At 45.2% G+C, this 288358-nt stretch overlaps 2 protein-coding genes across 4 annotated transcripts; both read right to left on the bottom strand.

Annotated features, from left to right (window-relative positions):
* Positions 1-34355: 34355 nt before the first annotated feature.
* On the bottom strand, positions 34356-49663 carry hmgn3 (high mobility group nucleosomal binding domain 3). The gene is made up of 6 exons (XM_070884532.1): positions 49518-49663; positions 44862-44906; positions 44635-44661; positions 41315-41374; positions 36135-36242; positions 34356-34857 (listed from the first exon to the last, which is right to left on the bottom strand). Exons 1-6 carry the CDS (start codon positions 49533-49535, stop codon positions 34819-34821), a joined length of 297 nt encoding a protein of 98 aa, XP_070740633.1. The 5' UTR covers positions 49536-49663; the 3' UTR covers positions 34356-34818.
* Positions 49664-76567: 26904 nt separating this feature from the next.
* lca5 (lebercilin LCA5) lies at positions 76568-248370 on the bottom strand. 3 transcript variants are annotated; one of them, XM_070885585.1, is made up of 9 exons: positions 247659-248370; positions 244114-244512; positions 183149-183678; positions 172372-172509; positions 170089-170185; positions 163358-163485; positions 136295-136448; positions 102942-103304; positions 76568-76632 (listed from the first exon to the last, which is right to left on the bottom strand). In XM_070885585.1, the coding sequence occupies exons 2-9, from the start codon at positions 244475-244477 to the stop codon at positions 76616-76618; spliced, it is 1791 nt and encodes a 596-aa protein (XP_070741686.1). In that variant the 5' UTR covers positions 244478-244512; positions 247659-248370; the 3' UTR covers positions 76568-76615. The 3 variants fall into 3 exon arrangements, with proteins under 3 accessions (XP_070741686.1, XP_070741684.1, XP_070741683.1); XM_070885583.1 differs by lacking the exon at positions 76568-76632 and adding an exon at positions 100396-102043; XM_070885582.1 differs by lacking the exon at positions 76568-76632 and having other exon boundaries at positions 101956-103304.
* Positions 248371-288358: the final 39988 nt, after the last annotated feature.

Genomic DNA, 288358 nt, shown 5'->3' with positions numbered 1-288358 from the left:
GGTAGGGAGTGCGATCACCGGGAGGGCATAGAGTTGTCACCGGGATGGCAGGGAGTTATCACCGGGAGGGCAGGGAGTGTGATCACCGTGTGGGCAGGGAGTTATCACCGCGAGGGCAGGGAGTTACCGGGGAGGCAGCGAGTGTGATCACCGGGAGGGCAGGGAGTGCGATCACTTGGAGGGCAGAGAGTGCGATCACCGGGATAGCAGGGATTTATCACCGAGAGGGCAGGGTTTTATCACCATGAGGTAAGGGAGTGCGATCACCGGGAGGGCAGGGAATGCGATCACGGAGAGGGCAGGGAGTTATCACCGGGAGGGCAGGGATTTATCACCAGGAAGGCAGGGAGTACGATCACCGGGAGGGCAGGGAGTTATCACCGGGAGGGCAGGCAGTTATCACCGTGAGGGCAGGAAATGCGATCACCGCGAGGGCAGGGGGTTACCGGGAGGGCATGAAAGGCGATCACCGGGAGGGGAGGGAGTTATCACCGGGAAGGCAGGGCGTTATCATCGGCAGGGTGGGGAGTTATCACCGGGAGGAAAGGCAGTGTGATCACCGGGAGGCCAGGGAGTGCGATCATCAGGAGGGCAGGGAGTTATCAGCGGGAGGGCAGGGCGTTATCACCGGGAGGGCAGGGAGTGCGATCACTGGGAGGGCAGTGAGTGCGATCACCGGGAGGGCAGGGTATGTGATCACCGGGAGGGCAGGGACTTATCACTAGGCGGGCAGGGAGTGTGATCACTGGGAGGGCAGGGAGTTATCACTGGGAGGGCAGGGACTTATCACCGGGAGGGCAGGGAGTGTGATCACCGGGAGGGGAGGGAGTTATCACCGGGCGGGATGGGAGGTATCACCGGGAGGGCAGGGATTTATCACTGGGTGGGCAGGGAGTGTGATCACCGGAAGGGCAGGGAGTGCGATCACAGGAGGGAGGGCAGGTAGTTACCGGGAGGGCAGGGAATGCGATCACCGGGAGGGCAAGGAGTGCGATCAATGGAATGGCAGGGAGTGCGATCACCAGGAGGGCAGAGAGTTATCACCAGGAGGGCAGGGATTGGGATCACCGGGAGGGCAGGGAGTATGATCACCAAGAGGGCAGGGATTTATCACCAGGCCACATCCTCTGCAGATGTCAGCTGCACAATCTGTGATGGAACAGCTCCAGTCCTCTCCCTCTCCCTTATAATTTGGGCTCTCCTGCAAGATGAACAACAGACCTGCGAGTGTCTGTAGAATGTGTGCATCTGATGGATGCAATGCAATCGCTGAGGGTGACCATCAGGCATGTGCATCACAAATGCCACTAGCATGCACTTGAGGATGTCTTCTGAGAATCGGGGGAGCTGACTGAGATGAGATCGCATTGCATAAGGATTTGGGTGAGTGGCAGTAGTGGATAGAAAAAGGGGGAGGAGAGGAAGTGCAGGGAAAGGGAACGATGGATGCTGCTGAAACTTAAGTGGCTGTGAGGAGCGATGTGATGGAGTACACTTGACAAGACTCAGTGAGGGTTTGCGGTGTGCACTGCAGGATATTGATGAATCTGCAACTGTGTTCACCTTTCCTGGCCTGGTTAGGTCATAAAACTGCTTGCTGCACTGGAGCCAGGTACAGGACACTATACTCCTGGTGCTGACCTCAGCCATTTCTAACCACGCTTTCTTGGTCACAGCAGCAGCTATCTTCTTACCATTGCTTGGGAAGAGTGCCACCTTCCTGGTCTTTGCTGCAGCCAGTTGTGTGGCCTCACTGAACTGGTGCGCAGCCATTGACTGTCCTGACTCCATCTGTGAATTGTTCACTCTCTTAAAATGATCCTAACTCCTCCATCTTTGCATGGCCCTTTAAATAGTCAAGATGAAATTGCATCATGTGGATGCATATCTTGCCCACTCATGCACATGGGAGACGCGAAACCTGGAAGTAAAATGATAATGAGGTATTCATGTTGAAATCGGACCTTCCCACACGTCACATGATCTTCTGCATTTTGTTCCAGCCCCACCACCTCCTCCCCCGCTCAGATCCCATCTTTGTGTTTATCAAGTCCATTAATCACAAAGGGCTATGACTTATAATAAGGAGCACTAAATGCCAGTATTTTTCTCAAAGATTAATATCTTACTGTGATCTTCTCAAGGACTGAAAGGTAATCAAATTCCGTGAACTCTAAATAGTTAAAGGAGCATCATCGTCATGTCACTTTTTTTGAAACACCCTTTTTCATTTGTTCACAAACACACAACACAATGTTGAAAATCCTTTTGAAGCATATCATTGCATTACTTCTGTATGATATCATTATTACAAAAATAACTGCTTCTTCTCCTTCCCTAAACACAAAATGGTTTGCCAGATGCTTTTCTAATTATAGGATTTTTCCCTTTAATTTAACATTTAATCGAACATTAATATTTGTCTTATGCACAAAAGCAGTTGTCTGTCTTTCTGTCCTGTGGTGCCCTGGGTATGTAGAGCCAGCACCAGTCTCTTCCACTCCATTCTCTTTTTTGACTAACTTGCTGACCCTCTTCCCAGATGATGATAGCTTCTAAGTCCTTCTCTACAATACTCGGCCTGGTTAGTCTTGGCCTGCGATGATTTCCTCTTCGATTCAATTGTCGTATTTGTGTTTGATGAAGTAGCCTGGACTCTTGCATCCTCAGCACAAGATCGAGCTGACAATTCAAGCAGCAGTATGCTTCAATTGGTGTTGTTTGTAGGGGAGTTGCTAATATTGCTGTTCTGCTACCAACATCTGCCAAGTAAAAATTATTTATTACATGCGAGCCACATTCCTATTACCCTGTCAGGGCCTCCACTTTGACTCTGAAAAAGCCAAGTACAATGCTTCCTTTTAGCTAAGCCCTAATATGTTTTCCAAATAGGTTGTGGCATAATGGCCAAAATAATAGGCTTATCATCACATTTGTTACTCTTACCTGAGCTTGAGGCAGGGGCATGGCACCAAATTGGTAAGGAGTGCAGCAGCATCATTTATTTTTTTAAATAACAATTTCAAAATAAAGTACTCTATCTGAGGCTGTGGCTCCATTCATTCCGAACAATTACAGCAACAGGAAAGAGCCACGCAATCGTATTACCGTATACTGTACTGAATACACAATTGAATTGGAGCAAGTGTAAGTTGGTTGTGTGGTGTATGTAGCCCCTCATTGCCCACGGTAAAATCCTTTAGCGAGCCCAGAGTAGCCATGGTTGCGTGGAGTTCGTCCGCTTCCTCGTCGCCAATGTGGTGTATGTAGCACATAAATCACTGACTCCACACGGTCTGGTGTAAATCTAACTGCTGTGACCTTCATCCTTTATTGTTCAGCTCCAGAGTGCCTCTCAGGTGTGGTGGTCAGCCTTTTATAGTGCCTGTTGCAGGTACTTCCAGGTTTCCCACCACAGCGCCCTCTGTGGTGTACCATTGTGCTGTGTGCAGGCAACCCCTAGGTCTCCAGCAGCAGCACCCTCTGGTGTGTGCAGTATAAGGGTACATTCAATGTGGCATAACAGTGTTACAGACATCACACAGTAAACAGGCATGCATACACAACAATACTCCCCCTGACAATATATCCTTATTGTCATGACCAGGGGAGGTGATCAGTGGTGGGCTATGGGAGGTTGTGGTGAGGGTTGTGTGGTTGCCAGGTGTGGCCCCTGTGCTTGAGGCTGGCCCCGTATGTTTCCCCTCCCCCACACACAGACCAAGTGGGTGTCACTGTTGTGGGATCCCTTGGGGAGGTAGCCACGGCAGCAGTGGGTGCTGTGTATACACTGAGATGTGGGTAGTTGTGGGGTGGTGGGCAGGGCCACAACACTGGGTGGGCTCCTTGTCCACCAATTGAGATGAGGGTCAGGTCATCCCAGGGTTTGCCAGGGAAGCTGGAGGGTATTGGCCTCTTGCTCCTGGTGTTGGCCCAGGTGGCCAGGGGCTGTAGAGCTGGTCTGGTGCAGGTTGCCATTGATGGTGGCTGGGCTGCCAATTGACCGCTGTCCCTGTAGTGGATCTGCTCCCACTGCCTGTATGTGTGTGCTGCAAGGGGCATCACATTCATTCCAAAGGTCCAGGCTACATGGTCAGGTAGCCTGCTGGATCTGGGGGTCTCCCACAGGGGGATTCCATTGGCATCAGCATGGTCCCTGTAGGACTCAATGTCCTTTGGCACTGTCCTACCGGTATACATGACACCTTGGCTCTAATCACACATAGTAGAGCCTGCATTATACATTCTAGCATTTGCATCACTTTTGGGTGTCCTGGTTTCAACAGACATGGTTACATTAGGCATTTCACAATCTCTACCATTACTGTTAAGCATAATAAACTTGTTCTTGACCTTACTGACACCTGCATTCATATCATTAGTCACATTAGTTAAACCAGCATCACAATTCATTGTTACATTGCATACATTTTCATACTTGCACCCTTTAATCGCATCTTTAGCTTTAAAGTCCGTGTACTCAAATAATTGAAACTTCCCCTTTAAATTTATTTGGTTACCGGTCTCCTTTAAGGGAGCCTTCAAATCCGATTGGCCGCTCGGTGTCATGTGATGCTCCTCCATGCTCACTGGTGGCATGGCGGTGGCCATTTTGATTACAAGTGTTTCATCTTGTGCTGCTGGTGCTGCAGCCATTTCCTGGCTTTACTGCAGGTGGGTTGTGGTGGTCTTTTCTTCCACAGGGCCACTTCGCCTGATGTGGACCCGGTTCATCCAATTCCTGCCCAGCAACGTGGGACTGTCGCTGGCTACAATTCACAGAGGGAGTTTGTTCAACATGCCGCCCTGGGAGACCTGGACGTCCACGCTGCCAACGATTTGGATTTTACCTTTGGTGTAGGTGAGCAGCTTTGCCTGGACAGGAGACAGTTTTGGTCGAGTGGCAGGATTCATCCAAATTTTTTCAAAGGTCATTTGGCTCATCACAGACTGGCTCGCCCCTGTGTCGATCTCAATGGAAACTGGGACCCCGTCGATGTCCACTTCCATCGTCCACGGAGAACTTTCGGTGGAGCAGGTAAAGATTCCATACTCTTCTTCCAGGGTGTGAGCAGCTTCATCTTCTTCTGTGTCGGAGCCCCGGTGATCAGCTAGCTCATCAGAAACGCAGTGAGTACAGCCTTTTCTGCACATTCTCTGAAGGTGCCCTTTCTCTTTGTAGCCTTTGCATGCATAGTTTTTGTAGTGGCACTGGTGGGCCTTGTGGTTTCCTCCACAGCGCCAGCACGAGGCTAGCCGGTTTGCCCCATGTGGCGGACTCAGGGTTGCGGGACTCGGGGCAGCATTTCTGCCTTTCAAAGTATCCATGCAGTGCACTGCGCTCGCCGGTTTATAGTCCTGGGTCAGTATTCGCCTGGAGTCGCTGGCCGAAACCATGTAGGCCTGGCTCACTTGGATTGCTTTCTGCAGGGTGACTGTGATGTCAGCCGAGAGCAATTTGTGTAGGAGGCCTTCGTGGCCGAATCAGATGACAAATATGTCCCTTAGTGCTTCATTAAGGTGGTCGCCAAAATCACACGGTGCAGCTAGCCTTCTTAAGTGTGCAGCATACTTGGCAATTTCTTGGCCCTCAGGACGCCGGTAAGTGTAGAACCGGTGCCTGGCTGTGAGGATGCTTTCTTTCGGTTTTAATTGTTCCTGTATGATTGTTACAGGTTGCTCATAGCTCTTGGTGGTTGTCTTCTCTGGGGCTAGTAAGTCCCTGACGAGACAATAGATGGTGGGCCCATAACTGTTAAGCAGGATGACCTTGCGTTTGTTCGGAAGTGTAGCCGGTGTGTCCCCGTCCAGGTCGTTGACTACAAAGAAATGTTCCAATCTTTCCCCTCTGTAAATTGCTGGAAGTTGCTGAGGTTATACATGTTGAGCATGTAGTTCGTGACCTCGTATTCCTGTCACCAGTTATAGTGTATGTAGGCACCTTTAGTAATGACTCCACGAGGCAGGGTGTGATACTTAAATTATGTAGACCTGTAGTCCTTTATTTGCAGTTCCTGAGTGACGACAACAAGCTGTGAGTTCCCTTTTATACTGGGTTACCTGCAGGCAACCCCTAGGTCTCCAGCAGCAGCACCCTCTGGTGTATCCGTAAGGTGCGTGCAGTATAAGGGTACATTCAATGTGGTATAACAGTGTTACAGACATCACACAGTAAACAGGCATGCATACATAACACCGTCAGCATTAAGGTGGTGCTACATCGAGCAAAATAGAAAATCAAAGAACCATATCACTTCTCTCACAGGCAAAGATCAAAACAATTTTCTTTTGGCCCTCCGTGGTAGGCCTTAAGGAACATTGCCCCTTTCCTTAAGGCCTAACACAGAAATCGACGGCCAGGCTGCAGAGTGCAATGGCCGGCGACTTTTCGTGTAATGGTCGCCATTATCAAAATTCCACTGCTGCGGTATCCCGACGGTGACCCGCTCCCCTCTGCCGCTCTGCTGCCTTCCGATCCATCCTCAGTGCGTCATCAAAGTGCGCACCACTGATGTACTCCCCCTGATGGTGAAATTCCGGCGTGAAAATCTTCCTCCCGCTGGGCGGTGCCACAACCTGCTTTTTCTCGGCGGTGCAGTGAGGCTGAGGCCTACTGCAATGGTGGTGCAGCTCCCAGTAAAGTGGAGGATGCACTGGCGCAGCCGCCATGTTTATTTTTGTTGGCTGATTGCCATGTCGGCCTGACAATTATGCCCCCGGGTTCGGCCGGGCCACCAACAGGCAGCCTGGCACCCCCTCTTGAGTGCCAGGCTGCTGGCCTGGCCGAAACCCTCCCTGGTGGCCCAGTGGGCCGAACTTTAGAAATCACGATGTCTCTCCCCTTTAACTGAAGGGGAAAATTGTGGTAACACGGCGCTGTGATGTCATCATCAGCAGCAGTCACGACAGGCTCCCCCCCCACCCGCGCAACTTCCACCCCTCTAATGTACTCATCGCTTTATTTCCGCCCCCATTATAAGCGGCTTCCGGTCCGCCTGAAAAAAACAAAGAGCGGAATTTCATTCAAGAGGCTACTTCAATCACCGTGGCGATGAAAATACTCAAAATAAGTTGCGTACGCCCCGTTTCGGGCAGAGGGCAATTCTGGCCCCAATGTGTTTTGAAACCTGTTAAGTACACAAACATGTTCTCAGCAAATATATCCAAAGCAGAATGGTCAGATCAGTCATGATCTTATTGAATGGCGGAGCAGGCTTGAGGGGCTAAATAGCCTACTCCTGCTCTTATTTCTTATCTTATCTTCAGAAGATTAAAAGATTAATGCTAAGCATTAAAAATTGCCAAATAAAAGTTTTAGATGCCAAGTTCAAGTATTTTAATGTCAATTCTGTATTACACAGCACCAAAAGCAAATTCGGTGGCCGGAATTTTCCCATTGCCGAGGGTGCGGGTTTGGGGTGGGTCAGCAGTAAAAATCCTGGAAATTGTGAGCGTGTCGGGAATGTGCCATCATCCAGCCATTTCACGCATTTAACTTGGGCGATTTTGAAGGTGCAACCTGGACCCGATTGGCAGAGGTGGGCGACCTCAGTGAAGTCATTAACTGCTGGTCGAGAGACCCTTAAGAGGGATTTTAACATCAGCTTTTGACTTTTACCGCAGGAGCACTGGATTCTCATAGCTCAGGTACCTCACCTGTGAAGGGGAGGTGGAAGCTCAGTGGTCATTGGCGAGTCCATTCATTGAGAACTGGGAAAAGCACATAAATACTCACACATTACACCTCATTATTTGCCTCAAGGAAAGGCTCTTGCTGACTCCATTTTGTCCACAGATTGAGGTGTCTGCAGTTTGCAGGTCATTTCTGTAACCTCAGAAGCCACTCATATCACGTTGCTACTCAATATCAGAACATTGAGGGATTGGCCACTTTACCTGCCATCTATTACATCAGCATGAGTGCCGCTTATACTATTGCACCTTGGTCCTCAGAATCGGACCAAGGTGAGCCCCAAAACCAGCAGCAGCAGCAACACCACCAGCAGCAGCAAACACAACAGCAGCCTTCTCCTCAATGACCTGATGCTCCACAGGGGAGAGGGGGTACCACAGGGCTGCAGCATGCTGGAGGCGATATCCCCAACACAGGGTGTACAACTATTTTAGTTGTGCACTTTCAAACAAGTGCCCCCTTGTTTTTTTTTGAGGGCACTAAAAACACAAATTATACAAGTGCCCCCTGGCTAAAAAAGCAGGGGGGCACTAAAACCAACAACTTAAACAAATTAAACTTTAGACATTAAGATTAAATTAAAATTTGGTTGCCGGGGCTGATGATGCACTCCAGTCCATCTGGCGCCCACCTCTCGCGGAAGGCCGCGAGCGTACCGGTGGACACCACGTGCTCCATCTCCAGGGATACCCTGGCTCGGATGTAACCGTGGAATACAGGCAGAGGATGAACTTCCTCAACATGACTGAACAGCAGTCTTTCAGATAAGACGTTAAACCGAGGCCCCATCTGCCCCCTCAAGTGGACGTAAAATATCCCATGGCACTATTTCGAAGAAGAGCAGGGGAGTTATCCCAGGTGTACTGGCCAATATTTATCTCTCAATCAACATAACAAAACCAAATTATCTGATCATTATCACATTCCTGTCTGTAGGAGTTTGCTGTGCGCAGGTTGGCTGCTGCGTTTCCCACATTACAACAGTGACTTCACTCCAAAAGTACTTCATTGGCTGTAAAGCGCTTTGAGATGTCCGGTGTCGTGAAAGGTACTATATAAATGCAAGTCTTTCTTTCTTTTAAAGACAGGCCCTTGCAGCCTTGAGTCTCTGGACTCTTGGGATAATCCACACAATTTTTAGCCTGTACAAGCTCACCAGTAACTTTGGTCAAGGTCAATCCTTTTAAGTTCCCAGTATACGATCCTCCATCTTCCATTTTCTTCCTGCTAGCTTTCTGATTGTTTGACTTGTTGACAGCCAAGTCACAAGTGCTACTCAACACAGTGGAGAGTAATGGTGAAAGAAAATTCCACTTAATTCACTCAATCACATTTCTCTCCTTGAAGCAAATTGGATAAAATAGTAAGCATGCACCCTTTCCCTTTCTGACTTATTTGTTTTTGGTATGTTCTTTCTTTCTAGACAATAAACCAGAAAAAACAAACCTACCTTCTAGCTCCAGGCCAAATCGTTCAAAATGTTATGGCCCCAAACAGGAATTCTTCCTTTTTTATTAATTCTGACCTTGGGAGGCAGAGAGGTAGTGTTTACATGAATACAATTGTTCTCACCACAATGGGTGTAACTATTTGTTTGATATAAGTAACAAATTGCATCACATCCCTAGTCCGACTGCAGCAACTGCAGAGGAATCTTCCTGTTGTCGGCCACTGGGAAAGTCGCTAGAATCCTCCTCAACCATCAACCGTCTTCTCCCTGTGGCTGAGGAGCTCCTCCCGGAGTCACAGTGCGGATTCCGTCCACGACGGGGACATGATCTTTACGACGTGACAACTGCAAGAGAAATGAAGGGAACAGCATCAACCCTTGTACATGACTTTCTTTGACCTCACAAAGGCCTTTGACAATGTTAACCGCGAGGAGCGCCCTCCTCCATTTCGGCTGCCCCCCAAAATTTGTCACCATCCTCTGCCTGCTCCATGACAACATGCAGGCCGTGATCCTGACCGATGGATCCACCACAGACCCAATCCATGTCCAGACCGGGGTCAAGCAAGGCTGCATCATCGCGCCAATCCGTTTCTCGATCTTCCTCGCTGCAATGCTCCGCCTCATGCTCAACAAGCTCCCCACTGGAGTGGAACTAAACGATAGAATCAGTGGAAACCTGTTCAACATTCGTCGCCTCCAGGCTAGATCCAAGGTCGTCCCACCCCCTGTCATTGAGCTGCAGTATGTGGACGATGCTTGTGTCTGCGCACACTCAGAGGCTGATCTCCAAGCCATCGGCAACATTTTCACCGAGCATACGAAAGCATGGGCCTTACATTAAACATCCGTAAGACAAAAGTCCTCCACCAACATGATCCCGCCACAAAACACTGCCCCCAGGTCATCAAAATACACGGCGCAACCCTGGACAACGTGGACCACTTTCCATACCTCGGGAGCCTACTATCAGTAAGGGCAGATATTGACGATGAGATCCAACGCCGTCTCCAATGCGCCAGCGCAGCCTTCGGTCGCCTGAGGAAGAGAGTGTTCGAAGATCAGGCCATCAAATCTGGCACCAAGCTTATGGTCTATTGGGCTGCAGTGATACCCGCCCTCCTATATGGCTAAAAGTCGTCGACCATATACAGTAGATACCTCAAATCGCTGGAGAAATATATAGAAACATAGAAACATAGAAAATAGGCGCAGGAGTAGGCCATTCGGCCCTTCTAGCCTGCACCACCATTCAATAAGATCATGGCTGATCATTCCCTCAGTACCTCTTTCCTGCTTTCTCTCCATACCCCAGAGAGCGTGCTGATGGCGAGGTATCGGTTCTCTATGTGCCAGTGATCTGAAGGTCAGGAAGTGGTGAGCTACGTCGCCGAGCTAAGGCGACTTGCAGGACAATGTGAGTTTGATGGCTACCTGGAGCAAATGCTCAGAGACATTTTAGTATTGAGCATTGACCACGAGACCAACCTACGAAAATTTTTGACTGAAGAGACACTGACCCTCAGTAAGGCCATTGCGATAGCACAGGCATTTATGTCCACCAGTGATAACACCAAACAAATCTCTCAGCACACAAGTGCAAGCAATGTTCATAAATTAACTGGAACTGTGTTTGTGAGCAGAAATGTCCAGGGTAGAACCCACAAGTCTGCAACTGCCAGCAGGCCTCAGGTGACCCAGATGACTCAGAGTCCCCAACAAAGGATGAATGCAAGGCAGTTCACACCTTGTTGGCGTTGTGGAGGCTTCCATTCAGCCTATTCATGCCGCTTCAAAGGGTATGTTTGCAAGAGCTGTAGAACAATGGGGCACCTCCAACGAGCTTGAAAACGAGCTGCAAGCTCTGCAAAACCTGCTAACCACCACGTGGCAGAGGAAGATCGGTCCATGGTGGATCAAAGCAATTTCGAGCCTCAGAGAGAGGAGGCAGATGCTGAAGTACACAGGGTGCACACATTTTCGATGAAATGTCTACCTATAATGCTAAACGTAAAATTGAATGGCTTACCCGTAGCCATGGAACTGGACACTGGCGCTAGCCAATCCATCATGAGTAAAAAGATGTTTGAGAGAGTGTGGTGCAATAAAGCATTCAGACCAGCCCTGAGCCCCATCCACACGAAATTGAGAACATACACCAAAGAACTTATCACTGTCCTGGGCAGCGTCATGTTCAAGGTCACCTGCGAGGGCACGGTGCACGAACTGCCACTCTGGATTGTCCCGGGCGATGACCCCACACTGCTTGGAAGCAGCTGGTTGGGCAAAATCCACTGGAACTGGGATGGCATCCGAGCGTTATCACATGTCAATGAGGCCTCATGTACCCAGGTTCTTAACAAATTTCCTTCCCTTTTTGAGCCAGGCATTGGAAACTTTTCCAGGGAGAAGGTGCGGATTCACTTGGTCCCAGAGCACGACCCATTCACCACAAGGCGCAAGCAGTACCTCACATGATGGGGAGAGAGTGGAAATCGAACTGGACAGGCTGCAACGCGAGGGCATCATCTCCCCAGTAGAATTCAGCGTGTGGGCCAGCCAGATTGTTCTAGTTCTCAAAAGTAATGGCACGGTCAGGATTATAAAGTAACTATTAATCGTTTCTCGCTACAGAACCAATACCCGCTACCTAAGGCAGACAACCTATTTGCGACGCTGGCAGGAGGCAAGACGTTCACCAACTTCGACCTGACTTCGGCCTACATGACGCAGGTGCTAGAGGAGTCTTCGAAGGGCCTCACCTGCATCAACACGCACAAAGGACTATTCATCTACAACAGATGCCCGTTTGGAATTCGGTCGGCTGCAGCGATCTTCCAGTGAAACATGGAGAGCCTACTCAAGTCGGTACCGTGCACGGTGGTTTTTCAGGACGACATATTGGTCACGGGTCGGGACACTGTCAAGCACCTACAAAACCTGGAGGAGGTCCTCCAGCAACTGGATCGCGTAGGGCTGCGGCTGAAGAGGTCGAAATGCCTCTTCATGGCAACAGAAGTGGAGTTTTTGGGGAGAAAGATCACGGCGGACGGCATTCGGCCCACAGACGCTATCAGGAACGCGCCCAGGCCACAGAATGTCATGGAGCTGCGGTCGTTCCTGGAACTCCTCAACTATTTTGGTAACTTCCTACCAGGGTTAAGCACCCTCTTAGAGCCCCTACATGTGTTATTGCGCAAAGGTGAGAACTGGATATGGGGAAAAAAGCAAGTAATTGTTTTTGAGAAAGCCAGAAACATTTTATGCTCCAACAAGCTGCTTGTATTGCATAACCCGTGTAAAAGACTTGTGCTAGCATGTGACGCGTCGTCGTACAGGGTCTGGTGTGTAATACAACAAGCTAACATTGCGGGGAAGTTGCAACCTGTCGCCTATGCTTCCAGGAGCTTGTCTAAGGCCGAGAGGGCCTACAGCATGATTGAGAAAGCGGCATTAGCGTGTGTGTTCGAGGTAAAGAAAATGCATCAGTACCTGATTGGCCTCAAATTTGAGCTGGAAACCGATCACAAGCCCCTCACATCCCTGTTCGCTGAAAACAAGGGGATAAATACTAATGCCTCAGCCCGCATACAAAGGTGGGCACTCACGCTATCAGCGTATAACTATACCATCCGCCACAGGCCAGGCATCGAGAACTGTGCGGATGCTCTCAGTCGGCTACCATTGCCCACCACGGGGATGGCAATGGCGCAGCCTGCAAACTTGTTGATGGTGGCGCAGCCCACAGACTTGTTGATGGTCATGGAAGCATTTGAAAATGATAAATCACCTGTCACGGCCCGCCAGATTAGGACTTGGACCAACCAAGATCCTCTGCTGTCCCTAGTAAAAAACTGTGTACTGCATGGGAGCTGGGCCAGCATCCCCGTTGAAATGCAAGAGCCAATCAAGCCATTCCAGCGGCGAAAGGATGAGCTGTCCATTCAGGCAGACTGCCTGTTGTGGGGTAACCGCATAGTGCTACCAAGAAAGGGCAGGGAGACGTTCATCTCAGATCTCCACAGCACACACCCGGGTATAGTAATGATGAAAGCGATAGCCAGATCCCATGTGTGGTGGTCCGGTATCGACTCTGACTTCAAGTCCTGTATACGGCAATGCAGCGTGTGCTCAGTTGGGCAACGCGCCCAGAGAGGCACCATTAAGTTTGTGGTCCTGGACCTCCAGACCATGGTCAAGGATCCATGTCGACTATGCGGGTCCGTTTCTCGGTAAAATGTTCCTGGTGGTGGTGGATGCTTTTTCAAAATGGATTGAATGTGAAATAATGTTGGGAAGCACCGACACCGCCACCATTGAAAGCCTGAGGGCCATGTTTGCCACCCACGGCCTGCCTGACATACTGGTCAGTGACAACAGGCCATGTTTCACCAGTGCCAAATTTAAAGAATTCATGACCCGCAATGGGATCAAACATGTCACCTCGGCCCCGTTTAAACCAGCCTCCAATGGGCAGGCAGAGCGAGCAGTACAAACCATCAAACAGAGCCTTAAACGAGTCACAGAAGGCTCACTCCAAACCTGCCTGTCCTGAGTACTGCTCAGCTACCGCACAAGACCCCACTCGCTCACAGGGGTGCCCCCGGCTGAGCTACTCATGAAAAGGACACTTAAAACCAGACTCTCGCTGATTCACCCCAACCTGCATGATCAGGTAGACAGCAGGCGGCAGCAACAAAATGTAAACGCGCCACTGTGTCACGGGAAATTGATCTGAATGACCCTGTGTATGTGCTAAGCTATGGACATGGTCCCAAGTGGATCGCGGGCACGGTGTTAGCTAAAGAAGGGTGTTTAGTGTCAAACTAGACAATGGACAAATTTGCAGATAGCACCTGGACCAAACGAGGCTGCGGTTCACAGACTGCCCTGAATAACCCACAGCAGACACCACCTTTGTCGAGCCCACAACACACACCCAAAGGATCAACGACACCACGCCGGACCAGGAAATCGAACCCATCACGCCCAATAGCCCAGCAAGGCCAGGTTCACCTAGCAGCCCTGCAGGGCCAACAACACACCAGTCCAGCGAGGGCACAGCCAACACACCAGAACAGACATTTGTACCGAGGCGGTCCATCAGGGAAAGAAAGACTCCCGACCGCCTCACCTTGTAAATAGTTTTCACTTTGACTTTGGGAGGGGGGGTGTGATGTGTATCTGTAAAGCATGCACTCCCATGTTCCGCCACCAGGGAGCTCATCCCCTGAAGTCCCAAGGGATCCCAGCATCCCTTGGGTGCACTATATATAAGCCGGCCCCTACGGCCTGTTCCTCATTCTGGAGTGTCTTATTAAAGACTGAGGTCACTGTTACTTTAATCTCCCTGTGTGCAGCCTCATCTGTGTTAGGAACACAATAGACGCTGTCAGGAACGTGCGCAGGCCACAGAACGTCACGGAGCTGCGGTCGTTCCTGGGACTCCTCAACTATTTTGGTAACTTCCTACCGGGGTTAAGCACCCTTTTAGAGCCCCTACATGTGTTATTGAGCAAAGGTGAGAACAAAAGATCAAAAATCCTGAAATTTGACATTCATTAGACGTAATTATAACATTTGGTTATAGTATAAAACAAAAGATATTTCATCAGCCATCTATTACACACACTCACGATTTTCCTTTTCAAATGAAAAGTTAAAATGACCCCCATTGATACCAGTCTGTCCTGTATACATAGGTCTAAATAATATAGGAATCAAGTGCAATAAATGGAATAATCTATGAATTCTCATATGATATGATTTTAAATTCTAATTGTAACTTCTTAGTTCAGACAATTGAAATGTCCCATTACTAATGTTCATAGTTTTCAATTTTTTATGCCTTTTATAATAAACTTCTCAGATTTTGAAATTATTCCTGGTCAGTTGAAATTGCCTTTTCATCTGAAAATTGCTAAGCTTGCCAATGTCTGAATTCCTGAAATGTCATCATTTTTGTGTGTTTCAAGACATTTGGCTGTGTGTCAAATTTTGGCTACACATTGATGCCAATATTGCCCTTTTACATATTGTGTATGGCTCTGGTGCTATAATAAAAGCATATGATCATCAGCATTCCTGACACGAGACTCCCAAAGCGAGCGCTCTACTCGGAACTCCTACATGGCAAGCAAGCTCCAGGTGGGCAGAGGAAATGTTTCAAGGACACCCTTAAAGCCTCTGATAAAGTGCAACATCCCCACCGGCACCTGGGAATTCCTGGCCCAACACCGCCCTAAGTGGCGGAAGAGCATCCGGGAGGGCGGTGAGCACCTCGAGTCTTGTCACCGAGAGCATGCAGAAACCAAGCGCAGACAGCGGAAGGAGCGTACGGCAAACCAGACTCCCTTTCCTTCAACCACCGCCTGTCCCACCTGTGGCAGAGACTACAATCCCCATGTATAATTACGTGAATACTCACTTCTAGAGTGGAAGCAAGTCTTCCTTGATTTTGAGGGACTGCCTATGATAATTATGATAATAAAAGCCCCCCACCCCACCCCAGTGCACAGCACATAATGCTCAAGGTTTATCCTGTGCATAACTCTTAAACTGACTGTTGGTCATTTTTAAAGTTGTCCTGTTCCTGGAGAATTGTTCCAACAATTGCACACTGCGGACTGGCACTATTTAATGAATGAGCTTTGCAGCAGTAGTTAGAAGAGAGGCTGAGACGAAGTGTGGTGCATTTAAGAGCAAGGTGCCATCTTCCATTGAAGAACAGCTCTAGGGCAGCCGGCACCTAGACTGTGAGTTATTATTTAATGGAGAAAGATTGCAGAGTGCTGCAGTACAGTGGGACCTGGGGGTACTTGTGCATGAAACATAAAAGGTTAGTATGCAGGTACAGCAAGTGATCAGGAAGGCCAATGGAATCTTGGCCTTTATTGCAAAGGGGATGGAGTATAAAAGCAGTGAAGTCTTGTTACAGTTATACAGGGTTTGGTGAGGCCACATCTGGAATACTGCGTGCAGTTTTTATTGTGTCTCTACACCTTGTTACAAACGCACACGAGGCATGGATATATCAGGCACAGCCACTCTGTAACCTTCACTTTATTCCCAGGACTGAAGAGTGCTGATCCTGGGTGGGACCTCCCCTTTTATACCTGGAAGCCCAGGTGAGGAGCTCACTCCCTGTGGTCAGGGTGTGCATTACAAGGGTACAGGTACAGTGTGCATGAGTTACAGTTACATACTTATAGTCATTGCAAGATGGTGAAATACATGATATCACCTCCCCCCTTAGGCCTTTTAGTTTCAGAGGTTAAGTCTATCGGGTGGTCGGCGCTCTTTCGTGGAGCGCCGCAATTATGGCTCTGGTGGCTGAGCCTCAGCACGCATTTCTGTCACTTGAGGTGATTCCGGCCTGTCCGGGCTGGCCGCAGGGACTGTGCATGCTGAGGGCTGTCTTTGTTGCTCGTATGCTGCCAGTGGTGTGGGTGCTATCTCATCATGCTCTTCTTCCGGTTCCCCCGTGTCTATGCTGAACCTTGTCTTTACTTGGTCCAAGTGTTTGCGGCATATCTGCACATTGTTCAGTCTGACCACCATAACCCTGTTTCCTTCTTTGCCAATTACGGTGCCCTCAAGCCATTTGGGTCCCAAAGCATGGTTAAGAACAAATACCGGGTCATCGATTTCTATACACCTCCCCCTTGAGCCTCGATCATGGAGCTCGGTTTGGGACTGGCGCTTGCCCTCAACAATGTCTGCCAGGGCTGGGTGAATAAGGGACAGCCGCGTCTTGAGCGTGCATTTCGTGAGGAGTTCCGCTGTTGGGACTCCCGTGAGCGAGTGCGGCCGGGACCTGTATGCCAGCAGGAGGCGCGATAGGCAGTACTGAAGGGGGGGCTCCTTGGATGCGTAGCATGCCCTGCTTTATGACTTGGACCGCCTGGCCATTGGAGGCCGGCTTGAACGGCGCTGTCCGGACGTGCTTGATCCCATTGCCCGACAGAAACTCCTGGAATTCATGGCTGGTAAAACACGGGCCATTATCGCTGACCAGGATGTCCGACAAGCCGTGGGTCGTGAAAACCATACGCAGACTCTCCACAGTGATGGATGTCGTGCACGAGTTCAATATGATTCACTCGACCCACTTTGAGTATGCATCGACAACAATCAGGAACATTTTCCCCATGAATGGGCCCGCATAGTCCACATGAATACGTGACCATGGCCTGATGGGCCAGGGCCACGGGCTGAGTGGGGCCTCCCTGGGGGCATTGCCCAGCTGGGCACACGTCGTGCACCTGCGAACCCATTGTTCCAGGTCTGAGTCCATCCCCGGCCACCACACGTGTGACCGGGCAATGGCCTTCATTAACATGATGCCAGGGTGCTCGCTGTGGAGTTCCCTGATGAACGCTTCCCTTCCTTTCTGGAGCATGACTACCCGGCTGCCCCATAACAGGCAGTCGGCTTGGATGGAGAGTTCAAGAATCCGTCTCTGAAACGGCCTGACTTCCTCGGGGCACGCCCTGTGTGCGGGCGCCCAGTCCCCAGTCAGGACACATTTCTTTATCATGGATAGGAGGGGGTCCCTGTTGGTCCAGAGTTTGATCTGGCGGGCTGTGATGGGGGAGCCCACAGTGTCAAAAGCATCAATGGCCATGACCATCTCAGCGCTCTGCTCTGACGCCCCCTCGGTGGTGGCCAGTGGCAGCTGCTGAGCGCATCAGCGCAATTTTCGGTGCCTGGCCGGTGCCGTATGGTGTAGTCATACGCAGCCAGCGTGAGGGCCCATCTCTGTATGCGAGCTGACGCATTAGCGTTGACAGCCTTGTTGTCGGACAACAGGGATGTTAACGGCTTGTGGTCCGTCTCTAGCTCGAACCGTCTACCAAAAAGGTACTGGTGCATCTTTTTCATACCGTACACACACGCGAGTGCCTCCTTTTCAACCATACCGTATCCACGCTCTGCCTGGGAAAGCAACCTGGAGGCGTAAGCCACCGGTTGGAGTCGGCCGTCAGCGTTACCCTGCTGCAAAACGCACCTAACCCTGTAGGATGACGCATCGCGTGTTAAAACCAGTTTTTTACAGGGGTCATACAAAGTCAACAGTTTGTTAGAACACAGCAGGTTCCTCGCCTTATTGAAAGCCCATTATTGACAATCCCCCAAAGATCATTCACAACCTTTACGGAGGAGCATATGTAACGGCTCCAACAATGTGCTTAAGTTCGGCAGGAAGTTCCCAAAATAGTTCAAGAGTCCCAGGAATGATCGCAACTCCGACGTGTTGCCGGGCCTGGGCGCCCGGCGAATCGCCTCAGTTTTTGATTCAGTGGGCCGGATCCCATCTGCGGCAACCCTCCTGCCCAGGAACTCGACCTCTGGGGCCAAAAACACGCATTTGGCCTTTTTCAGCCGCAGGCCTACCCGTTCCAATCGGCGTAGCACCTCCTCCGGGCTGCAGAGGTGTTCCTCAGTGTCTCGACCCGTTATAAGGATGTCGTCTTAGAACACGATCGTTCCAGGTTTGGACTTGAGCAAGCTTTCCATGTTTCGCTGAAAGATAGCCGCTGCCAAACGAATGCCAAACGGGCACCTATTGTAAACAAATAATCCCTTATGCGTCGTGATGGTGGTCAGAAACTTGGATTCTTCAGCCAGTTCCTAAATCATGTAGGCCGAAGTGAGGTCCAGCTTCGTGAACAGCTTAGCACCTGCCAGCGTGGCAAAAAGGTCCTCCACTCTCGGGAGCGGGTATTGGTCTTGCAGCGACACTCGGTTGATGGTGGCTTTGTAGTCGCCACAAATCCTAACCGAGCCATCTGCTTTGAGGACAGGAGCGATGGGACTTGCCCAGTCGCTGAATTCAACGGGCGAAATTATGCCCTCTCTGAGCAGCCTGTCCAGTTCACTTTCAATTTTCTCACGCATCACATACAGCACCGCTCTGACTTTGTGGTGCACTGGTCTGGCGTCCGGAGTGATGTGTATCACTACTTTAGTGATCTTGAACGTTCCGACACTGGGTTGAAAGTGTGACTCAAATTTTTGCAATACCTGCGAGCATGAACTTCGCTCCACGGATGAAATGGTGTGCATATCCCCATTTCCAATTCATCTCAGCTAGCCAACTCCTCTCTAAGAGCGCGGGACCATTTCCCGGAACAATCTAGAGTGGCAGCCGGTTCTGTGATCCATTATGCGTTACCACCAAGTTTGTACTGCCCAGCACTAGGATGATCTCTTTGGTGTACGTCCGTAGCTGCATCTCAATGCGTTCCAATTTGGGCCTGCTAGCTCTGTGTGGCCATAGTCTCTCAAATTGTTGGGCGCTCATGAGTGACTGGCTAGCTCCATGTGCACCGGGATGCCATTCAGTAAGACTTTCATCATCATGGGTGGCGTTTTGGTGTATGAGCTGTGAACGTCAGCCACATGAACTCTCTGAACTTTAGCATCCATCGTTGTTCCCCAGGCCTCATCCTGCATTTCAGACCCCTCGTCTGGTTCCTCTGTCTCGCAGACTAGCCTCGCTACTGCCTTTTTGCACATCCTGGCCAGGTGTCCCTTGACATTACAAATCCTACAGGTGTAAAGTTGGAACCTGCAGATTTTTGCAGTGTGTCTGCTCCCACATCTCCAACATGAGCTGAGATTGCTATTAACAAAAGAATATTCTCAGGCATTCCTCTCTGATGGCCCTTTTGGCTGTTTCTAAGCACTCTGATGGGGAATGTTAATTGTCCCATCACAGGATGTATTGTTCCTCGTGATGGCGTGAATTGCCGATCCCCTTTCCATTGTCCCTGTTGCCAGGAGCTTGTTGCTACCTGGGTGGTGTCGAATTTCCTTTGCCTGCCTGCCTGGATGGTGTCAAATTGCCCTTGCCTGCCTGTGGGGTTCTGTATCATTTTTATAACATTGATTCCCTGGTTCAACGCAACTTTAAAACCAGGGCTGTGTGCGTAGATTAGCTTGGTCTCTTCTTCCCCTTCCATAAAGGTCTGAGCTATCAACCCCGTCCCGTCTAAAGTCAAATCCTTAGTCTTTATGAGCTTCCTGAAAATGCCGGTATGATTAATGCCCTCGATGAAAAAGTCCCTTAACATCTCCCCCCTGCAGGCATCGGAGAACTTATAGAGACTGGCCAAACGCCGCAGTTCCGCCACAAAGTCCGAGACGTTTTAACCCTCCCGATGCCGGTGAGAGTAGAACCAGTGCCGGGCCATGTGTACGCTACTTGCCGGCTTGAGATGCTCACTGATCAGCTGGCTGAGCTCTTCGAAGGACTTGTCCACTGGCTTTTGGGGTGCGAGCAGGTCTTTCATTAGCGCATACGTCTGTGGACCACAGCTGGTCAGTAGATGCGCCCTCCGCTTGTCAGCCGCTGCCTCTTCCAGCCAGTCCTTTGTGACAAAGCTCTGCTGGAGTCTTTCCACAAAGTCGTCCCAGTCCTCACCCACACAGAGCGTTCCTCTGTGCTGCCGGTGGCCATCCTCGTGGTTCGGTGATTCCCGTTTCTCGTCGTCAGATGTGGTGTCTCTGCACCTTGTTACAAACTCACACGAGGCATGGATATATCAGACACGGTCACTCTGTGACCTTCACTTTATTTCCAGGACTAAAGAGTGCTGATCCTGGGTGGGACCTCCCCTTTTATAGCTGGAAACTCAGGTGAGGAGCTCACTCCCTGTGGTCAGGGTGTGCATTACAAGGGTACAGGTACAGTATGCATGAGTTACAGTTACATATTTATAGTCATTGCAAGATGGTGAAATACATGACAGTTTTGGTTTCCATATTTACCAAAGGATATACTTGCTTTGGAGGCAGCTCAGAGAAAGTTCACAAGGTTGATTCTGGAGATGAGGGGGTTGGCTTATGAGGAAAGGTTGAGTAGGTTGGGCCTCTACTCATTGGAATTCAGAAGAATGAGAGGTGATCTTATCGAAGCGTACAAGATTTTGAGGGAGCTTGACAAGGTGGATGCAGAGAGGATGTTTCCACTGATAGGGGAGACTGGAACTAGCGGGCATAATCTTAAAATAAGGAGCCGCCCATTTAAAACTGAGATGAGGAGAAATTTCTTCTCTCAGAAGGTTGTGGATTTGTGGAATTCGCTGCTGTGGAAGCTGAGACATTGAATAAATTTAAGACAGAAATAGACAGTTTCTTAAATGATAAGGGAAAAAGGGGTTATGGAGAGTGGGCAGGGAAGTGGACCTGAGTCCATGATCGGATCAGCCATGATCGTATTAAATGACGGAGCAGGCTCAAGGGGACGTATGGCGTACTCCTGCTCCTATTTCTTATGTTCTTATAAGCTATCACGGAAGCAGAGGGCATTTCCACGTTAAGTTGTAATCACACTGATTTTTTACACTCCAGCGTAGTCTAAATAGATGCCCAGGAAATTTATGCCTAAATTGACATTGGCAAAACTGGAGTATGAATGGGGGTAAATTTGGGCATAACTTCCCGATTAGGCAGTGACAGAAAATTCCCATGCTTGTACAGGCTGACTCTAATTAGCAGGTGTCTCACTGTGGCTCAGTGGCTAGCACTCTTGCTTCTGAGTCAGACGGTTATGGGTTCAAGGCCCATTCCAGAGACTTAACCACAAAAAAATGAGTTTGAGTCAACACTCCAGTGCAGTGCTGAGGGAGGCAAGATGCAAGGCAGCACTGCACTGTCACAGGTACTGTCTTTCAGATCAGCTGTCTGCCCTCTCAGGTGGATGTAAAAAATCCCATGGCATTATATCAAAAAAACAGATCATTATCATGTTGCTGTTTGTGGGAGCTGGCTTGTGTGCAAATTGGCTGCTGCATTTCTTATATTACAACAGTGACTACACTCCAAAATGATTAACTTGATTGAATTTTTTAAGGAGGTAACCAGGAGGGTCGATGAGGGCAGTGCGTATGATGTAGTGTATATGGATTTTAGCAAAACTTTCGATAATGTCCCACATGGCAGACTGGTCACGGAAGTAAAGGCCCATGGGATCCAGGGCAAAGTGGCAAGTTTGATCCAAAATTGGCTCAGAGGCAGAAAGCAAAGGATAATAGTTGATGGGTGTTTTTGTAACTGGAAGGCTGTTTCCGGTGGGGTTCCGCAGGGCTCAGTGCTGGGTCCCTTGCTTTTTGTGATATACATCAATGATCTGGACTTGAATATAGGGGGTATGATTAAGAAGTTTGCAGATGATACAAAAATAGGCTGTGTGGTTGATAATGAAGAAGAAGGCTGCGGACTGCAAGAAGATATCAATCAACTGGTCAGGTGGGCACAGTGGCAAATGGAATTTAATCCAGAGAGGTGAAAGGTAATGCATTTGAGGAGGGCTAACAAGGAAAGGGAATACACATTAAGTGGTAGGACATTGAGAAGTGTAGAGGAACAAAGGGACCTGGGAGTGCATGTCCACAGATCCCTGTAGGTAGCAGATCAGGTAGATAAGGTGGTTAAGAAGGCATAAGGAATGCTTGCCTATATTAGCTGAGGCATAGATTATAAGAACAGGGGGGTTATGCTTGAACTGTATAAACCTGAAACGGGGAGCAGAAGGAGCAGCGTGGCGGCATACCACTCCAGGGAGCAGCACGTGTTGGAGCAAGAGAGCAACGGCAGTGAAGAGGGACTTCACCAAGGTTCAGGTCGGTGGAGCGTGGGCAGGTACAGCAGGAACGGCGAGGTCGGGGCGAACGAGCAGCGAGAGATTGTAGAGGGACGTGATTGGGGCCCAGGAGAGGTGCGAGTTCGGGGCTCACAAGAGGCGAGGGCCCAGGGGCAGCACGGGCCAGCCCACACTGCAATATGTGCGCGCACTAGGTCTGTGGAGCAGAGCAGGTTTCCAGTCGTCTTGGTTAATCCTTGCCACTGGATCAAGACCTAGCTCTGTCAAACCCGTGTGGTGGCTGGTGTGCAACGGCCATCACACCGTTAAAGAAATCCACGCACAGGCATCCTCCACCCGTCAATATTTAGTTCGGAACCTGGAATATTGGGTCCTTCATTGAAACACCTGTGAACTTTTTGATGTGGAAGCAAGTCATCCTCAATTCGAGGGACTATCTATTATGATAAAACATTGATTAGGCCACAGCTGGAGTACTGCGTGCAGTTCTGGTCACCGCATTACAGGAATGACGTGATTGCACTGGAGAGGGTACAGAGGAGATTTACGAAGATGTTGCCGGGAGTGGAGAATCTTAGCTATGAGGACAGATTGGATAGGCTGGGTTTTCCTTGGACCAGAGGAGGCTGAGGGGAGACCTCACTGAGGTGTATAAAATTATTAGGGGCCTAGATAGAGTGGATAGAAAGGGCCTATTTCCCTTCGCAGAGGGGTCAACAAACAGAGGACATAAATTTAAAGTAATTGGTAGAAGGTTTAGAGGGGATTTGAGGGGAAATTTCTTCACACAGAGGGTTGTGGGGGTCTGGAACTCTGCCTGAAAGGGTGGTAGAGGCAGAAACCCTCACCACATTTAAAAAATACTTGGATGTCCACTTGAAGTGCTGTAACCTACACTAAAAGTTAAAAGATGATAAAAATTCCCAATTTGTTTAAAAAGTTTCTAAAATTTGTTAAAAAGTCAACAACGTAGATTAATAATAGATTTTTAAAAGTATTTTGATTAAGAGTCTAAAATGTGCTGGAAAGTGGGATTAGGCTGGATAGTCCCTTGTCGGCCGGCACGGACACGATGGGCTGAAATGGCCTCCTTCCGTGATGTAAATTTCTATGATTCTATGAATTGTCTCTAAAATGCTTTGAGACGTCTAGTGGTGGTGAAAGGCACTATATAAATCCAAATCTTTATTTCTCAGAGATTTGTTTTGGTCTAATCCACATTTGTTCCCTGAATAGACTTTTCTTGCCCTTTGAAGCTCAGACTTGTGAACTGTGTTACCCTGGTGACAGCTGTGCTTGAAAATTCACCTACTCCATCTTTTTTCAGTTATTTTTCCACAATTTTTTTTATTGACCTAAAAATTACAACTTTAATGTGTTTGTATAAAAAATAAGTATGAACCTCATAAAATTAATGATATATTTTGTTGGATGGTGGAATTTCTGTTTCAAACTGTATGGATGCTTTTAGTTGACTTTACCAGTACCAAATTCTCTAAAGACCCTTATCATGTTGTTTGTGTTCAGCTGTTTTATTCATGTCATGATTGCAACTCAAATCATGGATTTTCATTTCAATGCAAATCTATGCAAATCTGTAGCAATACATTGTAATGGCAGCTGCTTGGAAGTCATGAAATTCTTCTTCAAAAGGCTGCTCGAATTTAAAAGAAAGTCAATATCCCTTCAGATATATAACATGGCTGATTATCAGCCTCCTTTTCCTCCTCTTCTTAATATATATGTTTCTTTAAAAAGGACTACTCAAGATTATTGGTTTCAGCAGTTTCATTGCCAGTCATGACATCAAATTATGTAATTTTTCAGAAATGATTTAAAAATATGAATTTTCAGATTCAAAACCAATACAAACACAAGCAGTTTTCAGTCCCTTGAGACTGAGAACGATCCTTAACCCAGTGATGTGAGGAGCAACCCTCACAGAAAAAAGATTGTGATGGGTGATACAGTTATATTCATGGACGGTTATCATTCGGCTATTGCTGGCAGAACATTTGACATATAATGAAATACAAACACGTCGAGGAGTGTATTGAAATCTGAATGTTTAATCAAAAAAATATGAATATTTTATTAAAAATGGTTTACACGGCTTTTGAGTTGAATTGAATTTAACAGCACAACCTTATAAAGCACAAACTTTATAAGAAAAGATTTGTCTGAGCCTGTGCCAGGGCGCAGTGAATATTGGAAAATTGTTCAATTTGAAGTGCACACCTGTAAAAGATCCTGCTTGTCCATGAATTTAAATGGAGGAATTTTGATTGGGTTCCTTGACAGGTCAGTATTCAGTGCACTGTTCACTGCACCCAGGAGATCGAGTGTGCCTGGGTGAAAACCCTTAAAATATACAATAAATCTTTATCACTCGACTGCAAAGAAATTAGATCTGTTCGTACATTTGACTTGTAAGGCTCATTTAACAAAAGAGTTTAAAAAAATGACCCACAAAATTCTAGTATTTAGAACCAGAATCCGAGGTTGAATTTCGACAACGAACATCCACCCAAGTTATGGCAGTCAATTAGTGGAACCCCAGCGGAATTTCAGCCCAAGATTCTTAATAGATCTATCCAGAACAATCCATTGCTCCAGCCTATTGTTTCTTCAATTATTCTAGGGTTTTGGCCTCCATCACTCTGTTTGGAAGTCCATTCCATTTGTTGAGCATTCTCTGTGTGAAGAATCTCATAATATCAGTCCTAAAGTTCCCTTTGAACCCGTGTTCCCCTTGCCCTACTCCAAGTGTTCAATTTTAACTAGTTATCTGGAATAATCTTCTCCATACATAGAAACATAGAAAATAGGTGCAGGAGTAGGCCATTCGGCCCTTCGAGCCTGCACCATCATTCAATAAGATCATGGCTGTACCCCTTTCCTGCTTTCTCTCCTTGATTCCTTTAGCCATAAGGGCCATATCTAACTCCCTCTTGAATATATCCAGTGAACTGGCATCAACAACTCTCTGCGGTAGGGAATTCCACAGGTTAACAACTCTCTGAGTGAAGAAGTTTCTCTTCATCTCAGTCCTAAATGACTTACCCCTTATCCTTGGACTGTGTCCCCTGGTTCTGGACTTCCCCAACATCAGTAAACATTCTTCCGGCATCTAACATGTCCAGTCCCATCAGAATTTTATGTGTTTCTATGAGATCCCCTCTCATCCTTCTAAACTCCAGTGAATACAGGCCAAGTCGATCCAGTCAGTCCTGCCATCCCGGGAATCAATCTGGTGAACCTTCACTGCACTCCCTCAATAACAAGAACATCCTTCCTCAGATTAGGAGACCAAAACTGAACACAATATTCCAGGTGAGGCCTCAGCAAGGCCCTGTACAACTGCAGTAAGACCTCCCTGCTCCTATACTCAAATCATTTACTATCTTATATACCTCTCGATGGTCACCTCTCAGATGTCTCCTTTACAGGTTGAAAAGCCCAAGACTCACCAGTCTTTCCTCATATCTCAGACCCCTGATATAAGGGATCACCCTTGTGGCTCCCTACAGCACCTCAATGTCTGCTTTGCTTCTCAGACACAGTGCACAAAGGTATGTTCTGACAAGAGCACTATATAGTTTGATCACAACTTCTTCTAATTTATATTCAGTTGCTTTGGCTATGTAGATCAACATCCCAGCTGAGGCGCTTAATTATGGCGGAGAGGTGCTGTTGGCGCGGATACATGAACTCATCTCTCTCATCTGGAGGGAGGAGAGCATGCCGGGAGATCTCAGAGATGCAGTGATTGTGACCATCTTTTAAAAAAGGGGGATAAGTCTGATTGTGGCAACTACAGAGGAATCTCCCTGCTATTAGCCACTGGGAAAGTTGTCGCTAGAGTTCTCCTCAACCGTCTTCTCCCTGTGGCCAAGGAGCTCCTCCTGGAGTCACAGTGTGGATTCCGTCCCCTACGGGGCACAACGGATATGATCTTTGCATCGCGACAGCTGCAGGAAAAATGCAGGGTGCAGCACCAGCCCTTATACTTGGCCTTCTTCGACCTTACAAAGGTCTTTGACACTGTCAACTGCGAGGGTCTATGGAGTGTCCTCCTCCATTTTGGATGACCCCACAAGTTCGTCAACATCTTCCACCTGCTCCACGATGACATGCAGGCTGTGATCCTTACCGACGGATCCATTACAGACCCAATCCACGCCCGGACCAGGGTTAAATAGGGCTGCGTCATCGCTCCAACCCTCTACTCAATCTTCCTCGCTGCCATGCTCCACCTCACAATCAACAAGCTCCCCGCTGGAGTGGACCTAAACTACAGAACCAGTGGGAAGCTGTTTAACCTTCGCCTCCTCCAGGCCAGGTCCAAAACCACCTCAACCTCTGTCATCGAGCTATAGTACACGGACGACGCCTGCGTCTGCGCACATTCAGAGGCTGAACTCCAGGATATAGTCGACATATTTACTAAGGCATACAAAAGCATGGGCCTTACGCTAAACATCCGTAAGACAAAGGTCCTCCACCAGCCTGTCCTCGCCGCACAGCACTGCCCCCCAGTCATCAAGATCCACGGCACAGCCCTGGACAACGTGGACCATTTCCCATACCTCAGGAGCCTCTTATCAACAAAAGCAAACATTGATGAGGAGATTCAACGCCTCCAGTGCACCAACGCAGCCTTCGACTGCTTGAGGAAAAGAGTGTTCGAAGACCAGGTCCTCAAATCTACCACCAAGCTCATGGTCTACAGGGCTGTAGTAAAACCCACCCTCCTGTGTAGCTCAGAGGCATGGACCATGTACAGTAGACACCTCAAGTCACTGGAGAAATACCATCAACAATGCCTCTGCAAGATCCTATAAATCCCCTGGGAGGACAGACGCACCAACGTTCGCGTCCTTAACCAGATCAACATCCCCAGCATTGAGCCACTGACCACACTTGGTCAGCTCTGCTGGGCGGGCCACATTGTCCGCATGCCAGACACAAGACTCCCAAAGCAGGCGCTCTACTCGGAGTTCCTTCATGGCAAACGAGCCAAGGGTAGGCAGAGGAAATATTACAGGGACACCCTCAAAGCCTCCCTGATAAAGTGCGACATTCCCACCGACACCTGGCAGTCCCTGGCCAGGGACCGTCCTGAATGGAGGAGGTGCATCCGGGAGGGCACTGAGCACCTCAAGTCTCATTGCCAAGTGCATGCAGAAAACAAGCGCAGGCAGCGGAAGGAACGCGCGGCAAACTTGTCCCACCCTCCCTTACCCTCAACGCCCCAACACTGTTTCACCTTTGGCAGGGACTGTGGCTCTCATATTGGACTGTTCAGCCACCTAAGGACTCATTCTAAGAGTGGAAGCAAGTCTTCCTCAATTCTGAGGGACTGCCTATGATGATGATGATGGCTTTGTCCATGGCTGCTCTGCAATGGCTGGACATGTTTAGCGTTAAGTCTACTAAGAGTCCAAGGTCTCTTTCAACTTCATTCTTAGCTTTTTCAACACCATTTATGAAGTATGCTTGTTGCCCATTTTTCCTTACTATGTGCAATAGTTTGTACATCTGCATTCAATTTTGTCTGCCATTGTCTGGCCCACTCACATATATTGCTTAGTTTATTCTGTAGTTCCTGGGCTGCATCCTTTGATTTCACTGCTCACCTAGTTTGGTATAATCTACAAATGTCATTGGTTTTCAATGAGTTTTGGAATCCATCATTGATATAAATAACAGTAGTGGCCCCAACCCTGAGCCCTGGGAAACCCCACTCAGTACTTCCCCTGACATTGCCTTCTAACTCGTACCCACTGTTCTCTACCTTTCATCCATTTTCCTATTTCGACCCACATTTTTCCTAAATTTCCCCATAACTTTGAGCTTAATTAGTAATCGTTCATGTGGAATGTTACTAAATGCCATTTGGAAGTGTAACTCCACAACATTGTAGGGTTTACCAGTCAATATGGGTTGTCACTTCCTCAAATAAATCATATCGGTAAGTGGGGCGAACAGATGGAAAATCTGCCAGGGCCTGACCCACTGCCCCCAATTTCCATTTGCATTCGGCAGATGGAGCAAGAGCAGCCAATGGCGATCATGACAGAGGTGGGGGGTGGGGGATGGAAATCCTGGTCGGAGCGGTGAGGCAGCAGTGGTCCACACCTGTATTTTCCGCCGTGATTTTGTCTGTTTTAAGGGGGGAGGTCATGGATCAGAATCACCTCCATGGTGTGTGACATTTGGTGTGTGACAGATGCACACTAGTTACAATGTGACTATATAGATGTTTATAAGATAGTTAAGAATGGAAACAGTAAACCTAGAATACTACTTTAAGTTCAGTAGCAAGAGTAGGACAAGGGGACATAGAATCAGAACAATAAAAGGTAAATTTAGGACTAATGTCAGGGAATTCTTATTCACACAGAGTAATCCATGTATGCAGCAACTTTCCGGGAAGAGTGATGGAGGTGAAAAACCTGAATCTCTTCAATAAACAATTGGATGCTGAAATAAAGGGATTTTAGGATGAATTGATAAGACTAAAATGGGCTGAATGGCCTTTCTCAACCATATTTATTTTGAAATCTTTGTACTTTAAGTAGTTAGAGAGGTAAATGCATTTGCTGGTAACATAATGAATAAATAGTTGCATCAAGTACATTGCATAATGTTGACTATTGATTGTAACCAATTAATAATGTGTGGCATATGTCAATACTGAATATGGATGATGGTTAAGATGCTCAGAAAAAAGTGATCCATCAATACAAATACTGGAACCTTAATGGCAATGAAGGACAGTGTATTTCATATTTGTGTTTTTTTAGCAAGTTCATTTAATATTGTGCATCTTATGAAAATTATACATTGTTAGAATAGTTTAAAAAAAAACATACATTGCATAAGTAAGTTGCCGTAAGTCTGATATCACCATTTAAAATCCTAACAGTGAGGCCTATAACCAGGATTCTCATTTAGTGGAGATAAAGTTAAAATACTCCAGTATAGTTTCCATAAGCTCATTTATACATTCTCCAGCAGTTGGGTTTCACTTTGTGATTCTTTTGACAACCAGTTTTCATCGTTCAAACTGTGCAAGCTGAGAAATCATTTTTTTTTAACAATTGTCATTTTGGCAGTAGGTTATGAGACTCAATTACCCATCTTCTATATCTCTAGTACTATGTGGCCAACTCCTATTAGCTTAGTGAGCAACTATTACCTATGGTTGTTGGATAAATAGGTTCCTCACAATGCTGTTTCTTGGGAAAGTGTGAGTTCATAGGCACAAATCCCCATGTTGTGATTTCCTGATGCAAGAATGTCAGAGTAAGGCTTTAAATAGGGGTATGGTTCTTTTTTGCAGAATGGAAGGGAAAATCAAAAGGCTAGTAACTGGCTGCTCGTACAACCTATCATGTGGCTGATCAGAGTGTCATTAGCAGATGCTTGGAGGTAGGTTGTTCTCCTTAAAAGGTGGGGGGGTGGGGGGGGCGGTGCAAGAGCAAGAACAATCTACAAAATAAAGGGAATTAAAAAAATAAATCAGTAATAAAATCAGGACTATATTCCAACATCCTCTTTTTAATATTCTATAGTAGAGCTATGTCCTCCAAAATAAATTGCAGTTTGGGTTTTCTCATGTCATGCATCACATGAAACCTGTACCTGACACAATTGTATGGCCACTAATGCTGAGCTTTCATTTTCTGACATCAGCAGTTGTATTCTGTCAAAACTTTTCACTTTGGGTTGGTGTAGTACAATCAGTTCAATGAATGGACTGAGTATGTTCCTGCAAAGTCTCTATCTGACCTGATCTTTCCCCCGTTCACTCGATGGCAAGTTATCCAAAGCATAAATTTCTGTTGTTACCCGTTCCGATGGCAAGTTATCCAAAGCATAAATTTCTGTTGTTACCCGTTCCGTGGAATACCTGTAGTCCTTTTCGGTTATGGATTTCAAAACAAATCAGTCATGAGCTCTTTTGCTGTCACTGTTATGTGTAATAAGATATTAAGAGTGCATTAAAATATGTTACCCAATCGTGGAAAAGATATGGAGGGCACTGCCTGGATATAGGTGGAAATGCTGCTGCGAATATCTGATGCCAGCGGGTGTGGTTCCCCACTGCCAGTGCATACTCAAAATATATCACAATTTTGATTTATCATTTGAGAATCTTTGTTTAGAAGTTGTTGGGGAGAATCCTCATCTAGGTATTGTGATAAATCCAGAATATTACTTCAAATTAAAGTAGGAATGTAAAACCAAATGACATGAATTTGAATGAGTGAAAATCAATTTCTAACATATTAGGAAGAACTTCTTCACTCAATGAGTGATCAATGTTTGGAATAATTTGATAGGCAGGGGAGTCATTTTCAACTTTGATGGGGCAGAAAACAGGCTGTAGTGGCTCGGTCACCCATTACATCCTTCCCCCTTCCCACCTATTGTGGATGTGGAACATTATTCCCGAATTTGGCCTTCCTTGGGTGGGCATCGCAGTCCTATTTCTAACCCTGGACTCCAAGCTGTGAGCCAATACAGACATATTTATCAAAATATAAAAACCAAGTTAGATTGTGTCCTAAACCTCCTATGCTGAGAACCTGGTTGGGGGGGCAGGTGGGGAGAGGGGAGCTGCTTTCCACCCCCACAATAAAGCCTTGGTGAACTACCTTAATTGGCACTTGAATTGATAGGCTGGACCAGATGGATCTGATACCGCAGGTATGAACATTTGAACAGATGGGTTAGCCAAAGAAACATGGAAACGTTTGTAATCAGATTGATCAGTGGGGCCTTCTCAGCAAATGCCTTAGTCTTGCACTTTTGCAATGAATGCTGGTGGTGGTGGGCTATTGTCAGGCCCAAAGCTTTGGTCAGTACAGGCTTGTTACTGGAGTTGGTTAACACGTCAGAGGTCAAGGCAGCTGTTTTTTGGACTGTTGAAAGCTATTCTAGTGGTGTCACCAGTCACGTCAATGTCTAGGATGCCCTGGTTACTTTGCCAGTATTGCTGTCAGCCGATGAAGCTCTGCAACTGAAACCAAAGTTGAACCCAGTTGGAGGAGATTTTGTGGGATCGAGAGGCTGTCCCAAAAACCCTTCTCCCAGCCCAGCCCAGAGGAATATGTTTCAGCCATTCTTTCAAACACTGCCGACTTAAGCTCGGTGCCCTGGGGTATTTTAGTTACTTTACTGAGCTCAGTTTAGATCACAGATATATTTTGCCACAGAATGGAAGCTGTCATGAGTGCCTGTTGGTAGAAAAAAAAACAATGGTACCCTTTGTAGATTTGAAGCTAGAAGCCAATATTCCCTTTAAGCTGCGCAGTCGCGTAGCTGTCTAGAGCTCCCGCACAGGCTGCTTGCCAACTTTACAATAGGAAAAATCGTGCATGCACAGGAATTTGAATGGGCCACACAGACCATTAAAAGGGGCCGTGCACCCAAAAGAAGTTAAAGGGAACTTTGCTAGAAGCTAGCATCAATGGGTTGGCGGTCAAAAGGATCAGCAAAAATATGGTCCAATTTAGCAGACAAAGCTTGCTGGTAGCTTTTTTTCCTAAAACTTCGTACTGTTGAAACTGAAAAGGACAATATCCACCTCTGGCACGAGGGATCATAGAGGCTACAAACTACTAGCTGCTACCGCAGTTAATGGTTGTTGGTTGCATGTGGAAAGAGTATCTCAAACCTTCTTGGTGACACAATGCATTGCAAACTGGCTGTGGCCAGATATTTCCTGATGGGAACAAGAATTATCCAGTTACATAGAAAGTCAATAGAATTACTTTAGCTTTCAGTCCTAATACAGAATGTGAAAGGCTGCTGAATTTTGTTAGAACACCTGGTTTGACTTTTCACGCTGTTAAAAAGAGGAAAACAGGACTTGCCAGGACCAAATACCTTGCACCAGTAACACAGTATCTTAGCAACTTCAATACATATAGTAGTGATAGTCAACATGCAGCTTTCAAACATAAGGTCCCTTGGTGCCTGGCTCTGTGTATCAGCTGTGGCTTTAATGGGTAGCACCCTTGCCTCAGAGACAGAAGGGTTAAAGTCCCACTCCAGAGACTGGAGCACATTTAGGTTGACGCTGCACTGGTGGAGGTGGTGTCTTTCAGATGAGACGTTAAACCAAGGCCCCCGTCTGCTCTCAAATGGACATAAAAGATCCCATGGCACTATTTCAAACAGCAGGGGAGCTATCCTTGGTGTCTTGGCCAATATTTATCCCTCAATCAACATAAGAACAGATTATGTGGTCATCATCACATTGTTGTTTGTGGAAGCTTGCTGTGCACAAATTGGCTGCCACATTTCCTACAAGTGACTACACTTCAAAAAGTACTCACATGCGCTATGGTTAGATGGCAAGAAGCCCCATTTTAAAAGCAGGACCATCTCCAATGCTGCTGAAAACCTGTGCATCAGAGCTAGCTGCTCCCCTAGCCAAATTACTCCAATGTAGCTAACACTACCCAATAGGAAAAATTACCCACTTGCATCCTTTTCACAAAACACAGGACAGCTCTAACCATATCAGCCTTGTCCCAATCATCACTGAAGTTAGGAGTCATCATTAGTGCTATTAAGCAGCACCTACTCGCCAATAACCTGCTTACTAGCACTCAGCGCCCACCATTATTACTCCCCTCTAGAGCCATCTAGATGTGGGATCCAAAGAAGAGTAGCTGCCCTCAACATCAAGGCAACATTTCAGAGTATGGTACCATGAAGCCAAAGCAAGATTGAAGATCTGACATTTCTTTTAGCTGCAGAAAAACTAGTGCTATTTCACAGATCTGAAGATTTATAGGATAGGATTATGCAGAGTGTAGCACTGCCCGCCTCTGAACATAACCTTTAACATAGTAAAATATCCCAAAGCACTTCACAGCAGTGGTTTCAAACAAAATTTGACATGTTATTCTTGTACAATAGTCATTCTGGTTGCCCTAGAACTAATCAGGATTGGCTTAACTTTTAATGGTGTGAATAAAGAATGGCTTGGTTTCCTCCATTTAACCAGCATTGTTCCTTTCAGCTAAAAGGGAGTTCTATTCTGAAGATTTGTATGTTCAACATGATAGGCACCATCTTCCTGACTTCATATTTGTGGCATATGTATTCTATTGTTAATTGGTTATACACATGAAGCATTATTCCTCTACACCAAGAACGTTACAGATGCCATTTGCTCAGAATTGGCACGATCTCCCTCAGTCCATCTGCTGCCAAAACACTCATGCCTTTGGTCACCTCCAAACTCGACAATTCCAATGCTTTCTTGGTCGGCCTCCCATTGTTCAGCTGACTGATTTATATAGTTGCTCCCTTCTTTTTGGAGGTATTTCATTGACAATCCTTTGGTACAACTTCCATATTCATGGACATTGGAATAATTGTAGTCTGGGAGAAGGCAGAACTAAAAGCTACAGCACCCTACTTAAAACAACTTCGTATCATTACCATTTTAATATCTGAAAAGGTAATACATATTCACATTATATTGCTGATTTTGTATTTTTGATATTAAAATGGTTGATGGTTCCTCGAAAAAAGATATCCAAAAACAGACAAAATAAACAATTGTTAAACAAACATTCTATAGTAAACAGGAGAACTGTTTATTGCAAATTGGACATCACAAACCAAGCAGGTGATCACATTGTTCACTCACCCATGTCAACTTATAGCACAATTCACCACTGATTTATTGCTTTATAAAAACATTCAAAAAAAGTGAAACTAAGATTGCAACTCCACATTTAAATCACCTTAAGCACTAAAGCCAACATTTCCAAGCTTAAAGCCCATGGAACACGCATCCAAATTCTCAGGAGAAAACAATTCAAAATTTTTCCAATTATGAAATCATAGTTAAGAAGTTACAAATATTCCCATTTCCTGGAGATGTTCCAGGAGGTTTTCTCAATGTGTATCAGCATACGTACTCTAAAATGAACTACTAGTCCTAAAAATATTTGCATTTACAAAATACTTGATAAAAATATTTTCAATTCTACAAGAGGTACATAAAATCAACTGAAGACAGTGGCAAATATTTCAGTCATTCTGATCGCTTGCAGATTCAGTTTTCTGTTCCTAGAAACAAAGATAGTTTAATTAGACAATTATATTGTAAATTCAACTACAGATTCTCTAAACAGGTGGGTTTTGTTTTTGCTACCAACATAAATGGTCCCTTGTAGTTGGCCATCTCCAAGTGCCAGAGACTGCCCAGACCACATCTCTCCTGCTAGACTATATAATCTGCTCAGATCAGGAACAGAGTGGAGCAGCACTTGAAGGTGTATCTGCCCCCACTTCACAGAATTGAACAACTGCATACTAACTAATGCGCAGGCTCTTTTATTTTCATGCCACATACATTAAAGGATACTTTGAATATCTAAAAATAGGGATTCCTCTCAACAAGATGACAAAGAAAGATACATACCATTACTGTATAAACCCAACATTAGTTTACAACAGAACAGTTTGACTCAATGAAACCATTTGCAAGTGTAGAACTTTACTGATTTTGGGTTATTATTTAGTGGTCATTGAACACAAGGTTTTCTTTATTTAGTCATTTGAAATTTTTTGACTTCATGTTTTACAATTTTTTACAAGGAAAATATGCATTGTTTAATAAAATTAGATTTGAAGTTATGCTTGGTTTATAAAGTTGTCTTTTACGAATAGCCTGCAACACGAACTTAAGTAGTTGACTTGCCAGACTAGGATAGTCAAATACTGGAAATAGTGCTACCAATTGTTTGTTCACTTAGTGGTGATGTGCAATATGCAAGCCATTGCTTATGTGACCTACTTAGGGCTTTCAGCATTGCTTAATGTTACCCAAGGGAAGCAAAATATCCATTCCAAAGATGGAACAAAAATCAAGATTAAAAAAGTGTTTAGCAGCAATACTTGCTTATGCCAAATCTAACTTCAGGGCAATGCTCCTCATTCAAATATAATTACACACACACACACACACTACATCCCTCCCCCCCATACAAGACTTTGAAATTGGTAGAAACACTGCACTCAAAATCTTACCTGCAGCATGAAGGGACCTCATTTAGGTTTATAAATAACAACCAACCACAGCACACTATTGCATACACACAGCACACAGTATGTACTATCATACCCTTAACTGCCACCGTCTCAAACTGTCCTTTCACCGACAGTGAGCTGGGTGGGGTAACTCTAGCTGAAGTCACACTAACAGAGGGTCGAGAAACATGGATCTGCAACAAGTGTTGAGCACAAAGAAAAACTGAACAAGCAAATCAAATCGCTGAAAGTTTTACAGACTCAATTTTCAAATATAGTTTTTTTTTTGAGTGCACATCAGATTTAGGTGGTACCTCATCAGGTTTTGTTTCGCCATTTTGAGCGGGAGCAGCTTCTTCCTTGGCTATTTTCTTCTCTTTGTCCTTCCCTTTTATCTGTTTCTTCGGTTTCGGTGAAGTCTTCTGTAAAAGCAAAAAGATCAAATGGTCCAGAAAGTCTACTTTTCAGTTAACATGGCATAGAAATACCACACCGCTCAAAGAATTTCACTGAGCAAGCATCTAACTCAAAATAGTGTTAAGTTGTGCATATCAAGTTACATATCACCAATGGCAGATAGAAACATAGAAAATAGGTGCAGGAGTAGGCCATTCGGCCCTTCTAGCCTGCACCGCCATTCAATGAGTTCATGGCTGAACATTCAACTTCAGTACCCCATTCCTGCTTTCTCACCATACCCCTTGATCCCCCTAGTAGTAAGGACCTCATCTAACTCCTTTTTGAATATATTTAGTGAATTGGCCTCAACTACTTTCTGTGGTAGAGAATTCCACAGGTTCACCACTCTCTGGGTGAAGAAGTTCCTCCGCATCTCGGTCCTAAATGGCTTACCCCTTATCCTTAGACTGTGACCTCTGGTTCTGGACTTCCCCAACATTGGGAACATTCTTCCTGCATCTAACCTGTCTAACACCGTCAGAATTTTAAATGTTTCTATGAGGTCCCCTCTCATTCTTCTGAACTCCAGTGAATACAAGCCCAGTTGATCCAGTCTTTCTTGATAGGTCAGTCCCGCCATCCCGGGAATCAGTCTGGTGAACCTTCGCTGCACTCCCTCAATAGCAAGAATGTCCTTCCTCAGGTTAGGAGACCAAAACTGTACACAATACTCCAGGTGTGGCCTCACCAATGCCCTGTACAACTGTAGCAACACCTCCCTGCCCCTGTACTCAAATCCCCTTGCTATGAAGGCCAACATGCCATTTGCTTTCTTAACCGCCCGCTGCACCTGCATGCCAACCTTCAATGACTGATGTACCATGACACCCAGGTCTCTTTGCACCTCCCCTTTTCCTAATCTGTCACCATTCAGATAATAGTCTGTCTCTCTGTTTTTACCACCAAAGTGGATAACCTCACATTTATCCACATTATACTTCATCTGCCATGCATTTGCCCACTCACCTAACCTATCCAAGTCGCTCTGCAGCCTCACAGCATCCTCCTCGCAGCTCACACTGCCACCCAACTTTGGAGATACTACATTTAATCCCCTCATCTAAATCATTAATGTACAGTGTAAACAGCTGGGGCCCCAGCACAGAACCTTGCGGTACCCCACTATCACTGCCTGCCATTCTGAAAAGTACCCATTTACTCCTACTCTTTGCTTCCTGTCTGACAACCAGTTCTCAATCCATGTCAGTACACTACCCCCAATCCCATGTGCTCTAACTTTGCACATCAATCTCTTGTGTGGGACCTTGTCAAACGCCTTCTGAAAGTCCAAATATACCACATCAACTGGTTCTCCCTTATCCACTCTACTGGAAACATCCTCAAAAAATTCCAGAAGATTTGTCAAGCATGATTTCCCTTTCACAAATCCATGCTGACTTGGACCTATCATGTCACCTCTTTCCAAATGCACTGCTATGACATCCTTAATAATTGATTCCATCATTTTACCCACTACCGATGTCAGGCTGACCGGTCTATAATTCCCTGTTTTCTCTCTCCCTCCTTTTTTAAAAAGTGGGGTTACATTGGCTACCCTCCACTCCATAGGAACTGATCCAGAGTCAATGGAATGTTGGAAAATGACTGTCAACGCATCCACTATTTCCAATGCCACCTCCTTAAGTACTCTGGGATGCAGTCCATCAGGCCCTGGGGATTTATCGGCCTTCAATCCCATCAATTTCCCCAACACAATTTCCTGGCTAATAAGGATTTCCCTCAGTTCCTCCTCCTTACTAGACCCCCCGACCCCTTTTATAACCGGATAGTTCAGGACATGAAGCGGCATACAATGCTTTCAACAGTCCTGCAACAGCTGGTCATCATCATTATAGGCGGTCCCTCAGAATCGAGGAAGACTTGCTTCCACTCTTAACATGAGTTCTTAGGTGGCTAAATAGTCCAATACGAGCGCCACAGTCTCGGTCACAGGTGGGACAGATAGTCGTTGAGGGAAGGGGTGGGTGGGACAGGTTTGCTGCACGCTCTTTCCGCTGCCTGCGCTTGATTTCTGCATGCTTTCGGCAACGAGACTCGAGGTGCTCAGCGCCCTCCTGGATGCACTTCCTCCACTTAGGGCGGTCTTTGGCCAGAGACTCCCAGGTGTCAGTGGGGCAACAGCTTGTACATCTCAGTAAAACATCAAAGTTACTAAGCCAATAAATCATGACTGACAAGGTAAATATATTACACAAAGTACAGATACTTGAAGTGCAAAGTGAGGAGACCAAGAGAGAATGAACATTAGAACTATAAACTAAATGGTGTTAGTCGACAGAATACAGCAAGTGAAAAGTATTTGAGGGCACATTGGACATATCATTGAAACCTTCTGCACAATGTATGGCAGCAGTAAAGAAACTCTAGGATCTTGGGTTGTATAGTGGATGGAATAGAACATAAATCATAGCATGGTCATCTATTATAATGAAGGACATCATAGCACTGGCAAGGGTACAAAGAGGTACCTTAAACTACAAGAGACAAAAAAAAGCTTAATTATATTAGAAAAAACCAAGAGGGGATTGTCTGCCGAAAGGACTTCAGACTGCCAGGTCAGACTACACAAAAAGGAAATGGAAAGCACCAGAAGCACTCAAGTTTATCAGCGATCTTTATTATAAAAGGAGATGCGAGGGGCTAGATCAGCCCCCACAGAGAAAAGGGAACTCTTGATATGTGACACAAATTGCTGGGCCGATGGCAATAGGAGTTCACAAGGAAGTGTGTTCTGCATTTAAACAGTCAACCAATGTGTGCCTCCTCAAAGTAGGTGCCACATAGCAGAATCACACCACACCTAACTGAGCACCACCCACCCCACACTATTGGAGTAAGTTTTCACTGCCTAAACTTGAAAAACAGGCAAGTGGCTGGACATGCCCCCTTTTGAAAAAAAAATCTGTTCTAAAATGAAACTATTCTAACTCTCTAGAACTGGAGCAAACTAAATGCCGAGAATTGCAATTTCTAAAATGCTCCATTCTAAACTAGTTGCTCCAAATAAAAAAGGAGCAACTCAGGCTGAAACTTGAGCCCTTAGAAACAAAAAACCCAGCAGAAACAGGGTTTCCAAGATTTGATCAAAGTACCCCTCCTCAGAAGCCAATCTCCCCATCCACTTTATCTCCCTCTCTATTCTCATTTTCCCCCTCCCCTTCCTGGTTCAATTCAATTACTAGTCTCCAACCCTGCTTGAACTGAATACTGCACCCATTCTTTACTTTGCTTAATACAATGTGTTATACATAATTTACACAAACACACTATTCCTTTGATGTAACCGTACTCAAGATGCAAGTACTAGAATTTGTTTATTCTTCCCTCCTCCTAAAAACTGTAGTTATTTACATGGGTTGCAAGAGAGGTTTTCCCTCCGCGGTAATCTACATTTATAAAATCATCATTTTACAGCACACACACTGGATCTCAAGCCAGCTATCCATTTTTTCTGTACACCCTTTCTTTCTCTTCTCTCTCCTCCCTTCCTCTTCTGAAATATTTACTAATTTCCCTTTAAAAAAAGTCATGGATTCCGGTTCCACCATTGTTTCTGGTGACCCATCAACACAAAAAAATTCTCCTAATCATTCTGCTGGTGTTCATCTTAAATTTATGTCTTCCAGTTATCAACTTGCCAACCAGTGGTAATCGTTCTCACCCACCCCCCTACAGTGTAGAACAGCTCTTAAATCTGCTCCTTACCTTGGTTAGAATGGGAAACAGCCCCAGTTTCTCATCCACATGACCTGAACACCCTTTCTAAATTTAAAAAAAAGGTGCCCAAAACTGGATACAATATTCTAACTGTGGCCTAACCAATGATTTGCATGGATTTAACTTTGCCCCTTAGATTTTATAAATGGGGGAATAGTCTATGAAAGCAAAGATCCATGGGGGAAGAAGTGTTTATGAAAGCAAAAATCCCAAATAGCTTATCAACTTGTCCGCCCACTTTGAAAGACTTCTGCACCGAAACCTCCAAGTCTCTACTCTTTTTATACTTTAGATTATGGGAAGGAAGCAAGAATTTTTTAGATAGAAACTAAAAGGACCATTTTAGCAGCACTTTGAAGCAGCAATCCTACATAAACAGTCTTTGCTATCAACAGATTTAAACCCTACACACAAGGATTCTTTTCAGTCAAAATAAACAAAGCCAAAATCTTTAGGAGATGCTATTATAGACTGATTTTGTATCAATTTCTGCATTATAAAGCAACTGATGTCAGCAGGGAGCAATTAACTTTCATGTAGAATTAAAAGTTAAGCATCAAGGCTATGTCAGCCTCAAAACAGTCTTATTCTGCACAAGATTGTGGACCAGGACCATCTACACACTCAATGTTGCTGTGCAGGTTGCTCTTCAGAGACAAGGGTACATTGTCTCCTTGATGCAATTGGTTCTTTGACATTCTCCACACCCTTCACAAACAATAATAGGTGTGGTGGCAAGTCGTCAATGGAATTCTGAACGACAATTATAAATGCCAAAAATCCAACAGTTACAGCTCCCTAGGGGTTTACTGGCAAAATGCACTCCCAGCGCGTGGCCTTTGACCACACCAACCAGGAAGGCAAAGTGCCATACTCAAACCATGCTAGATATGCTAACCACAGCTGGGGTAGTTAGGCTGTTAAAATTTGCCTTTGTATCCCCTGTGGGGAATAAAAATACATCAGATGGTCTCCCACTCTTGGATCACTCGCCAAATGAATCCTGGTGGAAAGCATGTATATGGAGGGGAGGCAAGGACAGCATCAGGCTCAGTTGTAACTTCCTCTGTAGCTAAATAAACCTAATATAAATTACTACTGTATAGGCTCATACGATAAATAACCATAAAAGCAAGACACCAGAGGGCTGCCAGATATCACTGGAACCATACATCAGCACGAGTCAGGAGGAGTGAGGATATGATCTTTTTGAAAAACACATTCATTACATTAATTTTTAACAGGATAATAGTTAGCTGCCAAAGCACTACAGATTTTAAACAATGTAAGTTCTCACCCTGGCACGTTTCTGTGGTTTGGACTCTTCCTTAGTAGCAGCGGCAGCTGCAGCAGCATTCTAGAATGAAAGTTTTATTATAAATTTATGTAAAACTAAAATTACAAAGCAAAACTTTTAATACCTCCAATTATGTACTTCACATTTTAAAAAATTGCTCCAATTAGCAAGTCATTTGTGCAAGCTATTCACATTAACAACTTATTTGAAAACAAGCTGTATGATTTTATTTCTTCAGTTGACTGGAAAAACTTAGTTTCTATGTCCCTTTTATCGCAGTTGCCTGAATTGAAGTTATTTTTTTTTTTTAAAACTACTATATATGGTGCAAGAGGAAATTTAGCAACATGGCTAGAAAATTGGTTAACGTTTGTACTCAATGGAAAGTTGCTGGAGGGCATGGATGAACAGAGAGCACTAGAGTTTCAAAAACATAATTCCTTTAAAGTGTGAGTGTAGGCAGATAAACCTATAAAAAGGCCAACAGATTCCAGAACGATCCCAGCGGATTGGAATGTAACAAGAAAAGGAGGGAGAGCGAAAACAGGGAATTACAGGCCAGTTAGCCTGACATCAGTCGTTGGGAAAATATTAAGGAAGTGCTATCAGGACACTTGGAGAATCATAACATGATTAGGCAGTCAACATGGTTTTAATGAAAGGGAATTTGTATTTTGACAAATTTATTAGAATTTTTTGAAGTTGTAACTAGCAGGGTAGATAAAGGGGAACCAGTGGATGTAGTACATTTGGATTTCCAAAAGGCATTTGATAAGGTGCCACATGAAAGGTTATTACAGAAGATAAGGGCTCATGGGATTGGGAGTAATGTATGAGTGTGTATAGAGAATTGGTTAACGAACAGAAAACAGAGAGTAGGGATAAACGGGTCTTTAATCGGGTTGGCAGGCTGTAACTAGTGGGGTGCTGCAAAGATCAGTGCTGGGGCCTCAGCTATTTACAAATTATGTTAATGACCTAGATGAAGGGATCGAGTGTATTTTCTGACAATACAAAGCTAGACAGTAAGCTGTGAGAAGAACACAAAGATCTGCAAAGGGATACAGATAAACTTAGTGGGCTCAATTTTGGCCAGGAATTGTTCCAAGTTACTCAAAAAAAAAAAGTTTTTCTGGCGTAACTTAAAAATCCCTATTTTGCACATTCATTTTGCACCAAACTAAATGAGTTAGTTACGATTTTTTTTTTTTAAGTTTAATTTTTTTTCTCAAAAAAGGGAGGGCATTACGAGCCACCTGCACCAGTTTTGGCCAATTAGGCCAGCTAATAGTTACTCCAAATTTACTTAGACCAGCGGATGTGGCCACTTCAGAAAACCCTTGCAGAGAGTTAAGAAATCAGCGCAGGTAGGTACATTGGAGGCCATTCGGCCTGGGATAGAGACAGGAAGGGAAGTAGAGAGAATCTGCACCTAAAGCACCAAGACTTACAAAGCACTAAACCTTGGAAATAAAAAGTATAAGCATTCAATAATAAATAAAATTAAAGTCCTACCTTTATCTTAAAACTTGGCCCAGGAAGGCAGTGGGTCGGCTGGTGCGGGAGGCCACTCGGCCAGGGCTAGAGGCGGGCAGGCAGAACTGATAGTGCTCTTGTCGGGATGATTTCTATCAGTTCTGCCTGCCTGCCTGCCCGCCTCTAGCCCTGGCTGAGTGGCCTTCCGGTGCAATTTCTAAGATTAAAGTGATTAAAGCTTCAAATCAACTACCCCTACTCACAACATTTGGCTGACAACGAGTCCCATACAGCGGCTGCAGCAAGACAGAGAGGCGCTGGGGGAGAGGGGCTACTGCGCATGCGTGGACACTCCACTGTGCATGTGCAGACGTCCCAGCGCAGGATGCTGGCTCCACCCCCAACCAGACTGGCCACACTGAGTGACCACAGGGAGGAGGCCGGTCAGCGGCCAAAGTGGGAAGGAAATTTTTTGGCGCATTTCTGAACAGAGAAAAGCGGCGCTTCTCCGGTAAGTGCACCGAAAAACAGGTTGGGCCAAAATTGAGCCCAGCGCGTGGCCAGTAAGGTGGCAGATGGAGTATAATGTATGGAAACAAGTGTTATTCAATTTGGTAGGAAGAATAGAAAAACAGAATTTTTTAAAAAATGGTTAGAAACTTTTTAAATGTTGGTGTTCAGAGAGATATGGGTGCCCTCGTGCAAGAAACAAAGCTAACATGCAGGTATAGCAGTAAGGAAGGCAAATGGCATGTTGTCCTTTATTGCAAGGGGGTTGGAGTATAAGAGTAAGGAAGTCTTGTTACAATTGTACAGCGCCTTGGTGAGGCTACACCTGGAGTACTGTGCACAGTTTTGGTCTCCTTATCTAAGGAAGGATATACTTGCCTTGGAGGCGGTGCAACAGAGGTTCACTAGATTGATTCCTGGGATTGAGAGGGCTGTCTTATGATAGAATGGGACTAAAATTTCTGGAGTTTAGCAGAATGAGAGGTGATCTCATTGAAACATACAAGATTCTGAAGGGGAATGAGAGGGTAGATGCTGAGAGGTTGTTTCCCCTGGCTGGAGTGTCTAGAACTCGGGGGCACAGTCTCAGGATATACGCCATTTAAGACAGAGATGAGGAGAAATTTCTTCGCTCAGAGGGTTGTGAATCTTTAGAATTCACTGCTCCAGAGGGCTGTGGATGCTGAGTCTCTGTATGTTCAAGGCGAAGGTAAATAGATTTGGGGGTCTAGGGGAAATCAAGGGATATGGAGATTGGCAGGAAACTGAAGTGGAGGTCAATGCAAATTGCTGTTACATATACAAACGGTATTATGATGCAAATCTGTGATTTGGAAGTAATAACACAGGCTGGGGAGCGATGGGAAGGGTAATAGTACAGGAATGCATCAGGGACTCTAACCCACCAGCACATACGTGGCAAAGCAGCAGGAGTGCTACTTGCAATGTTCCCCAGGTATGTCGGTGCTGGACGAGGTTCCTCACTAATCAGCAGGTACTCAGAAAATTAACCCAACTTACTCTATGCATCAAATGTAGGAATGGTACCACTGATGAGTCATGGGTGTAATTAGCCTGTTGATGCTGACAAAGGAGATAAACTTGTCTATAATACAATTGCACCGGAAGGCCACTCGGCCAGGGCTAGAGGCGGGCAGGCAGGCAGGACTACTCCAACAAATATTAGCATTGAGGAATTTGTCAAATAGCTAAGTGCCAAGGTACTCCCACTTTAAACAAAAACAGAACGGACTTGTGATGCCGCCTGTATTGGTATTGAAGCAAGCAACCCAACTTATTTATATATCATATAGTTGGGTTGTAAATCTACTTACTTTTTCCAATCTACCAGATCTTCTTGGCTGCAAAAGAAGGAGGACATTTTAAAAAAAAACAATTTCTAGGTTCACTGAGAAAATTAGCAAGGTAATGCCTTGCTGTTATTAAAACATTCTTTGGATGGCCACATACAAGAAAAAAGACATGAACAAACAACTATGAAGATAGTCAATAATTTAATTGAAAACTAGGCATTGGAAAGAAAACCCTGTAAAATTCTCACCAAAGCCCTTTTGGCATCATTTTTTTGTTCGCCCTCAGTTGGTGCCTGAAAAGACAACATTGCATACAATATTAATCTGAAATCTGTCCAGCTGTGCAAGAGGAAAATGAAGGTTGCTAGACATTTTTTATTTTAAGAATCACCATCTAAGCAGAGCAACAAAAACAAAGAGCGTGCAAACGGATGACTCACACATTCTTCCCTGTCACTTAAAATAACAACTTTTTTTAAATAAAAATAGGCGTCTAATTTAAATTGCAAAGATTGAGCTTTTACAAGATGCTTTTGCTCCTACACAAAAAACCCACAGATATGCCTTTCTAAGTATCCCTTTAGGGTGGTGGAGGAGCCCGACAGGCAATTTGTAACATATGACCACAGAGAATGTGCACCTGGATACCATGCCATCTAACAATAGACATTATGGACAGGGGATTGGGGACTGCCTCCTAACATGGGTAATTGAGAGGCAGAGGAGAGGCGTTGTGTGGCTGAAACTCTACTGCAAGGTGGCAGATTTAATCAGTCCATCTTGGCTTCTCCAATGGGTGAATCTACCCACAAAGCAGATAAATAATTCGCTGCAAAGGGAACATTCAGGCGGCAAATCCCATCTCTGCTGCTTACAAGGAGAGAAGGTTTGGGAGGAGAAAGGGTCAGTGCCTGGGCAGGAGAGGGGATGAAAGCGGTCAGTCTTGCTGTGGGCAGAGGGGCAGTACGAGCCAGAGGAAGGGAAGAAGTGGGCAGGGAAGGGGCAGAGCAGGGAAGGGTGTTATTGCTGTCCCCCGTCACTTGCTGTCTGATGGTTATGGGCCATAGCTTACTTAGTGAGACCCTCTTGCTGAGAATTAAAAAAAAAGAAAGAAATAGTAACATATTAGATTCAAAACCATTTAAAGTCAGAAGCAAGCTGAATTATATTTAAAAATAATCACAAATAATCTGTTAAATTTAGACAGATTCTTCTGGAGGGGGTGGGGGTGATGGGGGCCAGGGCAGTGGCAAGATGGCTGCATGGTAGAAACCAGAGAGTAGCTGATGGGAGCAATTCACTACGGGCTCCAAAGGGATTTTACTCGGAGTTCAGAAGGATGAAGGGTGATCTTATAGAAACATTTAAAATAATGAAAGGGATAGACAAGATAGAGGCAGAGAGGTTGTTTCCACTGGTCGGGGAGACTAGAACTAGGGGGCACAGCCTCAAAATATGGGGGAGCCAATTTAAAACCGAGTTGAGAAGGAATTTCTTCTCCGAGGGGGTTGGAAATCTGTGGAATTCTCTGCACAAGGAAGCAGTTGAGGCTAGCTCATTGAATGTATTCAAGTCACAGATAGATAGATTTTTAACCAATAAGGGAATTAAGGGTTACGGGGAGCGGGCGGGTAAGTGGAACTGAGTCCACGGCCAGGTCAGCCATGATCTTGTTGAATGGCAGAGCAGGCTCGAGGGGCTAGATGGCCTACTCCTGTTCCTAATTCTTATGTTCTTATTAGACATCAACAGATGGAAAGGTGAATTTCCGATGTTATAGCAGACGCTATACGGGAGAAGCCGTACAAAATTCCACCCCTCCCCATTTGCTAAAACACAGGATTTGGAGAAAAAGGCACAGGTTTGGAGCCAGTGAGCTGGAACCCAAACTCCGAGGGCAAGTTCAGTGGACAACACATTTTGTTTTGAACTGCTGCACAGAGTCAGCACTCACTTGCTGGCTTTAAAAAAAACATTTCTACAAGTTGGTCCTTTTTTATTATTCACCCTCAGGCAGGCGAAGAGGCCTCACTAAGTGAACAATGACCAATACCGTCAGGCATCACGTGATGACAGTGAACAGTAACACCGACCCTCCCTGCACAGCAAGCTGCACATAAAGTTACAAAAGGGACAGACAGACTAAGAGAGAGGCAAAACTATGGCAGATAGGAGTTTAATATGGGGAAGTGCGAGCTCATCAACTTTGAATCCAAGAAATACATATTTTCTTAATGGAGAGAGACTAGGAGCAGTCCAGTATAGGCATCCATGTACAAATCACTAAAAGCTAGTGCACAGGTACAAAAAGTAATCAGAAAGGCTAATGTTGGCCTGTCACAAGAGGGCTTGAATACAAATGAGGAGATGCTTGGTCAGACCCCATCTGGAGTGCAGTTTTCAGCACCTCGCCTCAGAAAAGGATACATTAGCCTTGGAGGGGGTACAGTGCAGATTCATCAGAATGATATCCAGGCTTGAAGGGTTAAATTATGGAGGACAGTCTGCATAAACATGGTTTGTGTATACCCACTAGTTTAGAAGGTGGAGTGCTCCAACTGATGCGTTTAAAAATGATAAAAGGACTTGATAAGATACAAGAAAAATTATTTCCTCTGCTGGGGGAATCCAGGACAAAATCTTAAAATTAGAGCCAGGCCATTCAGGAGTGAAATCAGTTAGCACTCCATATTCAGGGTAGCGAAAATCTGGAATTCTCCACCCACCCCCCACCCCCAAAAGGCTAGGGATTTTGGTTCAATTGAAACTTTCAAGACCGAGGTCAATAGTTTTTTTGTTGGGCAAGGGTATCAAGGGATATGGAGCAGAAGTACAGATCAGCCATGAATCAGCCTCAATTGAATGAACTGGTTCCACTGGGCTGAATGGCCTACTCCTATTCCTATGTTCCAACCACTGATTGATCCCATCCTGCCGCTGATGGATACCACCCTTCAACACGGATACCTTCCATTCCCTCCCATACACTTTGACCTTTACTCCCCTCCCCAACACCTACCATCCACTCACCCACCCCCACACTAACCTGGTACTCACTGCTCCTACCCCAACATTCAGGTGCTATCTTATTTCTAACCTATCCCAAGCGATCAATTCACTCATCTCCCCGACCCTACACAGACACTGACTGATCCCCTTCCCACCCTGACTAATGCAGTGTGTTGCTGTGATCATGACATTGAGATTTATGTTCTCAATCTACAAAACCACCAAATAGGTATTTGAAATAAGTGGTGGTAGAAAAACTGCAGAACCCACTACCCCCTCAAGATTTCACAAAGGATTTAGATGAACTTTGTCTCAAGTACACCTTTCATGATAAATCCTTACATCTCTCATCCCAGTTGAAGAATCACATTAATGCATGCTCTCATTCTACCCTTCTAGTTAGTGAGTCCTGCAACACTTATTCCCTCCCCATTGGTGGGTCCATTTAAAATGACTACAAGTTAGTTAGTCTTCAATAAATCACTCCCTTCCAGTTAGTCTCTTTAACCCCTCCCTCATCCCACTAATTCACTACATTACTAAAATCCTTCAATTCTCACTTCCCTCCAGTTAATACTCATTATTCTTCCCACCCTCCTCCACCATTAGTTGGCCCCCTTTAAACTGGTCAGCTCTGACTCAGTGACAAACATTCTCTGGCCTCAGAGAGTCAGATGGTTGTGGGTTCAAGAGAGTGGTCCCTTCCAGAGACTGGAGCACAAAAATCTCAGCTGATACTCCCAGCACTGAGAGAGCGCTGCACTGTCGGAGGTGCCGTCGTTCAGATGAGTCGTTGAACCGAGGCCCCGTCTACTCTCTCAGGTGGACATAAAAGATCCCATGGCACTATTTCGAAGAGGAGCAGGGAGTTATCCCCAGTGCCCTGGCCAATATTTATCCCACACATGAACAGCACTAAAAAAAAAATCATCTTGTCATTATTGCATTGCTGTTTATGGGAGCTTGCTGTGCGCACATGGGCTGCCGCGTTTCACTGGCTGTAAAGCACTTTGAGACATCCTGAGGTCGCGAAAGGCGCTATGTATAAACGCGTCTTTTTTTCACCTTTTAACACTTCCCCCAAAATGACTAAATTCCGCTAATGCTGACTATCAACCCCTTTATTATTTACTCCTTTCCCCCAAAATCGAGTAATCCCTTTACTAGCCCCTTGACTGCTCACTCCCGCCCGCCAGGTCCCTTCAATGCTGCTTGCCTTGCCGTGTGTGAAGAGGAGGAAGGCGCGGCCCCGCGTGCGGAGGGCAGGTAGTGCGCACCGGGCACGCGCATGGATACGGGCACGCGCACGGGGGGGGATGAGTGACAGGTACATACGGGTTACGCTGAAAACCCAGAGGCGGAGATTAGTTTTAAACATGGCTTTAGCCTTCGAAAAGAAGGAGGAAAAAAAAGGACTACACACATCAGTGTCCTTTCCAACATGCATGAACCTCCCCCCCCCCACACACACCACACACACACACACGCACGAACGAAATGTCTTGCCGTTTAATATAGATACATATATAACAATATAGAATAAAGCCTCTTCGTTGCATGTAAAACAGGTTCAACATTTCAAATATTTAAGTGAAGAAAGAAGACCCATTTGTTACAAACATCATGGAGGGGCAGAAGGACGCCAGACGACTCGAAATCGTATCACAATTTAATTACTGCGCCACACTTTCACAGTTTCGTTATTTTAAAAAGTTTGCCACAAAATAAAAACTTTTCTAAAAAGGACAATTAAAAAAATTGCACTGTAGCGAATGCTAAGAATGTGAAATGCGAGAAATGAAACGAATTTCTATTTACCCTTTGCAAAAAAAACACTGGGCGCTTTGAGTTACCAGAGAAAAAAATATATAAATACCCCTGTAAGTCAAACTTACCGTCCTTTTAGGAGCCATGGTTACAAAACTGGATAGTGAGGTTTAGGGCGATGCACGTCCACAGCTAACGTTGCAACCACTGCTGCAAGTTTTAACTCCCAACCAGCGCAGATCAATTTCTAAACACCTTGCTAATCAGATGATAATATCATGCTAATTAGATGCAAATCAGATCCAGACCCCAGCGTCCGAGTGGTGGAGCGCTGCTTTGATCCCGTCCCCTTCCCCAGGGCTGCTCTTTCTATTGGTGAAAGGACAATCGCTGATGGCTGATGCTGACGTGTCGGATCCACCAGAGGAGGGCGGCTCGACGATTGGTTCCCCGACCTTTCACTGTTGGGGAGATGAAGTTTTTTTTTGCTGAAATTGCTGCAATTTGTTGGGGAAAAAATCCTGTTTTCAAAAAAAAACACGCCTAACCCATAGGCAGGGTTGTTGAATCCGGAATGCATGTCTGGAGCAATTATATTTGTACATCCAATCACAACGTCAGAAATAAAATGCAATTGCCTGGTTGGATGTTTTGAATTTAAAAGAAAACATCCTGCAGCTAGGAAACAGAACCAGAAATGCTGGAAACGTACAGATCAGTCAGCATTTGTGGAGAAGAAAGAAAGATGGGTTAGTTAGTGTTAGGGCAGAGACATCCTTCAGAATAGCACATTTGTAATATTTAGTTGGACATCTAGTCTGAACAAGTTGGGCAACACCCTCTGCTTGCATAAAAGAAGCGTTAAGGTAACCTGCATTGTTCAGTAGATGATGCTCCATCATTTTACCACAGACACAAAATTCAATTATTTTACATTGAAGTAACCGCAGCCACTGTTGATTTAATGTAACACTGCGATATCAAGAGTAACACTTTTTCACAACAGCTTTAACAAAGTAACCGAATTATATAGTGCTCCTCACATAAAGCAACACTTCAAAGCATTTTATAAGTAGTGTGGACGCTGAGCAGTAAAAGGAGTGGGAGGAAAGAAGACGGAAGGCTTAGTTGAAAAGATGGGTCTTTTGGCGGTTTTGTAAAGTGGGAGGGTGGAGTGAGACAATGGCGAGGTTTGAAGATGAGGGCAAAGATTTTGTAAATCAATTCACAAGGAAGATGAGGATGATCACCAGGAGAGGACACATACGTTAGCTCTCATAAATCCCCGCTGCAGCATCCATTTTTAAAAACTGCTCTGGGACATTTTTCTATGTTAAAGGCTCCACATTATTACAAGTTGCTGTTTGTACTGGTGCATTTGAAACAAATCTAAGTAATACAATGAGGTACAGGCATGGTTACTTTAAACATTGAGCTGCCGCACTGCAGACAAGTGAAAAGTACATACATTTAAGATACAAAATTGAAACCAGCAGTTGTAGAGGTACTGTTTAGTATTGCAGTTTAAAAATGATAATATTTGCCATACTGCAATACTGTAATGTGCAGTCAGTGCAAAATATTCTTTAACATTTCATCGTCTCAGTGCACCAAAGCATTTATTCACTCTTATTATCCCTCTTGTAACTAAAATAAGCTGAGTTGAGTCAGTGCAAGACTGTGTTTCCACTAGATCGCAAAATGAAGCAGGTTCTATGGTCTATCTTAGCCAGACATAGTCACATTAGCTGACAGTTCCATAGAATGCACAGCACAGAAACAGGCCATTCGTCCCAACTGCTCTACGCCAGTGTTTATGCTCCAAACAAGTCTCCTCCCACCCTACTTCATCTAACCCTATCAACATAATCTGTTATTTTTCTCTCATGTGTTTATCTAGCTTCCCCTTAAATGCATCTATGCTATTTGCCTCAACTATTCCTTGTGGTAGTGAGTTCCACATTCAAAACACTCTGTGGGTAAATAAGTTTCTCTTGAACTCCTTATTGGATTTATCTATCTTATATTAATGGCCCCTAGTTTTGGTCACCCCACAAATGGAAACATCTTCTCAAACCCTTTCATAATCTTAAAGACCTTTATCAGGTCACCCTTCAGCCTTCTCTTTCCCAGAGAAAAGAGCCCCAGCCTGTTCAATTATTCCTGCTAGATATAACCTTTCAGTTCTGGTATCAGCCTTGTAAATCTTTTTTGCACTTTCTCCAGTGCTTCTATATCCTTTTTAATAATATGGATACCGGAACTGTGGATAGTACTCCAAGTGTGGTCTAACCAAGGTTCTATACAAGTTTAACATAACCTCTCCGCTTTTCAATTCTATCCATCTAGAAATGAAATCCAGTGCTTTGTTTTCTTTTTTTATGGCCTTATTAACCTGGGATAATTGAATCATAGAATAGTACAGCACAGAACGAGGCCATTGGATCCATTGAATCTGCAACGGTTCCTTTGAATAGCAACCCCGTTAGTCCCACTCCCCCGCTCTTTACCCATATACCTGCAATTTTTTCTCCTTCAAGTATTTATCCAATTCCCTGTTGAAGGCTGCTATTAAATCTATATCCACCACCCTATCAGGCAGAGCATTCCAAACCCTAACCACTCTTTATGTAAAAATGATTTCCCTTGTGTTGCCTCTGGTTATTTTGCCAATCACCTTAAGTCTGTGTCCTCTGGTTAGTGACCCTTCAGCCATTGGAAACAGTTTCTCTTTATTTACCTGAACCCTTCACGATTTTAAACATCTCTATCAAATCAAATCTAAGGAGAACAGCCCCAGCTTCTCCAGCCTATCTACCTAACTCTAATCCCTCATTCCTGGAGCTATTCAAGTAAACCTCTTCTGTACCCTAACCAAACGTCCCTCTTAAATTCTGCTGCCCAGAATTGAACACAATTCTCCAGCTGGGTCTGAACTAGTGTTTTATATAGGTTGAGCATAAATTCCTAACTTTTGTATTCTATGCCTCTATTTATAAAGCCCAGGATGCTTTATTAATTGCTTTGATAACCTGTCCTGCCACCTTCAGAGATTTGTGCACAAACACCCCCAGGACTCTCTGTTCTTGCACCTCCTTTAAAATTTTACCATTTAGCTTGTATTGTCTTTCATCATTCTTCCTACCAAAATGTATCACCTCACACTTTTCTGCATTGAATTTCATCTGCCATCTCCCAAAGGGTTGGTAGAGACAGGTAGCACTAAAGCAAGAAATAGTAAGGTATTAGATAGGATGAAACTAAGGGAGCCCTCAGGATGGCCTGTGATAGGTTTACAGTGTATGTATGTGAATGCACATAGTAAACAAGATTGGTGAGCTGCAGGCGCAAAGAGCCACATGGGAATATGATGTCGTAGCAATAATGGAGGCCTGGCTCAAAAAAGGGCAGCTTTGTGTTTTAAATATTCCTGGATATAGGGTGTTCAGGAAAGATAGGAATAGAAAGATAGGAGGTGGTGTGGTGGTATTGGTTAAGGAGAATCATAGGCAGTCCCTTGAAATTGAGGAAGACTTGCTTCCACTCTAAAAGTGTTCAGGTAACTTTACAGTTCAATACAGGAATTACAGTCTCTGTCACAGGTGGGACAGACAGTTGTTGAAGGAAAGGGTGGGTGGGGAGCCTGGTTTGCCGCATGCTCCTTCCGCCGTCTGCGTTTGCTTTCTGCATGCTCTCAACGACGAGACTCGAGGTGCTCAGCGCCCTCCCGGATGCTCTTCCTCCACTTAGGGCGGTCTTTGGCCAGCGACTCTCAGGTGTCGGTGGGGATGTTGCACTTTATCAAGGAGGCTTTGAGGGTGACTTTGAAACATTTCCTCTGCCCACCTGGGGATCGCCAGCCATGTAGGAGTTTCAAGTAGAGCGCTTGCTTTGGGCATGCGGACAATGTTGCCTGCCCAAAGGAGCTGGTCAGGTGTGGTCAGTGCATCGATGCTGAGGATTTGCCCTGATCAACAACACTAATGTTGGTGCGTCTATCCTCCCAGGGGATTTGCAGAATCTTGCGGAGACATCGTTTGTGGTATTTCTCCAGCGATTTGAGGTGTCTACTGTATCTGGTCCATGTCTCTGAGCCATACAGGAGGGCAATTATCACAACAGCACTGTAGACCATAAGCTGGGTGTCAGATTTGAGGGCCTGATCTTCGAACACTCTCTTCCTCAGGCGACTGAAGGCTCTGCTGGTGCACTGGAGGCGGTGTTGGACCTCGTCGTTGACGTCTGCCCTTGCTGATAATAGGCTCCCGAGATATGGATAGTGGTCCACGTTATCCAAGGCCCTGCCAGATCTAGTTCTCTAGAATGAGGTAGGTCAAGTATAGCAAGTGTCAGTAGGTGTACAGCAGTGCTGTGTGGCAGGGTCAGGTTGGTGGAGGATCTTTTTCTTACGGATGTTTAGTGTAAGGCCTCTGCTTTCGTACGCCTCAGTGCAGATGTTGACGATGGCTTGGAGGTCAGCCTCTGAATGTAACAGTACTGTAGAGAGAGAGGATGTCCTGGAGGAGTCAAGGACAGAATCTATTTAGGTAGAGCTAAGAAATAATAGAGGTGCCATTACACTACTAGGTGTATTCTATAGACCACCAACTAATGGGAAAATATGGAGGAACAAATATGCAGAGAAATCACAGAGAGATGCAAGAACTATACAGTAGTAATAATGGGGGACTTCAACGATTCTAATATAGACTGGGAATATAATAGTGTAAAGAGAAGAGAGGGGAAAGAATTTCTGAAGTGTGTTCAGGAGAACTTTCCTGATCAGTATGTTTCCGGCCCAATGAGGAAAGAAGCATTGCTGGATCTAGTTCTCTGGAATGAGGTAGGCCAAGTGTAGCAAGTGTCAGTAGGTGTACATTTAGGGAACAGTGATCATAGTATCATAAGGTTTAGATTATCTATGGAAAAAGACGGGGAGAAATCTCGAGTAAAAATACTTAGTTGGATGAAGGCAAATTTCAGTGGGATGAGAACGGATCTGGCCCAGGTAAATTGGAATCAAAGATTTGCAGGCAAAACTGTAGTGGAACAATGGGCTGCCTTTAAAGAGGAAATAGTTCGGGTGCAGTCAAGGTACATTCTCACTGGGGGAAAGGTAGGGCAACTAAAGTCAGAGCTCACTGGATGACAAAAGAGATAGATAGTAAGATGAAGCAGAAAAAGAGCACATGTGACAGATATCAGGTCGCGAATACAATTAAAAAAGTAAACATAGATCAGTGATATTTCTGATCTAAAAAACCTCTAATTAAATCAGCAGATTGCCGAGTAGCTGCTTGGTGTGTTTTGCTTAGTTTTTAGAGTTTATTTCTGCTTGATAGTTCCAAGTCTATTAACTAGTGGCATGGCAGGGCAGCTCAGTCCTGGGGAGTGCACATCCTGTGGTATGTGGGAAGTCCTGGACGACTACGTGTGCAGAAAGTGTCTCCAGCTGCAGCAACTCGAGCTCCGCGTTTCGGAGCTTGAGCGGCAGCTGGAGTCACTGCGGTGCATCTGCGAGGCTGAGAGCTACATGGATAGCATATTTCTAGAGGTGGTCACCCCACAGCTTAAGAGTGTACAGGCAGAGAGGGAGTTTGTGACCGCCAGACAGAAGAGGAGGAGCAGGCAGGTAGTGCAGGAGTCCCTTGAGTCCATCTCGCTCTCCAACTGGCGTTCTTTTTTTTTCAAAAATATAATTTATTCATATAAAATTTTCACAGTACTTTGGAAAATAGTTCAGTAACTTGCGGTCAGCAATTCCATACAATTCGTTTAGTTGCTGGTAGCAGTTCCATACAATGCACTAGCGTGTATTTCATTTCAAGGTACAGTTTAGTACAATCCGTAAATCACGTTACATGTAGTACTGTGCAAATAAGGGTATTACATGGAGCAGATGACAATAGGTTTACATTACCTTCCAGGATACATTTTGATACCGATCACGAATCACATTACATGTAGCAGTATGCAGATGAAAGCAGTACACGGAACAGATGGAAATACATTTACATTTCTTGACAAGTTACTAAACAATGTAGAGACTTTCATTATACATCGCACAACACAGGTGTTTTTCAGTACATTCTGCTCTATGTATACAAGCAGATTAACAAGTACAGCCCGAGGGGGTTCTGATTCCATCCCCTGGGTTTATCGTGGCGGAAGGGCCTTAAACTGTGGCTCTTCCCCATCATGCCTTTGCGGCGACTGCACCAATCTTTAGTGTGTCCCTCAGCACGTACTCCTGGACTTTGGATTGCGCCAGTCTGCAACCGTGGATATCTCCTTGCTCTGGAAGACCAGCAAGTTTCGGGAAGACCAAAGTTCGTCTTTCACTGAGCTGATGGCTCGCCAGCAGCAGATGATGTCTGTCTCGGTGTGCCTTCCTGGGAATAGTCCACAGAGCACAGAGTCCTGTGTTACGGAGCTGCTTGGGATGAACCTCGACAGCAACCACTGCATCTCCTTCCAGACCTGCCTTGCAAAGGGGCAATCCAAAAGGAGATGGATGACAGTCTCATCCGCACCACAGCCGACTCGGGGGCAGAGTGCCGTGTCTCTGAAACCCCGGCTGTGCATGAAGGATCTGAAGGGTAGGGCCCTTCTCACCGCCAATCAAGCTACGTCTTGGTGCTTGTGTGAAAGTTCTGGCGATGAGACATTCTGACAAACGAGTTCGACAGTCTGCTCGGGGAAACACTCAATAGGATCCATCATTTCCTTCTTTCGTAGGGCGTCCAGGACCTTGTGTGCCGATCACTGCTTTATGGCCTTGTGGTCAAAGGTGTTTTTCTTGAAAAACTTTTCCATGAAGGACAGGTGTTGGGGCATGGTCCAACTGGTTGGAGCGTTCCTCGGCACCCTGGTCAGACCCATCCTTCACAACACCGGGGACAGATAGAATCTCAGCATGTACTGACACTTGGTGTTTGCGTATGAAAGGTCTATGCACAGCTTGATGCAGCCGCACACAAAGGTGGCCATCAGGATGAGGGCCATGTTCGGAACGTCCTTTACCCCCTTGTCCAGAGATTTGTACATCATGTCTCTGCGGACACGGTCCATTTTCGATCTCCAGACGAAATGGAAGATGGCTCGGGTGACTGCCACAGCACAGGAGCTGGGTATGGGCCAGACCTGCGCCAGGTACAACAACACCGAGAGCACCTCACTCCTGATGACCAGGTTCTTTCCTGCAATGGAGACGGAGCGCAGCTGCCACCATCCCAGTTTCTGATTGGCTTTAGCAATACTCTTCCTCCAGTTTTTGGCGCACGCCCCGTCCGCTCTGAACCATATTCCCAACACCTTCAGGTAATCTGACTTCACAGTGAAGGGAATAAAGGATCGGTCGGCCCAGCTTCCAAAGAACATGGCCTTGCTTTTGCTATGATTAACCTTCGCCCCCGAGACCAGTTCAAACTGGTCGCAGATTGTGAGCAATCCGCAGACCAATTGCGGATCTGAGCAAATGACGGCAATATCGTCTCTGTACTTGGACGTCTTGACCTGAGCGCCTCCGTTGCCTGGGATTGTCACCCCGCTAATGCCCGCATCCTTCCTGATGGACTCGGCAAAGGGCTCAATACAGCACTCAAACAAGACAGAGGAGAGGGGACAGCCTTGCCTGACTCCAGACCTGATTGGAAAGTTTTCAGTTTCCCACCCGTTGATTAGAACTGTGCTACTGATGTCTGTGTAGAGCAGTTGGATCCAATTGTGGATACCCTCCCCAAACCCTGTCTTGGAGAGCACGTCCATCAGGTATGTGTGCGATATCCTGTCAAAGGCCTTCTCCTGGTCCAAGCTGATTAAACACCCTCCTGTCCCGCATGTAAGCGATTGTATCCCTGAGTAGCATGAGACTATCAGAGATCTTTCTGTCGGGGACAGCGCAGGTCTGGTCCGGGTGGAATACCGGCTCCAGAGCAGACTTGACCCTGTTTGTGATGACCTTCGACAGGATCTTGTAGTCCACATTGAGCAGCGAAATGGGCCGCCAGTTTTTGATTTCCTCCCTCTCCCCCTTCTGCTTGTAGATGAGGGTGATGTTGCCTTTCCTCATCGATTCTGACATGCTGCCGGCCAGAAGCATATCCCCGTACACTTCCAGCAGGTCTGGGCCTATCCAGTCCCACAGAGCCGAATATAACTCGACCGGTAAGCCATTGCTTCCAGGAGTTTTACTCGTCACGAGGGACCAGACGGCCTTTGCCAGCTCATCCAGAGTTAGCGGGTGGTCCAAACTCTCCCGCTTGCTGTCGTCTAAGACCTTCAAGATTGAAGATAGGAAGGACTGGGAGGCCGCGTGGTCTGTGGGCTTGACGTCGTACAGCCCAGCATAGAAGGATTTGCTGATCCTCAGCATGTCAGGCTGTGAAGACGTCACAGAACCATCTTCTGCCTTTAGGCTGGTGATCACAGAGCTCCCCCTGAGTACCTTTTGGAAGAAGAAACGCGAACACGTCTCATCCTGCTCGACGGAGCGGACTCTGGAGCGGAAGATGATTTTGGAGGACTCTGAGGCAAAGAGCGAGGCTTGCTGGCCCTTCACCACTTGGAGTTCCTCCGCGACATGGACCCCCGTCGACTCCAGCAGGAGCAGGTTTTGCATACTCTTCTGGAGTTGGTTCAATTCCCTTTGTCTCCAACTGGCATTCTCTTCTGAGTACTGGTGAGAGCAGCCAGAGCCAAGTCCAAGGCACCACAGGTGGCTCAGCTGCACAGTGGGGGAGGAAGAAGACTGGAAGAGCTAAAGTGGTAGGGGATGCAATAGTCAGGGGCGCAGACAGGTGTTTCTGCGGCCGCAGACGTGACTCCAGGATGGTATGTTGCCTCCCTGGTGCCAGGGTCAAGGATGTCACTGAGTGGCTGCAAGGCATTGTGGGAGGAGGAGGGTGAACAGCAAGAGGTCTTGGTCCATATCAGTACCAATGAGATAGGTAGAAAGAGGGATGAGGTCCTGCAGGCAGAGTTTAGGGAGCTAGGAGAGAGATTAAGAAGCAAGACCTCAAAGGTAGTAATCTCCGGATTACTCCCGGTGCCACAAGCTAATGAGTACAGAAATAGGAGGATAGAGTAGATGAATACATGGCTGGAGAGATGGTGCAGGAGGGAGGGCTTTAGATTCCTGAGGCATTGGGACTGTTTCTAGGACCTGTACAAGCTGGATGGGTTGCACCTCAATGGGACCAATATCCTCGCGGGGGAGTGGGGGGGGGGGGTTGCTAGTGCTGTGGGGAGGATTTAAACTAGCTTGGCAGGGGGATGGGAACCTGAAAATAAATTCAGTAGGGAGGGAAGTAAAGCTGGAATTGGAAAGCAAAAATGTAGAAAGTGAATTTGAAGGACAGAGGAAACAAGGGCTGGAAAGTAGTCAAGGAGGAGGTTTGGCTGTACTAAATGGTAAATACTTCAATGCAAGGAGTATAGCGAATAAGGCAGATGAGCTGAGAGCACAGGTAGACACTTGGGAGTATGATATTATAGCTATTACAGAGACATGGCTAAAAGAGGGGAGATCTCATTGAGGTGTATAAAATTATGAGGGGCCTAGCTATAGTGGATAGAAAGGGCCTACTTTCCTTAGCAGAGGGGTCAACAACCAGAGGGCATAAATTTAAAATAATTGGTAGAAGGTTTAGAGAGGATTTGAGGGGAAATGTCTTCACCCAGAGGGTTGTGGGGGTCTGGAACTCACTGCCTGAAAGGGTGATAGAGGCAGAAACCCACACCACATTTAAAAAGTACTTGGATGTGCACCTGAAGTGACGTAACCTACAGGGCTATGGACCAAGAGCTGGAAAGTGGAATTAGGCTGGATAGCCTCTTGTTGGCCGGTACGGACAGGATGGGCTGAAATGGCCTCCTTCCATGCTGTAAATTTCTATGATTCTATGATAATATATCTGAGAATCAGGTTAAATACAGAAAGTTCAGAGGAGAAATGAAAAATAAAATAAGAAGGGCAAAGAGAGGTTATGAGAATAGAATGGCAGCGAACATAAAAGGGAATCTAAAAGTCTTCTATAGGCATATAAATAGTAAACGGGTAGTAAGAGGAGGGGTGGGGCCGATTAGGGACCAAAAAGAACTACGCATGGAGGCAGAGGTACTAAATGAGTACCTGTACTTTGCATCTGTCTTCACCAAGGAAGAAGGTGCTGCCATAGACACAATAAAGGATGAGGTAGAGGAGATATTGGATGGGATAAGAATTGATAAAGAGGAGGTACTAGAAAGGCTGGTTCTACTTAAAGTGGATGAGTCACTGGGACCGGATGGGCTGCATCCTAGGACAGTGAGGGAAGCGAAGGAAGAAATCACCGAGGTACTGATCATAATCTTCCAATCCTCCTTAGAAACAGGATGGTGCCAGAGGACTGGAGAATTGCAAATGTTACAACCTTGTTCAAAAAATGGTGTAAAGGTAAACCCAGCAACTATAGGCCGGTCAGTGTAACGTCGGTAATGGGGAAGCTTTTAGAGACAATAATTAGGAACAAAATTAACAGTCACTTGGATAAGTGTGGATTAATTAAGGAAAGCCAGCACAGATTTGTTAAAGGCAAATGCTGTTGGACCAACTTGATCGAGTTTTTGATGAGGTAACAGAGAGGGTTGATGAGGGCAATGCGGTTGACGTGGTGTACATGGATTTCCAAAAAGCGTTCGACAAAGTACCACATAATAGGCTTGCCAACAAAGTTGAAGCCCATGGAATAAAAGGGACAGTGGCAGCATGGATAAGGGATTAGCTAAGTGACAGGAAACAGAGAGTAGTGGTGAATGGTTGTTTTTTGGACTGGAGGAAGGTATACGTGGTGTTCCCCAGGGGTCGGTTCCAGGACCACTGCTTTTCTTGATATATATTAATGACTTGGATGTGAACAGGGCACAATATCAAAGTTTGCAGATAACACAACATTTTGAAGCATAGTGAATAGAGAGGAGGATAGTGATAGACTTCAAGAAGACATAGACAGGCTGGTGGAATGGGCAGACACGTGGCAGATTTAAATTTAACGCAGAAAAGTGCGAAGTGATATATTTTGGTCGAAGAATGAGGAGAGGAAATATAAACCAAAGGGTACAATCCTAAAGGGGGTGCATGGACAGAGAGACCTGGTGTATATGTGCACAAATCGTGAAGGTGGCAGGGCAGGTTCAGAAAGCAGTTAAAAAAGCTTACGGGATCCTGGGCTTCATGAATAGAGATATAGAGTATAAAAGAGTGGAAATTATGATGAACCTGTATAAAACATTGGTTCTGCCTCAACTCGAGTATTATGCCCAATTCTGGACACCGCACTTCAGGAAGAACGTGAAGGACTTGGAGAGGGTGCTGAAAAGATGTATGAAAATGATTCCAGGGATGAGGGACTTCAGTTACGTGGATAGACCGGAGAAGCTGGGGTTGTTCTCCTTGGAGCAGAGAAGATTGAGTTGAGATTTGATAGAGGTGCTCAAAATCATGAGGGGTCTGGACAGAATAGATAGAGAGGAACTGTTCCCATTGGCAGAAGGATCGCGAACCAGAGGACACAGATTTAAGGTGATTGGCAAAAGAACCAAAGGCGACATCAGAAAAAACTTTTTTACGCAGCGAGTGGTTAGGATTTGGAATGCACTGCCTGAAAGGGTGGTTGGAGGTAAACTCAATCACTGCATTCAAAAGGCAGTTGGATAAGTACCTGAAAGAAAAAAAATTTCAGGGAATGGGGAAAGAGTGGGGGAGTGGGACTAGCTGAGGTGCTCTTGCTGAGAGCCAGCACAGGCTCGATGGGCCGAATGGCCTTCTTCCCTGCTGTGACCATTCTATGATTCTATGTATCTGTCCATTTCACCAGCCTGTCTATGACCTCTTGAAATCTATTACTATGCTTTCAAGTTTCAGCTCAATTGAAAATTTCAAAATTGAGCCTGTACCCCCAAGTCCAAGTCATTAATGTGCATCAAAAATATCTGTGGTCTGAGTACTGAACCCTGGGGAACACCACTGTATATCTCCCTCCAGTACAAAAAACAGCCATTCACCACAACCCTGTTTTCTATCCTTTACTCAATTTTGTATCCATGCTGCTATTGGCCCTTTTATCTCATGACTTCAATTTCTCGAGCAAGCCTAATATGTGGTACTTTATAAAACATCTTTTGAAAGTCCATATACACAACGTCAACTCCCTTCCTGTTACTTCATCAATAAACTCAATCAAGTTAGTCAAACATGATGTATCTTAACAAATCCATGCTGGCTCTCCTTTATTTGTGCATGCTTGTCCAAGTGGCTGTTAATTTTCTCTGATTATTGTTTCTAAAAGCTCCCCCAACACCGGCATTAAATTGACTGGCCTATAATTGCTTGGTTTATCATTCTCCCCTTTTGTGAACAAGGGTGTAACATTTGCAATCCCCCAGTCCTCTGGCACCTGCATCCAAGGAGGTTTGGAAGATTGTGGCCAGCACCTCCACAATGTCTGTTCTTCTTTCAGCAATCTAGGATGCATCCCATCCGGACCGGGTGACTTATCAACTTTAAGTACTGCCAGCCTTTCTATAACCTTCTCTTATCTATTTTTATCTCATCCAGTATCCCGACAACCTCCTTGTTTGCCGTTGCTTTGGCAAGGTCCTCTTCCTTGGTAAACACCGATGCAGAGATCCATTTCCTCCTCTGCCTGTATCACTATTTTTAGCGATTTGTGTACCTGTACCCTTAGACCCTTTTCCTCGTCGACCCAATTTAGACTCTTATTTTCCAACGAGTATGCAGCCTCCTTATTCTTCCGACCAAAATGCACTACCTCACATTTATCTACTTGGATTTTATATGCAAATTACACACCCATTCTGCAAGTTTATTAATGTCTTCCTGTATTTTGTCGCTGTCCTCTGTATTAGGGCAGCAGGCTCATTTATAATGGGGAACAAAGAAATGGCAGACCAGTTGAACAAATACTTTGGTTCTGTCTTCACGAAGGAAGACACAAATAACCTTCTGGAAGTACTAGGGGACCGAGGGTCTAGTGAGAAGGAGGAACTGAAGGATATCCTTATTAGGCAGGTAATTGTGTTAGGGAAATTGATGGGATTGAAGGCCGATAAATCCCTGGGGCCTGATAGTCTGCATCCCAGAGTACTTAAGGAAGTGGCCCTAGAAATAGTGGATGCATTGGTGATCATTTTCCAACAGTTTATCGACTCTGGAGCAATTCCTATGGACTGGAGGGTAGCTAATGTAACACTACTTTTAAAAAAGGGAGGGAGAGAGAAAGCATGTAATTATAGACTGATTAGTCTGAGATCATTAGTGGGGAAAATGTTGGAATCAATTATTAAGGATGAAATAGCAGCGCATTTGGAAAGCAGTGACAGGATCGGTCCAAGTCAGCATGGATTTATGAAGAGGAAATCATGCTTGACAAATCTGCTGGAATTTTTTGAGGATGTAACTAGTAGAGTGGGCAAGGGAGAACCAGTGATGTAGTGTATTTGGACTTTCAAAAGGCTTTTGACAAGGTCCCATGTAAGAGATTGGTGCGCAAAATCAAAGCACATGGTATTGGGGATAATACACTGATGTGGAAAAGAGAACTGGTTGGCAGACAGGAAGCAGAGAGTTGGGATAAACGGGTCCTTTTCAGAAGGGCAGGCAGTGACTAGTGGAATGCTGCAGGGCTCAGTGCTGGGACCCCAGCTCTTTACAATATACATCAATGATTTAGATGAAGGAATTGAATGTAATATCTCCAAGTTTGCAGATGACACTAAACTGGGTGGCGGTGAGAGCTGTGAGGGGGACTCTTAAGAGGCTGCAAGGTGACTTAGTGGGCAAATGCATGGCAGATGCAGTATAATGTGGATAAATGTGAGGTTATCCACTTTGGGGGCACAAACGCAAAGACAGAATATTATCTGAATGGTGGCAGATTAGGAAAACGAGACCTGGGTGTCATGGTTCATCAGTCATTGAAAGTTGGCATACAGGTACAGCAGGCGGTGAAGAAGGCAAATGGTATGTTGGCCTTCATAGCTAGGGGATTTGAGTATAGGAGCAGGGAGGTCTTACTGCAGTTGTACAGGACCTTAGTGAGGCCTCACCTGGAATATTGTGTTCGGTTTTGGTCTCCTAATCTGAGGAAGGATGTTCTTGCTATTGAGGGAGTGCAGCGAAGGTTCACCAGACTGGTTCCGGGATGGCAGGACTGACATATGAGGAGAGACTGGATCAACTGGGCCTTTATACATTGGAGTTTAAAAGGATGAGAGGGGATCTCATAGAAACATATAAGATTCTGACGGGACGGGACAGGTTAGATGTGGGTAGAATGTTCCCGATGTTGGGGAAGTGCAGAACCAGGGGACAGTCTTAGGATAAGGGGTAGGCCATTTAGAACTGAGATGAGGAGAAACTTCTTCACTCAGAGAGTTGTTAACCTGTGGAATTCCCTGCCACACAGAGTTGTTGATGCCAGTTCATTGGATATATTTAAGAGGGAGTTAGATATGGCCCTTATGGCTAAGGGGATCAAAGGGTATGGAGAGAGAGCAGGAAAGGGGTACTGAGGGAATGATCAACCATGATCTTATTGAATGGTGGTGCAGGCTCGAAGGGCCGAATGGCCTACTCCTGCACCTATTTTCTATGTTTCTATGTTAAGTACACCTCCTAATTTGGTAGTGTCTTTTTTATTCGTTCATGAGATGTGGGCATCGCTGACAAGGCCAGCATTTATTGCCCTCGAGAAGATGGTGGTGAGCCGCTGCATGCCGTGTGGTGAAGGTTCGGGAGTGCTGTTTGGGAGGGAGTTGCAGGATTTTGATCCAGCAATGATGAATGAACAGCAATATGTCAGGATGGTGTGTGACTTTGAGGGGAATATGGAGTTGGTGGTGTTCCCATGAGCCTGCTGCCCTTGTCCTTCTAGGTGGTAGAGGTCGTGGGTTGGGAAGTGCTGTTGAAGAAGCTATGGCGAGTTACTGCAGTGCATCTTGTCGATGGTACACACTGCAGCCACAGTACGTCAATGATGGAGGAAGTGAATTTGTAAGGTGGTGGATGGGGTGCCAATCAAGCAGGCTGCTTTGTCCTGGATGGTGTCGAGCTTCTTGAGTGTTGTTGGAGCTGCACTCATCCAGGCAAGTGGAGAATATTCCATCACACTCTTTGGTGGAAAGGCTTTGGGGAGTCAGGAGGTGAGACACTCAGCGTAGAATACCCAGCCTCTGACCTGTCTCTTGCAAGTGCACCCCTGGTGGTAAGGTATGCTGGTGGTTACAGGTCATATCTTATTACAGTCATGTATAGCATGTTGGGATACAGTTATATATAATAATGTAAGATACATGACAATCCCCACTTCTGACCTTACAATAGAGGGAAGGTCATTGATGAAGCAGCTGAAGATGGTTGGGCCGAGGACACTGCCCTGAGGAACTCTCGCAGTGATGTCCTGGGGCTGTGATGATTGACCTCCAACCACCACAAGCATCTTCCTTTGTGATAGGTATGAGTCAGTCAGTGGAGAGTTTTCCCCCCGGTTCCCATTGACTTCAGATTTAGTAGGACTCCTTGATGCCACACTCGGTCAAGTGCTGCCCTGATGTCAAGGCAGTCACTCTCACCTATATAAGAACATAAGAAATAGGAGCAGGAGTAGGCCATTCGGCCCTTCGAGCCTGCACCACCATTCAATAAGATCATGGCTGATCATTCCCTCAGTACCCCTTTCCTGCTTTCTCTCCATACCCCTTGATCCCTTTAGCCATAAGGACCATATCTAACTCCCTCTTGAATATATCCAATGAACTGGCATCAACAACTCTCTGCGGCAAGGAATTCCACAGGTTAACAACTCTCTGAGTGAAGAAGTTGATTTGTTCTGATCTTGGGCTCAGCTCCACTTCCCTGCCCACTCCCCATAACCCTTCACACTCTTATTGCCCAAAAATCTGTCTAACTCCACCTTAAATATATTCAATGACCCAGCCTCCACAGTTCTCTGAGGCAGAGAATTCCACAGATTTACAATCCTCTGAGAAGAAATTCCTTCTCATCTCAGTTTTAAATGTGCGGCCATTATTCTGAAACTATGCCCCCTAGTTCTAGATTTCCTCACGAGGGAAACATCCTTTCTGCATCCACCTTGTCGAGCCCCCTCAGTATCTTACATGTCTCGATAAGATCACCTCTCATTCTTCTAAACTCCAATGAGTATAGACCCAAACTACTCAACCTTTCCTCATAAGTAAATCCCTTCATCTCCGGAATCAACCTCGTGAACCTTCTCTGAACTACCTCCAATGCAAGTATATCCCTTCTTAAATAAGGAGACCAAAACTGTACGCAGTACTTTAGGTGTAGCCTCACCAATACGCTGTACATTTGTAGCAGGACTTCTTGGCTTTTATACTCCATGCCCTTTGCAATAAAGGTCTACATTCTATTTGTCTTCCTGTTAACTTTCTGTATCTGCCTATTAACTTTTTGTGTTTCCTGCACAAGGACCCCCAGATCCCTCTGTACTACAGAATTTTGTAATTTCTCTCCTTTTAAATAATAATTTGCTTTTTTATTTTTCCTGCCAAAGTGGATAACCTCACACTTTCCCATATTATACTCCATCTGCCAAATGTTTGCCCACTCACTTAGCCTGTTTATATCCCTTTGAAGTTTTTTTCTGTCCTACTGACAACTTGCCTTCCCACCCATCTTTGTATCAGCAGCAAATGTGGCTACATTACACTCGGTCCCTTCATCCAAGTCATTAATATAAATTGTAAATAGTTGAGGCCCCAGCACCGATCCCTGCGGCAACCCACTAGTTACTGTTTGCCAACTGGAAAATGACCCATTTATCCCATGTTTCCGTTTGCTGTTAGCCAATCTGCTATCCATGTTAATATATTACCCCCAACCCCATGAGTTTTTATTTTGTGCTGTAATCTTTTATGTGACACATTATCGAATGCCTTCTGGAAATCCAAATACACCACATCCACTGGTTCCCCCTTATCCACCCGGCTCGTTACATCCTCAAAGAACTCCTGCAAATTTGTTAAACATGATTTCCCTTTCATGCTGACTCTGCTTGACTGTATATGCTTTTCCAAATGTCCGGCTATTGCTTCCTTAATAATGGACTCCATCATTTTCCCAACAGATGTTAGGCTAACTGGTCTATAATTTCCTGCTTTCTGTCTGCCTCCTTTTTTAAATAGGGACGTTACATTTGCAGTTTTCTAATCGCTTGGGACCTTCCCAGAATCCAGGGAATTCTGGTAGATTACAACCAATGTGTCCTCTATCTCTGCAGCCACTTCTTTTAAGACCAAGGATGCAAGCCATCAGGTCCAGGGGACTTGCCCACCTTTAGTCCCTTTATTTTACCGAGTACTTTTTCTTTCGTGATAGTAATTGTTTTAAGTTCCTCCCTCCCTATAGCTCCTTGATTATCTACTATTGGGATGTTTTTAGTGTCTTCTACCGTGAAGACCGAAACAAAATATTTGTTAAAATCTCTGCCATTTCCCTGTTCCCCATTATTAACTCCCCAGCTTCAACCTCTAAGGGACCAACATTTACTTTAGCTATCCTTTTCCTTTTTATATACCTATAGAAACTCTTACTATCTGTTTTTATATGTTTTGCTTGTTTACTCCCATAATCTATTTTCCCTGTTTTTTTTTAACGTTTCCCAATCCTGTGGTCTCCCACTAATCTTGGCCACTTTGTAAGCCATTGTTTTCAATTTGATACCATCCTTTATTTCTTTAGTTAGCCACGGATAGTTATCCCTTCTCTTAAAGTCTTTCCTTCTCACTGGAATATATTTTTATTGAGAGTTATGAAATATCTCCCTAAATGTCTGCCACTGCTTATCAACCATCCCATACTTGAATCTATTTTCCCAGTCCACTCTGCCTTCATACCTTTGTAGCCTCCTTTATTTAAGCTTAAGACACTGGTTTGAAATCCAACTTTCTCTCCCTCCAACTGAATTTGAAATTCAACCATCCTATGTTCACTCTTTCCTAGGGGATCCTTTACGAGGAGATCATTTATTATTCCTGTCTCATTACATAGTACCAGATCTAAGATAGCCTGCTCCCTGGTTGGTTCCGCAATGTACTGTTCAAGGAAACTATCCCGGGTACACTCTATGAACTCTTCCTCAAGGCTACCCTGGCTAATTTGATTGTCCAATCAATATGAAGATTAAAATCACCCATGATTTTTGCCGTTCCTTTTTTACAAGCCTCCATTTTTATTGATTTATACTCCATCCAAGTGTAGCTACTGTTAGGGAGCCTATAGACTACGCCCACCAGTGACTTCTTCACCCAAACTGATTCTACATCTTGATCATCTGAGCCCGTATAATTTTTCACTACTGCACTGATCTCATCCTTTATTAACGGAGCTACCCCATCTCCTTTTCCTTCATGTCTATCCTTATGAATTATCAAATAGCCCGGAATATTCAGTTCCCAGCCTTGATCACCTGCAACCACGTCTCTGTAATGACTATCAGATCATACCCATTTATACCTATTTGTGCCGTCAATTCATTTTTTATTACAAATGCTGCGTGCATTCAGGTAAAGAGCTTTTAATTTTGTTTTTTTTACCATTTTTCCCTGCTTTGACCCCACTTTCTGATACACTCTTATGTTTATACATTCTGTCTCTTCCTGTCACACTCTGGTTATCATTTCTCCCTGTGCTACCCTGCTCTATTGATTCTCCTTGCTCTTTGACTTTTTAAATTTCCGCTCACCTGAACCTTTCAAAAAGGAGTTAGATGTAGTCCTTACTACTAGGGGGATCAAGGAGTATGGCGAGAAAGCAGGAATGGAGTACTGAAGTTGCATGTTCAGCCATGAACTCATTGAATGGCGGTGCAGGCTCGAAGGGCCGAATGGCCTACTCCTGCACCTATTTTCTATGTTTCTATGTCTATGTTTCTAACCGTCCCCCCCACTATTTAGTTTAAACCCCTCTCCACAGCCCTAGTTATTTGATTCGCCAGGACACTAGTCCCAGCATGGTTCAAGTGGAGCCCGTCCCGACAGTACAGTACTGGTGCCAGTGCCCCATGAACTGAAACCCATTTCTCCTACACCAGTCTTTGAGCCACGTGTTCCTCTCTCTGATCTTATTTGCCCTATGCAAATTTGCTTGTGGCTCAGTTAGAAGATTATTATCTTTGTGGTTCTGCTTTTTAATTTAGCCCCTAGCTGCTCATACTCCCTCAGCAGAACCTCTTTCTTTGTCGTACCTATGTCATTGGTACCTACATGGACCACAACAATTGGATCTTTCCCCTCCCACTCCAAGTTCCGCTCCAGAGGAGATGTCCTTAACCCTGGCACCGGGCAGGCAACACAGCCTTCAGGACTTACACTTTCGGCTATAGAGAACAGTATCTATCCCCCTAATGATACTGTCTCCTCCCACTGCAACATTTCTTTTTACTCCCCCCACTTGAATGGCCTCCTGTACCATGGTGCTGTGGTCAGTTTGCTCATCCTCCCTGCAGTCCCTGCTTTCTTCCAAACATGGCGTTGGACAATTGCAAGGGCTGAGGCTCCTCCACCTCTACCTCCTGGGTCCCCATACCTGTCTCGTTCATAGTCACACCCTCCTGTCCCCGACCATGGACCAAATTTGAATTAATTAATCTAAGGGATGTGACTGCCTCCTGGAACACAACGTCCAGGTAATTCTCCCCCTCCCTGATGTGTAGCAGTGTTTGAAGCTCGGACTCCAGCTCAGCAACATGGAGCCGAAGTTCCTCGAGCAGCCAACACTTCCTGCAGATGTGATCGCCGTGAATCACACTGGTTTTCACCAGCTCCCACATGCTGCAGCAGTAACACATCGCTTGCCCTGCCATTTCTAATATATTTAATTCATTCATTAAGTTTTGAATGTTTTGTTTTTAATCCCGGCTCTTAAATTAAATCAATGCCCAAGAAAAAGAGAGAAATACTGACCAACCAATCACTTCCCTGCTTTCCTGTGTTGTCACACATTGATTCTTTTTACTTCTTATCCCGTGCTGTTTGCTGTGGTGCTGGGCTGCCTTTTTATCTCTGCTCCCGATCTCGCACTGTTTGCTGTGCTCCCCTCACCTCTGGAATTCAGCTCTTTTGTCCATGTTTGGACCAAGGCTGTAATGAGGTCTGGTGCTGAGTGGTCCTGGTGGAACCCAAACTGGGCATCGGTGAGCAGATATTGGTGAGTAAGTGCCACTTGATAGCACTGTTGACGACACTTTCCATCACTTTGTTGATGATTGAGAGTAGACAGATGGGGTGGTATTTAACAGATTGGATTTGTCCTGCTTTCTGTGGACAGGACAAATTTTGAAATTGTACTTCTGATACCCGAGTCCAAATCATTTAGTTAACTAGTGAACAACAGCAGTACCAGCACCGATTCTTGTGGAACAACACTTCCCACCTTTTGCCAGTCTGAGTTACTACACTTAACCCCTACTCTCTGTTTTCTGTTTTATAGTCAGCTTGCTATCCATTTTGCTACTTGTCTCCTGACTCCATATACTCTAACCTTAGTCATGAGGCTAGAAGGGCCGAATGGCCTACTCCTGCACCTATTTTCTATGTTTCTATGTTTCTATGAGTCGACTATGTGGTACCTTATCAAAGTCCTTTTGAAAATCGAAATACATCACATCAACTGCATTACCCTTGTCTACTCTTTCTGTTATTTCTTCAAATAATTCAGTAAGGTTGGTCAAGTACGACCTTCCCTTTTGAAATCCGTGCTGACTATTACATAAGAACATAAGAAATAGGAGCTGGAGTAAGCCATTTGGCCCTTTGAACCTGCTCCACCATTCAACAAGATTATGGCTGATCTTCTACCTCAACTCCACATATCCGTTAATTTCCTTAGTTTCCAAAAAGTTATCGACTTCTGTCTTGAATATACTTAATGACTGAGCATCCATAGCTCTCTGGGATAGAGGATTCCAAAGATTCATAACCGTTTGAGTGAAGAAATTTCTCCTCAGCTCAGTCCTAAATGGCTGACCCTTTATTCTGAGACTGTGACTCCATGTTCTAGATTCCCCATCCAGGGGAAACATTTTCTCAGCATTAACCCTGTCAAGCCACTTAAGAATTTTATATGTTTCAATTAGATCACCTCTCATTCTTCTAAACTCTAAGGAATATAGGCCTAGTCTACTCAATCGCTCCTCATAGGGCAATTCCTTCATCTCAGGAACCAATCTATTGAACCTTCATTGCACTTCCTCGAATGCGAGTATGTCTTTCCTCCGTTCCCTGGCTACTGACTCCATCCCTCTCCCCAACTTCTGTCTGAGGCTGAACCAGGCTGTTCTCAACCTTGGTGTCACAGTTGACCCTGAATTGAGCTTTCGACCACATATTTGCAGCATAATTAAGACTGCCTATTTCCACCTCCGTAACATCACCTGTCTCTGCCCTTGCTCATCCGCTGCTGAAGCCCTTATGCATGCCTTTGTTGGGAGAATATGGCCTCCCATATTCTAGCCTACGTAAACTAGAGGTGATCCAAAACTCGTCTGCCCGTGTCCTAACTCGCACTCACCTATCACGCCTGTGCTCGCTGACCTCCGGTTAAGCAACGCCTCAATTTCAAAATTCTCATCCTTGTTTTCAAATTCCTCGATAGCCTCACTCCTCACTATCTCTGTAATCTCGACCAGCCCCACAACCCACCGGGATGTCTGCGCTCCTCTAATTCTGCCCCCTTGAGCATCCCATGATTATAATTGCTCAACTATTGTTGGCCATGCTTTCGGTTGCCTAGGCCCCAAGCTCTGGAGCTCCCTGCCTAAATCTCTCTGCCTCTTTACCTCTCTTTCCTCCTTCAAGACGCTCCTTAAAATCTACCTCTTTGACCAAGCTTTTGGTCACCTGCGCTAATTTCTACTTACGCGGCTTGGAGTCAGATTGTTTTATCTCATAATACTCTTGTGAAGTGCCTTGGGACGTTTCACTACATTAAAGGCGCTATATAAATACACGTTGCTGTTGTTATAGTAAAGAGACCAAAACTGTACACAGTGCTCCAGGTGTGGCCTCACCAATGCCCTGTATAATTGTAGTAAGACTTCTTGGTGCCGAAATTGCCCACCCGCTGAAAACATGATGCACCTACCATGGTTCGACTGTTTTCTCCGCCGTGGTGGATGTGGTGGCCTCTTTCGCAAAATTCCACTCTTTAGCTTTTTTTTAACCAAGCGGCCCAGAAGTCGGACATAATGGGGGCGGAAGTGCGGTGGTAGGCGGTGTGTCCTCCGCTGTCACTCATCAACGGAGTGCTGATGATGTCATCACGCTTGCGCGTCACCACGTTTCTCCTCTTCATTTAAAGGGGGAGAGCCACTGTGATTCTTTGTTAGATCCACTGGGCCACCAGGGAGCATTTCGGGCCAGGCTAGCAGCCTGTCACCTAAGAGGAGGTGCCAGATTGACTATTGGCGGCCCGGCCAAACCCGGAGGCATAACCGTCGGCCAGACCTGGCAGTCAGCTGACAAAAAAAAAGATGGCGGCCGTGGCAGTGCATCCTCCCCTTCAATGACAGCCGCACCGCCATTTTAGAAGCACTCCAAGCACAGTGCACCGGCAGAAAAAGCTGTCGGTGGCACCGAGCGACAGCAACAAGATTTTCTCCGCAGAATTTCACATTCGGTGGGGGGAAACATCAGCTCTGATGACGCACTTAGGACGGATCGGCAGCAGCGGTGCGGTAGTGGGTGGAGGAGTCCCTGCCAGGATACCGCAGGAGCGGAATTTTCAAGATGGCGGCCATTCCACAAAAAATCGGCGGCCACTCCATTCCGCAGCATGGCCACCGATTTCCGGTGGTAACAGGCCTTAAGGGAAGGAACAATTTCAACCCCCTTTACCCTTATACTCTAATCCCTGTGTAACATACCATTTGCTTTCCTAATTGCTTGCTGTACCTGCATGCTAACTGTGTGTGATTCATGTACAAGGACACCCAGGTCTCTCTGAATACAAACCTTTCCCAGACTCTCACCACTCAAAAAATATTGTTCCTTTGTTTTTCCTACCAAAGTGGATGGGTTGGATTTTCGGCTGATTGGCGCCCCGGCGTGAAACGAGGTGCACAAGATTTTGTGCCCGGGTGGAACTTTCGGCAATGGTTTTGCAGCGGCGGTAAAACTTACCGCTCCGCCGCTGTTTTGACTGTTGGGATGACGTAAATCGTCGTGCTAGTGCCCCGGCGGAACTTTTGCGCATTTTGCCCGATTTAGCGTCCGCCCGAGAACCCCCCCAGAAGAACCAGACGGACCCAGGGTACACCAGGCGCTAACGGCGCTATGCTGAAAGCGGAGGAAAAAGTCACAGTTGTGAGTGATTAAAAGGATTGGGGAGAAGAACGCTGCGTTATTGAATACTTTTGATTGTGAAGGTTATGTGAGTTCCTAGTTTGTTTTATAAAGGACATTTTAAAAGATGGAGGCCATGCTAGGTTGGGAGCCAGTAATCCTAACTGCTATTGCCATACAGCTTCAAGCTGGAAGGCGGCTTATTGTTAATCATTTGCAATGTAATCGAAGAGGTCGCAGACGTATGGGGAGGAGGCCTTTCCCTCCCCCATGAGTTTACCTCGCTCATACCTCCAGCTCTCTGAGGCACAGTGCGTTAGAAGGCTGTGCTTCTGAAAAAAGATGGTCACAGAGATATGCCAGGCAGACCTATAGCCTACCAGCAGCAACAGGACTGCACTGCCCATCGAGGTGAAGGTGACTGCTTCACTTGCCTTCTAAGCCTCCGACTGTTTTCAGGCATCAGCGGGGGACATATGCTCCATCTCGCAGCACGCTACACTTTGCTGTATTCGCGAAGTGACTCATCCTAGGCAGTCCCTCGGAATCGAGGAAGACTTGTTTCCACTCTTAACATGAGTTCTTAGGTGGCTGTACAGTCCAATACGAGAACCACAGTCTCTGTCACAGGTGGGACAGATAGTCATTGAGGGAAAGGGAGGGTGGGGCAGATTTGCCGCACGCTCTTTCCGCTGCCTGCGCCTGATTTCTGCATGCTCTCGGTGATGAGACTACAGGTGCTCAGTGCCCTCCCGGATGCACTTCCTCCACTTAGGGCAGTCTTTGGCCAGGGACTCCCAGGTGTCAGTGGGGATGTTGCACTTTATCAGAGAGGCTTTGAGGGTGTCCTTGTAATGTTTCCGCTGCTCATCTTTGGCTCACATGAAGGAGTTCCGAGTAGAGCACTTGCTTTGGGAGTCTCGTGTCTGGCATGTGGACTATGTGGCCTGCCCAGCGGAGCTGATTAAGTGTGGTCAGTGCTTCAAAGCTGGGGATGTTGGTCTGGTCAAGGACACTAACGTTGGTGTGTCTGTCCTCCCAGGGGATTTGTAGCATCTTGCAGAGACATCATTGGTTGCATTTCTCCAGCAACTTGAGGTGGCTACTGGTCCATGTTTCTGAGCCATACAGGAGGACGGGTTTTACTACAGCCCTGTAGACCATGAGCTTTGTGGCAGATTTGAGGCCCTGGTTTTCAAACACGCTTTTCCTCAGGCGGCCAAAGACTGCAGTGGCGCACTGGAGGCGGTGTTGGATCTTGTCGTCAATGCCTGCTCTTGTTGATAGGAGGCTCCCGAGATAAGGGAAGTGGTCCACGTTGTCCAGGGCTGCGCCATGGATCTTGATGATTGGGGGGCAGTGCTGTGCGGCGAGTACAGGCTGGTGGAGGACCTTTGTCTGAGGATGTTTAGCGTAAGGCCCATGCTTTCGTACGCCTCAGTAAATACATCGACTATGTCCTGGAGTTCAGCCTCTGCATGTGCGCAGACGCAGGCATCATCCGCATACTGTAGCTCGCCAAGTGACTAATGCACTGTATGCACATAGAACGGACTTCATAAATTTTCCAATGACCAGGGAGACCCAAAATGAGAGAGCTGTAGGTTTTGGACAATTTTCTGGCTTCCCCAAGGTTCAGGGTGCCCTTGACTGTAAGCACATCGCCCTGCGAGCAACTTTACATAATGCAGAGGTTTTCCATAACCGAAAGGGATTCCACTCCATGAACATACACATCATCTGTGACCATACTCAGCGCATCATGGCAGTCAATGCCCAATCACCAGGGAGCATCCATGATGCTTTCATCTTGCACAAGAGCAGTGTCACAGGCCTGTTCCAGCATCACCACAAGGCCAGAACTGGATGTTGGGGGACAAAGGTTGCGGCCTCGCCACCTGGCTCATTACCCCCCTCTGGAACCCTCAGACAGAAGCCGAGCATCGCTATAATGAGAGCCATGCAGCCACATGCAACATCGTCGAACAGACAATTGGAGTGCTCAAGCAGCGCTTCCGATGCCTGGACCACTCTGGAGGTTGCCTGCAATACTCCCCTCGGCAGGTCTCTGAGTTCATTGTGGTGTGCTGCATGTTACACAACTTAGCCATCATGAGGGGACAGGATTTGCCAATGGGGATTGCAGGAGCACCTCAGGAGAAAGGGGATGAGGAAGAGGAGCCTGGTGAGGAATCCATGCCACCACAACCACAGGGGAGGCATCGTGGAGATTTCACCGCTGCAAAAGCCTTAAGTCGGCAACTCATAATTGAACGCTTTGCTTGAAGAGTGAACGGCAGATTTGAGCGTTGCCTGGCCACTCTATCCCACCATGTTAACTATTCCCCCTCTTATTCTACAAATGAGGCACAACACAGGAATGGTTAAGGAGAACAAAAAAATGTATTAAACATTGTAACCTTTATTGTGAGACTTAAATAAAATAAAATAAAATAAAATAAAATGAGCTGCATCCAGCAGTGTGATAATTCAACAACATTATCAGAACATAATCCAGTATGATACTGTGACACAGTCTGTAACATAATAATACTGTAACATAAAACATACAATGCATCCAGCAACAACACCATAATGCAGCAACATCATATCCTGCCCCACAATTTTTTCTCACCGTCTTTTGCCCCCCCCCCTTCCCCTTATCACCCTCCCTTGCCTGCTGCTCCTACTCAGAAAGTGGCACCAAGATGGCATGCAGCAAGGCTGCCAGAGCACTGCTGTGATGGGGGGGGAAGAGACAATGGAGACGGCGTCTGGGGACGAACTGGACAAGCTTGTGGCGTGGAAGGCCCGGCTTCTGACTGGCGTCGCCAGTCGCAGGTGGATTGGGTGTGACAGTGGGGAATGCAGAGTATGGCGGCAGGCATGGACTGCATCACCTGCCCAAGCTGAAGCAGAGCTTGTGCCTGTGATGCGCCATATTCTACAAGGGTTTGTGCCACCAGCCTCGTGTAGGCATTGATGGCCTCGCTGGTATCACGGCTTGCACTGACAATCTGCGAACCTACCTCTGTAATTGTCACTTCCAGACTATCAATGCTCGTGGGAATCCTACCCAAGAAATCAAGGAGCTGACGGCTGATCTAGATGCTCTCCCTGGACATTCCCACCGTGTCCAGTTCCATGTCTGCCCGTCTGTCAGCAGACCGACTTTGCTGACTCACCCTCCGGAGAGACGGCATGCGGGATTCAACCCCAGCTCAGTGTTGCTGCACGCCACTGATCCCAGGAGCCTCGTACCCCAAGAACGTCACATCGTCCTCAGAGGAGCTGAGTGCCAATGATGGAACAGGGGTGGATTGATGCTGCGCCAGAGTCGGCTCATCGGTATCCTCCTTTTCCTCCTCCTCCAGACGATGACCTGACGTGGAGTGGTCCCTTGAGGGATGCTGCACCTGTGGCTGGTCATCTGGAAGTAGAAAGCAACAGACGAGTGGTTAGCAGCAGGGGAGGGGACAGGGTGACATGAGGAAGGTCGCATAGCACAGGCACATTTGAAGGACCACCGCTACTCCATTATATCTTGTCCAGAGACACTGCAGGACGTTCTCCCAAACCATCCCAGAGAATGTGTAGGACATTGTCCCAACCCAGCCCAGAGAGTGTGCAGGACGTTGCCCCAACCCTAGTCAGAGGCACTGCAGAACATTGCCCAACCCAGCCCAGGGTATGTGCAGGACTTACCCTCAGTATCCGAGCGGGGGTCAGCACCCTAGTGGCAGCTGCCCGACCTGTGACACCGATGAGGCCTGCCCCTCTGTCAATGTCAGCGAGTGGCAGGGTCTGAGCTGGACCATCGCCTGTCCACACCTGCTCGCAGCGATTATGAGACTTCTTTGCCTACAAAGATGCAAATGGGAATGGTTACAAGAGGGTCCATCTGCTCTTGTGGCGCAGATAGCCACCAAAGCACTTATACCATACTGTCTGAATGTAATAGTCCTCTGTTTAATGGCCTTGGAAGTTGCACGTGGTTCATCACAAGGACTTCAAAGTGGGGAGCCATCTTATGAGATCTCAAAAAGCAATCTTAATAATGTGTAAAGATCATTCATGGCAAATAGGGTGCCGAACTAAGCCTACCTGTGTCATGCATTTTAGGAGACAACCCACAGAGTGCTGAGAGGCACCAGCAGCATGAGAACAAATAGTGTGTCAGATTTATCATTGGAGTAATGTAGAAGTGCATGAATTAAAATTGTACTCACTCTAATGATCCTTGTCAGATCATTAAATTTCTTTCGGCACTGTGTACCAGTCCTGACCACAGTGTCCAAGGCAGAGACCCTCTCTGCTATCTCCTTCCAAATCCTCATTGCACAGCACTGTACCCCAGTCATCAAGATCCACGGCGTGGCCCTGGACAACGTGGACCATTTCCCATACCACACTTTCAAATTACCTAGTGAACTTAAGCCTCCAGCTGTTCTCCAAGGTGTGTAATGCCATTTTGTTAATTTTCAAATAGAGGATTTATTTCTTCTCTTCAAAACATTCTGGACTGGGAAGCAGTATCAAGTAGAGTGTTCAAAGAATTGGTGCCGCATCCCCGATCAGTTTGTAAATCAGGCGGAAAATTCTGCCTATTTCCGAGTTACAATCAACAAAGTAAACAGTATGCCAGATCAGTATGGTATTGTAATGTATGCACCTGTGAGTGACTTAGCCAGTCACATGATGCTCACAAGACTCAATAACACCCAAGTCAGTTAAGTCTAGGTCATCCACCACCACCTCGGCACAATCCCAGCCCGGCATAAGGTTGAAAAGGCTATCCGACAACTGAAAAACAGAAGGCCTCAGGAGCAGATAGAATCCCCGCCGAAGTACTGAAGCATGGTGGAGAAATACTTTTGGCACGAATCCATGACCTCATCTCTCTTATCTGGAAGGAGGAAAGCATGCCAGGGGATCTCAGAGGCGCCATAATCATGACCATTTTCAAGAAAGGTGACAAGTCCGATTGCAGTAATTACAGAGGAGTTTCCCTGCTGTCTGCCGCAGGGAAAATCATTGCAAGAATCTTCCTCGACCGTCTCCTCCCAGTGGCTGAAGATTCCTCCCAGAGTCGCAATGTAGATTCTGCCCATTATGGGGCACAATGGACATGATCTTCACCACGCGATAAATCCAAGAAAAATGTAGGGAGCAGCATCAACCTCTGTACATGCCTTCTTTGACCTTAAGTTCACCAGGTAATTTGAAAGGCCTTCAACTCTGTCAACCGTGAGGGATTATGGAATGTTCTTCTCAAATTCGTCTGTCCTCAAAAACTTGTTACCATCCTTCGCCTGCTTCATGGTGACATGCAAGCCGTGATCCTGACCAACGGATCCACCACAGACCCAATATAAGTGCAGACTGGGGTCAAACAAGGCTGTGCCATCGCACCAAAGCTCTTCTCAATCTTGCTCGCTGCAATGCTTCATCTCACCCTTAACAAGCTCCCCGCTGGAATGGAGCTAATCTACAGGACAAACGGGAAATTATTCAACCTCCGGCATCTCCAGTCCAGATCCAACCTCTGTCATTGAATTACAGTACACAGACGACGCTTATGTTTGTGCCCACTCGGAGACTGAACTCCAAACCATCGTCACCGAAACGTACAAGAGTCTGGGCCTTACATTAAATATCTGTAAGACAAAGGTTCTCCACCAACCTGCCCCCACCACACAGTACTGCTCTCCGATTATCAAGATCCATGACGAGACCTTGGACAATGTGGACCACTTTCCATACCTCAGAAGCATAATGTCAGCAAGGACAGACATTGATGACAAAGTCCAATACCGTCTTCAGTGTGCCAGTGCAGCCTTTGGTTGCCTGAGGAAGAGAGTGTTCGAAGACCAGAATCTCAAACCTGGCACCAAACTCAGAGCAATAGTGATACCCGCCCTCTTATATGCCTCAGAGACATGGACTATGTACAGTAGGCACCTCAAAGCACTGGAGAGTACCACCAACGCTGCCTCCGCAAAATCATGCAAATTCATTAGCAGGATAGGTGCACCAACATCAGTGTTCTCCTTCAGGCCAACATCCCCAGCACTGAAGCATTGACCTCGCTCTATCAGCTCCGATGGACAGGCCAAATTGTCTGCATGCCCGATGCTAGACTCCCAAAACAAGCACTCTACTCCGAGCTCCGTCACAGCAAACGAGTCCCAGAAGGGCAGAGGAAACGCCACAAGGAAACCCTCAAAGCTTCCTTGAAAAAATGCAACATCCCCACCGACCCTTGGGAATCCTTGGCCCAAGACCACTCAAAGCGGAGGAGAATCAGCCGAGAAGGCGCCGAACACTTCGAGGCTCTTCGTCTGGAGCACGTGGAAGCCAAGTACAAACAGCGGAAGATGCATACGATAAACCAAGCGCCCCACCAACCACCATCTGCCTCACCTGTGACAGAGACTGTAGATTGTGCATTGGTCTCATCAGTCACCTTAGAACTCATATTAGTGTGGGAGCAAGTCGTCTTTGACTTCGGGGGACTGCCTAAAAAGGTGAAGCCTAGTGAATGAACTGGTAATGTGTAGTGTGATTGTTAAACCTTTGTTAATAAACCAACTAGTTCTTAATAGCAATGTGTTGCTATGAATTCTTAAGCAAAGGAGCCATGAAGCAAATACATTACAGGTATAGTCCTGGTATTATGAGAATGGCAAAAATAGGGTTTTTCACTTTTGCATACCATTCTTGTGGGACCCATCAAGCATGGCATAAATCAAATTTGGGAGATTCCACACCTTCTGAAAGGTACCTATTTAAGCATGGTACACTCCCATTCCCCGTTGTGCACATTTATTCACTGTGCCAAAGCTGTACAGCACATTGTTAATGGAGGTGGTAGACATGGAACAACAAATAACTTCCAGCCTGAACCCTCCTCTGCTGTTAAGGGATTTCTCAGTGGGTTCAGCTGGCATGGATGCAGGAGTTAGCAAAATGAAGGTGTTTGCTCAATAATGGCCATTGACATTGCACAGTGATTTTTCTGTAGTCAGATAGTCCCGTACAAATTAATTGAGTGCAAAACCTTGCTGTTCATGTCGGCAGTGGGATTGATATGAGGAGTTCTGATTCCTACTTGGGTGCCAACTGTGACATCTAGCCCCTGAGAACCCTACACTCTGTCCAGCGAATGCCTTCTTTCCACAGGAAAAGTGATGAAGGTGTTATCCCTTGTAAATGTAGTGTCTGTCATTTGCCTGCTGCATGTTGTGCACTGCACACTATTTGAAGTGGCAGATTATCTCTATGGTTATTTGGAAGGATCTAGTCATGTGGCAGTGGCATGCTCTGATAATGTTTACTTCTCTAAGAAGAGCTGTTCCTGTCCGGATGTTGTCTGCAGGTCATCTTGCAGCAGATGGTACAACTCTCAGACAACCTGTCTTGTGAAACCAAGCAAAGGAAGATATTTCTCCTCCAACATGTCCAGGTATGTGTTGAAAAACAACAACTTGCATTGGCATTGCACCTTTAAAGTAGAAAAACATCTCAAGGCGCTTCAAGAATATATAAAAATGGGTCCCAGGGTAGTGATGATCATGGACAAAATGTTTTAGCTACATTAATTGGCTCCTTTTGAACTTCTCTTCCACCTCTAAATCATATATTCTGAACACTCAAACACCCTAGTTCTCTCCATTTTTCAATTTCCCTGGGTCACAGTCTCAGAATAAGGGGTCGGCCATTTAGGACTGAGGTAAGGAGAAACTTCTTCACTTAGAGGGTGGTGAATCTTTGGAATTCTCTACCCCAGAGTGCTGTGGAGGCTCAGTCTTTGAGTATATTCAAGACAGAGATGATAGAATTTTGAATATTAAGGGAATCAAGGGATATGGGGATGGTGCAGGAAAGTGGAGTTGAGGTAGAAGATCAGCTGTGATCTCATTGAATAGCGGAGCAGGCTCGAGGGGCTGAATGGCCTACTCCTGCTCCTAATTCTTATGCTCCCCCTTCTACTTGGTATCCACTGTTTATTTTCCTCCTTAACATAAAGTGCTTCAAAATGTTTACACGTGAGAAGTGCTAAACAAATGCATCTATTATTGTTGATGTTTAAGAGTGTGCTAGTGCAGCAAGGAGGCCAAATGCAGCTTTGGGACCAAATGACAGCCCACTATTTCTTAAGGCAGGGAATGGTAGCTTGACAATGATTGTATCGGCTTACAGAAGCTGCAATCCACCATAGGAATCACGAGTTATCTCTCCGAACTTCAAGAGTTTCTTAAAGTCTCAGCATGATGGATGAGTAAATCTGTCTGTAACTTTGGGGGCAAATTTAACAGACTGTGATTGGTGCATGGTGGGGGGGGGGGGGCGGGTCGAGGTGGTTGCCACATCTGAATGACATCATCGGACTGAAGCCCGGCTGATTTTAACTCCCGGGCCTCGTTGTAATTTGATTGGCAGACTGGCCAACCAATTGCATTGGCAACAGGCTACCCACCCACCTTTATGCCCAAATTCCAGTGGGAGTCCTGAAGCAGCATACTTAAAGGGTAAATGCACCTCAGGGTTGTTGCATTCACTGAATTTAAATAATGTTTTGATCTCTTTTTCTTCTGGATGCTGGAGATGGCTGGAACGGAGGGGATAGATTGGCCCCAGGTTTTCGGACGCCTCCCTGGAGGTATTCTTGGCAGCAGTCAGGACCAGGAGGTATGTGTTTTTTTCCACAGTGGGAAGTAGATGCCTAACATCCTCGCAAAGAAATCCTGGAGAAAGGTGGCAGAGGAACCGAGTTGCAGGAGCATCACCCCAAGGACCTGGATCTAGTACAGGAAGAAGTTCAATGATCGCCCAAAGTAAACAAAGGTGAGTACAGCTCCTCCTTTCCCCATCTCTTGTATTGCACCTGCTCACAGTCTCTCTTCTCTCTCCACCAGTGTTCAGAGCAATTACCACTGCTGCATCACATCCCTCGCCTTCAATCACAAGGACATACTATACCACTTCTCATTTTCACTCTCATCACACACTCATCTGCTGCTTGCTGCCTTCACTACATCTACTAACAGCCTGCTCTTCTCACCTGGTGTCAATTGCAGAACCTGCACCTCTTGTTATGACTCCTTCCTCAATTCATACTCAAGCCACTTACTTCCCATTCAATACCTCCCTGTTCTCCTAACAACTTGCTCCTTCCCCGTCTCGGTTAATCTATTACATGCAGAAACCCAGCATACGCTCACGTGCTTTCTCAGTAGCCACTAAAAATTTTCTCCTTGTTCTATAGAAGACAGTACACAATACCAGTGAAATAAATAAGCGGGCTGGGGGTAGGGGGGGGTGGTGGGGGAGGAGCGTTCAGCGTCATGGCTCCCATCCAGATGGAACAGGGGACACTGGAGATGAGTGGGACAGCAAGGAAATAGCATGGGAGATGACAAGATGGCGGCATCTATGAGCTGGGTGACTGCTCATTATTTGTACCCAATTAAATATACCACAAGCAATGTCCCCTTCAGTTGACTTCAAAACCTCAAGCAGTATGGTCAAGCCTTTCATTCATTACTGTCCAGTCTCTCATTGCCATCAAAACTGTTGTCCCTTTGCTCTTTCACCTCAGCAACAAGAACCTATTCAAGAAGCTCATGATGAAGATACCTCGGAGGAGGACAGCCCTACTGAGGAAGTACCATTAGGCTCTCTATCCCTCCCAAGCACCCCGTGTAGGATATATAGCGAGTTAGAGGGGCCTGCACACACAGCACAAGTGAGCAGGAGCAGGTACTGGTGGCAGGGACAGGTCAGGAGTCAACAGGGCCGAAATTCAGCCTTCCGATAAGGCCTGTTACCGCTGGAAAGCGGCGGCCACGTGGTGGTGTTGAATGGCTGCCGATTTGTAGTTGGATAGCTGCCGCTCGTGAAATTCTCCCCGGTAGTTTTTCCAGTTGTACCCACTACCACCCCGCTGCTGCCGAATCCGCCCAAGTGCATCATCAAAGCGCACACCACCGATGTTCTGTCCCGCAAGCAAAATTTACCGTGGAAAACCTTACAACAGTTTTTTATGTCGATGCATTGTTTGCAGTGTGTGTAAAATAGTGGTGCGGCTGCCATTAAAGGGGAGGGCGCACAGCCACGGCCAGCATCTTATTTTTTTTTTTTGTTGGCCGACTGCTAGCTCGACCCAACAATTATGCCCCTGGGTTTGGCTGGGCCGCCAACAAGAAGCGTGGCACCCCCTCTTGGATGCCAAGCCGCTGGCCCGGCCAAAACCATCCCTGGTGGCCCAGTGGACCTAACTTAAAAAGCTACAGCACTCATAGCGGCTCTCCCCTTTAACTGAAACGTGTTGACGCGACAGTGCGATGACATCACCAGCCCGGCGCTGATGGCTGTCAGTGATGGCGAGCCCGTCCTGCCCCCATTTCTACCCCCATTATGCGGACATTCTGCTCCCGCCGCCACTTCCGCCCCCATTATGACCGACTTCCGCCCGCTCGAAAAAAAACGACAAAGAGCTGAATTTTGCAAGATGGGCCACCGCAAAGAAAAATGGTAGGTGCGACCCGCTTCCAGCGGGGGTCAGCCCCCAACTTGTCCTCTCCCAGTGGGTCATTGATGCAGACCTCTGGGACCCAGGCATGAAAAGAAAAATGCTTGAGGCACAGTTAGACTACTTGATGTATTGGAAAGCTTTGAGCAGCACTTCTTAGACCGTGGAGAAGTTCACTCCCAGCGTGTGAGGAGTTTGGTCGCAGGACTATTAAGGCAGAAGGGTGTGGTATCATTTTTTAGGGCAGGAGACTGAGCAGTTCACCTGAAGCATTCAGCAATGAATTCATCCCTTGCATCACTGGCTGCAAGGTGTTGTGGTGGCCCTCCTTCCTTCAAGACTGAGATTGACAGATTTTATTCAGTAAGGGTATCAAGGGATATGGATCAAATGGAGTTGAGGTACAGATCAGCCATTATCTAATTGAATGGCAGAACAGGCTCGAAGGGCTGAATGGTCTAATTCTGTTCCTTCCTCTATTTCTCCCTTGCCTTTGGCCTCCTGTTGCTCATCAGATGAAGTCTCATCTTACCCATCTGCCTCTTCTAGCTGCAATTGTCTGTGTATAGTGCTATTGTGCAGGAGACTCTCTACAGAGCATATTGTAGAGCCAGAGCTCCAGACCTATCAAGGCACCCAAACCTTTGCTAAAGGAGCATAATAGTAAGTTCAGTGATCCTCCTTGTTGTGCCATGGCCCTCGTTATACCTGAGCTGTTCAGGCATGGTGGGTCGGCAAAGGGGTCTCATGAGCCATGTGAGAAGGAGGCAGACCTTGTCTCCAAATAGCCATCCTCAAATATTCCTGACAAGTTGGAAAAGTTGGGGGGGGGGGGGGAAGAAAAGAGTGTTTGTTTGCCACATGATGAATGAATCATGATAGCTGCCTGGGAACCGGGCATAGACCTGCATGATCCTATTGTTCTGCTCAAAAGGAACTGATCAGATGAATTGAATGAAACCCCTTGGGCGTTATCGAAAGCTGGCTGGTCTTTTGGAGCCCTGATGGCAATGTAAGTGCAGTTAATCGTGGCCCTGCGCTCAAGGGAAGGTAGACAGTGCTGCCAACCCCAAGGCTCTCTCATGTTGACTGTTACCATCCATGGGGAAAGAGATGTACTGGTCTGGCCTGGCGAATTGTGCATTGGTCACCTCCTTGACGCACTTGTGGACTGCTGACTGCAAGGTGCGTGAAATGTTCCCGGTGGCACCATGGAACGATCCCGAGGCAAAAAAGTTCAGAGTGGCGCTCACCTTTGCAGCCACTGGCATAGCAGGCAGCAGAGTTTCACCCCAGGAGGCTGCTGAGGTTGGTAACAACCTGCCTCAAGAAGCACAGCCTCCTCGTGCATTGCTCCTCAGATGTATCTAGAAAGGTCACCCTTTGCCTTATAGAGCTTTTTGGGTGGGTAAGGCCTTCTGCGAGCAGGCCCCCTCATCCACTGTCTTCCCAGAGGTCGGCCTGCTGCCCCACCTGGATGTTGACTTTCTCCAACCAGTATAAGGCAGCAAGAGCAGCACCCATAAAAAGATTTCACTGATTTCATTAATGGAGATAAGCAACAGAAGAAGCAATATCCAAAGTGAAATCACTCAAACACCAACAAGTACACTAACAACAACAACAACTTGTATCGATATAGTGCCTTTAAAGTAGTAAAATGTCCCAAGGCCAATGCACACAGATGCCAATGATCCGAGTGCCTGGAGCTCATTACCTGTTTAAAGTCTGCAGCCTGTCAACCCCTAGAACCAATCCCGCCACATTTTACCTACTCAGTTGGCCGATGGGTGGAACTTCTGCGTTTTGTTGTTAATATTGCATCAGAGTCCTAACTTCATTGCAAATGTGCATTGATAAGGTTTCTGCCTGCCTCTAGTGGGAGTCTCACCTGACTGGGAAGTGTGCAATGTCAAACTAGACAGGAGCCGGTAAGTACGCCCACCCGATTTTAACAGATTGCTTTCCCTCTTCCTGCCCGGTGGCCAAGGTTAAATCTCCCCCCTTTGATAACTCAGCATTGCACAGACACAACTGAAGTTTGAGATTGAAGAGGTTGTCACTGGCAGACCCTACAAACACGTAGTCGTACAGCTGTACCTGTCAGAGTTACTTCAGAAAAACAACTTTTGCAATGCCACATAGAGGTAGATTAAAAAAATGTTTAATAAAGTGTACCATACAATTCATTTCTCTTGCTTTATGCCACTTTTTGATTCCTTTGATTTTAAGGAATATTGTATTCCTGTATTTGCAAATTTATGTAAAGAATTTTCAGCATGACAAATTGGCATTCATTACATACTGAGTTGAAAAATAAATAAAATGTAACTACTTTTTACTGACATATCACAAGTGAGGATTTTGCACTGGAAATAATGCAGTTGGAGAATGCATGGTGTTGAACATTGGTGTATGGTTCAATTGAGAGATGATTCTAGTGAAAGTCAATGAGCTGTACTATTACAGAGCAAAGGACGAGAGGCCTCACCATGGGAAACAGACACCAGGAAACAACAGAGGTCTAAGCTACTGCTACTGAGTGACCATCTCATCATAGGTGGTCCCTCGAATGGGGATGACTTGCTTCCACAAGAGTTCACAGATGCTTCAATGAAGGACCCGATGTTCCAGTCCTGTACTCCAATTGAGGGGGTAGAAGATGCCTGTGCGTGGATTTTTTTAATGTATGGTGACAGTTGCACATCAGCCACCACACGGACTAGACAGAACTAGGCCTTTATCCAGTGACAAGGGTTAACCAGGATGACTGGAGACCTGCTTTGCTGCACGGACCTAGTGCGCACACATATCGCAGTGTGGGCTGACCCGTGCTGCCCCTGGCTCTTCTGGGCCCCGTACCCTCATTCGCCGCACTTTCGTCCACGTTGTTCCAGGGCCTAGTGCTCCAGCTCTATTTATAGCCCCGACCTGCGGTGATGTTCTCACACAGGTTGGGGTGGCCGATGATGTTCCAGGGCCCAGCGCTCCAGCTCTATTTATAGCCCCGACCTGCGGTGCTGTTCTCACACAGGTTGGGGCGGCCGATGATGTTCCAGGGCCCGGCGCTCCAGCTCTATTTATAGCCCCGACCTGCGGTGACATTATTACCACTTTGAAACTGACCACAACTTAGGATTTAGTATATCTAAACGCGGAAATTCTGAAGTTGCGATCAGTCATTCACTGCTCCGACACTAGCTGCACTGTGGTTCTCCACCATGTGAAATTGAATTCAATACATTGTCATTTGTAGACTGGCACTAGAAAGAAAAAGACCATTGTTATAAAACCCAAATGATTCATTTAATGTCATACTTGATCTGGGCTACATGTGACTTCAATTCTACACTACATGGTGATTCATCACATTGTGGGCCGCCCCAACCTGTGAGAGTGACCATCTATCAGGTTTTTAAATATACATACACACAAATCTGTTACTCCACAAAATACCCAGGCTCCTGTGGCCTCTAGTTGCTTAGCAGCAAATCTTCTTCGTCTTCTTAGGCAGTCCCTCCGAGTCGAGGATGACTTGCTTCCACACTAATATGAGTTCTAAGATGACCGATGATTCCAATGCGAGATCTACAGTCTCTGTCTCTGAAGGTGGTGGTTGAAGGGACGGGTGGATGGGGTGCTTGGTTTGTCGTACGCTCCTTACACTGTTTGTACTTGACTACCACGTGCTCCCGGCGAAGAGGCTTAAAGTGTTTGACGCCTTCCGAATGCTTCTTCTCCACTTTGAGCAGTCATGGGCCAGGGATTCCCAAGAGTCGGTGGGGATGTTACATTTTTTCAGGGAGGCTTTGAGGGTTTCTTAGAAGTGTTTTCTCTGTCCTCCTGGGGCTCGCATGCAGTGACCAGAACTGTACACAGTACCCTAAGCTGTGGCCTAACTGGTGTTTTATACAGCTCAAGCATAACCTCCCTGCTCTTAGATTCAATGCTGATGCACTCTCATTGCCACTTTTGCTTTTGCAACAAGAGTGGCTTAAAGATCAGCATTCTTCGCTGTTTTATAACATAACTTGGAAACTCATATACAGTATATGTTCTGTAATAAAATTCAATTGGCATCGTGTGTATATTCTAGGAATTAATTGATAAAGAAAAGTGTTACAGGCTGGAATTAGAGCTAGGCCATTTAGGAGTGAAATCAGAAATCACATTTTTACACAAAGTATAGTGGAAATCTGGAATTCTCTCATTTAAAAGGGGGGGGGGGGAGAGGGGAGGTGGGGAAAGAGAGAAAACGGGTAATTATAGACCGGTTAGCCTGACATCAGTAGTGGGGAAAATGTTGGAATCAATTATTAAGGATGAAATAGCAGCACATTTGCAGAGCAGTGACAGGATCGGTTCACGTCAGCATGGATTTATGAAAGAGAAATCATGCTTGACAAATCTTCTGGCATTTTTTGAGGATGTAACTAGTCGAGTGGACAAGGGAGAACCAGTGGATGTGGTGTATTTGGACTTTCAAAAGGCTTTTGACAAGGTCCCACACAAGAGGTTGGTGTGCAAAATCAAAGCACATGGTATTGGGAGTAATGTACTGACGTGGATAGAGAACTAGTTGGCAAACCGGAAGCAGAGAGTCGGGATAAATGGGTTCTTTTCAGAATGGCAGGCAGTGACTAGTGGAGTGCCGCAGGGCTCAGTGCTGGGACCCCAGCTCTTTACAATATACATCAATAATTTGGATGAAGGAATTGAGTGTAATATCTCCAAGTTTGCAGATGACACTAAACTGGGTGGCGGTGTGAGCTGTGAGGGGGATGCTAAGAGACTGCAGGGTGACTTGGACAGGTTAGGTGAGTGGGCAAATGCATGGCAGATGCAGTATAATGTGGATAAATGTGAGGTTATCCACTTTGGGGGCAAAAACGCAAAGACAGAATATTATCTGAATGGCGGCAGATTAGGAAAAGGGGAGGTGCAACGAGACCTGGGTGGCATGGTTCATCAGTCACTGAAAGTTGGCATACAGGTACAGCAGGCGGTGAAGAAGGCAAATGGTATGTTGGCCTTCATAGCGAGGAGATTTGAGTATAGGGGCAGGGAGGTCTTACTGCAGTTGTACAGGGCCTTGGTGAGGCCTCACCTGGAATATTGTGTTCGGTTTTGGTCTCCTAATCTGAGGAAGGACGTTCTTGCTATTGAGGGAGTGGAGCGAAGATTCACCAGACTGATTCTCGGGATGGCAGGACTGACATATGAGGAGAGACTGGATCAACTGGGCCTTTATACTTTGGAGTTTAAAAGGATGAGAGGGGATCTCATAGAACAGCTGTAAATGGTTGGATTTCAATTTGCTGGTGTTTGGAATTAGTACTGAGCATTCCCACATCAATTTGAAAAATCGATCCAACAATGTACTTTTCTGCCAATCAGAGGAACACTCCCTACTGTAGTAATATCATTTTTTTACAACTCCTACATCAACCGTTCTTATAGCCTTTCCAATTAAAATTGCCAATTTAGAACTAATCTGTGCCAGATTGTGGGCAGCTTTATGTTGTGAACTCATTGAATCAGGCTGATACAGCCTCAAGTCAATTAATTTTGTCTTAATTTACTGTGCCCCACAATTTCTATAGTCTCGGATATCTCAGCTTGGAAAAGTCAAATATAGAGCCAGCGGCGGACTCCCAGTGTGCATATACAGCAAAACGATATGCTTGGAATTGCACTGTTGAGTATCAATAATTTAGATACAAAAAATCTGCAAAGTGATATAGACAGACTAAGTGAGTGGGCAAAAATTTGTCAGATGGAGTATAATGTGGGAAAATGTGAGGTTATCCACTTTGGCAGAAAAAATAGAAAAGCAAATTATAATTTAAATGAAGAAAAATTGCCAAGTGCTGCAGTACAGAGAGACCTGGGGGTCCTTGTGCATGAATCACAAAAAGTTAGTATGCAGGTACAGCAAGTAATCAGGAAGGCAAATGGAATGTTGACCTTTATTGCAAAGAGGATAGAGTATAAAAGCAGAGAAGTCCTGCTGCAACTGTACAGGGTATTGGTGAGGCTACACCTGGAGTACTGCGTACAGTTTTGGTCTCCGTATTTAAGGAAGGATATACTTGCATTGGAGGCAGTTCAGAGAAGGTTCACTAGGTTGATTCTGGAGATGAGGGGGTTGACTTATGAAGGTAGTTTGGGCCTATACTCATTGGAGTTCGAAAGAATGAGAAGTGATCTTATTGAAACATATAAGGAGGCTCGACAAGATGGATGCAGAGAGGATATTTTCACTCATAGGGGAAACTAAAACTAGGGGACACTATATAGTCTCAGAATAAGGGGCCACCCATTACAACTGAGATGAGGAGGAATTTCTTCTCTGAGGGTTGTAAATCTATGGAATTTTCCGCCCCAAAAAGCTGTGGAGCCTGGGTCATTAAATATATTTAAGGCAGAGGTAGACAGATTTTTGAGCGATAAGGGAATAAAGGGTTATGGGGAGCGGGCAGGGAAGTGGAGCTGAGTCCATGATCAGATCAGCCATGATCTTATTAAATGGCGGAGCAGGCTCGAGGGGCCAGGTGGCCTACTCCTGCTCCTATTTCTTATGTTCTTATGTAGTACATTCTTTTCTCAGCTATTTTAGCGAAAGTATTGACTTATTTATTTTAAACAGATTAACACCTTCATTAAAATAGCAGAGGAATTTCGTATGAATACTGCACAAAATTTCAACAGGATAAAGGCAACACTCAGCAAAGATACTGTCACAATGGGATGTTTTCAAACACAATTGCCCTGGAACCATGCTCTGGAATGTTCATATTATAATTTCAGAGCTTCACATTGGAACTCATAATTAATGATATAGCATAAGTTTAATACAGGTACAACGTCCGAAATCCGTTTTTTGGGTTTTTCCAGATTTCAGACAAGAAAATCAAGTCGATGCCAGATTTTGGATTTTGCCAGATTTTGGACCTCGCCGCTCGCCGATTCACACCGTTCCTTGCCAATTCCCACCACCGTGATTTTTTACTTGTTTCCTCATCCCTCACTGCCCGATGTCGCCATCTTGGCCGCCTCAAAAATGTCTGGTTTTTGGACAATAATTCCGGACGACTCCATCTGGGATGTGCAAACTATCCGGTTTTCAGACAATAATTCAGAATTCCGGATGGCTCCATCTGCGATGCGCAAAATGTCCGGTTTTCGGAGTTCCGGATTCGGGACGCTGCACCTGTATTCTTAAACATGGGGCTATTTAAATATTAAGAATAACTTGCTGCTTTGACTAATCGATGAGGTCGCAATTCCGTTTCTAACGCCACCCTTTACCGCCAACGGGAGGCGGCAAACGGGCGGCAAAGTCCTACCCTCAGTGGTAAGCGGTGTCCACGCCTCCAGAGAAATTCAGTTGGGTCTTTGGTAGAGGTGCCAAGAGGTAATGCTGCATGGTGAGGTCATTGGCGCCGTTCTCGCGATATTTAGCCTCCATGGCGGCCTTCCCTGCTGACATTCTTACAGCCTGAAAAAAGTGCTGAGTACACAGCGGATCTCGGACGAAATCACCCACAGAGCAAGGTAAGTTTATTTATTTATTTATTTATTTATTTCTGCATCTTTTAATTAGTTGTAACAGTGGGGAAGTGTGAGTATGGGTCAGAGAAGTTTTATTTTTTCTTCCTGTTTCTTCAACCAACATGCCTCCCGTTGCAAGATTGAGTTGGCCTTCTGAGCTCCCGCTCCATTGGCGCTGAGGATGAGTGTGCAACGCCACTTTTTAGCGCTGCTCTCTCATCTTTGGCCGTAAAAACTGAATTTGGCAGTTTGAGCCTGCACCTAACGCAATCAGCACTCAGTCGGTGACACCGCCTCAAAAATGGCAGGACCGAATTTTGACCCCGATGTGTCTACTAATTCAGTATCTGTCCTGCTGCCATTCACTCAACTCATCCATCAGCAACTTGCAATAAGCTTCAAATTTGACGGCTGAAGTCTGTGTTTGGCAGGAAAATTGATAGCTCTTCCTTTTCATCAGTTCTGTCACAAGAGTTTTCTAAACTGGGAAGCACACAACCTATTTCACGAATGCCCACATGTTTTTGCATTGTACCTCTGTTTCTTTTCAAATGCCAACTTGTTTTCTGTTAGTTAATTAGCTCCCATGTATTGGCCATTTGTACCACCTGCTTAGTTGGCTGAACACTAGAAATTACACACAAGACCAGAACCTTCCACTTACTGGCTCTGTATTCATTCAGATGCTAACTAGTCTGTTGTGAGGCAACCCCTGCAGCCAACAAAACACAAACACTATTTAGTCCAGGTGTTCCACTGGGCTTTTCCATTCATAACTCATGAACTAGTTTAAGTGATGTGATCAGACGCAGTCTCAGCTGGAAGTACAGTGCAATGCGCGTGGTGCCCGCCTGACGTCATGAGTGCTGACCCTGCTGTAACCTTTGGCGTCAATCTCATTAACACATTGTAATGCCTGGAACGCACGCACAAACACTTGTAATATTGGTATGTTCTGGATTGCACTGCCTGAAAGGATGGTGGAAGCAGATTCAATTGTAACTTTCATAATGGAATTGAATATTTACTTGAAGATATAAACCTGATGCCAAAAAGTCAGCCAAGGCCAGACTGCCCTGGCAGCTACAGAGTTGCTGCAATCTGCAGCCAAGCCCTTACAAGCCCGAGCTCCTGGAGGTCATCGACCAGCAATGTTCCCTCTACTTCTTTTGGGCTGTGCAGCCCATTCAAAATTACATGCATGTGTAGTTTTTCCATTTAAAAGCCGGCTCACCAGCTGCGCGGGACCTCGGGAGCGCCGCGCGACCATGCAACTTAAATGGAACATTGGCGACAAACAGCACCTCAAGAACCCTTGACTGAGCTACAGCAGTTTCCCACCTGACATGCTGAAGTCACTGGGGGAGCATCGCATAGGATCACTAGAATAGGCAACTTAAGATGGGCACTAGGGGCTCACACCAGGGCATTAAATAGTTTTAGGCATTGTATAACCCATGAAAATTATAATCCTTTTTGAAATCTTTACACGTAAAGAGTGTTCCTCCAGTAAGAACATTCTTTGCATACAAGGAAAAATTTGCAGGGCTATGGAGAAAAGAGCAGGGCAGTGGGAGTAATTGGATAGCTCTTTCAAAGATCCGACACAGGCATGTTGGGCCGAATGGCCTCCTTCTGTGCTGTATTATCCTATAATTCTAAACACTTCTGATTGTCGATGGGTAGGTGGGGGCAAGAAACAGCATTCTACTGAAGGATTTAATGGTCTGAAGTATCTTAAAGGGCCAGTAATTATTAGAGTTGTTTTTTTTCCTGCAACAGTATTAAAATATCTGTGGCTAACTATACTGCAGAGCTCCCACCAACACCTCTGGATGCAGCTGTGAACACTGCTGAAGGAGCAAAGTCCTGTTTGGAACAGTGACCCCCCCCCCCCCCCCAGGAGAGCTGTTCAGTAGCAGTGGTAGGGGGCACCCACAGCAATGAGTGCCAATTGCAACACCCAGAAAAAGCTCAAGAGTAGCCAGCCACACTTTCCAAAAAATGCACTGTACTAAGCATGTCTGCCACTTCAAATGCCCTCTCCACACACTGTTAAAATGCTTAAATTATTGACCATCAAAGTAGTGCAGTGTCCTTTCTACCCCACCCAGCCTGCATGTATTCCTTCACTAGGGGTAAGTGACTTCACCTCAAAAATCTGCATATGGTATGTAACTGACTGTTACATTCTCGTGTTATTATGGGCTGTATGCTGCGTTATGTATGTAACTATGTAATACTTGCCACTAGAGGGCACAACTGTTGGAGTCTGAATGGTCACCTGCACACACGTGCAGGGCCAGTATAAAAGGTTGGCTGCCATGTTGTTTCGGCACTCTGAAGTTGTAATAAAGACGACTAAGGTCACACTAAGTTTAGCTCACAGTACTCAATCTCGTGGCATTCTTCGATACACAACATGCTGAGAGAACTGCATGTCACGGTAGCCAAAAGTAACTTGGTCTTTTCAATTTTCTTTTTCACGACGCATAGCAGCCAAGAAAGATCTTCCAACAGGTGGAGTCACCCCAAGTCCCCAATCTCTCATCTTGATGAGGTGGGAGCAATTCACAAGCTCAGGAAAGAGGCAACTGAGCATGTCAAAGGTGGTAAAGTAGCGGGTCATGTAGCAGTTGTGGGTTTGTGATGAATTTTGCTTCTCTTCCTATTGTACCCTGCATTAACTCTCTCTGAGCAATATTCTGAAAGCCTCATGTCACTCCTACTCAAAGTGGGATTTAAGCTCTGCTCTTCGGGAAACTAGTCTAATCTTTCCTCCTTTCTTCTTTGAGGTGTGCTGCAGGAAAAAGACACAGACCCTCCTGATCCAGTGCCGCCAGCACTTCCTATCACATACCTTCACTCACTACATCTCTTCCAAGCAACAGCAACTTGCATTTATTTAGTGGCAAGTTGCTTTACAGAGGGAGAGAAAAAAGCTTGGTTAAAGTGGTAGGTTTTTAGGAGCATCTTAAAAGGAGGAGAAGTGGAGATGCGGAGAGGTTTAGGAAGAGAATTCCAGAGCTTAGGGTCTTGGCAGCTGAAGACACGGCCACCAATAATTTCAGTACAAGGACAAAAAGATTAGGAGACAGAAAGGAACACTGATAGCAACCTCTGGAGGTGTAAAAGATACAAAAACAGCTGATAGCCTTACGATCTCAATATACCATTCAACTTCAGCCTTAAAAAGGCATTTCATAATCTAAAGAGCTGATTTTTGCTTGGAACAGGAATCGGGGGTATGGGGACAGAAGCAGGTGGACCAATCGCCCTCGCTGGAGAGGCAAAGCCCAGGAGATGTTATCTCCCAGGCCTCGGTTACATGCTCAAGCTCTGACACTTGCCCGAAGCCAGCAGAAATGACGTCACCACCAGTGGGTGGGAGTCAAAATGGGGGGGGGAGGGTCAGGCCACTGCTGGGGTACCCACGGAAAGAGTCACTGGCAAGATAAATAGGTATTGGGGGGGGGGGGGGGGGGGGGGAGAATGTTGGTAAGTCTGCAATCCAGAGTCAGGGTGGGTAGCCCAGGGCAGGGGAGGCCCAAGGTCTCTTTGTGGACAAGGAAAAGCACTTTCTGCCACCAGCTTTTTCTGGCAGGCTGCAGACCATGCGAGTCAGTCGGACATGCGGTTAAATGGCGTGCACATCCTGATGATGTCATTTGGATGCGACACTGCCATTTAAATTAGGCCCCTGCTTCTCTGTTGTGGGCGTCCTTCCTGTCAGCTAAATAAAAATGGTGTGGGAACATGTCAGGAATGTGATGCAAATAACCCCCCCCACAGCACCACCCCCCTCCATTCCTGTAATAGCATCTCTCAGGGATGCTCACACTGGGGCCAAACAGGTGCTGGGTTCAACCATCTCCTCCACCTTGGACAAGCTGGGAGAATGAATGGATAGGGGCATCAGTCAGGTCATGGATTGAGTAGTCTGCTCTCCTGCAGATCAGCGGGAGTGCTGAACTGCAACCCGATAGCAGGGGCAGGGGCCTAATTTAAATGGTAGTCCGAATTACATCATCAGGATGTGCATGCCATTTTAACCACAGGTCTGACTATGACTCACGTGGTCTGCAATAGGAATGGAACATGAGGACCCCCATGGTATGCTCGATGAGGACTCTAGTCAAGTCATGGAGCTGATTGTTGCACAGTTCAGTCACCAACTGTGGGTTCCTGACAGGAGTCATAAGCCACATGTGCAGGGAATAGCTCTGGTCTCCAAGCAGCCAGTCTCTCACTAGCTGTGCTTGGGGGCCTAGTTTAGAGACAGTATGTATGGTATAAGTTGCTATTATCTTAGAAAGAGTGATGTTTATAACTGCAAAATCATCATCTTTTACCCATGAGAAATAAAATGTCTTCCACAATAGTGAGAATATGCGGTGCAACATTGCCATCTACTGGTGTAGCAGCATACGACATGTGAGGATCACATGATAATCTTAGAATCAGAAATTCAAAGCAAGTCATTAGACCAGTCAGTGGTTTCGGCTGTAAATTACTAATCAGATTCATTGAACTTTGAATGGATAACTGAATTATTTTAAATATAAACTTTAGATTTACAGTAGCTGCACACTTTCTTTTTTCTCCTCGGACTATCAAAAACAACACAGGTGCCTCTCTATGCTAACTTCTCAATATAAAACTGAACTGCGAAGCATGATTAATCTCACCCAGCAGCTTGCAACCACGGAGTCTCTGATGAGCCCATATCTCTGACGTGACTGAGAGGGAGTCAGCCTCAGATATAACGTTCAAGTTCTTTGACAATCGATCGGAACAAAGGATATTAAAAGTGTATTTGTCATAACTGCAATAGCCTTTCACAGAATTCAAAATAGTGCTTGCTCACAGCAGCAAATTAAACATATACAGGTTGAACCTCTCTAATCCGGCAGCCTTGGGACCTGGCCTGTGCTGGACCACGGGACATCACGCCGACCCTTGACTTGCCGGGTTCTGATGACAGCGCTCATGCCCCATACTGCCTCCGCCACGGTCTGGCTCCAAAACTCACGCCAAGCTCCTTCTCCGTGCTACTTTGTTGAACGTTGCCTGACAAGATGGCGTCCGACCCTGAGGCGGGATTTGCGCAGCAACCGTTGCCGCGGGTGGAGGGGGTGTTTGGGGGAGCGCTGGAGTGGAGGCGGAACGATTTATTTCAGCGGCACGGACCCCGCGTTCAATGCAGCAATGGGATGCAGAAGAAAATTGGCCATTTGTTTTAGGAACAGCTGGCCACCACCCCTTTAACATCCAAAGCCTGATTGGCCCCTTTTGCAACGTCCTTGCAGTGTGCCAGGTAACCTACTTGGGTACTGCTGGCAACGCTACTGTCAATGACCCAGCCGCGTTATGCACGTGCGCGCTTCCCCCCTCTCCACCCCCACCCGCCAGGTATGATGCCGGAGCAGAGAGTACCGGATTTGAGAGGTTCAATCTGTAATTCAAATAAGATCCACAGTATACTGGTGAACAGAATAGCTGGTGATTGCTGCTGGTGTCACCTGTTTGGAACACCATTTAGGAACACAATGAACCAGATTAGCCGATATAAAATTAGAGGGATGTTATACACCCCGCCCGAATTTCCTTTCCATTAGCTCCAATGCAAAGGAAATTCGGGTTATTGCTATAACTTGCATATGTGTAACTCAACCCATCTGTTCCTCGAGCTGTTGTGTATTAAAACATTGAAAATAGGTGCAGTAGGCCATTCGGCCCTTCGAGCCTGCACCGCCATTCAATGAGTTCATGGCTGAACATGCAACTTCAGTACCCCATTCCTGCTTTCTCGCCATACCCCTTCATCCCCCTAGTAGTAAGGACTACATCTAAAATAACTCCTTTTTGAATATATTTAGTGAATTGGCCTCAACAACTTTCTGTGGTAGAGAATTCCACAGGTTCACCACTCTCTGGGTGAAGAAGTTTCTCCTCATCTCGGTCCTAAATGGCTTACCCCTTATCCTTAGACTGTGGCCCCTGGTTCTGGACTTCCCCAACATTGGGAACATTCTTCCTGCATCTAACCTGTCTAAACCTGTCAGAATTTTAAATGTTTCTATGAGATCCCCTCTCATTCACCTGAACTCCAGTGAATACAAGCCCAGTTGATCCAGTCTTTCTTCATATATCAGTCCCGCCATCCTGGGAATCAGTCTGGTGAACCTTCGCTACACTCCCTCAATAGCAAGAATGTCCTTCCTCATGTTAGGAGACCAAAACTGTACACAATACTCCAGGTGTGGCCTCACCAAGGCCCTGTACAACTGTAGTAACACCTCCTTGCCTCTGTACTCAAATCCCCTCGCTATGAAGGCTAACATGCCATTTGTTTTCTTAACCGCTTGCTGTACCTGCATGCCAACCTTCAATGACTGATGTACCACGACACCCAGGTCTCGTTGCACCTCCCCTTTTCCTAATCTGTCACCATTCAGATAATAGTCTGTCTCTCTGTTTTTACCACCAAAGTGGATAACCTCTCACATTTATCCACATTCTACTGCATCTGCCATGCATTTGCCCACTCAACTAACCTATCCAAGTCACTCTGCAGCCTCATAGCATCCTCCTCGCAGCTCACACTGCCACCCAACTTAGTGTCATCCGCAAATTTGGAGATACTACATTTAATCCCCTCGTCTAAATCATTAATGTACAATGTAAACAGCTGGGGCCCCAGCACAGAACCTTGCGGTACCCCACTAGTCACTGCCTGCCATTCTAAAAAGTACCCATTTACTCCTACTCTTTGCTTTTTGAATATTGAATAGATTGGGGCTTTTACTGTAAGTGAATCTAGGTTTGTAAACTACATTTACCATCACAGGAGGAAAAGAAAATGCATCAGACCAAAATATTCCATTTTTGTTATAACCTGCAGTCAGAGAGCAAACAGTAGAACTCTGTACTGTCCACTCACTTTGCTCCAAAAGCACAATATAACGGAACTTTTAATTATCAATCTAATATTTCACCACAGCCGCTAAATTAGACTAAATTTGTTCTGCTACATATACTTTAGCTTCTGTTAAGCTAATTCAATACTTTCTTGAAATACTGGAGGCCTTCATTTGTCATAAGGATGTCTGTAGGCATCCGACAGATTGGCTAACTAACAGAAAACAGAGAGTTGGGATAAATAGTTCATTCTCTGGTTGGCAACCAGTAACTAGTGGGTTGCCGCAGGGATCAATGCTGGAACCCCAACTATTTACAATCTATATTAACAACTTGGAAGAAGGGACTGAGTGTAACATAGCCAGTTTGCTGACAATACAAAGATGGAAGGAAAAGCAATGTGTGAGGACACAAAAAAATCTGCAAAAGGACATAGACAAGCTAAGTGAGTGGGCAAAAATTTGACAGGTGGAGTATAATGTTGGAAAGTGTAAGGTCATGCACTTTCGCAGAAAAAAGTCAAAGAGCAAGTTATTATTTAAATGGAGAAAGATTGCAAAGTGCCGCAGTACAGCGGGACCTGGGGGTACTTGTGCATGAAATACAAAAGGATAGTATGCAGGTACAGCAAGTGATCAGGAAGGCCAATGGTATCTTGGCCTTTATTGCAAAGGGGATGGAGTATAAAAGCAGGGAAGTCTTGCTACAGCTATATAAGGTATTGGTGTGAACACACTTGGAATACTACGTGCAGTTTTGGTTTCCATATTTACGAAAGGATATACTTGCTTTGGAGGTAGTTCAGAGAAGGTTCACCAGGTTATTCCGGGGTTGAGGGGGTTGACTTATGAGAAAAGGTTGAGTAGCTTGGGCCTCTACTCATTGAAATTCAGAAGAATGAGAGGTGATCTTATTGAAACGTGTAAGATTATGAGGGGGCTTGATAAGGTGGATGCAGAGAGGATGTTTCCACTAATGGGGGAGACTGGAACTAAAGGGCACGATCTTAGAATAAGGGGCTGCCCATTTAAAACAGAGATGAGGAGAAATTTCTTCTCTCAAGAGGGTTTTAAATCTGTGGAATTCGCTGCCTCAGAGAGCTGTGGAAGCTGGGACATTGAATAAATTTAAGACAGAAATAGACAGTTTCTTAAACGATAAGGGGTTATGGGGAGCGGGTGGGGAAGTGGAGCTGAGTCCATGATCAGATTAGCCATGATCTTATTGAATGGCGGAGCAGGCTCGAGGGGCCGTATGGTCTACTCCTGTTCCTATTTCTTTTTTTATTAAGTTCCACTGTTTTGTTGCTGGGCTTCTACGAGTCTGCACTGCCAGAGGTGAGCTTCACCTGGCGACAGTGCACATCAGAAATTCGGGCACGTGCTGGGCGGAAAATTGTAATGTGCACCCGAATTTCCAATTTGGATTGCTAGTGGGCAGGATGTCTCTGAAAATTTCTGCTGTGTTGGTGGAAATCCTACAATGATTCATTCTAAAAAATCTATTTATACAAAAGCTACATTTGCAATTCTGATTTTGCTGTAGAATCACAACAAATAGACAAATAAGTATAAATTACATATGATTGAGTAAAAATAACTTACTCTGGGGATGGGGAGGGGGGCAGCTGGTCTTGGTCTTGGAGACAAAGAAATGCAGGAGCTCCTTGCACTGTGTGTTAAAGATGAGATTAGAGGCAAGAAACAACCTGTACAGACTAATAGGAGAATTTGGCCTTGGTGTGGGAAGTGCAACAATAACGTGGTCATGCCAGATTTGGCATAGGACGAGAAGACTAGCTGTGCAGCAGATGCGATCAAGTCTGCAGTCCTCAGATCTTGGGGTTCGGAGGTAAGAGCTATATCAGAAGAACAACAGGAATACAAGATGGTGAGTGAAGGTCAATGAGAAGAGACAACAGTGAGTTAATAGAAAATAAATGGAAATTGGTATGGAGATTTAAAAGTACTTTGGCTCCGTGATTACAAAAGAATATTGGGGTATAAATCCTGAATTAGTCAAAAATGAAATACATAAAACTGAAAGTATTGGAAAAGTTAGTTAAGCTGAAGAACAAAGCGTCAGGGCTTGATGTGACACATCCAAGGATCCTGAGATAAAAAAGGAAAGAAGTAGCAGAGACCCTATAAATTAGATTGCAGGGTTCCGTTGTGTGCTGGAAGGTAGAGTTCTTCCTAATCCCGTATTGGGTTCTTGCCTGATTAGCTAATCGACTGCACCCTTCTTTGCCATTAATAAGCAGGTCGTTCATGCATTTGCTCTCTTCGGACACAATATACTTAGGCGAATTGTAACAGAGAGGTAACTCAGACAGCCACATAATGAAAGTGTCATTCTTAATCAAAAGCGAGAGAAGAATCAATGGGTCTTGTGTATGTTAAACTGTTCAGTGTTGAACTTACCAGTAACTTCCATCCTAGATAGACAGTAATTCTGTATTTAAGGTATGTTTAAATTATCTAATAAAGTCAACTAGAACAATAAAACAGGAAAACAAATTATATAGTACAACTCACAATTAAAATTTATTTTCAAGATCATATTATATAATGTGTAGCATTATACTGAGGTAAGCAGAAATTAACAAATGATTTAAAACAGTATAAAAATACAATGTGCCAATAAATAAGCATTTAAAACTACTTGACATATTCACTGGAAATTGTGCATCAATCAATATACGCAGTAATTAATAGGCAAGCAGTTTTTGAAACTGTGTCCATTGTTAAGAACTAATCAAACAGTGCCTAAAAGATAAAATAATGATTTTGCAGTTACCAACAGACTATTTTGAACTGTATTTTTCAATGGTTACAATAGATAATAAAATGAACACTTTATCTAGCAGACCTTCACAGTTGCCAATAATTATTCTAAGAAAATACCACTTGTTAAAATAATAAAAAAATACTAGCAAGTTCCTTCAAGACAATTATGGCTTGCAATGCTGTTGGCCACCTGGATGGCAAGTGCTACACAGCATGATTTAAAATTAATAGACAAGTCAAAATCCTTTTCTCTTTTGCACATAAAATCTTTACTCAAATGATGGCATCTCACATGACAGATACATTCGTTGGCTCTAGAAAACAGTTACCTTATAAAATACATTAAACCAACCAGATCGTTAAGCACTTTAAAGAGATCAATGCATTTACATTGCAACTTGCTCTGCTCTTGGCCTTTACCTTTTGTTTTGCAGTTTGGTCCAAATAACAATGACTTTTTGTTTTGAATGCATTTTGGCATTTCCCCCCAGTAGTTATTCACTTCATAACGCGTATTGGGGGAGATTTTTCTGGAGCGACCGAGCTCAGTGAATATCAGAAAATCGGTCGGTTGAACACAAACCTGTAGAGGAACCCACCCTTATTTTCCTTCCAAATAAATTAATGGTGCGATCCTGTGCACCTGGACACAGATCCAGAAAAATGCCCCCTATATTACAGTATACAAAATATATTTATAGATATCTATGAATTAATTCAGATTGGTGAAATTGTCAGTGAGCTTCCGAAATGAAGAACAGAACAGGGATTGGAGGTTAATTCCATTTTGGGAATGCGCTATCAAAACTATGCCCATGTGCTATAACTGAGACACACAAGATCATAAGAAAAGTCAGGGATGAGACAAAGCCAATCAACCAATCTTAGTCCATCCACCCATTCAAATTAAAACCTATAGTTCCCCCCGCCATCATAGCATCCACTATCAGAGCATCCAATTGTCTCTTAAATAACTCCTGGGTTTTATCTCTGCTGTCCTACCTGGAAATCCCTTCATTGTGTCAATCAGTCTTTGTAGTTTCCTAACAATGGCCTAAAATTTGTCTTTCACTTGCTTAAACCTGTGTTCCCCTTGTTCTACTTTTATGGTACTGAATATTGAATTTACAGCAAATACAGTCTATTCGACCCATCAGCATATTGCTCCAAACTTGCCTTTTCCATTCCATTTCAAATCTTATCAACATCTCTTAAGGTCCCTTTTCAGTCAGCATCCTCCAGAACTGAAGAGCCCAAGTTTCTTCAATAATTCAATCAGCTAATACTAAGGACCTTCTCTATGTCACCTCCAAGTATGAGTATTGCCTTAGTGATCAAAACTGGACACAAGGTGTTGTTTGACCAGGGTAGTGCAAAATTGAAAGTTTCAGCATGACATCCTCTGATTTAACAATACATTGGAGCATAATTGTTGTTACTCCTACAGTGACTGGACATATTAGGCAAGGTTTTCCTGGTGGGAGATAGAATGGGGGAATTAGAGGATTTAATTGGGCCTCTAACAGAATCTGACAGTCCTTTGGAAACCAACATCCAACAACAAATATAAAGGGGGAAGAGTAGTACACAAGCATCACTTTCCTAAGACAGGAACAAGTAAACAATGTAGAAGTGCTTATTTAGAACATAAATCAGGTTAGCTATTCAATAGCATGGAAGGGAGGTAAGACAATGTACACTCAAACTGGAGGAATGTATCTTTAAACAGTAGGCATTTTATAAATTATTAATTTAGGAACTTTGGAAATAACAAGGGAAAGATATTTTATATTTATGGAATTAATGTCTTACACTCCCACTTGCAACACATTGCTAAATTAATCAGTGCATTTGTTCATATTTTGGAAAGTTTTGTGTGTGTTAGTTATGTGAATTTGAACATTTTGATACCTGTAATGTCTTGTGAATGAGCTTGATTGTAAATTACATCTTTTGAACTTTTTATTTTTACAATACTACTTCTTCTAATTCATCTTCCAGTGAATCAATTGCTTTTACTGCTGGCTTAATTGATGTGTATTTGGAGCAGTGGCGATTGGAGCCGATGATGCCATCACAAGAGATGGTGTCACCATTCTCATTTTTCTTTGCAAGTGTGCTTGTTTTTTCCCAAGGGAAAGGGTTGTTATCCCAATTAGGTTTGTGTATAGTAGGAGATATTATTAAATCCTCCTCCTTAGATATGAAGCCAGTGGTAGCTCCAGAACCAAATAACTGCTCCATCAAATTAGACTTTTTGTCTTTAACAGAAAGGTCATAATGGCCATTAATTTGTTTGTCCTTGCCACTGCTCTTCTGATCTACCAGTCCAGGCCTCCCAGTCCCTTTCCCAAAGGAGGGTGCGTACGTACCAAAGCTCAGCTCGTCACTGAAATCCGTGGTCTTATTACTTTTGCGACCATAACCCTCTGTTGGTGTATTCTCCACTGATTCGGGAAAGTTGTTAGTTTTTCGTGATCGTTCTGGGGAGTAATGGCCATTGGACATTTCTGTGGAAAATAGGTATGAAGTGTTTTCGTGCGGAGAGAACAAGGAATTTCCATTGGCCTCTTCATCAATCTCTCGCATCTTTGCCAACAGAATTTCTTTTTTGCGTTTCTCGTCCATTTTGTCCAAGTTTTGGTGCTCATCCTCTCTTAATATGGTTTCCTTTCCTCTCCTTTCTTTCTCTTTCTCCTCTCTTCTTTTCTTTTCCTGCTCTTCCCACTCCCATTCTGCAAATGCAAAAAACAGCTTATGGTGATATCAATTTCCTGGTCTCTAATTCTGGACAAAATAATGTGCAACCATTTGACTCTTGTACAAATCTTAAATTCGCCAAATTAAATTTAATCATAAAAGAACAAAAAAAACGACTCTTATATAGCACCTTTTACAACCTCAGGATGTCCCAAAGTGTTTTATAGCCAATTTGAAATAGTAGTCACTGCTATAATGTAGGAAACGCAGCAGCCAATTTGCACACAGCAAGCTCCAACTAACAGCAATAAAATCAATGACCAGATCATCTGGTTTTAGGTGTTGTTTGAAGGATAAATTTTAGAACAATACAGCACAGAAAGAGTTTCTTCTTATTTACTCTATCAAAACGCTTCATAATTTTGAACACCTCCATTAAATCTCCTCTGCTCTAAGGAGAACAATCCCAGCTTCACTAGTTGCTCCACATAACTGAAGTCCCCTGTTCCAGATATCAATCTAGTAAATCTCCTCTGCATCCTCTCCAAAGCTGGACATCTTTCCTAAAGTGTGGTGCCCAGAATTGAACACCATACTAACCAGTGATTTATAAAGGTTTACCGTGACTTCCTTGCTTATGTACTTTATGCCTCTATTTATAAAGACAAGGATCCGGTTTGCATTTTTAACAGCCTGTCCTGCCACTTTCAAAGATTTGTGTATGTAAACCCCCAGGTGTCTCTGTTCCTGTACCTCCTTTAAAATGGTACCATGTAGTTTTTTTTGCTTCTCCTCATTTTTCCTTCCATAATTCATCACTTCACACTTCTCTGCATTAAATTTAATTTGCTATGTGTACCCATTTAACCAGTCTGACAAAGTCCTCCTAAAGTCCTCACGTGGAACTCCCTCCCCAATAGCACTGTGGGAGTACTTTCACCACACAGACCGCAACAGTTCAAGGCGGCGGCTCACCACCTTCTGAAGAGCAATTAGGGATGGGCAATAAATGCTGGCCTTGTTAGTGACGCCCACATCCCAGGAACAAATTTTTTAAAACTGTTTTCTACATTTCCAAATTTTGCGTCATCTGCAAAATTATGCCCTGTATACCCAAGTCCAATTCATTAATATACATCAAAAAGAGTCCCTAATACTGACCTTTGGGGGCACCACTGTATACTTCTCTCCAGTCTTAAAAACTGTTCACCAGTATGCTCTGCTTTCTGTCTCTTTAATCTCATGGGTTTTAATTTTGCTAACAAATCTATTTTGTGGCACTTTATCAGGACAGAACACTGGGAGAACGCTCCTTCAAATATTGCCTGGGATATTTTACACCCACCTGAAAGGGCAGGAGGAGTCTCGATTTAACAGTTCATCCTAAAGATGGCAACTCCAACGGTGCAGAACTCCCTCAGTACTGCACTGAAATGTCAGCCTGGATTATGTACTCAAGTCTCTGGAGTGGGGCTTGAACCCAGGACCTTCTGACTTGAAGGTGAGAGTGCTACCAACTGAGCCAATGAGGCTACATTTTATTTATAGAAGAGTTTATTGTTTCAAACTTTATTTAAAAAACTGCAGTTTGAATCTTACTAAAATGTCAATCAAAAATGACTGATATTGAGCTATAAAATATTGTAACAGTGGAGAACAAAAACAAATTTGGGTTTTAAATGATTACTTTGATCTCAGCAGCACAGTAATCAACTTTCAACGTTTTCACAATGCAAGACCATGCTGTTTATACAGTGGAAAAGATTAATGCATAAACTTAGCATAAGTGTTATGTATTTAACAATTATGCATCCAAGAGTTACTATATATATATATATATCAAAAATATCATTGGTCTATATACTGGGATATGAACTTTGTATACGATGGAATGGAGGACATTTATTTTCCCAGAGTGCAAGTTTTAATCTTTTCTGGGTCAACAGGGGAATTGGGGATCAGCTATGGCTGCCGCATGGAGAAAGGGGGGGGGGGGAAAGACCAGGAATCATTTCCATGTATGTCCTCACTGCCAGTTTTGCAATGGCACTGGCAGAGGCCTGGGTACAGGTTACCAGTTGCCCTCTTGAGACAGAGGGTCCTAAATAGGGAGGAAAATTATCTTAGGAATATAGGAGGAAAAGACAGATACATAAAGCGTGGCAAACCACCATAATGAATATAAAAGATTACCATCCAATGTGATTTTATCTTTTACTGTTTATTGGAGTCAGACTGCACCAGACTGTTTTTCAGACTGGATGGAAGTATACAATTGTGTCCCTCAGGGGTCGGTATAAGGACCACTGCTCTTTTTGATATATATTAATGACCTGGACTTGGGTATACTGGGCATAATTTCAAAATATGCAGATGGCACAACATTTGAAACAGTTACTTACACTTTGTGAAAATCTCACTGGAAAGCATGAAGCGGCAGTTTTGCTTGTTTCAGTAAATATTGAGACCCCAAAATTGCTGTGAAAGTAATGACGAGGTTAAAAACATTCCCCGTTACGAAAGTGCAAATGGTACAACAACTTCAGACAAGGGTAGATGCACGATTAAACGTGGGAATCGGCAAGTAGCGCACTTGATGGTAGATGGCCTGCTGCTTGGTTGGGGGCAGGCATTGAGGGGTCAGCGGTCCTCTGGAGTTCAGTGTGGAAGGTCAGGGTGGTCACAGTCATGGTACTCACCACGTGCTGGGGGAGAAGAGGTCAGGTCATCAGCGGGGAAGGAGAGGCCCAGTCGTCGTTGAAAGGGAAGAAACCCGATCACCGTTGAGGAGTTGAGGTCCAGCCTCTCATCTTTGGTGTCAGATTGCACTGACCGACAATTTAAACAAAAAAAATGAACAGAATGGGGCAATAAAGTGTAACTGGTTCTTTGATTTTCTGAACCATGGGCTTGCAAGAGCCATCAAAAGATTCTCTGAAGAACTACATCCTCTGGGGAGGTGTAATTGGCAGAAAGGGGGTAGGGAAATCCAACTCCAATAGCACCCTACTCCTGACAAAATGTCTAGAACACGAACTACTCATCACCAACACCCTGTTCTGCCAGAGGGACAAATACAAGGCATTGTGGCAACACCCTCGCTCTAAACACTGGCACCTGCTGGACAGTGTCATCGTCTGAGCCAAGGATCGCAAGGATGTGCGCATCACCCGGGCCATGACAGGAGCTGACGACTGCTGGACGGACCATCGCCTAATCCGATCCACCAATATTAACATAGCCCCAAAGCGGAGGGGACAGCAGAAGCAGTGCCGCAAAAAAATTAATGCCGGGGCACTTAAAGACCCAGCTAAGAGAGCCCTATACAGCCAGCGCCTCACAGCCAATCTGGCATGCCGTGATGATCCTGAGGTGCTCAATGCCCACAGCACTCGGTCTGCCCTCCAGGCCTCCATAACCAGTGCCTGTGAAAAGACACTTGATTACTCAACCAGAAAACACCAGGACTGGTTTGATGAAAACGATCAGGTGATCCAAGAACTAATAGATCGTAAGCGCAGAGCATTTTTGAGCCTCAAGCAACAACCAAACTCGGGAGCTACAAAGCAACGTTACAGACGGCTCAAGGCTGAGGTCCAACAAAAATCCCGGGACCTAAAGAACAGGTTGTGGATGGAGAAAGCGCAGGTGATACAACAACTAGCCGACAGTCACGACATATGAGGATTCTTCACTGCAGTCAAGGCCACCTACGATCCAAACTCCCAAGGCCCCACCCCACTCCTGGCAAAGAACAGGGAAACACTCATCAAGGATACTGAGGCTGTCAAGGCCTGCTGGAAGGAGCACTTTGAAGATCTCCTCAATCGCGACTCTGCCTTTGACTCGAGTGTTCTCAGCTCCATCCCGCAACATGCAACCTGCCACCACCTCAGTGAAGCTCCAATGCTGCAAGAGGTAGGCAAAGGCATAAAACAGCTCAAGAATAACAAGACTATGGGTGTGGATGGAATTCCTGCTGAGCCGCTAAAATATGGCGGAGAGGCGCTGTTGGCGGGGATACATGACCTCATCTCTCTCATTTGGAGGGAGGAGAGCATACCGGGAGATCTGAGAGATGCAGTGATCGTGTCTATTTTTAAAAAGGGGAACAAATCCGACTGTGGCAACTAAAGGGGAATCTCCCTGCTACCAATCACTGGGAAGATTGTCACTAGACTTGATGTATCTTCTGTAAGTCATCCATGCCTCTGATCCATATAGGAGGGCGGGAATTGCTGCAGCCCTGTAGACCATGAGCTTGGTGGTAGGTTTGAGGACTTGGTCTTCGAACACTCTTTTCCTCAGGCGGCCGAAGGCTGCACTGGAGGCGATGTTGAATCTCCACATCAGTGTCTGCCTTTGTTGACAAGAGGCTCCCGAGGTATGGGAAATGGTCCACATTGTTGAGAGCTGTGCCGTGAATCTTGATGACTGGGGGGCAGTGCTGTGCGGCGAGGACAGGCTGGTGTAGGACCTTTGTCTTACGGACGTTAAGCGTAAGGCCCATGCTTTCATATGCCTCGGTGAATACATCGACTATATCCTGGAGTTCAGTCTCCGAATGTGCACAGACGCAGGCGTCATCTGCGTACTGCAGTTCAACGACAGAGGTTTGGGTGGTCTTGGACCTGGTCTGGAGGCAGCGTAGATTAAACAGCTTCTCACTGGTTCTGTAGTTTAGTTCCACTCCGGCGACGAGCTTGTTGACAGTGAGGTGGAGCATGGCAGGGAAGATGATTGAGAAGAAGATTGGAGCGATGACGCAGCCCTGTTGGAGGAAGTTACAAAGATAGGGAGGGGGTGAGTCTGAATTTTAAAATCAAGTCCTTGCTGGAGCAGGAACCAATGTAGGTCAACAAGCACAGGGGGTGAAGGGTGAAAGGGACTTGGTGCAAATTAGGATATAGGCAGCAGAATTTTGGATGAACCTATGTTTACGAAGGGTGAAAGGTGGGAGGCTGGCCAGGAGTGCATTAGAATAGTCGAGTCTGGAGGTAACAAAGGAATGGATGAGGGTTTCAGCATGAGATGAGCCAAGGCGGGGTAATATAAACTGGGAATGCCCAAACCATCTAGAATTTTAGCTAGAAAATGTAATGCATAACTTGTTTTCTAACCCAGTGTACCATGAGAAGGTAACACATTAGCAATGGAAATAGCATCTGTGGTTAAGGGAATGAGAAAAGAGCTTAAATGAATTGACTGTAGGTCAGTATAATTATGAGGAAAATGAAATAACTTAAAATTATATATTACGTGGAATGCCTTTAAACATATTTTGGATAGTGCAAAATAAATACACACCAAGAACTATTGAACACAGATTAAAACAAACTTGATCTAAATTGATTAATAAGATATTATGAAATAAAGACAACCCCTATAAAGAGAACGGTGAAGAAAATGGCTACGACTACAGAAACCTTCAAATAAAGAAATGCAAAAAGGCAGTGACGAGGGAAAGACCTCGGGCCCAAGTTTCCCCAGCAGTTGCTCCGATTTTTTTGGAGCAACTAGATTTTTTTGGAGTAACTTAAAAATTGCAATTCTCCCTATTTATTTTGCTCCAGTGTAAGTGAGTTAGTTAGGTTTTTTTTCCCCAAAAGTGGGCATTACCAGCCACTTACGCCTGTTTTGGCCATTTAAGCAAGTTTAGCCAGCTAAAAGTTACTCCAAACTAACTTAGGCCAGCTTATGTGTCCGCTCAGAAAAACCTTGCGGTGAATTAAGAAATCAGCACAGGTAGCCATAGATGGGAGGGGGGGGAGGAGGGAAGTGTAGTAGCAATCTTAGCCAAAACGGATCCGAGAAACTGCTATTTTTTCATGTGATTGAACAAGTGTTCCTTTTACCAAAGGGTTACATTAACTAGTTTGTATATTAAACTGAGACACGGGGAGGGAAGGCAGCGGCCGGCCTATGTGGCAGGCCACTCAGCCCACGATAGGGTGGGCGAGCATCCAGATGTGCTGGGAGGAGCTACTTTTACAAAGGTAAACAATAAATTAATAGCGTATGGATGGTGATCTTTTATTCTTTTCCTTTGAAGAGCAGGTTAGCATATCAGCTGTAGATATATTACTGTTACATGTTCACATATTATTCAATCAATTCACTTGTTAATTCTGAAATGAAGTGTGATGTGATGCTCTGCTGCTTTTGAAAGATGGAAGAAAGTTCCTATGGAGGCATAGAATAAATCCAGCAGTAATTTACAGAAAGCTTTCTGTTCATTATGCTGAGCTCGCTATCAGAAACTTACCTAGAAATCAGAGCCACTGAGTGTGATCTAAATTACAAAGGCCAAAGTAGAAAAGACCCAAAAATGTCAAACACAAATCTCATATCTCCATAGTGGGGCAGCTAATATACTCATCAAATCTGTTTAACAGCCGCAGGTCACTCGGCCTGGGATAGGGCGGCGAGCATCGGAACGCTTTGGGAGGGCAGGAACTACTGCGCATGCGCGCAGACTCCACCGGCACTGTTTTCGGCACAGGGCTGTAGCTCCGCCCCCCACTCAACCAGAAACACCACGCTAGGACCAGGGAGACACAGAAGAACTGCCAGAATATGCAGTAAGTTTTTTGGCGCCGTTTTAAGCGCACAAAGTCAGCGCATCTCGTGTTAATGCGTCGGAAAAAGGGGTTGGGGAAACTTGGGCCCCTAGAAACTAGCATAGTTGTAGATGATGAATGCAACAGTATGGAACTCTACCAGTAAACTAGGGAACAGGGAAATGGCAGAGACTTTGAACAAATATTTTGTATCGGTCTTCACGGTAGAAGACACTAAAAACATCCCAACAATGGCTATAGGGAGGGGGGGGGGAACGTAAAACAATCACTATCACTAAAGAAGTAGTACTAGGTAAAATAATGGGACTAAAGATGGACAAGTCCCCTGGACTTGATGGCTTGCATCCTTGGGTCTAAAGAGAAGTGGCTGCAGAGTTAGTGGATGTATTAGTTGTAATCTACCAAAACTCCCTGGATTGTGGAGAGGTCCCAACGGATTGGAAAGCCGTAAATATAACGCCCCTATTTAAAAAAGGAGGCAGTCAGAAAGCAGGAAACTATAGAGCAGTTAGGCTAATATCTGTCGTTGGAAAAATGGTGGAGTCCATTATTAAAGAAGCAGTAGCAGGACATTTTGAAAAGCATAATACAGTAAAGCAGAGTCAGCATGGTTTTATGAAAGGGAAATCATGTTTGACAAATTTGCTGAAGTTCTTTGAGGATGTAACGAGCAGGGTGGATAAGGGGGAACCAGTGGATGTAGTGCATTTGGACTTCCAGGAGGCATTCGATAAGGTGCATAAAAGGTTACTGCACAAGATAAAAGCTCATGGGTTTGGGAGTAATATATTAGCTTGGATAGCGGATTGGCTAACAGAAAACAGAGAGTCGGGATAAATGGTTCATTCTCGGGTTGGCAATCAGTAACTAGTGGGGTGCCACCAGGATCGGTGCTGGGGCCTCAACTACTTACAATTTATATTAATGACTTCGATGAAGGGATCGAGTGTAATGTAGCCAAGTTTGCTGATGATACAAAGATGGGTGGGAAAGCAAATTGTGAGGACACAAAAAATCTTCAAAGGGATATAGACAGGCTAAGTGAGTGGGCAAACATTTGGCAGATGGAGTATAATGTGGGAAAGTGTGAGATTATACACTTTGGCAGGAAAAATAAAAAAGCACATTATTATTTAAATGGAGATAAATTACAAAATGCTGCAGTAATGGGATGCATGAAACACAAAAAATGAGTATACAGGTACATCAAGTAATTAAGGCGGCAAATGGAATGTTGGCCTTTATTGCAAGGGGGATAGAGTATAAAAGCAGAGAAGTCCTGCTGCAACTGTACTGGGTATTGGTGAGGCCACACCTAGAGTACTGCGTACAGTTTTGGTCTCTTTATTTAAGGAAGGATACTTGCACTGGAGGCAATTCAGAGAAGGTTGACCCCGGAGATGAAGGGGTTGATTTATGAGGAAAGGTTGATTAGCTTGGGCCTATAACTCAGTTTAGAAGAACGAGAGGTGATCTTATTGAAACATATAAGATACTGAGGGGGCTCGACAAAGTAGATGCAGAAAAGATGTTTCCCCTCGTGGGGGAATCTAGAACTAGGGGGCATAGAATAAGGAGTTGCCCATTTAAAACTGGAGGAATTTCTTCTATCTGAGGGTTGTAAATCTATGGAATTCTCTGCCCCAGAGAACTGTGGAGGCTGCGTCTTTGAACATATTTAAGGTGGAGACACAGATTTTTGAGCGATAAGGGAGTGAAGGGTTATGGGGAGCGGGCAGGAAGTGGAGCTGAGCCGAAGATCAGATCAGCCATGATCTTATTGAATGGCAGAGCAGGCTCCTAATTCTTAACTGTAGGAGGGTCATCAAAGAAGAATTTAAATGACTTGAGGGTGTAAACAAGAGTTAAAACAGATGATGAAACGCTCAACAGATCAGGCAGCATCAGTGGAGAAGACAGTGGGATTAATGTTTTGGGCCGTTGACCTTTCATCATAATCTGATTTTATTTCAGATTTTCAGCTTATGCAATATTTTACTTTTTGAATTAAATGATTAATTCCTGGTCATTAGTAGTCATGACAAAAGACACTACCAGCACACGAACCATCTTGGAAAATATAGATTTCAACATTATTGGGATGGAGGTCCATGACAGGCTGGAAACAAATAAATCTCAAGTGGGGAGAATTAAATTAGAGGGGGTAGATGAACACGGTTTAGGTGTCAGTGGACTGGAAAACAAGGCAACATGGTCACTTGGGGATTTCAAACAACTCAACATAAACTGAAATTGCGCAAATGAAAACCATTCTGATTGGAGCCAACTTTATTACTGTATCTTTGAAGCCAGGCTGAGAAATGATGAATTTTTGCCATTCCTCCAATGCTCTTTGTGGAACAGCGATAAGGACTTTGAGCCAAAGCTAGGCTCAGAGAAGCCACATTTCAGCACCTAGCCATAGAATGTGAAAATTATGATATTGATCAGGAAACCTGCCACTTTGTGATAAACTTTTAATATTAAACAACTTTTTGTTTATATAGAGCATGAAAACTAAGTTCCTGCAATCAGAGGGCTGCTGTCAATGGTTAAGGTTCTTTTGTCTTTTTTGGCTCAACATCTGTGTATCTGCAGGAGACTCTGGATTATAGAACAATGTGATTTTATCAAGGGCAAATATTAGAAATAACATTGTTAGCTTGGTTCAGTTGGTGTGTCAGCTTGACTTAGTTGACAGCACTTCTGCCGTTGAGTTAGAAGATTGTGATATCAAGTCCACTGGACTTGAGCACATCATTTAGGCTAACAATGCACTGCAGAGGTGCCATCTTTCGGATGAGACATTAATCTGCGACCCAGTCTGCCTGTTTAGGTGGTTACAAATGTTCCCATGGTACAAAAGGAGAGCATAGAATTTTTTTCAGTGACCTGGTCAACATTCTTCCCTTAACCAACATCACCAAGATCATTATCTGGTCATTTGTTCATTTGCTGTTTTTCTGGGATCTTGCTGTGTACAAATGGACCTCTGTGTTTGCCCGCATTACAGTGCGTGTAATTCAAAAGTTGGTTGTAAATTGCATCAGGACATCTTCAGGCCATGAAAAGCACTATATAAATGCAACTTCTTTCTTTTCCTACCTCTGCTGTTCCAGAGCTAAGGTAACAAGATACTATGGGATGACAATGACACCTCAATGCCATTCTGCGCAAAATAGGCACAGCACCAAAAAAAAATCCTGATCGTACAGGGGCCGAATTTTCAGCGCGCCCATAGGGGCCCCGCAAGTTCCAGGTTTAGGCATGCACTGCGCATACATTGAAATCTGGAACTTGCAATCCATCAAGAATTCTCTTGACAGATCGTACGAATCTGAAAGAAATAGCCCTCCACGGGCTATTTGTCCAACTTCTGCCGAGCGAATGCCCTTGAAATTTTTACGCCGGGTAAAAACAGGCATAAGACCTGCTTTTACCAGTGTAAGAGTTGTAAAAAAATAGAAAAATAAAATGTTATCACTCATTTATACATTAAAAACCCTGTCCAACGTAATTTTATTTCTAGCCCGATTAAAACATTAAAAAAATGTGCTAAAAAAGTTATTTAATTAAATAGCATTTTAATTAATTTTAAATATTTAATTAAAAAAAATTATTTCATGTGTTCGTGTATTTTTTAAGTGATCCCCTTTCATACTTATGTGAGTTCCGTACAGAGAATCCTTTCTTTTATTGCTTGGGCACGCTCACGTGATCTCAGGGGTGCTTGCAAAGCATGCACCCCGGGATACGTGGATCTCTACCCGCGGGTACCTTGAGAGGTCCAGGAGTGCGAATCTACGAACCTCCCAGACCACCAGGTAAATTCATAGATTCTTGCAGGTTGGAGGCATCCGCCCAAGGGAAGCCTCCGGCCGCAAATTTTGGGCTATAATGATTAGTGGATCGTCCTACAGCAACCATCAATGTGTGACAGCAGTGTTTTTTTTGGCTCGGTTCTAATATTCCTTTGTTGCCAACAATCATTACACTTATTTGTGTTAAGTTAAAACTACAAAAGTACATTTCAATGCTTTAACAGTAATGTGCTCTTCTTTCATCACAGTTAATAACTCATACAATAACTCAATAATCTTAGTAAATGGAGTGACAATAATAGTCATTGTAGCACAATGAATTTTATTGACAGACTAGAATAGTAAAACACAATAGAAAACAGAAGGCAGAAAATAAAGCCAACTCCTGTAAAATAAGCAACTGACGAGACTACCAATTCTGAGAATCCGATGCATAGTGAATTTTATATAAAATTTACAGCACAGAAACAGGCCATTTGGCCCAACTGGTCTATGCTGCACATGAGCCTCCTCCTACCCCTCTTCATCTAACCCTATCAGCATATCTTACTATTCCTTTCTCCCTCATGTGTTTATCTAGCTTTCCCTTAAATGCATCTATGCTATTCGCCTCAACTGCTCCTTGTGGTAGCAAGTTCCACATTCTAACCACTTTCTGGGTGAAGAAGTTTCTCCTGAAATCCCTATTGGTGACTATCTTATATTTATGGCTCATAGTGCAGCCTCCCCCACAAGTGGAAACATATTTTCTACGTCTACTCTATCAAACACTTTCATAATCTTAAAGACCTCTATCAGGTCACCCTTCAGCTTTCTCTTTGCTGGAGAAACGAGCCCCCAGCCTATTCAATCTATCCTGATTGGTATAACCGCTCAGTTCTGGTTTGTACACAATTGGGGAGATACCTTCAGTTACTTCTAGCATTTGTTTCAGTGCACTCATAATAATACTTGCATTTATAGGGCACTTTTCAGACTGAAACATCTCAGTGAATGTTTTTGAGGTACAGTAGGGTAAATATTTGGAGACTCCTATCCTACTTGAAGTCTTCCTTGATAGGATGGATTAGAGAATCCGGTGCAGAGGTCAGTGTGCCTGATTGCATGGTGCTCCTGATGTTTTGGTCATTAAAATGGCTAGGAAATCAGAAATGTTGTAAATTAGGCACATTGACATTGTGCTCCCATCGAGCGTGAAGCTGCACCAGGAGTGGATTCTCTGAAAAAATTACCCTAGTGAGCAGAATTCCGAGATCATTTTATTGCAGGCACAGTTTATATTATTGCTGAATTATTATATATTTTTTAACTCCCATTCCCCACAAAATAAATATTTACTAACCGAATGTACCTTAACACTTGCAATTTAACAATAAATTCTAGCAATTAGCTAAATTCTTATAAAAGCACTTCTGTTTTCTCCCACAAACATTAGAAACATCTATGTAATAAGATTCCACAAGACTAGCTATATCTTTTCCTCACTTAAATGCATGTTCAATGCTGGAATTTTAGTTGAAGGAACTATCCTTGTTATTTTAAACTTAACTGCCATATAAAATCCACCAGCAGCTATATTATCACGTCTGTAAATTGCACTCTGTAAAAAAAAACTCATCACAAAGTGGCTAGCTTTCCAATCAGGGCTGCCATCTTCACAGCATTTCAATGGGTCCACAAAACACAACATTCCATTATCGAATCACAGCTTCAAGCAATCTTGTACTCTGTTTTTAATAAAAAGTGCTGCAGTGTGAGCTGTGGTTTGATCACATTTTCACACCCAAACCTTGGAACATCAACTGGAAAGTCAGCTCCTACACAAGCAACATTTTAAAAAAAAATTAAACATAATTGATTCAAAATAAATATAAGAGATATATTTTTACAGGAAAACACTCAAGGATCCTAGGCTATTCTCTCATTTTATTTTAGGGACTTTTTATGTGGCCAGTTCAGCAGCCTCTGTGGTTACTTAGTGCTAGATACCAAGAGAATATAAAGCCAACTATGCTTTACTGCACATTACTACAGAATAGTCAAAAGTGCGGGGCAGGTCAAACTGTTCTGTTGCAACTCCCCACACTTGGGCCCCTACTTTCCCCAATGAAGATTTCTGGCGTCCACTCACCTTTACTCACGTTTTTCTCACCACCGTCAGCAGCGGAAAAAAAAAAACGCAGTCTCCCCGAAATGAAAGCTATTTGTAGCGCCGCGCTACCAGAGTCCATTTGCGGGGTGGGCGGAGCTTACAGTGTGTGCCAAAAATTCACTGCGCATGCGCTTAAATTTTTTAAAAAACACTGCGCATGCGTCAGCCAGGGATAGCAGTGGGTTGGGTTGGCAGCGTTGTAAAGTTTCTCTCCAAAGGAAAAGGCTACCCTGGATGTTTTCTGAAGGAAAGCTCATCTTGATGTGGTGATTTGCTTGCCGTTTGGGAGAAGAGACTCCTCTGCATTTTTGGTGATGTTCCTTGGAAGTATCTTTGTCAATTTGGATGGAGTTGGAACTTTGAGGGAAAAGGCTGGTCGGGAAGATTTGTTTTGAATTTGCCTGCCGTTTTCTCATTCATGGAAGAGGCCTAACAGTAAGTTTTATTTCGGCTGCTTTACTTTTAAACTCCAGTTATTTGCTCCAAAAGGCATGGAGGACCTTTGGCCAGGGACAGGACTTGCAGCCAAACAAGAGTGGCTCAACCACTCTGTTGGTAGTTTTATTAGAAAGTATAGTTTTAGAAGTAGACTTGCTACATTGAGGCACAGTAAAATTTGGCATACTGATTGCACCTGTAGCTTTTAACCATAGTCAGCCAATTAGAAGATCTATCAATTATGCTGATGTTAAAGTTGCAACTCACATTTACAAGTCATAAAAACATGCATGAACGTACAATCTATACCCTAGATTTTGTGATGTATCATGAAATTGGGGCAAGGGGTGGGGGAAGAGAGGAGTTGGAAATGCCCTAATCCTTAGTACTACTGATTTTATAAACTTTCTTGTCGAAGCTGCATTGAGTAAACTTTTTCGATGCCATAAATTATACAACATTGCAAATGGATAAAAAGGCATTTTACAGTAGTAAAAGCCTTGGTTTATGAAGTAATATTTACACATTCAAATTGACTATTGTTTTCAGGACATGCAGACAGAAACTAACTTTGTGTATGATACATCTATATCACAGGTCTGCCCAACATATAAGTTAAAAGTAATGATGCTCACAGCCTCAAAAAAAGCAAAACAAGGATACAACTTTGCAATAACCAGAATAAAACAGATTTAGATTATATCTGTTGTCTTCTTTGCAATGTCATCTAACAGTGTATAAGTACAACCATGATCATATTAAATGGCGGTGCAGGCTCGAAGGGCAAAATGGCCTGCTCCTGCACCTATTTTCTATGTTTCTATGTTACTTAGTCTCTGACTTAAACTTGTTTGGTTGTTTGTTTAATAGGTGTGATCCACTCTTCAATGAAGACTGTCAAGGTACTGCTTTTAGTTGGAATGAATTAGGGAATTGTTATGTAGGAAATAAAACATCATGGGAAAATAATTACTGTCATCAGAATTGTCAGACATGCAGTCTACTTTTGCTTGGCTCTTTCATTTGTGAAAAGCTTCCGTTTCCCATCCCCCTCCCTGCTAGGGAAACATAGTGTATTAATTTTATATGATTAAAAACAGAAACAAGGCAAAGCCATGAATATGCTGGCATTTAACTGCTAAATGCAATTACTTGCCTGAAAATAACGCTCATCTAATGAGTGCATTTTAAGGACAATGAAATGCACTGGTTCCCCAGCATTTTGAACAAGCTATCACTTCAGCTCACTGAAGGCTAGACCCCTACTGGATCATCAGTTTCCTAAATGATTTGCAAGAGGCTTAAGAACAGCCATTTTAGTACAGACTTTTGTCCTCCAAACAGAGCCAGGTTCTTTAGAAAAGGAGCATTGCTCACACACATTTGTATGCACCGTCTGTGCTCAGCACATGTAGTTATATTCTGTGCAACATATTTTTAAAAATCTACATTTTTGGAAAAACTGGTTTAGTAAATTGTGATTAAAATTATTTCTAGTACTTTGAAGTATTGCAGTTGCACAATCATTATTTAGATCAGTGAAAACTGCATGTTTCAGCCATTTGCAACGCTCATCAATCCCATGCTCAAACCCAGAAATTGAAGTAGGGCTTTTCCCACAGAGGCTTGCTACCAGCACTTTTCTTTCACATACTATTTTTCCACTCTACCATTTGATAAATAAAAGTGATGGGATTGAATAAAATGTTTATGCGATATTCTCACTTGGACTGCATGTGCAGTCTCTGGACCAACAGGTTTTATTTGCAGTTGTGTTTTTCGCCAAAAAGTAACTTGCTTTGATGTTACACTCTCATTAGTCATGAACATTACCATTTTATTTTCTTCTTTATATTTTTGTCTAATAACTGTATGAGGTTTCTGTTGACCTGATGTCCTGAATTGTGATGCACTGTGGGAGATTCTTCTAGAGTTCGGACGCCCTGGCAGATTTGTGAACATTGCCTGGCAATTACACGATGGTATAATAATATAGACCTGAATAATAGACCAAAATCACCTGTCATCACTATCTGTTGTTTGTTGCAGTACTGCTCAAAGGATTCAAGAACTGTGGCAGAGGAATCTATATTCAATATCGTACAGGAAGCGGCATCTTCAACCTTCAACACAAAAGTAATGCAGATAACCACAACTTGCTTTTTGCCAATGACTGCATGTTACTCACCCACACTAGAGGATATTCAGATGCTATGCGATGGCTTTGCTGTAGCACAAAAGTTTGTCTTAAAAAAGACTGAAGTCATACCCCCTGTGGTTACGATCAATAACTTACCATTTACGGTTACCGTGGTCCCATTCTCCACCTTTGACAGTGACTCCTGGGAAAACACAGGCACCGAAAGACCATGACATCAGAATATCTATCTGCCTGGTCGATTTGAGGCTGTGCAATTTGGCTGCCAAGGCAACTTGTCTATCCGCCTCATTGGATTTCAATGAGATAAAGAAAGACTTGCATTTATATAGCGCCTTTCATGACCACCAGACGTCTCAAAGCGCTTTACAGCCAATGAAGTACATATATGTGATATATTTATCCAGGATCGCGTTCTTCTCCCACCAGCGCACCCACAACTGAGACTCATCGTTGATTCGATGGGAGACTCATTATCATCGTCAGTAAAGAGAATTTGGTGCAATGAAAAGGAATCAAAACCGAACGAGCTGCAAAACGTTTCGGAGCATCTTCAGCAAGTAGGACTGATCCCTGCTGATGCTCCTTGGTCTGACAATATTGCAGTCGATGACTCTTTGATCACTCAAGTGCCCATCACAGCTTTAAGCCGATCGAAGCCGGAATTAAATCATGAAATTAGTGAGGTGAGCGAAAATGTTGAGGATGATGCCTTTGTTCCTGATCCCCCGAATCTAGCAGCCTGTCTCAAAATGTGCTCGGACATTCAACATTATATTCAATGCTCATCTAGTGATGCAAAAATGTTGGCTAGAGTGGCAAAGATTCAAGAAGTAATCACTCGTGATTCAATTTTGAAGATACAATAGTCCAATTAACATTTTTGTTTAACAAAAGCCTTATTAAAGTAAAATATTGGATATCTAAAAAAAATGTCCTTGAAATTACAGGTTCCTCGACTATAAAATAGTCTGGAAATGTTTGCGTGTATAAAAGGAAAGTTCCACTATTATTATAGTCTATATAATGCTGTAATTTTGTTTGGGCCAACAGAATATAACATTAGTCGGACTTGACTGTACATAGCTTCATTAAAAAAAATACTGTAGTCAAGAGACAACAATACTTACTAACATCCATTATAATCATACACGGTAAGGACTTCACCATATGGAATGTTTTCAAATAATACTGCAGCAATTTGGGCAAATTAAAGCTGCAGGATTCCTTTATTATTCTTTACAAATCAAAATATACTCAACAAAAGGACTAGCTTGTACTTTCATGGTGAAATGGACAGTTTCCTGAACTAAATTTAAATAGATTGCCGTGTGCTGATCTCAGCCAGAGTGACTGTAGAGGTGTTACATTTGGCCTTAGTATTCCTGGGTTAGGGAAGTGAATAAAATAATCATCAAGGTTCTCACTCCTAATCACTAGCTGAAGAGCTCCTCTTAAGAGTTGCAATGTGGATTCCGCCCACTAAGGGGCACGACAGACATGATCTTCACTGCGCGGCAAATTCAAGAGAAATGCAGGGAACAGCACCAATTCTTGTATATGGCCTTCTTTGACCTCACAAAGGCCTTCGACACAGTCAACCGTGAGGGATTATGGAGCGTCCTCCTCAAATCCGGCTGCCCACAAAGATTTGTCACCATCCTCTGCCTCCTTCACAATGACATGCAAGCTGTGATCCTGACCAACAGATCCACCACAGACCCAATTCACGTTCGGACTGGGGTCAAGCAAGGCTGTGTCATTGCACCAAGGCTCTTCTCAATCTTCCTTGCTGTAATGCTCCATCGCGCCCTCAGCAAGCTGCCCGCTGGAGTGGAGCTAATCTACAGAACAGACGGGAAACTGTTCAACCTCCGTCGCCTCCAGTCCAGATCCAAGGTCATCCCCATCCTCGGTCATTGAATTACAGTACGCAGATGACGCTTGCGTCTGCGCACACTCGGAGGCTGAAATCCAAGCCATCGTCAACACTTTCACCGAAGCATACGAGAGCATGGACCTTACACGAAACATCCGTAAGACAAAGGTCCTCTACCAACCTGCCCCCGCCACGGACTACTACCCCCCCGATTATCAAAATTCATGACGAGGCCTTGGACAACGTGGACCATTTTCCTCAGGAGCCTACCGTCAACAAGGGCAGACGTTGACGACGAGGTCCAACACCGCCTTCAGTGTGCCAGTGCAGCCTTTAGTCGCTTTCGGAAGAGAGTATTTGAAGACCAGGACCTCAAACCCAGCACCAAGCTCATGGTCTACAGAGCAGTAGTGATACCCACCCTCCGATATGGTTCAGAGTCATGGACTACAGTAGGCACCTTAAAACACTGAAGAAGTACCATCAATGCTGCCTCCCCAAGATCCTGCAAATCTATTAGCAGGATAGGTGCAACAACATCAGTGTTCTCGCTCAGGCCAACATCCCCAGCATCAAAACATTGACCACACTCAATCAGCTCCGTTGGACGGGCCACATTGTCCACATGCCCGATACGAGACTCCCAAAACAAATGCTTTATTCGGAGCTTCGATGTGGCAAGCCCCAGGTGGGCAGAGCAAACGGTTCAAGGACACCCTCAAAGCCTCCTTGAGAAAATGCAACATCCCCACTGACACCTGGGAATCCCTGGCCCAGGACCGCTCAAAGTGGAGGAAAAACATCTGGGAAGGTGCCGAACACCTCGAGTCTCTTTGCCGGGAACAAGCTGAAACCAAGCGTAAACAGTGGAAGCAGCGCACCGCAACCCAAGCACTCCACCCACAGTGCTTGGGTTGCGGTGCGCTCCTTCCACTGTTTCGGCTTGGCTTCAGCTTGTTCCTTCAACCACCGTCTGCCCCACAGAGACTGTAGGTCCCACATTGGACTCATCAGCCACCTGAGAATTAATTTTTAGTATGGAAGCAAGTCATCCTCGACTCCGAGGGACTGCCTAAGAGAGAATCACAATTCAGCAAATTGTGCTAGTAAGTGTATGTACATGGGCATTTGAGGGGACAGGATAAGGCTTAGCTACAAAGTCTCTGCAGTTGAATAGCTTGCTGATACTCACAATCAAGATTCACACATAAATATTGTCCACTTAGGTATGATGCCAGAGGATGGCTGTAGAACTGTACCCTAGCAGTACAACAATGCTTTCAGGAGAAGAAGTGGTGGAGGGTTTGAAGAACACAGCATCGATGGAAGGGAAAAAGGAAAGAGATTGCCTTTTATTTCTGTACAACCTTGTATGGGAGGGACCACAACATGATGAAATTCACCACAATCTGGGATTCAACACAATCACATATACAATTTTGAAAAGGCCAATATCTAAACACAGTCTAATCTTGTCAAACTTGCTTAATTCAGATAATCTGATAATTCACTTCTTTTTAAGCATTGTATTGTTTAATTCAAATTATTGGATAATTAATTCTTTTATGACATCGAAGATCAGGGGATTGCTTAATAACACTCATTTTAACAAATGAAATATCTTTAAAAATATATTGTTAAAGATAAATAAATATCCAGGATAAGCAAGTGCAGACTAAACAATCATGATAACTAGGTCAACAACAACAACTTGTATTCATATAGCGCCTTTAACGTAGTGAAATGGCCCAATGCGCTTCACAGGAGTCTTAGAAACATAGAAATTTACAGCGCAGAAGGAGGCCATTTCAGCCCATCGTGTCCCTGCCGGCCATCAAAGAATCGCATGGCCCTTGGTCAGCAGCCCTGAAGGTTACATATAAACCTATGAACAATGGCGGAAAGGTAAAGAGCACCCAGCCCAATCAGTCCGCCTCACAACTGCGACACCCGTTACACTAAAACATTCTACACTCCGCCCCAACCGGAGCCATGTGATCTCCTGGGAGAGGCAAAAACCAGATAAAAACCCAGGCCAATTTAGGGGAAAAAAATCTTGGAAAATGAGACAAAACATTTGACACTGCGCCACATAAGGAGAAATCAGGGCAGATGACCTAAAGCTTGATCAAAGAGGTAGGTTTTAAGGAGCGTCTTAAAGGAGAGAGAGGCAGAGAGGAAATTGCAGAGCTTAGGGTCTACGCAACAGAAGGCATGGCCACCAATGGTTGAGCGATGGTAGAATTAAAGAAGCGCAGATATCTCGGGGTGGGGGGGGGGGGCGTTGTGGGGCTGGAGGAGATTACAGAGATAGGGAGGGGCAAGGCCGTGGAGGGATTTGAAAATAAGGATGAGAATTTTGAAATTGAGGCGTTGCTTAACTGGGAGCCAACGTACGCCAGTGAGCACGGGTGATGGGTGAACGGGACTTGATGTGAATTCGTACAAGGGCATCCAAGTTTTGGATGACCTCAAGTTTACGTAAGGTAGAACATGGGAGGCCAGCCAGGAATGCATTGGAACAGTCAAGTCTAGAAGTAACAAAGACATGGATGAGGATTTCAGAAGTGGATGAGCTCAGGCAAGGGCGGGCAGGGGCGATGTTACGGAGGTGGTAATAGGCAGCCTTAGTTATGCCACAGATTTGTGGTCAGAAACTCATTTCAGGGTCAAATATGAACAGTGTGGTTCAGCCTCAGACAGATGTTATGGAGAGGGATGGAGTCAGTGGCTAGGTAACGAAGTTTGTGGTGGAGACTGAAAACAAGGATGGTGGGGATCAAGGACTGATTTTTTTGAGAAGGATGATGATGGCAGATTTGAGGGAGAGGGGGATAGTATCCAAGGAGAATCATTAACAATGTCAGCTAATATGGGAGCTAGAAAAGGAAGTAGTGTGATCAGCAGTTTAGTGGGAATAGGGTTGAGGGAGCAGGAAGTGGGTCTCATGGACAAGATGAGCGCAGAGAGGAGATCAGAGGGAAACTGGAGAAAGATGTGAGCTCAGGGCTAGAGCAGAGGAAGTTTGGCCCATGGGCTAGAGGATGGAAGGGAAGTGACAGAGACAGCTGAACGGATGGTCTCAATCTTTAAAACAAAGAAACCCATGAGCTCCTCACACTTGTTGTCGGAGGTGAGGGTGGAGGAGACAGGGCAGAGGGGTTTAAGAAGACGGCTAGCAGTCGAGAATAGAAGCCAGTGTTTATCTTTGCATTCCAGAATGATTTTGGAAAAGTGAGCAATTTGGCAGATGAGAGCAGGACACGATAACGCTTTATGTGGTCCAGTCAGATCTAGCGGTGAATGGCTAAACCAGTTGTCCGCCACATCCACTCAAGTCTGCGTCCCTGGATTTAAGGGAGCAAAGAGGAGTGCCGTACCAAGGGGAATGGTCAGGGTGAGAGAGATTAATTGTTTTAATAGGGACTAGGGCATCAAAAGTGGTCAACAAATCAGGGGCATATCTCACATTAAATAATTCTCTTTTTACTGACAGGAGTAGAATATTTTATTGCTCTTCTGAATATTTGAGATTCGTTCTCGTACTTCCTCAATGCTTTTCTTATCCTATTCTTAACCTCTTCATTTTCTCATATTCTATCTTATTTTTTTATTATTCTTAGAGACCCCTATGCCCTCTTCTTCAATTGTAGTTTGTTTCTAACCTCTTCATTTATCCACGGCATTCCGAAACTCCTTTTGTTTCAAATGGTATAATTTTATTCTCCAACTTTGCAATCTCTTTTTAAAAGCATCCCATATTCGACTCCTTTGCACATGTGCTTTTTCAATCTTTTAGAAGGTGGACCAAGAAAACACTTGCTAAGACAAGGCTACATACAAATAGTTAAGCTGTTTTATTTCACAGAAATTGAACATACAGAGCAATACAAGTGACTGGACTCAGTATAACTTGTCTTTGCTTAATATTACAAAATTGCAAGGGCTTTAGAGTATAAAAACAGGGAAGTTCTGCACAACTGTACAGCGTATTGGTGAGGCCACACCTAGAGTACTGCGTTCAGTTTTGGTCTCCGTATTTAAAGAAGGATATACTTGCATTGGAGGCGGTTCAGAGAAGGTTCACTAGGTTGATTCCGGAGATGAGGGGGTTGACTTATGAAGATAGGTTGAGTAGGTTGGGCCTGTACTCATTGGAGTTCAGAAGGATGAGAGGTGGTCTTATTGAAACATATAAGATAATGAGGGGGCTCAATAGGGTGGATGCAGAGAGGATATTTCCACTCAAAGGGGAAACTAGAAACTAGGGGGCATAGTCTCAGAATAAGGGGCCACCCATTTAAAACTTAGATGAGGAGGAATTTCTTTTCTCAGAGGGTCGTAAATCTATGGAATTCTCTGCCCCAGAGAACTGTGGAACCTGGGTCATTAAGTATATTTAAAGTGGAGATAGACAGATTTTTGAGTGATAAGGGAATAAGGGGTTATGGGGAGCGAGCAGGGAAGTGGAGCTGATTGCAGTGCGAGCAAGTACAGCAGGAGCGGTGAGGTTGGGGGCGAAGGAGCGGCAAGAATTCGTAGAGGGATGTGATCGGGGCCCAGGAGAGGCGAGGGCCCAGGGGCAGCCCACACTGTGATGTGTGCGCGCCCTAGGTCCATGCAGCAGAGCTGGTCTCCAGTCGTCTTGGTTAATCCTTGCCACTGGACCAAGACCTAGCACTGTCAAGTAGGGTGGCTGGTGTGCAACGGCCACCACACGTTAAAAAAATCCACACACAGGCATCTTCCACCCTACAATATGCAGTTCGGGATCTGGAACATTAGGTCATCCCTTTTTGGTGTGGAAGCAAGTTATCCTCGTTTCGAGGGACTGCCTATGATGATGATGGAGCGGAATACATGATCAGATCAGCCATGATACTAAATGGCGGAGCAGGCTCAAGGGGCTAAATGCCCTACTCCTGCTCCTATTTCTTATGTTCTTATGTTCCTCCCAGAGTGTGAGGTAATGCATTTGGGGAGATCTAATAAGGTAAGGTACGGCACTGAAACGAGTAGAGGAACAAAGGGACCTTGGAGTGCAGGTCCACAGCTCCCTAAAGGTAGCAGGCCAGGTAGATAAGGTGGTTAAGAAGGCATATGGAATACTTGCCTTTATTAGTCGAGGTATGGAATACAAGAGCAAGGACGTTATGCTTGAACTGTATAAAACACTGGTTTGGCTGCAGCTGGAGTAGTGTGTGTAGTTCTGGTCACCACATTACAGGAAAGATGTGATTGCATTGGAAAGGGCGCAGAGGAGATTTACAAGAATGTTGCCTGGACTGGAGAATTTTGGCGACAAGGAAAGATTGGAGATGCTGAGTCTGTTTTCTTTGGAACAGAGGAGGCTGAGTGGAGACCTGATTGAGGTGTATACAATTATGAGGGCCTGGATAGAGTGGATAGGAAGGACCTATTTCCCTTAGCAGATGGGGGTCAACAACCAGGGGACATAGATTTAAAGTAATTGGGGGGAGATTTAGAGAAGATATGAGGGGAAATTTCTTCACCCAGAGGGTGGTGGGGTTTGGAACTCACTGCCTGAAAGGGTGGTGAAGGCAGAAACCCTCACATTTAAAAGATACTTGGATGTGCACTTAAAGTGCCATAACCTACAGGGCTACAGACCAAGAGCTGGAAAGTGGCATTAGGCTGGATAGCTCTTGGTCGACCGGTGCGAACACGATGAGCCTCTTTCCGTGCTGTAAATTTCTATGCATCAGTGGATCATCTTGCTTGACCAACAAAGTAACTACCAACAACCCTTCTGCATTCTCCTTCTGAGCCTGGCCACAGCTTGCCCTTACAGTTTTCTTTATTTAAAAAAAAAAGGATCGTTTATGTTTCTAACCCGAGCATCCCATGTTCACGGCCAGAAGTGCGGACCACCCGGAACCAGAGACATCACAATGGGTGGGAGGTGTCTAGCCACTGACTCCATCCCTCTCCACAACTCCTGTCTGAAGCTGAACCAGACTGTTCGCAACCTTGGTGTCATATTTGACCCTGAAATTAGCTTTCGACTGCATATCCACAGCATAACTACGACCGTCTATTTCCACCTCTGTAAATCACCCATCTCCACCCTTGCCTCAGCTCATCCACTACTGAAGCCCTCATACATGCCTTTGTTACCTCTCGACTTGACTATTCCAACACACTCCTGGCTGGTCTCCCACATTTTACCCGACATAAACTAGAGGTGATCCAAAACTTGGGTGCCTGTGTTCTAACTCGCACCAAGTCCCACTCACCCATCACCCCTGTGCTCACTGACCTATATTGGCTTCTGGTTAAGCAATGCCTCGATTTCAAAATTCTCATCCTTATTTTCAAATCCCTCCATGGCCTCGCCCCTCCCTAATCTCCTCCAGCCCCCACCTGCCCCCACCCCCCCACCCTCTAATTCTGCCCTCTTGAGCATCCCTGATTGTAATCACTCAATCACTGGTAGCCGTGCCTTATGTTGCCTAGGCTCCAAGCTCTGGAACTTCCTGCCTAAACCTCTCCACCTCTCTATCCTCCTTCAAAAAGCTCCTTAAAACATACCTCTTTGACCAAGCTTTTGGTCACTTGCACTAATTTCTCCTTATGCGGCCCGGTGTCAAATTTTAAAAATCTCATAATACTCCTGTGAAGCGCCTTGGAATGTTTCATTATGTATATAAATACAAGTTGTTGTTGTTTATTACCGAGATAGATGGTCAGCAATGATCCACTATGTATGGTTAAGATTTCAAAACCTTGCACCAAGTCTAGTTTACATTGTAGTTCAAGCTTGTTAATATTGGAAATCTACTGTTCACGTGCCCATTTGTTGTTCAGTAATTCTGTGCGGCAGTTTATGGTTTAAGTCACAGTCTGATAGAGTGTTTATTCTACTGTCCCCTGAAGCTGAGGAAGATCATGTGACATAACCAGTAAGGCAAAATACAGAGATGAGAGTTTTCTGTCCAGAGCTCCTACAAATTATCTAGATATTTTCAGGTAAAAGCACAGTCCAGTTCTTAGGATGCAAGAGCTTGCCGATGCAAGTGGTCTGAGTTGCTAAATCATAGAAAAATGTTTTTAGTAAAACTTTAAAAATGTACCTAGGTACATCAAATAGCTTCAAGTCCTAAACAATTGTATTTACCCCCTGAGTGGCATAGTATCCTCTCAGGATTATCTCAGAGGCTCTATGGTGGCATCCTTGATGGTCTTTTCTATGACTGGGTGAAGTTAATGATCGAAGACAGGCTCCCATTTTTCATGGAAGTCAGATCCAAAACACAACTGGGGATCATGACCCTGATGGTGCTATATTTTAGGTGTCCAGGCATCCCTGTACTCATTCTTAAATGAAGCAGCTTTCAAAATTACTTATCCAGACATTACCTTAGCAGTGAACCAGTAGTGTTTCCAAGAAAGCACCTTATTTAAAGAGATTCAACTCTATCAGGATGACCCATCTGCTCCTCCTACACCATAAATACATCCATTGAAGGATAGGGATCATATTTGATAGATGAATGAGGCAAAGGCATTCAGTCCTTGCAAAAGTCAGAATGGTACATCAAAAAAACTACAGCTAAATAACAGTTACTTAGTATAATTGTGATTAGACAACAAAGCAATTGTAATCAGGAGGATAGGCATTAACAAAGTCAATTCCCTTAGAGTTTAGGTAATTCCAAATGTACTAAACAGACTGGTTGATCTGTCAGATATACAAAAAAACCAACTCCTGTTTGTTACTATAAATGACCTCAGCTAACAACTTCCAATTTGTCTCCAGAACATAGAGACTTACCAGAAGATGCAGCCTCGGACCTGGGACAACTTGGAAGCATAAGGCGTGCTTCCCCCTCCCCCCCACCCCATCTAAAAGAAAATGGCTGCACCTACCCTGGCATTTCCCCCCCTCCAGTATCCGGCTTGACCTCTATCGTACAGCTATCCAGCCACTTATCTGGGTTGTCGACCACGCCCACTTTGACAAATTTAAAGCTATAAAGCAAAACACCAATACCTGCACATGGATGCTGTATATTTTGCAACACGATTGTGCAAGCAGATTTGAATTTAATCACCATTTTTAAATTTAGGATAGCAGCATAAGTGACAGCCCAGATAAATGGCTGGTGCAGAGCAACGGCCTCCTGTAAAAGAATATGAATAATTGTAATTTTTATTATGGGGAAAGTTTTTTAAAAACATGTCAGCAATGGTCTTAAGATGGTGACACTGCTCTCCCCCTCCAACCAATTTTTATTTAAGCAAAAAGAAATTGCAGCTGGATGCAGTTTTTATATTGTTTTTTATTGCTATATACTTAAGAAAAAAAACACACTGAAATATTAGTCCCCAACAGGTTGGTTATTTTATGATATTTTCAAAAAAAAATGTAAGTGGAAAGACTTCCATTCCTGACCAGGGAGAAAAAAAAGCAAACTCTTCAGTTTGGCACCACAAAGCTCAAGAAGGCTGAAGTTTAACCATCAACCACATGAATTATTTTCAGGTGTGAACGTTTTTGTCTAGTGAAAATAATGATTTAGACAAGGAGTCACAAAAAGTATAATGCTATTTGTCACTGTAATTTAACAAGATTATGAGCATGCAGGTATTATGTAGGTTGCACATGTCAAATAAAACAATAATAGGAATAAACCAACAAGAAATGCAAAATCCACAGACTGCATTCAGATCATTGCATTTTCTGATCAAATTATTTTTTTTTAATGAATGAAACCAAGATGAAGGGCCAAGATAAAAGTCAGCCTACGGGGATGTAAAGGACCACGTACCACTATTTGATCAGGAGCATGGAGTTCAACCAGTGTACCTGTGAAGCGCCTTGGGATGTTCTACTTTGTTAAAGGCATTATATAAATGCAAGTTGTTATTGCCCTGGCCAACATTCTTCCCTGAATCAACAGCCCTAAAAAAAATAAACGATTATTCATTTGTTGTTTGTGGGATCTTTCTGCTCACAAATTGGCTGCTACATTCGTTTACAGAATAATAGTGACGACACTTCAAAAGTAAACCAATGGGTGTAAAGTGTTTTGGAATGTCCTGAGAACGTGATAAGGTACTATATAAATGCAATTCCTTACTTCAAAATGAGAACTATAGGTGGAGCCAAATAAAGAGAGGTGCTCGTTGTTGTTTACAGTTACAAGAAGCATGAACTTGTATGACTTTGAAGAACTGAAAGGAACTACACTCACTATCTCAAAGGGCAAGGAGAAGATCAAGTTGTAGAGATTCAAGCACCATTCTGCAAGATCTTAGCTATGGATGAGGAAGGAAATTTGGTATATCTGAGTTTATCCAATCAGAAAGAACATAAAATCCCCCAATGCAGCATCCAATTAGTTCTTAAATGATACCAGGGTTCTCATCTCTGCTACTCTATCTGGAAATCCATTCCATGTATTGAACGCTCTTTGTGTGAAGAACTTACCATTAGTCCCAAATGTATCCTTTACTAGTTTTAACCATGTTCCTACTCTCACAATTTAATTTTACAGATTTACCTTTACATAAGATGTTCTATAAATATATTGAGAATAAGAGGGTAACTAAAGAAAGGGTAGGGCTTATTAGAGACCATGAGGGAAATCTTTGTGTGGAGGCGGAAGATGTTGGTAAGGTTCTTAACGAATACTTTGCATCTGTTTTCACAAAGGAAAGGGGCAATGCAGATATTGCTATCGAGGAGGAGTGTGATATTCTGGATGAAATAAATATAGTGAGAGGAAGTATTAAGGGGTTTAGCAGCTTTGAAAGTAGATAAGTTCCCAGGCCCGGATGAAATGCATCCCAGGCTGTTGAGCGAAGTAAAAGAGGATATAGCAGAGGCCTTGACCATCATTTTCCAGTCCTCTTTGGATCTGGGCATGGTGCTGGAGGATTGGAGGACTGCTAATGTAGTACCTTTGTTTAAAAAGGAAGAAAGGGATAGGCCGAGTAATTACAGACCTGTCAGCCTAAGGTCAGAGGTGGGAAAATTATTGGAAAAAATCCTGAAAGACAGGATAAATCTACATTTGGAAAGGCAAGGATTAATTAGGGACAGTCAGCGCGGATTTGTTAAGGGAAGATCATGTTTGACTAACCTGATTGAATTTTTTGAGAAGGTAACCAAGAGAGTTGATGAGGGTAGTGCGTACGATGTAATGTATATGGACTTCATGCAAAGCTTTTGATAAGGTCCTACATGATAGACTGGTCATGAAGGTTAAAGCCCATGGGATCCAGGACAAAGTGGCAAGTTGGATCCAAAATTGGCTCGGAGGTAGGAAGCAAAGGGTAATGATTGATGGATGTTTTTGTGACTGGAAGGATGTTTCCAGTGGGGTTCCACAGGACTCAGTACTGGGTCCCTTGCTTTTTGTGGTATATATCAACGATTTAGATTTGAATATAGGGAGTATGATTAAGAAGTTTGCAGATTACACTAAAATTGGCTGTGAGTTGATAATGAAGGGGAAAGTCATGAGTTGCAGGAGGATATCAATCTACTGGTCAGCAGGGCAGAACAGTGGCAAACGGAATTTAATTCAGAGAAGTGTGAGGTGATGTACTTTGGAAGGGCTAATAAGGAAAGGGTATACACATTAAGTAGTAGGCCACTTAGTGTAGATGAACAAAGGGACCTTGGAGTGCTTGTCCACAGATCCCTGAAAGTAGCAGGCCAGGTGGATAAGGTGGTTAAGAAGGCATACAGAATTCTTGCCCTTATTGGCCGAGACATAGAATATAATAGACATAGAACAGACATTGATGTGATTGGCATCACGGAGACATGGCTCCAGGGTGACCAAGGCTGGGAATTCAACATCCAAGGGTATTCAGCATTTAGGAAGGATAGACAGAAAGGAAAAGGCGGTGGGGTGGCGTTGCTGGTTAAAGAAGAAATCAATGCAATTGTAAGGAAGGACATTAGCCTGGATGATGTGGAATCGGAATGGGTGGAGCTGCGGAATTCCAAAGGGCAGAAAACGCTAGTGGGAGTTGTGTACAGACCACCAAATAGTAGTAGTGAGATTGGGGACAGCATCAAACAAGAAATAAGGGATGTGTGCAATAAAGGTACAGCAGTAATCATGGGCGACTTTAATCTACATATAGATTGGGCTAACCTAACTAGTAGCAATGCGGTGGAGGAGGATTTCCTGAAGTGTATTAGGGATGGTTTTCTAGACCAATATGTCGAGGAACCAACCAGGGAGCTGGCCATCCTAGACTGGGTGATGTGTAATGAGAAGGGGCTAATTAGCAATCTTGTTGTGCGAGGCCCCTTGGGGAAAAGTGACCATAATATGGTAGAATTCTTTATTAAGATGGAGAGTGACACAGTTAATTCGGAAACTAGGGTCCTGAACTTAAGTAAAGGTAACTTCGACGGTATGAGGTGTGAATTGGCTAGAATAGACTGGCAGAGGATACTTAAAGGGTTGACGGTGGATAAGCAATGGCAAACATTTAAAGATCACATGGATGAACTTCAGCAATTGTACATCCCTGTCTGGAGTAAAAATAAAACTGGGAAGGTGGCTCAATCATGGCTAACAAGGGAAATTAAGGATAGTGTTAAAACCAAGGAAGAGGCATATAAATTGGCTAGAAAAAGCAACAAACCTGAGGACTGGGAGAAATTTAAAATTCAACAGAGGAGGACTAAGGGTTTAATTAAGAAGGGGAAAATAGAGTACGAGAGGAAGCTTGCAGGGAACATAAAAACTGACTGCAAAAGCTTCTATAAATATGTGAACACAAAAAGATTAGTAAAGACAAACGTAGGTCTCTTGCAGTCGGATTCAGGTGAATTCATAATGGGGAACAAAGAAATGGCAGACCAATTGAACCAATACTTTAGTTCTGTCTTCACAAAGGAAGATACAAATAACCTTCCGAATGTACTAGGGGACAGTGGGTCTAGTGAGAATGAGGAACTGAAAGATATTCTTATTAGGCGGGAAATTGTGTTAGGGAAATTGATGGGATTAAAGGCCGATAAATCCCCGGGTCCTGATAGTCTGCATCCCAGAATACTTAAGGAAGTGGCCCTAGAAATAGTGGATGCATTGGTGATCATTTTCCAACGATCTATCGACTCTGGATCAGTTCCTATGGACTGGAGGGTAGCTAATGTAACGGCACTTTTTAAAACAGGAGGGAGAGAGAAAGCGGGTAATTGTCGACTGGTTAGCCTGACATCAGTAGTGGGGAAAATGTTGGAATCAATTATTAAAGATGAAATAGCAGCCCATTTGGAAAGCAGTGACAGGATCGGACCGAGTCAGCATGGATTTATGAAAGGGAAATCATGCTTGATGAATCTTCTGGAATTTTTTGAGGATGTAACAAGTAGAGTGGACAAGGGAGAACCAGTTGATGTGGTGTACTTGGACTTTCAAAAGGCTTTTGACAAGGTCCCGCACAAGAGATTGATGTACAAAATCAAAGCGCATGGTATTGAGGGTAATGTACTGACATGGATAGAGAACTGGTTGGCAGACATGAGGCAGAGAGTCGGGATAAACGGGTCCTTTTCAGAATGGCAGGCAGTTACTAGTCGGGTGCCGCAGGGCTTAGTGATGGGACCCCTGCTCTTTACAATATACATTAATGATTTGGATGAAGGAATTGAGTGTAATATCTCCAAGTTTGCAGATGACACTAAACTGAGTGGCGGTGTGAGCTGTGAGGAGGACGCTAAGAGGCTGCAGGGTGACTTGGACAGATTAGGTGAATGGGAAAATACATGGCAGATGCAGTATAATGTGGATAAATGTGAGGTTATCCATTTTGGGGGCAAAAACACGAAGGCAGAATATTATATGAATGGCGGCAGACTAGGAAAAGGGGAGGTGCAACGAGTCCTGCTTGTCATGGTTCATCAGTCACTGAAAGTGGGCACACAGGTACAGCAGGTGGTGAAGAAGGCAAATGGTATGTTGGCCTTCATAGCTAGGGGATTTGAATATAGGAGCAGGGAGGTCTTACTGCAGTTGTACAGGGCCTTAGTGAGGCCTCACCTGGAATATTGTGTTCAGTTTTGGTCTCCTAATCTGAGGAAGGACGTTCTTGCTATTGAAGGAGTGCAGCGAAAATTCACCAGACTGATTCCAGGGATGGCTGGGCTGTCATATGAGGAGAGACTGGATCAACTGGGCCTTTATTCACTGGCGTTTAGAAGGATGAGAGGGGATCTCATAGAAACATATAAGATGCTGACGTGACTGGACAGGTTAGATGCGGGTAGAATGTTCTCGATGTTGGGGAAGTCCAGAACCAGGGACATAGTTTTAGGATAAGGGGTAGGCCATTTAGGATTGAGACGAGGAGAAACTTCTTCACTCAGAGTTGTTGACCTGTGGAATTCCCTGCCGCAGAGAGTTGTTGATGCCAGTTCATTGGATATATTCAAGAGGGAGTTAGATATGGCCCTTACGGGGATCAAGGGGTATGGAGAGAAAGCAGGAAAGGGGTACTGAAGGAATGATCAGCCATGATGTTATTGAATGGCAGTGCAGGCTCGAAGGGCCGAATGGCCTACTCCTGCACCTATTTTCTATGTTTCTGTGTTTCTATAAGAGCAGGGAGGTTATGCTTAAATTGTATAATACTTTGGTTCGGCCACAGTTGGAATACTGCGTGCAGTTCTGGTTGCCATATTATAGGAAGAACGTGATTGCACTAGAGAGGCTGCAGAGGAGATTTACTAGGATGCTGCCTGGAATGGAGAATCTTAGTTATGAGGACAGATTGGATAGGCTGGGTTTGTTCTCATTGGAACAGAGGAGGTTGAGACACCTCATTGATGTGTAGAAAATATTGAGGGGCCTGGACATAGTGAATAGTAAGGGTCTATTTCCATTGGTGGAGGGATTTATTACGAGGGGGCATAGTTTTAAGGTGGTTGGTGGAAGGTTAAGAGGGGATTTGAGGGGGGGCTTCTTTACGCAGAGGGTTGTGGGGATCTGGAACTCGCTGCCTGGAAGAATGGTGGATGCAGAAACCCTCACCACTTTTAAGAGATGGTTGGATGGGAACTTAAAGTGCTGTAACCTGCAGGGTTACGGACCTAGGTGGTAATTGGGATTAGACTGGATGACCTTTGTTGGACGGCACAGATATAATGGTAAGTACTGCAGGGAATCGAATACTGCCAGGGTAATCTCCTGGACTAGTTTCGATCGCATGGATGGGTCGGAGAGGAATTTTCCCAGGTTTTTTCTCCCTAAATTGGCCTGGGTTTTTATCTGGTTTTTGCCTCTCCCAAGAGATCACATGCTCCGGTTGGGGGTGGAGTGTAGAATGTTTCAGTATAAGGGGTATCACAGTTGTGTGAGGCTGACTGATTGGGCTGGGTGCTCTTTGCCTTTCCGTCATTGATCATAGGTTTATATGTGACCTTTAGGGCTGCTGACCAAGGGCCGTGCGGCTCTTTGTTGGCCGGCGTGGACGCGATGGGCCGAAATGACCTCCTTCTGCGCTGTAAATTTCTATACTGTTTACGACCTTGGATATTACTATAAAATCATCTCTCAGGTACTATACCTCCTTTCAAGACTGAAAAGCCCAAGTTTCTCCAGTCTTTCAATGTAGCTTAGATCTTGAACACTAGGGGTCAGGCACCAGGTTCTCCTCTGCGCGGTCTCCAATGCCTGTGTCTCCTTTATGTGTTCATGATCAGAACTGGTCCCAGTAACCAAGGTATGATCTGATCAGAGAATTATGCAGTTTGATTATGACTTTCTCTGGCTTGTATTCTACTGTTTGGCTACAAAATTAAAGAGGTGACTGGAGGTTGTGTGACCAGTGATCTGAATGAAGTAGAGTGGAATTATCAACAAAAGAGTAAATCTGCTGATGAATGGAAGTGATCACTGATGAGAAGAAACTGAGTGGAAGAGGGGACAGAGCCCTGGAAAATCCTAGTTAACATAGAAAGAATCAAAGGATGAGACATTAGCTAAAGCATAGACAGAACAATGCAAGAGGAAACAGGATAGCCTTGAACATGATATTGCCAAGAGATCATATGGTAACCTGTTTAGAAATGCACCGAGCCAGACAATGTCTAAGGCTTTGGAGATGTCCAACACAATGTAAGATGATCCATGAAAATGTAAAAGAACAAAGCTCGAGAGGTACAATTAGACATATTATCATTAGTGGAATAGCCATGCTGAAAACCATAGTCAAATATGCATTGTCAGAAATTTCAAGACAATGGATAATTTGAGGGCCAGTTGCACCTTCCTTGAACTTTACCAAATATAGAAGTAACAAAAATACTTATTTTTCAATAATAGTTTAAGAACAAATAGGTAGTTTGAAAGGCAAGATTGGATTACCTTTCTTAATAATAGGGTGATCATGAACAAATTTCTAAGAAAGAAAGATAGCGTGGACTGAAATACCGAAGAAATGGCACAGCACAGGGATGAATTTAGAAGTGCGTATTTGAAGGATTATGGTGGAATACCACTGGGATCAAAGAATAGATGATACAATCAATCGGGCAGGGATAAAAACATAATATCGGCCATAATGGTACAATAGAATTAATGTACAATGCAGGAGGTTCTTTACAAGTATAATCAGGATTAGAGTTAGAGAAGAAAAGTGAGCTAAAAACCTAAGCCTTTTCTTTATGAGAGCTAGCAACTGCATCATCAACACAGAGGAGGAATGGAAAAGATGATTCACAGAAGTTAATAGACAACATTGGGAAAGGAGCAGATTAAGCAGCTGGAAAAACAGGATTACTCGTTGAGTTTGAGAGACGTCATCTATTGCAACATTATGGTGGTGTTTTACTAGGGATACTGTGAATTAAATTCTAAAATTATAGATGAGAGAGTTAGCAGAAAACAGGAAACCAATATACAATAATGTTTTTATTGAATGCTGGTCACTAGCTAAATATTACGTGTCTCCTCCATTTATTTTGCTGTGAGAGCATCAATAAAATAACTTTTATACTCTTACTTTCTCTCAGCTTCTGTGCTTTTAACTCCAACCTGTGCTGTTCGTGTTCTCGTTTGACCTTTTCTTCATATTCTTGCTCACGTTCTTGTAGTTCCTTCTCTCGTCTCGGACGATCCGTCCATTCCAGAGTCTCCGTATCATGATGCTCTGGTGTCTGTAAGAAATTTGCCATAACACGTATTATTTGTAATATTCAAAATCCATGGGGTGGTACAGTGTACTAATTTATGTTCCAATGAGTGACTGGATAAAGGTTTGTGCTTAGTCCCCAATTTCACCTCTGCTGCTGAGGGAAGCAGTGTCCAATCAGTTTCCGTCAGATTGCGAGAAGAGTTAAAAAATAGACTGCTGACCACCAGGCCACTCTCACATTTCATAGAAACCTGATCAAGTGCGAGATTGGCAGGACCTTGGATAAAATACATACAGAAAACTAATAATCCTCAGTGCCACACCAGTAATATTGTGATGGTAATGAAGAACAACTAATAATTCAACAGCTTGTAATGATCACATCTATAGCTATAATAGCATTTGAATTGAATATAGAATCAATGTTATCTGCCTGCATACGAATTATCATTATAATCAGTTTCTGACATTTAAAAGAACTACCATCTAATCTTGCCCCTAATACGATTCTAGTTCAATGACATGCTTTTGAATAGCAATCACCAATGTTCAGATTGAAGCTATCCTCTAGACAGTATACGTTTTTCAAGGAAGTACATACACTTTTATTCATTTTAGGGGAAATTTTGCTTTGTACTGATTTAATTTTGCCTTTTCTACTATATAGAATAGAACTTCCACTATATAGAATGCTTGCCACAATTTTTTCCTCAGCCTCGAGAAGCTGAGTATTATATATGCCATGAATGAAATTGATACAATCACATTCCATTTAAAGAGCTATCATTTCTCAGCTCAGTTCAAAATACACAAAAATTAGTTATATTGATGAATATTCAATCTACAATAAATGCCTTCTTATGACTTTCTACTAAGTTAGAGGAATGAACCAGTGTGCAGCATTGGTACATTAATGGGGACAATTTCAGTATTATGCATTTGGGTCGTGGAAACTCCAGACATGTGAATACAATGCTGGGGTACTAGCTAAAGGTTACGCAAGAGCAGAGGGACCTGGGAGGCATAGCTGATAAGTAATAAAAGGTCCACAAGCAGTGTGACAAGGCATTGGGAAGGTAAATTAGGTTTTAGGTTGTACTGCTAAGAACACTATACATACAAAAACAGAAACTGCACACCTCTAGTTCAACAACATGTATTTATATAGTGTATTTGATGCAGAAAAACATTCCAAGGAGCTCACAGAAACATAGTTAAAGAAATGAATGCAGAGCCCAAGAAAGGGAGATTTGAAGGGGTGGCCAAAAGCTTGATCAAAGAGATGGGTTTTAAAGGAGCAGGGGGTGGTGGAGAGGTAGTTAGGGAGGGAATGCTAGAATGTGAGCCCTAAGCAGCTGAAGGCATGACTGTCATGGTGGGTGTAAAGTCCTTACTCTACAGTATGAAACCACACGAGGCACATTCTGGGGACAAGGTCACTCTGTGACCTTAACTCTTTATGCACAGGACTCCAAAGACGATGACCCTGCGTGGGACCTCCCTTTTTATACCTGAGAGATCAGGTAAGGAGTGTCTCCCACAAGTTCACCCCTTGTGGTCAAGGTGTGCATCTAGGTTGAGTGCATACAGTAATACAGTGGTGTTATATTGTGGTTACATACATGACGTCACCTCCCCCCAAAAGTCTTATTGGGATTATAGGTTTAGCCTTTCAGGTGGTCTACGCTCCCTCGTGGAGCGCCGCAGTTGGGGCTCTGGTTGTTGAGCACTGACATGAGTCTCTGTCACCTGTGGTGATTCCGGCCTGTCCGGGCTGACCGCAGGGACTGTGCATTCTCCTGATTGCTCTTGTTGCTCGTTCACTGGCGGTGACGTGAGCTCCATCTAATGGTCTTCTTCAGATTCCTCCGTGTCGATGCTGAACCTTTATTTTACTTGGTCCAGATGCTTACGGCATATCTGACCATTGTTGAGTTTTACCACGATGACCCTATTTTCCCCTCTTTGTCAATTACAGTGCCCTCAAGCCATTTGGGCCCCATAGCGTGATTGAGGACGAATACAGGATAATTTATTTCTATACATCTCCCCCTCGAATTACAGTCATGGTACTCGTTTTGTGGCTTGCGCTTGCCCTCAACTATGTCGGTCAGGACTGGGTGAATGAGGGACAACCGAGTTTTGAGTGTTCGTTTCATTAGTAGCTCTGCGGGCGGGACCCCCGTGAGCAAGTGCGGTCGGGATCTATAGGCCACCAGGAGATGCGATAGGCGGCATTGTAGGGAGGGTCCTTGAATCCTGAGCATACATTGCTTAATGATTTGGACCGCACGTTCCGCCTGGCCATTGGAGGCTGGCTTGAACGGCGCAGTCCTGACGTGGTTGATGCCATTGCACGACATAAACTCTCGGAATTCGTAGCTTGTGAAACCTGGGCCATTATCACTAAACAGGGCGTCCGGCAAGCCATGGGTTGCAAAGATCGCACGTAGGCTTTCTACGGTGGTGGATGACGTGCATGAATTCAGAATGATGCACTCGATCCATTTCGAGTACGCATATACCACAATAAGGAACATCTTTCCCATGAACGGGTCCGCGTAGTCAACATGACTGTGTGACCATGGCCTGGTGGGCCAGGGCCACGGGCTGAGCGGGGCCTCCCTGGGGGCATTACCCAGCTGGGCACACGTCGTGCACCTGCGAACAATGTTCCAGGTCTGAATCAATTCCAGGCCACCAAACGTGTGACCAGGCAATGGCCTTCATCAGCACAATGCCTGGGTGCTCGCTGTGGAGTTCCCTGATGAATGCCTCCCTGCCCTTCTGGGGCATAACTACCCAGCTGCCCCATAGTAGGCAGTCGGCTTTGATGGAGAGCTCATCCATCCGTCTGTGGAATGGTCTGACCTCCTCAGGGCATGCTCCGTGTGCGGGCGCCCAATCCCCAGTCAGGACACATTTCTTAATCAGGGATAGGAGGGGATTTCTGTTTGTCCAGATTTTGATTTGGTGGGCTGTGATGGAGGAGCCTGCGCTGTCAAAGACATCAACAGCCATGACCATCTCAGCGCTTTGCTCCGCTGCGCCCTCAGTGGTGGCCAGTGGAAGCCTGCTGAGCGCGTCAGCACAATTTTCAGTGCCGGGCCGGTGCTGGATGGAGTAGTCATAAGCAGCCAGCGTGAGAGCCCATCGCTGTATGTGAGCTGATGCGTTTACATTGATGGCCTTGCTGTCTGACAACAGGGATGTTAATGGCTTGTGGACCGTCTCTAATTCAAACTTCCTACCAAAGAGATACTGATGCATTTTTTTTACACCATAGACACATGCAAGCGCTTCCTTCCCGACCATCCCAAATCCCTGTTCTGCTTGAGCGCGCGACCTGGAGGCATAAGCCACAGGTTGTAGTTGACCCTCAGCATTGCCCTGCTGCAACACGCATCCAACCCCATAGGACGATAAATCACGTCAGAACCAATTTTTTTACAGTGGTCGTACAGGGTCAACAACTTGTTTGAACAAAGTAGGTTTCGCGCCCGATCAAAAGCCCGTTCCTGACAGTGCCCCAAAGCCAATCGCAACCCTTACGCAGGAGCACGTGTAGCGGCTCCAACAACGTGCTCAAGTTCAGCAGAAAGTTCACGAAATAGTTTAAGAGTCCCAGGAATGAACGCAACTCCGATATGTTGCAGGGCCTGGGTGCTCGTCAAATCGCGTCTGTTTTGGATTCGGTGGGCCAAATCCCATCTGCAGCAACCCTCCTACCCAGAAACTCAACCTCAGGAGCTAAGAACACACATTTAGACTTCTTGAGTCGCAGGCCGACACGGTCCAGTCGGTGTAGCACCTCCTCCAGGTTGTGGAGGTGCTCCTCGGTGTCTCGACCAGTGATGAGGATGTTGTCCTGGAATACGATCGTTCCAGGAATGGATTTAAACAGGCTTTCCATGTTTCGTTGAAAAATCGCAGCCGTTGATCGAATGCCAAATGGGCACCTGTTATAAACGAACAGTCCCTTGTGCATGGTGATGGTGGTCAGTGGTTTAGATTCGTCGGCCAGTTCCTGGGTCATATAGGCTGAAGTGAGATCCAACTTGGTGAACAGCTTACCGCCTGCCAGCCATGGCGAAGAGGTCCGCTACGAAGTCCGGTATGCTCTGTCCTTCACGGCGCCGGTGGGTGTAGAATCTGTGTCGGGCCATATGTATGCTACTCGCCGGTTTGAGGTGCTCCCCGATCAATTTGCTAAGTTCTTCAAAGGTTTTGTCCACCGGCTTTTCGGGTGTTAGTAACTCCTTCATGAGCGCGTAAGTCTTTGGTCCGCAGCTGGTCAAAAGATGAGCCCTTCACTTGTCGGCCGTTGCATCCCCCAGCCATTCTTTCGTAACGAAGCTTTGCTGAAGCCTCTCGACAAAATCGTCCCAGTCTTCCCCAACACAGTACCGTTCCTCTGTGCTACCAGTGGCCATTCTCGTGGGTCGTAAATTCCCGTTTCTCTTCGTCAATGTAAAGTCCTTACTCCACAGTATGAAACCACACGAGGCACATTCTGGGGACAAGGTCACTCTGTGACCGTAACTCTTTATTCACAGGACTCCAAAGACGATGACCCTGCGTGGGACCTCCCTTTTTATACCTGTGTGATCAGGTAAGGAGTGTCTCCCACAAGTTCACCCCTTGTGGTCAAGGTGTGCATCTAGGTTGAGTGTATACAGTAATACAGTGGCGTTACATTGTGGTTACATACATGACAGTGGGAGAAAGGGAGGGGGTTGCACAAAAAGACAGTCAGAGGAAACGGGGAGAGGGTGGTATTGTAGGACTGGAGGAGGCTACAGATAAAGGGAAAGGCAAGACTATGAAGAGATTCAGAGGATGAGAATATTAAAATGGAGGTGTTGGGAGATCAGAAGCCAATGTAAGACAGCAAGGACAGGAGTGATTGGTGAGTGAGATTTGGTGCAGGATAGGGTATGAACAGCAGAGTTTTGGATGAGCTAAAATTTACACAGCATGGTGGATGGTGGGTGGCCAATCGAGAATTGAAAGAGTCAGGTCTGGAGGTGAGAAAGGCTTAGATGAAAATTTCAGGGGCAGATGGGCTGAGGTAAGGGTAGAGGTAGGCAGTGTTGCAGAAATAAAATTAGGCTGTCTTTGTAAGGGAAGGTCAACAATCAGGAGGATATAGGGTTGGAAACTCAGCAAAGGGTCGAATAGGATACTGAGGTTGCGGACAATCTTCTTTAGCCTGAGATAGCGGCTGGGGCTGGGGATGGGGATGGAATCGGTGGCAAGGATAAGAGTTTGTGGTGAGGGCCAAAGACGACGGCTTATGTCTTCTCAATGTTTAAATGGTGTGTTGGGGTAAAAAGAAGACTTTGCTTCCTCAAGGTGGACTCCCTGATATAAGCAATTGACACCTGCCCTTCGACACAGCGATCACGGAATCACTCAGACAAAACCTCGGTTTATTCGAACATGCTCGAGAAGGTTCCGATGAACACTTCCCAGAACAAGTTTGTAATGACAGTTATACATTTCCTGCGGTGTGCGACCCTCCTACAAAACCATCGATTGGCCTACTGCTCAGACTGGCTGTGAGTGGTTCTTCCCCACCTGTCCATTTCTCATCACATGTCACCCTTCTGGAATGTGTTCAACTTTGCCTCAGTTCCTCATGACGTGTGAATCGACCTTGCTTCCCAGGGTTTGCTATTTTTCTAGACTGTTGACTCTCCATGAATGCCCTTGCTATTCAGTACTGAGTGTATGTTTTCATCTTCTATCAGTCTGTGCTAAGGGTCAATGCAGTGTTGGCTACTTATGATGGTTCATTAATCATCAAGCTTTGCAACATAGCAAGCTTTGCTGCTTCCCCTTCTTAAAACCCATTCAAGCAAGTGTATAAGCGTGCTTTACATACATAAGCCCTACAATTGCTATAAAGACAGAGGAACTCCCGATTCCTCAGAACCTCCTAATACTGATAAGCCCTACAATTCAGTTCGGGTATGGTTTTCCTCCCCTTACATGGTGGAAACTGCAGCCCATGCAAGACTGAATGTTGGACAAGTCATCACGAAACACAGAGGCGGGGCGAGGTCGATGCGGGTGATGCAGAGGTGGAACTGGGTTTCAACACCATTCACGTGGAAGCAGACATGTCCGCAATCATGTCACCAGGAGCCACATGTAGATGCAGAAGTTCAAGGGGCCAAATATAGGTCCTTGGGGGACTCCAGTGGGAAAAGAAAACAGAGCTGGATCCTATTAAATCACCTTCCCCCCTGATGTACAGATGGGAGGGATCTAAAATATCCCATTAAATAAGCATGACAAGAAATATGCTTTTGTGCAATTGAATAGAAATTCCAGGGCATTGATAAATGAGCAAACGTACAATAAAGCTGATTTGTGTCTAAAGTAAGAGATTCTTTTTTAAATGGACATAATCCCTCATCTGAACTCTTTCTCTTGCAAAAATCTATTTAGCCTTTTCACAAAAACAGTAAAGTGTGGTGCAAAAATGGGAATTTAGGACCATCGGGCCCAACCAGATACAGTGCAACCACAGTCACTACTGACATAGCCCCTAACTATGCAATCTCTTGACACAATTGCTCTCATCTGTTTATCAGAGGAGATGGTGGTTTTATAGGACCGAATAAATAAATATATATAATGATCACCAACAACAGAATTACACCCAACATACTGGTCATTTCTCAAAGTACTCAATCATAATACTGAAGAATGATCCATGTTTCCTGAAGCCAAGTTGGGAATCCATAATAAATGTTGAACTCTTCAACTGCTTTTCCACAATGGACATCAAACTCAACTGTCCGTAATTTCCATGGTCGGATTTCTTCCCCATCGTAAACAACAGGACCACATGAGCCTCCCTCCAATCCATGGGAACCAGTATATTAGGGATGGCTTTCTAGACCAATATGTCGAGGAACCAACTAGAGGGCTGGCTAACCTAGACTGGGTGATGTGTAATGAGAAAGGACTAATCAGCAATCTTGTTGAGCGAGGCCCCTTGGGGCAGAGTGACCATAATATGGTAGAATTCTTTTATTAAGATGGAGGGTGACACAGTTAATTCAGAGACTAGGGTCCTGAACTTAAGGAAAGGTAACTTCGATGGTATGAGACATGAATTGGCTAGAATGGACTGGCGAATGATTCTTAAAGGGTTGACGGCAGCTAGGCAATGGTAAACATTTAAAGATCACATGGATGAACTTCAACAATTGTACATCCCTGTCTGGAGTAAAAATAAAACGGGGAAAGTGGCTCAACCGTGGCTAACAAGGGAAATTAAGGATAGTGTTAAATCCAAGGAAGAGGCATATAAATTGGCCAGAAAAAGCAGCAAACCTAAGGACTGGGAGAAATTTAGAATTCAGCAGAGCAAGACAAAGGGTTTAATTAGGAGGGGAAAATAGAGTATGAGAGGAAGTTTGCTGGGATATTAAAAACTGACTGCAAAAGCTTCTACAGATATGTGAAGAGAAAAAGATTAGTGAAGATAAACGTAGGTCCCTTGCAGTCAGATTAGAAATAGTGGATGTATTGGTGATCATTTTCCAACAGTCTATCGACTCTGGATCAGTTCCTATGGACTGGAGGGTAGCTAATATAACACCATTTTTTCAAAAAGGAAGGAGAGAGAAAACAGGTAATTATAGACTGACATCAATAGTGGGGAAAATGTTGGAATCAATGTTGGAATCAATTATTAAAGATGAAATAGCAACGTATTTGGAAAGCAGTGACAGGATTGGTCCAAGTCAGCATGGACTTATGAAAGGGAAATCATACTTGACAAATCTTCTGGAATTTTTTGAGGATGTAACTAGTAGTGGACAGGGGAGAACCAGTGGATGTGGTGTATTTGAACTTTCAAAAGGCTTTTTTGACAAGGTCCCACACAAGAGATTGGTGTGCAAAATTAAAGTACATGGTATTGGGGATAATGTATTGACGTGGATAGAGAACTGGTTGGCAGACAAGAAGCAGAGAGTCGGGATTAACGGGTCCTTTTCAGAATGGCAGGCAGTGACTAGTGGGGTGCCGCAGGGCTCAGTACTGGGACCCCAGCTATTTACAATATACATTCATGATTTAGATGAAGGAATTGAGTGTAGTATCTCCAAGTTTGCAGATGACACTAAGTTGGGTGGCGGTGTGAGCTGAGAGGAGAACGCTAAGAGTCTGCAGGGTGACTTGGACAGATTAGATGAGTGGGTAAATGCATGGCAGATGCAGTATAATGTGGATAAATGTGAGGTTATCCACTTTGATGGCAAAAACACGAAGGCAGAATATTATCTGAATGGCGGCAGAATAGGAAAAGGGGAGGTGCAACGAGACTTGGGTGTCATGGTACATCAGTCAAGGGAGTAAGTGATTGGCTGGTGATTGGTAAGTAGTTTTTCTTTTTCATTATCTTTTTCTTTTCTATGTCAGTAAGCAACCTTTAGCATTGTTGTTCCCAAATTAAGTTTATCTAAGGGTTAAGTCATGGTAGGACAGCTCGGACACATGTTATGCTCCTCCTGTACTATGTTGGAAGTCAGGAACGCTTCCGGTGTCCCTGACAACTACATGTGCGGGAAGTGCATCTGCCTGCAGCTCCTGACCGACCGTATTGCGGCACTGGAGCTGCGGGTGGATGAACTCTGGAGCGTCCACGATGCTGAGAATGACGTGAATAGCATGTTTAGTGAGTTGGTCTTACCACAGGTAAAGGGTACACAGCCAGATAGGGAATGGATGACCAACAGGAACAGCAGTGTAAGGAAGGTAGTGCAAGGGTCCCCTGTGGTCATCCCCCTTCCAAACAGATACACCGCTTTGGGTACAGTTGAGGGGGATGACTCATCAGGGGAGGGCAGCAGCAGCCTAGTTCATGGCACCGCGGCTGGCTCTGCTGCACTGGAGGGCAGGAAAAAGAGTGGGAGAGCTATAGTGATAGCGGATTCAATTGTAAGGAGAATAGATAGACGTTTCTGCGACCGCAACCGAGACTCCAGGATGGTATGTTGCCTTCCTGGTGCAAGGGTCAAGAATGTCTCGGAGCAGGTGCAGGACATTCTGAAAAGGGAGGGTTAACAGCCAGTTGTCGTGGTGCATATAGGTAAAAAAACGGGATGAGGTCCTACAAGACGAATTTAGGGAGCTAGGAGCTAAATTAAAAAGTAGGACCTCAAAAGTAGTAATCTCAGGATTGCTACCAGTGCCACGTGCTAGTCAGAGTAGGAATCGCAGGATAGCTCAGATGAATACGTGGCTTGAGGAGTGGAGCACAAGGGAGGGATTCAAATTCCTGGGACATTGGAACCGGTTCTGGGGGAGGTGGGACCAGTACAAACCGGACGGTCTGCACCTGGGCAGGACCGGAACCAATGTCCTAGAGGGAGTGTTTTCTAGTGCTGTTGGGAATGAGTTAAACTAATATGGCAGGGGGGATGGGAACCTATGCGGGGAGACAGAGGGAAGTAAACTGGAGGCAGAAGCAAAAGATAGATAGAAGAAAAGTAAAAGTGGGAGAGCGATAGTGATAGGGGATTCAATGGTGAGGGGAATAAAAAGGCGTTTCTGCGGTCGCAACCAAGACTCCAGGATGGTATGTTGCCTCCCTGGTGCAAGAGTCAAGGATGTCTCGGAGCGGGTGCAGGACATTCTGAAAAGGGAGGGAGAACAGCCAGTTGTCGTGGTACACATTGGTACCAACGACATAGGTAAAAAAAGGGATGAGGTCCTACGAAACGAATGTAAAGAGCTAGGAGCTAAATTAAAAAGTAGGACCTCAAAAGTAGTAATCTCGGGATTGCTACCAGTGCCACGTGCTAGTCAGAGTAGGAATCGCAGGATAGCGCAGATGAATACGTGGCTTGAGCAGTGGTGCAGCAGGGAGGGATTCAAATTCCTGGGGCATTGGAACCGGTTCTGGGGGAGGTGGGACCAGTACAAACCGGACGGTCTGCACCTGGGCAGGACCGGAACCACTGTCCCAGGGGGAGTGTTTGCTAGTGCTGTTGGGGAGGAGTTAAACTAATATGGCAGGGGGATGGGAACCAATGCAGGGAGACAGAAAGGGACAAAAAGGAGGCAAAAGCAAAAGACAGAAAGGAGATGAGGAAAAGTGGAGGGCAGAGAAACCCAAGGCAAAGAACAAAAAGGGCCATTGTACAGCAAAATTCTAAAAGGACAAAGGGTGTTAAAAAAACAAGCCTGAAGGCTTTGTGTCTTAATGCAAGGAGTATCCACAATAAGGCGGATGAATTAACTGTTAAAATAGATGTTAACAAATATGATGTGATTGGGATTACGGAGACGTGGCTCCAGGATGATCAGGGCTGGGAACTCAACATTCAGGGGTATTCAACATTCAGGAAGGATAGAATAAAAGGAAAAGGAGGTGGGGTAGCATTGCTGGTTAAAGAGGAGATTAATGCAACAGTTAGGAAGGACATTAGCTTGGATGATGTGGAATCTATATGGGTACAGCTGCAGAACACCAAAGGGCAAAAAACGTTAGTGGGAGTTGTGTACAGACCTCCAAACAGTAGTAGTGATGTTGGGGAGGGTATCAAACAGGAAATTAGGGTGCATTCAATAAAGGTGCAGCAGTTATAATGGGTGACTTTAATATGCACATAGATTGGGCTAGCCAAACTGGAAGCAATACGGTGGAGGAGGATTTCCTGGAGTGCATGAGGAATGGTTTTCTAGACCAATATGTCGAGGAACCAACTAGGGGGGAGGCCATCTTAGACTGGGTGTTGTGTAATGAGAGAGGATTAATTAGCAATCTCATTGTGCGAGGCCCCTTGGGGAAGAGTGACCATAATATGGTGGAATTCTGCATTAGGATGGAGAATGAAACAGTTAATTCAGAGACCATGGTCCAGAACTTAAAGAAGGCTAACTTTGAAGGTATGAGGCGTGAATTGGCTAGGATAGATTGGCGAATGATACTTAAGGGGTTCACTGTGGATGGGCAATGGCAGACATTTAGAGACCGCATGGATGAACTACAACAATTGTACATTCCTGTCTGGCGTAAAAATAAAAAAGGGACGGTGGCTTAACCGTGGCTATCAAGGGAAATCAGGGATAGTATTAAAGCCAAGGAAGTGGCATACAAATTGGCCAGAAATAGCAGTGAACCCGGGGACTGGGAGAAATTTAGAACTCAGCAGAGGAGGACAAAGGATTTGATTAGGGCAGGGAAAATGGAGTACGAGAAGAAGCTTGCAGGGAACATTAAGGCGGATTGCAAAAGTTTCTATAGGTATGTAAAGAGAAAAAGGTTAGTAAAGACAAACGTAGGTCCCCTGCAGTCAGAATCAGGGGAAGTCATAACTGGGAACAAAGAAATGGCAGACCAATTGAACAAGTACTTTGGTTTGGTATTCACTAAGAAGGACACCAACAACCTTCCGGATATAAAAGCGGTCAGAGGGTCTAGTAAGGAGGAGGAACTGAGGGAAATCTTTATTAGTCGGGAAATTGTGTTAGGGAAATTGATGGGATTAAAGGCCGATAAATCCCCAGGGCCTGATGGACTGCATCCCAGAGTACTTAAGGAGGTGGCCTTGGAAATAGTGGATGCATTGACAATCATTTTCCAACATTCCATTGACTCTGGATCAGTTCCTATCGAGTGGAGGGTAGCCAATGTAACCCCACTTTTTAAAAAAGGAGGGAGAGAGAAAACAAGGAATTATAGACCGGTCAGCCTGACCTCAGTAGTGGGTAAAATGATGGAATCAATTATTAAGGACGTCATAGCAGTGCATTTGGAAAATGGTGACATGATAGGTCCAAGTCAGCATGGATTTGTGAAAGGGAAATCATGCTTGACAAATCTTCTGGAATTTTTTGAGGATGTTTCCAGTAAAGTGGACAAGGGAGAACCAGTTGATGTGGTATATTTGGACTTTCAGAAGGCTTTCGACAAGGTCCCACACAAGAGATTAATGTGCAAAGTTAAAGCACATGGGATTGGGGGTAGTGTGCTGACGTGGATTGAGAACTGGTTGTCAGACAGGAAGCAAAGAGTAGGAGTAAATGGGTACTTTTCAGAATGGCAGGCAGTGACTAGTGGGGTACCGCAAGGTTCTGTGCTGGGGCCCCAGCTGTTTACATTGTACATTAATGATTTAGACGAGGGGATTAAATGTAGTATCTCCAAATTTGTGGATGACACTAAGTTGGGTGGCAGTGTGAGCTGCGAGGAGAATGCTATGAGGCTGCAGAGTGACTTGGATAGGTTAGGTGAGTGGGCAAATGCATGGCAGATGCAGTAGAATGTGGATAAATGTGAGAGGTTATCCACTTTGGTGGTAAAAACAGAGAGACAGACTATTATCTGAATGGTGACAGATTAGGAAAAGGGGAGGTGCAACGAGACCTGGGTGTCGTGGTACATCAGTCATTGAAGGTTGGCATGCAGGTACAGCAGGCGGTTAAGAAAGCAAATGGCATGTTAGCCTTCATAGCGAGGGGATTTGAGTACAGAGGCAAGGAGGTGTTACTACAGTTGTACAGGGCCTTGGTGAGGCCACACCTGGAGTATTGTGTACAGTTTTGGTCTCCTAACTTGAGGAAGGACATTCTTGCTATTGAGGGAGTGTAGCGAAGGTTCACCAGACTGATTCCCCGGGATGGCGGGACTGATATATGAAGAAAGACTGGATCAACTGGGCTTGTATTCACTGGAGTTCAGAAGAATGAGAGGGGACCTCATAGAAACGTTTAAAATTCTGATGGGTTTAGACAGGTTAGATGCAGGAAGAATGTTCCCAATGTTGGGGAAGTCCAGAACCAGGGGTCACAGTCGAAGGATAAGGGGTAAGCCATTTAGGACCGAGATGAGGAGAAACTTCTTCACCCAGAGAGTGGTGAACCTGTGGAATTCTCTAACACAGAAAGTAGTTGAGGCCAATTCACTAAATATATTCAAAAGGGAGTTAGATGAAGTCCTTACTACTCGGGGGATCAAGGGGTATGGCGAGAAAGCAGGAAGGGGGTACTGAAGTGCATGTTCAGCCATGAACTCATTGAATGGTGGTGCAGGCTAGAAGGGCTGAATGGCCTACTCCTGCACCTATTTTCTATGTTTCTATGTTTCTGTGGAGGCAAAAAGCAAAAAGGACCACATTACACCAAAATTCTAAAGGGGCAAAGTGTGTCAGAAGGAGAAGCCTGAAGGCTCTGTGCCTCAATGCGAGGAGTATTCGGAATAAGGTGGGCGAATTAATTGCGCAGATAGCAGTTAACGGGTATGATGTAATTGGCATCACGAAGACATGGCTCCAGGGTGACCAAGGCTGGGAACTCAACATCCAGGGGTATTCAACATTTAGGAAGGATAGACAGAAAGAAAAAGGAGGCGGGGTAGCATTGCTGGTTAAAGAGGAAATTAATGCAATAGTAAGAAAGGACATTAGCTTGGATGATGTGGAATCGGTATGGGTGGAGCTATGGAATACCAAGGGGCAGAAAACGCCAGTAGGAGTTGTGTACAGACCACCAAACAGTAGTAGTAAGGTTAGGGACAGCATCAAACAAGAAATTAGGGATGCATGCAATAAAGGTACAGCAGTTATCATGGGCGACTTTAATCTACATATTGATTGGGCTAACCAAACTGGCAGCAATGCGGTGGAGGAGGATTTCCTGGAGTGTATTAGGGATGGTTTTCTGGACCAATATGTCGAGGAACCAAATAGGGAGCTGGCCATCCTAGACTGGGTGTTGTGTACTGGGATAGGACTAATTAGCAATCTTGTTGTGCGAGGCCGCTTGGGGAAGAGTGACCATGACATGGTAGAATTCTTTGTCAAGATGAAGAGTGACACAGTTAATTCAGAAACTAGGGTCCTGAACTTAAAGAAAGGTAACTTCGATGGTTTGAGGCGTGAGTTGGCTAGAATAGACTGGCAAATGATAGTTAAAGGGTTGATGGTGGATAGGAAATGGCAAACATTTAAAGATCACATGGATGAATTTCAGCAATTGTACATCCCTGTCTGGAGTAAAAATAAAAAGAGGAAGGTGGCTCAACCGTGGCTAACAAGAGAAATTAAGGATAGTGTTAAATCCAAGGAAGAGGCATATAAATTGGCTAGAAAAAGCAACAAACCTGAGGACTGGGAGAAATTTAGAATTCAGCAGATGTGGACAAAGGGTTTAATAAAGTGGGGGAAAATAGAGTACGAGAAGAAGCTTGCCGGGAACATAAAAACTGATTGCAAAAGCTTCTATAGATATGTGAAGAGAAAAAGATTAGTGAAGACAAACATAGGTCCCTTGCAGTCGGATTCAGGTGAATTTATAATGGGGAACAAAGAAATGGCAGACCAGTTGAACAAATACTTTGGTTCTGTCTTCACAAAGGAAGACACAAATAAACTTCCGGAAGTACTAGGGGACCAAGGGAGGAACTGAAGGGATATCCTTATTAGGCGGGAAATTGTGTTGGGGAAATTGATGGGATTGAAGGCCGATAAATCTCCAGGGCCTGGTAGTCTGCATCCCAGAGTACTTAAGGAAGTGGCCCGAGAAATAGTGGATGCATTGGTGATCATTTTCCAACAGTCTATCGACTCTGGATCAGTTCCTATGGACTGGAGGGTAGCTAATGTAACACCACTTTTTAAAAAGGGAGGGAGAGAGAAAGCGGGTAATTATAGACCGGTTAGCCTGACATCAGTAGTGGGGAAAATGTTGGAATCAATTATTAAGGATGAAATTAGCAGCGCATTTGGAAAGCAGTGACAGGATCGGTCCAAGTCAGCATGGATTTATGAAGGGGAAATCACACTTGACAAATCTTCTGGAATTTTGTGAGAATGTAACTAGTAGAGTGGACAAGGGAGAACCAGTGGATGTGGTGTATTTGGACTTTCAAAAGGCTTTTGACAAGGTCCCACACAAGAGATTGGTGTGCAAAATCAAAGCACATGATATTGGGGGTAATATACTGACATGGATAGAGAGCTGGTTGGCAGACAGGAAGGAGAGAGTCGGGATAAACGGGTCCTTTTCAGAATGGCAGGCAGTGACTAACGGAGTGCCGCAGGGCTCAGTGCTGGGACCCCAGTTCTTTACAATATACATCAATGATTTGGATGAAGGAATTGAGTGTAATATTTCCAAGTTTGCAGATGACACTAAACCTGGGTGGCGTTGTGAGCTGCGAGGGAGATGCTAGGAGGCTGCAGGGTGACTTGGACAGGTTAGGTGAGTGTGCAAATGCATAGCAGATGCAGTATAATGTGGATAAATGTGGGGTTATCCACTTTGGGGGCAAAAATGCGAAGACAGAACATTGTCTGAATGGCGGCAGATTAGGAAAAGGAGAGGTGCAACGAGACCTGAGTGTCATGGTTCATCAGTCATTGAAAGTTGGCATACAGGTACAGCAGGCGGTGAAGAAGACAAATGGTATGTTGGCCTTCATAGGTAGGGGATTTGAGTATAGGAGCAGGGAGGTCTTACTGCAGTTGTACAGGGCCTTGGTGAGGCCTCACCTGGAATATTGTGTTCAGTTTTGGTCTCCTAATCTGAGGAAGGACGTTCTTGCTATCGAGGGATTGCAGCGAAGGTTCACCAGACTGATTCCCGGGATGGCTGGACTGACGTATGAGAAGAGACTGGATCGACTGGGCCTGTATTCACTGGAGTTTAGAAGTATGAGAGGGGATCTCATAGAAACACATAAAATTCTGATGGGACTGGACAGATTAGATGCAGGAAGAATGTTCCCGATGTTGGGGAAGTCCAGAACCAGGTGACACAGTCTAAGGATAAGAGGCAAGCCATTTAGGATTGAGATGAGGAGAAACTTCTTCATTCAGAGAGTTGTTAACCTGTGAAATTCCCTACCACAGAGAGTTGTTGGATGGCAGTTCATTGGATATATTCAAGAGGGAGTTAGATATGGCCCTCATGGCTGAGGGGATCAAGGGGTATGGAGAGAAAGCAGGAAAGGGGTACTGAGGTGAGTGATCAGCCATAATCTTATTGAATGGTGGTACAGGCTCGTATAGCCAAATGGCCAACTCCTGCACCTATTTTCTATGTTTCTATATGAGCTACTGAATATTGGAGTCGGTGGTTCATATATTGCACCCGCAATTTTCTTTGGAATTCTGAAATAAATCAGGTCCAGTTGCACTTACAATTTTAATTACTTTGTTTTTAGCGGAGACTATTTCAGTAGTAACTTCTATTGAAGAAATTTTAAATGCACACCTATCCTGTACTATCAGGAGCATAGAAGTCTTGCAATAGCAAGGTAGCATTTAACTAACAGCCAATGGGTCCAGAGTTTGAAGCCCAAACATTCTTGTGGATATCAAACCATCTTCCTGCCAGACTATCATCGTTTGCCCTAAAGTTTCTCATTTCAAACAGTGCCTACCAGCCTCAGCACACTTAAATACAACAACAATATCACGGCATCAGCAACAGGAATCTGAATGGTACCCTGTTGCCAAGAACAGAGCTGCTGTTGGAATTGTTTCCATGCTGGAGCTCAACAACAATCCCCAGTTCCTCTACAATGCCAGCTACATGCAAATTTCAATGTTGACGGTTTTTCTTCATCCAAACTAGTACGATTACTAGCTGCACTGATGATACAAAGTACAGATCTATCCACCAATTCCAAAATGCTCTTCCTTATTTAGACCAATTTTAAACAGAAATATCTAGCATAATAATGGTTAGACGCAATTGTAATCTAGTTCTAATCTGGAGAAAATACGAGAGAGAGAAAGGAGGTAGAACAGAGGCAGTGTTTCCTTAGCAATAAAACATAATTTATTTGTAACAGGACTAGGTGCCGGTTTTTCATGCGCAGGGACTTCTGTAACATTATGAAAAAATTATTGTTGCAACAGTGCAGACTTGTGGTGTGCCATAATGTTGTGAACCACAGACAGGAGAAAGGGAGAGAGAGAGAGAGAGAGAGCGAGAGAGAGAAATGGACTAAAAAAGATATTAAAGCAAGGAAAAGCGCACAAAATAAGTAAGAAAAGATTATGTTTTGAAAATGGCAAAATAACAAAAACTGTTTGAAAAGTAGAAATACAAAAAATGCCCCCAAAAATATACTATTCCAATCCGAGACTCTAGTTATTTTCTAACTGTTACTTCATTTCTAACCCCTGTCCAAAATCTAATGTGAGCCCCACGACAGGATTGTTGTGGAAGAGACATTTAAGAAAAACCCAGCAAGGTCAGTCTCATTCACACAAGGTGTAGCAGAATGATCTCAATTTCAACTGAGAGATTCAGTATTTCTTCTGGGGAAGAGATCTCTCTCTCATTATAAAGTGAGGGTTCAATGGGAAGAGATGGTCAAGGCTCCTTGGCTCAACCAAGGAGTGAGACAGATTCTCGTTACGGACATGATGGCCTTCTTCCATGCTGTAAATGTCTATGCTTCTATACTGTTCAGTTGCAGAGATCAAATGAATGAAAAAATAATGACCTTTGGTTTGACAAATAATGACTTTTATTGCATTAATGAATGAAAAATTTAACACTAAGAATTTTTCAAGAGATAGGATGGCCAAAAAACAGACTACATTTGCTATTGTCGAAGCAAATTGATCTAAATCTAATAAAAATTAAAAATGGTATATCTGCCTGCCGTTCAGCTTCACAATTTGTTAACTGGCTCAAAATAAAATAGCACTAAATCAGAACGGAGTAGGTCGGGAATATAAAAAGCAAAACTGAAGAAAGTAGCTGAAAAATCACTAATGAGAGATTATGGTTATAAAAATATCCAATGCTGAATGACCAGTCAGGAGAATATCCCAATCGAAGTAAGTAAGCGAACCAATAAAATTGCTCTTTTGAAAATTTTTAAATCCACAATTTTTTCCCCTAAATCAACTGACAACAGACTTAATATCAGGATTCTAACTTGGTAAAACAAAAACAAGCAGTAATATAACACCTTTAACTTGCAAAACGCCCCAAGGTGTTTAAAAAGTAATGCTTTGCAATATCATGATTAAACACAATAGCCCACAACTTTCTATTAACGGGAACAATGAGATGGAACTGACCAATGTGCAGAGACTGCCACACCTGCTGTGCAGAGGGAGGGCTGGGCTGGTTTGGCCTAATTTTCTAATGGAAATGTCCCCGCTACATATTTCAATTTGCTAAAGGTTAAGATAAAGCTCAAACTTTTTTTTTAATGGTGGAAAACTTGGCTAGAGCAATGCAGCAGCTCTTAAAGTACAGCAGCGACCTTTAAAGGAGAAATTGGGGTGCAGACAGAAAAATGTAGCCGTTAATCATAATAGCAGAGACATGAGGAATTATGACAAAGAGTTGGAGATAATGCTGCAGGCAGTACACCCCAAAATAGGGTGACTATTTGAAACTAGGAACTGTAGAGGAGCAAAGAGATTTGGGAGTCCAAGAACACAAATCATTAAAAAATTGTAGTCAGTTCAAAAAAACAATCAAAAAGATTAATGGGAATGTTGACCTTTATCTCAATGGGGTTGGAATACCAAAGTGAGGAAGTTATGCATCAGTTGTACAGAGTCTTGGTCAGACTCCAGTTGGGTAACTGCATTCAGTTTTGGGCACTGCGTCTCAGAAAGCCTTGATGAGGGTTCAGTGCAGATTCACCAGAATTATAACGAGGTTAGAAGGTTAAATTATGAGGACAATTTGCATAAACTTGGCCTGTATTCCCTCGAATATAGAAGATTGAGGGATGATCTGATGGAGATGTTTCAAAATGTTACAAGGATTCGATATGTTAGATACAGAGAAGTTATTTCCTCTGGTGGGTAAATCAAGAACAAAGGGATATGAACTTAAAATTAGAACTAGGCCGTTCAGCAGTAAAATCAGGAAACACTTCTTCACACAAAGGGTAGTCGAAATCTGGAACTCTCTTCCTTAAAGGGCTGTAGATGCTGAGTCACTTGGAGCTTTCAAGATAGAGATTGATATATTTTTGTTCGGTAAGGTTATCAAGAAACATGGAGTAAAGGTAGGTAAATGGAATTGAGGTACAGATCAGCCATGATGTAATTGAAAGGCAGAGTAGGTTCGAGTGGCTGAACTGCCTACTCCTGTTCCATGTGTAGTTATAAGTGATATGGGGGAGACTTTTTTTCCTGGGGCAGAAACAGAAGGAAATGGGATTGAATGGGGGTGGGGGGATGTGGATGGTGACCATGGAAGTGGTCGGTCGTTGTCAGTGATCAAGACCACAGGTGTAAAGAGTCCATGGGTGATGGTGGTCAAGATGGTAAACTCTTCTTTCGTTCCCGTCACCCCAAGCCACAGAGACACAGAAAATTATTTATTTAAACGGACAGTTCATTAAATCTAATTTATTCAAAGAAATAATCCTGAACCACTTGTTATTGTGTTGTAGCCTCAGGGTAAACTTTCTCCTTTTCTCTGTGTAAGAAATTAGGAAATAGGTTATACGAATGAAACTGTGACGCAAGTAATACTGTGTTTAAATGATTGTATTAGAGCTGGGGACAAGTATGTTTCATTGAAACTGTACAAGTTTTGTTTTCCTGGGAAATGAGCATGAGATTCTAGCCTTAGAAGGGCAGGGGCGGATGAGATAAGGGAAAGACATTCCTCAGGATGCTGTAAGGCCATGATTGGTCAATTACAGAAAGCATGTCTAATGGTTGTGAGAAGATCTCCGACAGGTGGGAGATAACAGGAGGGTTAGCCTTTTTCTATGGATTAAACAAAGAACATGACATTGGGCACCTTGCCTCAAGGGGAAACTCTACAGGTTTTTTAAAAATTTGTTCATGGGATGTGGGCGTCGCTGACAAGGTCAGCATTTATTGCCCATCCCTAACTGCTTTTGAGAAGATGGTGGTAAGCCGCCGCCTTGAACTGCTGCAGTCCATATGGTGAAGGTACTCCCACAGTGCTGTTAGGGAGGGAATTCCAGGATTTTGACCCAGCAATGATGAAGGAATGCCGATATACTTCCAAGTCAGGGTGATGTGTGACTTAGAAACATAGAAAATAGGTGCAGGAGTAGGCCATTCGGCCCTTCTAGCCTGCACCGCCATTCAATGAGTTCATGGCTGTGCAGGCTAGAAGGGGGGGAATGTGGAGATGGTAGTGTTCCCATGCACCCGCTGCCTTTGTCCTTCTAGATGATCGAGGTCGCGGGTTTGGGAGGTATTGACGAAGAAGCCTTGGCGAATTGCTGCAGTGCATCTTATAGATGGTACATCGGTGACGGAGGGAGTGAATGTTAAAGGCGGTGGATGGGGTGCCAATTAAGTGGGCTGCTTTGTCCTGGATGGTGTCAAGATTCTTAAGTGCTGTTGGAGCTGCACTCATCCAGGCAAGTGGAGAGTATTCCATCACACTCCTGACTTGTGCCTGTAGATGGTGGAAAGGTTTTGGGGAGTTAGGAGGTGAGACACTCGCCACAGAATACCCAGTCTCTGACCTGCTCTTCTTGCCACAGTATGTATGTGGCTAGTCCAGTTAAGTTTCTGGTCCATGGTGACCCCCAGGATATTGATGGTGGGGGATTTGGCAATAGTAGGAACATAAGAACATAAGAACATAAGAAATAGGAGAGGAGTTGGCCATTTGGTACCAGCTACTTGTCACGGTCGTCTATTTTTGCTGTATAAACTAGTGTGTTATATTCCGTCCTGAACTCTGGTTAAACACAATATACCCTCCATATTGGTTTGCACGCAATCCTGATTATTTGAACGACCAGAGATAAGTTAATCTCAACATCTGACATCTCAACATTATTTATATTTATTATACATTAATATACTAGTCTATCTCCTGTGAAACTGCTCACAGCAAGTCCTATGGTCACCTGATGATTGAGTCTTCTGAATTATGTTGCTGTGAGTTCTGCACCTGTATCGCTTCCTCAAAGATGTATTTTCTCTTGTAAGTCATGCATTGCTGCGATGTGTAAATCTCCTTGATCTGTGTGTCTTTTTCTTGTGTGTCTCTTTAGTGTTTCTTTCTGTGATTATCTTTGTATCTGTGTCTTTGAAACATAGAAAATAGGTGCAAGAGTAGGCCATCCGGCCCTTCGAGCCTGCACCACCATTCAATAAGATCATGGCTGATCATTCCTTCAGTACCCCTTTCCTGCTTTCTCTCCATACCCCTTGATCCCTTTAGCAGCAAGGGCCATATCTAACTCCCTCCTGAATATATCCAATGAACTGGCATCAACAACTCTCTGCGGCAGGGAATTCCACAGGCTAACAACTCTCTGAGTGAAGAAGTTCCTCCTCATCTCAGTCCTAAATGGCTTACCCCTTATCCTTAGACTGTGTCCCCTGGTTCTGGACTTCCCCAACATCGGGAACATTCTTCCTGCATCTAACCTGTCCAGTCCCATCAGAATTTTATATGTTTCTATGAGATCCCCTCTCATCCTTCTAAACTCCAGTGAATACAGTCTTTCTTCATATGTCAGTCCTGTCATCCCAGGAATCAGTCTGGTGAACCTTCGTTGCACTCCCTCAATAGCAAGAACGTCCTTCCTCAGATTAGGAGACCAAAACTGAACACAATATTCCAGATGGGGCCTCACCAAGGCCCTGTACAACTGCAGTAAGACTTCCCTGCTCCTATACTCAAATCCCCTTGCTATGAAGGCCAACATACCATTTGCCTTCTTCACCACCTGCTGTACCTGCATGCCAACCTTCAATGACTGATGAACCATGACACCCAGGTCGCGCTGCACCTCCCCTTTTCCTAATCTGCCGCCATTCAGATAATATTCTGCCTTCGTGCTTTTGCCCCCAAAGTGGATAACCTCACATTTATCCACATTATACTGTATCTGCCATGTATTTGCCCACTCACCTAACCTGTCCAAATCACCCTGCAGCCTCTTCGCATCCTCCTCACAGCTCACACCGCCACCCAGTTTAGTGTCATCTGCAAACTTGGAGATATTACACTCAATTCCATCATCTAAATCATTAATATATATTGTAAAGATCTGGGGTCCCAGCACCGAGCCCTGCGGCACTCCACTAGTCACTGCCTGCCATTCTGAAAAGGACCCGACCTGACTTTCTGCTTCCCGTCTGCCAACCAGTTCTCTGTCCACATCAGTATATTGCCCACAATACCATGTGCTTTGATTTTGCACATCAATCTCTTGTGTGGGACCTTGTCAAAAGCCTTTTGAAAGTCCAAATACACCACATCCACTGGTTCTCCCCTGTCCACTCTACTGGTTACATCCTCAAAAAATTCCAGAAGATTTGTCAAGTATGATTTCCCTCTCATAAGTCCATGCTGACTTGGACCATTCCTGTCACTGCTTTCCAAATACGTTGTTATTTCATCTTTAATAATTGATTCCAACATTGATTCCAACATTTTCCCCACTATTGATGTCAGTCTATAATTACCTGTTTTCTCTCTCCCTCCTTTTTGAAAAAATGGTGTTATATTAGCTACCCTCCAGTCCACAGGAACTGATCCAGAGTCGATAAGACTGTTGGAAAATGATCACCAATGCATCCACTATTTCTGGGGCCACTTCCTTAAGTACTCTGGGATGCAAACTATCAGGTCCTGGGGATTTATCGGCCTTCAATCCCGTCAATTTCCCTAACACAATTTCCCGTCTAATAGGGATATCCTTCAGTTCCTCCTTCGCACTAGACCTTCGCACTAGTACATCCGGAAGGTTATTTGTGTCTTCCTTTGTAAAGACAGAACCAAAGTACTTGTTCAATTGGTCTGCCATTTCTTTGTTCCCCATTATAAATTCACCCGAATCCTGCAAGGGACCTACGTTTGTCTTCACTAATCTTTTTCTCTTCACATATCTATAGAAGCTTTTGCAGTCATTTTTTCCGGCCTAATGTATCTCTCCCCTTTTGTCTTCTAGATGTTTAAGCATCCTCAATTCCTCTATCTCTGCATCTGGCTTGCGCTGTCCTCTTAGACTGTGTGTGTCTCCTGCAGCCTTTCATTCTGTGAACTTTCTTTCTGTTAATCTCTTTGTCTTTTGCTGCAATCTTTTTATCTGTCGCCTGAATGTTCCTTATACAGTTCTGCAAACCCTTCTTCTGTTTCTCTAACTGTGACTCAACCTCATTTTCTGTCCCCGTTAGTCTGTTTTTGTTCTAGTAATGCTCTCTGCCCACTTCAACCCCATTCTGTCTTGCAAATCTCTCTGCCCAACAATTGGTCTCTACAATCTCTCTCTGCATGCAACCTATCTCTGATCCCCAATCTCACTTTCTCCTGATCCAATTTTTTTCTCTCCCTCTAATCGTTATTGGTTTCTGCAGTTCCAATCTGTCAATCTGAGCGTCTCTTTTTTCAACAATTTCTCTCTTATCTTCCCCATCTCTCTCTACTCTATTCCCCTCCCCCAGTGCCCATCTCTCTGGCTCTCCAATCCCTTTTTTCACCCTTTTAATTTCTATCTTTGATTATAAAATCTCTGACTCATTATGAACAACAACACCACAGAAGATTTACTACGGTTCAATAAAATGTTCATGCTGTGACTAAAAGTTACAAATCTTTCACAAAGAAAAATCTTCCACATCTGAAAATCTATCTAAACAGTAAAACAGTACAAAATATCAATGATTTAGTATATTATGTCACATGGTGACATTATGCAGACTCACACTCGTAAATTTCCCACAAAGTGCATACTATCCCACAGAAAGGACAGTCATGTTGGACTACTCGGAAGTTTATTAACAGCTGGCTCAGCAACTGTATTGGAAGAGGCTTGCCCATCCTATACTTGAGGAATGAAGTACCGTATAAGAAGAACTAAAAGAAAGGAAGGGCGGTTCCCGGTGACTGTGAGTTTCTCCAGCAAGTAGGTGAGCTATGCAGATCAGGAATCCTCTAGATTTAATTTGGGAGTAACTATTTATACTGCATTTTTTCTGCGCATGTGTCTGTCAAGCTCGGCCCGCGACAGAAACGCAAGTGCAGCCCCGCTCTCAATTCACGCGGCTGAGCGTGGCGGCGGGGGGGCAAGAGGGCTGGTGGGGGCCAAGAGGGCTGGCGGTGGCGGTAGGGGCCGAGAGCGGCGGTGGGCAGAGAAGCGGCGGGGAGGCCGAGAGGGGGGGTAGAGAGAGAGAGAGAGAGAGAGAGAGAGAGAGAGAGAGAGAGAGAGAGAGGGGGGGGGGCGGGGGGTGAAGAGAGAAAGAGCGAGAGAGACAGGGTGGGGGTGGATCGGAGGGGAGAGTGGGAACTCAGGGAAGATGGATCACGTTCTTCCAACCCCCTACAAGGGACATCGTTGGAGTGGATGAAATCCAGAAGTCACGACGCTGTCACTATTCACTTCATACCCAGTAAACCTGTTAATAATCTATACACAATGTCCCATCTATGGTGGGGTGGGGGGGCTGTAAGGTCATGCACTTGCGCTGGTGTAAGGAGAGACTTTGGCTGCGGGAGGGATGCACTTGCGCTGGGGTGCGGGACTTTGGCTGGCCCTTGATATCTTCTGTGGAATTTGCAAAGTCAGTGAAACCTTGGGATGAGCGATTCCAGCTACAACTTCCAGAGAAACTTTAAGGTGTGGCTTATCCTCCAAGAGGACCAATCATTGACAAAGGGCGGACCAGGCGGCCAGTTTCACAGTACAAATAAGCGCGTCCATTTAATTTCCAGTCTGTGCCATTAGTTAATTTTGGTTAGGTCAACAGCAGGGGACAGGGTGATTGATTTTAGCAAGCCTGGATTAGTGACGAGTCAGGACTTCTGCTCACTATCCAGTACCAGCCAAGAGAGTGCGAGATGGTTGGTGTGTGTGTGGGGGGGTGCCGCACTGGGTGTGCGCGGGGGGAGGGGGGGGGTGCTGTGCGGGCATGGGGAGGGGGGGTGCTGTGTGGGCGTGGCATGTGCGCTGAGCATGGGGGGGGGCAGCGTGGGCATCGGGGGGGCTGCTGCTGCGTGGGCGTGGGGGGGGCTGCTGCATGGGCGTGGGGGGGGCTGCTGCGTGGGCGTGGGGGGAGCTGCTGCTGTGGGGGGGGGGAGCTGTGTGGGGGGTGGGGAAGAGAGCTGTGGGGGGGAAGAGAGAGCTGTGGAGGGGGAGAGAGAGCTGTGGAGGGGGAGAGAGAGCTGTGGAGGGGGAGAGAGAGCTGTGGAGGGGGAGAGAGAGCTGTGGAGGGGGAGAGAGAGCTGTGGAGGGGGAGAGAGAGCTGTGGAGGGAAGGGGGGGAAGAGCTGTGGAGGGAAGGGGGGAGAGAGCTGTGGGGGGAGGGGGGGAGAGAGCTGTGGGGGGAGGGGGGGAGAGAGCTGTGGGAGAGGGGGGGAGAGAGCTGTGGGGGGAGGGGGGGAGAGAGCTGTGGGGGGAGGGGGGGAGAGAGCTGTGGGGGGAGGGGGGGGGAGAGAGCTGTGGTGGGAGGGGGGGGGAGAACTGTGTTGGGGGGGCGGGAAGAGCTGTGTGGGGGGGGAGGGAGAGCTGTGTGGGGGGGAGCTGTGTGTGGGGGAGGGGGGGGAAAGAGAGCTGTGAGGGTGAGGGGCGGCATGGCGCGGGGGGGACGCGCGGGGGGGGGGACGCGCGGTGCGGTGTGCACGTGTGTAAACACCAGATGAGCAAAAGATTGGGCTCAATAAAGGTGCATCCTTTGCAGGAGTCGTCTTGTGATATTATCAAATCTTATAGGACTACAAACACGAAAGTGAATAGCATCACAAGAACCCTACCCCAGCAAAGAATCAATGCGCTCAAGTGAAAAGGAAAAACTAGCAACAGAAAATTTCATGAGAGAAACAAAAAAAGGAAAATAAGATGTAAATAAAATGAAGGGAAGAAACAAATGTACTGCTTGCTACTGTTGTTGAGGGTTAAATCTGAACAACTTATTAAACTGCAGTGCATTTTTGGTGGTTGTTTATGATAAGCATATTTACTGCAAAAACTTTTTCTTAATTAAAGAGAGTATAAACTAAAATTCTGACCTGGCCTTGAATCGGAAAATGGGACTGAACCAGTTTGTGCCAGTATTCCACCCCATGTTTTTGGCCTATCTATTTACTATATGGGAGAGGAGATCCTATGGGAAGATCTTCCATCACCCACCTCACATTAAAAGGGTGTGTCTCGGCTACCCCAGGAATTCTGCTCCTCATACACTTAAAAAAGCCTGAGCAGAACTCTTGCCAGCTAAGAGCTTGTGCGAGTTCTGTTGAGGTCCAAGGAAAGGGCCCAAACATTTAGATGGGAAAGGTAATTACCAGAGGGGATTGATTATCTTTCTGAAATAGTGGATAGTCGTTGAGGGAAAGGGTGGGCAGCCGATCTGTGACAGAGACTGTGGTTCTCATATTGGACTGTTCAGCCACCTAAGAACTCATGCTTAGAGTGGAAGCAAGTCTTCCTCGATTCCGAGGGACTGCCTATGATGATGAAATAGTGGCCTTCCTTTGGAGCTGAAGATTTCTGGCACTCACTTTTTTCTTTGGTGTAGCAAGGACCATTGGCACCTAAAGCGGAACTGCTGTGGGTCTTCTGCATTTTAAGGGAAAATCAGTGCTGAAGCAGCCTGACATTGCTAATGACCCGTCCACACAATCTGGGCCACGGTTAGAGTCTTCAGTAAATACCACACTTCGGTCCTCTCCACCTCACTGCTGTCAGCGGAACACAGCCGTTGCAATATCAGTCCTTATATTTCCTCAACAAGATACAAATGTATCACTCATCATAAACAACAAAATGATGCACAGATGTATCACTCGTCATAAATAACATCATGTGAGAACTCATCATAGACAAATACAATTTATAAAACTACAGAAAATATGGGTCCAAATTAGAGCTTTTCCATCATCACTGGACTTAAAAAAAAATCAAATATAACCCATTGGAGTGACAGGTTATTATCCTCATCCATTTTGTAGAAAACAAAGCAGAAAAAAAACATACCATTTGGGAATATTCTCCTTTTACCCTCAGTTCTTCTTCGCCGCTAAAAGTTAGGGGCGGAGTTGGAAAATTTAAAGGCAAGAAGTCCTCTTCAGTCTGCACTCCTTTTGCAGTGTTGGGCACTGTAGCTAAAGTATACAGAAAAAGAAGCAATAACCTAGATTAGTTATGTTTTTATTATTCATTTATACTAGTTAATATCCTCTGGCATTGCACATGGGAGTCACAAACTTCAGTTATCTAAAATCCAGTCTAATCCAGAAGGTGCCCTTTTGCGTTGACTGTTTTCCCTCCCATAATGGCCTTGCACAGTGGGGGCACTATTTAATAATTTTGTATTATAAATATTAGATACAGATTACAATTTTAAAAAACAGTATTAAGCAGTACATGAAATAAAGTATGAAGAATTAATTAATTTGAAGCTTGTAGAGAATTATTTAATTTTGGGCCAGTGGTCACGGCCAGGATCTTAAAAGGAAGTGGCTGCAGAGATAGTGGGTGCATTGGTTGTAATCTATCAAAATTCCCTGGATTCTGAGGAGGTCCCAGCGGTTTGGAAAACCGCAAATGTAACGCCCCTATTTAACAAAGGAGGCAGACAGAAAGCAGGAAACTGTAGACCAGTTAGCCTAACATCTGTGGTTGGGAAAATGCTAGAGTCCATTATTAAGGAAGCAGTAGCAAGACATTTGGAAAAAGCATAATTTAGTCAAGCAGTGTCAGCATGGATTTATGAAAGGGAAGTCATGTTTAACAAATTTGCTGTAGTTCTTTGAGGATGTAACGAGCAGGATGGATAAGGGGAAAACAGTGGATGTGGTGTATTTGGATTTCCAGAAGGCATTCGATAAGGTGCCACATGAAAGGTTACTGCACAAGATAAAAGTTCACGGGGTTGGGGGTAATATATTAGCTTGAATAGAGAACTGGCTAACTAACAGAAAACAGAGTCGGGATAAGTGGGTCATTTTCTGGTTGGCAAACAGTAACTCGTGGGGTGCCGCAGAGATCGGTGCTGGGGCCTCAACTATTTACAATCTATATTAATGATTTGGATGAAGGGATCAAGTGTGATGTAGCCAAGTTTGCTGATGTTACAAAGATGAGTGGAAAGCAAGTTGTGGGGAGGACACAAAAAATCTGCAAGGAGATATAGACAGGCTAAGTGAGTGGGCAAACATTTGGCAGATGGAGAATAATGTGGGAAAGTGTGAGGTTATCCACTTTGGCAGAAAAAATAAAAAAGCAAATTATTATTTAAATGGAGAAAAATTACAAAATGCTGCAGTACAGAGGGATCTGGGGGTCCTTGTGCATGAAACACAAAGAGTTAGTATGTAGGTACAGCAAGTAATCAGGAAGGCAAATTGAATGTTGGCCTTTATTGCAAGGGGAATGGAGTATAAAAGCAGAGATGTCCTGCTACAACTGTACAGGGTATTGGTGAAGCCACACCTAGAGTACTGCATACAGTTTTGGTCTTCTTATTAAAGGAGGGATATTCTTGCATTGGAGGCAGTTCAGAGAAGGCTCACTCGGTTGATTCCTGAAGGGGTTGACTTATGAAGAAAGGTTGAGCAGGTTGGACCTATACTCATTGGAGTTCAGAAGAATGAGAGGTGATCTTATTGAGACATGTGATACTGAGGGGGCTCGACAAGGTAGGTGCAGAGAGGCTCTTTCCACTCATGGGGGAATCTAGAGCTGGGGGCATAGTTTTAGAATAAGGGGTCGCCCATTTAAAACTGAGGTGAGGTGGAATTTCTTCTCTGACGGTTGTAAATCTGTGGAATTCTCTGCCCGAAAGAACTGTGGAGGCTGGATCATTGAATATATGTAAGGCAGAGATAGACAGATTTTTGAGCGATAAGGGAGTAAAGGGTTATGGGGAGTGAGCAGGAAAGTAGAGCTGAGCCCAAGATCAGATCAGCCATGATCTGATTGAATGCCGGAGCAGGCTCGAAGGGCCAAATGGCCTACTCCTGCTCCTATTTCTTATGTTCTTATGTCTGCTTTATGAATTACTTAATTGTTAGCTGGCAGGGTTAGCAATTAATTTTATATTTAGAGACGATGCACACAACAGAAGGGAAACTACATAACATATACCAAATATAAGAAAACAGGCCATTCAGTTCTGTGTGATGTTAATCTTCCATATATGCAGCAGTCTTTTGTGCATTAAAGTGCTCTTTTATGACTGTTTCAATAAATTTATGATATTGTGAGTAAGCCTTCAGGCCATTATTATCTACATTATTCGTTCATTCAGCTATTGCACCTGCATACATGTAGACATGTTTCAGGCACGTACTAATCACGCAGCGCTGAGTCTGGGCCCGGAAATAGGGCCAAACAAATTTTTACCTCAACTATACATTGACCAAATATCTACTTTCAACCACCCATCTTGTTAAATGAGTAAGTACTGAGAAAAACTCCAGGCTTTAAATCCCTTCCATCTGAACAAGTTTTCAGCCCCTATTCCCTCATTGAGCAAGATTTACACCTTCAACCCCTCCCCTTCCACTCAGCAAGTTTTCAACCCTTAACTATCCCCAAACTGTGCACGTTTACAGCCCTCAAAACTCCCCTCTTCATAGCATAACATTCGCACCACCCCGATGGGAAAGATTTAATCGCATCTTCCTGGTGAGCAAGATTTCAACCCATTCACCAATCCCCTGCTCCTTGCTGGTTGCATTCCTAGACCAAGCCATCCACTCGCTGCCGCCCCAACCACCACCACACAACCCATTCCCCCCCTTCCTCCCCTTCCCCCCCTCCCGCCCCCACCCCCACCAACTGCAGGTGCCTCTCACAGGTTACTTCTACCCTACTTCATTTCCCATTTGACATTAACGCCGACGACGACCACACAGTACCACGGCAACTTCATGTCCCACTGAACTCCCATGGTAGCTACTACTTTTCATATATCATACTTGAGGATATTTGCTTATTTGTGAAAACTAAAACCTAAGAACTGTTGAATGTAATCCCAAAATATTAGTAAAAATGCTGAAATTCAATGTAATCAAAAAGAATTTTACTTATTTTTTCCAGTCACCTTGAATCAGTGGCCTTGCTCATAAGCCTTTATTCAGCTATACTTTTTTTGTTGAATTAGGGATGCTTGCAATAAAGGTACAGCAGTTATCATGGGCAACTTTAATCTACATATAGATTGGGCTAACCAAACTGGTAGCAATACGGTGGAGGAGGATTTCCTGGAGTGTATTAGGGATGGTTTTCTAGACCAATATGTCGAGGAACCAACTAGAGGGCTGGCCATCCTAGACTGGGTGATGTGTAATGAGAAAGGACTAATTAGCAACCTTGTTGTGCGAGGCCCCTTGGGGAAGAGTGACCATAATATGGTAGAATTCTTTATTAAGATGGAGAGTGACACAGTTAATTCAGAGACTAGGGTCCTGAACTTAAGGAAAGGTAACTTCAATGGTATGAGACGTGAATTGACTAGAATAGACTGGCGAATGATACTTAAAGGGTTGACGGCAGATAGGCAAAGGCAAACATTTAAAGATCACATGGATGAACTTCAACAATTGTACATTCCTGTCTGGAGTAAAAAATAAAATGGGGAAGGTGGCTCAACCGTGGCTAACAAGGGAAATTAAGGATAGTGTTAAATTCAAGGAAGGGGCATATAAATTGGCCAGAAAAAGCAGGAAATCTGAGGACTGTGAGAAATTTAAAATTCAGCAGAGGAGGACAAAGGGGTTAATTAGGAGGGGGGAAATAGAGTATGAGAGGAAGCTTGCTGGGAACATCAAAACTGACTGCAAAAGCTTCTATAGATATGTGAAGAGAAAAAGATTAGTGAAGACAAACATAGGACTCTTGCAATCAGAATCAGGTGAATTTGTAATGGGAAACAAAGAAATGGCAGACCAGTTGAACAAATAATTTGGTTCTGTCTTCACGAAGGAAGACACAAATAACCTCCCAGAAATACTAGGGGGCCGAGGGTCTAGTGAGAAGGAGGAACTGAAGGAAATCCTTATTACTCAGGAAATTGTGTTGGGGAAATTGATGGGATTGAAGGCCGATAAATCCTCAGGGTCTAATAGTCTGCATCCCAGAGTACTTAAGGAAGTGGCCCTAGAAATAGTGGATGCATTGGTGATCATTTTCCAACAGTCTATCAACTTTGGATCAGTTCCTATGGACTGGAGGGTAGCTAATGTAACAACACTTTTTTTAAAAGGAGAGAGAAAATGGGTAATTATAGACCGATTAGCCTGACATCAGTAGTGGGGAAAATGTTGGAATCAATTATTAAAGATGAAACAGCAGCGCATTTGGAAAGCAGTGACAGGATCGGTCCAAGTCAGCATGGATTTATGAAAGGGAAATCATGCTTGACAAATCTTCAGAGATTTTTTGAGGATGTAACTAGAGTGGACAAGGGAGAACCAGTGGATGTGGTGTATTTGGACTTTCAAAAGGCTTTTGACAAGGTTCCACACAAGAGGTTGGTGTGCAAAATTAAAGCACATGGTATTTGGGGTAATGTATTGACATGGATAGTGAACTGGTTGGCAGACAGGAAGCAGAGAGTCGGGATAAAATGGTCCTTTTCAAAATGGCAGGTAGTGACTCGTGGGGTGCCGCAGGGCTCAGTGCTGGGGTCCCAGCTATTTACAATATACATCAATGATTTAAATGAAGGAATTGAGTGTAATATCTCCAAGTTTGCAAATGACACTAAGCAGGGTGGCGGTGTGAGCTGTGAGGAAGATACTAAGAGGCTGCAGGGTGACTTGGACAGGTTAGGTGAGTGGGCAAATGCATGGCAGATGCAGTATAATGTGGATAAATGTGAGGTTATCCACTTTGGTAGCAAAAACACGAAGGCAGAATATTATGTGAATGGCGGCAGATTAGGAAAAGGGGAGGTGCAACGAGATCTGGGTGTCATGGTACATCAGTCATTGAAGGTTTGCATGCAGGTACAGCAGGCAGTGAAGAAGGCAAATGGCCTTCATAGCAAGGGGATTTGAGTATAGGAGCAGGGAGCTCTTACTGCAGTTGCACAGGGCCTTGGTGAGGCCTCACCTGGAATATTGTGTTCAGTTTTGGTCTCCTAATCTGAGGAAGGACGTTCTTGCTATCGAGGGAGTGCAGCGAAGGTTCACCAGACTGATTCCCGGGATGGCAGGATTGACATATGAGGAGAGACTGGATCGACTGGGCCTGTATTCACTGGAGTTTTGAAGGATGAGAGGGGATCTCATAGAAACATATAAAATTCTGACGGGACTGGACAGGTAAGATGTAGAAAGAATGTTCCCGATGTTGGGGAAGTCCAGAACCAGGGGACACAATCTAAGGACAAGGGGTGAGCCATTTAGGATTGAGATGAGGAGAAACTTCTTCATTCAGAGAGTTGTTAACCTGTGGAGTTCTCTACCGCAGAGAGTTGTCGATGCCAGTTCGTTGGATATATTCAAGAGGGAGTTAGATATGGCCGTTACGGCTAAAGGAATCAAGGGGTATGGAGAGAAAGCAGGAAAGGGGTGCTGAGGTGAATGATCAGCCATGATCTTATTGAATGGTGGTGCAGGCTCGAAGTGCCAAATGGCCTACTTTCTATGTTTCCAGCTTTTTTGAAGCTGTTTATTAGCTTTTCTGGTTTTATAGGTTGGTATATATCGGGATTATAGAAGTTAATCCTTGCACAGCAGTATTAATTAGTCCCAATTCTAATCAGTAAAGTTACAAGACAATTAAGGCACATTTTCAGCAGACATCACTTTTTCAACAAACACAACGGGGCCGAAACTGCCCTCCACCCCACGGGGCGGATAATTCAAATTTAAGGAATATTCTCCGCCCAAAACAATGGGGTGGAGAATAGAGGGAAATTTTCCTCTTAAACTTTTTTAATTTGTTCGGGCGATATTTGGGGCAGCTGAAGGGTGGAAGTGTTTTGAGAGCGGGGCAGAAGGCGGGAGGTGTCATTAGTGCCATGCTGAGGCGTAGCAACATCCCTCCCCTTCAGTTAAAGTGGAGGGCAGCTACGAGCTCTGCAGCCACTTTAGTAGCGTCCATTGGGCCACCAGGGAGGGCTTCGGCTGGGCCAGTGGTCTGGCACCCAAGAGTGTGTGCCGGGCTGCCTGTTGGCGGCCCGGCCGAACCCGTGGCCTCCATTCTCGGGCCAACTTCAGAGTCAGCCGACAATTAAAATAAAATGACGGCCGCGGAGATGCGCCCTTCCCTTTCAGGCCACTGGCAGCTTCCTGGCGGCTGCTCCACTCCTGCGGGGCAATTTCCCTCACAGGGCGGCTGCTGTGCGGTAAGGGGTCGGCGTCTACCCAACGGAGCGGGAACTTGGGGCGCACCGTTTCCGCCGTCCCAGCCCGAGGGCAATTTCGGATGGGTGGGCCCATCCACCTGCCGTCGGCTGGAAAGGCCTTACCGCCTAATGGACCTTAAAGAGCGGGGGGGCAATTTCAGCCCCAATAAATGTAAAAAGAAAACCCTGTGTTGTTATTTTTAGACAATATAAAAGTATTTATATCCCAGAATGGATGACTTATAAAAATAATGCTTTTTCATTTGCTGCTTGGCAGCTAAATGAACAAAACTACATGGAACATTACTTCAACTATATATGAAAAATCATGTTTTATAAAATGCACATAACTTGATATTGGCCTTGACAGGACCTGAAAAAGTTTTAGCAGAAGAAAAAATAATACCTTTTTTCTTTGTTGTACTTTCAATATCTTTCTTTGGTGATGGTCTAAGTATGCGGTTGGCATAAATATTCTTCACATCTAGCTCCTTTTCCTTCGCCTTCAAATAAATATGGAAAAATTAAGAGTTTTCACTTTTTAGAAGAAACAGCCAAACCTCAGCCTACATATACTTTTCCCTAGCCCAAGGACTTTGAGACTAATTGTCACATCCCCACTGGCACCTTGGCTAGGATCAGCTAATTTAGAACAGTTTGGTGATCAGGCAGAGAATTTCTTGTGCTGTACAGCTAAGTTTCACACAGGGCAAAGAATTTACTCACTGAGTTATCAGGGAGCTCAGGTTTAATGTTAAAAGAAATCGATATACAAGTGATTAGTAAATTTGCTAAATTTATCCTCCTGTACATTTTTTTTCACGTAACTTTTTCTTCCATGATTACTGTCCCTTGTCAATGCTGCATGTAATACAATATCTTAAATGAAGGTTACCTTATCGCTCAGTGACAAATTAGAAAGGATGCTTTATACAGAAATTGAAGTTCTCAAAAAGCTCATAGTCCCTTTATGTCTGATCCATTAAATTAGAAAAACTCATTTTAATTACAGGAAGTTGTGTGCATCTGGATATATAACTGGCAATGAGCCTTTTAAAAAATTCCACACAAATTCTCAGCTCTCTCCATGCCTGATCACACAGACATGTTCAAAGACTTGGGGCTCAAGTTTCGGACCCCCGCTAGAACGGCGCACATCGGGGAGGTCCGTCTGATTTGTAGAACAAAAATTGCGCCAAATACTTACCTCGTGATTCTCCGATATCTGTAGGCCCATTTCCAGGTTGGCGCGGCACAGCAGGAGCTGCTGGGGGCGGAGCTACAGCCCTCGCCAAAAATAGTGCCGCAGCTGCGTGCGTGCGCAGTGGAGGCTCCGAGCATGCCCAGTAGCTCCCGGCCCTCCCAGTGCGTCCTGTCTCCGGGCGACGACCCTATCCCAGGCCGAAGGGACGTCACCCCTATCCCGGGCCGAGTGGCCTGACACATCTTACCTCGTCGTCGGCGGGGCCCGCCCGAAGCCGTCCTGGGAGCCGTTGTCGTTAACGGCGGCGCCCGTTCAGCCTCCCTCCCCGCAATTCACCCCCCTCCCCTCCCCCAGCCCCTCTCCTCCACCCCCCATCCCTCCTCCCCTCTATCCCCCCTCTCTTCAGCCCCGCTCCCTCCCTCCCCTCCCCCCATCCCTTCTCTACGCCCCCCCTCCTCTCTCCAATCCCCTCTCTCCCCCCCTCCCCACTCCTCCCCCTACCCCCTCACTGTCAGAAACAGAGAGGGATACTGAGAGAGAGAGAGAGAGAGAGAGAGAGAGAGAGAGAGAGAGAGAGAGAGAGACTGACAGAGAGACAGAGGCAGAGGGAGAGACACTGACAGAGGCAGAGAGAGAGAGAGACACTGGAGGGCTCCCGGTGCTGCAGTCGGTGAATAGAAACTTAATTTTTTAATAATTGATTGATTTTTTATTTTTAAATTTTTTTTGATTGATTTATTGATTTATTTATCATTTATTATTGATGATGGCTCTTTATTTGTAAAAGTGAAGTTTAATGTTTGTAAACTTCCCTCCACCGCCCCCCTCTCCCCCGCCATCTTTCGTCCTCTACGCCTGATTTGTAAGCGTAGGCAAGGTTTTTCTGAGCGTACAAAAATCTACACTTACTCCATTCTAAGTTAGTTTGGAGTAAGTTTTTGCTGCCTAAACTTGCAAAACAGGTGTAAGTGGCTGGACATGCCCCCTTTTGAAAAAAAATCTGTTCTAAAATGGAACTATTCTAACTCACTAAACTGGAGCAAACAAAATGCCAAGAATTGCAATTTCTAAGATGCTCCATTCTAAACTAGTTGCTCCAAAAAACTTGCAAATAATAAATGGTTAAAAAATATGGGAATTACAAAATACAAATGCACCATATTAAATGCATTATAATCACAATTCTTCCATAAATACTCACCATCTTGTTTTTGAAAATTAATTGAAGCATGGATGCCTTTTCAGTGTAAACATTTAATTAGACTAAACTTAATTTGCCTGTCTGCATATTTTGGCAATTATATTACATTTATTCTGACTGGGTAGCTAACAACTTCACCGAGGAAATCAAAGTTTTCCAGCATATTAACAATACACTAAAACAACACCGTGCATGTATTATTTAAATAATGCCAGTTATATGTTGCTGCTTATTGGCTGGAAGAATTTTCTCCATTTGACAAAGCCATCAATAAGGTGGAATACCTTTAGTTTCTGACCAAGATGCTGGATTGTCTCCTGGAGACTTCGAACATCTTCCTGTGCCTCTTGCGTCTTCTTCCGCTCAGAGGTCACTTGCCTAAGGAAACTGTTGCTGGTCAGTTCCAAGTTTCTCTCCATATCCTGAATTTGAGAGATATGTTTAACAAAGAAAATTATCTTTCATTCCATATTGACTTCAAATTTACCATATCCTTCAAAATATATATTTTTTTAATGTGCCCATTTCTTCTGGTTATACTCAAGATATGGATTTCATTTGGAACCAGATATAATTTTAATTGCGATCAGTTGTCTCACAAAATTGACCATGGTGGATGCTAGGAGCACACAAAGGTTTGGAGAATTTTGTGCTATAGCCCAGCTGGGAAGCCTTCTTGTAACCCATTAGAAAAAAGTCTCACCCACAGCTTCAGCTGTTTATTGAAATGTCCAATATTGAAGAAATTGGCTTTGAACAAAGGTCAACTCTGAATTTCTGAGTGCTCAGAGCTTCCACTGTCACAAGGTGTGCAGCGAGAGAAATAATTTCCTTTGGGAATCTGGGAAAAAGTCCAGCTCTGGATATAAGGGGTAGGAGAAGATTGCTGTTTAATGGACAGTTAATTTTCAGAATGCTAAAATCTGATCATTTGGGTTTATCTTGTAAAGATCATTACCTTGCATGTAATGGATCTGAAATTTCTATTATAATCAGAAAAAAAAAAGAATAAAATGTTAAGATGCACAAACATTAAAAACAGAACTGCAGCTAAATTTAGATATTTTCTTCAGGGTAATGGTTTATCTGTTTCCAGCCCCCTCAACTATCAGGTTTCTAATTGAGCATTTTTTTGAAGACAGCTTAATTTAAAGAAAATTGTATATTTATTAGTGTATACGCAGACTGCTTCAAAACCCATGCAGTTACAATATAGGTGTTTATCATAAGTAGGCTACAACATCCAATCGCTTACTCGCATTCTTACTTACAAAGCAAAGAACAAAAAGGGCCACTGTACAGCAAAATTCTAAAAGGACAAAGGGTGTTAAAAAAACAAGCCTGAAGGCTTTGTGTCTTAATGCAAGGAGTATCCGTAATAAGGTGGATGAATTAACTGTGCAAATAGATGTTAACAAATATGATGTGATTGGGATGACCGAGACGTGGCTCCAGGATGATCAGGGCTGGGAATTCAACATCCAGGGGTATTCAACATTCAGGAAGGATAGAATAAAAGGAAAAGGAGGTGGGGTATCATTGCTGGTTAAGGAGGAGATTAATGCATTTGTTAGGAAGGACATTAGCTTGGATGATGTGGAATCTATATGGGTAGAGCTGCAGAACACCAAAGAGCAAAAAATGTTAGTGGGAGTTGTGTACAGACCTCCAAACAGTAGTAGTGATGTTGGGGAGGGCATCAAACAGGAAATTAGGGGTGCATGCAATAAAGGTGCAGCAGTTATAATGGGTGACTTTAATATGCACATAGATTGAGCTAACCAAACTGGAAGCAATACGGTGGAGGAGGATTTCCTGGAGTGCATAAGGGATGGTTTTCTAGACCAATATGTCGAGGAACCAACTAGGGGGGAGGCCATCTTAGACTGGGTGTTGTGTAATGAGAGAGGATTAATTAGCAATCTCGTTGTGCGAGGTCCCTTGGGGAAGAGTGACCATAATATGGTGGAATTCTGCATTAGGATGGAGAATGAAACAGTTAATTCAGAGACCATGGTCCAGAACTTAAAGAAGGCTAATTTTGAAGGTATGAGGCGTGAATTGGCTAGGATAGATTGGCGAATGATACTTAAGGGGTTGACTGTGGATAGGCAATGGCAGACATTTAGAGATCGCATGGATGAATTACAATTGTACATCCGTGTCTGGCGTAAAAATAAAAAAGGGAAGGTGGCTCAATCGTGGCTATCAAGGGAAATCAGGGATAGTATTAAAGCCAAGGAAGTGGCATACAAATAGCAGCGAACCCGGGGACTGGGAGAAATTTAGAACTCAGCAGAGGAGGACAAAGGGTTTGATTAGGGCAGGGAAAATGCAGTACGAGAAGAAGCTTGCAGGGAACATTAAGACGGATTGCAAAAGTTTCTATAGATATGTAAAGAGAAAAAGGTTAGTAAGACAAACGTAGGTCCCCTGCAGTCAGAATCAGGGGAAGTCATAACGGGGAACAAAGAAATGGCGGACCAATTGAACAAGTACTTTGGTTCGGTATTCACTAAGGAGGACACAAACAACTTTCCGGATATAAAAGGGGTCAGAGGGTCGAGTAAGGAAGAGGAACGGAGGGAAATCCTTATTAGTCGGGAAATTGTGTTGGGGAAATTGATGGGATTGAAGGCCGATAAATCCCCAGGGCCTGATGGACTGCATCCCAGAGTACTTAAGGAGGTGGCCTTGGAAATAGCGGATGCATTGACAGTCATTTTCCAACATTCCATTGACTCTGGATCAGTTCCTATCGAGTGGAGGGTAGCCAATGTAACCCCACTTTTTAAAAAAAGGAGGGAGAGAGAAAACAGGGAATTATAGACCGGTCAAGCCTGACATCGGTAGTGGGCAAAATGATGGAATCAATTATTAAGGATGTCATAGCAGTGCATTTGGAAAGAGGTGACCTGATAGGTCCAAGTCAGCATGGATTTGTGAAAGGGAAATCATGCTTGACAAATCTTCTGGAATTTTTTGAGGATGTTTCCAGTAGAGTGGACAAGAGAGAACCAGTTGATGTGGTATATTTGGATTTTCAGAAGGCTTTCGACAAGGTCCCACACAAGAGATTAATGTGCAAAGTTAAAGCACATGGGATTGGGGGTAGTGTGCGGACATGGATTGAGAATTGGTTGGCAGACAGGAAGCAAAGAGTAGGAGTAAATGGGGACTTGTCAGAATTGCAGGCAGTGACTAGTGGGGTACCGCAAGGTTCTGTGCTGGGGCCCCAGCTGTTTAAACTGTACATTAATGATTTAGACGAGGGGATTAAATGTAGTATCTCCAAATTTGCGGATGACACTAAGTTGGGTGGCAGTGTGAGCTGCGAGGAGGATGCTATGAGGCTGCAGAGCGACTTGGATAGGTTAGGTGAGTGGGCAAATGCATGGCAGATGAAGTATAATGTGGATAAATGTGAGGTATCCACTTTGGTGGTAAAAACAGAGAGACAGACTATTATCTGAATGGTGACAGATTAGGAAAAGGGGAGGTGCAACGAGACCTGGGAGTCATGGTACATCAGTCATTGAAGGTTGGCATGCAGGTGCAGCAGGCGGTTAAGAAAGCAAATGGCATGTTGGCCTTCATAGCGAGGGGATTTGAGTACAGGGGCAGGAAGGTGTTGCTACAGTTGTACAGGGCCTTGGTGAGGCCACACCTGGAGTATTGTGTACAGTTTTGGTCTCCTAACCTGAGGAAGGACATTCTTGCTATTAAGGGAGTGCAGCGAAGGTTCACCAGACTGATTTCCGGGATGGCGGGACTGACCTATCAAGAAAGACTGGATCAACTGGGCTTGTATTCACTGGAGTTCAGAAGAATGAGAGGGGACCTCATAGAAACATTTAAAATTCTGACGGGTTTAGAAAGGTTAGATGCAGGAAGAATGTTCCCAATGTTGGGGAAGTCAAGAACCAGTGGACACAGTCTAAGGATAAGGGGTAAGCCATTTAGGACCGAGATGAGGAGAAACTTCTTCACCCAGAGAGTGGTGAACCTGTGGAATTCTCTACCACAGAAAGTTGTTGAGGCCAATTCACTAAATATATTCAAAAAGGAGTTAGATGAAGTCCTTACTGCTAGGGGGATGAAGGGGTATGGCGAGAAAGCAGGAATGGGGTACTGAAGTTGCATGTTCAGCCATGAACTCATTGAATGGCGGTGCAGGCTCGAAGGGCCGAATGGCCTACTCCTGCACCTATTTTCTATGTTTCTCTGTTTTTTTTCTTTCTTTCACAACACTGCCGCTGTCACCATAATATACCTCATCAAAATATGTAATTATAAAAACGATTGTTCTTGCAAATCACCATGAGAATCAGAATAAGGACAAAAATGTGAAATTAGTTCAAACGAACACTATTGAAGTCTATCTAGAATTAAAGGCCTGCTTTGTCCTGAGAACTGAGTCCTTGATTGGATTAGCCATGATCGTATTAAATGGCGGAGCAGGCTCGAGGTGCCATATGGCCTAACCTGCTCCTATTTCTTAATGTTCTTATGTTTGTCTATCTATATTACTGCAGCAAAAGCAAAAAGAGACCTTCACATTAAGGACTCTCAACTATCCATAGCTTCCATCAAAATTATCAGCATCCTTTGGGTTTGTTTCATCCATGTGTGTTTTTTTTGTTAAAATATCTTCATAAGAGCATCCACAGAAGTACTAACCTGAAAGAGTTATTGAGGTCAGCTATGATTTAATATTAGTGTAGTCATAACGCAAGGCTGTATCACCATCGACGGTTTATGTTACTGTAACCCCTTCACACTGTCTGGTTCATGAGTCTTCTCAATCCTGCGCCTGCAAATGTTGTCACCATCACTCTTTTTTAAGCAAAAATAGTCAAACAAACTGAATGGTGGGGAAGGGCGAGGGGGGGGGGGGGGGAAGGGCGAGGGGGGTGGGGAAGGGCGAGGTGACCAACGCTGGAAACTCAACATCCAGGGGTATTCAACATTCAGGAAGGATAGACAGAAAGGAAAAGGAGGTGGGGTAGCGTTGCTGGTTAAAAAGGAAATTAACGCAATAGTAAGGAAGGACATTAAGCTTGGATGATGTGGAATGTGTATGGGTAGAGCTGCGGAATACCAAAAGGCAGAAAACGATATAGTGGGAGTTGTGTGCAGACCACCAAACAGTAGTAGTGACGTTGGGGACAGCATCAAACAAGAAATTAGGGATGCGTGCAATAAAGGTACAGCAATTATCATGGGCGACTTTAATCTACATATAGATTGGGCTAACCAAACTGGTAGCAATACGGTGAAGGAGGATTTCCTGGAGTGTATTAGGGATGGTTTTCTAGACCAATCTGTCGAGGAACCAACGAGAGGGCTGGCCATCCGAGACTGGGTGATGTGTAATGAGAAAGGACTAATTAGCAATCTTGTTGTGCGAGGCCCCTTGGGAAAGAGTGACCATAATATGGTATAATTCTTTAATAAGATGGAGAGTGACACAGGTAATTCAGAGACTAGGGTGCTGACCTTAAGGAAAGGTAACTTCAATGGTATGAGACGTGAATTGGCTAGAATAGACTGGCGAATGATACTTAAAGGGTTGACAGTGGATAGGCAATAGCAAACGTTTAAAGATCACAAGGATGAACTTCAACAATTGTACATCCCTGTCTGGAGTAAAAATAAAACGGGGAAAGTGGCTCAACCGTGGCTAACAAGGGAAATTAGGGATAGTGTTAAATCTAAGGAAGAGGCATATAAATTGGCCAGAAAAAGCAGCAAACCTGAGGACTGGCAGAAATTTAGAATCCAGCAGAGGAGGACAAAGTGTTTAATTTGGAGGGGGAAAATAGAGTATGAGAGGAAGCTGGTTGGGAACATCAAAACTGACTGCAAAAGCTTCTATAGATATGTGAAGAGAAAGAGATTAGTGAAGACAAACGTCCCTTGCAGTCAGAATCAGATGAATTTATAATGGGGAACAAAGAAATGGCAGACCTGTTGAACAACTACTTTGGTTCTGTCTTCACGAAAATACGAGGGGACAGAAGATCTAGCGAGAGGAGGAACTGACGGAAATCCTTATTAGTCAGGAAATTGTGTTATGGAAATTGATGGGATTGAAGGCCGATAAATCCCCAAGGTCTGATCGTCTACATCCCAGAGTACTTAAGGAAGTGTCCCTAGAAATAGTGGATGCATTGGTGATCATTTTCCAACAGTCTATCGACTCTGGATCAGTTCCTATAGACTGGAGGGTAACTAATGTTACAACACTTTTTTAAAAAGGAGGGAGAGAGAAAACGGGTAATTATAGACCGGTTAGCTTGACATCGGTGGGGGGAAGGTGTTGGAATCGATCATGAAGGACGAAATAGCAGCGCATTTGGAAAGCGGTGACAGGATTGGATCAAGTCAGCATGGATTTATGAAAGGGAAATCATGCTTGACTAATCTTCTGGAATCTTTTGAGGATGTAACTAGCAGAGTGAACAAAGGAGAACCAGTGGATGTGGTGTATTTGGACTTTCAGAAGACTTTTGACAAGGTACTGCACAAGAGATTGTTGTGCAAAGTCAAAGCACATGGTATTGGGGGTAATATACTGACGTGGATAGGGAACTGGTTGGCAGACAGGATGCGAGAGTCGGGATAAACGGGTCCTTTTCAGAATGGCAGGCAGTGACTAGTGGAGTGCCACAGGGCTCAGTGCTGGGACCCCAGCTGTTTACAATATACATTAACGATTTGGATGAAGGAATAGAGTGTAATATCTCCAAGTTTGCAGATGACACTAAACTGGGTGGCGGTGTGAGCTGTGAGGAGAACGCTAAGAGGCTGCAGGGTGACTTGGACAGGTTAGGTGAGTGGGCAAATGCATGGCAGATGCAGTATAATGTGGATAAATGTGAGGAAAGGGCTGAGAAAGGGGGCGAGAGAGACGGGTGGGAAAGGGGCGAGAGAGACGGGGGGGAAAGGGGGCGAGAGAGACGGGGGGAAAGGGGCGAGAGAGACGGGGGGAAAGGGGCGAGAGAGACGGGGGGAAAGGGGCGAGAGAGACGGGGGGAAAGGGGCGAGAGAGACGGGGGAAAGGGGCGAGAGAGACGGGGGAAAGGGGCGAGAGAGACGGGGGGAAAGGGGCGAGAGAGACGGGGGGAAAGGGGCGAGAGAGACGGGGGGAAAGGGGCGAGAGACGGGGGGAAAGGGGCGAGAGAGACGGGGGGAAAGGGGCGAGAGAGACGGGGGGAAAGGGGCGAGAGAGACGGGGGAAAGGGGCGAGAGGGACGGGGGGAAAGGGGCGAGAGAGACGGGGGGAAAGGGGCGAGAGACGGGGGAAAGGGGCGAGAGAGACGGGGGAAAGGGGCGAGAGAGACGGGGGAAAGGGGCGAGAGAGACGGGGGAAAGGGGCGAGAGAGACGGGGGGAAAGGGGCGAGAGAGACGGGGGAAAGGGGCGAGAGAGACGGGGGGAAAGGGGCGAGAGAGACGGGGGGAAGGGGCGAGAGAGACGGGGGGAAAGGGGCGAGAGAGACGGGGGGAAAGGGGCGAGAGAGACGGGGGGAAAGGGGCGAGAGAGACGGGGGGAAAGGGGCGAGAGAGACGGGGGGAAAGGGGCGAGAGAGACGGGGGGAAAGGGGCGAGAGAGACGGGGGGAAAGGGGCGAGAGAGACGGGGGGAAAGGGGCGAGAGAGACGGGGGGAAAGGGGCGAGAGAGACGGGGGGAAAGGGGCGAGAGAGACGGGGGGAAAGGGGCGAGAGAGACGGGGGGAAAGGGGCGAGAGAGACGGGGGGAAAGGGGCGAGAGAGACGGGGGGAAAGGGGCGAGAGAGACGGGGGGAAAGGGGCGAGAGAGACGGGGGAAAGGGGCGAGAGAGACGGGGAGAAAGGGGAGAGAGAGACGGGGAGAAAGGGGAGAGAGAGACGGGGGGGAAAGGGGCGAGAGAGACGGGGGAAAGGGGCGAGAGAGACGGGGGAAAGGGGCGAGAGAGACTGGGGGAAAGGGGCGAGAGAGACGGGGGGAAAGGGGCGAGAGAGACGGGGGGAAAGGGGCGAGAGAGACGGGGGAAAAGGGGCGAGAGAGACGGGGGGAAAAGGGGCGAGAGAGACGGGGGGAAAGGGGCGAGAGAGACGGGGGGAAAGGGGCGAGAGAGGCGGGGGGAAAGGGGCGAGAGAGACGGGGGGAAAGGGGCGAGAGAGACAGGGGGAAAGGGGCGAGAGAGACGGGGGGAAAGGGGCGAGAAAGACGGGGGGAAAGGTGGCAGAAAATGATCCGTTGAATATGGAGGCTGGTGGGATGGAGGGTGAGGAAAATCCCCTTTGTCATTTAAGCACTGCTGCCTTCCACCCTCTTACAGAACTTCCCTTTTGTTCTTTCATCCCCTCCCTTTGCCTCTGTTTGCTTAAAACCTGTTACATCTATAACATCTGCCAGTTCTGACAAAAAGTCATCGACCTGAAACTTTAACTCTGCTCCTCTCTCCAGAGATGCTGTCTGACTAGCTGAATATTTCCAGCATTTTCTGTTTTATTTCAAACGATTCACCATCTCACAGCAGACGTCCTTGAAACACACCGGTCATAGAATCATAGAATGGTTATATCACGGTAGAAGGTCATTCGGCCCGTTGAGCCCGTGCCGGCTCTCTGCAAGAGCACTTCAGCTGGTCCCACTCCCCCACCCTATCCCTGTCGCCCTGGAAATGTTTTTTTTTCAGGTACTTATCCAACTCCCTTTTGAAAGCCATTATTGAGTCTGCCTCCAGTACCCTTTCAGGTGTGCAATCCAGATCCCAACTTGCTGTATGAAAAAGTTTTTTCTTATGTCACTTTGGTTCTTTTGCCAAGCACCTTAAATTTGTGTCCTCTGATTCTCGACCCTTCTGCCAATGGGAACAGTTTTTCTCTGATCTACTCTGTCCAGACCCCTCATGATTTTGAACACCTCTATTAAATCTCCTCTCAATCTTCTCTGCTCTAACAAGAACAATCCCAGCTTCTATCCACGTAACTGAAGTCCCTCATGTCTGGAATCATTCTCGTAAATCTTTTCTGCACCCTCTCCAAGATCTTCACTTCCTTCCTAAAGTGCCGAAGTACCCAGAATTGGACGCAATACTCCAGTTTCGACCGAACCAGTGTTTTATATAGGTTAATCATAATTTCCACGCTTTTTTACTCTATACAGTACCTCTCTTCATGAAGTTAGAATCCCGTAAGCTTTTTTAATGGCTTTCTCAACCTGCCCTGCCACTTTCTACAGTTTGTGCACACATACCCCCAGGTCTTTCTGTTCATGCACCCCTTTAGTTTATATTTCCTCTCTTCATTCTTTCGACCAAAATGTATCACTTCACACTTTTCTGCGTTACATTTCATCTGCCACGTCCTCCCATTCCACCAGCCTGTCTATGCCCTCTTGTAGTCTTATCACTATCCTCCTCACTGTTCACTATACTTCCAAGTTTGTGTCATCTGCAAATATTGAAATTGTGCCCTGTCCACATCCAAGTCATTAATATATATCAAGAAAAACAGTGGTCCTAGTACCAACCCCTGGGGAACACAACTGTATACCTTCCTCCAGTCCAAAAAACAACTGTGCACCACTACTCTCTAGCCGGTCCTGCTGACTTATCTACTTTAAGTACAGCCAGCCTTTCTCGTCTATCAATTTTTGTCCTATCCAGTATCTCCTCTACCTCCTCCTTTACTATGTCTATAGCAGCATCATCATCTTTGGTGAAGGCAGATGCAAAGTACTCATTTAGTACCTGAGCCATACGCTCTGCCTCCATGTGTAGGTCTCCTTTTTAGTCCCTAATCGGCCCCACACTTCCTCTTACTACCCGTTTACTATTTATATGCCTATAGAAGACTTCTGGATTCCCTTTTATGTTAGCTGCCAATCTGTTCTCATACCCTCTCTTTGTCCCTCTTATTTTCTTTTTCACTTCCCCTTTGAAGTTTCTATATTTAGCCTGATTCTCAGATGTATTCTCGACCTGACATCTGTCATACGCGCTCTCTTTCTGCTTCATCTTTTGTCATCCAGGGAGCTCTGACTAGTGGGAATGTACCTCGATTGTACCCAACTATTTCCTCTTTAAAGGCAGCCCATTCCATTACAGTTTTGTCTGCAAATCTTTGATTCCAATTTACCCAGGCCAGATCCATTCTCATTCCATAATAATTTGCCTTCCTCCAATTAAGTAGATTTATTTTTCTGCAAGCAGCTGTCCTGACAGACTGAATCACAATACAGTGACATCGATACTATGTGAGTTTAACCAAAATGTGTTACATCATGTGATTTGAATTACAGTGACACTGGGTTTTCACCTCATTTCCTAATGTTTGCTGTCAAAAACAGAATAAGTCTTTTGTTATTCGTGGTTAATGCCACCAGGATCTGTACTTTTGTTAGTATTGGCTACTGAGATTGACTGAATAAAGGAAACAGCTTCCCTGCAACCTTACTGCTCCCAATAAGAGGCTTCTAACTGCAATACTCCATATGAACTTTGGACTCACTCAGTACAGTTAATGTCCTCCATTTATTCAAGCTCTTAATTAAATCACCAACTAAAGACAAAGTACTATTAGAAGTTTTTAAATATAAGAACCAATAAAAATATTAAATCACTCTTACTTCTGACTCGTCAAAGCATTGTTCAAAAACTAAGAACGAATGCCTATCTAGTAGAGACTATAGAAAAAGTTGCTGAACATTTGTATTAATTTTTTTTATTGTGTGCATTGATGAATCCATATGACAGAATTTTATATACATATATCCTAAGATTTACTAAGTTTAAACAATTTAAGGTTTCAATTTTGGAACTGCTTCTGGTCAGGCTCCATCCCTTGAGCAGTTCTAAATTCATTTAAATTATTTGAACAATCCAGTAACCCAACATTATTGCAATAATAAGTCATTGAGCAACTTTTGTGAAGAATTCAGTCCCTTCTCAGGTAAGCACCCAGATAGACCTCCCTACAAATGGAAAAATTAGTATTGGCCCACTTCACCCCAAAATGTTGTCAGCTGAGGAATAGAAAAGGCAAAGAGAACGGTCTATCAAAAGCATTACCTTAATTTTTCTTTCACTTTCTTCCATTTTGATTTCAGCTTTGTCGAGTTTCTGTGCCAGTTCATCTCGCTCCCCCAGATGTTTGTCCTCTGAAAGTTTCTTTAATTTCTGCAGAGAGCTTTTGGTGCGATGAAGTTCCTCCTCAGTGTCTTTCAATCGTTTCTCAACAACCCTTTCTTTCTCCTGTGATTTTCGAAGTCGCTCTCTAAGTACCCTAACCTCACTACTGTGATGGGATATGAGCAATGAGATCTCATTTTCTGTGTCCTCAAACTTATTGAGGGCTCTCTCTTGTCTGTACTGAAGTCGCTTTAGTATTCTGTTTTCCTTCTGCAAATCCTCCAGTTTAACCTGTAACTCGGTAACTTCATTCCGCAGCTCATTAATTTTTAGCAGCCTGGCAGATAACATGCGTTTGGTCACTAAGTCTATGTCTTTGTAAATAGTCTCTTTGTTTAAACTCTGGGTCCGGAATCCCCAACGACGGCTACCATGGTTTGCTGGTTGCCTGGAGCCAGATTTCCCATTAGCTGCAAAGAACGATGAAGGGTATGATTAAACTGAAACTGGACTTGATGAAGACAAAAACCTCATTAAAATACAGCAACAGATCATTCAAATATCCACACTAACTAATGCAATGCCATATGTAGAAATTATTAACCATATAGCCTGAAACATTGCACAAACTCTAAAATGAGCAAAATTACGCAACCAACCTTACACCAATTGAAACAAAAATCATCAGATAGGAGCAAGCGACAGACATTGCCTGAATTTCAGAAGTATTTCCAGCTAAAACTCAGTTAAAAATGTGATATTAAGCACAATACAATATGATGTTTAGTCAACATATTTATACGAAAAGTATGCAACTTATAAAAGTCGAAATGTGAAGTTCCTATCTGAAAGAATACTGCAAGCCTATGATGAACAAATGAGAAAGATTCTGTATTTTAGTGACTAGAAAGTGAAGCTTCAAGAATATTTAGTAGTCTAATTCTTACTGCAGTGAAAAAAATGCATCACGAGCAAAACAAAATCACAGAGCTCCTCATCTTACCATGCGCTGCTCACTGCTGAGGCGATAGTGACTCAATATTCATTGGAATTGTGCAAGGGTATGAAAAGACTTATAAAACAGCAGTATTTTAATTATTCAAGAACACAGGGTGAGCTGGACCATTTTAAAAACAAAATGTAAACAAAGTATACCATAGTTTCAGTAAAAACAGGTGCAGCTAAATCAATCTCCGTAAAACACTGCTTATACAGTCATACTGCATTTTCACGAAAAGGGCTGCAACTGTATCTCTATGACAACACTGCTGAGATTCAGCACATCCGACATGTTATGCCAACAAGGAGAATACGACTGATACCAAATGCAAAATGAAGGCGAGGTTACTGAAAATATTTCCCCAGCTAGAAGAAAGTAAAAAAATCTACACAAGGAACATCTGCAGATCCAAAGTCAGCCAATTTCAGATCGGTGACGATGGAGGTGCCACAATTAATCACAGCATCCATGGGTTGTGGGAGGGTGATTAAGAAATAGAAAAGACAAACAAAAAAAAGCAAAAAAAGAAATGTCATCTTGTTGCTATCTAGCGGCCCCTACTGATAATCCAGGTGTATCAACACTGTTCACAGTCACAAAATCTATTCGTACATACGCAAAGAATAGCTACTCAGATCAGCTGGTAAAGGGCTACTACATCCCATGGAGCCAAGTCATAGCCGTCAGTGGGGATTGGAAGAGAAGAGGAAGAAAAATCAAAAACTTACCATAAAAATTGAAGGAATAATATTTAGAGATACAGGGAGTTACAAACAAAACGAGCTTGTATTTTGATCTCTGCAGCCTTCACAGCAGCACAGAAAGTTCAGTGAAGTTTCTAGAACCCATACAAATTAACTGGTCAACTACTTCCAAGTAAAATGATACCTCAAAATAATTATTTCCCAAGATCTTCTGTTTTAGAACATAATAGGAGCAGGAGTAGACCATTTGGCCCCCCGAGCCTGCTCCGCCATTCAATAAGATCTGATCATGGACTCAGCTCCATTTCTCTGCCGCTCCCCATAACCCTTTACTCCCTTATCGCTCAAAAATTTGTCTGTTTCTGCCTTAAATATATTCATAGAAACATAGAAAAATAGGTGCAGGTGTAGGCCATTCGGCCCTTCAAGCTTGCACCGCCATTCAATAAGATCATGGCTGATCATTCCTTCAGTACCTCTTTCCTGCTTGCTCTCCATACCCCTTGATCCTCTTCACCGTAAGAGCCATATCTAACTCCCTCTTGAATATATCCAGTGAACTGACATCAACAACTGTCTGCGGCAGGGAATTCCACAGGTTAACAACTCTCTGAGTGAAGAAGTTTCTCCTCATTTCAGTCCTTAATGGCCTATTCCTTATCCTAAGACTATGTCCCCTGGTTCTGGACTTACCCAACATCGGGAACATTCTTCCCACATCTAACCTGTCCAGTCCCGTCAGAATCTTATATGTTTCTATGAGATCCCCTCTCATCCTTCTAAACTCCAGTGAATAAAGGCCCAGTTGATCCAGTCTCTCCTCATATGACAGCCCAGCCATCCCTGGAATCAGTCTGGTGAACCTTCGCTGCACTCCCTCAATAGCAAGAATGTCCTTCCTCAGACTAGGAGACCAAAACTGAACACAATATTCCAGGTGAGGCCTCACTAAGGCCCTGTACAACTGCAGTAAGACCTCCCTGCTGCTATATTCAAATCCACTAGCTATGAAGGCCAACATACCATTTGCCTTCTTCAACGCCTGCTGTACCTGCGTGCCCACTTTCAGTGACTGATGAACCATGACACCCAGGTCTCGTTGCACCTCCCCTTTTCCTAGTCTGCCGCCATTCAGATAATATTCTGCCTTCGTGTTTTTGCCCCCAAAATGGATAACCTCACATTTATCCACATTATACTGCATCTGCCATGCATTTGCCCACTCACCTAACCTGTCCAAGTCTCCCTGCAGCCTCTTAGCATTCTCCTCACAGCTCACACCGCCACCCAGTTTAGTGTCATCTGCAAACTTGGAGATATTACACTCTCTTCCTTCATCCAAATCGTTAATGTATATTGTAAACAGCTGGGGTCCCAGCACTGAGCCCTGTGGCACTCCACTAGTCACTGCCTGCCATTCTGAAAAGGACCCGTTTATCCCGACTCTCGCTTCCTGTCTGCCAACCAGTTCCCTATCCACGTCAGTATATTACCCCCAATACCATGTGCTTTGACTTTGCACAACAATCTCTTGTGCAGTACCTTGTCAAAAGTCTTCTGAAAGTCCAAATACACCACATCCACTGGTTCTCCTTTGTTCACTCTGCTAGTTACATCCTCAAAAGATTCCAGAAGATTAGTCAAGCATGATTTCCCTTTCATAAATCCATGCTGACTTGATCCAATCCTGTCACCGCTTTCCAAATGCGCTGCTATTTCGTCCTTCATGATCGATTCCAACACCTTCCCCCCACCGATGTCAAGCTAACCGGTCTATAATTACCCGTTTTCTCTCTCCCTCCTTTTTTAAAAAGTGGTGTTACATTAGCTACCCTCCAGTCCATGGGAACTGATCCAGAGTCGATAAGACTGTTGGAAAATGATCACCAATGCATCCACTATTTCCAGGGCCACTTCCTTAAGTACTCTGGGATGCAGACTATCAGGACCCGGGGATTTATCGGCCTTCAATCCCATCAATTACCCTAACGCAATTTCCCGCCTAATAAGGATATCCTTCAGTTCCTCCTTCTCACTAGACCCACTGTCCCTTAGTACCTTCGGAAGGTTATTTCTATCTTCCTTCGTGAAGACAGAACCAAAGTATTGGTTCAATTGGTCTGCCATTTCTTTGTTCCCCATTAAAATTTCACCTGAGTCCGACTGCAAGGGACCTACATTTGTCTTTACTAATCTTTTTCACTTCACATATTTATAGAAGCTTTTGCAGTCAGTTTTTATATTCCCTGCAAGCTTCCGCTCGTACTCTATTTTCCACCTCTTAATTAAACCCTTAGTCCTCCTCTGTTGAATTCTAAATTTCTCCCAGTCCTCAGATTTGTTGCTTTTTCTAGCCAATTTATATGCCTCTTCCTTGATTTTAACACTATCCATAATTTCCCTTGTTAGCCATGGTTGAGCTACCTTCCCAGTTTTATTTTTACTCCAGACAGGGATGTACATTTGCTGAAGTTCATCCATGTGATCTTTAAATGTTTACCATTGCTTATCCACCGTCAATCCTTTTAGTATCGTTTGCCAGTCTATTCTAGCCAATTCACGCCTCATACCGTCGACGTTACCTTTCCCCAAGTTCAGGACCCTAGTTTCCGAATTAACTGTGTCACTCTCCATCTTAATAAGGAATTCTACCATATTATGGTCACTTTTCCCCAAGAGGCCTCGCACAACAAGATTGCTAATTAGTCCCTTGTCATTACACAATACCCAGTTTAGGATGGCCAGCTCCCTTGTTGGTTCCTCAACATATTGATCTAGAAAACCATCCCTAATACACTGCAGGAAATCCTCCTCCACCGCATTGCTACCAGTTCGGTTTGCCCAATCAATGTGTAAATTAAAGTCGCCCATGATTACTGCTGTACCTTTATTGCACACATCCCTTATTTCTTGCTTGATGCTGTCCCCAACCTCACTACTACTATTTGGTGGTCTATACACAACACCCACTAGCGTTTTCAGCCCTTTGGTATTCCGCAGCTCCACTCATACCGATTCCACATCATCCAGGCTAATGTCCTTCCTTACAATTGCATTGATTTCATCTTTAACCAGCAACGCCACCCCGCCTCCTTTTCCTTTCTGTCTATCCTTCCTAAATTTTGAATACTCCTGGATGTTGAGTTCCCAGCCTTGGTCCCCTTGGAGCCATGTCTCCGTGATGCCAATCACATCCTATCCGTTAACTGCTATCTGCGCAGTTAATTCATCCACCTTATTCCGAATACTCCTCGCATTGAGGCACAGAGCCTTCAGGCTTCAATGACCCAGCCTCCACAGCTCGCTGGAGCAGGGAATTCTATAGATTTACAACCCTCAGAAATTTCTCCTCATCTCAGTTTTAAATGGGCGGCCCTTTATTCTAAGACTATGTCCCCTAGTTTTAGTTTCCCCTATGAGTGGAAATATCTTCTCTCTATCCACCTTGTCGAGCCCCCTCATTATCTTATGTTTCAATAAGATCACCTCTCATTCTTCTGAACTCCAATGTGTATAGGCCCAACGTACTCAACTTATCCTCATAAGTCAACCCCCTCATCTCCAGAATCAACCTAGTGAACCTTCTCTGAACAGCCTCCAATGCAAGTATATCCTTCCTTAAATACAGAGACCAAAACTGTACGCAGTACTCCAGGTGTGGCCTCACCTACTGTACAGTTGTAGCAGGACTTATCTGCTTTTATACTCTATCCCCCTTGCAATAAAGGCCAACATTCCATTTGTCTTCCTGATTACTTGCTGTACGTGCATACTAACTTTTTGTGTTTCATGCACAAGGACCCCCAAGGTCCCTCTGTCCTGCAGCACTTGGCAATTTTTCTCCATTTAAATTATAATTTGCTTTTCTATTATTTCTGCCAAAGTGGATAACCTCACATTTGCCCAAATTACAGGCCCAACATTGCCCAAGCCGTTTTTTCAGTGCATTGACCTCAAGCGCGCCGACTTTGCGCGCTGGAAACGGCGCCGGGAAAAACTCGCCCCATCCTTACCGCTGTTCACAGTCCCCGGAGTCCTAGCGTGGCGTCGATGCTGAAGTGGGGGGCGGAGCCAAACGCCCGCGCCGAAAACAGCACCGGCACTTGCGCGCATGCGCAGTGGTGCCGGCCCGATGTACGCGCATGCGCAATAGAGATAAAACTTGGCACTCGGCCATTTTTAAAGAAGATCGCAGTTGTAATTGTTTGCCTACCAGGAGAGCTCTCAATCTAAACAGCTGGTATGCTCAATGCAAGCTGCAGTATCCTGCCTGAAATTAACTGTTGCATGCCTGGAGAAGTCTTAGGGATCATTGCAAAAGTGCTGCTAAGTGTCTCAGAAGACTGTGTGTTTTGAAAAATCACACTTTGATTAAGTGCAGTGGAAAAGTGTGTCAGAGCATTGCAAAAGTCCTGTTAGTGTCTCAGAGCAGTTGCAGAAATAATGTAGTAACGTCCACCAAGAACAAAGAATTTCTTGCATGACGAAGTCGAGGCACCAGTTACTGTCATTGGGAGCAGATGGCAGCACCTGGATACCAGCAGAGGTCACACAAAAGTGCCACCCAAAGAGATGAAGAAACACTGGAATGAAGTTGCAGAAGAATTCTGCAGATTGGTGAACAAGAGATCTGGAAGGCAGTGTAAAAAGAAGTGGCAGGATCTTGGTCAAGTAGTTAGTGTAAGTAATATTCCAATTTATTAATGTAATTCCAATTTATTAATGTAATTTCAATTGTAAATGTGACCAGCTGTATATGTCCCACCCAGCAGAAAGACACCCTCTCTAAAAAATTGTATTTTCATTTTTGCAGAATAAACTGGCCCACAACAAAAGGGAAACAACTAGAACAGGAGGAGGGCTGCCAAATCTGCACCCACTGACATCCTTGGAAGAGAGGGTCGCTGCTTTGATGGGTCCTGCCTGGAGAAAAACCATCAGTACTGCACAAGCTGGGCCTGCACATGAGGGAATGGGTAAGTTGTGAAAAGTCATCGTGACCCTTCAAATCAAGCTGCTGCCTGGCCTGCTATGTGTGAGCCTACTCATGCCACCCATTTCTGTTATATGTTGCAGAACTTGAGGACAATCCTCCTGATGATCCAAATCAAGATTCAGATGTGAACGAGCCTGAAGAGGAGAGCAACCCTCCAGAATAACATGGGCGTGAAGGGCACTTTGAATGGATGTGGGAGAGGTTCGATGACAGGAGTGTTCTACTGAATCTTGAGGAGGTCAACATATCTCACTTGCCAGGCTCTTCCGTGATTAGTGGTTTGACAGTCTATGGTTTCCCATCGTCTGAGGTTGCAGGTCCCAGTGGTGGTGGTGGTGGTGTTGTGCCGCAGCATTGCACACCCGTGGCCCCACCGTCCGAGGTTGCAGCTCCCAGTGGTGGTGGTGGCAGTGGCAGTGGTGTTGTTGTGCCGCAGCATTGCAGACCCGTGGCCCCACCGTCGGAGGTTGCAGGTCCCAGTGGTGGTGATGATGTTGTGCCGCAGCATTGCACACCCGTGGCCCCACCTTCTGAGGTCACAGGTCCCAGCAGTGGTATTGGTGGTGGTGGTGGTGCTGGTGCAAATCATCAGGGACCACCAAGGGTCCCAAGGTCCCAGCCTGCTCCTCCCAGTGGGATGTTGCAACCCAGATCCAGGGGGAGGGGAAGGAGACATGGACTACGCTCTCCTGAGATGCAGGATGCAACAGATGTGGTTCAGATGATGGCATTGGGTGGGGAGAGCGTTAAGCTTACCCGATCACTCCTGGACATGATAACTGGGGTGAGTGAGGAGGTAGCGGGACTGTCGGGAGAAGTAACTGTCATGTATGTAACCACAATGTAACACCACTGTATTACTGTATACACTCAACCTAGATGCACACCTTGACCACAAGGGGTGAACTTGTGGGAGACACTCCTTACCTGATTACACAGGTATAAAAAAGGAGGTCCCACGCAGGGTCATCGTCTTTGGAGTCCTGTGAATAAAGAGTTAAGGTCAGAGAGTGACCTTGTCCCCAGAATGTACCTCGTGTGGTTTCATACTGCAGAGTAAGGACTTTACAGTAACAGTAATGGCACGGGAAATAGGAACCATGTCCGCTAATATCAGTGAGGGAATGGTGGTCATGAGGGATGGAATGTCAGAGGTAGTGGAAAGGATGACAGTTGCAATGACCAAGGCCATGAGGGAGGGCATGTGTGAGTTCGCTGCTGCAATAAGGGAACACGCCCAGACCCGCGCCCATTGACAGAATCAACTACCACTCCCACTCCAATCCCCGCACCAAGCTTTGAACAGGCCGAGGCCGCGCCCTCCAGCTTGCCGCCTGGGCCCTCCAGCTTGCCGCGTGAGGTTGACACCCCCCACCCTCAAGAGGTGCCCAGTGGCCGAGATGTTAGAAAGAAGAATCTAGGTGTGCACCTCAGAAACACTGCGCCACCGCCTGCGGGCAGGGGTCATGGAGAGCCCAGGACCAAGCGCAGCGGGCGGTCTTAGACTAAGGGGGATGAGAGATGGGTGCAGCCTTTCTTTGCTGCTGCTGATGTTTTTGTTTTTGTTGTTTATGTCATTTCACTCACTGTTCTAACTGTTTTCACATTGGGCGTTTTTTGTAATTTATGTAACGTTACACGTTTATAAGTGAACTTAAAGTTTAAGTGATCTTAGAATAAATTTTGTTACAAGAATATTTTTATTACAATAAAGTTAAGTACATTGCAAAGTTTTCAATAAAATATATTTTACATAAAAAATGAATCATGTTCAATTAATACAACACAGGAACAGCTCCAAAAAATAAACCTTCCTCTCCCCACCCCCATCCCTCGCAGCCTTCCGCGTTGTATAGAGGCCAGCATCTCTCTCTCTATGGTGCCCCCGCCGCCCCCCCCCACCACCCCAATGAGATGCCCAGACCCAGCAGCTGTGACTTCTCCAGTCGCTCAGTGCTCGCCGCCCCCCCCCCCACCCCCGACCGATGAGATGCCCAGACCCAGCAGCTGCGACTTTCCGGTCGCCTGGCAGCATCCCCCCCCCCCCCCCCCCCACCACCACGAGACACGACGCCCAGACGCAGCTGCGACTTCTCCGGTCGCCCGGCAGCCCCCCACCCCCCGATGAGACGACGCCCCAGCCCAGCAGCTGAGACTTCTCCCGTCGCTCGCCCCCCCCGGTGAGACGGCGTCCACAAGCTCGCACTTCTCCGGTGCGTCTTCCCTCCCCTATCCCAGGTCGAATGGACTCACGCACAGGCCAGCCCGCTGCCTTTCCCGGGCAGACTTTAAAGATAAGGTAGGATTTACTTCTTTTTTTAAATTGTATTTTAATGGTTTGAGCTTTTCCTTAATGTTTGCTGCTTGGTTGTTGAGGTCCTCTCCAGTTCCCTTCTCTCCCTATCCCTGCCCTAATGTCTGCCAAATGTATGCTGCTTTTTCTTAACTGCCTGCAAGCTTTTTCAGAGCTGGCCACATATGCTGACCTAAGTGGATTTGGAGTACGTTTTGCTGGCCAAAGTGGCATAAATTGCCAAAACTGTCGAAAATGTCTGGGAACGCCCCATTTTGAAAAAAAATCTGACCTAAAACAAAATCGTACCTAACTGACGTACTCTGGAGCAAATTTTTTGGGGAAAATGGCATTTTTTTAAACTTACACCAGAAAAAACAACTTACTCCAAAAAAATTGATGCAAGTCATGGCCAATGTTGGACCCTATACTCCAGCTGCCAAATTCTTGCCCACTCACTTAGCCTTTGCAGATTTTTTTGAGTCCTCCTCACAATTTGCTTTCCCACCCATCTTTGTATCATCAGCAAACTTGGCTACATTATACTTGGTCCCTTCATCCAAGTCATTAATATAGATTGTAAATAGTTGAGGACCCAGCACCGATCTCTGCAGCACCCCATTAGTCACTGTTTGCCAACTGGAAAATGACCCACTTATCCCGACTCTCTGCTTTCTGTTAGTTAGCCAATCCTCTATCCATGCTAATTTATTACCCCCAATCCCGTGAGCTTTTATCTCGTGTAGTAGCCTTTCATCTGGCACCTTATCGAATGCCTTCTGGAAATCCAAATACACCACATCCACTGGTTCCCCCTTATCCACCCTGCTCGTTACATCCTCAAAGAACTCCAGCAAATTTGTCAAACATGATTTCCCTTTCATAAAACCATGCTGACTCTGCTTGATTGAATCATGCTTTTTCAAATGTCCTGCTATTGCTTCCTTAATAATGGACTCCAGCATTTTCCCAACGACAGATGTTAGGCTAACTGGTCTACAGTTTCCTGCTTTTTGGCTGCCTCCTTTTTTAAATAGGGGTGTTACATTTGCGGGTTTCCAATCTGCTGGAATCACCCCAGAATCCAGGGAATTTTGGTAAATTACAACCAATGCATCCACTATCTCTGCAGCCACTTCTCTTAAGACCCTAGGATGTAAGCCATCAGGTCCAGAGGACTTGTCTGCCTTTAGTCCCATTATTTTACCTAGTACTACTTCATTAGTGATAGTGATTGTATGAAGCTCCTCTCTCCCTATAGCCCCTTGATTATCCACTATTGGGATGTTTTTAGTGTCTTCTACCATGAAGACCGATACAAAATATTTGTTCAACGGAGTCTTTTATATAGTATTATTAATTTGCTTTGGTTAATTAAGTTTTTAAACTACAATCCAACACTCTGAATGGGTCTCTCTCTTTTATGAGCAACTCTCTCTCCTTTTCAGTCTCTCTCCGTCTCTATTTTCCTAATCTCCCCTCTTCAAGCTCGTTAGCTTCCCCTCCCTCCCTCTCCTTTTTCTGATTTGTTCAATTTATATTTTTCTGGGGTTTGCGCTTCCTCATTCTCCTTTTCAGGTTCAGCTCTCCCCTCTGCTAGCTCGCCATCACTCCTTTCTCTTGAGCCTCTCCCTTTTCTCTAACGCCCGCCAACCCCCCCTCCACCCCCCCTCCCTCCTCGCTCTTCACATGGAGATAGTGAGTGGGGAAGAGAACATGCTGCTGAACAAGAAAGAGATCTGCTATGGCCAGGGTCATAACTGTGGAGCAGCTGGGATGGGGCCATTGAGGCAACAGTAGGAGCAGAGGGAATGGGCTGGGGCCAGGTCTTTTGTAGCAGTAATGGGAGCTTGGCCCAAGGTAAACCTTTATCTACAGGGTAAGTAATGCTGAGCGCAGGAATTTACCATGACAGACTATGTCAATCAGAAAGAATAAAAGAAAAAAAGAAAGATTTCCATTTATATAGTGCAATTCAAGACCTCAGGACCTCCCAAAGAGCTTCACCATCATTGAAGTATTTTTGAAATGTAGTCACCGTTGTAGGGAAACTTAACTGTAAAATAGAGGTAGATCCTCACCTGTACCAGAATAATTCCAGTTTTCTTATTTTTCAAGATCCCTCACCATATCACAAGTTTATATTTTAAAGTTATGAAAAAAAGCTCATTTGCAATACAACCACCCCTCCCAGGCGTTTTAGTGCCTGTCCATCTTTAACATAATTTCTCTTAGCTCAAAGTTGGTAAATTAGAAGGCACTCTCACTGGCAGCTGTGCGTCACCAACCTCAACCTTAATCCAGAGCTCCGGAACTTGGTATCCTATTCAAACTGGAACAAAGTTTCTTTCCTCACATTTGATCCTTGAAAGGTTGTTCATCTTAGACCTGGTTTCTCGCACGCCATCACTGAAACTCTAATCCATCAACCGGAGGCTCATTTTCTCCAATGTCCTTCTCATTGGCCTTTCTATTACTAGGCTCCAAAATTTCAAATAATTCAGAACAACCTGCATTCTCTGTCCAAGAAAACGTCTCATTCTTCCATCGCCTCTGTTCTCGCTAAGCTACCAAATGCCAACAAACTCCACATTTCCAAATCCTGCTACCTTTGTGATCTACTCCAGCTATACATCTCTGCACGGAACCGTTGCTTCTCCTACAATAGTTATTCCTTGTTCTGTGCCATGCCACCCACCCCTATTATTCCACCATCAGTGACAGTTCTTTCAGTCATTATATCCCTTCTCTCTGGATTAAATTCCATTCCTTGCCGCCAACCACTGCTTTTAAAAGTCTCCAAAAATATCTTCAATTTTCCACCTTCGGAACATTTACCGACTTCAACCCTACCTCAGCTTATCTGCTGCTAAAACCCTCATCCATGCCTTTGTTACCTCTAGGCTTGACTATTCCAATGCACTCTTGCCTGGTCTCCAACGTTCCACCCTCCGTAATTGATTCCACATTTTGTATTTTTACGAGCTAAGATCCTTTCATTCTACTGTCTTTCAGCCACGCATTCAACCTTCTAATCTGCTTGTCCCTATGCCAATTTGCACGTGGCTCAGGTAACATTCCAGAAATTACTACTTGTGAGGTACTACGTTTTAATACCGACCAGTTCCTCAAACTCTCTCAGCAGATCCTCATTCCTAGTTCTACCTATGTCGCTGGTTCCTAAATGAACCATGATTGGATCCACCCCTCCAAGTTCTTCTCCAGCTGCAAGGAGATATCCATAACCTTGGCAGGCAACGCAGACTTCGGAACTCCCAGTCGCAGCTGCAGAGAACCGTATCTCTCTCCCTGACTAAGAATCAAAAATCAGTGTTGAGTTTCTCAGAATATTCCACCACTGATTGTATTATACAATTTAAGTTTTTTTTTGCTCTTTTCTTATAGGCTAGCTATTTCAATACACTTCAATTACAATAATAATCATTTTAACATTTTCTCTCCCTTCCCCACATCTCTCTTTTCTCTTCCCATCCCCCCACAATTATCATGCGCTATTCCCAGTTGAACAGCAATAAGTGACTTGCTCCTGGGCCTTTGCCAATGCTGCGCAGCTGCCACGAGGTGCACAAGAGTGACTCCTTCCCATCTTTTACTCCTGTATTGCCACATGACAAGTTGGCTAGGCTCTACTCAACACCTTCTCTTGATGCCCAAGCTAAAATCAGAACTATCCACAGTATATAAAGGTTCTATCGGAAAAGTAAGTTTTCGTGTTTTACTCTTGCCAGACTACAATTTAGCACTCACTGATTTTAATCAATAACGAGCGGAAAAGGTGTAGTGCAAAACCACACTTTTGTTTATTTCAAAGAAATCTACATGTGCTTTAAACAAGTGCAGTAATAGAGCTGAATTTGCAGTCGGAGGCTTGCGATGGATGCCCCCGGCCAGCAAAAAAATTTACACACTTACCTTCTGCCTTGGGATCCACGGAGATTTGTGATCCTGAGCCTCTACACATAGGCCTGCGTAGAGACCCATGTATCTCTGGGGGCGCATGCGGTTCGCAAGCGCCCTTGGGATCATGAGGTCCGGCCCAACCAATCAAAAAAGGGGATTCCCATATTTGCTTATGGGGAATCCGTACGGACGGAATCTCCATTAGTCTGAATGGGAATCACATTAAAAATACATTTAACATAACAAATACATTTTAAAAAACATTACATATTTAAAATTAATTAAATACAATATAATTAAACATTTAAAATAAAAATGTAACTTTTTAAAAATAAATTGAAATGTTTTAAAGGGGCTAAAAATAATTTTACCTAATTTTACGTGTTTTAATTAATGAAAAAAATATAAATTTTTTTGCTTTTAAAAATCTTGCGCTGCAAGAATTTCACGGGCATTTGCTGGGCAGCAGTTGGGCAAATAGCACAACTCTCCACCCATGGAGGCCCTTTTCCTGGGGATGCGGATGATCTGTCAAGAGAATTCTTGACAGATCACAAGTTCTGGGTTTTAGCGCATGCGCAGCACATGCCTAAACCCAAACTTGCGCGGCCCCTATAGTCGTGTGCGAACCTCGTATGCAGCCCGATGGCTCAATATTTATTTTCACTCGAATAAAATATTGTAAAGTTGTCTATAAATAAAAATATTTATCTTCAAATATTGTTGAGTGTCTTTCAAAACACAAATATATGATCATTTTGCTACAAAAAAGTTTTGTTTTAGTAAAGATTGGATCTATAGCAGATAAAGCACTTACCACTATACAGTTTTCAGTTGCACTTCTAGCTGCTGAAAATTTCTGCAGAGGTACTTTATCATCGTAGAAACTTACAGCAGTCGTGCTTAGCCCACATCCCCGCTTTTGTCCAGACCCTACAAATTCCTCATCCTCAAGTACCTATCCAACTCCCTTTTAAAATTATTTATGGAATCAACTACCACCAGCTTTTTCAGGTAGAGCATTCCAGATTCCAACAACTCTCGGAACGAAAAATAATTCTCCGTATATCCCCTCTAAATCTTTTGCCAATGATTTTGAATCGATGACCTCTGGTTATTGAGCCACTCACCACTCTATCAAAACCTCTCATCATCTTGAAAACCTCTATTTTGTCACCTCTTAACCTGCTCTGTTCCAAGGAGAACAGTCCTAACTTTTCCAACCTCTCCTCATAACTAAAGTCCCTGGTAACATCCTGGTAAAGCTCCTCTGTACCCTTCTGTGGTGCCCAGAATTGTCCTCAATACTCCAGCCAAGGCCTAACCAGTGATTTATAAAGTTAGAGCATGATTTTTGCTTTTATATTCTATGCCTCTATTTATAAACCCAAGTAACCCATGTTTTTTAACCACATCAACAATTTGACTTGCCTCCTTTAAGGATTTGTGTATATGGACATCAAGGTATGAGACGTGAATTGGCTAGGATAGACTGGCAAATGATACTTAAAGTGTTGATGGTGGATAGGCAATGACAGACATTTAAAGATCACATGGATGGACTTCAACAATTGTACATCCCTGTCTGGCGTAAAAATAAAACGGGAAAGGTGGCTCAACCGTGGCTAACAAGGGAAATTAGGGATAGCGTTAAATCCAAGGAAGAGGCATATGAATTGGCCAGAAAAAGCAGCAAACCTGAGGACTGGGAGAAATTTAGAATTCAGCAGAGGAGGACAATGGTTTAATTAGGGGAAAATAGAATATGAGAGGAAGCTTGCAGGAAACATAAAAACTTACTGCAAAAGCTTCTATAGATATGGGAAGACAAATGTAGGTCCCTTGCAGTCACAATGGGGAATAAAGAAATGGCAGACCAGTTGAACAAATACTTTGGTTCTGTCTTCACGAAGGAAGACACAAATAACCTTCCGGAAATACTAGGGGACCGAGGGTCTAGCGAGAAGGAGGACCTGAAGGAAATCCTTATTAGTCAGGAAATTGTGTTAGGGAAATTGATGGGATTGAAGGCCGATAAATCCCCAGGCCTGATAGTCTGCATCCCAGAGTGCTTAAGGAAGTGGCCCTAGAAATAGTGGATGCATTGGTGGTCATTTTCCAACATTCTATAGACTCTGGATCAGTTTCTATGGATTGGAGGGCAGCTAATGTAACCCCACTTTTTAAAAAAGGAGGGAGAGAGTAAACAGGGAATTATAGACCAGTTAGCCTGACATCGGTAGTGGGGAAAATGTTGGAATCAATTATTAAAGATGTAATAGCAGCGCATTTGGAAAGCAGTGACAGGATTGGTCCAAGTCAGCGTGGATTTATGAAAGGGAAATCATGCTTGACAAATCTTAGAGAATTTTTTGAGGATGTAACTAGTAGAGTGGACAAGGGAGAACCAATGTATTTGGATTTTCAAAAGGCTTTTGACAAGGTCCCACACAAAAGAGATTAGTGTGCAAAATTAAAGCACATGGTATTGGGGGTAATGTATTGATGTGGATAGAGAACTGGTTGGCAGACAGGAAGCAAAGAGTAGGAATAAACGGGTCCTTTCAGAATGACAGGCAGTGACTAGTGGGGTACCACAGGGTTCAGTGCTGGGACCCCAGCTATTTACAATATACATTAATGATTTGGACGAAGAAATTGAATGTAATATCTCCAAGTTTGCAGATGACACTAAGCTGGGTGGCAGTGCGAGCTGTGAGGAGAATGCTAAGAGGCTGCAGGGTGACTTGGACAGGTTAGGTGAGTGGGCAAGTGCATGACAGATGCAGTATAATTTGTATAAATGTGAGGTTATCGACTTTGGTGGCAAAAACAGGAAGGCAGATTATTATCTGAATCGTGACAGATTAGGAAAAGGAGAGGTGCAACGAGACCTGGGTGTCATGGTACATTAATCATTGAAAGTTGGCATGCAGGTACAGCAGGCGGTGAAGAAGGCAAATGGCATGTTGGCCTTCATAGCGAGAGGATTTGAGTATAGGAGCAGGGAGATCTTACTGCAATTGTACAGGTCCTTCGTGAGGCCACACCCTGGGAAATCAGGGACGCCTCCGATGTCCCTGACAACTACGTGTGCGGGAAGTGTATCAGCCTCCAGCTTCTGACTGATCGCGTTGCGGAATTGGAGCTGAAGGTGGATTCACTCTGGAGCATCCACGATGCTGAGAATGACGTGAATAGCACGTTTAGTGAGTTGGTCTTACTGCAGGTAAAGGGTCCACAGCCAGATAGGGAATGGAAGACCAACAGGAAGAGCAGTGCAAGGAAGGTAGTGCAGGGATCCCCTGCGGTCATCCCCATGCAAAACAGATACACCGCTTTGAGTACTGTGGAGGGGGATGACTCATCAGAGGGGAGCAGCAGCAGCCAAGTTCATGGCACCATGGCTGGCTCTGCTGCACAGAAGGGCAGGAAAAAAAGAGTGGGAGAGCGATAGTGATAGGGGATTCAATTGTAAGGAGAATAGACAGGCATTTCTGCGGCCGCAACCGATACTGCAGGATGGTATGTTGCTTCCCTGGTGCAAGGGTCAAGGATGTCACGGAGCGGGTGCAGGACATTCTGAAAAGGGAGGGTGAACAGCCAGTTGTCGTGGTACCAACGATATAGGTAAAAAATGGGATGAGGTCCGAAGAAACGAATTTAAGGAGCTAGGAGCTAAATTAAAAAGTAGGATCTCAAAAGTAGTAATCTCGGGATTGCTACCAGTGCCACGTGCTAGTCAAGAGTAGGAATCGCAGGATAGTTCAGATGAATACGTGACTTGAGCATTGGTGCAGCAGGGAGGGATTCAAATTCCTGGGGCATTGGAACCGGTTCTGGGGGAGGTGGGACCAGTACAAATCGGACGGTCTGCACCTAGGCAGTACTGAAACCAATGTCCTAGGAGGAATGTTTGCTTGTGTTGTTGGGGAGGAGTTAAACTAATATGGCAGGGGGATGGGAACCAATGCAGGGAGACAGAGGGAAACAAAATGGAGACAAAAGCAAAAGACAGAAAGGAAATGAGTAAAAGTGGAGGACAGAGAAACCCAAGGCAAAAAACAAAATGGCCAATGTACAGCAACATTCTAAAGGGTCTAAGTGTGTTAAGAAGGCACGACTGAAGGCTCTGTGCCTCAATGCGAGGAGTATTCGGAATCAGGTGGACAAATTAACTGTGCAGATAGCAGTTAACGGATACGATGTAATTGGCATCACGGAGACATGGTTCCAGGGTGACCAAGGCTGGGAACTCAACATCCAATGATATTCAACATTTAGGAAGGATAGACAGAAGGAAAAGGAGGCGGGGTGGCGTTGCTGATGAAAGAGGAAATTAATGCAATTGTAAGGAAAGACATTAGCTTGGATGATGTGGAATCGGTATGGGTGGAACTACGGAATACCAAGGGGCAGAAAACGCTAGTGGGAGTTGTGTACAGACCTCCAAACAGTAATAGTGATGTTGGGGAGGGCATCAAACAGGAAATTAGGGGTGCATGCAATAAAGGTGCAGCAGTTATCATGGGTGACTTTAATATGCAGAAAGATTGGGCTAACCAAACTGGAAGCAATACGGTGGAGGAGGATTTCCTGGAGTGCATAAGGGATGGTTTTCTAGACCAATATGTCGAGGAACCAACTAGGGGGGAGGCCATCTTAGACTGGGTGCTGTGTAACGAGAGAGGATTAATTACCATTCTCATTGTGCGAGGCCCCTTGGGGAAAAGTGACCATAATATGGTGGAATTCTACATTCGGATGGAGAATGAAACGGTTAATTCAGAGACCATGGTCCAGAACTTAAAGGCGGCTAAATTTGAAGGTATGAGGCGTGAATTGGCTAGGATAGATTGGCGAATGATACTTAAGGGATTGAGAGTGGATGGGCAATGGCAGACATTTAGAAACTGCACAGATGAACTACAACAATTGTACATCCCTGTCTGGCTTAAAAATAAAAAAGGGAAGGTGGCTCAACCGTGACTATCAAGGGAAATCAGAGATAGTATTAAAGCCAAGGAAGTGGCATACAAATTGGCCAGAAATAGCAGCGAACCCGGGGACTGGGAGAAATTTAGAACTCAGCAAAGGAGGACAAAGGGTTTGATTAGGGCAGGAAAAATAGAGTACGAGGGGAAGCTTGCAGGGAACATTAAAATGGACTGCAAAAGCTTCTATAGATATGTAAAGAGAAAAAGGTTAGTAAAGACAAACGTAGGTCCCCTGCAGTCAGAATCAGGAGAAGTCATAGCGGGGAACAAAGAAATGGCAGACCAATTGAACAAGTACTTTGGTTCGGTATTCACTAAGGAGGACACAAACAATCTTCCAGATATAAAAGGGGTCAGAGGGTCTCGTGAGAAGGAGGTACTGAGGGAAATCCTTATTAGTCGGGAAATTGTGTTGGGGAAATTGATGGGATTGGAGGCCAATAAATCCCCAGGGCCTGATGGTCTGCATCCCAGAGTACTTAAGGAGGTGGCATTGGAAATAGCGGATGCATTGACAGTTATTTTCCAACATTCCATAGACTCTGGATCAGTTCCTATGGAGTGGAGGGTAGCCAATGTAACCCCACTTTTTAAAGAAGGAAGGAGAGAGAAAACAGGGAATTATAGACCGGTCAGGCTGACATCAGTCGTGGGTAAAATGATGGAATCAATTATTAAGGATGTCATAGCAGCGCATTTGGAAAGAGGTGACATGATAGGTCCAAGTCAGCATGGATTTGTGAAAGGGAAATCCTGCTTGACAAATCTTCTGGAATTTTTTGAGGATGCTTCCAGTAGAGTGGACAAGGGAGAACCAGTTGATGTGGTGTATTTGGACTTCCAGAAGGCTTTCGACAAGGTCCCACACAAGAGATTAGTGTGCAAAGTTAAAGCACATGGGAGTGGGGGTAGTGTGCTGACGTGGATTGAGAACTGGTTGGCAGACAGGAAGCAAAGAGTAGGAGTAAATGGGTACTTTTCAGAATGGCAGGCAGTGACTAGTGGGGTACCGCAAGATTCTGTGCTGGGGCCCCAGCTGTTTACATTGGTGTACATTAATGATTTAGACGAGGGGATTAAATGTAGTATCTCCAAATTTGCGGATGACACTAAGTTGGGTGGCAGTGTGAGCTGCGAGGAGGATGCTATGAGGCTGCAGAGTGACTTGGATAGGTTAGGTGAGTGGCAAATGCATGGCAGATGAAGTATAATGTGGATAAATGTGAGGTTATCCACTTTGGTTGTAAAAACCGAGAGACAGACTATTATCTGAATGGTGACAGATTAGGAAAAGGAGAGGTGCAACGAGATCTGGGTGTCATGGTACATCAATCATTGAAGGTTGGCAAGCAGGTGCAGCAAGCGGTTAAGAAAGCAAATGGCATGTTGGCCTGCATAGCGAGGGGATTTGAGTACAGGGGCAGGGAGGTGTTACTACAGTTGTACAGGGCCTTGGTGAGGCCACACCTGGAATATTTTGTACAGTTTAAGTCTCCTAACTTGAGGAAGGACGTGCTTGCTATTGAGGGAGTTCAGCAAAGGTTCACCAGACTGATTCCCGGGATGGCGGGACTGTCATATCAAGAAAGACTGGATTAACTTGGCTTGTATTCACTGGAGTTCAGAAGAATGAGAGGGGACCTCATAGAAACATTTAAAATTCTGACGGTGTTAGACAGGTTAGATGCAGGAAGAATGTTCCCAATGTTGGGGAAGTCCAGAACCAGAGGTCACAGTCTAAGGATAAGGGGTAAGCCATTTAGGACCGAGATGAGGAGAAACTTCTTCACCCAGAGAGTGGTGAACCTGTGGAATTCTGTACCACAGAAAGTTGTTGAGGCCAATTCACTAAATATATTCAAAAAGGAGTTAGATGTAGTCCTTACTACTAGGGGGATCAAGGGGTATGGCGAGAAAGCAGGAATGGGGTACTGAAGTTGCATGTTCAGCCATGAACTCATTGAATGGCGGTGCAGGCTCGAAGGGCCGAATGGCCTACTCCTGCACCTATTTTCTATGTTTCTATTAATATTGTGTACAGTTTTGGTCTCCTAATCTGAAGAAGGACATTCTTGCTATTGAGGGAGTGCAGCGAAGGTTCACCAGATTGATTCCCGGGATGGCAGGACTGACATATGAAGACAGACTGGATCGACTAGGCTTATATTCACTGGAATTTAGAAGAATGAGAGGGGATCTCATAGAAACATATAAAATTCTGAAGAGGTTGGACAGGTTAGATGCAGGAAGAATGTTTTCAATGTTAGAGAAGCCCAGAACCAGGGGTCACAGTCTAAGGATAAGGGGTAAGCCATTTAGGACCGAGATAAGGAGAAACTTCTTCACTCAGAATTGGGAACCTGTGGAATTCTCTACCACTGAAAGTTGTTGAGGCCAGTTCGTTAGATATATTCAAAATGTTAGATATGTGGTACTTACGGCTAAAGGGATCAAGGGGTATGGAGAGAAAGCAGGAATGGAGTACTGAAGTTGCATGATCAGCCATGATCATATTGAATGGTGGTGCAGGCTCGAAGGGCCAAATGGCCTACTCCTGCACCTATTTTCTATGTCTCTCTACTCATCTACACTTTTCAAAATTGTGCCATTTATAATATACTGTATGTAAAAGAATGAAATAATTTACAGTTATATATCAGCTTTCACATCCTCAGAACACCCCAAAGCATTTTACAGCCAATTAGAAACATAGAAATCTACAGCACAGAAGGAGGCCATTTCGGCCCAAGGTGTCCGCGCCAGCCAACAAAGAACCACACGGCCCTCAGTTAGCAGCCTGAAGGTTACATATAAACCTATGAACAATGCCGAACAATGTCGCAGTTGTGTGGGCCCAACCAGTCCGCCCCACACAACTGCGACACCCTCTGCACCGCAACATTCTACACTCCACCCCAACTGGAGCCATGTGATCTCCTGGGAGAGGCAAAAAAAAGATTAAAAACCCAGGCCAATTGAGGAACAAAATGTGGGAAAATTCCTCTCCGACCCATCCAGGCAATCAAAACTAGTCCAGGAAATCACACTGGCCATATTAGATTCCCTGAAGTACTTACCATCGTATCTATGCCAGCCAACAAGAGGTTATCCAATCTAATCCCACTTACCAGCTCTAGGTCCACAACCTTGCAGGTTACGGCACTTCACGTGCCCATCCAAGCATCTTTTAAATGTGGTGAGGGTTTCTGTATCCATCACTCTTCCAGGCAGTGAGTTCCAGACCTCCACAACCCTCTGCAGGAAGAAGCCTCCCCTCAAATCCCCTCTAAACCTTTCACCAACCACCTTAAACTATGCCCCCTTGTATTTGACCCCTCCACCAAGGGAAATAGGCCCTTCCTATCCACTATATCCAGGTCCCTCAAAATGTTATACAGCTCAATGAGGTCTCCTCTCTGCTTCCTCTGCCCAGCCTATCCAACTTGTTCTCATAGCTAAGATTCTCCATTCCAGGCAGCATCCTTGTAAATCTCCTCTGCACCCTCTCCAGTGCAATCACGTCCTTCCTATAATACGGCAACCAAAACTGCACGCAGTACTCCAGCTGTGGCCTAACCAGAGTATTATACAATTTAAGCATAATCTCCCTGCTCTTGTATTCTATGCCTCGGCCAATAAAGGCGAGCTTTCCGTATGCCTTCTTAACCACCTTATCCATCTGGCCTGCTACTTTCAGGGATCTACGGACAAGCACTCCAAGGTCATCTACACTTTTAAGTGGCCTACCGTTTAATGTGTATACTCTTTCCTTATTAGCCCTCTGCCAAGTGCATTACCTCACACTTCTCGGAATTTAATTCCATTTGCCACTGTTCTGCCCATCTGACCAGTAGATTGATATCCTCCTGCAGTCCATGACTTTCCTCTTCATTATCAACCACACAGCCAATTTTAGTGTAATCTGCAAACTTCTTAATCATACTCCCTATATTCAAATCTAGATCATTGATGTATACCACAAAAAGCAAGGGACCCAGTACCGAGCCCTGCGGAACCCCACTGGAAACACCCGTCCAGTCACAAAAACATCCATCAACCGTTACCCTTTGCTTCCTACCTCCAAGCCAATTTTGGATCCAACTTGCTACTTTGCCCTGGATCCCATGGGCTTTAACCTTCGTGACCAGTCTACCATGTGGGACCTTATCAAAAGCCTTGCTAAAGTCCATATACACTACATCGTACGCACTACCCTCATCAACCCTCCTGGTTATCTCCTCAAAAAATTCAATCAGGTTGGTCAAACCGATCTTCCCTTAACAAATCCGTGCTGACTGTCCCTAATTAATCCTTGCCTTTCTAAATGTAGATTTATTCTGTCTTTCAGGATTTTTTCCAATAATTTTCCCACCACTGAGGTTAGGCTGACAGGCCTGTAATTACTCAGCCTATCCCTTTCTCCCTTCCACAACAAAAGTACCACATTAGCAGTCCTCCAGCACCATGCCCAAATCTAAAGAGGACTGGAAAATGATGGTCAAGGTCTCTGCTATTTCCTCTTTCACTTCGCTCAACAGCCTGGGATGCATTTCATCCGGGCCTGGGAACTTATCTACTTTCAAAGCTGCTAAACCCCTTAATACCTCCTCTCTCACTATGTTTATTTCATCCAGAATTTCACACTCCTCCTTGATAGCAGTATCTGCATTGCCCCTTTCCTTTGTGAAAACAGACACAAAGTATTCATTAAGAACCATACCAACATTTTCTGCCTCCACACAAAGATTACCCTCATGGTCTCTAAAAGGTCCTACCCTTTCTTTCGTTATCCTCTTGCTCTTAATATATTTATAGATCATCTCTGGGTTTTCCTTAATTTTACTTGCCAAGAATTTTTCATGCTCTTTTAACATTCTTAATATCCTTTTTAATTTTACCTCTGAACTTTCTATATTCCTCCAAAGATTCTACAGTATTTAGCCATTGGTATATGACATAAAGCTTTCCTTTTTTTCTTTATTCTCTCCATGTAAGTACCTAGACAACCAAGGGGCTCTAGAATTGATATTCCCACCTTTTTTCTTTAAGGGCACATGTTTGGCCTGAGCACTCCGGATCTCCTCCTTGAATGCCTCCCATTGTTCTGATACTGATTTACCTACAAGTAGTTGTTTCCAATCCACTGTGACCAAATCACTCCTCAACTTAGCAAAGTTAGCTTTTCCCCAATTTAGGACTTTTATTCCTGGTCTACTTTGTCCTTATCCATGACTAACTTGAATCTGACTGAATTATGGTCACTGACACCCAAGTGCTCTCCCACTAATACCCCTTCCACCTGCCCAGCTTCTGTCCCCAAAACTAAATCCAAAACCGCTCCTTCTCATGTTGGGCTTGTTACATACTGACTAAAAAAGTTTTCTTGAATGCATTTTAGGAATTCCGGACCCTCTATACCCTTCACACTATATTAGTTACCTTTTGAAGTGCAGTCACTGTTATGTAGGCAAATGTGGCAGCCAATTTTCACAGCAAGATCGCATAAACAGTAAAAAGGATACATGAACAGATAATCTGTTTTTTGGTGTTGTCGAGAAATAAATGCTGGCCAGGGTATTGGGAGAATGCCCCTGCTCTTCTTTCATGAGTGCCATGGGGCCTTTTATGTCCACTTGAACCGGGAGACGAGGGCCTCCGTTCATCATCTTGTTCTAAAGATGGCATCTCCGACAATGCAGCACTCCTTCAGTACTACACTGCAGTGTCAGCCTAGATTATATGCTCAAGTACTTGAGGCTTGAATGTACAGTTTTCTAAATCAGAGGCTGTGTCAGTGAACCCGGAACTATATGGTCATGTTAGATACAGCATTAATTTTTAAATGTAGGTATGGTGATCATCCTTAAATGTGCAGCAACTCAACAAAGTCCCAATACTAAACTCCTTACTGGTATTTCCTGCTCTAAAGTGCCTAGAGACTACAAGCAGGTCTAGATATTGCAATGCTTGTGACTCCTTAAAGCATTCCCTTCTCACAATGTAGTATCTTTATATCAGGGGGAAAATACTAATTTTCCTAGGATCTATGATTTTTAAAACTCTGAACACCATGTAAAAATATATTTACTGCTCCATATATTAAAAAACAATCAAAACAACAGAGTCATCATAGAAATATCACGGCACAGAAGGAGGCCATTAGGCTCATCGTGTCCGTGCGCATCTAGTGATGGAGAAAGATTAGCTAGGTTTGGGTTATAGTGATATAAATGTGAATATTACAGGTTTATCATACGAAAGCTTACCAAATTCCTTTCTCAGCTATTTTAATGCTGCCATTAATCAACTCGAGGTAAACAGATTAACACCTGTTAAAATGGTGGAGGGGGAAATTAGATATGACCATGTTTAGCATTCATGTGAAAATAATGACTCAAAATAATTTCCAGACTATCAATTCCCACTCATTAAATAAGCAAATTTTGTCTGATTTTTCTTGATCACATGCTCAAAATCTTGCTGTTTTCAAATTTTGGCATATTAAAACTTGTGAGCACACTCAGCCCTTTTATGTCATTTAATTTTACTCAAGTACAACACTGAAGTACATTACAAATTATTTTGTTCATTCTTTTTTAGTAAAGCTTTAAAAGTTAATTAAAAAAATTCAGTTGCATTATCCAGCTAAAATGTAAGAAATTATGAAATTATCTATTTGTTTCTTGGTCATTTGCATGATCATATCCCTAGTATTACCATTTTCTTACTCCATGAAGTGATTCTCCTGCCAAAAGGCTAATATCTTTGCCAAATATCATCAAATCACATAGTTCCAGTCATCTCCTCCTGTTACCTGTTTTCTCAGATCCCGTGGTTCCCAAGTGCTCTTTCCTCGAACCCCAGACTCTCCGAGTCACAATAAATGTCTTGATATTCCCTTCACTCCCTTTATTGGCCAATTGCCTGCTCTTAATACTGGAGACCTGCAGTTCCTTCTAAACACAGAGTACCAGTCTCTCGTGCTCAAATTTAGTCTGATTTTTCTTGATCACATGCTCAAAATTTTGCTGTTTTCAAATTTTGGCATATTAAAACTTGTGAGCACACTCAGCCTTTTTATGCCATTTAATTTTACTCAAGTACAACACTGAAGTACATTACAAATTATTTTGTTAATTTCTTTTTAGTTCCTGCTTTCCTCCAAGATTTGGGTCTCTCCATGCCTCGCAGCTATTGCACGCAACATCCCAAACCTCAAATGCTGCTCGTCTTCCTCGCCATCTGGCATTCGAATCACCTACCTGCCATTAGGCTTTCTTCTTCCCATTGCAAAATAGGTTTAATTTTGTTGTTAGGAGCTGAATTACAGACTAGATAGATCACAGGTTTGATCAGCAATGGGAGATCGAGGCCCAGAGTTCAGGAGGAGCAACACAGCAACGGGAGATCAAGGCCCAGATAAAAGTGCGCGGAGTTTGGGAGGAACAACACAGCAACGGGAGATCGAGGCCCAGATAAAAGGGCGCAGAGTTCGGGAGGAGCAACACAGCAACGGGAGATCGAGGCCCAGATAAAAGGGCGCAGAGTTCGGGAGGAGCAACACAGCAACAAAAGGTCGCGGCCCAGATAAAAGGGCGTGGAGTTCTGGAGGAGCAGCACAGCAACGGGAGATCAAGGCCAAGATAAAAGGGCCCAGAGTTCGAGAGGAGCAACACAGCAACCGGAGATCAAGGCTCAGATAAAAGTGCGCGGAGTTCGGGAGGTACAACACAGCAACGGGAGATCGAGGCCCAGATAAAAGGGCACAGAGTTCAGGAGGAGCAACACATCAACGGAAGATCAAGGCCCTGATAAAAGAGCGCAGAGTTCGGGAGGAGCAACACAGCAACAAAAGGTCGAGGCCCAGATAAAGGGGCGAGGAGTTCTGGAGGAGCAACACAGCAACGGGAGATCAAGGCCAAGATAAAAGGGCACAGAGTTCGGGAGGAGCAACACATCAACGAAAGGTCGAGGCCCAGATAAAAGAGCGCAGAGTTCGGGAGGAGCAACACATCAACGAAAGGTCGAGGCCCAGATAAAGGGGCGCGGAGTTCGGGAGGAGCAACACAGCAACGGGAGATCAAGGCCCAGATAAAAGGGTAGCGAGTTCGGGAGAAGCCAGTTAGTGCAGGGTCAAAAAGTTAAAAAATTGAAATCGAAGTATGACGTCACAGCCAAGCGGATGAGTGATTGGCTGGTGGATTGGTAAGTATTTTTCTTTTTCTTTTCTGTAGGAAACCTTTGGCATTGCAAGTAAATATATGTGATCTTTATTATCTAAGGCGAGCCAGTTAATTAAATCGGCTGTTTGCCGAGTAGTGGCTGGGTGTGTTATGCTAAGGTTTAGAGGTTTAGACTTGATAGTTGTGAGTGTAACTAGAGGGATGGCAGGGCAGCTCAGTCCTGTTGATTGCACATCCTGTGGCATGTGGGAAGTCCCGGATGCTTCGCGCAGCTGGGGCGACCATATGTACAGGAGGTGTCTCCAACTACAACAACTCGAGCTCCATTATTTGGAGCGTGAGCGGCAGCTGGGGTCACTGCAGTGCATCCGCGAGACTGAGAGCAACGTGGATAGCACATTTCTAGAGGCGGTCACCCCACAGCTTAAGAGTGTGCAGGCAGAGAGGGATTGGGTGACCGCCAGACAGAAGAGGAGGACTAGGCAGGTAATGCAGGAGTCCCCTGAGTCCATCTTGCTCTCCAACCGGATATTCTGTTGAGTGTACCGGTGACGGCGATGGTGGCTCTGGGGAGTGCAGCCAAAGCCAAGTCCACGGCATCATGGGTGGCTCAGTTGCATGGGGAAGGCGGGGGGGGGAAAAAGAATGGAAGAGCGAAAGTGGTAGGGGATTCAATAGTCAGGTAGCAGAGAGGCGTTTCTGCGGCCGCAGACATGACTCCAGGATGGTATGTTGCCTCCCTGGTGCCAGGGTCAAGGATGTCACTGAGCGGCTGCGGGTCATTCTGTGGGAGGAGGGGGGGGGGGTGTGGAGGGGAAGAGGGTGAACAGCCGGAGGTCGTGGTCCACATCGGTACCAATGACATAGGTAGGAAGAGGGATGAGGTCCTGCAGGCAGAGTGTAGGGAGCTAGGAGAGAGATTAAAAAGTAGGACCTCAAAAGGTAGTAATCTCCGGATTACTCCCAGTGCCCCGAGCTAGTGAGTACAGAAATAGGAGGATAGAGCAGATGAATACGTGGCTGGAGAGATGGTGCAGGGGGGAGGGCTTTAATTTCCTGAGACATTGGGACGCTTCTGGAGGAGATGGGACCTGTACAAGCCGGACGGGTTGCACCTCAACAGAACGCGATCAATATCCTCGTGAGGGGGCGGTGGTTGCTAATGTTGTTGGGGAGGGTTTAAAACTAGCTAGGCAGGGGAATGTGAACCTGAACATAGATTCAGTAGGGAAGGGAGAAAAGCTGAAATTAGAAAGCAAAAATAAAGAAAGTGAATTTGAAGGAGAGAGGAAACAAGCAGGAAAAAAGGGTAAAAAAACCAAACTTTGTCTAAATGCACGTAGCATTTGTAACAGAATAGATGAGTTGATGGCACAAATTGAGACAAGTGGGTATGATCTGATAGTCATTACAGAGACATGGTTGCAAGGTGACCAGGACAGGGAATTAAATATTCAGGGGCATTTGACAATCCGGAAGGACAGACAGAAAGGAAAAGGAGGTGGGGTAAGCTCTATTGATAAAGGATGGAATCACTGCAATAGTGAGAAATGAATTTGGCTCAAATGATAAGGATGTTGAAACAGTTTGGGTGGAGATAAGGAATGATATGGGGAAAAAGTCACTGATGGGTGTTGTTTATAGGCCCCCTAACAGTAGCAACTCTGTTGGTCGGAGCATAAACCAGGAAATAGTGGGGACTTGTAAAAAGGGAACAACAATAATCATGGTTTTAACCTCCATATTGATTGGACAAATCAAATTGGTCAGGGTAGCCTTGAGGAGGAGTTCATAGAGTATATAAGGGACAGGTTCCTTGAGCAGTATGTAATGGAACCAACCAGGGAGCAGGCTCTCTTAGATCTGGTCCTGTCTAATGAAACAGGAATAATAAACAATCTCCTAGTAAAGGATCCCCTCAGAATGAGTGATCATAGCATGATTGAATTTCAAATTCAGATTGAGGGTGAGAAAGTTGGATCTCTAACCAGTGTACTAAGTTTAAATAAAGGAGACTATGAGGGCAGAGTTGGGTAAACTGGACTGGGAAAATAGATTAAAGTGTAGGACAGTTGATGAACAGTGGTGTACATTTAAGGAGATATTTTCCAACTCTCAAGAAAAATATATTCCAGTGAGGAGGAAAGGGTGTAAGAGAAAAGAGAGCCATCCGTGGCTAACTAAAGAAATAAAGGATGGTATCTAATTAAAAACAAGGGCATACAAAGTGGCCAAAACTAGTGGGAGGACAGAAGGCTGGAAAGCTTTTAAAAGCCAGCAAAGAATGACTAAAAAAATGATTAGAAAAGGGAAGGTAGACTATGAAAGTAAACTAGCACAAAATATAAAAACAGATAGCAAGAGTTTTTATAGATATATAAAAAGGAAAAGAGTGGCTAAAGTAAATGTTGGTCCCTTAGAGGACAAGACCGGGGAATTAGTAATGGGGAACATGGAGATGGCAGAAACTCTGAACAAATATTTTGTATCAGTCTTTATGGTAGAGGACACTAACAATATTCCAACAGTGGATAGTCAAGAGACTATAGGGGAGGAGGAACTTAACACGATCACAATCACTAAAGAGATGGTACTCAGTAAGATAATGGGACCTGATGGCTTGCATCCTCGGGTCTTAAGAGAAGTACCGGCAGGGATTGTGGATGCATTGGTTGTAATTTACCAAAATTTCTGGATTCTGGGGAGGTCCCAGCAGATTGGAAAACTGCAAATGTGACGCCCCTATTTAAAAAAGGTGGCAGACAAAAAGCAGGGAATTATAGATCAGTTAGCCTAACATCTGTGGTTGGGAAAATGTTTAAGTCCATTATTAAAGAAGCAGTAGCAGGTCATTTGGAAAAGCAAAATTCGGTCAGGCAGCGTCAGCATGGATTTATGAAGGGAAAGTCATGTTTGATAAATTTGCTGGAATTCTTTGAGGATGTAACCAACAGGGTGGATAAAGGGAAACCAGCGGATGTGGTGTATTTGGACTTCCAGAAGGCATTTGACAAGGTGCCACATAAAAGATAAAAGTTCATGGGGTTGGGGTAATACATTATCATGGATAGAGGATTGGCTAACTAACAAAAAACAGAGAGTCGGGATAAATGGTTCAATCTCTGGTTGGCAACCAGTAACTAGTGCGGAGCCACAGGGATCATGCTGGGACCCCAAGTATTTACAATCTATATTAACGACATGGAAGAAGGGACTGAGTGTAACGTAGCCAAGTTTGTTGACAATACAAAGATGGGAGGAAAAGCAATGTGTGAGGAGGACACAAAAAATCTGCAAAAGGACATAGACAGGCTAAGTGAGTGGGCAACAAATTGGCAGATGGAGTATAATGTTGGAAAGTGCGAGGTCATGCACTTTAGCAGGAAAAAAAAATCAAAAAGCAAGTTATTATTTAAATGGAGAAAGATTGCAAAGTGCTGCAGTACAACGGGACCTGGGGGCACATGCATGAAACACAAAAGGATAGTATGAAGGTACAGTAAGTGATCAGGAAGGCCTATGGAATCTTGGCCTTCATTGCAAAGGGGATGGAATATAGAAGCAGGGAAGTCTTGCTACAGCTATATAAGATATTGGTGAGGCCACACCTGGAATACTGCATACAGTTTTGGTTTCTATATTTATGAAAGGATATACTTGCTTTGGAGGCAGTTCAGAGAAGGTTCACTAGGTTGATTCCGGGGATGTGCGGGTTGACTTATGAGGAAAGGTTGAGTAGGTTGGGCCTCTACTCATTGGAATTCAGAAGAATGAGAGGTGATCTTATCGAAACGTTTAAGGTTATGAGGGGGCTTGACAAGGCGGATGTTTCCACTGATGGGAGAGACTAGAACTAGAGGGCATGATCTTAGAATAAGGGGCCGCCCATTTAAAACTGAGATGAGGAGAAATTTCTTCTCTCAGAGGATTGTAAATCTGTGGAATTCACTGCCTCAGAGAGCTGTGGAAGCTGGGACATTGAATAAATTTAAGACAGAAATGGACAGTTTCTTAAACGATAAAGGGATAAGGGGTTATGGGGAGTGGGCAGGGAGGTGGGGCTGAGTCCATGATCAGATCAACCATGATATTGAATGGCGGAGCAGACTCGAGGGTCCAAATGGCCTACTCCTGTTCCTATTTCTTATGTTCTTATGATCACTGGTCTAACAAATTAGCCGATGCTCTTCAATTGGCCTCAGCACTCCCATGGGTTAAGGAAGGGAAAATTAGCTCGGGCTTACAGTCAGAATCATTATCCAGCAAATCTTAGTGCATTGGTTTGATGACCTCAGCTGAGGTCACACTGGGACATTCAGACAGCTGCCAATGCTCACACAAGTAATGGTCCCTTGAGGAAGGTATTGGATGGTCCCCAATATCCAAGGAAGGGGTCTAACATCTATGTAGAACTGCAGAAGGTTACAGAGCTAGGTAGGGGAAAGGCCGTAAAGGGATTTAAATCAAGAATTAGGGGACTAGCGAGGAATGTAGATTAGCAAGGACAGCGGTGATGAGTGAGTGGGATTTGGCACAGGATAGGATATGGGCAGCATAATTTTAGATGAGCTGTAGTTTATAAAAGGACATGAGTCTAGTCAGGAAAGCAGTGAAGAGTCAAATCTGGAGGTGATGAAGGCATGGTGGAGGATTTCCACAGCAGATGGATAAGATGGGGTGTACTGGGTGATATTACAGAGGTGGAAATAGACGGTCTGTGGAGAGACTATGAGTTTGGAAACTTGGCTTACTTAAATAGGAAGCCTTTTGTAAAAGAGGGAAAAATTGAAGGGATAAAGATTTAAAAAATCAGCAGTTGGCAGTTTGATTAAATCAATTTGAATTTTTAACCTCAGCACCAGCTAACTAGATATTCAGGATTAACAGATAAAAACTTTATGGAGAGAGAGGTGAAAGACACTTCACTTAAAAGACACATTCTGCATCTACCAATATAAATACTAACAAAAACCTGATACTTTATTCTATCATATATTACACAATACTTACAGTACAAATAGAATACTTGACAAACAAAAATCATTTAGCACATACACAAGTGGGCTTAACCAATTCACTTTCAAACACAGTACTCACAAGTTCAATTTTATTTTCAACAGCTTACCATTAAGTATTGTGTTGATGAGGAAGAGAGTACAACATAATAAATAATCCATTGAACCAAGCCATTTGGATGACTTGTGTCAAGTTTTGAGTATGCTATCCAGCCAAATCATTCATGGAATTACTGATCACTTACTCACATTCCCTTTCTCTGCCATTCAAAAAATATCTGATTTCAATATGTTAAACAAAAAAAAGACAGACAGTCATAAGCAGATTCTTTGATAATAGCCAGTAGGTATTGCCCCTGGCATTAGCAAACGTGAGCGTCATGAGTCAGACCGAAGAAGCAGAAATAGTACGGTATACGGTATTAGGTGGGGTCAGACTAAGAATACAAGGCGGCCTAAAATAGGTTTACAGTGCATGAATGTGAAGTGTGGTAAATAAGGCTGGTGAGCTGCAAGTGCAAATAGACACATGGGAATTTGATGTTGTGCCGATAACGGAGACCTGGCTCAAAAAAGGGCACGATTGGTACTAAATATTCCTGGATTTTAGGTGTTCAGGAAAGATAAGGAAGGAAAGAAAGGAGGTGGGGTGGCAGTATTGATTAAGGAGAATCTTAGTGCTGGAGCGAGAGGATGTCCTGGAGGGATCAAGGACAACATCTATTTGGTTAGAGTTGAGAAACAATAGAGGTGCCATTACGCTACTAGGTGTATTCTTTAGGCTGCCAACTAGTGGGAAGGATATAGAGGAGCAAATCTGCAGGGAAATTACAGAGGTGCAAGAACTGTATAGTGATAATTGGGGACTTCAACGATCGTAATATGGGGCTCAAAATTGGCCCACCCCTTTTCTCGGCGCACTCACCAGAGATGCGGCGACTTTGTGGGCTGAAAAGGTTGCCGATAAAATGTCCCCCCATTCTGGCCGCTATGTTGCCTCTCCCGGGGCTTGGCGCAGCGTGGCCAGTCGATTGGGGGGCGGAGCTAGGGCCCTGCACCAGAAACAGTGCCGGCAGCTCTCCACATGCGTGTTGGAGTGTGCGTGCATGCGCAGTAGCTCCTGCCCCCAGCCTCTGTGTGCGTGCTGCAGCGTGGGACCCGATGCGTCCCGCCCCTATCCAGGCCGAGTGGCCTCCTGCACAGGCCGACCCGCCGCTGCCTTCCCGGGCTAGAAGGCCACAACAAGCCAGGTTGGTGCTGGGCCCAAGCCAGGGCGGCAGGGATGGGGAATTTTGATCCCGGGGGGAGGGGGGAGGGAGATTCCAAACTGCAGGGTGGGTTCGATCACTGATCCCATGGGCGGTCCGATCACCGACCTCTAGAGAAGATCTGATCCCCAGACGTGTCTGATCTCTGACCCCAGGTGCTGTTCTGATCCTGGAGGGTCTGATTTCCGACCCCAGGAGGTAGGGTTGTTTGTAAGGGGCGGGCTGATGGTGGGTGAGCTTAGGCGGCTAGGAGAACATAAGAACATAAGAATTACGAGCAGGAGGTACTTCTATTTTTTATTTGGATATTTTGAAAAAATTATGTCAATATGTTTTGTCTCTTTACTCCTTTTATTTTTGTAATTTAAGCTTCCATGAATGAAGTATAATGTGGATAAATGTGAGGTTATCCACTTTGGTGGTAAAAACAGAGAGACAGACTATTATCTGAATGGTGACAGATTAGGAAAAGGGGAGGTGCAACGAGACCTGGGTGTCATGGTACATCAGTCATTGAAGGCTGGCATGCAGGTACAGCAGGCGGTTAAGAAAGCAAATGGCATGTTGGCCTTCATAGCGAGGGGATTTGAGTACAGGGGCAGGGAGGTGTTGCTACAGTTGTACAGGGCCTTAGTGAGGCCACACCTGGAGTATTGTGTACAGTTTTGGTCTCCTAACCTGAGGAAGGACATTCTTGCTATTGAGGGAGTGCAGCGAAGGTTCACCAGACTGATTCCCGGGATGGCGGGACTGACCTATCAAGAAAGACTGGATCAACTGGGCTTGTATTCACTGGAGTTCAAAAGAATGAGAGGGGACTTCATAGAGACGTTTAAAATTCTGACGGGGTTAGACAGATTAGATGCAGGAAGAATGTTCCCAATGTTGGGGAAGTCCAGAACCAGGGGACACAGTTTAAGGATAAGGGGTAAGCCATTTAGGACCGAGATAAGGAGAAACTTCTTCACCCAGAGAGTGGTGAACCTGTGGAATTCTCTACCACAGAAAGTTGTTGAGGCCAATTCACTAAATATATTCAAAAAGGAGTTAGATGAAGTCCTTACTACTAGGGGGATCAAGGGGTATGGCGAGAAAGCAGGAATGGGGTACTGAAGTTGCATGTTCAGCCATGAACTCATTGAATGGCGGTGCAGGCTAGAAGGGCCGAATGGCCTACTCCTGCATGTATTTTCTATGTTTCTATATTTCTGTTGTATAGTAAATTAACTTTGCGAAGTTTGTCATATGATGTCCTGTATAGCTGTTTGATCCTATTCACATTCTTTAGTCAAGTCATCAAGTTCTGCTGGCCTCCAACGTACCTACATGCGCTGATTTCTTAACTCTCCAACAAGGGTTTTCTGTGTGGCCAAGTGGCCACATACGCTGGCCTAAAAGTTAGTTTGGAGTAACTATTAGCTGTCCAAAGTGGCCTAAATGGCCAAAACGAGTGTAGGTGGCTGGTAACGCTCCCTTTTGAAAAAAACTAAACTAAACTAAAAAAAATCCTAACTAACTCACTTACACTGGCGCAAATTGAATGTTCAAAATGGGGATTTTTAAGATACTCCAAAAAAAAATAAAGTTGCTCCAAAAAAAACGGATCAACTCCTGGCCAATTTTGAGCCCATCGACTGGCATAGTCATACTGTAAAGGGCAGAGAGGGGAAGAATTTCTGAAGTATGTTCAGGAGAACTTTCTTGATCAGTACATTTCCGGCCCAATGAGGAAGGAGGCATTGCTAGATCTGGTTCTGGGAAATGAGGTGGACTAAGTGGAGCAAGTGTCAATAGGGGGACATTTAGGGAACAGTGATCACAATATCATAAGGTTTAGACAAGCTATGGAAAAGGACAGAGAGCAATCTGCAGTAAAAATAATTAATAGGTTGAAAGCCAATTTCAATGGGTTGAGAATGGATCTGGCCCAACTAAATTTGAATCAAAGATTGGTAGGCATAACTGTAATTGAACAAGGGACTGCCTTTAAAGAGGAGATAGTTCGGGTACGGTCAAGGTATATTCCTACGAGGGGAAAAGGTAGGTCAACCAAAGCCAGAGCTCTCTGGATGATGAAAGGGATAGAAAGTAAGATGAAGTAGAAAAAGGGGGCATTTGACAGATCGCAGGTTGAGAATGCATGAAAACCAGGCTGAATATAGAGCGTTCAGAGGGGAAGTGAAAAAGGAAATAAGATGGGCAAAGAGAGAGAATATAAGAACAGATTGGCAACTAACAAAAGTGAATCTAAAAGTATTCTATAGGCATATAAATAGTAAATGGGTAGTAAGAGGAAGGGTGGGGCCGATTGGAGACCAAAATCAAGGCCTACGCATGGAGGCAGAGGGCATGGCTGAGGTACTAAATGAGTACTTTGCATCTGACTTTAACAAGTAAGAAGATGCTACCAAAAGAGGAAGTAGTTGAGATACTGGATGGGGATAAAAATTGATAAGGAGGTGGTACTAGAAAGGCTGGATGAAGTAGGCAAGTCACCAGGACCAGGCGGGATGCATCCTAGGATGCTGAGAGAAGTAAAGATGGAAATTGCGGAGATACTGGCCATAATCTTCCAATCCTCCTTGGATATGGGGCTGGTGCCAGAGGAATGGAGAATTACAAGTGTTACACCTTTGTTCAAAAAAGGGTGCAAAGATAAACCCAGCAACTACAGGCCAGTCAGTTTAACCTCAGTAGTGGGGAATCTTCTAGAAGTGATAATCAGGGACAAAATTAACAGTCACTTGGACGAGTGTGGATTAATTAAGGAAAGCCAGCATAGATTTGTTAAAGACAAATCATGTTCAACTAACTTGATTGAGAGCTTTTTGGGGCTCAATTTTGGCCCACCCCTTTTTTCAGCGCACTTGCTGGAGATGGGCCGCTTTTCTCCATTGATAAGTGCGCCGACAAAAATCGCTCCCCACTTTGGCTGCTGTCCAGCCTCTCCTCGGTCGGCGCGCAGCGTGGCCAGTCAAGTCGGGGCGGAGCCAGCATCCTGCGCTGAAAGCAGTGCCAGGACGTCTGCACATGTGCATTGGATCGCGATGTCCACGCATGCACAGTAGCGCCGAAATTTGGCAATCGGCCATTTTTAAAAGGATCATAGCTGCTTGTGTTTTGCTGTCCGGTGAGTTTGCTTCCTGCAGCTTGTGTTGCTCCAATGTCGATAGTTCCCGCCCCTATCCCTGGCCGAGTGGTCTCCCGGTCGTCCCACCCCTATCCCTAGCCGAGTGGTCTCCCGGTCGTCCCGCATCTACCCCAGGCCGAGTGGCCTCCCGCACTGACCGGCCTCCCGCACTGACCGCCCGCTGTTGAAGTAGCTGCTTGTGTTTTGCCCTTGCTGCAGCCTGTTCAGTGAGTTTGCTTCCTGCAGCCTGTGTGTGCCTTCCCGGGCTGAGTTTTCAGGTGAAGGTAGGATGTAAGTTTTATTTTTTATTTCTTCTTGAATGCTTATTACTTTTTGCGTTTGTTTAATACTTTGTTAGTCTTGGTGCAAGGTCCTCTCCGCTTCCCTTCCCCACCCTATCCCAGGCCGAATGGCCTCCGATGTACCTACCTGCGCTGATTTCTTAACTCTCCATAAGAGTTTTCTGAAGTGGCCACATACGATGGCCTAAGTAGATTTGGAGTAACTATTAGCTGGCCAAAGTGGCCTAAATGGCCAAAAACTGGTGTAGATGGGTGGTAACGCCCCCCTTTTGAGAAAAACTAAACTAAACTAAAAAAAAATCCTAACTAACACTTACACTGACGCAAATTGAATATGCACAAAATGGGGATTTTTAAGATACTCCAGAAAAATCAAGTTGCTCCAAAAAAAAGAGAGAGAGCAACTCCTGGCCAAAATTGAGCCCTAGATGAGGTAACAGAGAGAGTCGATAAAGGCGATGCGCAGTTGACGTGGTGTACATTGACTTCCAAAAGGCATTTAATAAAGTGCCACATAATAGGCTTGCCAGCAAAGTTGAAGCCCATGGAATAAAAGGGACAGTGGCAGCATGGATATGAAATTGGCTAAGTGACAGGAAAGAGAGTAGTGGTGAACGGTTGTTTTTCAAACTGGAGGAAGGTATACAGTGGTGTTCCCCAGGGATCAGTACTAGCACCACTGCTTTTCTTGACATATATTATGACTTCGTGTGTACAGGGCACAATTTCAATATTTGCAGATAACACAAAACTTTGAAGTATAGTGGACAGTGAGGAGGATAGTGATAGACTCCAGGAGGACATAGCCAGGCTAATAGAATGGACGAATGCGTGGCAGATGAAATGTAATGCAGAAAAGTGCGAAGTGATACATTTTGGTGGAAAGAACGAGAAGAGGCAATATAAACTAAAGGGTACAATTCTAAAGTGGGCGCAGAGAGATCTGGGTGTTTATGTGCACAAATCGTTGAAGTTGAGAGGGCAGGTTGAGAAAGCAGTTCAAGCAGCATACAGGATCCTGGGCTTCATAAATAGAGGCTATGGGCCAGATTTTTGAGAAGTTTGCGACCGGGTTTTCGCCGCGATTTGGCTCTCCGCGGCGAAAACCCGGTCGAGGTCCTCGGGTACCTGTTTGTGGTGGCGATGGGACATACCACCGGGGAGAGGAGCGCAGACATGCAATGACGCCGATTGCGTTTGCGTCCAACTTTCAACTCTCACGAGCCACACGCCACGCCCAGGTTTGACCTATCGGTACAGCCCTGCCGGCAGCAGTAAGTATGAAAACCTGCAAAAAGGTTAAGTGAAAGTTTTTATTTTTTAATTCATTTTCAGCATTTGCTAGCTAAGGGTTTTGTGAATGTTTTTGGAATGTCTTTTTAAATTCCCCCCCAACCCCCGCCGCAAACTCCCATGGCCTCTCTCGCAGCGCTCCCGGCCCCAGACTAAATTTGGTGAAACTTGCGTTTTTGCACCGTGAATCCTCGTGCAACGCCCCCCTTACCGACGGTAAATTTCACATATCGCCACCGTTTTCGCCGAAAAAGTTTGATGAGATTTGATAGAGGTGTTCAAAATCTGAGGGGTCGAGATAAAGTAGATAGTGAGAAACTGTTCCCATTGGCGGAAAGGTCGAGAACCAGTGGACACAGATTTAAGGTGATTGGCAGCAGAACCAAAGGCGACATGGGGAAAAACTTTTTAAATCTGGAATGCACTGCCTGAAAGGGTGGAGGAGGCAGATTCAATTGTGGCTTTCAAAAGGGAATTGGATAAGGACCTGAAGGAAAACAAATTGCAGGGCTATGGGGAAAGGGCGGGGGAGTCGGACTACCTGAAGTGCTCTTGCAGAGAGGCGGTATGGGCTCAATGTGCTGAATTGCTTCCTTCTGTGCCATAACCATTCTATGGTTCTATTGAAGAAGCAAAGGTATACACCTTGTTTCATCAGAAAGACAAGTGCAAGGCCTCATGGCAACACACTCGCTCCAAGCACTGGCATTTGCTAGACTACATCATCCGTGTGAGGGACCGCAAGGACGTTCGCATCACTCACGCCATGAGGAACGGACGACTGCTGGACGACCACCGTCTAATCCACTCTGATATCTCCATTATCGTGGCCTCAAAACGGCGGGGGCAACAGAAATGCTGCCGCAAGAAGATCAATGCTGAAGCACTCTAAGACCTTGCAAAGAAAGTCCTACTCAGCCAACGCCTCACAGCCAACCTGACGACCTCCAATGATCCGGAGCCGCAGAGTGTCCATAGTACCTGGTCTGCCCTCAAATCCACTATAGTTAGCACCTGCGAAGAGACTCTTAGTTACTCTACCAGAAAACATCAAGACTGGTTTGATGAGAACCACCAGGAGATCCAGGAGCTAATAAACTGCAAATGCAAGGCATTTCTGAGTTGGAAACAACTCCGAGCTACAGACAACTGAAAGCCTAGGTCCAACGAAAAACACATGACCTAAAGAACAAATGGTGGGTCGAAAAAGCGCAGGAGATCCAGCATCCAGACGACAGTCACGACATGCGTGGATTTTTTAGTGCAGTCAAGTCCACCTACGGCCCAAGCACTCATGGTCCTATTCCACTGAGAGCTAAGAACGGAAAGGTGCTCATCAAGGACAGAGAAGCTGTCAGTGCCCGCTGGAAGGAGCACTTTGAGAATCTTCTGAACCAAGACTCTGTCTTTGACATGAGTGTCCTTGACTCCAACTCACAGCATGCTACCCATCACCACTTCGGTACAATCCCAGCCCAGCATTAGGTTGAAAAGGCCATCCGACAACTAAAAAAACAAGGCCTCAGGAGCAGATGGAATCCCCACCAAAGTACTGAAGCATGGAGGAGAAATACTTTTGGCGCGAATCCATGACCTCATCTCTCTTATCGGGAAGGAGGAGAGCATGCCAGGGGATCTCAGAGATGCCTGTCTGCCGCAGGGAAAATGATCACAAGAATCCTCCTCAATCGCCTTCTGCCAGTGGCTGAAGAGCTCCTCCCAGAGTCGCAATGTGGATTCCGCCCACTAAGGGGCGCAACAGACATGATCTTCACCGCACGACAAATCCAAGAAAAATGTAGGAAGCAGCATCAACCTCTGTACATGGCTTTCTTTGTCCTCACAAAGGCCTTCGACTCTTGTCAACTACGAGGGATTATGGAGTGTTCTTCTCAAATTCAGCTGTCCTCAAAAATTCGTCACCATCCTCCACTTGCTTCACGATGACATGCAAGCCGTGCTTCTTACTAACGGATCCACCAGACCCAATACAAGTACAGACCGGGATCAAGCAAGGCTGTGTCATCGCACCAACGCTCTTCTAAATCTTCCTCGCTGCAACGCTTCATCTCACCTTAACAAGCATCCCGCTAGAGTGGAGTTAATCTACAGGACAAGCGGGAAATTGTTCAATCTTCGTCACCACCAGTCCAGATACAAAGTTGCTCCAACCTCTGTCACTGAATTACAATATGCAGATGACGCTTGCGTTTGTGCATACTCTGAGTCCGAACTCCAAACCATCGTTGACACCTTCACTGAAGCGTACGAGAGTCTGGGCCTCACATTAAATATCAGTAAGACAAAGGACCTTTACCAACCTGCCCCCGCCACACAGTACTGTTTCCAGTATGAGACCTTGGACAATGTGGATCACTTCCCATACCTTGGGAGCCCACGATCAGCAAAGGCAGACATCGATGACAAAGACCAACACACCAGTGCAGCCTTTGACCGCCTGAGGAAAAAAAAGTGTTCGAAGACCAGGATCTCAAACCCGGCACCAAGCTCATGGTCTACAGAGCAGTAGTGATACCCATCCTCCTATATGCTTCAGGGACATGGACTACATATAGTAGGCACCTCAAAGCACTGGAGAAGTACCACCAACGCTGCCTCTGCAAAATTCTTTGGCGCACCAACATCAGCTTTCTCTCTCAGGCCAACATCCCCAGCATCGAGGCATTGACCACGCTCGACCAGCTCCAGAGGCTGAGCCACATTGTCCGCATGCCCGGCGCTAGACTCCCGAAATAAGTACTCTACTCCGAGCTACGTCATGGCAGGTGAGCCCCAGGAGGGCAGAGAAAATGCTTCAATGACACCCTCGAAGCCTCCTTGAAAAAAATGCAAAATCCCCACCGACTCTTGGGAATCCCTGGACCAAGACCGCTCAAAGTGGAGGAGGAGCATCCGAGAAGGCACCGAACACTTCGAATCTCTTCGCCAGGAGCATGCAGAAGCCAAGCACAAAAAGCGGAAGGAGCGTATGACAAATCAAGCTTCCCATCCACCCGTCCCTCTAATCACCATCTGCCCACCTGTGACAGAGACTGTAGATCCCGCATTGGTCTCATCAGTCACCTTAGAACTCATTTTAGAGTGGAAGTAAGTCGTCTTTGACTCCAGGCGACTACCGAAGTAGTACAATTTGCTTGAGTGCAATTAGTGGGAAAGCAGGTGTCAAAGATGTGGAGGCCTATGGACCATATGATGGGAGGGATGTCTAATTTCCAGTCGAAAGAAAGCAGTTGTGCATTCAGTTGGGATCTGGGTCTTTGGATAATAACCCACGCACACTTTCTGTTTGCATTTGTATGTAGCTCCAGAACCAGAAATCCGCTTAATGGCATTGCCATTTTGAAGATGGACAGAGACAACATGCTGACTTGATGATGTCGGTAACATCCAACGACATGATACCAAGACGCAGCAGTGTTGAACCAGGCTCGATGCATTTACTGAGCCATCTACAGAAGTACAGGAAATGGCACTGTGAATGTTTGAAAATGTATAGAGACATTGAAGTTGAGAACGTGAGAATTATATATGGATAGTGTAAGCTAACAAAGAATTCATGGAGGAATAGCCATGACATCTCAGACTCGAGACTGCAAAATGTTACAACACTAACACACATTGAAACAAAACCCACAGCTTGCAGAAAAACCTCAAGGTCTTAGTAACTCATAGTTAGATGAAGTCCTTACTACTAGGGGGATCAAGGGGTATGGTGAGAAAGCAGGAATGGGGTACTGAAGTTGCATGTTCAGCCATGAACTCATTGAATGGCGGTGCAGGCTAGAAGGGCCGAATGGCCTACTCCTGCACCTATTTTCTATGTTTCTATGTTTCTATAATGGGCCTTTGTGTAAAATCATACCATTCTTAGATCGGCTTATGAGTGGACAATGGTAAAGAGGGATCAAAGAGGCTAGGCTGAAATAGGATGTCACTCTAATTGTATCTCGTTATCTTTTACCGAAAATGTATAACCGTCCTCCCTTTACAATGTAAACTCACCTTTGTCCGTAGGAAGTGAGTGCGATCTATCAGCGTTGCATTCCTTCTGTCTGATAAGGTCCCCGATCGGGATTTGCTTTTTAAATAAAAGCTTGCTTTGTTTAAAGCACAATCGGTATTCGACTCAGTGATTTCACTGAACCAGATTGAGGGAAAAGAATCCAGAAATCAACAGCACCACTATTTCAATGGGGTTTATTTCAGATTTCCGTGTTTCCGTCATAGTAAAGTATGAAATGTTGGAATAATATTAAGAGGACTAGATATGGATTTTCTTCTGCTATTTGGCCTGAAATCAGGTGTTTTAGCAATGGAAACAATGCCCCGGCCATACAGATTCCTGCCATGTGGCCCTTTCCCTGTCTGCTATACGAGCAGGGGGTCAGTTGTAGAGCCTGACTTTCCAACCATCCACTCCTGTTGCCTTCACTCTCCGAGACCACTTAGTGGAAGATGGTGGTAGGCCCGAGGTAGCACGACAATGGCCGTGACATGCAGAAATGGAGGGAAAGAGCCTAATAGAGGCCTCTTCTCCCTCAATGTAACCCCCATGCACTTACCTTGTGTAGGGCTTGGTCTCAGCCAAGATCTATAAAACTGAAACTCCTGTTTTCTAAGCGTTCTTCTGCCTCTTTAAGGCCCCTCGCCGAGTTTTATGGTTTATCAGTTTCCTCTTTTGCCCTGGCAGTGAGAATTCCACCAGTAGCCCACCCTGCACAGCCTATGAACCCGAACCCATGGTACAGACTGGGGTAGGGTCAGAGTGGATAGAAATTACACCCTGCTACAGAAATAAAAATCCAGCCCTTACTGTCTTTGTTAAATGCCAGAACAGCTTAGTTCCTTGGATCAGTAATAGAGATCAAAAGAATTGGTGGTCATTTTCCAACATTCTAGAGACTCTGGATCAGTTCCTATGGATTGGAGGGTAGTTAATGTAACCCCACTTTTTAAGAAGGAGGCAGAGAGAAAACAGGGAATTATAAACCAGTTAGCCTGACATCAGTAGTGGGAAAAATGTTGGAATCAATTATTAAAGACGTAATAGCAGCACATTTGGAAAGCAGTGATAGGATCGGTTCCAGTCAACATGGATTTATGAAAGGGCAATCATGCTTGACAAATCTTCTAGAATTTTTTGAGGATGTAACGAGTAGAGTGGACAAGGGAGAACCAGTGGATGTGGTGTATTTGGACTTTCAAAAGGCTTTTGACAAGGTCCCACACAAGAGATGAGTGTGCAAAACTAAAGCACATGGTATTGGAGGTAATGTATTGACGGTGGATCGAGAACTGGTTGGCAGACAGGAAGCAAAGAGTAGGAATAAACCGGTCCTTTTCAGAATGGCAGGCAGTGACTGGTGGAGACCACAAGGTTCATTGTTGGGCCCCCAGCTATTTATAATACGCATTAATGATTTGGACGAAGGAATTGAATGTAATATCTCCAAGTTTGCAGATGACACTAAGCTGGGTGGCAGTGTGAGCTGTGAGGAGGATGCTAAGAGGCTGCAGGGTGACTTGGACAGGTTAGGTGAGTGGGCAAATGCATGGCAGATGCAGTATAATGTGAATAAATGTGAGGTTATCCACTTTGGTGGCAAAAACAGGCACACAGATTATCTGAATGGTGATAGATTAGGAAAAGGGGAGGTGCAACGAGACCTGGTGTCATGGTACATCAGTCATTGAAAGTTGGCATGCAGGTAAAGCAGGCGGTGAAGGCAGCAAATGGCATGTTGGCCTTCATAACAAGATTATTTGAGTATAGAAGCAGGGAGGTCTTACTGCAGTTGTACAGGGCCTTGGTGAGGCCACACCCTGACTATTGTGTACAGTTTTGGTCCCCTAATCTGAGGAAGGACATTCTTGCTATTGAGGGAGTGCAGCGAAGGTTCACCAGACTGATTCCCGGAATGGCAGAACTGAAGAAAGACTGGATCGATTAGGCTTATATTCACTGGAATTAAGAAGAATGAGAGGGGATCTCATAGAAACATATAAAATTCCGACAGGATTGGACAGGTTAGATGCAAGAAGAATGTTCCCGTTGTTGGGGAAGTCTAGAACCAGGAGTCACAGTCCAATGATAAGGGATAAGACATTTAGGACCTAGATAAGAAGAAACGTCTTCACTCAGAGAATTGTGAACCTGTGGAATTCTCTACCACAGAAAGTTGTTGAGGTCAGTTCGTTAGATATATTAAAAAGTTAGATGAGTTAGATGTGGCCCTTACGGCTAAAGGGATCAAAGGGTATGGAGAGAAAGCAGGAATGGGGTACTGAAGTTGCATAATCAGCCATGATCATATTGAATGGTGGTGCAGGCTTCTGCATCTATTTTCTACGTTTCTACATTTCTGGTATGGAGAGCCATCTCTGATAATCTAGGAATAGGATAGTTTTTAAGCTTGGATGGAGAGGTTGGAGAACTTGTGCAGTAAAAAGGGAATTTTACTTTCACTTCTTCTTTTAGGGACTATTTTTAAAGTCCATCTGTGAAAAGGATCCATTTATTGTTTGTGGATGATTTTATAATGTGCTTTTTGTACTTTATGGTATTCTGCCTATTTTCTAAGTTTCTAAATCATTGCAGTACAGATGCAGCGTTGAAAATCCGGAGTTCCAGAATACGGAATGTTCCGGAATACGGGACGATCGGTGGCAGGGTCGTCCGGAATCCGTAAAATGTTCTGGAATCCGGACCCGCCGTCGTTGCTCACCTCGGGGGCCCTGCCGCTGCCCGACCTCGGGCTTCGCCTCACCGTCGCTGCCCTTACCTCGGGGTCTCCTTGCCCGATCACCTCCTCGACGGAGCCCTCTCTCCTCAGCGGGGGCCCAACACGTCCTCAGCAGGGCCCTCTCTCCTCGGCAAGACCCCCTCTCACCCCCACCCCATCTTTCTAACATTCCGAAACCCGGAAATACCCGAACCTATGCTCGGGTGTTTCCGGATTTGTGACATCAGAAACACGTTCGATAGTCCGGAAAAGCACCAAGTCCAGAACGGCCTCAGTCCCGAATTTTAGGTGCTGCACCTGCATTATCACCTGTGTGATTTGATGCAATATTTCCAGGTTTGTATGGACAGGGTACTTAGTAAAAATATAAAACCCTGGTTCACAATTTACCGCAGTTAGCTTACAACAATATAATATTAGTGAACCACCATAAGTGCTACAATAACTACCTTAAATGGGCCCAAGTTTCCACAAGAAAAAAAACGGGCGCCCCTCCGAGCTGGGTGCCCGTTTTTCGCGCCTAAAAAAATCCTCGGTATTCTCCACCTACTTGCAGGTCCTCTGGCCCTCGGCGCAGCCAGCACGAGCTGTGGGGGGGCGGAGCCAGGTCCCTGCGCTGAAAACAGTGCCAGGACCTCTGCACATGCGCGCTACTGTGGGCACGCAAGTGCAGTAGCTCCAGGCGCCGAACTGTGTGGGAGGGGCCCGAAGCACGCAGCCCCTAACCCTGGCTGAATGGCCTCACTGGGGCTGCGTGAATAAAGGCTCCTCCCACGGCCAGCTCCTGCTTCCCGCCCCCGACCAGACCCGACACCCGCTCCCCCCCCCTGCCTCCGGACCAGACCCGACACCCGCGCCCCCGCCCCCCCCCCCGCCGACCAGACCCGACACCCACTCCCCCGCCCCGACCCGAGACCCGCTCTTCCCCCCCCCCACTGGACCCAACTCCCGCTCCCGGACTGGATCCGATCTGACCTCCCCCCTCCCTCTCTCCCTTCCCCCCGCTCTCTCCCTCCCCCCTCTCTCCCTATCTCTCTCTCTCTCTCTTTTCTCTTTTCTCTCTCTCTCTCTCTCTTCCGTGCCTGAAGCACTTTCACACAGGTAGGAAGATGGTTTATTTAATCTTTTCTTGGCTTATAAATGTTTATTCAGGTTGGATTTATTTGTATAATATTTGTCGAAGCATAAATAAGGATTTATTGCAGAATTTAATGAGTTCCCTTCCCCCCCCCCCCCCCACCTCGTTCTGGGCGCCTAATTTGTAACCTGCGCCTGATTTTTTTAATGTGTAGAACAGGTTTTTTCAGTTCTACAAAAATCTTCACTGGCTCCATTCTACTTTAGTTTGGAGTACGTTTTCACTGTGGAAACTTTCAAATCAGGCGTCAGTGGCCGGACACGCCCCCTTTTGAAGAAAAAATTCTGTTCCAAAGTAGAACTGTTCTACCTGACTAGAACTGCAGAAAAAAAAATGTGGAGAATTGCGATTTCTAAGATAGTCCGTTCTCCACCAGTTGCTCCTAAAAATCAGGCGCAAATCATGTGGAAACTTGGGCCCCATATTTGTACAATACTCCTATAAACAAAAACATCTGAGAGTACTAATTGTTAGCGAGACTAGACTCATAGATAAGAACTCGAAGTGTTTCTCGTTTCCGAGGGATGAGGTGTATTCTAGCAAGCATGAGACTTCGGATGCATCCCCCATATTATCTAATATCTAAACATAGGATTGCATAACACAGAGTCACTATAATAGTACCCTTTTTGGAAACAATTTGGAAACCTTGGAGAAATCTTTAATAATTTTGGAAACTCTGGTAAAACTTTTTAAAACATTCCTCGGACTCTTAATCAATCTTAAAACTTTTAAACAATTGGGGAAACTTTTGTAACCTATTATTGATCTACATCTTAAGACTTTTTAATAACTCTTAGGAACTTTTGAAACAAATTGGGAATTTTTATCAACTTTTAACTCTTAAAATAACTTTGGAAGTGACCTTCCTAATGCCTGTCCCCCAACCAAGCCTTGGGCCACCAACCAACAATGACACTTCTCGGCGCCGAGCTTGCAGCCAACACTTCGCCGTAGGCAAGTAGGCTTACACAGCTGTGCCTTGTCTCCAGTTGTCCACTGGACCAAGCCCTTGCTCAGCTAAGCCCATGTGGTTGCCGACGTGCAGCGGCCACCCCACGTTAAAAGAACTCACGCAGGCATCTTCCACTTCGTCAGTATGAAGTTCGGGACCTGGAATGTCAGGACCCTCATGGACAATTCCAATAGCAACAGGCCGGAACGCCGCACCGCCATACTTGCCCAGGAACTCCGACGCTTTAACATTGACATCACCGCCCTATGTGAGATCCGGCAGGCAGGGGAAGGCCAGTTGAAGGAACATGATGGAGGTTATACCTTCTTCTGGAAAGGGAAACCAGAGGCAGAACGCCACCTTCATGGAGTCGGCTTTGCCGTCAATAATGAGCTAGTCGACCGCCTCAAAGACTCCCCCCTGTGGGGTTAACGAACGCCTCATGACTCTTCGTCTCACCCTATCCCGGAACCAATGCGCCACAGTCATCAGTGCGTACGCCCCTACACTCGATGCAACGGATGAGGCTAAAGAGGGTTTTTATTCCAACCTCAAAACATCCTTATCCCACGTCCCCACAGGCGATAAATTGATCCTCCTGGGTGACTTTAATGCCAGGGTCGGCAAAGACACAGCCCTCTGGGGAGGCGTGATTGGCAGAGGGGGCGTAGGGAAAGCCAACTCCAGTGGTACCCTACTCTTAACAAAATGTCTAGAACATGAACTCCTCATCACCAACACCCTGTTCCGCCAGAGGGACAAATACAAGGCATCGTGGCAACACACTCGCTCTAAACACTGGCACCTGCTTGACTATGTCATCGTCCGAGCCAGCGATCGCAAGGATGTGCGCATCACCCGCACCATGACAGGAGCTGACAACTGCTGGACGGACCAACATCGAATCCGATCCATCATCAACATTAACATTGCCCCAAAGCAGAGGGGACAGCAGAAGCAGTGCCGCAAAATAGTTAATGCTGGAGCACTGAGAGACCCAGCTAAGAGCGCCTCACAGCCAATCTGGCGCGCCTTGATGACCCCGAGATGCTGAATGCCCACAGCGCTTGGTCTGCCCTCTATAACCAATGCCTGTGAAGAGACACTTAGTCACTCAACCAGAAAACATCAGGACTGGTTTGATGAAAATTATCAGGAGATCGAAGAACTAATAGATCGCAAGCGCAAAGCATTTCTGAGCCTCAAGCAGCAACCCAACTCGGGATCTGCATAACAACATGATAGACAGCTCAAGGTTCAGGTCCAATAAAAAATCTGGGACCTAAAGAACAGGTGATGGATGGAGAAAGCACAGGAGATACAACAACTGGCCGATAGTCACGATATGCGAGGATTCTTCATTGCAGTCAAGGCTACCTACGGTCCAAACTCCCAAGGCCCCACCCCACTCCTGGCCAAGAACGGGGAAACACTCATCAAAGACAGAGAGACTGTCAGGGCCCGATGGAAGGAGCACTATGAAGATCTCCTCAATCGAGACTCTGCCTTTGACTTAAGTGTTCTAGACTCCATCCCGCAGCATGCGACCCGCCACCAACTCAGTGAAACTCCAGCGTTGCACGAGGTAGGCAAAGCCATAAAACAGCTGAAGAATAACAAAGCTACGGGTGCGGATGGAATCCCTGCTGAGGCGCTAAAGTATGGCGGAGAGGCGCTCTTGGCGCGGATACATGACCTCATCTCTCTCATCTGGCGGGAGGAGAGCATGCCAGGAGATCTCAGAGATGCAGTGATTGTGACCATTTTTTTAAAAAGGGGACAAGTCCAACTGCGGCAACTACAGGGGAATCTCCCTGCTATCAGCTAGAGTTCTCCTCAACCGTCTTCTCCCTGCGGCCGAGGAACTCCTCCCGGAATCACAGTGCACATTTCGTCCCCTACGGGGCACAACGGACATGATCTTTGCAGCGCGACAGCTGCAGGAAAAATGCAGAGAGCAGCACCAGCCCTTATATATGGCCTTCTTCGATCTTACAAAGGCCTTTGACACTGTCAACCATGAGGGTCTATGGAGTGTCCTCCTCAGTTTCGGGTAACCCCAAAAGTTTGTCAATATCCTTCGCTTGCTTCACGAAGACATGCAGGCCGTGATACTTACCAATGGATCCATTACAGGCCCAATTCACGTTCGGACCGGGGTCAAACAGGGCTGCGTCATTGCTCCAACCCTCTTCTCAATCTTCCTCGCCACCACGCTCCACCTCACAATCAACAAGCTCCCAGCTGGAGTGGAACTAAACTACAGAACCAGTGGGAAGCTGTTTAACCTACGCCGCTTCTAGGCCAGATCCAAGATCACCACAACCTCTGTCGTTGAGCTGCAGTACGCGGACGATGCCTGCGTCTGCGCACATTCTCAGGTTGAACTCCAGGATACAGTCAATGTTTCACTGAGGCATATGAAAGCATGGGACTTACGCTTAACATCCATAAGACAAAGGTCCTCCACCAGCCTGTCCCCGCCGCATAGCACTGCCCTCCAACCATCAAGATTCACGGCGAGCTCCGATATCTCAGGAGCCTCTTATCAGCAAAGGCAGACATTGGTGTGGAGATTCAACATCGCCTCCAGTGCACCAGTGCAGCCTTCGGCCATCTGAGGAAAAGGCGTTTGAAGACATGGCCCTCAAATCTACCACCAAGTTCATGGTCTACAGGGCTGTAGTAATACCCGCCCTCCTGTATGGATCTGAGGAATGGACGATGTATAGAAGACACCTCAAGTCGCTGGAGATATATCACTAACGATGTCCCTGCAAAATCCTCCGGATTCCCTGGGAGAACAGACGCACCAACATCAGTGTCCTCGTCCAGGCTAACATCCCAAGTATTGAAGCACTGACCACACTCGATCAGCATGCCAGATACGAGACTCGCTAAGCAAATGCTTTATGCCGAGCTCCGTCATGGTAAATGAGCCAAAGGTGGGCAGCGGAAGCATTACAAGAACACCCTCAAAGGCTCCCTGGTAAAGTACGACATCACCACTGACACCCGAGGGACCCTGGCCGAAGATCGCCCGAGGTGGAGAAAGTGCATCCGGGAGGGCGTTGAGCTCTTCGAGTCTCAACGCAAAGAGCGTGAAGAGGTCAAGCGCAGAGAGCGGAAGGAGCGCGCGGCAAACCAGCCCCACCCACCCCTTCCCTCGACGAATGTCTGTCCCATCTGTGACAGGGTCTGTGGCTCTCGTATTGGACTGTTCAGCCATCAGAGAACTCACTTTGGGACTGGAAGCAAGTCTTCCTCGATTCCAAGGGACTGCCTATGATGATGATGATGATTGTTTTGTCATCTTAATCTTGATTTTGTGTCTTTCAAATGTGCCGTAATGTGCACTTCTCCACTTCTTCAGTAGGCAGATTGGAAGCACTTTAGTGAGACAAGGCCAAATCATTCAGCTACTTTATTTAGCAAGCCCAAGAGAATGTACAGAATGACGGTTATATCCAAAACCAGAGAAAGTGGACGGGCATCATATGCCCCTCCACTACAGCGGCATCACTGGAGAAGCCTGGCAACAACTTGCATATTTTAAATGTCAAGCTTTATTTTGAATTTTTCTTTAAAGTTAAGACAAATTTGAACAAAATATTTTAACTTTATTTCCACTCCAAATCTACCAAGCATTTGTCCTCAGAGCAGAGATGGGGAATACTGTGTTCCTAACACAGATGAGACTGCACACACAGGGAGGTTAAAGTAACAGTGACCTCAGTCTTTATTAAGACACTCCAGAGTAAGGAACAGGCCTTAGGGGCCGACTTATATACAGTGCTCCCAAGGGATACTGGGATCCCTTGGGACTTCAGGGGATGCGCTCCCTGGTGGCGGAACATGGGAGTGCATACTTTACAGATACACAACATCACTCCCCCCGCCAAAGTCAAAGTGAAAACTATTTACATGAGGCGGTCGGGAGCCTTTCTTTCCCTGGTGGACCACCTCGGTACAAATGTCTGTTCTGGTGCGTTGGCTGTGCCCTCGCTGGGCTGGCATGTTGTTGGTCCTGCAGGGCTGCTGGATGAGCCTGGCCTTGCTGGGCTGTTGGGCGTGATGGGTTTGATTTCCTGGTCCGGCGTGGTGTCGCTGATCCTTTGGGTGTGTGTTGTGGGCTTGAAAAAGGTGGTGTCTGCTGTAGGTTGTTCAGGGCAGTCTGTGAACTGCAGCCTTGTTTGGTCCAGGTGCTTTCTGCAAATTTGTCCATTGTCTAGTTTGACTACAAGCTATCACCATGCCCACGATCCACTTGGGACCATGTCCGTAGTTTAGCACATACACAGGGTCATTCAGATCAATTTCCCATGACACAGTGGCGCGACCATCGTTTACATTTTGTTGCTGCCGCCTGCTCTCTAACTGATCATGCAGGTTGGGGTGAACCAGCGAGAGTCTGGTTTTAAGTGTCTTTTTCATCCGTAGCTCAGCCGGGGGCACCCCTGTGAGCAAGTCGGGTCTCGTGCGGTAGCTGAACAGTACTCGGGACAGGCGGGTTCGGAGTGAGCCTTCTGTGACTCGTTTAAGACTCTGTTTGATTGTTTGTACTGCCCGCTCTGCCTGCACATTGGAGGCTGGTTTAAACGGTGCCGAGGTGACATGTTTGATCCCATTGCGGGTCATGAATTTTTTTTAATTCGGCACTTGTGAAACATGGCCCATTGTCACTGACCAGTATGGCAGTGGCTGTGGCAGTGCTCCCCGACATTAGTTCACATTCAATCCATTTTGAAAAAGCATCCACCATCACCAGGAACATTTTCCCGAGAAACGGGCCCGCATAGTCGACATGGATCCTCGACCATGGTTTGGAGGGCCAGGACCACAAATTTAGTGCTGCCTCTCTGGGCGCGTTGCTCAACTGAGCATACATGCTGCATTGCCGTACACAGGACTCCAAGTCAGAGTCGATACCGGGCCACCATACTTGGGATCTGGCTATCGCTTTCATCATTACTATACCCGGGTGTGTGCTGTGGAGATCAGAGATGAATGTCTCCCTGCCCTTTTTGGGTAACACTACGTGGTTACCCCACAACAGGCAGTCTGCCTGAATGGACAGCTCAGTCCTTTCACCGCTGGAACGGCTTGATTAGCTCTTGCATTTCAACGGGGATGCTGGCCCAGCTCCCATGCAGTACACAGTATTTTACTAGGGACAGCAGAGGATCTTGGCTGGTACAAGTCCTAATCTGGCGGGCCGTGACAGGTGACTTATCATTTTCAAACGCTTCCATGACCATCAACAAGTCTGCGGGCTGCGCCACCATCAACAAGTTTGCAGGCTGTGCCATTTCCACCCCCGTGGTGGGCAATGGTAGCCAACTGAGAGCATCCGCACAGTTCTCGGTGCCTGGCCTGTGGCGGATTGTAAAGTTATATAAAGGTGGGCACTCGCGCTGAGACATTAGTATTTATCCCCTTGTTTTCAGCGAACAGGGATATGATGGGCTTGTGATCGGTTTCCAGCTCAAATTTGAGGCCAAACAGGTACTGATGCATTTTCTTTACCCCGAACACACACGCTAATGCCTCTCTCTCAATCATGCTGTCGGCCCTCTCAGCCTTAGACAAGCTCCTGGAGGCATAGGCGACAGGTTGCAACTTCCCCGCAACGTTAGCTTGTTGTAATACACATCCGACTCCATACGACGACACATCACATGTTAGCACAAGTCTTTTACAGGGGTTATACAATACAAGCAGCTTGTTGGAGCATAAAATGTTTCTGGCTTTCTCAAAAGCAATTACTTGTTTTTTTTCCCCATACCCAGTTCTCACCTTTACGCAATAACACATGTAGGGGCTCTAAGAGGGTGCTTAACCCCGGTAGGAAGTTACCAAAATAGTTGAAGAGTCCCAGGAACGACCGCAGCTCCGTGACGTTCTGTGGCCTGGGCGCATTCCCGATAGCCTCTGTCTTGGCGTCTGTGGGCCGAATGCCGTCCGCCGCGATCTTGCTCCCCAGAAATTCCACTTCTGTTGCCATGAAGACGCATTTCGACCTTTTCAGCCGCAGCCCTACGTGATTCAGTCGCTGGAGGACCACCTCCAGGTTTTGTAGGTGATCGATGGTGTCCCGACCCGTGACCAATATGTCGTCCTGAAAAACCACCGTGCGGGGTACCGACTTGAGTAGGCTCTCCATGTTTCTCTGGAAGATCGCTGAAGCTGACCGAATTCCAAACGGGCATCTGCTGTAGATGAACAGTCCCTTGTACGTGTTGATGCAGGTGAGGCGCTTCGAAGACTCCATCAGCTCCTGCGTCATGTTGGCCGAAGTCAGGTCGAGCTTGGTGAACGTCTTGCCTCCTACCAGCGTCGCAAATAGGTCGTCTGCCTTAGGTAGTGGGTATTGGTCCTGTAGCGAGAAACGATTAATAGTTACATTATAATCGCCGCAAATCCTGACCGTGCCATCACTTTTGAGTACTGGAACAATTGGGCTGGCCCACTCGCTGAATTCCACTGGGGAGATGATGCCCTCGCGTTGCAGCCTGTCCAGCTTGATTTCCACTCTCTCCCTCATCACATTAAGTACCGCTCGCACCTTGTGGTGAATGGGTCGTGCCTCTGGCACCTTCGTCCCGCAAAAGTTTCCAATGCCTGGCTCAAAAAGGGAAGGAAATTTGTTAAGAACCTGGGTACATGAGGCCTCATCGACATGTGATAGCACTCGGATGTCATCCCAGTTCCAGCAGATTTTGCCCAGCCAGTTCCTTCCAAGCAGTGTGGGGCCATCGCCCGGGACAATCCAGAGTGGCAGTTCGTGCACCGTGTCCTTGTAGGTGACCTTGACCATGGCGCTGCCCATGACAATGATAAGCTCTTTGGTGTACGTTCTCAGTTTCATGTGGATGGGGCTCAGGGCTGGTCTGAGTGCCTTGTTGCATTACAGTCTCTCGAACATCTTTTTACTCATGACGGATTGGCTAGCGCCAGTGTCCAGTTCCATGGCTACGGGTAAGCCATTCAATTTTACATTTTGCATTGTAGGTGGACATTTCGTCGAAAATCTGTGCACCCCATGTACTTCAGCATCGGCCTCCTCTCTCTGAGGCTCGAAATTGCTTTGATCCAACATGGACCGATCTTCCTCTGCCACGTGGTAGTTAGCAGGTTTTGCAAAGCTTGCAGCTCGACTGCAAGCTCGTTGGAGGTGCCCCATTGTTCCACAGCTCTTGCAAACATACCCTTTGAAGCGGCATGAATTGGCTGAATGGAAGCCTCCACAACGCCAACAAGGTGTGAATTGCCTTGCATTCATCCTTTGTTGCGGACTCTGGGTCACCTGAGGCCTGCTGGCAGTTGCAGACTCGTGGTTTCTGCCCTGTACATTTCTGCTCGCAAACACAGTTCCAGTTAATTTCTGAACATTGCTAGCACTTGTGTGCTGAGAGATTTGTTTGGTGTTATCACTGGTGGACATAAACGCCTGTGCTATCGCAATGGCCTTACTGAGGGTCGGTGTCTCTACAGTCAAAATGGATGGACTCGTGGCCAATGCCCAGTACAAAAAAGTCTCTGAGCATTTGCTCCAGGTAGCCATCAAGCTCACATTGTCCTGCAAGTCGCTTTATCTCGGCGACATAGCTCGCCACTTCCTGACCTTCAGATCGCTGGCATGTGTAGAACTGATACCTCGCCATCAGCACGCTCTCCCTCGGGTTAAGATGCTCCCGAACCAGTGTACACAGCTCCTCATATGACTTATCTGTGGGTTTCACCGGAGCCAGAAGATTCTTCATGAGGCTGTCGGTCATCAGACCACGAGGAGGACCGCTCTCCTTTTTGCAGCGCTTCCTTCTCCGTCCAGCTCGTTGGCTACAAAGTACTGGTCTAGCCATTCGACATCGGCTTCCCAATCCTCACCCTCCGAGAACTTCTCCAGGATGCCCACAGTTTACTGCATCTTTGTGTTGGATTCGTATACTCGTCGCCAGTTATTGTGTTCCTAACACAGATGAGACTGCACACAGGGAGGTTAAAGTAACAGTGACCTCAGTCTTTATTAAGACACTCCAGAGTAAGGAACAGGCCTTCGGGGCCGGCTTATATACAATGCTCCCAAGGGATGCTGGGATCACTTGGGACTTCAGGGAATGCGGTCCCTGGTGGCGGAACATGGGAGTGCATGCTTTACAGATACACAACAGGGAGGGTGAATGGAAGATAAAGAAAGAAAAAGGAGAGATGCAAGTACAAGATAGGGAAGTGAGGGAAAGAGCAAAAGGGCGAAAAGGTGGAAGAGATGGAGGTGGGGAGAGAAGAAGAAAGGAAAGGGGAAGTGAATACGCAGCGAGGGTATAAGATAAAACTTACCTGCATGTTGTAATAGTGTTTTGATAATGCTTTTGGTTAATTGTTGTAGGATAAAATTAACTAAAATGTGTGTAAGCTTATGTTCACCATTTTTAAGCAAAGCATCACGGTAGATTAAGCCATTTATTATGTTAACCCTTTTTAAGTAAAGCACGATGGGAGAGCCATTATTATGTTAACCATGTTTTGGTAATTTGCTGAAACAGCTTCATTTAGAACTAGAATGGCCAAGGCCAAATAATAATCAAGATAAAAGTATGCAGCGTGTATCATTTTGTAAAGCCAAGCTCAGTAATGAATTCTGTGACACAGTCTTTGTAAAAGTTCTGAGAGAAGAACTAGAGATAACATAGGTGGTCAGAGGCACAGACTTAGAAAGGTCTACTGTAAGCCTGAGACATCTGCAAACTCTCACAACATATGGGAGGAAAAGGGTATAAAGTAACAGTTATTGGATTTTGGGGGCAGTGCTAACACAGAAGGAAACTGAAGGAGGACTACGGTCAACCGAACACAGCAAGAGACAAGCGCCGCGGTCACTCAGTGGGCTATCGCTGAGGTTTTAGGGAATAGACTGTCAACTATTGCCTTGTTAAGTATTATTTCTTTGTACTGGAAGGAAACTACTTAATAAAATCTGTTGTGCTTATTTACAAAATACCTGCACACAGCATGGTTTGTTGTGGTCACGTACATAAGTCTCTTCTGACAGATATAATAAATCTGACAGATCTAATAAATCTTACAAGAAGGAGGCAATGAGGAAGACCAGAGGGAAAGGAGAAGCAGCAGAGAGGGGAGAAGCAAGGGGAGGAGGGAAGGGAAGGGAGTGAGAAGTGGGAAAAGGACTGAGAGGCGGGTGAGCGAGGGCAGAGAGATGGCGAGGAGGCAAAACGGGGCAGGAAAGAGAGATAGAGAATATGGGAAGGGAGGGGGGAGGAGGAAGGAGAGGGTGGGATTGGAGAGCAAGAGAGACGGAGGGGAGGGGTAGGGAAAAAGAGTATAATGTTCCTGTCTTTACAAAGCAGTGTATCCTTACGACCATAGAAGTTTACAGCACAGAAGGAGCAGGAAGAAAAGGTGCAGAAAGACGGAAGAGGAATGAAAGGAAGGGGGGGGGGGGGGGGAAAGAGGGATCCTAACTGCTAATAACACAATATTGAATTAGCATATATCTTATGGTATGGTATTATTAATACGGTTTTATACATCGATTAAACTTGATATTGCTGACTGCAGCAGATAGACAACAAAAATACTTATCCTGTTACACTTCCTGACACAGATCAAATTAACAGAGACACCTGTGAATTATTCAGTTAAACAAACAGTTCATGATTAAACTTTTGCACGTTGGCATGCTCCAAGTATCTCATTTAGCAGGTAATGTTAGCAACTTCTATTGAGTAAAAGGAATCAATTACATTTTTACAGAAATTACAGGTCTGAAACTGATCAACAGTTTCAGGCCTGAAAGAAACCAATGATTCGCAATAGCAGATGCAACAAAGAATTAGCACAATCCATACAATACAGCACAGAACAACAATCAAGGTATCAATATATAAAAATAACAAATTTGAAATAATTTGAAAGTACAATCACTGAGCGTCAAGTTGTTTAGTATTACAAAAGTTTCTTGTTTATTGGTCTTGACAGAAGTAAAGAAAAGGGAGAATTTGCATTTAAATAGCACTTAAGATCTTAGGACATCCCAAAGTGCTTCACAGCCAATTAATAACTTTTTGAAGGTGTAGTCACTGGTGTAATATAGGGAAACGTAGCAAATGTGTGCATTGCAATGGCCAGAACACCGAGAGAACTCCTCTGCTCTTCTTCGAATGATGCCACAGGATTTTCGAATCTACCCGAGGGGGCAGATGGGCATTTGTTTAATGCCACATCCAAAAGCCAGCCTCTTTAACAATGCAGCACACCCTCAGCACTGCGCTGGTGTCATCCTAGATTATGTGGTCAAGTCTTTAGATTAGGACTTGAACCCACAACCTTCTGATTCAGATGTAAAAGTGCGATCACTGATCCAAAACTGACAAGCAGAGGGAATAAAACTAATCTCAGGGGTACACATCAACCTGAATGCCAATTAAGCTGCATGGAAATATTTGTCAGTATAAAAACTGTCAGATTGACTTGAAACATGAAATCCTGGGATTGTCATATCTCACATAGGGCTGGTCTCATATTTATATATCTTCTAACGGGAAGAAATTGTGCTCGTTTGTGTCTGGCGCACAATGTCCCACCTCACGAACGTTACCGCCCCCAAATGGGGCGCTCTGCAATTTCCCAGCCTAAATGTGATATTTTATATTTATATTTTCTGTTAATTGTTATATGCTACTGTTCCACTGTCCCTTTGCCCCGCTCTCAATACCAATTATTAATACTTTTGTCCTCTGCCTCTCGTATAGTTTATTCCTTTGGTACCTATATTCTGCATTGTTCCCAGCTATGGTTCCTGCTCCTCCCCACTCTTCAAAAATCTCCCTTGCCTCTCAATATTTCACCAACCACCTGACTCTCGTTTGACCACATAATGCAGCTCGAGTCTCCTGGCAACTTCCATTTGCCATCTCTCGTATGTTACTTCCTCTCAGCGCCATCCTTCTTGCACCTTTTAGTAAAAAAAACAATGTATATTCTGGTGAATGTGCACTGCACTACTTCCAAGGCCAGTATGTCCCTTCTATGGTGTGACATCCAGAACTGTACATAGTATTCCAGATGTTGTCCAACCAGAGTTTTATATAGCTGTAGCCCTCTCGATATAAAGGCTAACATTCCATTATTTTTTGTACCTGACCACTACATTTTAATGATCTGTGTACATGGACCCCTACATCTCTTTGGACCTGCACTATTCCTAGTTTTTCACCTTTTAAAAAATACTCGGTTCTATCCATTTTTTTGTCCAAAATGGATGACCTCACACTTACATGTGTTGAAATCCATTTGCCACAGTTTCGTCCACTCACTTAATCGATCAATGTCTCTGTAATTTTATGCTCCAGTCTACACTATGCCAACAATCTTTGTGCCATTGGCAAACTTGGATTTATTGCTCTCTATTGTGTTATCTAAGGTCATTAATAAATATAGTGAATAGTTGAGGCCCCAGCGCAGATCCTTGAAGCACACCACTAGTCATTTCCTTCCAATTTGAGTACAGACCATCATCCCGAATCTGTCTTCTACCACCTAACTGATCTCAACAGGTAAATGATTTGGCTTCAATCCCATAAGCTTTAATTTTAGCTCGCAGTCTCTTATGTGAAACCTTATCGACTACCTTCTGGGAATCCATATAAACTACATCTACATCGACGATTGCGATTTCCTTATTTTCATTTGCATTATTCCCTGAAGCAGTTTTTAAAGGGCCCAACATTACCCTTTTTCTTCCAATTATAAAAACTTTTAGTTTTAATCTGGATATCACTTGCAAGTTTCTTTTCGTATTCCCTTTTGCAGCTCTTATTTTGTTCGATCTTTTTTGTCTTCCTTTGCTGTTCTTTATATCTCTCCCAGTCCTTTGAATTTACACTATTCTTTGCACTTATGTATGCTCGTTCCTTTAGTTTATATTATCTCTCACCTCTTGTCGACCATGGCTGTTTTATTTGGTAAGTAGAGCTCTTGCCACTTAGGAGTATACACTGGTCCTGTATTAAACAAAATTATTTTTAAGCACCTCCCAGGTTCCATCTGTAGTTTTACCAGATAAGTTTTGATCAGTTTGCTGTCATCCGCCTCTTTCTCATCTCGTACCAGCCGTACCAAAATCTAGAATCTTAGTAACTGTGTTACGATTCTCCTTTTCAAACTTAACATTGAATTTGATCATATTATGATGATCGTTAGATAAATCTTCCCTTACTGTTAGGTGAATGAAGTCTGCTTCATTACTCATTACTAAATCTAGTAGAGCCTACCCTCTTGTTGGTTCCAGAACCGATTGCTCCAGAAAACTATTTTGAATGCACTCAAGAAATTCACTATCTTTTTGACTTGAGCTATCCTGCTCTTCCCAGTCGGTATGAATATTGAAGTCTCTCATTAAAATAACTCTGCTTTTGTTACAAGCCTCTCTAATCCCTGAATTAAGACATTCTGCCGTTTAACTTAACACGTTTCTTATTTGTCACTCCTGCTGTAACCACTTTGGTTATTTTGGTATTTCCTTTACCTGGAATATCTATATCATAGAAACATAGAAAATAGATGCAGGAGTAGGCCATTCGGCCCTTCGAGTCTGCACCGCCATTCAATGAGTTCATGACTGAACATGCAACTTCAGTACCCCATTCCTGCTTTCTCGCCATACCCTTTGATTCCCCTAGTAGTAAGGAATACATCGAACTCCTTTTTGAATATATTTAGCGAATTGGCCTCAACAACTTTCTGTGGTAGAGAATTCCACAGGTTCACCACTCTCTGGGTGAAGAAGTTTCTCCTCATCTCGGTCCTAAATGGCTTACCCCATATCCTTAGGCTGTGACCCCTGGTTCTGGACTTCCCCAACATTGGGAACATTCTTCCTGCATCTACCCTGTCTAACACCGTCAGAATTTTAAACGTTTCGATGAGATCCCCTCTCATTCGCCTGAACTCCAGTGAATACAAGCCCAGTTGATCCAGTCTTTCTTCATATGTCAGTCCCGCCATCCCGGGAATCAGTCTGGTGAACCTTTGCTGCACTCCCTCAATAGCAAGAACGTCCTTCCTCAAGTTAGGAGACCAAAACTGTACACAATAATCCAGGTGTGGCCTCACCAACGCCCTGTTCAACTGTAGTAACACCTCCCTGCCCCTGTACTCAAATCCCTTCACTATGAAGGCCAACATGCCATTTGCTTTCTTAACCACCTGCTGCACCTGCATGCCAACCTTCAATGACTGATGTACCATGACACCCAGGTCTCGTTGCACCTCCCCTTTTCCTAATCTGTCACCATTCAGATAATAGTCTGTCTCTCTGTTTTTACCACCAAAGTGGATGACCTCACATTTATCCACATTATACTTCATCTGCCATACATTTGCCCACTCACCTAACCTATCCAAGTCACTCTGCAGCCTCATAGCATCCTCCTCGCAGCTCACACTGCCACCCAACTTAGTGTCATCCGCAAATTTGAAGATACTACATTTAATCCCCTCGTCTAAATCATTAATGTACAATGTAAACAGCTGGGGCCCCAGCACAGAACCTTGCGGTACCCCACTAGTCACTGCCTGCCATTCTGAAAAGTACCCATTTACTCCTACTCTTTGCTTCCTGTCTGTTTGTGACCTGAACTCTGCTCTTATCCCTTTTAAAAAAAATCTTTGAACTATCATTTGTACTATTATTTCTGACTGAGCCCTCCCCCAATTTATTACTTTAAAGTCCTTTTTACCACCCTATTTATCCTTTCTGCTAGGACCTTGGTCGCAGCCCAGTTCAGGTACAGCCCGTCAAAATGGTACAGCTCCCTCCTGTCCCAGTACTGGTGCCAATGTCCCATGAAATGGAACCCCTCCTTCCCACACCACTCCCTTAGCCATGTGTTCACCTTCCTGATCAGTTAGTCCCTCTGCCAACTTGTTGTTGTTGTCTTGTGACTTTTTTGTAGTGTGCTGATTAGAACTGGACACTGTGTTCTGACTAGTGCATTGTAAAGCCTTAAGTGTAACTTCCATAGATTTCTACACTAATGTTTCACTCTATATATCCCAGCATTCTATTAGTTTTTATTTTATTGCTTCATTTGCTTCACTATATTGTCTTGACATTGAAGTACCTAGTCTATTGAATCAGAGACACATCTAATTCAATTCCATTCATTGTAAAGAGGATACATTTTTTGACAAATGTGCACTACTATACACTTATTGGTATTATCATGTAATTTGTCTGCCCAATTGCATAACAGATCTAAAGTTCTGCACATCTTCAGCTGCATCCTCAGCCTCTAATATGCTCTCCCTATTTTAAGGATATCAGAACTATCAAACCGATTTTGTATTCAGTCATTTATGCAAATTACAAACGATAGAGGACCATTGTATTCAACACCTCAGTCAATGTGCAATGTCATTTGGTTCAGGAGTTTATTGATGCACAGAAGAAATATCAAATTGCCAGGAAGCAGTTTTAAAAAGGATATTTTCACTCTTTGTATGTGTACATTGACAGTGCTGGGCAGGTGCATATTTCAGGGATGGTTTGAAGACACAATTATATTCTGCCAATGAGTAAACACTGTCACGGAAGTCTTCTGCAACCCACAGAATGGGATAGCCAAACTTGCACATCTCTCCTGAATATTCTTGGTTTTCCATTTTTTAAACCAACTTCTTGTCCAATCCATATAATACCTGGATTCTTCTAATTAAGTGTCTTTCACATCGAACGTTTTGGACTTTGAAAGTCCAAAAGACAGTAAAATGTAGGAAATTTTCCACTATCTTTTAATCAGTGACATCCTTAAACAGGTCAAGGAACTTCTTCTCCTAAATCAATATAGACTATTTTTGATGACATTATAATGTTCTTCTTGAAAATAATTTTAAATCTACATTTACAAATAAAATGAACACGCTTACCTCGATTATGGATAGGACTGCCAGACTTTTGTTTTACTTGTGCCTTTCTTGTTGGACTAGGAGTTCGAGATCTGGAGTTTTCTGAGCAACACGGATCAGATGTATATGATGAATTATCATAATCATCTGAATAATAGGAGTCACTATTTTTATCATAGTCCATGTTCTTTTTAGTTTTCCCTTGATCTCCTATTGCATTCTCACTGCTTTGAGTCGATTTGCTTTTCTTGTCTTTATCATTAAACATGTTATCACCATTTGTTACAAACTTTCTTCGTGTGCTATCTCTACCAGAGTGTAGACTTCTTTCAACTTCTGAATCTACTGTAATGTCTTCGTCACTGTATCCATTTCGGGAATCCATGTTGGTTCTAGGCAGCTCTCATCCACAACTTTTGGCTTAAAGAAAATAAAAATAAGCCATTTTTCAGCACATTTAATGCAATCCTTTACATGCTTGTCAAAGTAAGATATTTCAGTCCTAGGAATTGGAACTGTTCCCTCTTTTTGCCTATTACTGTAAATAGCCTTATGAACCAGGTACAGCACAGAACTCCCCAACCCCCTCCCACAAGGAACCACTCATCAGCATTCCCAACTTTACCTGTGTTATTACCCTATATTCCATTTTGCACAACAGCTATTCTATGGACAGTCTGAATAAGATGGCTGAAACATGATAAAATTATAGTCACTTTCGTGTTTATAATCTTTCCATTTAGGACCCTCAACAGCAATCAATGAGTAAAGATTTTACTCTGTCTGGTAAGGATCAAACCCAACAAATACCAACAGAAATGTTCTCTAGGGATTGATATTGAAACATACTGTTGAAGAAGTCAAGGTTTGATGACTGCTAATATTGAAGTACAAGACGAGGAAGAGTAATAAAATCACAGGGGTCTAAATTTCAGAGAAGCAAGTTATAAATCAAACGTCAAACATATGATCAATACAACAATTGTTGATGAAATATTGTACAACACATTGAATCATAAAATGACAATTTTCCAACTACAATTAAAGATTTAACTGTGTTAGAGCCAGGACTTCTAGAGTAGACAGAAAAGCACTTGTATTCAGGACTTACAAATAACAATTTTCCTGCACTGCATTATGCTGTTAATACAAATATAGAACTAATGTTTTTTTAATGCTTTTTTTGACACTGAACCTCTCTCTGCCAAACCATTCTCTTGGTTAGTAACTAGCATAAAAAAAGCACCAAAGTGTTTTTTTTTAAATAATATGCATAGAGAAGGAAGTTCACTTGATACCGAGCTGAAGATTGCACTGCAGCCCTACTAAGTACCCTAGGAAACTGTTATTCAGATTATTTTTATTTTTCTGCATAACAACAACTTGCATTTATATAGTGTCTTTAACGTGGTAAAATGTCCCAGGGTGCTTCACAGGAGCGTTATCAAACAAAATTTGACATAGAGCCACGTAAAGAGATATTAGTACAGGTGATCAAAACCTTGGTCAGAGATAGGTTTTAAGGAGCATCTTAAAAGGAGGAGAGGTGGAGATGCGGCGAGGTTAAGAGAGTGAATTGCAGAACTTAGGACCTAGGCAGCTAAAGATACAGCCACCAATGGTGAGCCGATGGAAATCAGGGATGCAAGATGCCAGAATTGTAGGAGCGCAGAAATCGCGGATGGCTATAGGGCTGAAGGAGGTTGCAGAGATAGAATCATAGAAATTTACAGCACGGAAGGAGGCCATTTTGGCCCATCGTGTCCGTGCCAGCCGACCAAGAGCTAACCAGCCTAATCCCACTTTCCAGCTCTTGGTCCATAGCCCTGTAGATTACGGCACTTCAAGTGCACAGCCAAGTATCTTTTAAATGTGGTGAGGGTTTTTGCCTCTACCACCCTTTCAGGCAGTGAGTTCCAGGCCCCACCATCCTCAGGGTGAAGAAATTTCCCCTCATATCTTCTCTAAACCTCACCCCAATTACTTTAAATCTAAGCTCCCTAGTTGTTGACCACTCTGCCAAGGGAAACAGGTCCTTCCTATCCACTCTATCCAGGCCCCTCATAATTTTATACACCTCAATCAGGTCTCCCTCAGCCTCCTCTGTTCCAAAGAAAACAGACCCAGCATCTCCAATCTTTCCTCATAGCCAAAATTCTCCAGTCCAGGCAACATTCTTGTAAATCTGCTCTGCACATCTTTCCTGTAATGTGGTGGCCAGAACTGCACACAGTACTCCAGCTGCGGCCTAACCAGTATTTTATACAGTTCAAGCATAACCTCTTTGCTCTTGTATTCCATGCCTTGACTAATAAATGCAAGTATTATATATGCCGCCTTAACCACCTTATCTACCTGGCCTGCTACCTTCAGGGATCGGTGGACCTGCACTCCAAGGTCCCTTTGTCCCTCTACACTTTTCAGTGTCGTACCATTTAATGTGTATTTCCTTGCCTTGTTAGACCTCCCCAAATGCATTACCTCACACTTATCCGGATTGAATTCCATTTGGCACTGTTCTGGTGCTCTCTTGTCCCTCAATTTCAAGATATGTGAACGTACTCTATACAAAAGCAGTTGATGCTATTTGATGCTTCTATTCAAAAATAAGTCTTCCAATGTCTCCAGTTTAAAATTCTGATCCTCGTGTTTAAATCCCTTTATGGCCTTACCCTATCTCTAGCTCTACAACTCCACAACTGCTTGTTCCTCTCACTCTGGCTTCTTATGCAACCCCCCTCGCTTCGCCTCACCATTGGAGGCTGTGCATTTACCCATCTAAGCCGCAATATCCCTCGGCCCCTTCACCACCCTCTCCTCCATTAAGATCCCCCTTAAAGCACACCTCTTTTGGTTACCCCTGCTAATATCTCCTTCTTAGGCTCAACGTCCATTTTTGTCAAATTACACCATTGTTTTCCATGTAAAAGGTGCGATACAAATGCAAGTTGTGAGTTGAAAACTTAGAACCGCCTCAGAAAAGATGTTATTTTCAGTTATGATTTGAATGTGAACATTGGTATTGTATATTTTGCAATCGTTTCTAACAACCCCTGCTTTGAAGAATCCCAAAAGTAGCAACACTAGCTTGGTCAATCCTTTCTCCTGTCATCTGCAGCTGGACGGCACCTGTTTATCTGAATGAGCACGGGCAACACAGTAGACTATAGTGTAGGGCACGATCAGCGAGTGACAGTATACAGAGTGCCTGAGGTTTGCACATGCCGTCAGAAAGAAGCATTGAACAAAACTAAAATGGTTCCAACATTTCTGGAGAATTCCGCTGTAACCCCGCTCCTGCGTTTGTTCCGAACCGGTGGAAAAGCAACACTCGGAGAATGAAAGTTACCTACCAGTTTTTGGATCAACCGGAAGAAACTAAAAAAAATAAAATGACAGGGCTAGCTAACTTACAATTGTATCAATAAAATAATTCCTCAACATGCCGGCGGTAGCCAAAGGAACCGCACTTCTCATGTTTACAAGTAACATTTCTGCAACATTACAACCTACAGGAGTTAATCAACAAAAGCCGATGATAGCTTAATAAACATAAAATCACTTACACAACTAAGCTTCAGAATTGAGTAGACCAGTTGCAGATTTGCGAGTCTTTGTTTTTAAAAGCATCAAATTATTCAAATCACTAAGAAACCAGCAGAGCTCAAATCCCCCAGCCTCCCCGAGGACAGCCCAGCCCGGACACGTTGCACCCTCGGGGCGTCGCGTCAATAATAAAACAACAAACTCCTGTGAGCAGCCGAATCTCAGGCTCCGAGTCACGGCCGTGGTGCCCTGCCGGAGCTCGGCCTGATTCCAGCCACGGCGGCCCCTGCTCCGGCCAAGCCCTGGGCCTGGGGGGGAAAAAGCCCACACGGGGGGGTTACTTACAGAGACCGGGGCCGGCCCTCAACCCGCTAAAATAAAAACCTGGCTCTCCCTCCCTCCAGGCCTTAAAGTGCCGGGACGGGCAGCACGATCCTCCGCTACCCGCAATTGCTTTGTGCCGGGCGCCGCTTTCGCTCGGCCGAGTCCGCCTGCGCCGCCGTTGCTCTGGGTGACCCGCTCGCGCGCGCTCTCTCGGACGTTGCTCTGGGTGACCCGCGCGCGCTCTCGGCCGTTGCCCTGGGTGACCCGATCGCGCGCGCTCTCGGCCGTTGCTCTGGGTGACCCGATCGCGCGCGCTCTCGGCCGTTGCCCTGGGTGACCCGATCGCGCGCGCTCTCGGCCGTTGCCCCTGGGTGACCCGATCGCGCGCGCTCTCGGCCGTTGCCCTGGGTGACCCGATCGCGCGCGCTCTCGGCCGTTGCTCTGGGTGACCCGATCGCGCGCGCTCTCGGCCGTTGCCCTGGGTGACCCGATCGCGCGCGCTCTCGGCCGTTGCCCTGGGTGACCCGATCGCGCGCGCTCTCGGCCGTTGCCCTGGGTGACCCGATCGCGCGCGCTCTCGGCCGTTGCTCTGGGTGACCCGATCGCGCGCGCGCCCCTCACCGGGAATATTTACAGCCGGGAACCAGGGTAACCGGAGCAAGCCACGACGGCGTACGTAACTCGGAAAAATAAAATACTGGAAAACACTCAGCAGTATCCGTGCAGAGAACTGGAGTGTTTTTGTGGATTAGGTTATAAAGTTGCCTGTGTTTTCCAATTAGCTGTGCCCCCTCCATAAAGTGTTCATTTTTCCATTACCCCCAAGCTCAACCCCTGGCCCTCTCTGTATTTCTCATCTACATACTGCCTCTAGGCTGCAACATCCGAAAACAGCATCAATTTCCACATGTACTAATGACACCCAGCGCCACCTCAATACCACTTCTCTCGATCCCTCCACGGTCTCTAAATTGTCAGACTGTTCAACATCCAGTTCTGGATGAACAGAAATGTTATCCTATTGAATATTGAGAAGACCAAAGCCATTGTTTTTGGTCCCTGCCACAAACTCCATTCCCTAGCTACTGACTCCATCTCTCTCCCCAACTCCTGTCTGAGGACCAACGAGACTGTTGCAACCTTGGTGTCATATTTCACACTGAAATGATCTTTCAACCACATATCGCAGCATAACTAAAACTGCCTATTTCTACCTCTATAACATCGTCCGTCCCTACCCTTGCCTCAATTCACCCGCTGCTGAAGTTAACTCTAGACTTGACTATTCCAACGCACTCCTGGCTGGCCTCCTACATTCTAGCCTACGTAAAATAGAGGTGATCCAAAACTCAGCTGCCCATGTCCTAACTCACACCATGTCCCCCGCTCACCTATCACCACTGTGCTCGCTGACCTACATTGGCTTCTGGTTAAGCAATGCCTCGATTTTAAAATTCTCATCCTTGTTTTCAAATCCCTCAATGGCCTCGCTCCTCCCTATCTCTGTAATCTCCTCCAGCCCCACAACCCCCGAGATGTCTGCGCTCCACTAATTCTGTTCTCTTGAGCATCCCTGATTATAATCACTCAACCATTGGTGGCCGTGCCTTCTGTTGCTAAGGCCCTCAGCTCTGGAAGTCCCTGTCTAAACCTCATCCGCCTCTCTATCTCTCTTTCCTCCTTCAAGACGCTCCTTAAAACCTACCTCTTTGACCCAGCTTTTGGTCACCTGCCCCAATTTCTCCTTATGAGGCTCGGTGTCAAATTTTTTATCTCATAATAATCCTGTGAAGCACCTTGTGACATTTCACTACATTAAAGGCACTACATAAATACAAGTTGTTGTTGTTGGTTTGATGACACTGGGGCAACTCCAGTGTCTCCTTATAGTTTTAATATAAAAAAGCCTCTCTCCAGAGAGAAACTCAGAGTTCATGTTTCAGGTCGATGACCTTTCATCAGAACTGTCCCTGTAGCAGAGAGTTGTCAAATTGGGGTCAGCGAGGGGCTTCGCCAAATCAACAGATTTCTATGCTTAGGAATGTTATGTCTTCAGATGCTCTGATAATGACTCCACGAGGCAATGTATTGTACTTGAACTGTCGTGACCTTAGTCCATTTAATGTAACTCCAGAGTGAGGATCACACATGGTGGCCTGCCTTTTATACTAGGCCTGGCACACCTGTATAGGTAACCTACAAGTCTCCCACTGCAGTGCCCTTTGGTGGCACACCTTAGTGACCATACGGCTGGTGTACAAGTTTCCCATGGTAGTGCCCTCTGGTGGCACATCATATGTAATAGTACAAGCAGTAAACATGTTTGGATACATGACAAGGAACATTTGAAAATGACCAGCAGGAAAAGACCAGCTGGTCCATAATGTGTGGCTACACACTTCCTTGCCCAACAGCCATGTAATCTCCAGGGAGAGGCAAAGCAAACAGAAAAAGAAACCCAGTGCCAAAAAGGGAAAACAAATCTGGAAAATTCCTCTCCAACCCCAACAGGCAATATTTTCAGAAGCTACACAGTCAGCTTCTATATGGCAAAAGCAAAATACTGCGGATGCTGGAATCTGAAATAAAAATAGAAAATGCTGGAAATACTCAGCGGGTCAGGCAGCATCTGTGGAGAGAAAAACAGAGTTAACGTTTCAGGTCGATGACCCTTCATCAGAACTGGTGAATATTCAAAAAGAACAGATCTTAATGAGCACTGAAAGGGGGAGGGGAAGAAAGAACAAAAGGGAAGGTCTGTGATAGGGTGGAAGGCAGGGGAGATTAGAGAGACAAAAGGAATGATGGGCCGAATTGAAATGGTAATGCCAGGAGTTAGAGAAAGATTAATCTAGATAGGGTGTGAATGGCGGAATAATGACCAGCTGCCATATTGGAGACAAAGAGAAAAAAAACATAAGATCGGGGGCGGCGGCGGAGTGTGGGGGGGGGGGGTGGCTGGAGGGGTGGGGGCAAGAGAGCCAAAAATGGGTAGAGGTTATGTTCTGAAATTGTTGAACTCGATGCTGAGTCCAGAAGACTATAAAGTGCCTCTACGAAAGATGAGGTGCTGTTCCTCGAGCTTGCGTTGAGCTTCATTGGAACAGTGTAGGAGGCCGAGAATGGAGATGTCGGAGTGGGAGTGCAATGGGGAATTAAAGTGACAGGTGACCGGGTCACGCTTACGGACTGGACGGAGGTGCTCCACAAAGCAGTCACCCAATCTGCATTTGGTCTCCCTAATGTAGAGGAGATCACATCGTGAGCAGCAAATACAGTATAATAAATTGAAAAAAATACAAGTAAATCGCTGTTTCACACGAAAGGAGTATTTGGGGTCCTGAATAGTGGGAAGGGAGGAGGTAAAAGGGCAGGTGTTGCATCCCCTGCGCTTGCACGGGAAGGTGTCATAGGAAGTGGAAGAGGTGCTGGGGGTGACTGCGGAATGGACCAGGGTGTCACAGAGAGAGTGGTTCCTTCAGAATGCTGAGAGGGGAGGGGAGGAGAAGATGTGATTGGTGGTGGGATCACACTGGAGGTGGCGGAAATGGCAAAGGATGATCCATTGAATGTGGAGGTTGGTGGAGTGAAAGGAGAGGACAAGGGGATCCCTGTTGTGGTTCTGAGAGGGAGGGGAAGGGGTGAAAGCAGAGGTACAGGAAATAGAACAGACACGGTCGAGGGCCATGTTAACCATGGCGGAGGGAAATCCTCAGTTGAGGAAAAAGGAAGGTATGTCAGAGACACGAGTGTGAAAGGTGGCGTCATCAGAGCAGATGCGACAGAGATGCATGTATGCTGACAACCCCCAGCTCTGCCTCTCAACTGCCTCTCTGACCTCTCCCCTACCTCTGTGCTGTCAGAATTCTTGTCAGACATCCAGTTTTGGATGAGCTGTAACTTCTTTCACCAAAACAGCAGAAAAACGAAAGCTATTGTCTTTTAACAGCCACAACAAACGCTGTGATATATTTGTGGCCCTACCCTGTACCATGCATTGTACCATGTAATTACATGCAATAGCTAACAGATGGGGAGGCACACATTACTCCACCTTGTGCTGCCTCCCTATATAAAGCAGGCTCCCCCTGCAGTGTTCACTTTTGGAGTTTACAATAAACCTAAAGGTCACAAGGTGATCAGCTCCAGCATGGGCCACGTGTGATTTATTATCGTGCTAAGCATACGTATTAACTGGCGACGAGAATAGGATACTAACACGCAGCTATGGCCACCATTGACTACATCGAGCAATATTACATCGGAGAAGACTGGGATGACTTCATTGACCGGCTGGATCAATGCTTTGTCGCGAAAGACTTAGAGGGTGCCACGAATGCCAGCAAACGGAGGGCCGCCCTCCTCATGGTCTGCAGATCACGGACATACGCACTGATCAAGGACCTACTGGCCCCGACGAAACCCACTGAGAAAAGTTACGAAGAACTGTGCGAGCTATTTCGAAATCACCTAAAGCCGAAACGCAGTGCGCTCATGGCGAGGTACCGTTTCTAAACCCACCGGCGTGGGGTAGGCCAAGATGTGGCGGCATTCATTGCTGAGCTAAGGTGTCTTGCTGGGCCATGCAAATTCAGGACAATTCTTGAAGAAATGTTAAGAGACTTCTTTGTTTTGGGAATCGGACACGAAGGGATTTTCTGCAAATTGCTAGTGGGGGAAGGCTTGGACCTAGCCAAAGCCACCCTGATTGCTCAGGCATACATGGCCAAAGAGGAAGAAACAAAGCTACTCTACTCACAACTTCGGAATCACCCGGGGCCAAACACCGTGAATAAGCTAAATTCGTCGGCAGACAGGAGAAGTGCCCCCAGCTGGGCTAATGCGACCTCTGCTCGACCGGAGATGACTCACTCACCACAACAATGGTCTAATGCGAAGAGATCAGTGCCTGTGAATGCAAGTCCATCAGCAAACTGTTGGTGCTGTGGAGGGGCTCATCGAGCACACCAGTGCAGGTTCAAACAATATGTCTGCAAGAATTGCTCAATGCTGGGGCACCTCCAATGAATGTGTAAACGTGCTACAACTCGATACGTAGCGGAAGATGGGAGGTCAAGCATAGATCCTGAGGCTCATGCAGAGATGACCGAGGAGGAAGAGGTACATGGGGTGCACGTGCATGAAGTGCACACCTTTACCAACAAGTGTCCCCCGATTATGATGAACGTTAAACTGAATGGCATACCGGTACTGATGGAACTGGACACGGGTGCGAGCCAATCGATCATGAGCCAGAAGGCCTTCGAGAAGTTATGGGCAAACAAGGCACACAGGCCCAATCTGAGCCCAATCGATGTGAAGCTGTGTACCTACACTAAAGAGATTATCCCGGTCCTCGGAAGTGCAATGGTTCAGGTGCTGTATGATGGTTCTGTGCCTAAATTGCCACTATGGATTGTTCCCAGTAACGGGCCCATGCTGCTTGGCAGAAGCTGGCTACGGAAATTTAACTGGAAATGGAGCGATGTAAAAGCATTAACCTTGGTGGAGAAAGCCACATGCGCGCAGGTCTTAGACAAGTTTCCGTCACTGTTCCAGCCTGACATCGGCAGCTTCACAGGGGCCAAGGTGACAATTCACCACAGTCCAGACGCGAGACCCATTCACCACAAGGCCAGAGCGGTCCCTTACATGATGCAGGAGAAAGTAGAAGTCGAGCTAGATCAGCTTCAGCGCGAAGGCATCATATTGCCAGTGGAATTTAATGACTGGGTCAGTCCCATTGACCCCGTTCTTAAAAGTGATGGGACAATTAAAATCTGTGGAGATTATAAAGTAACCATAAACCGAGTATCGTTACAGGACCAGTACCCGCTGCCCAAGGCGGAGGATTTGTTCGCAATCCTGTCGAGTGGAAAGCTGTTTTTGAAATTGGACCTCACCTCGGCGTACATGACCCAGGAGCTGGCGGAATCGTCCAAGAAGCTGACGTGCATAAAAACACACACAAGGGGCTGTTCGTGTACAACCGGTGCCCCTTCGGGATCCATTCAGCGGCTGCGATCTTCCAATGAAACATGGAGAGCCTGCTGAAACCTGTCCCGGGAACGGTCGTCTTCCAACATGACATCTTGATCACCGGACACAACATCGATGAACACCTCCATAACCTGGAAGAGGTGCTACACTGACTAAATCGAGTAGGTCTAAGGTTGAAACGAACCAAATATGTCTTCTTGGCACTAGAGGTGGAATTCCTGGGAAGGAGAATCGCAGCAAATGGCTCAGACTCCAAGACGGAGGCGATCCAGAAGGCCCCGAGACCACACAACACGACGGAGCTGCGCGCGTTCCGAGGACTACTGAACTACTTTGGTAACTTTCTGCCTGGGCTGAGCACTTTGCTTGAACCATTACTTGTACTGCTCCATAAGGGTGATGACTGGGTCTGGGCTAAAAATCAAGAAACTGCCTTCGAGAAAGCCAGAAACTTATCGTGCTCAAAACAAACTACTGCCACTGTATAATCCCTGTAGGCATCTTGTTTTAGCGTGCAATGCGTCATCCTATTGGATCGGGTGTGTGCTTCAGCAAGTGAATGTGTCACGTAAGCTCCAACCTGTAGCGTATGCGTCCCGCAGCCTTTCCAAGGCCGAAAGGGGGTACAGCATAGTTGAAAAGGAGGCCCTAGCTTGTGTGTATGTGATAAAAAAGATGCACCAGTACCTATTTGGTCAGTGGTTCGAACTAGAAACCGGTCACAAGCTGCTCACATCGTTATTCTCTGAGAACAAAAGCATCAATACTAACGCCTCAGCTTGCATTCAGAGGTGGGCATTAACGCTGTCCACTTACGACTATACGATCTGCCACAGACCAGCCACCGATAACTGCATTGATGTGCTCAGCCGTCTCCCGCTCGCCACCACCGAGGGTGAAGCGGAGCAGCCCACGGAACTGGTCATGGCCATGGAAGCCTTTGAGGGCGAAGGGTCATCCGTCATGGTGCGCCAGATAAGAATCTGGACCAGCCAAGACCCATTGCTGTCCCAGGTGAAAAACTGTATATTAAGTGGAAACTGGGCAACCACGTATGGAGAGATGCATGCCGATTTTAAGCCGTTTCACCAGTGCAAGGACGAGCTATCCATCCAAGCCAACTGCATTTTGTGGGGAAATCGCGAAGTCCTGCCCAAGAAGGGCAGAGATTTATTTGTCAAGGATCTCCATAGTGCACACACCCCAGCATCGTAATGATGAAAGTCATTGTGAGATCGCACGTGTGGTGGCCCGGCATCGACACAAACTTAAAGTCGTGCGTCCGCCGGTGCAACACATGCACTCAACTCAGCAACGCACCCAGGGAAGCCCCCCTAAGCCTGTGGTTCTGGCCCTCCAAACCCTGGTCCCGTATCTGTTGTGTATCTGTAAAGCATGCACTCCCATGTTCCGCCACCAGGGAGCTCATCCCGTGAAGTCCCAAGGGATCCCAACATCCCTTGGGAGCACTGTATATAAGCCGGCCCCTAAGGCCCGTTCCTCACTCTGGAGTGTCTTATTAAAGACTGAGGTCACTGTTACTTTAACCTCCCTGTGTGCAGCCTCATCTGTGTTAGGAACACAATAACTGAGGACGAGAATACGAATCCAAAGCAAAGATGCAGCAAACTGTGGGCATCCTGGAGAAGTTCTCGGAGGATGAGGACTGGGAAGCCTTTGTCGAACGGCTAGACTTTGTAGCCAACGAGCTGGACGGAGAAGCAAGCGCTGCAAAAAGGAGAGCGGTCCTCCTCACAGTCTGCGGGGCACCGACCTACAGCCTCATGAAGAATCTTCTAGCTCTGGTGAAACCCACAGATAAGTCATATGAGGAGCTGTGTATACTGGTTCGGGAACATCTTAACCCGAGGGAGAGCATGCTGATGGCGAGGTATCGGTTCTACATGTGCCAGCGATCTGAAGGTCAGGAAGTGGCGAGCTACGTCGCCGAGCTAAGGCGACTTGCAGGACAATGTGAGTTTGATGGCTACCTGGAGCAAATGCTCAGACTGTTTTGTACTGGGCATTGGCCACGAGACCATCCTACGAAAACTTTTGACTGTAGAGACATCGACCCTCAGTAAGGCCATTGTAATAGCACAGGCGTTTATGTCCACCAGTGATAACACCAAACAAATCTCTCAGCACACAAATGCTAGCAATGTTCATAAATTAACTGGAACTGTGTTTGCGAGCAGAAATGTACAGGGCAGAACCCACGAGTCTACAACTGCCAGCAGGCCTCAGATGACCCAGATGACTCAGAGTCCCCAACAAAGGATGAATGCAAGGCAATTCACACCTTGTTGGCGTTGTGGAGGCTTCCATTTAGCCTATTCATGCCGCTTCAAAGGGTATGTTTGCAAGAGCTGTGGAACAATGGAGCATCTCCAACGAGCTTGCAAACGAGCTGCAAACTCTGCAAAACCTGCTAACCACCACGTGGCAGAGGAAAATCGGTCCATGGTGGATCAAAGCAATTTCAAGCCTCAGAGAGAGGAGGCAGATGCTGAAGTACACGGGGTGCACACATTTTCGATGAAATGTCCACCTATAATGCGAAACGTAAAATTGAATGGCTTACCCGTAGCCATGGAACTGGACACTGGCGCTAGCCAATCCATCATGAGTAAAAAGATGTTTGAGAGACTGTGGTGCAACAAGGCATTCAGACCAGCCCTGAGTCCCATCCACATGAAACTGAGAACGTACACCAAATAGCTTATCACTGTCCTGAGCAGCGCCATGGTCAAGGTCACCTACGAGAGCAAGGTGCACGAACTGCCACTCTGGATTGTCCCGGGCGATGGCCCCACACTGCTTGGAAGCAGCTGGCTGGGCAAAATCCGCTGGAACTGGGATGACATCCGAGCGCAAACACATGTCGATGAGGCCTCGTGTACCCAGGTTCTAAACAAATTTCCTTCCCTTTTTGAGCCAGGCATTGGAAACTTTTCCGGGGCAAAGGTACGGATCCACTTGGTCCCAGAGGCATGACCCATTCACCACAAGGCGCGAGCAGTACCTCACATGATGAGGGAGAGTGTGGAAATCGAGCTGGACAGGCTGCAATGCGAGGGCATCATCTCCCCAGTCGAATTCAGCGAGTGGGTCAGCCCGATTGTTCCAGTACTCAAAAGTGATGGCACGGTCAGGATTTGCGGCGATTATAAAGTAACTATAAATCATTTCTCGCTACAGGACCAATACCTGCTACCTAAGGCAGACGACCTATTTGCGACGCTGGCAGGAGGCAAGATGTTCACCAAGCTCGACCTGACTTCGGCCTACATGACGCAGGAGCTGGAGGAATCTTCGAAGGGTTTCACCTGCATCAACACGCATAAGGCACTGTTCATCTACAACAGATGCCCATTTGGAATTCGGTCGGCTTCAGCGATCTTCCAGAGAAACATGGAGAGTCTACTCAAGTCGGTATCACACACGGTGGTCTTTCAGGACGACATATTGGTCACGGGTCGGGACACCGTTGAGCACCTACAAAACCTGGAGGAGCTCTTCCAGCGACTGGATCACGTAGGGCTGCGGCTGAAGAGGTCGAAATGCATCTTCATGGCAACAGAAGTGGAGTTTTTGGGGAGAAAGTTCGCGGCGGACGGCATTTGGCCCACAGACGCCAAGACAGAGGCTATCAGGAACACGCCCAGGGCCACAGAATGTCACAGAGCTGCGGTCGTTCCTGGGACTCCTCAACTATTTTGGTGATTTCCTACCGGGGTTAAGCACCCTCTTAGAGCCCCTACATGTGTTATTGCGTAAAGGTGAGAACTGGGTATGAAAAAAAAAACAAGTAATTGCTTTTGAGAAAGCCAGAACATTTTATGCTCCAACAAGCTGCTTGTATTGTATAACCCGTGTAAAAGACTTGTGCTAGCATGTGACACGTAATCATATGGAGTCTGGTGTGTAATACAACAAGTTAACGTTGCGGGGAAGTTGCAACCTGTCGCCTATGCTTCCAGGAGCTTGTCTAAGGCCGAGAGGGCCTACAGTATGATTGAGAAAGCGGCATTAGCGTGTGTGTTCGGGGTAAAGAAAATGCATCAGTACCTGTTTGGCCTCAAATTTGAGCTGGAAACTGATCACAAGCACCTCACATCCCTGTTCGCTGAAAACAAGGGGATAAATACTAATGCCTCAGTCCGCATACAAAAGTGGGCACTCGCGCTATCAGCGTATAACTATACCATCCGCCACAGGCCAGGCATCGAGAACTGTGCGAATGCTCTCAGTCGGCTACCATTGCCCACCACGGGGGCGGAAATGGCGCAGCCTGCAAACTTGTTGATGGTGGCGCAGCCCGCAGACTTGTTGATGGTCATGGAAGCATTTGAAAATGATAAATCACCTGTCACGGCCCGCCAGATTCGGACTTGGACCAGCCAAGATCCGCTGCTGTCCCTAGTAAAAAAACTGTGTACTGCATGGGAGCTGGGCCAGCATCCCCAGTGAAATGCAAGAGTCAATCAAGCCATTCCAGCGGCGAAAGGACGAGCTGTCCATTCAGGCAGACTGCCTGTTGTGGGGTAACCGCATAGTGCTACCAAAAACGGGCAGGGAGACATTCATCTCGGATCTCTACAGCACACACCTGGGTATAGTAATGATGAAAGCGATAGCCAGATCCTGGTGGCCCAGTGTCGACTCTGACTTAGAGTCCTGTGTACGGCAATGCAGCATATGTGCCCAACGTAACGCGCCCAGAGTGGCACCACTAAGTTTGTGGTCCTGGCCCTCCAGACCATGGTCGAGGATCCATGTCGACTATGCGGGCCTGTTTCTCGGTAAAATGTTCCTGGTCGTGGTGGATGCTTTTTCAAAATGGATTGAATGTGAAATAATATCGGGAAGCACCGCCACCGCCACCATTGAAAGTCTGAGGGCCGTGTTTGTCACCCACGGCCTGCCTGACATACTCGTCAGTGACAACGGGCCATGTTTCACCAGTGCCGAATTTAAAGAATTCATGACCCGCAATGGGATCAAACTTGTCACCTCGTCCCCGTTTAAACCAGCCTCCATTGGCAGGCAGAGCGGGCAGTACAAACCATCAAACAGAGCCTTAAACGAGTCACAGAAGGCTCACTCCAAACCCGCCTGTCCCGACACTGCTCAGCTACCGCACGAGATCCCACTCGCTCACAGGGGTGCCCCCGGCTGAGCTACTCATGAAAAGGACACTTAAAACCAGACTCTCGCTGGTTCACCCCAACCTGCATGATCAGGTAGAGAGCAGGCAGCAGCAACAAAATGTAAACGATGGTCGCGCCACTGTGTCACAGGAAATTGATCTGAATGACCATGTGTATGTGCTAAACTATGGACATGGTCCCAAGTGGATCGCGGGCACGGTGATAGCTAAAGAAGGGAATAGGGTGTTTGAAGTCAAACGAGACAATGGACAAATTTGCAGAAAGCACCTGACCAAACGAGGCTGCAGTTCACAGACTGCCCTGAACAATCCACAGCAGACATCACCTTTTTCGAGCCCACAACACACACCTAAAGGATCAACGACACCATGCTGGACCAGGAAATCGAACCCAGGCTCACCTAGCAGCCCTCCAGGGCCAACAACACGCCAGCCCAGCGAGGGCACAGCCAACACACCAGAACAGACATTTGTACCGAAGAAGTCCACCAGGGAAAGAAAGGCTCCCGACCGCCTCACCTTGTAAATAGTTTCACATTGACTTTGTGGGGGGAGTGATGTTGTGTATCTGTAAAGCATGCACTCCCATGTTCCGCCACCAGGGAGCTCATCCCCTGAAGTCCCAAGGGATCCCAGCATCACTCACTCTGGAGTGTCTTATTAAAGACTGAGGTCACTGTCACTTTAACCTCCCTGTGTGCAGCCTCATCTGTGTTTGGAACACAATAGTATCCACGTAGACTACGCGGGTCCCTTTCTCGGAAAAATGTTCCTAGTTGTAATTGATGCTTATCCGAAATTGATTGAATGTGTTGTAATGTTGTCCAGCATATCCACCGCCACAATAGAGAGCCTTCGGACAATGATCGTCACCCATGGCCTGATGACATCCTTGTTAGTGACAATGGACCATGCTTTACGAGTTCCGAATTTCGCGAATTTATGTGCTGCAATTGCATAAAGCATGTCAGGTCGGCCCCGTTCAAACCAGCCTCCAATGGCCAAGCTGAACGGGCAGCACAAATCATAAAGCAGGGCATGCAGCGAGTGACAGAAGGCTCCTTGCAGACCCGTCTGTCTCGTGTGCTACTTGCATATCGGACGAGGCCCCACTCACTCACAGGGGTTCCGGCCACCGAACTCCTCATGAAGAGGACCCTCAAAACAAGGTTGTCCCTCGTGCACCCGGTTTTAAGTGAGATTGTTGAAAACCGGCATCTTAAGCAGTGTACATATCATGACTGCAACTCTGTAACACGTTGTATCAATGTCGATGACCCTGTTTTCGTGCTGAACTTTTGTAAGGGCCCAAAGTGGCTCGCATACACTGTCGTTGCTAAAGAGGGGAGTAGGGTATTCGTGGTAAGACTCACTAATGGCCAAACCTGCAAGAAGCACATCGATCAAACCAAATTGAGGTTCACCGATGATCCAGAACTGCTGGATAACTACAGTGACATCGACTTCCAACAACAGCAACAGAACCGGCGGTTCACCAAGAGACAGAACCCATCGCACCGGACAGTCCGACCAGAGCCGCAGCACCGCAAGGCAACGACACTCCGGTCAGGCCGCCCACACCCTGCTTCCAACTCAGACGCTCAACCAGAGAGCGCAGACCCCCGGTCAGGCTTGACCTGTAAACCGCATCTAAGACTTTGGGGAAGTGTTGTGATATATTTGCAGCCATACTCTGTACCATGCATCGTACCATGTAATTACATGTAATAGCCAACAGATGGGGAAAGCCCGGTAGGCACACATTACTGCACCTCGTGCTGCCTCCCGATCTAAAGCAGGCTCCCCCTGCAGTGCTCACTTTTGCAGTTTACAATAAACCTAAAGGTCACAAGATAATCAGCTCCAGCCTGGGCCACGTGTGATTTATTATGGTAATAAGCACACGGATCAAACTCGGTAGCCTCACTGCCGACTCCAATCCCCATCCTGCCACTGTCTCAGACTGAATTGGATTGTTAGCATCCTATGGTCTTATTTGATCCCAAGTTGAGCATCTGGCCCCATATCTTCTTCATCATAAAAATCTCCCACTTCCAGCTCAATAACATTGCCTGCTTCCATCTCTACCTGAACTCAACTATTGGTGAAATCCTCATTCATTTGTTTGTAATTTCTAGACTTGACTATTACAATCCTTTCCCGCTACCCTCACATCCTCAGCATGTCCAAATCTTTGCTGTCTGTGTCTATCCCAAAGCAAAACATCTGTTCCTGCTGCCCTGCATTGGCATCTGATATATAAGAACATAAGAAATAGGAGCAGGAGTAGGCCATACGGCCCTTTGAGTCTGCTCCGCCATTTAACACGATCATGGCTGATCCGATCATGCATTCTGGTCCACTTCCCTGCCCGCTCCCCATAACCCCTTATCCTCTTATCGTTTAAGAAACTGTCTATTTCTGTCTTAAATTTATTCAATGTCCCAGCTTCAACAGCTCTCTAAGGCAGCAAATTCCACAGATTTACAACCCTCTGAGAGAAGAAATTTCTCCTCATCTCAGTTTTAAATGGGCAGCCCCTTATTCTAAGATTATGCCCCCTGGTTCTAGTCTCCCCTATCTGTGGAAACATCCTCTCTGCATTCACCTTGTCAAGCCCCCTCATAATCTTATACGTTTCGATAAGATCACCTCTCATTCTTCTGAATTCCAATGAGTCGAGGCCAACCAACTCAATCTTTCCTCATAAGTCAACCCTCTCATCTCCGGAATCAACCGAGTGAACCTTCTCTGAACTGCCTCCAAAGCAAGTATATCCTTTCTTAAATATGGAAACCAAAACTGGGTTATGTATGTAAACCTGTAAATATCATGTCTAACCACCAGAGGGCTTATCCCCTGGAGTCCCAAGGGATCCTACAATCCCTTGGGAGCAGCTGTATATAAGGAGGCCTCACAGGCTGGAGAGATCTGTAATAAAGGACTACGGTCACACCTTACTTTGAGCTTGTAGTATAGAAGCATAGAAAATAGGTGCAGGAGTAGGCCATTCGGCCCTTCGAACCTGCACTACCATTTAATAAGATCATGGCTGATCATTCACCTCAGTACCCCTTTCCTGCTTTCTCTCCATACCCCTTGATCCCTTTAGCTGTAAGGGCCATATCTAACTCCCTCTTGAATAGATCCAATGAACTGGCATCAACAACTCTCTGTGGATTAGGAATTCCACAGGTTAACAACTCTCTGAGTGAAGAAGTTTCTCCTCATCTCAGTCCTAAATGGCTTAACTATTATCTGAATGGTGACAGATTAGGAAAAGGGGAGGTGCAACGAGACCTGGGTGTCATGGTACATCAGTCATTGAAGGTTGGCATGCAGGTACAGCAGGCGGTTAAGAAAGCAAATGGCATGTTGGCCTTCATAGCGAGGGGATTTGAGTACAGGGGCAGGGGGGTATTGCTACAGTTGTACAGGGCCTTGGTGAGGCCACACCTGGAGTATTGTGTACAGTTTTGGTCTCCTAACTTGAGGAAGGACCTTCTTGCTATTGAGGGAGTGCAGCGAAGATTCACCAGACTGATTCCCAGGATGGTGGGACTGACCTATCAAGAAAGACTGGATCAACTGGGCTTGTATTCACTGGAGTTCAGAAGAATGAGAGGGGACCTCATAGAAACGTTAAAAATTCTGACGGGTTTGGACAGGTTGGATGCAGGAAGAATGTTCCCAATGTTGGGGAAGTCCAGAACCAAGGGTCACAGTCTAAGGATAAGGGGTAAGCCATTTAGGACCGAGATGAGGAGAAACTTCTTCACCCAGAGAGTGGTGAACCTGTGGAATTCTCTACCACAGAAAGTAGTTGAGGCCAATTCACTAAATATATTCAAAAGGGAGTTAGATGAAGTCCTTACTACTCGGGGGATCAAGGGGTATGGCGAGAAAGCAGGAAGCGGGTACTAAAGTTTCATGTTCAGCCATGAACTCATTGAATGGCGGTGCAGGCTAGAAGGGCTGAATGGCCTGCTCCTGCACCTATTTTCTATGTTTACCCCTTATCCTTAGACTGTGTCCCCTGGTTCTGGACTTTCCCAAGATCAGGAACATTCTTCCTGCATCTAACCTGTCCAGTCCCGTCAGAATTGTATATGTTTCTATGAGATCCCCTCTCATCTTTCTAAACTCCAGTGAATACAGGCCCAGTCGATCCAGTCTTTCCTCATATGTCAGTCCTGCCATCCCGGGAATCAGTCTGGTGAACCTTCGCTGCACTCTCTCAATAGCAAGAACATCCTTCCTCAGATTAGGAGACCAAAACTGAACACAATATTCCAGGTGAGGCCTTACCAAGGCCCTGTACAACTGCAGTAAGACCTCCCTGCTTCTATATTCAAATCCACTAGCTATGAAGGCCAACATACCATTTGCCTTCTTAACCGCCTGCTGTACCTGCATGCCAACTTTCAATGACTGATGTACCATGACACCCAGGTATCGTTGCACCTCCCCTTTTCCTAATCTTTCACCATTCAGATATTACATTAGTTATCCGCCAGTCCTCTGGCACTACACCTTTTTCTAATTAATTATTAAATATGTGTAGTAATGCCTCTGCTATCTCTTCTCTAGATTCTTTTAAAATGCGTGGATGCAAACCATCCGGCCAGGGGTTTTATCCTCTTTGAGTTTGATTAGCTGATATAATATATCCTCTCTTTTTATTTTCAATGCAGTTATCTGATTACTAATCTCATCATCCAATGTCATGTCCAATGTTATTATTTCAAAGTAATTTTCCTCTACCCAATCTCCAATGCTATTACTGTGTCAGCTGTGTCTCAGTTGGTAGCACACTCGTTGTGGGTTCAAGTCCCATTCCGTAGACTTGAACACACAAATCTAGGCTGACACTCCAATGCATTGTTGAGGGAGTGCTGCCCTGTCTTTTGGATGAAACTTTAAACCGAGGCCCCGTCTGCTCTCTTAGGTGGAAGTAAAAGATCCCATGGCACTATTTCGAAGAAGAGCAGGGGAGTTATCCCCAGAATCCTGACCAATATTTATCCCTCAATCAACACAACAAAAACAGATTATCTGGTCATTATCACATTGCTGTTTGTGAAAGCTTGCTGTGCACAAAATGGCTGCCGCTTTCCCACATTACAACTGGGACTACAATCCAAAAGTACTTCATTGGTTATAAAGCGTTTTGAGACGTCCGATGATCGTGAAAGGCGCTATATAAATGTAAATATAAATGTAAATCTTTCTTTAATTCTATCAGGTGACAATATTTTCTGGGTAACAACTCGATGCTGCAATTATGGTCTAAGTATGTAATGTAATTTTTCTCATTTTTGACATAATTTCATCAAAGCTTTTATGAAAGGGGAATCATGTTTGACAAATTTGCTGGAGTTCTTTCAGGATATAACGAGCACGCTGGATAAAGGAGAACCAGTTGATGTTGTATATTTGGATTTCCAGAAAGCATTCAATATGTGCCATACAAAAGGTTACTGCATAAGATAAGAGCTCACGGGGTTGGGGATAATATATTAGCGTGGATAGAGGATTGGCTAACTAACAGAAAACAGAGAGTTGGGATAAATGGGTCATTTTCAGGTTGGCAAACTGTAATTAGTGGGGTGCCACAGGGATCAGTGCTGGAGCCTCAACTATTTGCAATCGATATTAATGACTTGGATGACTTGGATGAAGGGACCGAGTGTAACATAGCTAAATTTGCTGATGATACAAAAATAGGTGGGAAAGCAAGTTGTGAGGAGGATGTAAAGAATCTACAAAGGGCTATATGTAGGCTCAGTGAGTGGGCAAAAATTTGGCAGATGGACTACAATGTGGGAAAATGTGAGGTTGTCCACTTTGGTAGGAAAAATAAAAAAGCAAATTATTATTTAACTGGGGAGCGATTACAAAATGCTGTAGTACAGAGGGATCTGGGGGTTCTTGTACATGAAATACAAAAAGTTAGCATGCAGGTACAGCAAATAATCAGAAAGACAAATGGAATGTTGATCTTTATTACAAGGGGGATGGAGTATAAAAGCAGGGAAGTCCTGCGCCACCTGTACAGGGTGTTGGTAAGACCACTCCTGGAGTACTGCGTACAGTTTTGGCCTCCTTAATTTAAGAAAGGATATACTTGCATTGGAGGCAGTTCAGAAAAGGTTCACGAGGTTGATTCCTGAGAGGAAGAGGTTGTCATATGAAGAAAGGTTGAGCAGGTTGGGCCTATACTCCTTGGAGTTTAGGTGATCTTATTGAAACATGTAAGATTCTGAGGGGGCTTGACAGGATAGATGCAGAGAGGATGGTTCCCCTCATGGGGAAATCTAGAACTAGAGGGCATAGTTTCAGAATAAGAGGTTGCCTATTTAAAACAAAAATGAGGAGGAACTTCTTCTCTCAGAGGATCGTGAATCTTTGGAATTCTCTACCCCAGAGAGCTGTGCAGGCTGGGTCTTTGAATATATTTAAGGTGGAGATAGACAGATTTTTGAATGATAAGGAAGTCAAGGGTTATGGGGAGCGGGCGGGGAAGTGGAGGTGAGGCCAGGATCAGATCAGCCATGATTTTATTGAATAGTGGAGCAGGCTCGAGGGGCCAAATGGCCTGCTCCTGCTCCTATTTCTTACGTTCTTATGTAATAGCCAAATTAAATTTTTATGTGTGTTATAAAAATAATGTAATCATTTTCCACTAGAGGGTGCTTCAACTCACAGCCAAAGGGAAAATTTCTTAATCTCATAATGTGGCATTTTCTGAGTGTTGTGTTCTTCACCATTTTAGATGATTTTAAGCAATAATAGAACATAATCCTAAAGAACTTGATTCAGATCTTTACAGAGGTGATGCTGCCCTTAGTTACATTAATTTGGTAATGCTTATATCATCTAGATAATATGAGTGCATAATTGTCAAATCTGTACTCTAGTCTATTATATTTAGCTGATATTTTGTTGACCAGCTTGTGTAAAAATATTTACCAACAAACCAGAGAACATTAACTAATTCTGGAATTTCATATTAAAAGCCAGGAATCCCAATAACGAACACTTGCCACAAACAGATTCTAATTAGTTCAGTGTCTAATTTCTACAAGATCACAAAAAAGAGAGCAACTATTTTGTTGGCAAATTTAAAAAACTAACTTTTGGAAATTATCAGAATAATGATTACATGTGTATCTGCACGCACAAATGCACTCGTGAGGAAAAGATGGTACCTCAGTTAAGTAGCCGACCGATACTCACTATCTAGGCACGTGAACAGAGGCCACTTATGTGAGGTACCAGAGGGCAACGATGGAACCATACCCCATTCTGAGTCTTCTGAAGAGGAGGGGAGAAAACAAAATTCCTGATTACATCAACTTATTGTGTAACTTAAAGAATTAGTTGTCAATCGTGAAAACAAATTGATAAACTAAGCAACAGCGACATTGATGCCACTTTTGAGACTACAGTAGTAATTCAGCTTGGTGACACAATGTATTGAGAATGTTCTAAATCTTGGATTGGTAAAATACATCTTTCATACTACGATTCCCCCACATGTTATGTTCCTGATCTTGGGCAGTCTGGGAGCCAAGTAGGGAATTGAAATTGGACATATCTCAGACATCCAGGCGGAATTGTGGAAATATACAAACATAGAAAATAGGTGCAGGAGTAGGCCATTTGGCCCTTCGAGCCTGCACCACCGTTCAATATGATCATGGCTGATCATTCCCTCAGTACCCCTTTCCTGCTTTCTCTCCATACCCCTTGATCCCGCTAGCCGTAAGGGCCACATCCAACTCCCTTTTGAATATATCCAATGAACTGGCCTCAACAACTTTCTGTGATAGTGAACATGTGGAAGAGTGACCACCAGAATTCACTCTGGTGTAACTAGTGGTTGCTGCTTATAGGATGGTACTAAATAGACCCAGGTACAAGGCCACCCCTGACCTACTTTCATTTAAGGATGATACATAGAAACATAGAAACATAGAGATTAGGTGCAGGAGCAGGCCATTCGGCCCTTCGAGCCTGCACCGCCATTCAATAAGATCATGGCTGATCATTTGACCTCAGTACCCTTTCCTGCTTTCTCTCCATACCCTTTGAACCCTTTGGCCCTAAGAGCCATATCTAACTCACTTTTGAATATATCTAACGAACTGGCCTCAACAACTTTCTGCAGTAGAGAATTCCACAGGTTAACCACTCTCTGAGTGAAGAAGTTTCTCCTCATCTCGGCCCTAAATGGCTTACCCCTTATTCTTTGACTGTGATCCCTGGTTCTGGAACTTCCCAGCAACGGGAACATTCTTCCTGCCTCCAATCTGTCCAATCCCGTCAGAATTTTATATGTTTCTATGAGATCCCTTCTCATTCTTCTAAACTCCAGTGGATACAAACCCAGTTAATCCAGTCTCTCCTCGTATGTCCTGCCATCCTGGGAATCAATCTGGTGAATCTTCGCTGTACTCCCTCAATAGCAAGAACGTCCTTCCTCAGATTAGGAAACCAAAACTGAACACAATATTCCAGGTGTGGCCTCACCAAGGCTCTGCACAACTGCAGTAAGACCTCCCTGCTCCTATACTCAAATCCCCTAGCTATGAAGACCAACATACCATTTGCCTTCTTCACCACCTGCTGTACCTGCATGCCAAACTTCAATGACTGATGTACCATGACACCCAGGTCTCGTTGCACCTCCCCTTTTCCTAATCTGTCAACATTCAGATAATATTCTGTCTTCCTGTTTTGGCCACCAAAGTGGATAACCTCACATTTATTCACATTATACTGCATCTGCCATGTATTTGCCCACTCACCTAACCTGTCCAAGTCACCCTGCAGTCTCTTAGCATCCTCCTCACAGCTCACACTGCCACCCAGCTTAGTGTCATCTGCAAACATAGAAACATAGAAACATAGACAATAGGTGCAGGAGTAGGCCATTCGGCTCTTCGAGCCTGCACCACCATTCAATGAGTTCATGGCTGAACATGCAACTTCAGTACCCCATTCCTGCTTTCTCGCCATACACCTTGATCCCCCTAGTAGTAAGGACTACATCTAACTCCTTTTTGAATATATTTAGTGAATTGGCCTCAACAACTTTCTGTGGAAGAGAATTCCACAGGTTCACCACTCTCTAGGTAAAGAAGTTTCTCCTCATCTCGGTCCTAAATGGCTTACCCCTTATCCTTAGACTGTGACCCTTGGTTCTGGACTTCCCCAACATTGGGAACACTATTCCTGCATCTAACCTGTCTAACCCCGTCAGAATTTTAAACATTTCTATGAGCTCCCCTCTCATTCTTCTGAACTCCAGTGAATACAAGCCCAGTTGATCCAGTTTTTCTTGATATGTCAGTCCCGCCATCCTGGGAATCAGTCTGGTGAACCTTCGCTGCACTCCCTCAATAGCAAGAATGTCCTTCCTCAAGTTAGGAGACCAAAACTGTACACAGTACTCCAGGTGTGGCCTCACCAAGGCCCTGTACAACTGTAGCAACACCTCCCTGCCCCTGTACTCAAATCCCCTCGCTATGAAGGCCAACATGCCATTTGCTTTCTTAACCACCTGCTGTACCTGCATGCCAACCTTCAATGACTGATGTACCATGACACCCAGGTCTCGTTGCACCTCCCCTTTTCCTAATCTGTCACTATTCAGATAATAGTCTGTCTCTCTGTTTTTACCACCAAAGTGGATAACCTCACATTTATCCACATTATACTTCATCTGCCATGCTTGGAGATTTACATTCAATTCCTTCATCTAAATCATTGATGTATATTGTAAATAGCTGGAGTCCCAGCACTGAACCCTGCGGCACCCCACTGGTCACTGGCTGGAAAAGAAGCCAAGGGAAATAATGTAAAAACAAAGGAAGGCAATAAGGTTATTTAAGAACTACCATATTGAGGTTGATATTCAAAGTGCCACCATGTTGGAACCAATTTGTGGTTTTGAAACAATGCCTGACTTTTCCAAGTTGCAAATGACCTTCAGTGCTCAAAAGGTTTATACTGAACCCCATTCATTATTTTACGGCAAAAATCAAGAGGCTTCAAAAGGCTTGGCACAACTTCAGTAGCTAGTATTGGCAGCAGAGTGGTGAGAAAAAAGAATACTTTTGAATCCAGCTTGACAAACAGAATGGATGGTGTTAAACTTTAACATGGACTTTTTTTAAAACAGAAATTAAACGTTGTTATTTATTGTGAAATCCAGTCTACATGGTTAATCAGATTTATAAAAAAAACATACCCACAGCTTTAACAGAGACTGACTGTTAGATAAAAGTCACTGTACCAGGAAATAAGTCAAGTTCTTAGGTCATAAAAAAAACTTACGTGATGGGGCACTAGATTCTAGGATGCATGAATAAGGTTATATAATGAATACACAGTCCCTGTGTTCTTTTTTAGCGGCAGAGTAGGAGACCTATTCATGCTGCCATTTGGACTTTTGTCATTGTAGCCAACATTCTGTCACGTGAATCCAAATGTTTCATACTGTTAGAAGATGGGTTTTCTTACTTATAATTTACTCCTCAAAATAATAGGGTTCACATCATTGATTGTCAGACATTCACAGATTTATTAACCATAATTATTATTGACAATAATTAAACAGCAGCACTTATGGCAAAACCTTGCGAGTTATTAGCCAGAGAATCCAAAACACGTTACAGTTCCGAGCTCGGTTGTTGTCCAGGTTGATCAGGCCTTTAAATTCCAAAGTATCTTGTCCAACACTCACTCTTTATTGCTGGGATGGTTCAGGTTCGCAATGGCTGGGGGCTTGGCAGGGGAGGGGGGGTCAAAGGAGGTTATTTTTATAGAAATGGGAAGGAAATAAGTAGGCTAGAGGCAGGTCCAGGGTAAACAGTTTACTTGAATCCATTATCAGATTATTAATATTTCAATTTGTAGTGAAGCTTGTGAGAATTTCTGTTGGAACTTAAATATTGGTACAGAGCCACCAAGAGGCTAGAATGGTGAACTGCATGATGCCTCAAGTAGTGCTCACTCTTGCTTTTCAATGATTGAACATGAAAATGGCCGATCACAGCACCACCTACAGGCATCTAAAGGTTAACTCTTTTAAAATGGATTTGGCATAGATAGAGCTTGACGTGGGAGTTTTCAATGCATTTTGGAACAGAATGTTGCAGCCCACTCAACATAATAATACAAAAAAATATTAGTATATCTTTTATGGTATTATCACAGAAGTGTGAAGTGTTACATTTTGGAAGGAAGAATGAGGAGAGATAATATAAACTAAATGGTACAAGTTTAAGGTGATGTAGGAACAGAGAGACCTGGGGGTGTATGTACACAAATCTTTGAAGATGGCATTTAGGGAGCGGAATTTAGGGAGCTAGGAGTTAAATTAAAAAGTAGGACCTCAAAAGTAGTTATCTCAGGATTGCTACCAGTGCCACGTGCTAGTCAGAGTAGGAATCGCAAGATAGCTCAGATGAATACGTGGCTTCAGGAGTGGTGCAGAAGGGAGGGTTCAAATTCCTGAAACATTGGAATCGGTTCTGGGGGAGATGGGACCAGTACAAACCGGACGGTCTGCACCTGGGCAGGACCGGAACCAATGTCCTAGGAGGAGTGTTTGCTAGTGGTGTTGGGGAGGGGTTAAACTAATATAGCAGGGGGGATGGGAACCTATGCAGGGAGACAGAGGGAAGTAAAAAAGGGGCAGAAGCAAAAGATAGAAAGAAGAAAAGTAAAAGTGGATGGCAGAGAAACCCAAGGCAAAAATCAAAAAGGTCCACATTGCAGCAAAATTCTAAAAGGGCAAAGTGTGTTAAAAAGACAAGCCTGAAGGCTCTGTGCCTCAATGCGAGGAGTATTCATAATAAGGTGGACGAATTAACTGCACAGACAGCAATTAATGAATATGATATAATTTGCATCACAGAGACATGGCTCCAGGGTGACCAAAGCTGGGAACTCAACATCCAGGGGTATTCAACATTCAGGAAGGATAGACAGAAAGGAAAAGCAGGTGGGGTAGCATTGCTGGTTAAAGAGGAAATTAACACAATAGTAAGGAAGAACATTAGCTTGGATGATGTGGAATTGGTATGGGTGGAACAGTGGAATACCAAAGGGAAGAAAACGCTAGTGGGAGTTGTGTACAGACCACCAAACAGTAGTAGTGAGGTTGGGGACAGCATCAAACGAGAAATTAGGGATGCGTGCAATAAAGGTACAGCAGTTATCATGGGTGACTTTAAACTACATATAGATTAGGCTAATCAAACTGGTAGCAATACGATGGAGGAGGATTTCCTGGAGTGTATTGGGATGGTTTTCTGGACCAATATGTCGAGGAACTAACTAGAGGGCTGGCCATTCTAGACTGGGTGATGTGTAATGAGAAAGGACTAATTAACAATCTTGTTGTGCGAGGCCCCTTGGGGAAGAGTGACCATAATATGGTAGAATTCTTTATTAAGATGGAGAGTGACACAGTTAATTCAGAGACTAGGGTCCTGAACTTAAGGAAAGGTAACATCGATGGTATGAGACATGAATTGGCTAGAATAAACTGGCAAATGATACTTAAAGGGTTAACGGTGGATAGGCAATGGCAAACATTTAAAGATCACATGGATGAACTACAACAATTGTACATCCCTGTCTGGAGTAAAAATAAAATGGGGAAGGTGGCTCAACCATGGCTAAAAGGGAAATTAAGGATAGTGTTACATCCAAGGAAGAGGCATATAAATTGGCCAGAAAAAGTAGCAAACCTGAGGACTGGGAGAAATTTAGAAATTCAGCAGAGGAGGACAAAGGTTTAATTAGGAGGGGGAAAATAGAGTATGAGAGGAAGCTTGCTGGGAACATAAAAACTGACTGCAAAAGCTTCTATAGATATGTGAAGAGAAAAAGATTAGTGAAGACAAACGAAGGTCCCTTGCAGTCAGATTCAGGTGAATTTATAATGGGGAACAAAGAAATGGCAGACCAGTTGATCAAATACTTTGGTTCTGTCTTCACGAAGGAAGACACAAATAACCTTCCGGAAGTACTAGGGGACCGAGGCTCTAGTGAGAAGGAGGAACTGAAGGGTATCCTTATTAGGCGGGAAATTATGTTAGGGAAATTGATGGGGTTGAAGGCCAATAAATCCCCGGGGCCTGATAGTCTGCATCCCAGAGTACTTAGGGAATTGGCCCTAGAAATAGTGGATGTATTGGTGATCATTTTCCAACAGTCTATCGACTCTGGATCAGTTCCTATGGATTGGAGGGTAGCTAATGTAACACCACTTTTTAAGAAAGGAGGGAGAGAGAAAACAGGTAATTATAGACCGATTAGCCTGACATCAGTAGTGGAGAAAATGTTGGAATCAATTAGTCACATTTGGAAAGCAGTGACAGGATCGGTCCAAGTCAGCATGGATTTATGAAAGGGAAATCATGCTTGACAAATCTTCTCGAATTTTTTGAGGATGTAACTAATAGAGTGGACAAGGGAGAACCAGCGGATGTGGTGTATTTGGACTTTCAAAAGGCTTTTGACAAGGTTCCACACAAGAGATTGGTGTGCAAAATTAAAGCACATGGTATTGGGGGTAATGTACTGACGTGGATAGAGAACTGGTTGGCAGACAGGAAGCAGAGAGTCGGGATAAACGGGTCCTTTTCAGAATGGCAGGCAGTGACTAGTGGGGTGCCGCAGGACTCAGTGCTGGGACCCCAGTTATTTACAATATACATTAATGATTTGGATGAAGGAATTGAGTGTAATATCTCCAAGTTTGCAGATGACACTAAACTGGATGGCGGTGTGAGCTGTGAGGAGGACGCTAAGAGGCTGTATGGTGACTTGGACAGGTTAGGTGAATGGGCAAATGCATGGCAGATGCAGTATAATGTGGATAAATGTGAGGTTATCTACTTTGGGGGCAAAAACACGAAGGCAGAATATTATCTGAATGGCGGCAGATTAGGAAAAGGGGAGGTGTAACGAGACCTGGGTGTCATAGTACATCAGTCATTGAAAGTTGGCATGCAGGTACAGCAGGCGGTGAAGAAGGCAAATGGTATGTTGGCCTTCATAGCTCGGGGATTTGAGTATAGGAGCAGGGAGGTCTCACTGCAGTTGTACAGGGCCTTGGTGAAGCCTCACCGGGAATATTGTGTTCAGTTTTGGTCTCCTAATCTGAGGAAGGACGTTCTTGCTATTGAGGGAGTGCAGCGAAGGTTCATCAGACTGATTCCCGGGATGGCTGGGCTGACATATGAGGAGAGACTGGATCAACTGGGCCTTTATTCACTATAGTTTAGAAGGATGAGAGGGGATCTCATAGAAACATATAAAATTCTGACGGGACTGGACAGGTTAAATGCAGGAAGAATGTTCCCGATGTTGGGCAAGTCCAGAACCAGGGGACACAGTCTAAGGATAAGGGGTAAGCCATTTAGGACTGAGATGAGGAGAAACTTCTTCATTCAGAGAGTTGTTAATCTGTGGAATTCCCTACCACAGAGAGTTGTTGATGCCAGTTCATTGGATATATTCAAGAGGGAGTAAGATATGGCCCTTACGGCTAAAGGGATCAAGGGGTATGGAGAGAAAGCAGGAAAGGGGTACTGAGGTGAATGATCAGCCATGATCGAATTGAATGTTGGTGCAGGCTCGAAGGGCCGAATGGCGTACTCCTGCACCTATTTTCTATGTTTCTATGTTTCCATGTCAAGTTGAGGAGGCTGTTAAAAAAAGCATATGGGCTTTTTTAATTGTGGCATGGCGTACAGAAACAAGGAAGTAATGCTAAACCTTTAGAAAGCACTGGTGAGGCCTCAGCTGGTCAATTGTGTTCAGTTCTGGGCACCACATTTTTGGAAAAATGGCAAGGCCTTGGAGAGGGTGCAGAAGAGATTCACTGGAAAGGTACAACGGAAGAGGGACTTCAGTTATGTGGAGAGACTGGAGAAGCTGGGGTTGTTCTCCTTAGAGCAGAGAAGGTTAAGAGAAGATTTGATAGTCGTGTTCAAAATCATGAAGGGTTTTGCTAGAGTAAATAAGGAGAAACTGTTTCCAGTGGCAGAAGGTTCAGTAACCGGAGGACGCAGATTTTTGATTGGCAAAAGAACCAGAGGCGACATGAGGAAACTTTTTTTTACATAGTGAGTTGTTGTGATTTTCCTGAATGCACTGCCTTGAAGAGTGGTGGAAGCCGATTCAATAATAACCTTCAAAGGAAATCGATAAATACTTCATGGGAAAAAAAACTGCAGGGCTATGGGGAAAGAGCAAAGGCGTGGGACAAATTGGATATCTGTACCAAAGAGCTGGCACAAGCATGATGGGCTGAATGGCACCCTTCCGTGCTGTATTATTCTATGATTCTATGATCTTAAAATAAATCCTTTATTAGTGGCTTTTGTGTTCTCTTTGTCTGAACTACAACCTGTATTGCTTATGTTTCAGATAATAACCATAAGTAATGTTAAAAGGAGATTATGTGCCCCATACCCCCATATTCGTTACCTTTCACATTTGGAGAATCAAACCATATGGAGCTTTTTTTAACTGTTCTATAAGAGTGATTCGGGAGGCATGGACTACATGTGGAGCATCTCTCTTGGCTCTGAGTCAAATTGTTCAAGTTCCACTCCAGAGAATTGAGCACATAATCTAGTCTGACATTTCAATGCAACACTGAGGGAGTGCTGCACTGTCAGTGGTGCCGTCTTTCAGATGACACGTTAAGCCACGTCTGCCGTCTCAGGTGGATGTAAAAATTCCCATGGCACTATTGGAAGAAGAGCATGGAAGTTCACTCTAGTTGTCCTGGCCAAACTCTACCCCTCATCCAACATCACTAAAACATTTCATTATTGTTGGGATCTTGCTGTGTGCAAATTAGCTGCTGTGTTTTCTACATTACAAAAGTAACTACACTTCAAAAACTACTTCATTGGCTGTCAAGCACTTTGGGGTGTCCTGAGGTCATGAAAAGCACGATATAAATGCATATTATTCCTTTCTTTAATAAAATTACATTTCTGTGCTAGGCTAGATTAGTGTTCATCGAGAATTTAGCCCAAATCAATGCGATGAAAATCTCCTGCCTCTGCTCAATGGTTCTACGATGTGAAATGACTTTGAGTTTTGTGTGGGTTAACAGTAGATCCTGCCAATAATTCCGTCAAATTAAAACTAAATTGATAGCGTAAGATGTATTCTACACATAAGGAGTGTCATATAAATACGAGTTGTTATTTTTGTCTCATTCTAAAAGATCACGTGAATGCATGTGGATGTGGGAAATGGAAAAGTGGACACGACTTCAGGATGCTTCCCTGAAGTTCGGTTTTAGGTACATTGTTGAAGCAGAGAATGGAAGGCTTCACTTTATACAATACCTGACTTAGGAGTGCTTGATGCTGTTACTTTGATCCATCTTTCGGATGAGGCGTTAAACCAAGGTTCCGTCTGCTCTCTTAGGTGGACGTAAAAAATCTCATCACACTATGTTGAAGAAGAGCAGAGGAGCTATTTCCAGTGTCCTGGCCAATATTTCATCATCATAGGCAGTCCCTCGGAATCCAGGAAGACATGTTTTCACTCTAAAAATGAGTCCTTAGGTGGCTGAACAGCCCAATACGAGAACCACAGTCCCTGTCACAGGTGGGACAGATAGTCGTTGAGGGAAAGGATAGGTGGGACAGGTTTGCCGCACGCTCTTTCCACTGCCTGCGCTTGATTTCTGCATGCTCTCAGCGATGAGACATGAGGTGCTCAGCGCCCTCTCGGATGCACTTCTTTGGCCAAGGACTCCCAGGTATCAGTGGGGATGTTGCACTTTATCAGGGAGGCTTTGAGGCTGTCCTTGTGACGTTTTCTCTGCCCACCTTTGGCTCGTTGCCATGAAGGAGTTTCGAGTAGAGCGCTTGCTTAGGGAGTCTCGTGTCTGGCATGCGAACAATGTGGTCTGCGCAGTGGAGCTGAACAAGTTTGGTCAGTACTTCAATGCTGGGGATGTTGGCCTGGTCGAGGATAGTAACGTTGGTGCGTCTGTCCTCCCAGGGGATTTGTAGGATCTTGCGGAGACATTTTGGTGGTATTTCTCCAGCGATTTGAGGTCTCTACTGTACATGGTCCATGTCTCTGAGCTATACAGGAGGGCGGGCAGTACTACAGCCCTGTAGACCATGAGCTTGGTGGCAGATTCGAGGGCCTGGTCTTCAAACACTCTTTTCCTCTGGCGGACGAAAGCTGCACTGGCGCACTGGAGATGGTGTTGAATCTCGTCGTCAATGTCTGCTCTTGTTGATAAGAGGCTCCCGAAGTATGGGAAATGGTTCACGTTGTCCAGGGCTGCGCCATGGATCTTGATGACTGGGGGGCAGTGCTATGCGGCGAGGACAGGCTGATGGAGGATCTTTGTCTTACAGATGTTTAGCGTAAGGCCCATGCTTTCGTATGCCTAAGTAAATACGTTGACTATGACTTGGAGTTCAGCCTTTGTATGTGCGCAGACGCAGGCGTCGTCCGCGTACTGTAGCTCGACGACAGAGGTTGGGGTGGTCTTGGACCTGGCCTGGAGACATAAGAACATAAGAATTAGGAACAGGAGTAGGCCATCTAGCCCCTCGAGCCTGCTCGCCATTCAAAAAGATCATGGTTGATCTGGCCGTGGACTCAGTTCCACTTACCCGCCCGCTCCCCATAACCCTTAATTCCCTTATTGGTTAAAAATCTATCTATCTGTGATTTGAATACATTCAATGAGCTAGCCTCAACTGCTTCCTTGGGCAGAGAATTCCACAGATTCGCAACCCTCTGGGAGAAGAAATTCCTTCTCAACTCGGTTTTAAATTGGCTCCCCCATATTTTGAGGCTGTGCCCCCTAGTTCTAGTCTCCCCGACCAATGGAAACAACCTCCCTGCCTCTATCTTGTCTATCCCTTTCATTATTTTAAATGTTTTTATAAGATCACCCCTCATCCTTCTGAACTCCAACAAGTAAAGACCCAGTCTACTCAATCTATCATCATAAGGTAACCCCCTCATCTCCGGAATCAGCCTAGTGAATCGTCTCTGTACCCCCTCCAAGGCTAGTATTTCCTTCCTTAAGTAAGATGACCAAAACTGCACGCAGTACTCCAGGTGCGGCCTCACCAATACCCTGTACAGTTGCAGCATGACAAAGGTTGAACAGGTTCCCACTGGTTCTGTAGTTTAGTTCCACTCCAGCAGGGAGCTTGATGACTGTGAAGTGGAGTATGGCAGCGAGGAAGATTGAGAAGAGGGTTGGGGCGATGACGCATCCCTGTTTGACCCCGGTCAGGATGTGGATTGAGTCTGTAATGGATCTGTTGGTAAGGATCACGGCCTGCATGTCATCGTGGAGCAGGCGGTGGATGGTGACGAACTTTTGGGGGCATCTGAGATGGAGGAGGGTGCTCCATAGACCCTTGTGGTTGACAGTGTCAAAGGCCTTTATAAGGTCGAAGAAGTCCATGTATAAGGGCTGGTGCAGTTCCCTGCATTTTTCCTGCCACTGTTGCGCTGTAAAAATCATGTCCATTGTGCCCCGTAGGGGATGAAATCCACACTGTGACTCCGGGAGGAATTCCTCAGCCACAGGGAGAAGACGGTTGAGGACAACGACTTTCCCAGTGGCTGATAACAGGGAGATTCCTTTGTAGATGCCGCAGTCAGACTTGTCCCCTTTTTTAAAAGATGGTCACAATCACTGCATCTATGAGATCTCCCGGCATGCTCTCCTCCCTCCAGATGAGAGAGATGAGGTCATGTATTCGCGCCAACAGTGCCTCTCTGGGGATTCCATCCGCTCCCGTAGCCTTGTTGTTCTTAAGCTGTCTTAAGGCTTTTTCCACCTCGTGCTGTGCTGGGGTCTCACTGAGGTGGTGGTGGGTAACATAGAAACATAGAAACATAGAAAATAGGTGCAGGAGTAGGCCATTCGGCCCTTCGAGCCTGCACCGCCATTCAATGAGTTCATGGCTGAACATGCAACTTCAGTACCCCATTCCTGCTTTCTCGCCATACCCCTTGATCCCCCTAGTAGTAAGGACTACATCTAACTCCTTTTTGAATATATTTAGTGAATTGGCCTCAACAATTTTCTGTGGTAGAGAATTCCACAGGTTCACCATTCTCTGGGTGAAGAGGTTTCTCCTCATCTCGGTCCTAAATGGCTTACCCCTTATCCTTCGACTGTGACCCCTGGTTCTGGACTTCCCCAACATTGGGAACATTCTTCCTGCATCTAACCCATCAGAGTTTTAAACGTTTCTATGAGATCCCCTCTCATTCTTCTGATCTCCAGTGAATACAAGCCCAGTTGATCCAGTCTTTCTTGATATTTAAGTCCCGCCATCCTGGGAATCAGTCTGGTGTACCTTCGCTGCACTCCCTCAATAGCAAGAATGTCCTTCCTCAAGTTAGGAGACCAAAACTGTACACAATACTCCAGGTGTGGCCTCACCAATGCCCTGTACAACTGTAGTAACAGCTCCCTGCCCCTGTACTCAAATCCCCTCGCCATGAAGGCCAACATGCCATTTGCTTTCTTAACTGCCTGCTGTACCTGCATGCCAACCTTCAATGACTGATGTACCATGACACCCAGGTCTCGTTGCATGCTGCGGGATGGAGTTGAGAACACTCGGGTCAAAGGCAGAGTCTCGATTGAGGAGATCTTTGAAGTGCTCCTGCCAGCAGGCCCTGACTGCCTTGGTGTCCTTAATGAGTGTTTCCCCGTTCTTGGCCAGCAATGGCGGGGGGCCTTGGGTGTTTGGCCCGGAGGTGGCTTTGACTGCGATGAAGAATCCTCGCATATCATGGCTGACGGCCAGCTGCTGTATCTCCTGTGCTTTCTCCATCCACCACCTGTTCTTTAGATCCCGGGTTTTTTGTTGGATTTCAGCCTTAAGCCGCCTGTAATGTTGCCATCCTACTCCCGAGTTGGGTTGTTGTTTAAGGCTTCGAAAAATGCCCTACACTTGCAATCTATTAGTTCTTGGATCTCCTGGTCATTCTCATCAAACCAGTCCTGGTGTTTCCTGGTTGAATGACCGAGCGTCTCTTCGCAGGCACTGGTTATGCCTGGAGGGCAGACCAAGCACTGTGGGCATTCTGCGTCTCGGGTCATCAAGGCACGCCAGGTTAGCTGTGAGGCGCGGTCTGTATAGGGGTCTCTTAGCTGGGTCTTTGAATGCCCTGGCATTGACTTTTTTGCAGCAATGCTTCTCCTGTCCCCTCCGCTTTGGGGCTATGTTGATGTCGATGATGGATCAGATTAGGCGGTGGTCCATCCAGCAGTCCTCTGCTCCTGTCATGGCACGGGTGACGCGAACATCCTTGCGATCCCTGGCTTGGACAATGACATAGTCGAGCAGGTGCAAGTGGCGGAACAAGGTGTTGGTGATGACAAGTTCATGTTCGAGACATTTTGTCAGGAGTAGGGTACCGCTGGAGTTGGCTTTCCCTTCCCCCTCTCTGCCAATCATGCCTCCCCAGAGGGCTGTGTCCTTGCTGATCCTGGAGTTGAAGTCACCGAGGAGGATCAGTTTGTCGTCCGCAGGGAGCGGGACAAGAATTTATCCCTCAATCAACATCACAAAAACAGATTATTTGGTCATTATCACATTGCTTTTTATGGGAGCTTGCTGTGCGCAAATTGGCTGCCGCATTTCCTACATTACAACAGTGACTACACTTCAAAAAGTATTAGAATCATAGAATGATAGAAAAATTATGACATAGAGGGAGGCCATTCGGCCCATCGTGTCCATGCCAATCGAAAAAGAGCTACCCAGCCTAATCCCACCTTCCAGCACTAGGTCCGTAGCCTTGTAAATGACGGCTCTTTATGTGCACATCCAAGTGCTTTTTAAATGTGATGAGGATATCTGCCTCTACCACCCTTTCAGGCAGTGAATCCCAGACTCCACCCACTCTCTGGGTGAAGATATTTTTCCTCATCTCTCCTCGAATCCTTCTGCCAACTACTTCAAATCTAAGCCCCCTGGTTATTGACCCCTCTGCTAAGGGAAATAGGTCCTTCCTATCCAATCTAACATGTATTCGACTGTCATTGTAATCCATGTATAAACTGACCTAAGTTGTACACCGTGAGAACACTGACCACTAGGTGGTGAACTTGTGGGAGACACTCCTAACCTGGACTTTCAGCTATAAAAGGGGAAGCTCCACCCATCTTCTCCACTTCAGTGCTGGAATAAAGGTGACTGGTCACAGAGTGACCTTCTCTTTAGTATGGGCCTCGTGTGCATTCATATAGTATAGTAAGGACATGTCATTGGCGACGAGAAACTGGGACTTAAACCACGCGAGCATGGCCACTAGCAGCACAGACGAGAGGTACTGTGTTGGTGATGATTGGGACGATTTTATTGAGAGACTACAGCAAAGTTTCATCATGAAGGAATGGCTGGGACAGGATTCGGCCAACAAACACAGGGCTCATCTCCTGACAGTTTGTGGATCCAGAACGTACTCCCTGATGAAGGACCTTCTAGCGCCAGAGAAGCCGGCGGACAAGACGTTCGAAGAGCTCAGTAAGTTGATCGTGGAACACTTTAAATCGGCAAGCAGCGTGCACGTGGCGAGACACCAGTTTTACACGCACCGGCGGCGAGAAGGGCAAAGCGTTCCAGACTTCGTGGCAGACCTCCGGCGACTGGCGAGCCTATGTAAGTTCCCAGATGCATGCAGAGCGGAGATGCTGCGAGACTTTTTTATTGAGGGCATCGGGCACACTGGGGTTTTCAGGAAACTGATTGAGACCAAAGACTTGACCCTGGAAACGGCGGCTTTGATGACCCAGACATTTATCTCAGGGGAGGAAGAGACCAGAATGATGTTTGACAAAAATCTTGGTTTAAGTGCAGCAAATGGACAGGGATTCAACTTTGTTAACGCAGCACACAGTTCTCCAGGCAGACAGGGGCAATCGGACATGCCAGAGCATGTAGTCGAACCCAAGGGGGAATTCAACAGAGACAATGGCTAGCTGAACGGCGATTCATGCCATCACAAGGGACAATGCGGCCAGTAATGGGGTCATTAACACCTGTCAATGGTGCGTTTAAGGACAGTTACAGAGACAGTCAGAGACGATCGACTGGTAATGGAACTTTTGTTTCCAACAACGACTCATGTTGGAGGTGTGGAGGCAAACACCCAGCCAGAGCTTGCCGCGTATCAGCAATATACCTGCAGAAACTGCAACGTCAGCGGTCACTTGGCGCGTATGTGCAGGAAGCCTGCAGCCAGGTTGATGCACGAGGAGGACGGGCCCGAGGTAAGCCCTACGAGGTCAAATGAATATTGGGGGAAATCGCTGGAAGCTGAAGTTCAGTGAGTTCATGTGGAGCACATACACAGTTCATACACCAGGACGCCACCGATAATGATGAAAGTGCTCCTCAATGGCATCCCAGTATCAATGGAGCTAGACACGGGGGCCAGCCAGTCCCTGATGAGTATCAAACAGTTCAACAAGTTGTGGGCGTCCAAGGCCAGGAGGCCAAAATTATTGGCGATTGACGCACAGCTACGGACATATACAAAGGAGATCATTCCGGTGCTAGGCAGCGCCATGGTAGTCGTGACCTACAAAGATTCGGAGAACAGGTTGCCACTCTGGATTGTCCCGGGGGACGGTCCCGCACTGCTGGGGAGGAGTTGGCTTGCTGTGATGAACTGGAAATGGGGCGATGTCAATGCAATTTCTTCTGTGGAGTGAGTATCATGTTCACAGGTCCTGGACAAATTTGACTTACTATTTCAACACGGCATTGGCACTTTCATGGGGACCAAGGTAGTGATTCACATAAACCCGGACGCCAGGCCAGTACACCACAAGGCCAGATGTACATGATGCGGGAAAAGATAGAAGGCGAATTGGACCGCCTGCTGAGGGAAGGCATCATCTTGCCAGTCAAATTCAGTGACTGGGCGAGCCCGATTGTGCCGGTGCTCAAGGCAGATGGGTCGGTCAGGATATGTGGTGATTACAAGGCCACCATCAATCGGGTGTCACTCCAAGACCAGTACCCGCTACCGAGAGCGGAGGACCTCTTTGCGATGCTATCCGGTGGCAAACGTTTTTCAAAATTGGACCTGACCTCAGCTTACATGACCCAGGAGCTGGCGAGTGAGTCGAAGAAACTGATCACCATCACGACACACAAGGGGTTGTTTGAGTACAATAGAAGTCCGTTCGGGATTCGCTCGGCCGCCGTGATCTTTCAACAAAACATGGAAAGTCTACTCAAGTCGATTCCAAGGAGAGTGGTTTTTCAAGATGACATACTCATCATGGGTTGCGATACTGAACATAAGAACATAAGAACATAAGAATTAGGAACAGGAGTAGGCCATCTAGCCCCTCGAGCCTGCTCCGCCATTCAAAAGATCATGGCTGATCTGGCCGTGGACTCAGCTCCACTTACCCGCCCGTTCCCCATAACCCTTAATTCCCTTATTGGTTAAAAATCTATCTATCTGTGATTTGAATACATTCAATGAGCTAGCCTCAACTGCTTCCTTGGGCAGAGAATTCCACAGATTCGCAACCCTCTGGGAGAAGAAATTCCTTCTCAACTCGGTTTTAAATTGGCTCCCCCGTATTTTGAGGCTGTGCCCCCTAGTTCTCGTCTCCCCGACCAGTGGAAACAACCTCTCTGCCTCTATCTTGTCTATCCCTTTCATTATTTTAAATGTTTCTATAAGATCATCCCTCATCCTTCTGAACTCCAACGAGTAAAGATCTATCATCATAAGGTAACCCCCTCATCTCCGGAATCAGCTTAGTGAATCGTTTCTGTACCCCCTCCAAGGCTGGTATATCCTTCCTTAAGTAAGGTAACCAAAACTGCACGCAGTACTCCAGGTGCGGCCTCACCAATACCCTGTACAGTTGCAGCAGGACCTCCCTGCTTTTGTACTCCATCCCTCTCGCAATGAAGGCCAACATTCCATTCGCCTTCCTGATTACCTGCTGCACCTGCAAACTAACTTTTTGGGATTCATGCACAAGAACTCCCAGGTCCCTCTGCACTGCAGCATGTTGTAATTTCTCCCCATTCAAATAATATTCCCTTTTACTGTTTTTTTTCCCAAGGTGGATGACCTCACATTTTCCGACATTGTATTCCATCTGCCAAACCTGAGCCCATTCGCTTAACCTATCTAAATCTCTTTGCAGACTCTCTGTGTCCTGTACACAACCCGCTTTTCCACTAATCTTTGTGTCATCTGCAAATTTTGTTGCACTACACTCTGTCCCCTCTTCCAGGTCATCTATGTATATTGTAAACAATTGTGATCCCAGCACCGATCCCTGTGGCACACCACTAACCACCGATTTCCAACCCGAAAAGGACCCATTTATCCCGACTCTCGGAAGAACACCTCCACAACCTGGAGGAGGTGCTACGCAGACTGGACCGGGTAGGTCTGTGACTGAAAAAGGCAAAGTGCGTCTTCCTAGCTCCAGAGGTAGAATTCCTGGGGATGAGGGTCGGAGCAGATGGGATCAGACCTACTGCGTCCAAAACGGAAGCAATCCAGAGAGCACCCAGACCCCGTAACACAACGGAGCTGCGTTCATTCCTGGGGCTCCTGAACTATTTTGGTAACTTTCTTCCCAAATTGAGCACACTGTTAGAGCCGCTACAAGTGCTCCGACGCAAAGGTCGTGAATGGGTCTGCGGGGACAGCCAGGAAAGGACTTTTGACAGAGCATGCAATTTGTTCTGCTCCAACAATCTGTTAACGCTATATGACCCATGTAAGAAACTTGTTTTAACGTGCGATGCGTCGTCCAATGGGGTCGGGTGTGTGTTGCAGCATGTTAATGCCAAGGGTCAGTTACAGCCGATAGCTTATGCCTCCAGAAGTCTGTCCCAGGCAGAAAGGGGCTACAGGATGGTATAAAAGGAAGCGCTTGCATGTGTGTATGCAGTAAAAAAAATGCACCAGTACCTGTTTGACAGGAAATTTGAGCTGGAGACAGATCACAAACTCCTAACGCCCCTTTTGGCCGACAACAAGGCCATAAACGCAAATGCGTCGGCCCACATTCAGAGGTGGGCACTCAAGTTAGCCGCCTATGTCTATACAATTCGGCACAGACCAGGCACTGAAAACTGCACCAATGCACTCAGCAGGCTCCCACTAGCCACCACCGAGGGGGCAACCGAGCATGCTGCTGAGATGGTCATGGCTGTTGAAGCTTTCGAACGCGAAGGCTCACCCGTGACAGCCCATCAGATCAAAGTCTGGACAAATAGAGACCCGCTACTATCTTTAGTCAAGAAGCGTGTCCTGAATGGGGACTGGGCAGCCACGTACGGGGCATGTCCTGAGGAATTTAAACCATTTCACAGGCGCAAGGATGAACTCTCAATTCAGACCGATTGCCTACTATGAGGAAACCGAGTAGTCATGCCCCAGATGGGCAGAGAGGCGTTCTTCCAAGAACTCCACAATGGGCACCCGGGCATTGTCATGATGAAGGCCACACATTTGGTGGCCAGGGATAGATGCAGACCTGGAACTTTGTGTTTGCAGGTGCAACACGTGTGCCCAGCTGGGCAATGCACCCAGGGAAGCCCCCCTTAGTCCCTGGTCCTGGCCCGCCAAGCCATGGTCACGCATCCATGTGGACTACGCAGGTCCTTTCATGGGAAAAATGTTTTTGGTTCTAGTGGACGCCTACTCCAAATGGATCGAGTGTGACATTCTCAATTCAAGCACATCCTCTGCCACGGTAGAAAGTCTACGGGCAATGTTAGCCGCCCATGGTCTACCGGACGTCTTGGTCAGTGACAATGGCCCGTGCTTTACAAGCATTGAATTCCAGGACTTCATGGCAGGAAATGGCATCAACCATGTCAGAACGGCACCGTTCAAGCCGGCCTCAAACGGCCAGGCGGAACGAGCAGTGCAGATAATCAAACAGGGGATGCTCAGAATCCAAGGGGGTTCCCTACAAAGCCGCTTTTAATGCCTCCTGTTGGCCAATAGATCCCGACCACACTCGCTCACAGAGGTTCCACCCGCAGAGCTGCTAATGAAAAGGACGCTCAAAACCAGGATATCCCTTATACACCCCACCATGAAAGAAATTGCTGAGAGCAGGCGCCGGTCACAATGTGACAACCATGACAGGAATGCGAGGGCGCGATGTATTGATGTCAATGACCCTGTCTTTGTCCTCAACTATGCTGCAGGGCCCAAATGGCTTGCAGGCACTGCGATTGCCAAAGAGGGGAATAGGATTCTGGTAGTTAAACTTACCAATGGACAAATCTGCCGCAAACACGTGGATCAAACAAAAAGGAGGTTCAGCAACCCCATAGAAGAAGCAGAGGAAGAACACGATATAGAGTTCACTCCACCACAGTGCCTGAACACCGGAACCAAGTGGAGGAGAGCCCAGTCACAGTGGGCAGTCCAGACAGGCCTGAGGCACCGTAAACAGCAGACACTCAGGCCAGCACCCAACAACCGGAACCCCAACTCAGGCGCTCTACAAGGGAGCGTAAACCACCAGAGAGACTTAACCTGTGATCCCAATAAGACTTTGTGGGGGAGGTGATGTCATGTATTCAACTGAGTTGTAATCCATGTATAAACTAACCTAAGTTGTACACCGTGAGAACACTGACCACTAGGTGGTGAACTTGTGGGAGACACTCCTAACCTGGACTTTCAGGTATAAAAGGGGAAGCTCCACCCACCTTCATCACTTTAGTGCTGGAATAAAGGTTACTGGTCACAGAGTGACCTTCTCTCTGGTATGGGCCTCATTTGCATTTATACTGTATAGTAAGGACATATCACAATCTATCAAGGCTCCTTTAATTTTATACACCTCAATTAAATCTCCTCTCAGACTCCTCTGTTCCAAGGAAAATAACCTCAGCCTATCCAATCTGTCCTCATTGCTTATGTTTTCCAGTCCTGGCAACATCCTCGTAAATCTCCTCTGCACCCACTCTAGTGCAATCACATCCTTCCTGTAATGTGGTGACCAGAACTACACGCACTACTCAACTGTGGCTTAACTAATGTTTCATACAGTTCTACATTTAAAGTTCTATATCATCACATTTAAAACGTACTTGGAAATGCACTTGAAGTGCCATAATCTACAAGGTTACGGACCAAGAGCTGGAAAGTGGGATTAGGCTGGGTAGATCTTTGTCAGCTGGTGTGGACACGATGGGCCGAAATGGCCTCCTTTCGTGCTGTAATTTTCTATGATTCTAGCATAACTTCCCTGTTCATGTATTCTATGCCTTGGCCAATAAAGGGGAAACATTCCATATGCCTTTTTAACTATCTTATCGACCTGTCCTGCTACCTATAATGATCTGTGGACATAGAAACATAGAAACATAGAAAATAGGTGCAGGAGTAGGCCATTCGGCCCTTCGAGCCTGCACCGCCATTCAATGAGTTCATGGCTGAACATTCAACTTCAGTACCCCATTCCTGCTTTCTCGCCATACCCCTTGATCCCCCTAGTAGTAAGGACCTCATCTAACTCCTTTTTGAATATATTTAGTGAATTGGCCTCAACAACTTTCTGTGGTAGAGAATTCCACAGGTTCACCACTCTCTGGGTGAAGAAGTTCCTCCGCATCTCGGTCCTAAATGGCTTACCCCTTATCCTTAGACTGTGACCTCTGGTTCTGGACTTCCCCAACATTGGGAACATTCTTCCTGCATCTAACCTGTCTAACCCCGTCAGAATTTTAAATGTTTCTATGAGGTCCCCTCTCATTCTTCTGAACTCCAGTGAATACAAGCCCAGTTGATCCAGTCTTTCTTGATAGGTCAGTCCCGCCATCCCGGGAATCAGTCTGGTGAACCTTCGCTGCACTCCCACAATAGCAAGAATGTCCTTCCTCAGGTTAGGAGACCAAAACTGTACACAATACTCCAGGTGTGGCCTCACCAATGCCCTGTACAACTGTAGCAACACCTCCCTGCCCCTGTACTCAAATCCCCTCGCTATGAAGGCCAACATGCCATTTGCTTTCTTAACCGCCTGCTGCACCTGCATGCCAACCTTCAATGACTGATGTACCATGACACCCAGGTCTCTTTGCACCTCCCCTTTTCCTAATCTGTCACCATTCAGATAATAGTCTGTCTCTCTGTTTTTACCACCAAAGTGGATAACCTCACATTTATCCACATTATACTTCATCTGCCATGCATTTGCCCACTCACCTAACCTATCCAAGTCGCTCTGCAGCCTCACAGCATCCTCCTCGCAGCTCACACTGCCACCCAACTTAGTGTCATCCGCAAATTTGGAGATACTACATTTAATCCCCTCATCTAAATCATTAATGTACAGTGTAAACAGCTGGGGCCCCAGCACAGAACCTTGCGGTACCCCACTAGTCACTGCCTGCCATTCTGAAAAGTACCCATTTACTCCTACTCTTTGCTTCCTGTCTGACAACCAGTTCTCAATCCATGTCAGCACACTACCCCCAATCCCATGTGCTCTAACTTTGCACATCAATCTCTTGTGTGGGACCTTGTCGAACGCCTTCTGAAAGTCCAAATATACCACATCAACTGGTTCTCCCTTGTCCACTTTACTGGAAACATCCTCAAAAAATTCCAGAAGATTTGTCAAGCATGATTTCCCTTTCACAAATCCATGCTGACTTGGACCTATCATGTCACCTCTTTCCAAATGCACTGCTATGACATCCTTAATAATTGATTCCATCATTTTACCCACTACTGAGGTCAGGCTGACCGGTCTATAATTCCCTGTTTTCTCTCTCCCTCCTTTTTTAAAAAGTGGGGTTACATTGGCTACCCTCCACTCTATAGGAACTGATCCAGAGTCAATGGAATGCTGGAAAATGACTGTCAATGCATCCACTATTTCCAAGGCCAACTCCTTAAGTACTCAGGGATGCAGTCCATCAGGCCCTGGGGATTTATCGGCCTTCAATCCCATCAATTTCCCCAACACAATTTCCCGGCTAATAAGGATTTCCCTCAGTTCCTCCTCCTTACTAGACCCCCCGACCCCTTTTATAGCCGGAAGGTTGTTTGTGTCCTCCTTCGTGAATACCGAACCAAAGTACTTGTTCAATTGGTCCGCCATTTCTTTGTTCCCCGTTATGACTTCCCCTGATTCTGACTGCAGGGGAC

The sequence above is a fragment of the Pristiophorus japonicus genome, chromosome 7 (genome assembly GCF_044704955.1).
Source record: "Pristiophorus japonicus isolate sPriJap1 chromosome 7, sPriJap1.hap1, whole genome shotgun sequence".
Lineage (NCBI taxonomy): Eukaryota > Metazoa > Chordata > Chondrichthyes > Pristiophoridae > Pristiophorus > Pristiophorus japonicus.
The sequence above is the reverse complement of the archived record's forward strand: the minus strand, read 5'-3'. Positions and strand labels throughout refer to the sequence as shown.

Coding starts and splice junctions, on each gene's coding strand:
- hmgn3 (XM_070884532.1), bottom strand. Junction 41,375..44,634: donor GATCTGGTAGATTGGAAAAA/GTAAGTAGATTT, acceptor CTTTCATTCTAG/AATGCTGCTGCAGCTGCCGC. Junction 34,858..36,134: donor GCGAAACAAAACCTGATGAG/GTACCACCTAAA, acceptor CTTTGTTTCTAG/GAACAGAAAACTGAATCTGC.
- lca5 (XM_070885582.1), bottom strand. CDS start 244,477: ATGGATTCCCGAAATGGATACAGTGACGAAGACATTACAGTAGATTCA. Junction 170,186..172,371: donor ATCTTGGTCAGAAACTAAAG/GTATTCCACCTT, acceptor ATTTATTTGAAG/GCGAAGGAAAAGGAGCTAGA. Junction 103,305..136,294: donor AGCACAGAAGCTGAGAGAAA/GTAAGAGTATAA, acceptor TTGCATTTGCAG/AATGGGAGTGGGAAGAGCAG.